Raw genomic sequence first — 273,819 nt, 5'->3', positions numbered from 1 at the left:
AAATATCAGAGTACCAGTTTGTTGTAACTCACTATGTGCACTCGTTCTCAAATACTGGATGGATTCTGTCTGGGTAATTTTCTCGCCGTAGGTAAGGCTGCCTCAAGATACACACACACAGTTTCTTAGCCGGCCGTTGTGACCGAGCGGTTCTAGGCGATGCAATGTGGAACCGCGCGACCACTATGGTCGCAGGTGCGAATCCTGCCTCGGGTACGGATGTGTGTGATGTCCTTAGCTTAGTTATGTTCTAAGTTCTAGGGGACTGATAGCCTCAGCAGTTAAGTCTCATAGTGCTCAGAGCCATTTGAACCATTTGAACAGTTTCTTAACTGTAATATTTGTCTTATTGTGTAAAAGCTTTAAGGTAAGATTATAGCTCTTACGGTTAGACAATTACGGCATTTTAAATCTGATTAGTAATTACATGAAATATTGTTATCCTTGAAACCCGTTAGATATGGAAACCGGAACTAGGACAGGTGACTGGATGACGGATTAGCCTTTTAAGAATACAGATAATAACTGTTCGTACATGTTGCTATTCAACACCTAGTGGTTGCGGTCATTTGGTAATTGTTACGTGAATGTCTTCTACAAACAGGCACCAATGAATTGTAGACACTGACTGAAACAATGTAGCGCATCATTCTCAAGAAACGTGCTCTAAAAGTCTCATATTCCGTGAATGGGTACATAGAAGTTGTAAGCCCGATTGCTACTATTCTATATATATCTAATCTATTTATTCAGAAAGAAGACTCCTTTTAAACAGTAGCTTAAATTTTTCGAAATAAAAGTTGGTTCTAATGTAACATAACTTATACTTTCGGCCACTGCGTTAAAGTATTTGAAATTATCCATCTCGATGCACATCGATCTTATTACTTATACTCGTATTTACATTATCAGCTTTATTCATGTGATTCGTGTTTGGTGCCTCTTTTAGAAATTATGTTGCATATTATTAACTTTTATTTCAGGTCAGAACCAACTCTTATTCGCAGTAACATAATATGTTTGTGTGGCAGATGGGGAGAGCTTCGATGAGGTAGTCCCAAACAGCCTGACAAGATAGTACTGATCAAATGGCTTTTCGATATTTTCTTCCAAAAGAATTCTGAAGAAACCGAAGCATCACAGTCTATGTATAAGACTGAATTACCTCGTTATAAATAGTCCGTTTAATTTTGATTTGACGATTTTCGTAGTGATCTTAGTTTTTGTATGTTTTTAGCCTGTCAACTCGGGTTCAATCAATTTTAAATGGTACAAATGATCATTTGAGTCATAAGTAACTTCGTAGCTCTAACTTAGGGCTTTTATGACTTCATAAGAATGACATCAATGGTCACCATAATGCAAGAAGCTGCTTCAGCTAAAACGTGGCAGCTGCAGACAGTTTTTAGTGAGTTATTTGTTTACTTATTTATTTGTATACCTTTAATCATCAAGGCTCATGCAATTCAACAGGACAAAACATAGAACTCACGGCATACATAACATTCTTTATAAGGACAGGTAGCCTATGCGAACAGGACAGGGTGACGATAGCGACATTTTTTGTTCACTAAATGCTAACAAATAATGTGGTGGCAACACTGAGTACGCATTGCTGCAGTGCTGCAATATGTCTCTTTTGTGGTGAATGATGATAAACAAAAATTATGGAACTTTTTGTTTGTTTTGCAACCATTTAAAATCATGTCAAACATCATCTTAGACTGCAGACATTATGTGAAGCCGGCAACCTTGAACGAATTAACGACCACAAAAGAAGTATGAATAAAGCAATTGGAGTTGTGGAGATGAGAATCTGGCGGGAACTCTCCTTATATGCGAAAATCAAGAAAGCAAGGTAATACGTGTAGAGTTGAAGCTCATGCTGGAAGCGAAAGTGCCGTCCTGAAAGACATCAATAAAGGCAGAGCACAAGCCTCTATTAGACAAGGGTTCAGAAGGCTTTGTTTAAGTGATTCTCGTATCGGCGTGAAAGAAACATTGTGTGTCCTTAAGCCTCCACTCCAGAAAATAATAGGGCATAGGTCGCGATAAGTCTGCCATTCAGGTCATTGTATGATTCTAAAGAAGACGATTCAATATGGCAGAGAGACTGTCACAGAATTGGTGACAGGAGAAATCATTCTTTGAGAGCTTACAGAACCAGAGGTAATGCCAAAATTTGTTACATACAGGGTGTTACAAAAAGGTACGGTCAAACTTTCAGGAAACATTCCGCACACACAAAGAAAGAAAATATGTTATGTGGACATGTGTCCGGAAACGCTTACTTTCTATGTTAGAGCTCATTTTATTACTTCTCTTCAAATCACATTAATCATGGAATGGAAACACACAGCAACAGAACGTACCAGCGTGACTCCAAACACTTTGTTACAGGAAATGTTCAAAATGTCCTCCGTTAGCGAGGATGCATGCATCCACCCTCCGTCACATTGAATCCCTGATGCGCTGATGCAGCCCTGGAGAATGGCGTGTTGTATCACAGCCGTCCACAATACGAACACGAAGAGTGTCTACATTTGGTACCGGGGTTGCGTAGACAAGAGCTTTCAAATGCCCCCATAAATGAAAGTCAAGAGGGTTGAGGTCAGGAGAGCGTGGAGGCCACGGAATTGGTCCGCCTCTACCAATCCATCGGTCACCGAATCTGTTGTTGAGAAGCGTACGAACACTTCGACTGAAAAGTGCAGGAGCTCCATCGTGCATGAACCACATGTTGTGTCGTACTTGTAAAGGCACATGTTCTAGCAGCACAGGTAGAGTATCCCGTATGAAATCATGATAACGTGCTCCATTGAGCGTGGGTGGAAGAACATGGGGCCCAATCAAGACATCACCAACAATGCCTGCCCAAACGTTCACAGAAAGTCTATGTTGATGACGTGATTGCACAGTTGCGTGCGGATTCTCGTCAGCCCACACATGTTGATTGTAAAAATTTACAATTTGATCACGTTGGAATGAAGCCTCATCCGTAAAGAGAACATTTGCACTGAAATGAGGATTGACACATTGTTGTATGAACCATTCGCAGAAGTGTACCCGTGGAGGCCAATCAGCTGCTGATAGTGTCTGCACACGCTGTACATGGTACGGAAACAACTGGTTCTCCCGTAGCACTCTCCATACAGTTACGTGGTCAACGTTACCTTGTACAGCAGCAACTTCTCTGACGCTGACATTAGGGTTATCGTCAACTGCACGAAGAATTGCCTCGTCCATTGCAGGTGTCCTCGTCGTTCTAGGTCTTCCCCAGTCGCGAGTCATATGCTGGAATGTTCCGTGCTCCCTAAGACGCCGATCAATTGCTTCGAACGTCTTCCTGTCGGGACACCTTCGTTCTGGAAATCTGTCTCGATACAAACGTACCGCGCCACGGCTATTGCCCCGTGCTAATCCATACATCAAATGGGCATCTGCCAACTCCTCATTTGTAAACATTGCACTGACTGCAAAAGCACGTTCGTGATGAACACCTGTTGATGCTACGTACTGATGTGCTTGATGCTAGTACTGTAGAGCAATGAGTCGCATGTCAACACAAGCACCGAAGTCAACATTACCTTCCTTCAACTGGGCCAACTGGCGGTGAATCGAGGAAGTACAGTACATACTGACAAAACTAAAATGAACTCTAACATGGAAATTAAGCGTTTCCGGACACATGTCCACATAACATCTTTTCTTCATTTGTGTGTGAGGAATGTTTCCTGAAAGTTTGGCCGTACCTTTCTGTAACACCCTGTATGTAGTTCATAATGTTATAACGTAAGTAAATTCTGTACTGTACTATACGAGAGTTGTCCAGAATGTAAATTCCGATCGGTCGCTAAATGGAAACCACAGTGAAAATCCGAAACATTTTATTTGCAAGAGTTAGCTTCACTTTTCAGATACTTCTCTACATAGTCGCCGCTCCTGCCTGGGCTCTGCGATAATTCTCTACGCTGGTCTATAGCGCGTAGCCTGCACCCAAGTGTTGTCCTCGTATCCAGCGTTTCATGTGAACGGAAATGATACGCAGGACAAGCCGATAAGGGCTGTGTTGTGGGTGATCGAATACTTCTCATCGAAAAGGCTGCAGGAGAGTCTTCACTGACCTGCAGAGTGCGGCTGAGAATTGCCATGAAGAAAGAAGTGTGTGGCAGTTGCGTTAGGTGGGCTGCATTCATTAAGGCGAAGCCTCTCAGCAGGCCCTCCTACTTGGCGGGAGATATCGTTGTTCTAGGCACCTTTACTCGCTCACACTGCGCCCACAACTGAAAAGGGCGTCTTGATGCGATCGACTGTCATACTGGAGACACTACCCAACACATCTGTGCAAAGCTTCATCGGGTTTTCACTGTGGTGTCCATTTCGCGACTGATCGGAACTTATTTCTGGACAACCCTCGTATTACAGTCTTGTAATATTAAATTTTTATTTTCATAATAGGAATTCTTGAATATTGTTCTGTTATATTCATGAGGAGGGAACGAGTGCCACATACTGACCTGGACACTATTACGCTTGCCACACCAGCCACAATTCTTAAGAAGATAATTTCAGGAAGTTTCTACGCTTTGATTGTTAAAAATAGCTTTATTCTTTCTCGACATGAAATGTTGTACAAGTGATTAGGCAGATCTTCATTTCCTCCAAAGAGGAAAATATAATATTAATGAAAATTTAATATAATCTTATTGCAATAGGGGCTCCAGCTGTGAAATATTTTTTAATGATTTCGTGATGCCTTCGGCTGCCATTCTCTTTATTTGAAGTACGATTGCACAATTTCGGCCTTAGGCCATATTCAAGTATTTTATGGACGATTCTTTAATGGTATATTATGCTATGCACGACCTTGCTCTTATGACTGCATGTAATTGTCGGAAAATAAACTAGAAACAGTTTTTCGCTATTTTGGAACCATGTTCCTTTTGAAAAGTTCTTGCAGAGCTAAAAATGATCTTTCTAATTTATTTCGTGGCAGTTGCATGCAGCCATAGGAGGAAGGACGTTCATGGCATAATACGCCATTAAGGAATCGTCCATAAAATACTTGAAAATCGTGGCAGCTGAAGCCATCACGAAAAAACTCATCGCAGCTGCAGCCCCTATTGCAATAAGATTATATTACACTGTCATTAATATTACATTTTGTTCTTGGAGGAAATGAAGATCTGCTCAAACGCTTCTACAACATTTCAAGTCGAGAAAAAACAAATCAATATTAAGAATCAAACAGCGGAGACGTCCTGAACTAATTTTATTTAAGAAGTTTGGACCATGTGGCAAACCCAATAGTATGCCAATCCAGGACATGGCATTCGTTCAATATAGTACTTACTTTATTTTACATTGTACTAACAACAAAAAGTCAAATTAAATTTTCCCACGGTTATCTGCCCTTTTTCAAAAATGTTACGGACAGATACTGACAGTAAGGAAAGTCTTACACCATGAACACATCGAATGAACGCTTCCAATCTGATGCTCCAATATTCACAAACCTGCGGGATATGTCGATTAATATCATTATCCTTACGAGAGCTTGTTTTCAGCGTTTGCAGGACAGAATAAAGCCATTCCCACAGATGAAGACAGGCGTGAGTACTTAATCATTACTGATCGTGACACAGTATACCCAAAGAATATGCCCAGAGGATGTGCACGTGTAGCTTATCGCCAAGTTTCGGACTACGTGTCATTTCCATGAGGGTAAAGGAAACATAATCCGACACATCACTTACAAAGTATACTGTAATGCAGTATGTGGCATGAAAAACAAGTGTAGCAAGAGTAGCGACGAGTCGTTCCAGAAGGGCTGCACATTGAGAAGATCATAGGAATTTGTTTGATTGGATCAGACGAATAGACGGATGATAGCACCTGACATCCGAGCACAGGTTACAGGCAGCGTGTCACCATGAACTGTCGGTAACAGATTAGAAAAAGATGGTTTGAGACCTCGAGCTGCCAGGTGCCGTTTACAATAGACAGCACAGGCTTAAAATGTGGTGCAGAGTCAGAATCAACTGCGACATTACGTAGCATTCTGTGATGTTCATCAATGAGTCTCACTTCTGTCTGCAGTGATAAAATCGAGGCAACGTGTCCGTAAATGACCTTGATAGACGTCACAGGGAGCAGCGATTTTCGAGATCCATACTTCTCTTACTCCTTGGATCAGTGAAACGTGTTTCCACCTATACTCTTCATGTTGTATATCATTGACTTTGCTGACAGTATTAACAATAAGCCCACTCTTTTCTTGGATGATGCCTTCTTCTGTAATTATTGTCTGAAAAAAGCTGCACACATTTTCAGTCAGATCTTGATAAGATATAAAAATATGTGCAAAGATTGGCAACTTGCTTTAAACGTTCAGGAGTTTAAAATTGTGCACCACGCAAAACGAAAAGAACATAGTATCCTATAGCTACAATATCAACGTGTCGTAACTGGAATCATCAACTCTTACAGATAAACGCGACCACTACGGTCGCAGGTTCGCATCCTGCCTTGGGCATGGATGTGTGTGATGTCCTTAGGTTAGTTAGGTTTAAGTAGTTCTAAGTTCTAGGGGACTGATGACCTCAGATGTTAAGTCCCATAGTGCTCAGAGCCATTTGAACCTTACAGATGGATGGGTAAAACCATATATGGGTATATGAAATCCAGTGATCACATTGATTCAGTCGTAAGTTCTACTTCTGTTCATTGGTAGAAAACTAGAGAAATTTAATCAGTCTCCAAAGTTAACACGTGAAAGGCCTAGAGCGATGTACGGACCCTTGATTTGTCCAGGTAGTTCCATGATTTGTCACTCACAGAGCACGTCTGGGGTGCGGTGGGAAGAGCTACACGTATTTCATACCAGCCTCTAGGCAACAGTCACAGGAACTGTTTCCGGCACGAAACAAATTTCTCAAGATTCCATAACCAAACGGAGAGTGTATTCGCTCCAGGGGACACATCTCAAACCGATGATGCTGCTGATGAAGATGGACATCAGTTCCGAATGAAGCAAAAGTTTAATCATTTAATATCCCTTATGTGATGATTAGCGACATATTGAACATCAAATCTGGTGACTACGAAGTAGATGAAGTTAAATAATTCTGCTACATTGTAAATACACTGAAGAGGCAAAGTAACTGGTACATCTGCCTAATATCATGTAGGGTCCCCGCGAGCACACAAAAGTGCTGCAGCACGACGTGGCATGGAGTCGACTAATGTCTGAAATAGTGCTGGAGGGAATGGACACCATGAATCCTGCAGGGCTGTCCATACACCCATAGGGGTATGAGGAGTGGAGATCTCTTCTAAACAGCACTTTGCAAGGCATGCCAGATATGCTCAATAATATTCATGTCTGGGGAGTCTGGTGGCCAGCGGAAGTGTTTAAACTCAGACGAGTGCTACTAGAGCCACTCCGTAGCAACTCTGGACTGTGAGGCGTCGCATTGTCCTGCTGGAATTGCCAAGTCCGTCGGAATGCACCATGGACAAGAATGGATGGAGGTGATCAGACAGGATACTTACGCACGTGCCACCTGTCAGAGTCGTAGCTAGACGTATCAGTGGTCCCATATCACTCCATCTGTACACGCCCGACGCCCTGCAGAGCCTCCACCAGTTTGAACAGTCCCCTGCTGACAAGCAGTGTCCATGGGTTCATGAGGTTTTCTCCATCCCGTACACGTCCATGCGTTCGGTACGGTTTGAATCGAGACTCCTCCAACCAAGCAACATGTTTCCAGTCATCAACAGTATAATGTTGGTGTTGACGGGCCCAAGCGAGGCGTAAAGCTTTGTGTCGTGCAGTCATCAAGCATACAGGAGTGGGCCTTCGGCTCCGAAAGTCCATATCGATGATGTTCCGTTGAACGGTTCGTAAGCTGACACTAGTTGATGGTCCAGAATAGAAATCTGCAGCAGTTTGCGGAAGGGTTGCACTTCTATCAGATTGAATGATTCTCTTCAGTCCCGTTCTTCCAAGATCTTTCTCCGGGCGCAGTTATGTCGGAGATTTGATGTTTTACCGGATTCATGATACTCACGGTACATTCGTGAAATGGTCGTACGGGAAAATTCCCACTTTATTGCTACTTCGGAGATGCTGTGTCCCATTGCTCCTGCGCCGACTATAGCACCACGTTCAAACTCACTTAAATCTTGATAACGTGTGATTGTAGCAGCACTAACCCATCTAACGGCTGCGCCAGACACTTGTCTTAGATGGGCGTTGACGAACGCAGTGCCGTATTCTGCCTGTTTACACATCTCTGTATTTGAACACGCATGCCTATTCCAGCCTCTTTGGCCAATCAGTGTATAAACACACATGACGGACGAAGCAATGAGGTCATAAAAGCAGACTAGCACAGAGGCCAAGAGCACATCCCTGACCCAGAGAAGTCTACTAGTATCAAACATAGGCCTCAATTTGAGGGAGAAATTTCTTAGAATGTACATCTGAAGCATAGCACTGTACGGCAGTGAATCCTGGATTGCAGAAAAACCGGAACACAAGAGAATACAAACATTTTAGAAAAGGTGCTGTAGAAGAATGTTAAAAATTAGGTGGACCGATAAGGTAAGAAACGACGAGGTTCTCTGTACAGTTGGTGAAGAAAGGCACATGTCGAAAACACTTACAAGAAGGAGGGACAGAATGGTAGGACATGTATTACGACATCAGAGAGTAACATACGTGGTACTGGAAAGAACTTTAGAGGATTAAAACTGTAGGGGATGACAGAGACTGGAATACATTCAACAAATACAGACATGGTGTGCCTACGAAATACTTCTTCAGCTTCATACATGGCGAACCACACACGACTGTCTGTATTATTCAACCACTCTTTTATGGAAGAAGTTTTCATATAAACACAGACTCTAAATGAGAAAACCTACTAAGAAAATAGTTTAGTCTCACCGTACAGTGTAAAGTGAACACTAAATATCTTGGCCCACGCCTGTGCAGACATTGTAGTAGAGGAGAGTCAGTAGGGGCGGTGGGATCTCTGTTGTGAATGGCCAACACGCCGTAGGCGGGGTGTAACTTGCTGCTGAAGCCTATGCCCAAAGGGAGTAGCCAAATGAGAACGATGCAGATGAAAATAAGTAAGTAAACTGCTTATTATTTCGAAAGTAATCGCCAAAACTCTTAATACATTTATGCCACTGTCAGAAAAGAGGTCAATGCCTTCATAAAAAAACGTAGGCGGTTGCCTACAGAGCCATGATTCTACCCAGGTGTTCAACTCTTTGTCCGAAGCAAATCCACGGCTACGAATCTCTTTCTTCATGGGAGAGAGATTGGGACTTTGTGGGGGATGTGTAAGGGCTTCCCAGCGAAACATCTGCAGAGCAGTTCAGACAGCCTTGGCAACTCTTTCGCTGGGAAACCCTTACACATATTCCACACACATCCGATCTCCAACCAAACGTTTCCCATATTTTTGAAGCCCAGAAACAAATACGTTCGTGACCGTTGAATAGCTTCGAACGACGAGGTGAATGCCTGGGTACTATCGTGGTTCTGCAGGCATCCACAAACATTTTTCCATACGGGGATTGACCGTCTTGTCTCACAGTGCAGTAAATTTGTTAATAGTTATGGCGACTACTTTTGAAATTATGAGCAGTTAACTTGATTTTTTCCCATCCTTCTCGTTTTCATTTGACTATCTCTTATATTTTACTATGCCACTTTAGTGGTTAAGAAAGATTATACATAGGGCCTATGCTAGTGCTCAGATTTATGTCTGACGAATTAACCACGAGATGTCAGTTTCGTAACTCACTACTCTTACATTACTAAGTGACGCTGCGGTGTAAATAATATTTTCGTAACATCTGGCACCTTGCCTATAATTTTAAAAATCTGTAATGAAGTTAACAATTGTATTGTATGGTGTTCTTCCTTACAGTACGCTAACGTTTTTTAACTTTAATCATGTTTAACTGTATTGTATTTCCGTAAAATAATGATCAGTTTCAACAGTATTTTGAGATGTATTTGACTGTAGCCAAAGCTTCAGTCCGGAACCGCGTTGCTGCTACTGTCGCAGATTCGAATCCTGCCTCGGTCATGGATGTATGTGATGTCCTTTGGTTAGTTAGGTTGAAGTAGTTCTAAGTCTAGGGGTCTGATGACCTCAGATGTTAAGTCCCATAGTGCTTAGACCCATTTTTTTGTAGCCAAAGCAGATGCGTTCAGAGGGTTATACTTCGTAATTTCTCTCTTTATCGTGCAGACTAGGCGAAGAATAACTGCTTTATATTTGATATTTTGAGTATGTTACGTCTGATACGTATTTTCAAAGAGTTGGGAATGGACACACGCCCAAGCTACGTAGTAGTGAAAAATATAAAATAAAAGGTTGCTCTAATGTTAACAGTAAGAGTCAGGCCGATAAATTTATGTCATTCAAGAATGTAGTCACTGATATGTGGCTCAATGAACTAAAGTAATTATAGCAGGATTTTACAGTAATTTCGTATTTGTGAACACTGCTCTGTGGTTTCACAGCACTTTCAAAAACGGCTATACATTGTTAACCTAGGCGGATTAAAACAGTGGTAAAGCCTGGGCTCGAGCCAGTGCCTTAATGTCCACGAAGAGGACCGGATCGACTGTTTGGTGCATATGTGCAACCCTTCCAGGCTCACCATACAAGTGGTGCACAGGAGTTTAATATAAATGCACGTGCTAGGCAAGCCTGTAGATATTGGTGTTGTTTCTGACCACGAGCGACACTTGTGGAATGTCCTCAATACCTTTCAAGTGTCGGTCGTGACTAGAACACTGTTCTGCGAGGTTGTGAGTGTATTCCGTTGGACAATGAGACCCAGTCCATTCCATGTAGACACGGCCCACACCATTATGGAGCCGCCACCAGCTTCTACAATACCTTGTTGACAACTTGGGTTCATGGCTTCGTGGGGTCTGCGCCACACACGAACCCCACCATCAGCCCTTACCAACTGAAATCGAGACCCATCTGATCAGGCCATGATTTTCCCGTTGTGTAGGGTCTAGCCGATATGCTCACTAGTCCAGGAGAGGCGGTGCAGGCGATGTCGTGCTGTTAGCAAAGGCACTCGCATCGGTCGTCTGCCGACATAAAATTCCGTCGCACTCTTTTGACGGGTACGTTCGTCGTACGTCCCACATTGATTTCTGCCATTATTTCACGCAGTGTTGCTTGTCTGTTTGCACTGACTACGCAAAATGCCACTGCTCGCGGTCGTTACATGAATTCCATCAACAACTTCGTTGTCCGTGGTGGGAGGTAATGCCTGAAATTCGATACTCTCGGCACGCTTTTGACACTGGATCTCGGAATATTGAGTTGTCTGACCATTTCATAAATGATATGTCCCATGCATCTAGCTGCAACTAGTATTCTGCGTTCAAAGTCCTTTAATTCCCGTCCTGCGGACACAATGCACTGCCCTTTTGTACCTTGTGCACGTGATGCTATCGCCTTTTGTATATGTGTACTTCGACGTTCAAATGGCTCTGAGTACCATGGGACTTAACATCTGAGGCCATCACTCCCCTAGAACTTAGAACTACCGAAACCTAACTAACCTAAGAACATCACACACGTCCATGCCCGATGCAGGATTCGAACCTGCGACCGTAGCGGTCACGCGGTTCCAGACTGAAGCGCCTAGAACCGCACGGCCACACCGGCCGGGGTAAATCGATGTCCCATGACTTTTGTCACCTCGGTGTATCCTAGTCGATTGTAAAGATCCATTGCGGTAAGATGTATAGACGTACGCACGTAGCAGAACGGCAGAATGGGTGAATCGTGTTCGGATGTGCCCATTATCATACACCGAAAGGAACAGCCTGATTTATTAGTGTATCAAGGACTGTCCAACGTGTGTACGAGTAGTGGTATGCCACTCGCAGGCAGATAATATGTCGTATGAACAGTAAGCGTAAAAAGTGGCACGTTCACCTGCACGTCTTCAGTGGGCTAAACAACACAGGAAGTGGAAAGCAGACGACCTTAGGCGTGTAGTGTGGTCCGAGAAGCCGGCCGGGGTGGCCAAGCGGTTCGAGGCGCTTCAGTCTGGAACCGCGCGACCGCTACAGTCGCAGATTCGAATCCTGCCTCGGGCATGGATGTGTGTGATGTCCTTAGGTTAGTTAGGTTTAAGTAGTTCTAAGTTTTAGGGGACTGATGACCTCAGATGTTAAGTCCCATAGTGCTCAGAGCCATTTGAACAATTTTTTTCTTTCTTTTTGGTCCGTGAAGTCGTGATTGTGTCTCTTTTATCGAATGCTGGAAGGCATTGAGTGGATGGACGGCTGAAAGAGGCGTTTAATCTGCAGGTGATTCAGTGTACGATGCTCTTATGGTGTTACGGGTGTGCTTTCGTAGCATGACTTCGGTGCACTCTTTCAAGTTACTGCAAATATGCAGGATGTCCATTCAACGTTCTGGTAACCAAGTTTTGCCCTCCCCTATACATCTTCATTATGAGTATGCTGTGGACATTACCGTCTTCAAATAGCTGGATCCACACATTTCTGGTTCGACAAACCCTCAGGTACCCTATCACACCTCATCTCGTCCACTAAGCCACCTGACACTAATTCTGTGAAAAACTCGTGGAGGCCTTTCGGTACTGTGGGTGAAACACTTCTAACAACTCTCCCACAGTCTCTTATCTCTGCAGAATGCAATCCTAAAATTAGCTTCAGTCTGAAAATATTTATGGACTCTCTTCCTCCCTAGAATGAGGGAATTATCAAGACCATAGTCGGTGTTACAAGATATTAATGTGGTAAGTCGATATGGTTTCAAATGTTTGGCCTAGTGTGCTTGTTTGTATGAAAGACTGGAACGTATGCGGTAGATATCTTTTGATACTGCATTTCTGTTAGGAATAATCTCACTACTAGGTTACGTTATATAGACAACATACCATGAAGCATATAATCCATCGGAAGTTAGCCCGCCGACCGCAGTGGCCGAGCGGTTCTAGGCTCTTCAGTCCGGAACCGCTCTGCTGCTATGGTCGCATGTTCGAATCCTGCCTCGGGCATGGATGTGTGTGATGTCCTTAGGTTAGTTAGGTTTAAGTAGTTCTACGTCTAGGAGACTGATGACCTCAGATGTTAAGTCCCATAGTGCTTAGAGCCATCTGAACCATCTGGAAGTTAGCCAAAGGTTGCATCCGAGAGTAGAAACAGCCAGCCACCAATCACAAAGCGACAATATAGCCGTACGTCAACTCCGTTTGCAAAGGGTGGGAGGTGAGAAACAGTTCGGGCAATGGTCTGACAACACAGTATAGAATTTTGAAATTCAGTGTTTTATTAACTTGTTTAAGTTTTGAAGTTGACAATTTCTGCTGACAATATAGAGAACACTCAGAATTACGAGTTATTACGAGAGGGGGTTCCACAACTGCCATTGCGTTGTTCTGATATATGCGTTCCGAATCTCTGACATACGTATTATAATGCAACTATTCTCATAATTCGACGCAATTCCGAGTGCAGCATCTTGTTTGTTGTGGTTGTGTATTCGTGCGTGGTAGTCTATTCCTACATCGCGAAATTAAATTTGGCAAATTGTTTACTGCGAAACTGTGAATCAGTATATTTATGTTACTATTCATTTGAAACAGGATTTATTACTCGCCGCGGATAGCACTCAAGAGTGAATATATTCGCATGGGATTATCAAAGAGGAGTCTACAGCGTGTTGTATCATTACACGTTTGCCGAAAATAAATCTGTGCCGACTATCGATCACCTTCGTGGTTTGACTGAACGGACTCTTTGGTTGAACTTTTGAACTTGACTTTTGCTTTTGTGTGCTGGCTGATTCGTGTACTGTGTCAGATATGTTCAAATAAAATTGTGTTCAATACATTAATGTGTGATGGTGCCACTATTCCCTCAGCTACTGCAACGGGACCGTAATTTACCACAAATCCTTTACTTTCTTAGGTGCTGCGCAGCGGGAAGTACGTGCTTTAGATGACAGCTAGGTGTGAAAATAAACCAAGAGGTTGAGAATTTGGTGTACAGCTCTAAACAAAGAGACATTCTTTTAAGTTCAAGGTTTCAGTGAGATTTTTGATAAGCTTACCATTATGTGCGCTCAATTTTCACGAAAAAATTTTACAAATGAAATTTATTTTTCATCAGGGACTGGGTGTTGTGTTGTCCTAATCATCATCATTTCATCCCCATCGACGCGCAGGTCGCCGAAGTGGCGTCAAATCGAAAGACCTGCACCAGGCGAACGGTCTACCCGACGGGAGGCCCTAGCCACACGACATTTCCATTTTTACCAACGTGCAAATCATTTTTGTCAATTTCGAATTATGTAAGGTGTCTTTTTAATAAATGCGAGGTGAGCAGTTTGTTATAAATAAGAAGCAAACATATCAAGCATTTTTCTCATGTCACCTGATACAGTTGAGAACTGCCATTTTATCAATGTAACTACGTAACTGAAGAGAATTTTGAATTTAATAAAATTTAAACTCTACTTATCGAGGTAGAAAGAAGTTTCGAGGCAAGTACCTTATATTATATTTCCCTCATAGAAGATTGCTTTTGTAGGCTGCTAAATTCTATATTATGTTGTGTAGATGATACTATACTAATGCATGTGCGTAGCCAGCAATACAATATCTCCGTTTCTCGAGTATTGCTGTGTACGCAATCAAAGATCTTGGCATTCTCACTGCGTAGGCATAATTACTGTTCCCGCAAAGGGCGTTTGAATACAATTCAAGAGTTACATGGGGTGAATCTACATCCGCAGTTTCAAGTTGAGGCAAGATATTCTCTGGCGACATTAGTTGCGCAGCGTTATGTACACGTATTCTGTGACAATGCAGTTCTCTCGCAGTTGCGTAATTCTTAACGACGGCTGTCGCAAAGGTCGATATCATTATTACAAAGGGACGTCTGCCGTCACGAGTCGCTGCGTATTATCGTTCAATAGCTTCTCCAAGCAACGGAATCCACAACTTGTAATTTTAATATCCTAGCGCCTGTAAGGAAGACGCCGTTGTACTAATGGCTTTGTCGTGCTGGAGACGGCGGGTAAAACGCTGTTAAGCGCCACGTAGACTCGAGTCTCTGGCCGTAGAAAGCGGGCAATACAGAAAATGAGCGATGTGTGTGGAAGTACGACTAGTAACGTACAACATTCTCCCTACAATTATATGCAAAAAATTATTCTAAAACTACTCTTCACATAATTTTAAGCTGGCACGTCAGCTGTCCAAGACTTTTTCCTATATTTTAATAGTTTAGTTTTGTTTGATTGATTTCTAACTACGTAAGAAACTTTTCACTAAGTGCATGACAATGAACACTCTTTACAAGAGCTCTAAGAATTAACAGCAAACACTACAAATAAATCAGCTTCTCTCTGTGCAATATGTGGAAGAATTCTCAACCCTGATCGTATTTATTACAAAATGTAGAACTAATATTATATAGTCACACAGTTTTGCTTCAGGAGGAAATGTAAATATTTTAGGAGAAGGTCTGTCTCTCTCTTTTCGTCATCAGTCTTCTGACTGGTTTAATGTGATCCGCCACGAATTCCTCTCCTGTGCTAACCCATACATCTCAGAGAAGCAACTGCCACCCACGTCCTCAGTTATTTGCTGGATCTATTCCAATCTTTGTCTTCCTCTACTGTTTTTAACTTGTACACATGTCTCTAGCACCATAGAAGTTATTTCCTGATGCCTTAACACATGTCTCATCATCCTGTTCGTTACTCTTGTCAGTGTTTCCCATATACAGGGTGGTCCATTGATAGTGACCTGGCCAAATATCTCACGAAAAAAGCATCAAACGAAAAAACTGCAAAGAACGAAACTCGTCTAGCTTGAAAGGGGAAACCAGATGGCGGTATGGTTGGCCCGCTAGATGGCGCTGCCATAGGTCAAACGGATATCAACTGCGTTTTTTAAATAGGAAACCCCATATATATATATATATATATATATATATATATATATATATATATATATGGGGTTTCCTATTTAAAAATATATATATATATATATATATATATATATATATATATATATATATTCGTGTAGTACGTAATAAAATATGAATATTTTTGTTGGACCATTTTTTCGCTTTGTGATAGATGGCGCTGTAATAGTCACAAACATATGGCTCACAATTTAAGACAAACAGTTGGTAACAGGTAGGTTTTTTAAATTAAAATACAGAACGTAGGTACGTTTGAACATTTTATTTCGGTTGTTCCAATGTGATACATGTACCTTTGTGAACCTATAATTTCTGAGAACGCATGCTGTTACAGCGTAATTACCTGTAAATACCACATTAACGCAATAAATGCTCAAAATGATGTCCGTCATCCTCAATGCATTTGGCAATACGTGTAACGACATTCCTCTCAACAGCGAGTAGTTCGCCTTCCGTAATGTTCGCATATGCATTGACAATGCGCTGACGCATGTTGTCAGGCGTTGTCGGTGGATCACGACAGCAAATACCATTCAAGTTTCCCCACAGAAAGAAATCCGGGGCGTCAGATCCGGTGAACGTGTGGGACGTGGTATGGTGCTTCGACGACAAATCCACCTGTCATGAAATATGCTATTCAGTACCGCTTCAACCGCACGCGAGCTATGTGACGGACATTCACCATGTTGGAAGTACATCGCCATTCTGTCATGCAGTGAAACATCTTGTAGTAACATCGACAGAACATTACCACCATTTAGATTGCCATCGATAAAATGGGGGGCAATTATTCCTCTTCCCATAATGCCGCACCATACATTAACCCGCCAAGGTCGCTGATGTTCCACTTGTCGCAGCCATCGTAGATTTTCCGTTGCCAAATAGCGCATATTATTCCGGTTTACGTTACCGCTGTTGGTGAATGAAGCTTCGTCGCTAAATAGAACGCGTGCAAAAAATCTATCATCGTCCCGTAATTTCTCTTGTGCTCAGTGGCAGAACTGTACACGACGTTCAGAGTCGTCGCCATGCAATTCCTGGTGCATAGAAATATGGTACGGGTGCAATCGATGTTGATGTAGCATTCTCAACACCGACGTTTTTGAGATTCCAGATTCTCGCCCAATTTGTCTGCTACTGATGTGCGGATTAGCAGCGACAGCAGCTAAAACACCTGCTTGGGCATCATCATTTGTTGCAGGCCGTGGCTGACGTTTCACATGTGGCTGAACACTTCCTGTTTCCTTAAATAACGTAACTATCCGGCGAACGGTCCGGACACTTGGATGATGTCGTCCAGGATACCGAGCAGCATACATAGCACACGCCCGTTGGGCATTTTGATCACAATAGCCATACAACAACACGATGTTGACCTATTCCGCAATTGGTAAACGGCCATTTTAACACGGGTAATGTATCACGAAGCAAATACCGTCCGCACTGGCGGAATGTTACGTGATGCCACGTAATTATACGTTTGTGGCTATTACAGTGGTCCAACCAAAACATTCATGTTTCTTTATGTACTACACGAATATGTAATAAAAAATGGGGGTTCCTGTTTAAAAAAACGCAGTTGATATCCGTTTGACCCATGGCAGCGCCATCTAGCGGGCCAACCATAGCGCCATCTGGTTTCCCCCTTCAGGCTAGACGAGTTTCGTTCTTTGTAGTTTTTTTCGTTTGATGCTTATTTCGTGAGATATTTGGCCCGGTCACTATCAATGGACCAGACTGTAATCCTTTACTCGCAGATTCTGCGAAGAACCTCCTCATCCCTTACGTTAACAGTCCACCTAATTTTCAGAATGTTTCACAGCAGCTCATCTCCAATCCTTCAAAGCTCTTATTTTCCGGTTTTCCCACTGCTCATGTTTCACTACCACACAATGCTGTGCTGCAGACGTATATCCTCAGAAATTTTTTCCTGTAATAATGTCCTATGAAACTAATAGAATTCTCTTCGCCTTGAATACGCTTCTTCGCTGTGCTAGTCTGCTTTTCATATCCTCCTTGCTCCGTCCGTCAGGGGTTATTTTACTGCCTAGGTAGCAGAATTCTTTAGCTTGTTTACTTCTTGATCATCACTTTTAATGTTAAGTTTTTCGCTGTTCTCTTTTCTGCTACTTCTCATTACTATCGTCTTTCTTCGATTTACTCTCAATCGATGTTATGTACTCATTACACTGTTCATTCCATTGAACAGATTCTGTACTTCTTCTTCACTTGCACTCAGGATAGAAATAACATCTGTGAATCTTACCATTGATATCCTTTCACCTTGAATTTTAATACCACTCTGGAACCTCTTTTATTTCTGTTACTGCTTCTGCGAGATATAGTTTGGACAGTAGTTGGAAAGACAGCATCGCTGTCTTTACCTAAGTACTTGGGATGGAGTTTGTGGATGCGGTAACAAAGAATAATTCGAATGACACATTCCACATTACATGTTACTAACATTTCTTTTCCCACATCCGATGGCCTCGCTGTTTTTGTTTTCGTCACAGAGATAGAGTTGCTAGAACTGAAGCCACGCAAATAGTCAAGACAGATGATTATGCTCACAGTAGGCATAAATTGCACCTCCAGGCTTCAATGCACTTTTAGTTCTCTTGACCACAGGACGTGTAGCTCTCCTGAGAGTGTCTTGGCGTTCTTTTACGGAGAGGCAGAACTACTGACAATCCGTACTAACACTTCGTGTCCTATGTTTGTAGACTTACTACGCCTTTCAGTCACCTCCACAGCCAAAAATCTACAGGAGTAAAGTCCAGCAACCTTGTTGCTCAAGGGATGTACCATTTCCACTGATCTGTGTTCCGGAGAAAGTTTGTTTTAGATGATGGTCACCTGACGACTAGAATATGCAAGGACTCCATCGTACTGGAAGAACGTACCCGTCCTTGTAGACAAACGATCGCCTTATAGTAATCCTGAAAGGTCGTTCCCAAGAAAGTCTAGATTATAGTTGCCTGTAAGTCTATGCTGTAACACAATAGACTATATCAACTGATCTCTTCCACAGCACATCACACATCTAGAGAGAAACATTCTTAAAAATGATTTTATAATATAGACTGAAGCGGCGAGTAATAATTTGTATTAAGGCCGGGAATCGAAACTGGGCCTCGTGATTACTTGGCAGGTGCGTTAGCCGCTAAGCTACCTTGGCACAGTGGTTCACACAACTGCACAGCTGGACAATGTTTCAGTCTGTATACATAAAATCATATCCGTATGACGTCAGTAAGGTATCCGAAACTGTGTCATTTCATTTGTATAACTACCTGCCTCTGGGTTTCAGCATGGATTCCCCATTCATGTTCGTTGCTGAGATGCTGTTCCAGAACATGGACAGCCTCGGCAATTCTGTTCGTGGTGTAAGGGGGAATTTAAAGTAGACTGGGGGGTGGCAGTGAGATTATGAATTGAGGAGGGAGACGTGCCAGGGTAAGCCGGCAGCTGTCTGAACCGCTGTGCCACTTAGTGGTTAACACACCTGCAAAGTAAGCAAGAGACCCAGTTTCGATTCCCGACCTTGGTACAAATTTTCACGCGCCGCTTCAGTGTACATACACAAAATAATATCTGTATGAGACCAGTGAAGCATTTGATATTGTGTCATTTCTGGAAAATGTGTCTCCAGAAAGGCAAGAGGCGTTTGTCGGGCCATTGATTGGAGTTACTAGTGTTACTGATAGCGGCACAAGGGAAAGTGTCGTCACCAGTTAACAGTGTTAATGGCGATTTGAAATTAGCCAACGAAAATATTCCAATCGTCTGCCTCCAAGATGTTGAATCCCCTATAAATGATAAGGACAGAGGCTGTGCATATGTAATATACGCTATATTCTTATATGAGCACTCTGCTACTTACTGGAATTCTGTATATATTGTTCAGGGACAACGTTCTACCAGCTGAATATGGTCTATGGGAAAGACGACATTACGTTTAAGGAGACGGTGATGACTCACTATGAAGTTTTGTTTATTTTAGACGCGATAACTATTTCATATAACACAATCATAACCGGTTTCGGCCTGCAGTGGCTATCTGTATATGCTTTTGTAAACAAATGTCCATGCTCAGTCATGAGTCGGAAGTGCACAAACATTTTATCTCCAGATGCCCCCTAAAGATTGTGAATACGGTCATGGTGGACCGAAGCCGGCTACGATTTTGTCATAACAAAAAGTGATTATGTCAGAAATACACAAACCTTTACTTTGAATAAAATTTTCAGCTTCACCCATGCTCTGTTCATTTGCGCTTTCATGTGAAATGTGACTGTTGGCATTGCGCCAGCCCCAGTCGCCTAGCGCAGGGTTTTGTAAACTGTGCGTCACGATAGTTTCACAAAAATAATAACTTCGGCTTATTTCCTATCTGAGTACAGAGGTTACCACTGAAGAACAAGAGTAATCTCTTGATATTTCTTCAGACTCAACGTTGAAATCGAAGTTCGTTTCCTCATCACCGCTTGTGATTTGGTGCTTGATGTAGAACGAGTATCCGTAAGAAAATAACAGCCCCCCCCCCCCACCCCCTGCTTTAATACCTTTCTGCAATATCCCGTTATGTAAGGTAGGCTTTACAGCATTGGTAATCATCAACACAAAAGATATATCGCAAATGAATGTGCAGTAAGATACGCGAGTAGCAATTTCCAATCTTGAAATTGAAGATTGGTAATGAAGGAGTAATCTCATCCTTCCCATTGACATCGTTGCGAGAATAAGATATAACAACATTAAAAGAAAATTAAAATATGTTACGCCAACAGTTAATAAGAAATAACTACTCTTTTTTCTTCTTTTTTTTCTTTTTTTGAAAAAAAGTATTTTCATGCCACACTTCGAGTCGGCTGTCATGTGTAGGAGTTGCCGCGGGTGTTCATGTTCAGGCCAAGGAAATCGTAGAGTCAAAAAGTTTGAAAACCACTGGTACACCGTATTATCTTCAAGCAGTCGCAGCAATTCCGTTACAAAACCTGTGCGTAAGTACCATACCGGCATGCTGAGCATATGTAAATACATGCGGCTCATTTAAATGATGCAATAGAATTGGCCAACAAAGCACAGTCGCAGTCACAGTTAAAAAAATTCAGTTATTAAACTGAAATACAATTTCACAACTTGAATTTTAAAACAAAAACAATGGTCAATAAATAAACCCACATCACCTAGAGTCCCAAGACGCGAATTGAAAACTTATTTCAGTAACCAAATGCATCTGTGTCATCTGTAGAAACTAGACGCATGTTAGACGAAATGTTGTAATCGTATTAGCCCACCCCACCACCTCCTAAAATACTGATTATTCCTCCTGAAACACCCAGCTTTTATTCGTCGCATGTTGCACCGACCATATCTCAAAAGAGATTTGTGTTTCTACGCAAGCAGCTTGGATAATAAGTAATATTTCGAGATGTGTCAGTGTGAACGATTCTGAGAGAGAAAGTTCAAATATACATTTGTCGTCTCTCCTCGTATCTACAATGGTTTTGAAATCACATCATTCCGAAATAGATGTTACTTATTTGATGAAGAATGTACAGTGAAGACACTTTTCCATTTACGCATTCAAAATAATGAATTCTGTACGATTTCCTACAAATTTACAAACTGCCTCCGGAGTTTGAAATTTTATTTCCTACATAGTAATAATATCTGTAGTTCTTTCACTTCCTTGTTTTTTATGACAATAGCTCTGATCTTTTACTTCCTTGTTTTTGATGACAATAGCTGTGATCCAAATGAAAGTGACTTAACTTATTCAATATGTTTCGTTTTACTCTCCGTATATTTTCTCTCATTCACCCATAAATACAAAATTTAGCGAATTGGACATAATGAGGGTAACGCCACGAATGCTCTTAATCCCTAATCCGTAGAATGTGGCTGCTGAGTTTCTCACATTCTTGTAATGAAACGGTTCGCTTTTCCAATAAAATGCCACTTAACCTCATGACTGACTACTAAACGTCAAAATAAATTGTTGTCTCCCATCTCCACGGCCAGATTAAATTCACACATCCCTGCACGTGTTTAGCAACATGAAGGACTAGTAGCAATTAAATCATGTATGGTTCCAAATACAAATGACGCCGCAACACACACGGGATAGAAACAGCAGAAATGGCTAACTCTCGGCCGGCCTGATGAATACACTTCTGTGGACTGCATTTAACATTCTGCTGAATGCGCTCTGTGCCTTGAAAGAGGCCCGGGACTACTTGAGCCTTTCCCCTTGGGACAAGAAACCAGTGTCTTGAAACTGCTTGTGCCGTCACCGAATGCTTTAAGCCGTATCCTACGAAAACAACGCATCTGAAGTTCACATGCTGAAACGAAGAATGGAAAACACGTTTTGCTGCTGTGTTACTGCCAGATCTACTCGACGCACATCAGGTAAGGATAGTCCGAGGGAGCCATGTACTTGCGCCAGGTAGACAGAGCCTATCAGAAACCACATGAATAGGAAACTTACGGCTTTTGTAGAGGTAAGTTTTTAGTTTCAATGCGCAAGTTAATATTCACCTCAAATTTTTATCTCCATTCATGTGGAAGGTATTGTATTATGCTCTCGGATGAGCTCCATGTTTGAGCACAACATGTATGCTAAATAGTAAACAATATGTCAACAGTTTCCTTTGTTCTCCTCATATTTATGGGAAGCCCGGGGAATTGCCCGGACGTTGGACAGACCTGCGAGCACGGTGCATAAAATCCTACGAAACATGCTGCACTGTTATCCGTCCAAAATCACCCATGCTCAGGAATTGCTTCCTGCTGAACTGCCAGCAATAGAAACGTTCCCTCCGGAATATCTTGTTCACATGGAAGTGGACAATAAATGGCCATGGAATATTCTATGGACATTTTCAAGCTCATTTTCATTTCCAAGGACATATCAACACGTTGAATTACAGGATATGGGCAACGGAAAATTCGCACCCACACCAGCCGGTACCACTTCATTCTGCACACGTGACGTTGCTGGCTGACATCGTGGGGTCGTATTTTTTCGAGGAAGTGAGTCCTGTGGGACCTGTTACCTGTACCGTTGCTGACAAATGTTCTGTGAACCTTTTGTGCAGCAACATTATTCCAATAGTCCAACAGCATGGGTATGTGGGTAGTATCATTATTATGCAAGACGGCTTTCCTGTGCACATAGCACAGTCATCGAAGCAGCTGCTGCGGAGGCTTTCAGAAATGGTAGAGTTATCAGTCGTCATCGCCCTACAACCTGGCTGCCCAGATCACGTGATCTTAATTCGTGTGACTTCTGGCTATGGGTTTATCAGAAATATATGTTCAGTACTCCCACTACAAACGTAGCTAAATTGAAGGCAAGCACTGCGTAACGCGTTCTGAACGTGTCCCCCCAGACGATCCGAACTGTTGCGGAACATGTTTCTCGGTTTCAACTTGTGGCAGAAAACGATGGACAGTATATGGAACAAGTCCTACGTCAGTTTCACGGCATAAAAAACCAATGTCATTTTGATTTTTATGCGGTTTTTGGTCCCAAGGTAATTAATAATCGATGTCAATTTGCTTTTCATGCGTTTTTGGACAATAAAAATTCCATTTTTGCCATCCGCCGTGGTACAACCTTGCCATTGTAGATGCGCTTACCTAGCCAACATTGCCATAATTGTCGGCTGCCGAACACTGAACAGCACGGATGATATACAAATCAAACCATAGCGTCGTATTGGAATTCATCTGTCATTTTTAGCAGACACTGTTTACGTTAAGATGCTAACAGTGCTCTCACTGGTAAAATTTTCGTTACTTTTTCCTACGGCATTTCCTCTACTCAATAATACGCTCTTTAAATTTAATGTTACTCTGCGCAGTAGTACTTTTCTGCATCTTTTGAAACTGTAACGTTAATTATTGAATTTTTCATGCCGAGTTTGAGTGAAAACAGCTGTCATAATTGATGACAGCTTGTACTGCTCGATATTAAACGCATCTTAAAAATCCTTCAGAACAGGACTGTTTTTTTCGTGCGAGGTTAGCCTATTTTATTGCCCAAACACCTGTAATGGACAGAAACTGCGGATTTCAAAGTCCGGACGTTTACCTAGCAAAGGTCTGTTCTCATTTATTAACATCATCTCATTTTAAACTCGAGAAGACAAGCATTTCTGTATGGTTCGCTCATTTGTTAAGTCAGTTACTAGTGCTGTTCTGAAGGTTCAAATCTCCTGCCCTGCACTGCAGCCGATTTATCGTTTCACAGTGCGCAAGCTGTAATGCAGTATATGGAGTAGATTCTTTACAATGAGCTGGAGCCCAGTATCAGTATTTAGTAAGTCGTCTAAAGGCTTTCTTTCTGAAAGATAAAATATCGTGTTAAGCCAGCTGAAACGAAGAGTTTATTTATTATTCAAATGTAAATAGTGAGAGATTTTTGCATTATTAATATTATAAAGCCCGGAAACTGGATGCGTGGTTGTCTTCTTAGGTTAGAAGCATAAAAGATGAATCTGGTGACATACTTCACGTATCGATCCCCTAGGGATGGCGAGGACAAAATTAGTTTAATTACATTGCGCACAGTGGCGTTCAGCCTGTCATTCTTCCAGTGCTCCGTGGGTAAATGGAGCCGGAACGAGCCATTATAACTGATACAATGAACGGTACCTTCAGCATATACTTCACAGTGCTTTGTAGAGTATGAATGTAGATATTTCAAAAACATTTGAGCAATCAGAGTAAACTGAATGTGAAGCAATAGAGTATAGGCTTTTTCTGACTTTATTATCTTTCCCTACGTAGAATGAACTTCAAAGAATAGGAACTACAAACTTCCTGATGGTAAGGTGTACAATCAAGAAAGTAGTTTACTGACAACAAGTAACACAAAGTTCAGACATACACGCAAGAACTAATAGCACACCAAATAGCCAGAGCAGATGAAAACCCACAAACAATAAACAAACTAAATAGCACAATAAAGAGACACATAACGATAGAACAAATTACAGACAAAACTGAAGACAGGTAAAGCAATTCAGTATTAGCACAAGGCCCATGCTAAGACAGCAACACTTTAATGAGCAATAAATGGCACATCATAACGCGTGGTAAAAAATGAAATAAAATAAAATAAAAAATAAAAGAAACTATACAGGTATAAAGAGATTAGAAAAACCAGGGTAGAAAATAAATTGACGTACAAACGATGTACAGAAAAATCCAGAACCAACAGCACATTCTTAAACGAGTTTAACACAGCTCTGGTCTCTCTAGTTGTTCTTTACACCGGTTTGTACACTAGGGCCAAACGTTGCTCAGAGCATAAAAACATTTATTATGACTAGCTCAAAAGCTTTAAAATGTAGTAGTCATGTTCCACATTTCCGGTTGATCTCCGCAACAAATACTGAAACTCTCCTGAATGTCCTTAATCCAAAGAAAGAGCCTTCACTAAAATTACAAAGTGAACAGAATAGCTCAAAACGATCCCTTTCTGGACAAAAGTAACATAGATAACAAGTGCGCAGTAGCATGGCTTTAAAAAAGTCACTTTGTGTGACCTAAAGGATTACTTCATGCGTTTCTTAATGCATGCTAAGAAAACAAAGTAACAGTGAAGAAGTTATAGGTGCGAAAAAAGTGTCCGAGAAAACATTGTGTGTGTGTGTGAATTCCTAAGGGACCAAACTGCTGAGGTCATCGGTCCCTAGACTTACACACTACTTAAACTACCTTAAAATAACTTAGGCTGAACAACACACACACTCATCACCGAGGGAGGACTCGAACGTCCGGGGGGAGGGATCGTGCAGTACGTGGCATGGCGCCTCGAACCGCGCGGCCATTCCGCACGTAGAGAAAATATTATATGCAACATACATGAGAGCAAAGTTTTCGGCAAAAGCATTTTAGAGGTAAAAACTGTGACTATTGCATTACATCTTTTCGGGTGATATGCCACTAGACCACAAAATGTACCTGTCAGATTTCAAACACAACTTGTACACGTTAAGATAAGCACCGTTACTAAAATCAAACAGGCTCATAATATTTCGGTCTGAAATAATGGTGATTTAAAACCTATTGTTATGATACTCAAAAAACTGAAAATTACCCTTTCTTTTCTTGAAACTAAAATGGGAGCCACTGCTCTTGAAACATATCTCGATAATGCAAACAAGATAAAATCGTTATGCGTTTGGCAGAGGACAGAAACCAAAGTAATAAAGACCAGTAAAATAATATACACAGCATCATTCGCATCTACAAAACTAAAATCAGCTTCTCTTACGTCTGCAGAGATGAAAATATTTCGATGTTGACTGAAAACTATCTTCATCAACAAAGCGCTATTTCGACATCATGAAATATGTCACTTCGGGCCTACCTGACTTCAGTATGTTCAAAAAGATAACTTTTTCGGAACAACCACACCATTTTGTTTTATTTTGCTGTTACGTTTTCACAGGAACAGTGCATACAGCAGTAATGAAAGTTGCTGATAGCCAATTGGACTTCCGGTCTATCACAGGAACATTATATGGTTCGGACCACAAACTTCTAGACAATCAAGACCGTACCGGTGTTCACTACGATGAATTTGAATAGACAACCGAAAACGAGACTATGAAGATTGCTTTCGACATAAAATTAACACACACATCCTGATACTTCCTTCCTTGGCAGAAATTTACACTGTTTGATGGTATAGCCATTTTGTCATTAGTTCTTGCGTGTATGCTGGGCATAAAAATGGTGCTGTACCATGTAGGTAGCTGACATGCAAATTCCAGCCCTCGTCGCTGATGAACAGCAGTCAACATGGGTGCATGAACGACATCGACAAATCAATTTGTGTGTAAGCTCGTTTTCTCCCTGCTGTTCCCAGTTACCATGTGAGAAACCACTTCCATCTCTGCAAACTCCTTGATACTAGAGTGGGAATTAAACTGCCAGTTGCGGTATCTTGAGCGTAACTAACTTCCGGTACTTCGTAAAACATTACTGTAACTGAAGAACAGCACGCCGCCACGGAGTGAAACCTTATGCGTAAGCAGGCTGCGTGATTGCGCCTTGATTATTTTCAGAGTTCTGGTTTAGCTGAGTAGCGTGAAGCCGTTGGGAGACGTGTTAACTTGTTACTTAACCGAAACGCGATCGATCATTTCCTTGAAACGTTGCCTCGTTGTGACACAAATCCCCCGTTCCTGTGACCTGTACGTCCCTGGCACCATTAACGAGCAAAGGAGGCACAAATCAGAGCATTACTGTGCCTGTGAATAGAAACCTTGACTCTAGGCAGACAACTCATCATTAGTATAAGGCGAATTACGAACCTGAACTACCATATTATCTGTCTTACCATATTTACGGCTTATTCGCCCCCTGGACAAAGTAACTCTCCAGTTTGCCGAGTGTGAGTTTCATTTCTTCACAAATAATGCTGGAAACAGTATTATGTTCTTCGAGGGAAATATATTGCATGTAAAACATATTTGCGGATCAGACTTACCAGTTTTGCAACTATTCCGCCTTGTTGCATTTGAAACGTCAACATACAACTTTATGCTCAGTTAAAAAGATTATCACAAGAATGTAGTGGATAAACAATACTAAAGTGAACTTAATACCAAAACTGGTACATCAGTTACAACTGTAAACAACCAGAAGGAATCAAGACAACCTTAAAGTGTGTTCCGTATTTCACTGTATAGAAGAGAGCAGCTCCTTGTCAGTAAAGCAAGAGTAGCTGAAAATACCATACAGTGTACGAAAAGATTTATGAGTCAAGGAAGAACGAAATTTAAAAACCTTAAATACACCGTATTAATGTTCCACAATATTTGTTTAATAGTCCGTTATGAAGCAGATTCTTAGTCCATCGTAAGACAACTTAACACTAGACAGATAGTCCACACAACTTAAGCGAGAGTTCATAGCTGTACAAAGATTGTTGTATAAAGATATGTGACATTTTGCGACTGCGTCGATAGAAAACACAAGCATAATGTTATTCCGTAAAGAGACAATGAACAAATAAATCTTAGATACAGTATATTCAAATATTAAAACTATATTAATTTATAGGGTTTTCATACTGTAATAGTGTAATCTAAGATTTATTTTTTCATTATATGTTTAGGTAATTGCACTATGCTTGTGTTATGTATCGACACAGACACGAAGTGTCACGTACCTTTGTACAACAATCTTTATACAACTATGAACTGTCGCTGACGTTGTTTATCTGTTTAGAGTTATCTGAAAAAGGCCTAAGAATGCGAAGTCGGTTCATAACGGACTGTTAAATAAATATTATTGTGTAATATTAATACTCTATATTTAAGGTATTGAACATGACCATATTCCTCGAAGAACCAACGGAATACTCCATAAATATTAAAAAAAGAAATGTATTAATTCTTTCATTAGGTTGAATTTACAAATAAATCTTCTATAAATGAAGTGTGGAAGTGGATTACATTATAAATCTTATATATGTTAAGAAAATCAAAAAAATGTGTCTTTTTTTGTACGTAACTTATTTACATCCAAAAAAGAGAAGGTATTCTGATAATACAAAAGTAAACTTCCCACCTTGTCACTGAAGAACATAATGAGATAAATTAGAAAATAAGTAATTTATTAAAAAACTTTCTAAATTCCGTGTCAGGACACTGACTGGTTCTGTGTACCAATAACAAAGTTTTTTTTTCAATTGTCATTAATGCAGACGCATTATGTTTCATTTGTGACAGCTGAGATACAGAAATACAGGTGTAATATTTTAACTATAAGAACTGTAGTCATCAAAAGCTATGCCTCATTTATTTAAATTTCTTAGAAGAGAATAACAAAATTAAATTCATGAAAAATCTCTCAGTAGTAACTTCCGTTTTGTACACAACTAATTATTGGGAATGAGGTGTTGCAACCTTCGTTGTAAAACTCTCTGTGATGTTGAGGTAAAAGTGGCAACGTCGTGAACAGGTCTTTGGTCGTAACTGATAAACAAGCAGTGCTTCCCACAAAGACCATGCACGTGCTAGTAATAAATGTGTGAAATATTTTCTCCTTGTATTGACACTGCGAATGAATCTAGGGACACGCAACAGAGTACCCAGAGCATATTACTACTGAAGACGCGAGTTTGGAAAAAAAATGGGACTTAGAACGACTACCATTTCTATTCTTCAAATGCATTCCACAAACCACCGTAAGGTGAGTGGCGGAGGGTAGAAAGTGCATAGGAACCAGTTTTCCTCCTTCATACCAGAATTCTATATGCGTAAGGCGTGACAGGCGGGAAGAAAGGCAGCCGACACTTTTCTGCGTAAGCCGGAATTTCCCTAGTTTTTCCGTCGTCACCGTAACGCGCCATGTATTTTAGAAGAAGTAACACGTTTCGTAACTTATTTTGGAGCGTTGGCTCTCGAAATTTTCTGTGCGTTTTTGTACGCGAAAAATAAATCTCTTTTAAAGAGATCCCCTGGAGATTGCTGTGCGTTTTTCTAACACTCCTAGCTGACTAAAGAAACACATGATGAACTTCGGAGCTCTCTTTCGCATCTGCTCTATTCCTTCCTTTAATGCAATACCGTAAAACCTCAGGAGAATGAACAGTGTTCAAGAATCGTCCAATGAAGCATCCATAAGCGTGCTCGTCCATACGTTATCTGCACTTCGTAACACGAACACGTGACAGTCACAAAGCCAAGCAGTCCGGTATATTCTATACGATGTTCATAAATTATGAGTGAAAGATAGGCTCGTAGTTCATCCACATCAATTAATCTACACGTGACAGCTTGCCTTTGTGATGGTCTACAATGTACTTGAATGTCATTTACTACCGAAAGATGCTTTCGTAATGTATTTCTCACTTCAGAATGCTGGAATGGCCAACAGCGTTGCTTTTTCTCATTAATGTTCGTAGAGCAGTACTTTACGATATTTGAAGGACGCTTGTACTATTTTCGTGATCGTTGATGCAGTATTACGCTACCGTGGCATATGTATGGTATTTGTACAACCACAATCGACTTTTGTGCATTGAAGATGAAGCATTAACGTTCTGAAACCAGTCTACAAAATAAATCTTTTGAAGTACGTGGTAGAGCTTTTTTTCTCGTACAAATATCTCGTAATGACTGGATCTCACGTGCAAGTCTTTGCCCTCTTCACACTAAAAGCTTTCCTCATGCGTCAGTTATTTGTTTCGGAATACAATAACGACAACATAATCACCTGCACTCAGATGACTAAAACCTGAACAATATTGTTCTATTAGGTCTTCAGTCCCTTGGCGATATAAAAACTTGAAACTTGTAAGTCAATGCAGTCACAAGATACAGCATTCATGTTCTATCTACATGACTACTCTGCAATTCACATTTAAGTGCTTGGCAGAGCACATATTTTGATGCTCGTGAACTATCATCAAAACACATATGGTACTTTCCCTTGATGTAGAATCACGAAATTTGCCAAGAATAAAGGTTTCACAGTACAAATAAAGCGAAAGAATCAGAAAAATTGTGAATTTGTAATTATATCCCACGAAAAGAATATTTCTTTTCATATTTCTTATCCGACTTCAAACTTGAAATTAAAACATTCTTCGATTCCCGGAATGGATGACCTGTCTACATACAAAATTAAGTTTGTACGGAAATCTCAGTGAGCGAGTCCTGCTTGCGACTGGCCAATTTGTTTACATAACCACAATAGAAGATATTTGTTAGAGGAAATCCTGAAACATGAGTCTGAAAAGCTGCATTTTGTCAGTTAATTCACGAACCCTTCTGAAACCTCTTGGAATGTGCTGAAAATTTTTGTCAGCTGTACCGCTGTATAGGCTTACACTATAACGAAATCTGCTACGAATAGCAGTCACCTTACGGATATTGCTGTTGCTTCTACACGTACTTATATTGTCAGTCACAAACCTCTGAAGCGAGAATATGTACAGTGACTGCGTTGTAAGAATATCCGACGCGTAAAACACAGTTCCACTAAAAGATTTTATGAAGTAGCTCCTTGTGTGGGCCAAATGTTTTATTACTGTCCTAAAATAATACGCTGAGTCTCATTTGAGTTGTCCCTAAATATTATACCACATGGCATAACAAACTAAGGAATGGAAAGCGGATGTATTTCAGTGTGTCTTTAGTGTTAACAGCACATGACATTGTAATTCTAAGGAGAGCTGCATTCTGATTGTGCAGGAAGTCGTGAATATATACCGTCGACGAAAGGTCCTGCTCTGTTGTATTCTGATTCGCTATTTGTGTCACCATTAAAGTAAAGCTGAATCTAAAAAGTGGATCTGTTGTATTTTGTAGAAACTAAGGGCCATCCTGTGTGCCTTGAATCAAACGTTTTTACGCAGTATGAGTTATCTTACATTTAGTTAAACTTCCCGTTAAATCCAACTTACTTCTTGGATAATATACTCCTTTCATTGTGGAAAAATTCAAATTACGTAACTGATGGTTCTACTATCTGGATACGAACAGCCCAATACCTCACATAATTGAGTTTTAATATAAATTAGGCCTATTACCATTCTTTTATTTTAGAGAATAATGATTTCGGGTTTATAGCCATTCTCAAAAACAAGTTGAAAAGTCACAAAATGTACAGCCTGACTAAGTGATATATTGTTGTTGTTGTGGTCTTCAGTCCAGAGACTAGTTTGATACAGCTCTTTATGCTACTCTATCCTGTGCAAGCCCCTTCATCTCCGAATAACTACTGCAGCTTACATCCTTCTGAATCTGCTTAGTGTATTCATCTCTTGGTTTCTCTCTGCGATTTTTACCTTCCACACTTCCCTCCAATGCTAAATTGGTGACCTCTTGATGCCTCAGAACTTGTCCTATCAAGCGATCTCTTCCTCTAGCCAATCTGTGCCACAAATACCACTTATCCCCAATTCTATTCAGTACCTCCTCTCATTAGTTACGCGATCTATCCATTTAATCTTCAGCATTCTTCTGTAGCACCATTTTTCGAAAGCTTCTATTCTCGTCTTGTCTACAGTGTTTATCGTGCTAAGTGACATATCACAGTCGAAATAAGAAACGTCTGCTCTTACAAACCATACGACGTTTTACAATTTATGAGTACGTGTCAAAGATACAAAATATGACTGGCTATGTGCAGAGAGAATAAACATTAACAAACTGTAAGGTATATTGTTAACTAAATGTTAACGTCAGTGGATACATAGACGATATGAATAACAGATAAGAATAGCTAATGTGTGCAAATAAATAAAATATAGCCATCTTATAATTACGCTATATGCAAGGAGTCAGGAGGAAAGGTATGTGATTTGAGAGATGACACTACTAGTGATTCTAAACAAAAATTCATAAGAACATATGCCGCATGTCGAATGGTTTTCTGGACGTAACAAATTTAATATCACTTTGGTACGTTAGGCTTGAATAACTCTAAAACAACACCCTCCAGCAATAGCATGTCACAGCACAAAATTAAACTAAACTAAATTTCCTATTGAGTTTTTTTCTCTAGAAGTAATGGCTTGCGCGAAGAGAACGCGAGAGTATTGACAGTCTCGCTCGATGCGCATGTGATGTAGCTTAGGTAGTTTTTGTACGCCTATTTGGGGTAGTTCCCAGATTCGATGGACCACAATTACCCTATATAGAATTGTTAGTCTCAGTTTCCTCTACACTACTGTGGTACGTTGTAAGCAAAGACAATGTTTAAATTATACAGAAAATAAACAACAGTGTATATTAAGGGTGTTTATCTCGGAAACCATTCTGAATAGGATATACGTCGACCTGAAACACTAATACTATCACCTCTGAAAGCGTGTACCTTTCCTCCTTACTCATCCTGTGTAATTGAGCCTATTTTTTCTAATGACCGTTTCTGTCTTATTACAGACTATCGACCTCTTCTTCTAGGAGAGCCGATATAAGGCGTCCTGCGGATCGTATGAGGAACGCGAATGGAAATTTATGATCGCAGTGTGTCAACAATAATGCTAACGTCTCAACCGATTCAATAACGGCCGTGGGCGTAGAAACGATTCAGTTTCACAATAATATTGTATACTATCGTCAGTTTCGTTTATTGATATATCAACGAACTAATTTGAAATGTTTGTTCTCTTTTATTTGTTTCAATGCGAGGATGTCTATTAGAAACGGTTTTGTTATGTGTACTTCTAGTTACGCACAACGCTAATGGCTCTTTAGCTCGAAAGTGTTTCGTTCTGCTTCCCACGTGGCGGGTATCGTGAAGTATGCTGCAATGTTTCACCTAAATGTTATCCATTCCGGCTGGTAGTGAATTCGCCACTGGGGAAGGATTGTGACGCTTGGCATGTGACGCCCTGTCACGTGACTTGTAGCGCACGTGGCGCCGCTGTGAGGTGCAGTGTGCAGCACGTGCTGGTTCCCACGACAGGTAAGGAGAGGTGATGGCCAAGTTCACGATACAAAGCCTCCGGCATCAAAGTCCAGCCGCCCGGGCACTTGACTCGCTAACTTATCGAGCCGGGCCGGATAAACACACTTAAGCCTATATCGCCGGCAGCAACATTGACACAGTACACGTTCGTTCCTTCATTGTACATTACTGCTACCTCACGTGTATGCACACCTGTACAAATTCAGAATACGATTACTGGGTGTCTTAAGACTTAACGGACGAACTATGAGTCACATAAATATCTAGTCTTTAAGGACAAGTTTCCATAGTAATAAATCGACCGTCGTCAGTTCAGAGAGCAGTTTTAGGTGCATTAAGTGTGTCGCAGGAGATCGCCGTAGTGTCCGTAATTTTCTTGTCATTGAGATGAGCAGCAGAAGTTACGAACAAGGTGTAGTAACTGTAACACTGGTGTCTTTCCTGCCTGAGCGACTTCAGATAACTATTTATAATTTTTTTGTTAAATATTACAGCCGCATATCAACAAATGCAATAGTTACTGGGTTGGACTTGTTACTACGTCATCATCAGAAGATCTGTTTAAAAATAGAAAAAAGGAGGGTAGTAAAAGGTGATAAGACTAAATTTTACAACATACTAACTTCTATACACACCTACACGAGTTTGAATAACTCAAAATGGCTCTGAGCACTATGGGACTTAACATCTGTGGTCATCAGTCCCCTAGAACTTAGAACTACTTAAACCTAACTAACCTAAGGACAGCACAGAACACCCAGCCATCACGAGGCAGAGAAAATCTCTGACCCCGCCGGGAATCGAACCCGGGAACCCGGGCGTAGGAAGCGAGGACGCTACCGCACGACCACGAGATGCGGGCGTTTGAATAACTAAACAGTAACTCGTCAGGTGAACAGGCTCGGGAGGTGCTAACAATGTGATCGTATGTGCGCTCTGATTGTTGTAACTGTAGGTTACGGATAACTATGTGAAGGTATAAAATCTCAAAAACAAGAATAAAAACAGTCACAGTTTAAAACGGACTGTGAGAGGAAGCATTCTAAAAATGAAAACCAGTAAAAAATTAAAAGGAACAAAGACATCATAAGCCAATAGAAAATACTTCCAAAAAGGCGTAGTTACGGAAATGGCTTTGCTTGTTTAACAGTTGTTACGCTTTTTTTGTTAAATTTGTGAGAAATTCAGGCAGTATGCTATTCAGCGTAACTTTTATCATTGTATACTGCAACGTATTTACACTAACTTTGTTGTTTCATTACATTCATGTGAATTTGTTCATGTTTTTGCTTCATGTGGTGTTAACGAGATCGTTACAATGCTTTACGGTTTTACGCGTTTTTATGAGGTCGCTTTCATCTCCAACTGTTCGATACAGATTTTGCAGTTGATTTTAAACCAGCTACCGAACATGTACTTTAAACATATCTCACACTTGGATGACAGTGCACTAGTATTGGGGGTAAGAATCGCCTGATTGCAGTGGGGGAGTAGGTGGGGATGATGCATGGGCGACCTAACAGCGGAATGCACAGCTTCGCCTGTCCAGGTGGAGTTCCTGCACGATGGCTGTGCTTAGCAGACTGCGTCACAGCCCCTACGGCGCAATGAGGGAAAATGATCTGCAGAAAAAGTCAGCGACAACACATCCGATTTACAGGTGCACCTCTGAAACGCCTGAAGGAATTTCTAGCAAACCGGGCACACGAATCGCTTGTAAACCGGTTAAAATTACTGTGTCAGTAAGATCCCCCCCCTAGCACCTCAACTGCTGAGGAAGGAGGTGTAAAGGTGTGAGATAAAACCGTAACTCAAGGAAGCCTGCGGCAGTTTCAACCAAATTTCATAAATGTATGACTCGTTTTACTTCGTTTTTATTAACTCACTGTCTCGTCTGTCAGTTTGTATGTTCAGTACAAATCTTGCAGTTGATTTTAAACTAACTTTTTGCGGTGAGCCAGAGACTTGAAACTTTCAGCGTAACTCAGTACTGGTTGGCATTACAATATGATCTTTTTATCTTGTGCGATGTATGGCGGAGGGTACTTTATTTAGCACTGTGATTTCACGCTGAGCTTAAGACATGAAACGTTCAACATAGCTCAGAACTGGGGTGTACCGTTCATGGGAAGAACGGTTGCTGCTAAGTCCCCACGTGAGCTCCAGTCACTCTCAAGGCCTTCTCGCGAGATACATATTAGAGGAAGGAGTATATTGGTTGAAACGGTTCAAGGGAAACTGATTTAAACCTGAAATATACCACACGCCTCTGATGTGATCTTATCAATATGTCTGAAATCGATTGAAAAATTTCGCAAACACAAGACCAAAAAACAGAAAATAATTATTAAAGGAAAAATAAAATATTAAAGTAAGAAATTTTTAAATCGGACCAAGAGGCATAAAATAATTTCTCCTAGCCCCACACAGAATCGTAATTCCATACAGACAGAACTGAATATTTGTGATTGTTAATTTTTATCACCTATGGAAGTACTTGTAAGACTTAAAATACTTGGGGCGTTTTCAATACATAGTTGACTCGTTAACCTCCTATCTGGTATCTGTTGCATGTGCTCCACGTTTTTCGGTTCACATCTTACACGTGTTTTCACCCCTATTAAAAATTTACAAAATTTTCATAACTGTCTGTATGGGGTTAGGACTCTGTATTGGACTAGGAGAAATTATTTATAAGTATATAAATATATATATTTATAATTATATATATTTATGATTATATAAAAATGTCTTTTATAAACAATTTATTTTTATTTATACAATTATTCTCAACTGACGTGGAACAGCGCAGTGCCAGTTGCCTCGATGTATTATGGGATGCCAAATCACCGCGAGGTAATGGACTCCAGATTTTCAAGAGTATCGTTGTGCTTTATTATAAGGATTAGAATCAAAACAAGTGAAATGCGTTGTAATCGCACTCTGAAACTGAGTTAATGAAATGAATAGGTCGTTGTCCGACTGTCACTGAAGGTAGTAATCAAGTAACCGGTAATGTTGTCTATAATAGCAACAGTCGAAGGACAGTCAATGACGTGTCCTAAATTCAATCATTTGTGATATAACACGATCTATTGGAAAGAATATTCTGCCGCTTAGTACGAGGTGCATTCAAGTTCTAAGGCCTCCGATTTTTTTTCTCTGGACTGGAAAGAGATAGAAACATGCGCATTGTTTTAAATGAGGCCACGTTCATTGTCAATACGTCCCAGAGATGACAGCACCGTACGGCAGATGGAATTTTACCGCCAGCGGCGAGAATGAGAACTGATTTAAATACTTAAAATGGCGACGTTTTCCTTACTTGAACAGCGTGCAATCATTCGTTTTCTGAATTTGCGTGGTGTGAAACCAATTGAAATTCGTCGACAGTTGAAGGAGACATGTGGTGATGGAGTTATGGATGTGTCGAAAGTGCGTTCATGGATGCGACAGTTTAATGAAGGCAGAACATCGTGTGACAACAAACCGAAACAACCTCGGGCTCGCACAAGCCGGTCTGACGACATGATCGAGAAAGTGGAGAGAATTGTTTTGGGGGATCGCCGAATGACTGTTGAACAGATCGCCTCCAGTGTTGGCATTTCTGTGGGTTCTGTGCACACAATCCTGCATGGCGACCTGAAAATGCGAAAAGTGTCATCCAGGTGGGTGCCACGAATGCTGACGGACGACCACATGGCTGCCCGTGTGACATGTTGCCAAGCAATGTGGACGCGCAACGACAGCATGAATGGGACTTTCTTTTCGTCGGTTGTGAGAATAGATGAGACGTGGATACCATTTTTCAATCCAGAAACAAAGCGCCAGTCAGCTCAATGGAGGCACACAGATTCACCGCCACCAAAAAAATTTCGGGTAACCACCAGTGATGAAAAAATGATGGTGTCCATGTTCTGGGACAGCGACGGTGTAATCCTTACCCATTGCGTTCCAAAGGGCACTACGGTAACAGGAACATCCTACGAAAATGTTTTGAGGAACAAATTCCTTCCTGCACTGTAACAAAAACGTCCGGGAAGGGCTGCGCGTGTGCTGTCTCACCAAGACAACGCACCCGCACATCGAGCTAACGTTACGCAACAGTTTCTTCGTGATAACAACTTTGAAGTGATTCGTCACGCTCCCTACTCACCTGACCTGGCTCCTAGTGACTTTTGGCTTTTTCCAACAATGAAAGACACTCTCCGTGGCCTCACATTCACCAGCCGTGCTACTATTGCCTCAGCGATTTTCCAGTGGTCAAAACAGACTCGTAAAGAAGCCTTCGCCGCTGCCATGGAATCGTGGCGTCAGCGTTGTGAAAAATGTGTACGTCTGCAGGGCGATTACGTCGAGAAGTAACGCCAGTTTCATCGATTTCGGGTGAGTAGTTAATTAGAAAAAAAATCGGAGGCCTTAGAACTTGAATGCACCTCGTATTTTTATCTAAATTGTATTTATTTATTTGCAGACCTGAGTTGGAAGCAACTTGAAAATCACTCTGAACGGATAAAAATAACGAGTAATCGTGATTACTGAATTTGGAGACAGTACTACAGTCCTTTTGTATTAGTGAGTTACAGTCATCAATTTCATAACAACTTCAATTTTCGAAGGGTGCGACAAATCTGTTTTTTAATTGCATTGAGATATGAAAACGAACTCGTAGAAATTAAAAGAAAATAGTTTTACACAAAGAAGTAAATTATCTCGTTTTATTTTATATCTTTGCTATGAATTGGAAATACAATTGTTGGAACTTAAATAGTGGCAACTATTCATTCACAATCGATACAAAAGAGTTACATGTTTGTACCTGTTACTGTCCTTCAAAGTAGTCACCAGCGTCGTATAGAACCCGTTGCCAGCAATGTGGAAGGTGTAGTATGCCGTTAGCATCACGAAGTGATTCCTTCATCTTCGAAATCAAATCAAAGTCACAAGGACTTAAGTCCGGGGAGTATGGTGGATGGTACAGTACTTCCCAGTCCCATCGACCGAACAGAGCAGCCACAGCTTGCGCTAGATTCGCCCGCGCATTGTCGTGCAAAATGATGGGTGGGTTGCGCAGAAAGTGTCGCCGCTTCTTTCGCAAAGCTGGTCGCAGGTGACTTAGCTCCTTGTGACTCTTATTTGATTCCGAAGATGAAGGAACCACTTCGTGGAATTCACTTCAGAGATTCTACAGGCAGTAGACCGCTCCATTCACGTCATCAACAGAACAGGCTCTGCTAATGGTATACTACGCCTTCCACATCGCTGGCAACGGGCTCTACACAACGCTGGTGACTACTTTTAAGGACAGTAACAGGTGCAAACATATAACTCTTTTGTATCGGTTGTGAATAAACAGTTGCCACTATTTGAGTTCCAACCCTCGTATATTCTCATTTGTGAAGTTCCCTCGCATTCTTACGAAGTCAGATACGATATTCGCATTTGACACTTCAAATGGTCAGACAGCTCTCTAATGACATTTGAGTAGACACCCCTTATCGTGTCATTCGTTGATAAGATATTGTCACTGCGATTGATCTGCTAAGGATAACGGCCATGATGATGACCTTCGGAAACTTGAGTAGCTCTATCAGTTTCGAACGACAAGTGTTGTGAGAGAGTTTACTTCCTTGACAAAGAATAATAGACTATAGTTGGAGTCACGAACGAAGTCACGAGCGATGAAGGTCGAGTTTAGGCTTGTTCTGCGCACCTACATCACGCACCCTCCGACAGCCAATAAGCGTTCAATAGTGTTCTGAGCGCTTTGCTGTGAATGACGTAGCTAATGCGAGCATTAAACGTGACCGTGGCGAGCTGTTCAGTGAATTTTTCTTCTATTTGTAGCGAATTGCCACTGTTTATGGTGATTTTAAATGACACATTCCGCATAAGCAAGGGGGAAACGTAATTTGCAGGATACTGAACATTTCGTTGATACTGTGATTTAATACAATCATTTATGTATTGTTGTTGGTTATAACCTTGTACTTCTGTGTAAGCTTACAACATTGTTCTGTGTCAAGATATTATTTTTTACGTTATTTCTTTTTTAATTTATATGTTATCTTTGCAAGTGCTTGTTAGTCAACAAATGAAGTCAGCACACTTTTTTCACTGTAATTTGGGATTTCGAAGTATAAACGTTTATGCAATATAATGTTTTCCTTCTTCTGAAAAAAAATTACTTTTGTCAGTTACAACCTTATTCTGGGCGGCTATTCAATTGTGAATTTTTTCTATTTGTTAAATATGTGTAAATTTATTATCCTTAAAGAAAAATAATTCCTCTTGTGTGATGTGGTACTAGCCATACACTAAATACATAAATAAATAATTCCCAAACTCCTTCTGTGTTGCATCTTTCCGCCTCTGGAACAACTTGTCAGTGCTCTGTTTACAGTTCAAAGCCCTGTTGCTTCTAAGAACACGCTGAAGCACTTCCTTCTGTCAGCCTCATAATTTTTCCCCAACAATTAATGTACATGGCCCGTTGTCCTTTCTGTCAAACGGTAAAGCAAATGATTCCATTTTCTCCTTGTTTTGCTTCTTTCGCTTTTCATTTCTCAACCAGTCAAGCCCATTTCTATTAGCGCTAATAGTTTAAGTCTTCCTGCTTGTAATTGATCTTTAGTGCTGTATTTCTCATGAACGAATACAAACTGCCCCGTTTCTACACTGTTTATGCTGCATCAATTTATAAATGTAGGATTTATATTATCTGTGACTTATAAAGCATACGTCGTTGTGACAGTAATGTAAAATATGGAATGCCGGACAAAATATAAAAGCGGGGCTGGTGGCCCCAATGTTGGCGGTCAACAAAGAAAATTGATAAATAGCCCTAACCACCTCCTTATCCATCTCAGTTCCACGTTCCTACTGACAAGCCTTCTATTACTCTTGCAATACCCTCACCTGCCTATTGGGTCTCCGAAGGCCAGCTTTTAACAAATAATTCAACACAATGAGTATATCCGTCAATAGAAAAAAAAATGAAAAATAAAGTTCAGCCACCACCGAAATCGTAATCATCACGCAAAGATCATGTTTTTAATTTCGTCCTCTGATTTTACCATAATTCTCTACATTGTTATCTTCTATTTTTAATTATATTTTTCAGCTTTTGGTCACACAAGAGGTCCATTGAGCGGTTTCAGTTTATTACCAAGTCATCAGCAGATGATCCGTTTAAAAACAATGAAAAATGGAGGTAGTAAGAGATTAGGAATCTTAACTCAAATAAACTTTGAAACACAACCACATGTACTAGAATGTGTTGCATAGCAACCCTTAATTTGATCTCTAATTAAATTTCCCAGTAATTCACTATTTCCAGTTTTCTCTCTTTTCGAACAGGTGACACTATGACTTGGTAATAAGTCAAAACCCGTAAATATATATCACTTGTGTGACTTGTGGATGAAATACACTGCCTCACAAGAGAAGAGAAGCACCCAGAAGGGGAGCAAGAAAAGAGATGAAGCATCACAGGTAGAGAGGGTATGTTATGTTAGCTCAGTGATTACAAAAGAGCCCACTTATAATCATGACTTTGCACACTCTCCAGCCTGGATGCATGCGCTAAGTCGGTTGGGAATGGTGTTATAAAGCCATTGTAACCTCTCCTCAGGCAAGATGACACACAACTGGGCCATTTCATCTCAAATCATACGGTACATGTCAATTCATGATCATGAAGTTCTCTGGAAGAAATATGTGTTACACCTCTGCATCACATGTGTTAAGAAATAAAATATTTTCATTTTATCTCGGTTTTTGTAAATGGTACAGTAATTTGAGAAATGTATACTTTGCAAATAACTCTCAAAAGAGTAGACAACTAAAAAAACTAATAAATCAAAAGTACTGCAGACTTGGCAAGTGTTCTGTTTTAAATCTCCTTCTATATATGTTCCAGTTTAGTTGTCACATATGTGGGCTTTCTTTTAACTTGCAAATTTAAGAAGAAAATAGAAAAGTCTTATTTTTTTCTATTTAAAATTTTCTTTTTCATAATTTGAAAGGTCACAGACTGCTAACTTTCTTGTTATATTACCAGACACAACTGACATAATGTAAACAATATCCTCTTTGCCCCAACCATCTGTATTATTAAAAATTTAAAAAATCGTATTTTTACGAGTATTTAGTCGAAGACCTTCGTCACAAAAATTACGAAAATTACGCAATATATCGTTTTGTTAATTTGTCAGTAGTAACTGCAATAAAATTGGGCAGTATTTTTCTGTGAAAATCATTAGAAATTTCTGACATTCTGCGTATTTCGCATTATTGAATTTCTAGTGTAATGTATGCATGTAGGCAACACCGTTTCCAGCTCTCTACTGTTAATAGCAAACGAGTGAGAACTTGCACATGAATCATTCTGCGTAGAGTTTTGTGTTTGGTTTGAACTTTTTGTTACATACAATGTCAGTAGGAAGTATAGATAGTGACAGGATGTGATGCGTAGAGTACGAAAAAAGACACAAGAAGATAGTGCTCTACCACCTGAGCTACCGAAGGACGACTCACGGCCGGTCCTCACAGCTTTACTTCTGCCAGTATCTCGTCTCCTACCTTCCAAACTTTACAGAAGCTCTCACCGGCCGTGAGTCGTGCTTCGGTAGCTCAGATGGTAGAGCACTTGCCCGCGAAAGGCAAAGGTCCCGAGTTCGAGTCTCGGTCGGGTACACAGTTTTAATCTGCCAGGAAGTTTCATATCAGCGCACACTCCGCTGCAGAGTGAAAATCTCATTCTGGAAACATCCCCCAGGCTGTGGCTAAGCCGTGTCTCCGCAATATCCTTTGTTTCAGGAGTGCTAGTTCTGCAAGGTTCGCGGGAGAGCTTCTGTAAAGTTTGGAAGGTAGGAGACGAGATACTGGGAGAAGTAAAGCTGTGAGGACCGGCCGCGAGTCGTGCTTCGGTAGCTCAGATGGTAAAGCACTTGCCCGCGAAAGGCAAAGGTGCCGAGTTCGAGTCTCGGTCGGGCACACAGTTTTAATCTGCTAGGAAGTTTCATATCAGCGCACACTCCGCTGCAGAGTGAAAATCTCATTCTGGGCACAAGAAGATAGTTTTTAAGAAAAGTGAAAACACTTCACAATGTTGGAAATCTGTCAGACGTACAGCAGAAATATATTGGCCCTCAAATAACTGTGTCACCATCACGTTCATTGTGCAGGAATCGCTATACTCTCTTCAAAAGGAAATTTAGTGAGAACCCATTTGAACGATCTCCGTCACTGGAATGTGAAGCTGAAGAAAACAGTGCAGATGTTTACATTGCTGGATGTGAAATTGTTGATGCGTTGAATGTCGGCATTTCTGTTATAGCCCCTAATATATACCACCTTAAACGCCCAGGAAAGATAAGAAGCACAAGAAGAAAACGTTATATGCAAATAAAAATGGAAGAGCTTGAAACAATTTTTGCACAAGCAGCGTCTTCAAAACTTTGTGAAGTGAATAATGTAGATGCACTTGTCGCAGAACCCGATGACAGTGACATGTGCACCCACTCTGATGTGTAGTTTCAAAATCTACCTGCTATCTCAGCACCCACCAGTACTGAGAAGCTACAATTACTGACACTGATACCAGATAGCTACTACAAGAAGCACATACAGAAATACATAGCCACTTCCTCAAATCATTTAATTTCAAAAGTTAGTAAAATAGAGAATGAGAAAAATATTTGGGCTTGCCCATATTCCTACTGTGGGCATTCATTGCAAGATGATATGCTTAATTTTTATCTGGAATACTACGTAAGTGATGACAAACGTTGCAGTTGGCAAAGTCCTAGTTGGGCTGATGTTATTTCTGTTATTGAAAATGGTGAAAAAGTTGAAAAGATAAAAATATATATGACACTACCAATAAGAGAATCATATCTCCTAATGCAAAAGGAGAACCCAAATTTAAAAACTGGTCTCGCAAAATTCTACTCCTTACGACTAAAATGAGTGAAACGCCTGCCAGTGAAGGCGATATGCACATGTATTCACTGCACTAATTTGAAACTTATTTGTTTCGCCGTAAGTAGTGTCACAATGAAGAAGTGCATACAGATGGACCTGATGCTGTTGTGTGTTGGTCAAGAACTGCCAGATAAATGTTGGTTTCAGGAGTGTGCAGTGTGTCCTGGTGGTAAAGTGATATTACACCATCAGGATACTGACAATGACGTAACCTATGCGTTATGAGAGGGAGGAGGAGAGTTGATAAAGAAGTGGAGCTAGGGAAGTTTATTACAGAAGTAAGGCATTGGGTCATGAAAGGAGTAGCTCATCATCATATCCATAGGATTCAGAGACAGACTACAGCAGAAATAAATCAGCCACATCCCAGAATACTTAGTTCTTCATTTCCACTTTGCTGAGAACTGGTCTGTTGCTTTGCAAAACGATGTTCAAAGTTACCACTGGCACGCATCATAAGTGTCAATATTCACAAGTGTTGGGCACTTCCTTGGAAGATCACTCCGCCGGCCAGAGTGGCCGAGCGGTTCTAGGCGCTACAGTCTGGAACCGCGCGACCGCTACGGTCGCAGGTTCGAATCCTGCCTCGCGCATGGATGTGTGTGATGTCCTTAGGTTAGTTAGGTTTAAGTAGTTCTAAATTCTAGGGGACTGAAGACCTCAGAAGTTAAGTCCCATAGTGCTCAGAGCCATTTGAACCATTTGAAGATCACTCTGTTTTGTTAATGTCCGTGATGATTTCATTCATGACAATGCACATGCATGCTATGCTGGCAGTATGATAACTGATGAAATCATAAATGGCGTACATTTCCTTAACATCTGTACGTGACTGATGATGCAACATCTCATTTTAAAAACTGCTTTCAGCTTTATAAACTTGGAAAATACTGTACCGGAATTAAGACAAAAAAAATGGATATTTTCAGCAACATGACGTGGGTAAATGGCGTATAATGAGGAAGGAGGTATCTGTAAACACCTTGCAACAAGATTTAATCTCTTTCAGGAATCTGTTGATGCTGTAAGAGATGCTGTTGGATCTGTACAGACAATATAAAAATTACTGCAAAACACGAAACTCTTATTTCTAAATGAAAGTGCATAAGAGGAATTCCGTTCAAAAAAGAGACGAGAGAGTGCTGCTACAAAGCCAGTGGTAGGAATTCAATCAACTCACTGGTGGATTGCACGCCACGGTGGCATATATATTGCGAGAACAGTTCTCAACGAAATGGAGCCTTTTACGATTGTGAAATGCAGAGACCTCAGTCTACTTAATATTTTGTTGTGTGCAACCTCACTTCTTGTGTGTATGACGACCAGTGTCGGGTGGGACAAATAATATTAGTGTCTCTCATGCGCTGCAAGATGTATCCTTCTCCTTTATTACACCTCATGGTCCATCAAATTCTCTCAAATGACCATCATCAACAAATCAGTATGTAGTTCCCAATTCAGCGTAGGCGATTTTAATTTATGGAATGTCATAAAGAAGCAAAATTATGACAAAATGAATAATATCAAAAACAGAATAATGTATATGCAAAGCTAGTTTCTATATCTAATTTTTGATAAAATGTTTGAACGAAATGAAAAATTGTTTTCCCACTCACTTTCAAGGCTGTAAAATAATTTTTTTGACTAAGATATACCAGTTTTGTATTACATTTACGAAACATCGGCAATCAACTGAATTTTTTAAGTGTCCAAGATTTTTTACCTTGGAAGCAGCTAGGTCTGATATAAAAATTTCTCACATTTTACACCGCAAAATATTGCCCACTCTGATTGTACCTGCCTAAGTACAACGACCAAGTAACATACATGCAACTTTTACTATATTCAGAATGAGGATTTTAGAGAAAATAATTTATAAAGTATCAAAAAATTTCATATTCTCTCATCTTTATGCGGAAATGTTTTAATGGTTTAGGAATTTCAGGCATTAATATCGTAGCTGACAGTTAGCAGTCTTCCCACTTCCTCATTTCTCAAGACAGTTCTGTAATTATTCATATTTTCAAAACATAATTTTGAAGTTTGCTACAAGTTCCAAATTTCTGTAGTTTCATATGAGCGCACACTCCGCAGCAGAGTGAAAATCTCATTCTGCAAACTTTCTGTAGTTTATTTTTCCAAATTAAAGGTAAGAAAAGATAAGAAGTGTATATGCGTCAATAATGTCTGATAGTGCAGAGAACAGGGATTTTATTGAAAATACGAAATTTCATATCTCTATCACTTGCAGTTTTTATTACAATTTTTTGTTTTCCATTTCGCTACGACTTTTCCACAAATAGTCGCTTTTATAGAGGTCTATAACCTCTTAACAACTCACCAGAAAACCAAAATATTTTAGTAATTTTCAAGTGTCTTGCGGAACTTTAACGCACATTTCTTTAAGAAAACCTTGTAATAATGATGTGACACATTCACTCTTGCACTGTGTGATATGAGATGAAATCACCCAACTGTAGTAACTGGCCCTTGATGTCGTGGATATTGGCGATGGGATGCAGTTAACTTTCGTGCTGGTCAACGCATTTTCTAACGAAGACATATCGGAGGATGTTACTGGCCATGTCATTACCACATCACCACGCAGCAGTTCATAGAGACAAGTGCCATGTGTGGACGTGTATTGTTCTGTTGAAAAATGACGCCCACATACTGTCCCATAAGAGGTAACGCAAGAGGACGCAGGATGTTCATGTCATACTGTTGTGTCGTCAGAGTTGCCTCAGCCACTACCAGCTATGACCCAAAGTCATGATGGCAGCAGGAACGCCACTGTTCCCTCCAAAATATTGTAGCAATGGGACTTCTGTCTATTTCGCCGGGAAATACTCGACAATGATAGTTATCCGTAATGGTCCAAAACCGCGAACCTTCGCTGAGCACAAAGCGACTCCATTCAACCGCAGTTCGTGCTTCGCGATCGAGGCACAACCCCAAACGCAGCCGTTGTGTAGCGGTGTTAACGGCAGCATACTAACTGGATGGTGATTCCCTAAATCGGCTGCTGCTAGTCTCCAGCCTATAGTGCGGGATGACACAAAAGGTGCAGGGAGTCCACTACTTGATCTCGGATGGAAGGCGCAGATCTGAGGGAGTTAGCGTGGTTTGGTGCAAAATTTGGCGATCCTCCCATTTAGTGGTCAAATGTGGTCGACTAGAGCTTCAACGACTAGTATGTCCGCCCTCATTTCTCAAGCATTCAAGAAACGGGTCATAGTCACATCCGAATGTCCCACAAGTCTAGATACTGCACGATTCCACTAGTCGGCAAAATGAAGACCCGCAATGGTTACCATGTCGAACTCTGTCTGCTAGTGATAACACTTTCTCACTTGAATACGCAGCATCTCCGTGTCATTCACAGTGATCTGGTGCTGTTCACGTCCCCAGGCCTAGTAACAACGTTAAACCCGACCTACACTTATGCATCCTGATGACCGTTCTACCTGAGACGGAGGATTGCACCTCTGATCTTCTACGCACCCGTCGATGGTCTGTATATGTTTAAAGTTACATTGACATCTACATCATACTCCGCAAGCCATCTTACGGTGTATGGCGAAGGGCACTTCTGGTACCATTAACTGATCCCCCCTTCCCTCTTCCACTCGCGAATAGAGTATGGAAAGAACGATCGTCGGTAAGCTTCTGTACTGGTTCTGATTTCTACAATTGACTCGTCATGGCGATTTCACGAGATGCATGGGGGGGGGGGGGGGAAGGTAATATGTTGACTGACTCTTCCCGTAAAGTACTCTCTCGAAATTCCAACAGTAAACCTTCCCGATATGCGCAACGCCTCTCTTCTAATATCTGTGACTGGAGTCTGTTGAACATCTTTGTAATACTCTCGCGTCGACAAAATAAATCTGTGACGAAACGCACCAGTCTTCATTGAATCTTCTCTATCTCTTCTATGAGTCCTACGTGGTAAGGATCCCAGACTGATGAATAATACTCAAGAATCTTTCGAACAAGCGCCTTGTAAGCCACTTCCTTTGTGGATGAGTTACGCTTCCTTAAGATTTTTCTTATGAATCTCAGTTTGGCATCTGCTTTTCATACTATTTGATTGATGTGGTGATTCCACTTAAGTACAATTACTCCTGGGTATTACGGTAGATGCTGCTTCCAGCAATTTATCGTCAATAGTGTAGCTGTACAGTGGTGGATTTCTTTTCCTATGTATGCGAAATGTGTTACATTTGTTGGCTCTGAGGTTCGCCAGTTATGCAAAACACCGTTTTTCTCCTAACTGGCGGACCTCACAGCCAACAATTTAAACTGCAAACACGGCCAATACAAGGAGCTGCAAATGAAAATGATGAATATGTTACATTTATTTTTTACGTTCAGGGTCAACCATCAGAGCCCGCACTATTCACCAATCTTCTATTGGTCATTCTGCAAATCGACACTGTCTTTTGAATTTATAACACTCCGTCTTCAGGCCACAAGTGGCTCATCGGGAACATCCGACCGCCGTGTCATCCTCAGAGGAGGATGCGGATAGGAGGGGCATGCGGTCAACACACCGCTCTCCCGGTCGTTATGATAGCTTTCTTTGACTGGAGCCGCTACTATTTGGTCGAATAACTCCTCAATGGGCATCACGAGGCTGAGTGCACCCCGAAAAATGGCAACAGCGCATGGCAGCTGGATGGTCACGCATCCAAGTGCCGGCCACGCCCGAAAGCGCTTAATTTCGGAGATCTCACGGGAACCGGTGTATCCACTGCAGCAAGGCCGTTGCCGTCTTATTCATAACCGCATCATCTGTCAATATTCTTAAAGAGCTTCCAACGCTTTCTGCCGGCCGCGGTGGCCGAGCGATTCTAGGCGCTTCAGTCCGGAACCGCGCGACTGATACGGTCACAGGTTCGAATCCTGCCTCAGGCATCGATGAGTGTGATGTCCTTAGGTTAGTTAGATTTAATTAGTTCTAAGTTCTAGGGGACTGATGACCTCAGATATTAAGTCCCATAGTGCTCAGAGCCATTTGAACCATCCAACGCTTTCTACTAGATAATTTGTCTATATTGTAGGCAGCAACGGTCCTGTCACACTTCTTTGGGGCACTCCGGAAATTTCATTTACATATGTCGATTTTGTTCCGTTCTGTCTACAACGAAGTTGGGAATCAAGTCGCGAATTTGATCCTATACTCGGTTAGCTCCTATACTTTTTACTAAATGGCAGTACGAGGCGGTGTCAACTGCTCTCCTAAAGGATCACGGCATCAACCTAAAGTCTGTAGAATACAGCGTTATGGATGTCGTGGACGAACAGAGCGAGCTGAGTTTCAAAAGATCTCTCTTTGCGGAATCGATGTTGATTTTTATAGAGGAGATTTTCGATCGCCACAACTGTCATACTTCTGAGCATAAAACAATTCTATAGCACCTTGACGTCAACGATGTAGACTAACAGTTATGTGCATCTGACGATTTCTGAGGCTTGCTCCACTTATTTAATCATTTAGTATTATTATTTAAAGAACTACAAGACGTTAAATTTGTTTCACTAAGGCAGTATGGCTAGTGTGAGTAAATTTGATTCTCCACCGAATGATTTTAGAAAGTTTTCGAATAATTTTAAGTTGGGACGGGCGAAGAACTGTTACGCTACTTCTGCCACTCTCTTCCCAAAGTGGGAGAATGAAATATCAGTTAATGGGAAGAAGTTGGGAAACACATACGGCAGAGCTGTAGGCTGGCCGTTCAAAACTCAAATACGTACCTTGGTCTGCAGGTGGTCGGAGTTAGCGGGCGTACTTCCCAGGCCTCGTTGTGTCGCGTCTGACTGGGCGCTGGTGTGAGGATATCAGGCGGCGCCCGTTATCGGCAATCGACTCCCTCCAGCACTGCCGCAATCTGGACCTGCCATCAATGCTCCCGCCTCACCGTTATCGCACGGCCATTTCACTTAGCATGTAGCCGGGGCATAGCTCAAGGACGCGGTGTGGATAAAGCTGAGTACCTGTGGTCACCGGTAGCAGTTCAGCACTTTGCGTTTCTTTCCAGGTAGTTTTCCGTTTGTGCTTCTTTATTGCTCTACTCAGACCAGAGGACTCACCACAATCGTTAAAGCAATGGCCTCTTATTTGGAAACAGCGGAGTTCATATCAGTTACTGGGAAGAAGACGCGATCGTGATCTAGGTTTTCTGTCGTAGGCGTGAACATTACCGATCCATTTGTTTAAGAAGACGTGATTCTCAAACTCAGGCATGAATTATTCGTGAAATAGTTGAAAGATTTCCAGAAGCTGACATCCGAACGATAGCTTTGAGTTGAGGAGAAATTTAGTAACACGCAAGGCGATACTGTTACTAAGAAAGATAAAGCTCCGTTTTTGGCATTGATACATTCGTACAAAAGTTTCGACAACATTGTGTGAAATACACTGTTCGAAATTCTGAAGGTGGTTCTTGTTGTGGTCTTCAGTTCGAAGACTGGTTTCCATTCTTCTCTATCGTGTGAAAGCTTCGTTATCTCCGAATAATTACTGTCGCGTACTTCGTTCTAAATTTGCTTACTCTATTCATCTCTTGGTCTCTCTCTATGATTCTTATGGCTGAACCTCCCCTATAATACTAAATTAGTGATCCCTTGATGGCTTACAATGTTCCTATCAGCCGATCTCCTCTTGCAGTCAAGTAGTGCAACAAATTTCTTGTCTCACCAGTTTGATTCAGTGCTTTCTCATTAGTTACCCTTGTATCCTTCAGCATCCTTGTCTAGCCTCAAATTTCAAAAGCCTATATTCTACTCTTGTCTAAACTGCTTACCGTCGATTTTTCACTTCCATACATGGATTCACTCCGGAAAAATATGTTCAGAAAAGGTCTTCTAACACTTAGCTCTATATTCGGTGTTAACAAATTTCTCCTCTTCAGAAACGCTTTTCTTGCCATTGCAAGCCTACATTTTATATCTTCTCCACTTCGGTCATCATCAGTTACTTTGCTGCCCAAGTAGCAGGCCTCATTTACTAGTTTTAGCATCTCTAATTTCCTCAGCGTCACCTGATTTAATTTACTACATTTCATTAGCATACCATCCAGTTAAAGGGTATAATGATTGTACGAAATATTCTGGCCATTACACTTAGTTTTCAGTTAATAACGGGGATCATTGTGATGTCTTTTTATGGAAGTTGTACTTACGCTGTTATTCATGTTTTTATAAATGATGAACCTTGTTACTCAATATGTCTAACCTGCTACTCCATGTATTTCACTATTATATGCATCTAATCCTTAGGATGGTTTTGGAGATAGTGTATTCTGTCTCTGATTATGTCAAGTCAGTTACTATGTGCAATTTGCTATTGTATGCATCTCGTCTACGTGCTGGGCTTAGAATGCGAACTATTTTGGAAGTGTACAGGATGTTGTACTCTTTACACGGCCCTAATATGTATTTCCAAGGTTATATATAACGTACTGTCGTTTGTTAAGGTCATAATGTATTATACACTAATGACACTCATGGCCTGCAGTTTCTATAAATAATCTGACTGCGTCCATTTTACTTAACCTTCATTTTGAAATAGTTAGATTTTATCACGTTTGTACCGTAAAGACATTATTAATTTTTTATTGTCCATAACATTCCCGTGGTACGATATATGATCGTAACGCTGTTTCAGCATTGCCAACCTGTGAGTGGATACAGACGACATACTACAAGAACTACTATTCCTTCCCACTTAATTAGGATGATGTGTAACCTGATATCTAGGTGCTGTTTGATAGTGTAGTCTTACCGAATCAAGCAACAGGTCTCTCTGATTTATTAGCCTGTGTTAATAGGGCATTCCTGCACCATGAATATGGTTTACGTATTTACTGTTTTTAACGCATCTGGTTTCAGTCCATGTGACCATCACTTTTATTTTGTTATTGCGTTTACTGTAACTTTCACTATCACTGTTCTCCATATTTTCCGTTTATCAAAGATGTTTGGTAAAGATGTTGAGTCTTTTGCTTTGCTAATGATGGAAAAGGTCTTTGTTATGTTGGTTATGTATTTCAAATGTACCATCTTTCACATTACCCCGTTAATGTGGAATTTTGGCAGCATTACGTTGGTTTCGTTCTCCTATGGAACTTTGTCTATTTGACTTAAAGCACTGTGGGATATGTTCTTTAGTATGTCAAGAACGGGTTACGATAGTGTTTGGATGGTTTCAATGTGACAATCTTGATGTTATATCAGCTTAAAAAGAAAATGGGACATGTTTCTAACTGATCTGCTTCACCTTGTAAGTATTCTTATATGATTTTACACCGATATTTTTGTCGAGTAATGTAATTTTTATATACATTGAAATTTTTCTACTTTTTTTTCATTTTCGACTTTGTCAGACATCCGGTGATGATAGTCTGAGACTGAAACCGGTAGATGATAAATAAGTTAAATAAAACAGCTGATAGCCTAAATATACATCCTAAAGCCTTAACGGCTGTTGCTTCTCACCTGATAAAAACATTATACAGTAAGAAAACCGTTGTTGAAAAAGTGAATTTTGTTAACATCGAATATAAATTCACGTGACAGGAAACTTTTCTGAAGATGTGGCTCGGTAGGCTTCCCGACTTAACAAGTCTCGAAAGTCTCTTCGAGTTTGCTGCCCGATACTAAAATGAACTCGATTCAGTATTTCGGGGATCCAAATGTTTGCCATCAGGGTTCAAATGGTTCAAATGGCTCTAAGCACTATTGGACTTAACATCTGAGGTCATAAGTCCCCCAGACTTAGAACCACTTAAACCTAACTAACCTAAGGACATCACACACATCCATGCCCGAGGCAGGATTCGAACCTGCGACCGTAGTAGCAGCCCAGTTCAGCACTGAAGCGCCTAGGACCGCTCGGCCACAGCGACCGGCTGCCATCAGGGAAACACAGCTGCTGCTGAGTCCGACGTTGTGCGGTGCCATGCTAATGCTCTCAAGTTCCGACACTCTGACGGATATACAGGGACTGTCGTGGTTGATCACACTGATTTGGCCTCCGAACGTTGCGAGTTTCCGAACTCCCGTTTGAAGTTCCGTCGGGCGTTGTGGTGGCCACGTTTAAACCTTATGGCAACGTCGTCAGCCACCTTGCTGCAATCTGACCACATGTCGAACGATAGCCGTCCGCCACCCGACACGGAACAGCGTTTTAGGAAGCAACAGTCACCGAGGAAATGGAGGAGACAACGACCTACGCCCTCTGATGACTGCGCCCATCGGAAGTCTGCACAGAATGACGACCCTGCTGCTAATGATGCGCTGTCTTCTGATGCCCTGACGGTGCAACGTCCGTCCCTGCCTCTATCTCCAGTCAGCGTCCACCTCCGGACACTGACCTTCCTCCGCCTGCGTCTGATGCGGTTTCCCCCTTTCTATGTCTGACGCTACCTGTGGGCGCATCTCTGATAGTGTTCCACTGGACCGGCCTTGTGAGACGTCTATTTCCTGGGCGCCGATGTCGTTGCTGAGGATGGACATTCTTGAGCTATACAGAACGATGGACCCCCTCGCTGGGGTCGGCTCCCTCCCTATCAAAGAGATCTGCCCTTTCGTGGGGGCCTAACACGGAGTTCCCTATGCTTCCCCCTTGTTTGAATCGCCCATCCTCCTGTTGATGGCAGCTTTCCTGATTTATCGCATAGCCACGGTCAGTGTGAACACCATTCTCATACGCCACAAACTGACTTTACTCCATGAAATGCTGTTTGCTGCTGACGTTGGGCCGGCCGGTGTGGCCGTGCGGTTAAAGGCGCTTCAGTCTGGAACCGCGTGTCCGCTACGGTCGCAGGTTCGAATCCTGCTTCGGGCATGGATGTGTGTGATGTCTTTAGGTTAGTTAGGTTTAAATAGTTCTAAGTTCTAGGGGACTGATGACCACATAAGTTAAGTCCCATAGTGCTCAGAGCCATTTGAACCATTTTTTTGCTGACGGCGTTGGTCTCCTTCAGGGGTGCACGTTGCCACTTTCTGTGCTCCCCATGGTCTTACAGCACATATATCTCATGCTTCCCCTACTGGTAGTGGCGTGGCGATCCTCTTAGGTGACGGTATCCTCGTTGATGCAGTTACCTATCTACCTGATGCCGGAGGTATGCCTCTCACTATAGTGCAGTCGGCATCGTCAATGTCTATGCACCTTCTTCTTCAGGTCGTCACAGTGAAAGTTCCAGTTTTTTCTCAGAGACAGTAACGCCTCTTTTCCTGGATCGGCAGGATGCACCGATCATGGAAGGCGATTTCAACTGCACCCAGGAACCCAAAGACCAACTACCATGTCACTCTCCATGCACAGATCTAGCGACATTTCTCCAGCACCTCAGCCTTATGGATTCTTAGGAGAATGTTCATGGCGATCGTCTGGAGTTTACGCATTTCACTATCCATTCTTTCAGCCACCTCGAACGTCTTTACATCTTCCGCAATATTGTCAGTGGGGGACAGGCTGCTGAAGTTTATGCATTGTGTTCATGACCGATATATCTGCGCCATCAATCTCTGCCGTCAAAGGATGTGGCCTGGCCGTGGATCACGGAAACTGAACACTATCCACCTTACTCCATCCGACTGCTGGCAGCTCATCGAAACCACGTGGACAGCTTGTCGTAGACACCGTCATGCCTGTCAGTCTGCCTTGTTTTGGTGGGTACTCTGTGCAAATCCTGCCCTCCAGAAGGTCTTGATTGGTTATGGAAGGGAGGTTTCAGCGTGGCGGCGACGAACTCAGGAATTCTGTTTCACCATTCTCTGGGAATGAACTATGATGCCATATTCACCAGAGCGTCAGATGATGGAGAATTGTGCTAAGGCACAGCTCACATTCCCCTCTCGCCACCACCTTGAGGGAGCTATGGTCAGGGCGCAAACACACGACGGGTTAGTGCAAGACCGTCCATTTATGTGTCAAGTCATAGAGGAACGACGCCACCGTCGGAGGAATCTGATTAATGTTATTACGACTGATGATTGGCAGCGTTTTGATACCCAACGGGATATTGGGCCTGCCCTCCATGCACATTATGTCACGCTGTGCTCTGAACACGTTACCACCCTGCCAACATTACGGCGGTCCCCAGACTCTCCTTTGGCTCGGTTCCCGTGGATGCGATGATGGATCTCATTGCTAAAATCACGGAAGACAAGGTCCATGACGCTATCCAGGTGGATTTTACGAACAGGTCCTGACAGCCTCACACTGGAGTTTTGTCGTCCCCTTCTGGCGCCAATGTGGACGGAAATTTGTCAGAACCTTATGTCACCTTTCTTGCCGATTCCAGACGGTTTCCTAGACGGTTTCCTCGTCCCCATCCACAAGTCTCGGGGTACCTCACCGATAAGCGATTACTGCCCCTTGACGTTACGCAACAGCGATACAAAGACGTTTCCCGGCTGTTGACTGCGCGGCTTAAACGGACAGCTAGGTACGTTATTACCCCCGATCTAACTTCTTTGGGGGTACCAATAACATCCGCACTGCCCTCTACCGCTATCGGGACATAATCGCTCTTGCTCACGCTCGTCGTACGCCTGGACTTTCGGCAGCTCTTGACTTCAGCCAGGCGTTCGATAGCTTCGATCACGACTTCCTGGAAGGGGTGCTCCGCAATATGGTCTACCCTGGTACTACCGTCGATGTCGTAATGGGTCGCCTACGTGGAGCTACGTCTCGTGTACTCTACAATGGCCGTGTTACTCCTCTCATCTCGATCCGTCGATGAGTGCATCAAGCATGTCCGCTCTCTGCACTGTTGTATGCATTCGCTGTGGAACCGTTGCTGGGATGGCTCTCGGTGACCATGTATTCAGCGGCACTGCACATGCAGACGATCTCATCATCGTTCTTCGTAGCGGCGCTGAGGGCAGGGAGTCACTGACATGGATTACCACCTACGGCGAAGCTTCTGGTAGCTGCTTAACGTCCGCAAATCGAGCGCCGTAGCTATATCTAAGGGACTTCCTGCGGACAGTGCTGCTCCTTTATGTGTACATGATTTTCTCTGATGCTTAGTGCTCGATTTCACAAGTGATCTGCGGCGGAAATTGCCCTCAATTCGCGACGTCTACTTTCCCAACTACGAGCTGGGTTCTTAGATCACAGTTTACGAACCCGGTCTTCTACAACGCACACAATACGTAAATGTATATTTGGCGTCACATGTCCCCCACATGGCACAGACATTTCCTATTCCGCCATCCACGGCCCGCCGTACGCTAGCGGCATTGGGTTCGTTTGTCTGCCACAGCTAGTTGTTCAAAATAAGGTACGAAACCCTTACACTACCGAGGTGCAGGGACGGTTTAGGACTGTATCATGTGCCCGACAGAGCGGTAGCCCTTTCCATTGGCTCTCACATGACTTATATGTGGCGCTGTAGTCCTACGTGCCTCACCAGCCTATTGCTGGAGGCCATTGTACCACACTCCCTCTCAGCACCTATCCAACCTTCGGAAGTCCCGCCGCACTTCTCTTACTTCAGCCACTTTTTCCTTGAACTGAGCCACGTCCATATTATGATACTGTCGGCGCAGTTGGCATCCACGAAGGCGATCTACGGTTTCCTTCAGAAGCACCGAATGTGGTTGACGGCAAGCTTCACCACATCGATTGGCGTGCCGTTTGGCGATCGGTGTGCGCTCCTTGTCCTGCCACTGACGTCCAGTCTACATGATATCTTACTGTCAATGGGAAGCAAATACGCTGGTAACATCTTCACAGGATTCATCTCCCAGATATGCCGTTGTGTTTCGTTGTGATGTTATGGACACAGACGAGCAGCGCCTGGTGTGCAGATCGGCGACTGGTGTCTGCTTCTTGGTACGACAGATGTTGTACCTAATTACCCATACCACTCCTCATCAGATACCTACTCAACTGTTCCTCTTCCGACGCAGGATACTTTTTTGCTGATGACGAGAGAACTATCCTTCACTTTTGGCAGTTCCTCAGTCAACGTCATTGTACAGTTCTCAGCAATCAAAAATACAGACATTTTTTCTCCCGTTTCCTTTGTAGTGACTTCCTTAATCCACTACAGCGTTGGGATGTTCCTGTCATGAAGAATAGATGCCCGGCTCTTCCACACTTGGAACCGACATATTCTCTTGTCATCGGAATGTTCTCCTCGGAAAAACTATACGGCGATGGTCTCAATGAGTCTGACGTCTTGCTGCGCCCTCCTCCTTGCGACGCCGATTTCCTGCTATTCCCGGTGGTATTAATGTTGAAAGTCCCTGGCCGATTAAAACGGTGTGCCGGACCGAGACTCGACAGGAAGTTTCATATCAGCGCACACTCCACTGCAGAGTGAAAATCTCATTCTGGTATTAATGTTAATTAAAAAGAGCAAATAATTAAATACACCATAGATGTTCATTGTACCTCTACTCCATGTTCCCTACTCTTTCCTTGTTCCTAGTGCTGATGGAACGGGACTTGGTGGCGGGCCTCGGGTTGCGATCATTGCTCCCTTTGCCCCACCCCTCCCTTTGAACACCAGGAAGGTTAGTAAAAATAAGAATGTCGTAATGATTTATTTTTGACATGCTAGAGGTTTTACATTCGAATACTAGCAAGTGCACTCAGATTTTTAGTTTTGAATCTATATCAAAATGACCTCGTCCATTATTTTTATTCGGTTAATCTCTTTATCTTAATCGTTCGGCGCATCATTTTAATCATTGAATTAACTTTTTTATTTGTTCTTTTTTCCTTTCTATGGTTCTTTTTTCATTTGGAATATTTTTGTGTACGATATCAATTATTGTTTGGTATTAACTCAGATTTTTTCCTTTTATCGCTTTATATTTCTGTTTTTGTTATTGCATTCATCATCTCTGTTCTTAGTTTTGTTTGAATTTCGTTTTATGTACTATCCCATCTTTTTTTGAACCTTCCTTTACATTATTTTGTCCGTACTGCAACAAGAATTTGTGTTTTAAATGTCTGTATAAGGAGTATTAAAAAGAAATGTATACCTTGTAACGAAAAACGTGTTTTTGACAGAATTACACAGTAAATATCAGTGGACTTTCGTGTTTTGCTTTATGATCCATACATAACGTTTTTATATGTTTAAATATCATGTCAGATGAATGAAAGTAGTTAAGAAGACTTGCATAAAGATCCCAGCTGTGAAAAGAGAGAAGGAAGAAAAACTGTGAGCGAATAATGAAGTAAATACGACAATTGAAACATCTTACCACAGTATTTTAAATAAAAAAATACAGCTAAACGAATTAAGTTAATGAAAATAATGATCGATGTTATTTCAATAAATATGTAAAAGCGAAATTTGAAAGCACCATTTCGGAATCGAGCTCTCAGCTTCCAGCAGGTCAGGAAGGTGTCTTAACCACCACGCTACGTCGCTGTTGTCGATCCATTACTATTTTCGAGGCTTTGTGGTATCGTACGAAAGGCTCTTTCGTCGATTTCTCGCAAACGAGGGCCCATTCGTGTGAATGGCTCCTGGGTATGTCGTCTGAGGGTCTAACCAACACCACCGAATAGATGGTACAAAAAAGGTCGATCACACCCCTGGGGAATTCCCCTTGTAAGACTGATTAATTATGTCATTGTTCAGAAATTATGGCGGTGTTAATGACCGGATTGGAACATCATGGAGCAATTTCAGATAAAACTGAAAATGAGGAAAGCCAAAGTGCACTACTATGTGATTATAAGTATTTAGAAGATGCTGAAAAATGTTCCTTGCAGACTGACATGCTTACCTCCTCCCTGCCGTCCTCACCATGTTCACTCTAATATGACGTCCTTTCTGTCCGATTTTTAACCATTGCTAAAGGCAGGAAGAAAGGTGTTTCTCTTTCATTTTTTGTAGAGATTTGTCTGGCAGACACGTGCACGTGTTGCACAGATGATTTTTCTGTGTATTGCAGTCCTTTGGGAAGACAATACGTACGGTGCGATAATATTTATTTTGTGTAATTACCACAACAATTTCTCATCCACTCCATATCCCAGAGTAAACTCAGCAATTACGAATGTGTGGGTGTTTGTGTTCGACTCTATAGGTAAGGGAGACAGACTCTCTTGTTTTGCCTGGCAGTGTAGTGACAAACTTGCTAAGAATCTCCAGAAAGGCCTAGTTACGTGCTTATCTTCAAATCAAAGCTTTATCCTAAGTTTCTCGCCGAAAAGCTGGCAACGAGAACAGCGCCAACTCCATTTTGTGAAACGACTGGTTTTCGTGGCAACTGCCGTTGACTGGCCTTTTCGAGGGTTGACAAAGCAAATTCTCAGCATATCAGAGCGATTTCCGCCCTTTTATTTTCTTTCTTTCTTTTTTTCTTCTTTTTTAAAAAAAGAAAAAGAAAGTACCGCGGTCCTCCTGCACATGCTGCCGAAAATGCATCTCTTAGTCCGTGCGCTGGTGTGGTAAGCAAGATGTTCTTCAGAATATGTGTTGGTACAGCTTTGTGTTTCAGTTAGTGAATATAGATACTCATTTTGATAAGGAAACTGCTTCATAAACTTCATTAAGCGTTCTGGAGGCATGAATTATTCGTGAAATAGTTGAAAGATTTCCAGAAGCTCACATCCGAACGATAGCTTTGAGTTGAGGAGAAATTTAGTAACACGCAAGGCGATACTGTTACTAAGAAAGATGAACCTCCGTTTGTGGCATTCATGCATTCGTACAAAAGTTTCGACAACATTGTGTGAAATACACTGTTCGAAATTCTGAAGGTGGTTGTTGTTATGGTCTTCAGTTCGAAGACTGATTTCCATTCTTCTCTATCGTGTGAAAGCTTCGTTATCTCCGAATAATTACTGTCGCGTACTTCGTTCTAAATTTGCGTACTCTATTCATCTCTTGGTCTCTCTCTGTGATTCTTATGGCTGAACCTCCCCTATAATACTAAATTAGTGATCCCTTGATGGCTTACAATGTTCCTCTCAGCCGATCTCCTCTTGCAGTCAAGTAGTGCAACAAATTTCTTGTCTCACCAGTTTGATTCAGTGCTTTCTCATTAGTTACCCTTGTATCCTTCAGCATTCTTGTCTAGCCTCAAATTTCAAAAGCCTATATTCTACTCTTGTCTAAACTGCTTACCGTCGATTTTTCACTTCCATACATGGATTCACTCCGGACAAATACGTTCAGAAAAGGTCTTCTAACACTTAGCTCTATATTCGGTGTTAACAAATTTCTCCTCTTCAGAAACGCTTTTCTTGCCATTGCAAGCCTACATTTTATATCTTCTCCACTTCGGTCATCATCAGTTACTTTGCTCCCCAAGTAGCAGGCCTCATTTACTAGTTTTAGCATCTCTAATTTCCTCAGCGTCACCTGATTTAATTTACTACATTTCATTAGCATACCATCCAGTTAAAGGGTATAATGATTGTACGAAATATTCTGGACATTACACTTAGTTTTCAGTTAATAACGGGGATCATTGTGATGTCTTTTTATGGAAGTTGTACTTACGCTGTTATTCATGTTTTATAAATGATGAACCTTGTTACTCAATATGTCTAACCTGCTACTCCATGTATTTCACTATTATATGCATCTAATCCTTAGGATGGTTTTGGAGATAGTGTATTCTGTCTCTGATTATGTCAAGTCAGTTACTATGTGCAATTTGCTATTGAATGCCACTCGTCTACGTGCTGGGCTTAGAATGCGAATTATTTTGGAAGTGTACAGGATGTTGTACTCTTTACACGGCCTTTATATGTATTTCCAAGGTTATATATAACCTACTGTCGTGTGTTAAGGTCATAATGTTTTATACACTAATGACACTCATGGCCTGCAGTTTTTATAAATAATCTGACTGCGTCCATTTTACTTAACCTTCATTTTGAAATAGTTAGATTTTATCACGTTTGTACCGTAAAGACATTATTAATTTTTTATTGTCCATAACATTCCCGTGGTACGATATATGATCGTAACGCTGTTTCAGCATTGCCAACCTGTGAGTGGATACAGACGACATACTACAAGAACTACTATTCCTTCACACTTAATTAGGACGATGTGTTACCTGATGTCTAGGTCGTGTCTGATAGTGTAGTCTTACCGAATCAAGCAACAGGTCTCTCTGATTTATTAGCCTGTGTTAATAGGGCATTCCTGCACCATGAATATGGTTTACGTATTTACTGTTTTTAACGCATCTGGTTTCAGTCCTATGTGACCATCACTTTTATTTTGTTATTGCGTTTACTGTAACTTTCACTATCACTGTTCTCCATATTTTCCGTTTATCGAAGATGTTTGGTAAAGATGTTGAGTCTTTTGCTATGCTAATGATGTAAAAGGTCTTTGTTATGTTGGTTATGTATTTGAAATGTACCATCTTTCACATTACCCCGTTAATGTGGAATTTTGGCAGCATTACGTTGGTTTCGTTCTCCTATGGAACTTTGTCTATTTGACTTAAAGCACTGTGGGATATGTTCTTTAGTATGTCAAGAACGGGTTACGATAGTGTTTGGATGGTTTCAATGTGACAATCTTGATGTTATATCAGCTTAAAAAGAAAATGGGACATGTTTCTAACTGATCTGCTTCACCTTGTAAGTATTCTTATATGATTTTACACCGATATTTTTGTTGAGTAATGTAATTATTATATACATTGCACTTTTTCTACCTTTTTTTTCATTTTCGACTTTGTCAGACGTCCGGTGATGATAGTCCGAGACTGAAACCGGTAGATGATAAATAAGTTAAATAGAACAGCTGATAGCCTAAATGTATTTCCTAAAGTACTTAACGCCTGTTGCTTCTCACCTGATAAAAACATTATACAGTAAGAAAACCGTTGTTGACAAAGTGAATTTTGTTGCATCGAATATAAATTCACGTGACAGGAAACTTTACTGATGATGTGGCTCGGTAGGCTTCCCGACTTAACAAGTCTCGAAAATCTGTTCGAGTTTGCTGCCCGATACTAAAATGAACTCGATTCAGTATTTCGGGGATCCAAATGTTTGCCATCAGGGTTCAAATGGTTCAAATGGCTCTAAGCACTATGGGACTTAACATCTGAGGTCATAAGTCCCCCAGACTTAGAACCACTTAAACCTAACTAACCTAAGGACATCACACACATCCATGCCCGAGGCAGGATTCGAACCTGCGACCGTAGTAGCAGCCCAGTTCCGCACTGAAGCGTCTAGAACCGCTCGGCCACAGCGACCGGCTGCCATCAGGGAAACACAGCTGCTGCTGAGTCCGACGTTGTGCGGTGCCATGCTAGTGCTCTCAAGTTCCGACACTCTGACGGATATACAGGGACTGTCGTGGTTGATCACACTGATTTGGCCTCCGAACGTTGCGAGTTTCCGAACTCCCGTTTGAGGTTCCGTCGGGCGTTGTGGTGGCCACGTTTAAACCTTATGGCAACGTCGTCAGCCACCTTGCTGCAATCTGACCACATGTCGAACGATAGCCGTCCGCCATCCGACACGGAACAGCGTTTTAGGAAGCAACAGTCACCGAGGAAATGGAGGAGACAACGACCTACGCCTTCTGATGACTGCGCCCATCGGAAGTCTGCACAGAATGACGACCCTGCTGCTAATGATGCTCTGTCTTCTGATGCCCTGACGGTGCAACGTCCGTCCCTGCCTCTATCTCCAGTCAGCGTCCACCTCCGGACACTGACCTTCCTCCGCCTGCGTCTGATGCGGTTTCCCCCTTTCTGTGTCTGACGCTACCTGTGGGCGCATCTCTGATAGTGTTCCACTTGACCGGCCTTGTGAGACGTCTATTTCCTGGGCGCCGATGTCGATGCTGAGGATGGACATTCTTGAGCTGTACAGAACGATGGACCCCTCGCTGGGGTCGGCTCCCTCCCTATCAAAGAGATCTGCCCTTTCGTGGGGGCCTAACACGGAGTTCCCTATGCTTCCCCCGTGTTTGAATCGCCCATCCTCCTGTTGATGGCAGTTTTCCTGATTTATCGCATAGCCACCGTCAGTGTGAACACCATTCTCATACGCCACAAACTGACTTTACTCCATGAAACGCTGTTTGCTGCTGACGTTGGGCCGGTCGGTGTGGCCGTGCGGCTAAAGGCGCTTCAGTCTGGAACCGCGTGCCCGCTACGGTCGCAGGTTCGAATTCTGCTTCGGGCATGGATGTGTGTGATGTCTTTAGGTTAGTTAGGTTTAAGTCGTTCTAAGTTCTAGGGGACTGATGACCACATAAGTTAAGTCCCATAGTGCTCAGAGCCATTTGAACCATTTTTTTGCTGACGGCGTTGCTCTCCTTCAGGGGTGCACGTTGCCACTTTCTGTGCTCCCCATGGTCTTACAGCACATATATCTCATGCTTCCCCTACTGGTAGTGGCGTGGCGATCCTCTTAGGTGACGGTATCCTCGTTGATGCCGTTACCTATCTCCCTGATGCCGGAGGTATGCCTCTCACTATAGTGCAGTCGGCATCGTCATGTCTATGCACCTTCTTCTTCAGGTCGTCACAGTGAAAGTTCAAGTTTTTTCTCAGAGTCAGTCACGCCTCTTTTCCTGGATCGTCAGGATGCACCGATCATGGAAGGCGATTTCAACTGCACCCAGGAACCCAAAGACCAACTACCATGTCACTCTCCATGCGCAGATCTAGCGACATTTCTCCAGCACCTCAGCCTTATGGATTCTTAGGAGCATGTTCATGGCGATCGTCTGGAGTTTACGCATTTCACTATCCATTCTTTCAGCCACCTCGAACGTCTTTACATCTTCCGCAATATTGTCAGTGGGGGACAGGCTGCTGAAGTTTATGCATTGTGTTCATGACCGATATATCTGCGCCATCAATCTCTGCCGTCAAAGGATGTGGCCTGGCCGTGGATCACGGAAACTGAACACTATCCACCTTACTCCATCCGACTGCTGGCAGCTCATCGAAACCACGTGGACAGCTTGTCGTAGACGCCGTCATGCCTGTCAGTCTGCTTTGTCTTGGTGGGTGCTCTGTGCAAATCCTGCCCTCCACAAGGTCTTGATTGGTTATGGAAGGGAGGTTTCAGCGTGGCGCCGACGAACTCAGGAATTCTGTTTCACCATTCTCTGGGATTGAACTATGATGCCATATTCACCAGAGCGTCAGATGATGGAGAATTGTGCTAAGGCACAGCTCACATTCCCCTCTCGCCACCACCTTGAGGGAGCTATGGTCAGGGCGCAAACACACAACGGGTTAGTGCAAGACCGTCCATTTATGTGTCAAGACATAGAGGAACGACGCCACCGTCGGAGGAATCTGATTAATGTTATTACGACTGATGATTGGCAGCGTTTTGATACCCAACGGGATATTGGGCCTGCCCTCCATGCACATTATGTCACGCTGTGCTCTGAACACGTTACCACCCTGCCAACATTACGGCGGTCCCCAGACTCTCCTTTGGCTCGGTTCCCGTGGGTGCGATGATGGATCTCATTCCTAAAATCACGGAAGACAAGGTCCATGACGCTATCCAGGTGGATTTTACGAACAGGTCCTGACAGCCTCACACTGGAGTTTTGTCGTCCCCTTCTGGCGCCAATGTGGACGGAAATTTGTCAGAACTTTATGTCACCTTTCTTGCCGATTCCAGACGGTTTCCTAAACGGTTTCCTCGTCCCCATCCACAAGTCTCGGGGTACCTCACCGATAAGCGATTACTGCCCCTTGACGTTACGTAACAGCGATACAAAGACGTTTCCCGGCTGTTGACTGCGCGGCTTAAACGGACAGCTAGGTACGTGATTTCCCCCGATCTAACTTCTTTGGGGGTACCAATAACATCCGCACTGTCCTCTACCGCTATCGGGACATAATCGCTCTTGCTCACGCTCGTCGTACGCCTGGACTTTCGGCAGCTCTTGGCTTCAGCCAGGCGTTCGATAGCTTCGATCACGACTTCCTGGAAGGGGTGCTCCGCAATATGGTCTACCCTGGTACTACCGTCGATGTCGTAATGGGTCGCCTACGTGGAGCTACGTCTCGTGTACTCTACAATGGCCGTGTTACTCCTCTCATCTCGATCCGTCTATGAGTGCATCAAGCCTGTCCGCTCTCTGCACTGTTGTATGCATTCGCTGTGGAACCGTTGCTGGGATGTCTCTCGGTGACCATGTATTCAGCGGCACTGCACATGCAGACGATCTCATCATCGTTCTTCGTAGCGGCGCTGAGAGCAGGGAGTCACTGACATGGATTACCACCTACGGCGAAGCTTCTGGTAGCTGCTTAACGTCCGCAAATCGAGCGCCGTAGCTATATCTAAGGGACTTCCTGCGGACAGTGCTGCTCCTTTATGTGTACATGATTTTCTCTGATGCTTAGTGCTCGATTTCACAAGTGATCTGCGGCGGAAAATTGCCCTCAATTCGCGACGTCTACTTTCCCAACTACGAGCTGGGTTCTTAGATCACCGTTTACGAACCCGGTCTTCTACAACGCACACAATACGTAAATGTATATTTGGCGTCACATGTCCCCCACATGGCACAGACATTTCCTATTCCGCCATCCACGGCCCGCCGTACGCTAGCGGCATTGGGTTCGTTTGTCTGCCACAGCTAGTTGTTCAAAATAAGGTACGAAACCCTTACACTACCGAGGTGCAGGGACGGTTTAGGACTGTATCATGTGCCCGACAGAGCGGTAGCCCTTTCCATTGGCTCTCACATGACTTATATGTGGCGCTGTAGTCCTACGTGCCTCACCAGCCTATTGCTGGAGGCCATTGTACCACACTCCCTCTCAGCACCTATCCAACCTTCGGAAGTCCCGCCGCACTTCTCTTACTTCAGCCACTTTTTCCTTGAACTGAGCCACGTCCATATTATGATACTGTCGGCGCAGTTGGCATCCACGAAGGCGATCTACGGTTTCCTTCAGAAGCACCGAATGTGGTTGACGGCAAGCTTCACCACATCGATTGGCGTGCCGTTTGGCGATCGGTGTGCGCTCCTTGTCCTGCCACTGACGTCCAGTCTACATGATATCTTACTGTCAATGGGAAGCAAATACGCTGGTAACATCTTCACAGGATTCATCTCCCAGATATGCCATTGTGTTTCGTTGTGATGTTATGGACACAGACGAGCAGCGCCTGGTGTGCAGATCGGCGACAGGTGTCTGCTTCTTGGTACGACAGATGTTGTCCCTAATTACCCGTACCACTCCTCATCAGATACCTACTCAACTGTTCCTCTTTCCGACGCAGGATACTTCCCGCAAGCAAAGAATAACTCTGTGAGGTGGATTTGTGGACACGCAGTACACTACTTTTTTGCTGATGACGAGAGAACTATCCTTCGCTTTTGGCAGTTCCTCAGTCAACGTCATTGTACAGTTCTCAGCAATCAAAAATACAGACATTTTTTCTCCCGTTTCCTTTGTAGTGACTTCCTTAATCCACTACAGCGTTGGGATGTTCCTGTCATGAAGAATAGATGCCCGCCTCTTCCATACTTGGAACCGACATATTCTTTTGTCATCGGAATGTTCTCCTCGGGAAAACTATACGGCGATGGTCTCAATGAGTCTGACGTCTTGCTGCGCCCTCCTCCTTGCGACGCCGATTTCCTGCTATTCCCGGTGGTATTAATGTTGAAAGTCCCTGGCCGATTAAAACGGTGTGCCGGACCGAGACTCGACAGGAAGTTTCATATCAGCGCACACTCCACTGCAGAGTGAAAATCTCATTCTGGTATTAATGTTAATTAAAAAGAGCAAATAATTAAATACACCATAGATGTTCATTGTACCTCTACTCCATGTTCCCTACTCTTTCCTTGTTCCTAGTGCTGGTGGAACGGGACTTGGTGGCGGGCCTCGGGTTGCGATCATTGTTCCCTTTGCCCCACCCCTCCCTTTGAACACCAGGAAGGTTAGTAAAAATAAGAATGTCGTAATGATTTATTTTTGACATGGTAGAGGTTTTACATTCGAATACTAGCAAGTGCACTCAGAGTTTTAGTTTTGAATCTATATCAAAATGACCTCGTCCATTATTTTTATTCGGTTAATCTCTTTATCTTAATCGTTCGGCGCATCATTTTAATCATTGAATTAACTTTTTTATTTGCTCTTTTTTCCTTTCTATGGTTCTTTTTTCATTTGGAATATTTTTGTATACGATATCAAAAAAAATGGCTCTGAGCACTATGGGACTCAACTGCTGAGGTCATTAGTCCCCTAAAACTTAGAACTAGTTAAACCTAACTAACCTAAGGACATCACAAACATCCATGCCCGAGGCAGGATTCGAACCTGCGACCGTAGCGGTCTTGCGGTTCCAGACTGCAGCGCCTTTAACCGCACGGCCACTTCGGCCGGCCGTATACGATATCAATTATTATTTTGTATTAACTCAGATTTTTTCCTTTTATTGCTTTATATTTCTGTTTTTGTTATTGCATTCATCATCTCTGTTCTTAGTTTTGTTTGAATTTCGTTTTATCTGCTATCCCATCTTTTTTTGAACCTTCCTTTACATTATTTTGTCCGTACTGCAACAAGAATTTGTGTTTTAAATGTCTGTATAAGGAGTATTAAAAAGAAATGTATACCTTGTAACGAAAAACGTGTTTTTGACAGCATTACACGGTAAATATCAGTGGACTTCCGTGTTTTGCTTTATGATCCATACATAACGTTTTTATATGTTTAAATATCATGTCAGATGAATGAAAGTAGTTAAGAAGACTTGCATAAAGATCCCAGCTGTGAAAAGAGAGAAGGAAGAAAAACTGCGAGCGAATAATGAAGTAAATACGACAATTGAAACGACTTACCACAGTATTTTAAATAAAAAAATACAGCTAAACGAATTAACTTAATGAAAATAATGATCAATGTTATTTCAATAAATATGTAAAAGCGAAATTTGAAAACACCATTTCGGAATCGAGCTCTCAGCTTCCAGCAGGTCAGGAAGGTGTCTTAACCACCACGCTACGTCGCTGTTGTCGATCCATTACTATTTTCGCGGCTTTATGGTATCGTACGGAAGGCTCTTTCGTCGATTTCTCGCAAACGAGGGCCCATTCGTGTGAATGGCTCCTGGGTATGTCGTCTGAGGGTCTAACCAACACCACCGAATAGATGGTACAAAAAAGGTCGATCACACCCCTGGGGAATTCCCCTTGTAAGACTGATTAATTATATCATTCTTCAGAAATTATGGCGGTGTTAATGACCGGATTGGAACATCATGGAGCAATTTCAGATAAAACTGAAAATGAGCAAAGCCAAAGTGCACTACTATGTGATTATAAGTATTTAGAAGATGCTGAAAAATGTTCCTTGCAGACTGACATGCTTACCTCCTCCCTGCCGTCCTCACCATGTTCACTCTAATATGACGTCCTTTCTGTCCGATTTTTAACCATTGCTAAAGGCAGGATGAAAGGTGTTTCTCTTTCATTTTTTGTAGAGATTTGTCTGGCAGACACGTGCACGTGTTGCACAGATGATTTTTCTGTGTATTGCAGTCCTTTGGGAAGACAATATGTACGGTGCGATAATATTTATTTTGTGTAATCACCACAACATTTTCTCATCCACTCCATATCCCAGAGTAAATTCAGCAATTACGAATGTGTGGGTGTTTGTGTTCGACTCTATAGGTAAGGGAGACAGACTCTCTTGTTTTGTCTGGCAGTGTAGTGACAAACTTGCTAAGAATCTCCAGAAAGGCCTAGTTACGTGCTTATCTTCAAATCAAAGCTTTACCCTAAGTTTCTCGCCGAAAAGCTGGCAACGAGAACAGCGCCAACTCCATTTTGTGAAACGACTGGTTTTCGTGGCAACTGCCGTTGACTGGCCTTTTTGAGGGTTGACAAAGCAAATTCTCAGCATATCAGAGCGATTTCCGCCCTTTTATTTTCTTTCTTTCTTTTTTTCTTTTTTTTTTTTAAAAAAAGAAAAAGAAAGTACCGCGGTCCTCCTGCACATGCTGCCGAAAATGCATCTCTTAGTCCGTGCGCTGGTGTGGTAAGCAAGATGTTCTTCAGAATATGTGTTGGTACAGCTTTGTGTTTCTGTTAGTGAATATAGATACTCATTTTGATAAGGAAACTGCTTCATAAACTTCATTAAGCGTTCTGGAGGTTTTTAGTTCCGAATCGTGGAGGTCTTGTTTTAGCGATTCTCATGGGAGACGTTTGCTTAGATTTCTCTCTTTGTTCGTGGGAACGTGGACTTTGAGCCATCAGCAATGTTGTTGCTTGAATTGAGAAAAACTTGGAACCTGTTTAAAAACAGTGCTATTCTAAATTTGCGAGGGTAACAATTTTGATATAAATTTGGTGTCTTGGTGTAGACAGGTTGATTTCGAGTAATAAGCCTCGTGCATAGCCAAGTTTGTGTCTGCTTCTCATAGTTTTGAAGTGCCCTGCCTGTTTCGATCGCGAGATTTGAATTTTGTTCTTTTATTAAAAAGTTAGGGATTAATGTACAGGTCAACCGTCACGTGTGCAAAAAGCGAAGATACATTGTGCATAGTACTTTTTGATGTATCGGATAAATAATTCGACGCAGGATGAACCACAAATTACATACTGATTTTCAAATATCATGAAAATTACGGAATTAATTAGTTAAAGCCCTCGCTAGCACGACCTCTTGCTCCGATGTGAATTAATAGTGGTGGAGGAAGTTTTTTGTGTTTCTGTTGTTATGTTACGTGTGTCTTATTTGTTTCTGTTATTATATTGAGTGTGTCTTATTTGTTTCTGTTATTAAGTTGTGTATTTTTTTAATATTGACGCAGGATTATTCTCCCTTATTGCATACATTCCCAACTTTCATTGCGCTGGTACCTGCTTGTGATTTCATTTAATCTTGACGTCTACAAATGAGGGAGTATACAGATGCTATTGTTAATCTAACATTAAGTCACGTATTCGATGTGGGTTATCAATCATTTAGATAAAGTTAAGAGTTTTTGTCAGAGTTACCTTTCAAATATTACCCCTCACCAAGTACTGGGACTTCATCTACATGTTCTCCCGACAGCTACAGATGTGCAGTCAGTTTCCGATCCAATTTTATGCATATGTGTGTCTCTGGGAAGGCTTTTCGCCTTCGTGCAGTCGAATCCCACTACCGGGATCTAACTGCTGAACAGTTGAATTTAAGGCCTTGATAAAGTTTGTAAAACATTCCAAGCGGTCGATATTGTACACAACGTGGCTAAGAGTGAGACGAGAGCTACGTTAGTTACTTGATTCCTCATTTCTATGCCCCAGGGCAAGTACCAGAGGAACATGTGGCAGCTTGCGTTACTACTTTTGGACAGCCGAAGGGATTAAGTTTCTCTTGTAAATCGAGATTCTAATAAAAGTTTTCAGAATAGGAGTAGTAGCTTTGCATTTGCCGACTTCTATGCGTCACGGCATATCAGAGATTACAGAAGAATTCGAATTTCAGAGGTCAAGACAGGCTAGAGGGTCTCCACAGCAGCAGAGACAAAGGTTTGACTACTGTAAATCGCCGCGCAAGACAGATGCCAAATGAACGAATTTCCAATTTCCCCCGCATAGCCGTACTGGACATTCGACGGTCCGCTCTTTATCAGATCGCTGCCGATTATTATTTCACGGCATCAGGAACCAATTTCTGTTAGGATGGAATGGACACAAATGCTCTTAATAGGCTCCAGCAGCCTATGAACAACACATCCAGAATCCTTCTGTGACTTTTGGATACTGAGCGTATTAGAAACTTAGATTTCTCGCTATTATACTTATTAAAGCGCAACTATGAACTTCGTAAAATGTGCTACCGATTTAACACTGTTGTACAAAAGCACGGAAGAACTGCGAGAAATGCATGCTTATACATATATGCAGATGCTAGCCAAACCAGTAGCTTATTCTGTTCTATTTGACCATGAACAGAACCTGTACAATGCTCTCATTACGTCGCAAGCGTCAGCTATGGTGAGAATCTTATACCGTATTACCGTATAGTGCATTATGTAGGGGCTGACTGAGTTCGACCGTCCGCTAATTGTTGGTGGACGTATTGTGAACGCTTCTTTAACCAAGGAAACCGAACTGTTTGATATTTAAAAAGGCACTGTGTTGAAGATTTATACTGCTTGCAGGGTATGCAGAGAACATCATCTGTTGAGTCGAAACGTGGTCCAAAGTGTGTACTGACTGATCTTGACAGCTAGCAATATAAGGGGATGTTGTAGGAAAATACACTGAAGAGCCGAAGAACCTGTACACCTGCCTAACATCGTGTAGGGCCCCTGCGAGCACGCACCGCAACACGACGTGGCATGGACTTGTCTATTGTCTGAAGTAGTGCCGGAGGGAATTTACGTCATGAATCCTGCAGGGCTGTCCATAAATCCGTAAGAGTGCGAGGGGGCAGAGATTATTCTGAACAGCACGTTGCAAGACATCCAAGATACGCTCAATAATGTTCATGTCTGGCGAGTTTGTTAGTCAACGAAAGTGTTTAAACTCAGAAGTGTGTTCCTGGAGCCACTCTGTGGCACTTCTGGACCTGTGGGGTGTCGCATTGTCATGCTGGAATTGCCCAAGTCTGTCGGAATGCACAATGCACATAAATGGATGTAGGTGATCAGACAGGGTGGTTACGTACGTGACACTTCTCAGAGTCGTGTCTAGATGTATCAGGGGTCCCATATCACTCCAACGGCACACGCCCCACACCATTACAGACCTTCCACCAGCTAACGCTCCCCTGATGACATGCACTGTCCATAGATTGATGATGTTGTCTCCGTAGACGTACATCCGCTTGATAAAATTTGAAGCGAGACTCATCCGACCAGGCAACGTTTTTTCAGTCATCAACAGTCCAATGTTGGTGTTGACGATCCCAGGCGAGGCGCAAAGCTTTACGTCGTGTGGTCATCAAGGGTACATGAATGGGCCTTGGGCTCCGAAAGTCCATAGCGATGATATTTTGTTAAATGGTTTGCACGGTGACACTTGTTGATGGCCCAGCACTGAAATCTCCAGCAGTTTGCCGTAGGGTTGCACTTCTGTCACGTTGAACGTTTCTCTTCAGTCGTAGATGGTCCCGTTCTTGCATTACCTCTTTCCGGCCGCAGCGATATCGGAGATTTCATGTTTCACACGATTCCTAATATTCACGGTACACACGTGAAATAGTCGTACGGGAAAATCCCCACTTCATCGCTGCCTCGGAGATGTTGTGTCCCATCGCTCGTACACCGACTTTAACACCCTTTCATACTCAAATCTTGATAACCTGCCATTGTAGCAATAGTAACCGATCTATCAACTGCGCCAGACACTTATTGTCGTGCATATTCGTTGGCGATCGCAGCTCCGTATTCTGTCTGTTTACATATCTCTGTATTTGAATACGCTTGCCTATACCATTTCTTTGGCGCTTCAGTGTAAGCAGACGACAGCTACAAAAGGCGCTGCAGGACTGAATGTGGCACTCGTTAACCTTATCAGTAACAAAACAACACGAAGGGAGGTCCATAAATATGGACTTGCAGGGCGACCGGGAATTAATTACAGAACCATTCATCAGCGATGCAAATGCCCGCAACAGGAACTGGTGCCGAAGCCATAATATTTCTGGAAGGTCGTACTACTGCCAAGGATTTTGTGACCATTTTCTCTGTCCAGATCTATCCCGTGGTACAATGTTTTTCCCCTAATAGTGCTGTAGGACGAGAAGGCACCTGTTCACACAGTTCGCATCGTTCAGGATGGTTTTGTGAGTACGATAATGAATTATCCCATCTCCCCTGGCCACCACAGTCATTAGCTCTCGGTATTATTGAGACTTTGTGGCTTACTTTTGAGAAAAAGTGCGTGATCCCTACTTATCTCCATCGTAGTTACCTCCACTTGCTATTATTTTACAGAAAGTATGGTGTTACATTCACTTGAAAGCCACACGGTACGAGATGACTGTTAGCTGTTTTGAATTCCAACCAGTTTTCTACTTCGAATCAGGCGTCGTAGTTCACTGTGTTCGTGGTGTTTCCATAATTTTTTCCACTCCTATCTATGTCAGCTTCTTGATCCAATGGGAGTGGTGCGCTTAATAAGTGTCTCAATTTTGAACAGTACGCAATGTGGCGGGAGGATTGGCCAGCTCGACTTACCCACTTGAAACCTGTTAGGCTTGTTGCTCATATCAGTCCTCCTTTTAGATCCTTGCCACCCTGAGAGAAACTTTGCGAGACATATGGCATTTGATTCCTATCTACGTTACCATAAATGGCGTCATACATTGCTTTAAGCCCTACTTTGCTGTTTAAATAACCTTACTGAGTCTTATCTTTACTTGTGCTGTATCACACCTATGTATTATATACCTATCAGACATTAAATTTTGCCCACAAACATTTTTCATGTTTTATTTACGCCATGATATATATTCTACCGCTTTGCCCAGTTCCCGTGAATTCGTTTTACAATTCTTCCACGATTTTTCGTACAGTGTAGAATATGTGATCGAATTAACGTTACACCGACGTAGTTACTGATGAACACAATTTAGAGAAATCTCTCTCTATGGATCAGTAAGTAAAGAAATAGATCGAAACTCTAATAAAATATACGGACACCGCCTCCCCCCACCCCTCCGCCCCTACCATCCCTCCCCGTTAATACGATTCAGAATCACATGTGTTCATATCTGCTACGTCTTTTTCGAAAAGTATTTAGCAGTCTTGAATGACGGAAGTCCAGTTTCATATAAACAAATGATACCGCACAAATAATTGATAAGATTAACATCTGTTGGCCTTGCCACTGCTTTCAACCTTCGGATACTGTTCAAACAAGTTTCGTCTGATTGCGAAAGACGATTCTCATGCCCACTAGATAAGAAACTGTGAAGGTATTACTAGAGTCCAATGTATTATTCTCTTTCTCTGTCTATCTCGCCTTGATGGGCGATGAATCACCACCTTCAGTGCGAATGCGCAATCACGTTCGACCTCCCGTGGGAATCTCAAAGTAGGGATCATGGACGGGGACTGCGATTAGTTGGCGCTAGTTGGCAGTGTGTCCAAAGTATGCACGAGACCTTGGGTTCGAGTCCGAGTCCACCCCACATTTCCTCTCGGCGCCACTGACACGGCATAAAGTCCCGATACAGATGACATCATGAGTTCATTTCCTTTCCTTTCCAGTCTTCCCCCTCTGTCTTCAATTTACATACTATTTCCTCCAGTCACTCTCTCTGTCCATCTGCTCCTCTTTCCTTTCTCTGTCCATCTACTCCTCCCCATACTCTTTGTCTTTGTCCTCTCCTTCCATATTCTCCTCCTGCCCCCATCTTTGTCCATTGTCTGCACTTTCCCTTCTCTGTCCATTCGCCCCCTCCCGCTCACTGTGTCCATCTCCTCCTCCCTCACAACTGTATCCATGTCCTCCTTCCTCCATCCTGTCTGTCCATTTCTTCTTCGCTTTTTACATTATCACCTCCACCCCAGTAGGTGGTTGCTGGTTCTTACCCCCACAGTATTTTTTTCTACACTGTAAATAATAACTGTACCATGTTTGGTTTAAATCTATCGAGGAGTTTAGGAGAAGCTTTTTACCTGCAGTGCAAGTGTTACATACATGTAACTTATACTTAACCTATATCACATATATTTGTACACATGTTTCACCGGAATCTATAACGAATTCCGTTCTGTAGTGTCGTTTTAATGCAGTTATGATGTTATATCTACCGAACTATGAGTCGTACAATAATATAATTTCGCAAGTACATACAGTAATACAAGTGAATAGTGTACCGCAAAATTCGCCGTGAATACAGTCAGCAATAAGGAAGCAGTAGATTCATACGTCACGCATGATGTGGCAGTTTTTCACGCAGTGTGTATGATATCGTGTCTCCTGGACTATCTTTCTTCCAAGGACGTAATTTTGCAGGTGTATCCACTAGTATACGTGAATACTGTCTGCAAAACATCTCGTGAATGCAGCTAGTAGTAAATAAGTAATGCGGCAGTGTTATTGCACGAAAAGCGAAAATGCAGTAAGTGATAAACTTTATTCTTTTATCATTTTGTGGGGATTGTCAGCCAGAAAAACTTTCCTAAAGGTTTGAAATTATGTGTAAGGTTTGTTGTAAGTCACTAAGTGATCTCATTGTCAGATGCTGGGTTTGTAAAACCTGCGAATTCGAGCTTCGCGAGCTACACTACCTTATCACATCCATCCCCGTCCTTTTGATAGGTGGGTGGTACTTACTGCTACAGCGATTCTCCCCATACACCGAGTGATATGTCTACCAAGTTTGACAGAAATCGACCAAGCGGTTTAGGAGGAGATGAGCAACATACATACATACACACATACATACGTATAGACATACACCCATTTTTCAAATATGTATGCATATACCCATCATTAAAGGAATTAATATTTTGAATTTTCTGCCACTTTGTGTTTAACAATATTTATACGTACATAATGCTGAAGATTACATGGAAAGATTACGTAGGTATGAGGAGGTACTGAATAGAAATGGGGAGAAGAGGAGTTTGTGGCACAACTTGACTAGAAGAAGGGATCGGTCGGTAGGACACGTTCTGAGGCATCAAGAGATCACCAATTTAGTATTGGAGTGAAAAGTAAATGGTAAAAATCGCAAAGGGCGACCACGAGATGAATACACTAAGCAGATACAGAAGGATGTAGGTTGCAGTAATTACTCAGAGATGAAGGAACTTACACAGATTAGAGTAGCATGGAGAGCTGCATCAAACCAGTCTCTGGACTAAAGACCACAACAACAACATACGCCTGTAAAGTTGCATATTAATGTAAGTGTAACGGTAAGAAAGCAGCATGGAATGAAGTGGAGAACTTGTTTCTTGGCGTGGGTGAGCGATGAAACCCGGGTGTACAGCAGCAGCTTTAGACTCTATTTCAGGTGCATAAAACGGACTCATATCTGAAACTGTGAAGTTAAAATCTAAATATACTGAAGGGCCCCCTGTTATATACTATCTTCACACAAGTCTCACAAACTAACTTGGAAATTACGATCTATGGACAGTTTTTTTTTTTGTTTTTGTTTTTTGGGTCATCAGTTTCCTGACTGGTTTGATGCGGCCCGCTACGTATTCCTCTCCTGTGCAAACCTCTTCATCTCACAATAGCATTTGCAACGTACGTGCTCAATAATTTGCTGGATGTATTCCAATCTCTGTCTTTCACTACAGCTTTTAGCCGCGCGGAGTGGCCGAGCGGTTTGAGGCGCCATGTCATGGACTGCGCGGCCCCTCCCGCCGGAGGCTCGAGTCCTCCCTCGGGCATGGGTGTATGCGCTGTTCTTAGCATAAGTTAGTTTAAGTTAGTTTAAGTAGTATGTAAGACTAGGGACCGAGGACCTCAGCAGTTTGGTCCCATAGGACTTCAGACACATTTGAACATTTTTCTACAGCTTTTTCACTCTACAGCTGCCTCCAGTACCGCGGAAGTCATTCCCTAATGTCATAACAGGTGTCCTATCATCCTGTACCTTTTCCTTTCCCTTTAGGTCCTGCGCAGAACCTCCTCATTCCTTACCTTATCCACCCACCTAACTTTTAACGTAAGTCTGTAGCACCACATCTCAAATGCTTCGATTCTCTTCTGTTCCGGTTTTCCCACACGCCATGTTTCACTATCATAAAATGCTGTGCTGCAAACGTACATTCTCAGAAACTTCGTCCTCAAATTAAGGCCTATGTTTGATACTAGTAGACTTCTACTGGCCAGGAACGCTCTTTTTGCCATTGCTAGTCTGCTTTTCATGTCCTCCTTGATACGTCAGTCATTGGTTATTTTGCTGCCTAGCTGTTAGAATTCCTTACCTTCATCTACTTCGTGACCATCAATCCTGATGTTAAGTATCTAGCTGTTCTCATTTATGCTACTTCCCATTAATTTCGTCTCTCCTCGGTTTATTCTCAAACCATATTCTGTACTCATTAGACTGTTCATTCCATTCAGCAGATCCTGTAATTCTTATTCACTTTTACCCAGGATAGCAATGTCTTCAGTGAATCGTATCATTGTTAACCTTTCACCTTGAATTGTAATTCCACTCCTTAACTTTTCTTTAATTTCCAACATTGCTCCTTCGATTGAACAGCAGGGGCGAAATAATACATCCTTGCCTTACACCCTTTTCAATCCCAGAACTTCGTTCTTGGTCATCCACTCTTATTATTCCCTATTCGAACTTTCCGGAAGTCTGATTTTTAATCAAAATTTAAGTCGTGGTGGCTTTCGAACTGCGGGATTGAGCGCATATTGAACGCTAGTCAACGACGTAGCTCACCCCTCCCCCCTTTTTTTTGCATTTTGTTCGTTGTATTTGGTCGAAGCGGACGTCACATGACATCCGTTGAACTTCGCTGTTGATCCATTCATTTTCTTTATTTATTTTTTCTTTCCAGAGACCAGCCGGTTCTGTGACCGTACAAGCTGAGCTAACGTGCCGGCATCCCTAGGCCACGGTACGTAATGTTTTCCCATGTACATCAGTACTCCGTAAGTAACCTGACGATGTGTGGCGGAGGAGACTTCTGGTACACTAACTGTTCCCCCATTTCTCTGTTTCACTCACGAATGGCACGTGGGAAGAATGATCGTCGGTAGTAACCTGTATTAGCTCAAATTTATTGAATTTTCTCGTCGTGGTCCTTCCGCGAGATGTGTGCTGCAGGAAGTAATATGTTGTCCGACTCTTCCCAGAAAGTTCTCTGTCGGAATTTCTACAGTAAATCTGTCCCTGATGCGCAACGCCTCTCTTGTAGCGTCTGCCAATGGAGTTTGTTGAGCACATCTAACGCTCTCACGCCTATCAAACGATCCCGTGACAAATTGCGCCGCTCGGCATTGGGTCTTCTCTATCTATTCTATCAGTCCTACTTGTTAACGGTTCCAGATTGATGTACAATACTCAAGAATCGTTCGTACAAGCGCCCTGAGAGCCAATTTTCTCGTGGATGAGTCACATTTCCTTAAGATTCTTCCTGGGAATATCAGTCCGCCATCTCCTTTTCCTATTATTTGTTTTATATGGACATTCCACTTAAGGTTGTTCTGGATAGTTAATCCTAGATATTTTACGGTAGATATTGTTCCCAGCACTTGTCATCAGTAGTGTAGCTGTACAGTAGTGGATTTCCTTTCTTATGTCGGTTAGACTGTCAGTGACAGGGCACCTCGACTTCCTTCTGCTAATGAGGCGTGTACACCTTTCGTCTGTTATATATTTTTACGAGCTTCAAACAGGAGCGACTTATTTTCAGTTATTTGTGTAGTTACTGGTTTATTTTTGTAATTTATTGTGTGTTTGAGTGCTTACTAGGCACAGCCTTTTATTTTGATAACAGTGTAGCGTACAGTACCGCCGTTGTTGTCGACACTTGTAATTGACCCTCGTATCGTACAGGGTTTTGTTTGTTTTAGTTAGTGTAGCTCAGTGTGGGCTGGACCGTCAGCGAGAGGGCATTTCGAGTTCCTGATGCTAATAAGCCCAGTACATCGTTCGTCTGTTACATATTTTTACGAGCTTCAAACAGAAGCGACTTCAGTAATGGATAGAAACTATGATTGCTGTGTACAGATGCGAGTTAAGTTGGTGACCCTTTGCCCACAGCTCCACGCTGTGATGGCTTCCGTCAAACAGTTTGACGATGCCAAGGGGCATCACTGTGGGGTCGGACGCGGGATTGCAATGGACGTCGAGCATGTCCCATGTGTCCCCCAAACGGTCCACAGCTGCTGGCCGATGTGACCGAACGGTTCTAGGCGCTTCAGTCCGGAACCACGCTGCTACTACGGTCACAGGTTCGAATCCTGCCTCGGGCATGGTTGTGTGTGATGTTCTTAGGTTAGTTAGGTTTAAGTATTTCTAAGTCTAGGGGACTGATGACCTCAGATGTTAAGTCCCATAGTGCTTAGAGCCATTTGAACCATTTTGGTCCACTGCTATGGCCGCCCCGGGTACTGTCTGCACTGAGCTTGACCTCTCACCCGTGGTCGAGTGGGAGATCGTTCCAAAATCTGTTAGGCAGCGAAATACTTTCCGAAGGGACCGTTCGAAGGGCCTCCCAGTTCGTTTGACGAACAGGTTTCTGGCGTTATCTGTAGCTGACGAAGTCTGTAAGTCGAATGCAGTCGTCCACCCCGTTCCAGAGGAAGCTTCTCGGCCAGCAAGGTTGGGCATTCACAGAGGGTTGGTTTGCTGGTAGTTGGAAGCTCCAACGTTAGGCACATAATGGGGCAGGCACACAATGGGGCCCCTTAGGAACATGGCTGCCAAGGAGGGGAGGGAAGCCAGTGTGCTCTCCGTGTGCATACTGAGGAGAGTCATTCCAGATGAGGAAAGGGTGCTTCCGGATTCCTTTCACAGTTCAGGGTGCAGCCAAGCACAGGTGGTGGCTCATGTTGGCACCAATGACGTGTGTCGCCTTCGATCAGGGGAGATTCTGTCTGGTTTCGGGCAGTTAGTGGAAATGGTAAAGACTGCCAGCCTTGCTTACTAGATTAAGGCGGAGATCACCGTCTCCAGCATCGTCGACAGAACCGACTGTGGTCCTTTGGTGCAGAGCCGAGTGGAGGGTCTGAATCAGAGACTCAGGCGGTTCTGTGACCGTGTAGGCTGCAGATTCCTTGACTTGGCGCCATCGGGTGGTGGCTTTCCGGGTTCCGCTTAATAGATCGGGAGTCCACTACACACAAGAGGCGGCTACACGAGTAGCGGGAGCTGTGTGGAAGGGACTGGGCAGTTTTTTAGGTTAGAGGGTCTCAGGAAACCACAGGAAGGGCGTCCATCCAAATGGGGCAATTAAAACATAGTGAAGTAGTTGTAGAAACGATCCGACCGTAGTTGTAAATAGTCGTAGCTGTGTCGCGAAAGAACCAGAGCTCCAAACCCTAATAGAAAGAACTGAGGCTCAAATAGTTATAGGTACGGAAAGCTGGCTAAAGCCGGAAATAAGTTCAGCCGAAATATTGTCAAACGACCTAACAGTCTTTAGAAAGGGTAGATTAAATACAGTTGGTGGTTGAGCAGTTATTGCTGCCAGAAGTAGTTTAGTTTGTAATGAAATAAAAGTAGATAGCTCCTACGCAGTAGTATCGGAAGATATTAAACTTGACAATCGGACTAAACTATTAATGGGATCGTTTTACCGACCACCGATTCAGAAGATACAGTTGTTCAAAGAAGAGTCTCATTTCAAACAGGTACCCCATCCATACAATTATAGTCGGTGATGACTTCAATCTACCCTCGATATGATGGAAAAATTATTCGTTTAAAGTGGCGGCAGGCATAAAACGTCATCCGAAATTGTGCTGAATGCTTTCTCAGAAAATTATTTTGAAGAATTAGTTCATGAGTCCTCTCGAAGCCCAAATGGTCACTAAAGCATACTTGACCTCTTAGAAACAAATAACCCTGGACAAATAAGGGGCATCATAACGAATATTTGGATTAGCGTCAACAAGGCAGTTGCTGCTAAGCTAAATACCGTAACAACCACAACCATCAAAAAGAGACGCAAAGTACATATATTTAAAAAAGCTAATAAAAATGCTCTTAGCACCTTTTTAAGACACAGTCTTAACTCCTTCAGATCGGATCATATAAACGTAGAATAGATGTGGAATGTTTTTAAAGAGATATTATCGACGGCAATTGAGAGATACATACCCCACAAATTAATACGTGATGGTACCAAATGTCCCATGGTACACAAAACGGGCCAGATCGCTGTTACAGGAGGAACGAAAAAAGCATGCCAAATTTAAAAGAACTCAAAATCCCTTAGATTGGCAAAGTTTTACAGAAGTTCGAAATATAACGCGTACTTCAATGCGAGATGCTTTTCATAATGTCCACAACGAAACTCTGTCTCGAAATCTGGCAGAAAACCCAAGGAGATTCCGGTCATACATAAAGCACACCAGTGACAAGACGCAATCAATACCTTCACTGCGATACAACAACTGTCAAGTCACTGATGAGAGTGCCACTAAAGCAGAGTTATTAAACACGGTTTTCCGAAACTCCTTCACCAAAAAAGATGAGGTAAATATTCCTGAGTTCCAATTAAGAACAACTGCCAAGGTGAGAAGAATAGAAGTAGGTATCCTCGGGCCGGCCGGAGTGGCCGTGCGGTTGTAGGCGCTACAGTCTGCAACCGAGCGACCGCTACGGTCGCCGGTTCGAATCCTGCCTCGGGCATAGATGTGTGTGGTGTCCTTAGGTTAGTTAGGTTTAATTAGTTCTAAGTTCTAGGCGACTGATCACCTCAGAAGTTAAGTCGCATAGTGTTCAGAGCCATTTGAACCATTTAAACCAGATATCCTCGGTGTTGCAAAGCAGCTTAAATCACTTAATAAAGCTAAGGCCTCCGGTCCAGATTCTATACCAGTCACGTTCCTTTCAGAGTATGCTGATACAACAGCTTCATATTTAGCATTTATATACAACTGATGGCTCACAGAAATATCCGTATCTAAAGACTTGAAAACTGCTCAAGTCATACCAATACCCAGAAAGGGAAATAGGAGTAATTCGCTGAATTACAGGCTCATATCATTAACGTCGATTTGCAGTAGGATTTTGGAACAAGTACTGTGTTCGAACATTATGAGTTACTTCGAAGAAAACGATTTATTGACACATACTCAGCACGGATTCAGACAACATCGTTCTTGTGAAACACAACTAGCTCTTTATACTCGTGAAGTAATGAGTGCCATTGACGGCGGATGTCAAATCGATAGCATATTTTTAGATTTTCAGAAGGCTTTCGACATCGTTCCTCACAAGCGTCTTCTAGCCATACTGAATGCCTATGGAATGTCGCCTCAGATGGGCGACTGGATTCGTGATTTCCTGTCAGAAAGGTCACAGTTCGAAGTAATAGACTAAAAGTCATCGAGTAAAACATAAGTAATATCCGACGTTCCCCTAGGAAGTGTTATAGGCCCTCTACTGTTCCTGATCTATATTGACAACGTAGGAGAAAATCTGAGTAGCTCTCTTAGATCGTTTGCAGATGATGCTGTCATTTACCTTCTTGTAAAGTCACCAGATGACCAAAACGAATTGCAAAATGATTTAGACAAGATATCTGTATTTTGCGAAAAGGGGCATTTGACCCAGAATAAAGAAAAGTGTGAAGTTATTCACATGAGTACTAAAAGAAATCCGCTAAATTTTGATTATGCGTAAGTCACACAAATATGTAGGCTGTAAATTCAACAATAATTAGGGATTACAACTACAAATTGGAACGATCATATAGACAATGCTGTGGGTAGAGCAAACCAAAGACTGCGACTCATTGGCAGAACACTTAGAAAGTGCAACAGGTCTACTAAAGAGACTGCTTACGCCACGCTTGGGTTGCCCAGTTCTGGAGTATTGCTGTGCAACCTGGGATCCGCATCAGGTGCGACTGACGGATGACACCGAAAAAGTTCAAAGAAGGGCAGCTCGTTTTGTCTTACCGCGAAATAGGGGAGATAGTGCGACAGACATGATACGTGAAATGGTGTGGAAATCGTTAAAACAAAGGGATCTTCTCATGAAATTTCAACAACTAGTTTTCTGCTTGAATTGCGAAAACATTCTGTTGGCATCCACCCACATTGGGAGAAATGATCATCACGATCAAATAAGAGAAATCAGGGCTCGCACAGAAATTGCTACATTTATTTACGTTCAGGATCAACCGATAAAGCCTGCACCATTCATCAATCGGCTGTAGGTATTCTACAAATCGATACTGTCTTCTGGCATTGCTACTTTTTATAGACAACCGTATCATCCGAGAACAGCCTTAAAGAGCTCCCTACGCCTTTTACTAGGTCATTTATGCACATGGTAAACAGTAAAGACCCTTTCACACTTCATTGGGATACTACGGAAATATCCTTTGCATCTGTAGATTTTGTTCCGTTAAGAACCACGTGCTAAGTTCTGTCCTTAAGGAGGTGTTATAGCCAGTCTCAGATCTAGTTCGATACTCAGAAAGGTCGTATATTTTTGTATGAAACAGTAGTGCGGGACGGTGTCGCGCGCTTCCCGAACTCATGGAACGCGGCGTCAACCTGAACGCAATTGTCTAGAGCGCTATTTATCTCAATTCTTAGTTCCTCAACAGTAAGAATCGTCGCGGTTGGAATGGTCAAGTCGATCTCCCCACCTGAAACTTTGGGAAGGATATTTTGTCTGCACCTGTTACGCCTGTTGCTCATAGCAATCCTACTTCAGAGAACCTTGCTCCCCTAAGAGAAACTTTGCAAGACATATGTCATTCGCTTCCTGTAGGACACCACCATTAATGGCGTCACACAACACTTCATGCCCTGCTTAGCTGTTTGAATAACCTCACTGAGTATTATTTTACTTGAGCTATACCAAACTAGCATGCCGATTTTGCAATTTTCAGCATATAGTTTTACTCACAAATGCTTTCCATGTTTTATTTATGTCATGACATCCTTTCTACAGCTTAGATGAGTTCCCGTAAATTCATTTTATAATTCTACCGCTCTTCGTACACGGTGTGGCTCATGCGATTGAATTAGCATTACTCCAACATGTTTATGGAGGAACACATTTTCGGAAAAGACATTCTCTACGTATCACAAGAAAGCCAGTCAGAACTGATGAAGATATATGATTACCGTGAACAAGAACCCCAGTCCCCTGTTAATAGGTTTCTGAATCACGCGTCTACGTCGATGGTCTGCAGAGAGTAGTTTGCACTTTTGTATGGCAGATGATGAAGAAAACAAGTCTAATCTGATACTAACAACCGATGCCGCACAAGCCACTGATAAGGTTGACATCGGTTGGCCTTATCGGGGCTTTCAACCTTCGGATATTTTTCAGACTAGTTTCGCAAGAGCTCCTCTTGATAAAGAGAGTCGTTTCGTTCTAGTCTTCCTTTAGCTTCGAAACTTCTCACATAGCCATCCAGCCTATTTTATTTCCAGCCTCTGAATACATTAGAGGAAGAGCTATCGGACTCAAATTAATGCATTTGCATTTACACATGTACTCCGCAAACCACTGTGTAGTCTGTGATGAAGGGTACTTCGTACTGATCTTATGAATTTTCTTTAATATTCCATTCGCGTTCTCTGGAAGAAAAAAATACTGTATATATTCCTCTCCTTTTCCCCTAAACTATCTTACTACCCAACAGGATTTTGCAAGAAGTGCTAGGGTCACTCCAAAAGAAATGCACACTGTTTTTTTTTTTTTAAATCCATCTTTTACTCTTCATGTTTGAAAGTTTTACAGTGTGTAGATACATCCTTTAGGAACGATATTTTCATTTCTCCACATAATTTCCATCCCTCTCAACTGCCTTACGCCATCTTGGAACCAGCGCCTGAATACCCTCACGTTAAAATTCTGGACCAACCTGTTGGAGCCACTGTTTGGCAGCGTGCACAAGGGAGTCATCATCTACAAACCTTGTTCCACGAAGAGAGTCTTTCAGTTTGCCAAAGAGATGATAGTCACATGGAGCCAGGTCAGGACTGTAAAGCGGGTGTTTCAGTGTTGTCCATCTGAATTTTGTGATCGCTTCCATGGTTTTTTGCCTGACATGTGGCCGTGCACTGTCGTGCAACAGCAAAACATTCTGCTTTGCCCATGTGGTCGAACACGACTCAGTCGAGTTTGAAGCTTCTTCAGTGTCGTCACATTTGCATCAGAATTTCTGGTGGTTCCACTTGGCATGATGTCCACAAGCAAGAGTCCTTCGGAATCGAAAAACACCAGCAGAAGGTGTGGTTTTGAATTTTTTTTTCTTGGGTGAATTTGCATGATACCACTCCATTGATTGCCTCTTCGTCTCTGGTGAAAAATGATGGAGCCATGTTTCATCACCTGTCACAATTCTTCCAAGAAATTCATCTCCACCATTCTCGTACTGTTCCAAAAGTTGGCTGCATACTGTTTTTCTTGTTTCTTTGTGGGCCACTGTCAACATCCTGGGAACCCACCTGGCACAAACCTTTTTTAACGTCAACACTTTCAGTATTCTGCAAACACTTCCTTCCCCTATCCCAATGTAGCGTGACAACTCGTTCACTGTGATGCGTCTGTCAGCAGTCACCAATTCGTTAACTCTCTGCACATTGTCTGGAGTGTGTGCAGTACGAGGGCTCCCGCTGTGAGGACAATCCTCAAAATTGCCATGCCCGCTTTCATCACGTAACCTGCTTGCCCACCGACTAACTGTACTGCGATCGACAGCAGCATCTCCATACACTGTTTTCAACCTCTTCTGGATTTTTCCCACTGTCTCGTTTTCACAGCACAGGAATTCTATGACAGCACGTTGCTTCTGACGAACGTCAAGTGTAGCAGCCATCTTGAAGACATGCTGCGACGGTGCCACTCACGGGAACAGGTTGAACTAAGTTTGGAAACAAGCGGAAAGGATGTATCTACACACTGTAAAACTTTCACACATGCAGAATGAAAACTGTATTCATACAAAATAGTGTGCATTTATTTTGGTGTGACCCTCGTACGACTTCTTTCTTCCATGGCCTCCAGTTTAACTTCCCCGCCGGACCAATTCTGTTACACATTCGTATGGGCCATGCGGACTTGATCCTAGCAGTTTGTGTCTGAATAATTTCGGCGTCGATTGTCATGCCTACTTAACAAGAAATCGTGAAAGTATTACTATAGTCCAGTGTACACTGAGGCACCAAAAGTTATGGGATACCTACTAACATTATGGCGGACCTCCTCCTTCCTGGATTTTTGCAGCAACTCGACGTATGTAGGCCACAAGTCATTGGACGTCCCCTGCAGAAATATTGACCGTTACTGCGTCCGTAGCCGTCCATATTTACGAAAGCGTTAGCGGCACTGGGTGCTCTGCACGAACTGACCTCTAGATTATATCCCATAAATGTCTGATAGGATTCATGTCGGGCAGTCTGGGTGACCAGATCATTCGCACGAAGTTTCCACAATATTCTTCAAAACAGTTTTGAACTTTGTGACCCAGTAACATGACATCGTTGTTTGGAAACATAAAGTCCTTAAATGGCTGAAAATTGTCCCTAAGTAGCCTAAAATAACCATTTCCAGTCAATGATCGATTCACTTGGATCAGAGGATCCAGTACATTCCATGTAAACACAGCCCACATCATTATGGAACCACCACCAGCTTGCACAGTGGCTTGTCGACAACTTGGCTCCATGGCTTCGTGGGGTCCGCGCCACACTCGAGCCCTCTTGCTAACTGATATCGAGAGTCACCAGACCAGCCCACGGTTTTCTAGTCGTCTAGGGTCCAGCCGATATGCTCACGAGCCCAGGAGAGGTGCTGCAGGCAATGTGCTGTTGGCAAACGCACTCGCATTGGTCATCTGGCGCCGTAGACCGTTGACACCAAATTTCGCCGCACTGCCCCAACGCATACTTTCGTAGCTCGTCCCAGATTGTATCCTGCGGTTATTTCATGAAGTGGTGCTTGTCTGTTAGCACTGACAACTCTATGCAAACGCCGCTACTCTCGGTCGTTAAGTGAAGGTCATCGGCAACAGTGTTGTCTCCAGTGAGAGGTAATGACTGGAGTTTGGTATTCTCTGCACGCTCTTCGCACTGTGGATCTCGTAATATTGTATTCGCTATTTCTGAAATTGAAAGTCCCATGCGTGTAGTTCCACCTATCATTCCGCGTTCAAAGCCTGTTAGATCCCGTCAAGCGGCCATAATCATCATGGAAATCTTTACACATGAATCACCTGAGTAAAAATGACAGCTTCACCAATGTACTACCATTTTATACCTTGTGCACGCGATTCCACCGCCATTTATACATGTACCTATCGCTATGCCTTGATTTTTGTGACCTCAGTGTATTACTCTCTTTTTCGTTTCTTTTCACATCAAGGAGAAGTTTAACAGTCGAGGTTTTGTGTTTCTTTCCATGTGCCTTCTACACTGTCCAGTTAAATTAAGTCCAAAGTCTGGATAACCACCCACCGCAGTGCGGATCGATGCCTGACGTGCGGGAAAAGAGTCAGTGAGGTTCTGGAAGGTACCGACAGGTATTTGGACCCATGCCGAATCCAGTGCTGTGGCCAGCTGAACTACATTTCTCGACTGAGTATTCACGGCGCGAGCAACCCGTTAGAGGTAGTACCACATACCAAGATCGGTTTTAAATCCGAGGAATCTGGTGGTGCTGTTCGAACCACACATGTACAGCGCGAACTGTTTGGTACGCTGCACTCTCTTGCTGGTCGATGACATCGTTCTGAGAAAAAACAAGCTATACAGGGTGGTCCATTGATCGTAACCGGGCCAAATATCTCACGAAATAAGCGTCAAACGAAAAAACTACAAGGAACGAAACTTGTCTAGCTTGAAGGGGGAAACCAGATGGCGCTATGGTTGGCCCGCTACACGGCGCCGCCATACGTCAATCGGATACCAACTGCGTTTTTTTAAAAATAGGAACCCCCATTTTTTATTACATATTCGTGTAGTACGTAAAGAAATATTAAAGTTTTAGTTGGACCACTTTTTTCGCTTTGTGATAGATGGCGCTGTAATAGTCACAAAAATATGGCTCATAATTTTAGACGAACAGTTGGTAACAGGTAGGATATTTAATTATAATACAGGACGTAGGTACGTTTGAACATTTTATTTCGGCTGTTCCAATGTGATACATGTACCTTTGTGAACTTATCATTTCTGAGAACGCATGCTGTTACAGCGTGATTACCTGTAAATACCACATTAATGCAATAAATGCTCAAAATTATGCCCGTCAACCTCAATGCATTTGGCAATACGTGTAACGACGTTCCTCTCAACAGCGAGCAGTTCGCCTTCCGTAATGTTCGCACTTGCATTGACAATGCGCTTACGCGTGTTGTCAGGCGTTGTCGGTGGATCACGATAGCAAACATCCTTCAACTTTCCCCACAGAAAGAAATCCGGGGATGTCAGATCCGGTGCTTCGACGACCAATCCACCTGTCATGAAATATGCTATTCAATACCGCTTCTACCGTACGCGAGCTATGTGCCGGACATCCATCATGTTGGAAGTACATCGCCATTTTGTCATGCAGTGAAACATCCTGTAGTAACATCGGTAGAACATTACGTAGGAAATCAGCATACATTGCATCATTTAGGTTGCCATCGATAAAATGGGGGCCAATTATCCCTACTCCCATAATGCCGCACCATACATTAACCAGCCAAGATCGCTGATGTTCCACTTATCCCAGCCATCGTGGATTTTCCGTTGCCCAATAGTGCATATTATGCCGGTTTACGTTACCGCTGTTGGTGAATGACGCTTCGTCGCTAAATAGAACGCGTGCAAAACATCTTTCATCGTCCCGTAATTTCTCTTGTGCCCAGTGGCAGAACTGTACACGACGTTCAAAGTCGTCGCCATGCAATTCCTGGTGCATAGAAATATGGTATGGGTGCAATCGATGTTGATGTAGCATTCTCAACACCGACGTTTTTGAGATTCCCGATTCTCACGCAATTTGTCTAATACTGATGTGCAAATTAGCCACGACAGCACCTAAAACACCTACTTGGGCATTATCATTTGTTGCAGATCGTGGTTGACGTTTCGCATGTGGCTGAACACTTCCTGTTTCCTTAAATAACGTAAATATCCGGCGAACGGTCCGGACACTTGGATGATGTCGTCCAGGATACCGAGCAGCATACATAGCTGACACCGGTTGGGCATTTTGATCACAATAGCCATACATCAACACGATATCGACCTTTTCCGCAATTGGTAAAAGGTCCATTTTAACACGGGTAATGTATCACGAAACAAATACCGTCCGCACTGGCGGAATGTTACGTGATACCACGTACTTATACGTTTGTGACTATTACAGCGCCATCTACACAAAGAGAAAAAGTGGTCCAACTAAAACATTCATATTTCTTTACGTACTACACGAGTTGTAATAAAAAATGCGGGTTCCTACTTAAAAAAACGCAGTTATATCCGTTTGACCTATGGCAGCGCCATCTAGCGGGCCAACCATAGCGCCAGCTGGTTTCCCCCTTCAAGCTAGACAAGTTTCGTTCTTCGTAGGTTTCTCGTTTGACGCTTATTTCGTGAGCTATTTGGCCCGCTCACGATCAATGGACCACCATGTATATGGGGATGGACATGGTACGCAAGGATAGATGGATACTTATGTTGCCTGTATATTTAGCCTTCCACAATGCCTCGAGTCTGGACGCTTCCGATGACTGTTGCAGGGTGTTTGCTTTCAGACGTTTCACGTCGTTCACGTCGTACCTTCCAGCGGCTGTCTGTCCGATGGAACATCAAACGTGATTCATCTGAAAAGGCTACCTGTCGCCACTCGGTGTACGTCCAGTTGCAGTACTGGCGTGCAAATGACAGCCTTCGTAGCCGATGAACAGCCAGGATGGGCACACGAACCAGTCGCCTGCTGCGAAGCCCAATAGGCAGCAACGTTCGCTGAACGGTCGTTGAGGACAGACTGTTGGCAGGCCCTTGGTTCATCTGGGCTGTCTGTTGTTCAACAGTTGCCCGTACATCCACCCGTACACATCTCCGTAGTTGTCGTCCACCCTCGTCATCTATGACCGTAGTGCACCACAGTTGCCTCGGAGTGGTTTTGGCTAGCGTCATGTTATACTTTAGTCAAAGTGGTAAGCGAACGGTTTAAAAACTTGGCCGTTTTACAATTGGTTCCACTGTTGGCCTCAAAACCATAATGGTCTTGCTCTTTTGGACTTGAGATCAATCGCTTCGATTCCGCATTACGACAAAGAGGGTACAATTTTCCACGTCCCCTCGACACACTTTATTTATCCTCCACTGCTACTGCTGCCACCTGCCGTCTCTTATAGTTTATTGCAAGCTCACTTTGATGCGATTGGGCCATGTATAGCTGCCATCAAAGGAATCATTATTTTTATTTTTCTGTTAAAATATTCCTACATGTATGAAGTTACATCGTGTAAAGAGGACGAGTGTAGTTGAGTGTGGATTAAAATATAAATGTACTGAAGTGTTTTCAGTAGTGGACTGCCTCTTCACAAACTCAACTGAAAATTATGATCCGGAGAAAGTGGAGTAACGTGTTTGCTGAGTGGACTGTTTTCAACGCGTTGCCACGAATTATACATTTAATAGGAGTATATATCAAAGAGAATCCCGTTGTGAACTACTGTACCAGGAAATAATACGTGCAAGTGGCCAAATAGGAACAGTGAAGAGACTGGATTATCAAGTTGACTGATTTCTATGCTAGCGAGGACTGTGAAGTTAAAGTACAAATACAGCCACCAGATGTCGCCGGCTGACGTGTTGCGAGACACCAGTTCTGTTCTCGCTGTAAGTTGGTGTTCCTCACAAATAGGCTTTCAGTGACGAACTTGCTTTCGGATGTAGACTTCGATTATGACGTGACAGTGTTAAGAAGAGGCGCCGGGTACTTTAAGACATCTACATCAACGTGAGTGCAATTAGGCAGCATAAAAGTCGTAGTTTCGTGGCGTCACATCTGTACTTGCAGAACTTCTCCCCGTACCAGGAGCAATACCTACTGAATGACAGCTTAGTACGTTTGATTGGAAAAATATTTAATGTTATTTTGTGCAACATATATTTAAAGCAAGGATGCCAGAATCTGTAACCATTAACAACATAAAAAATAGACAACTATTTTACTGTTACATTGTCATATATACACATACAAACGTTGAACAAGACCATTACTTATCCTTCTTTGTTCTCAAACAAGTTTGCATTTGTCTCGTGGCCGAGAGTGTTACCGTGATACAAACTATCTAATTAACAATTTTATATGACTGAAATAACACTGCCTTTTAAAATGACGGGAAGTTCAACCGCTTAAGGTTGCTGGAAAAATAAAATTGTGGTCAAGGCATAAGAAAACGTATTAAAAGTGCAAAAAATAAATAATTTCATATTCTGTCCCTAGTTTTCCTTATAACATTGCCGCTAAAGATGAAATTTTTACTAAGTGATTTACGAAACTTAAAGCTGAAGAGTTATTAGATTTAAGATCTAAACTCAGTTTTACTTCAAATGTGAGGCGTAAATGATTTAACTAGTGTTGTCAGACGACGACTGCCAATAAAATAGGCATTGGAATGAAGTATACATTGTGTAAAGATTGTGAAGGCAAATGTTCTATAATTTTGTCATGTATTCTGTTTTTTATATATCAACGAATGAGAGAAAAGCAAACAAGAATAAATAAGAATAAGGAATGACAGAAGAAAAGAGAAAGGCAACGTAATTAATATCAAGGAAATTAAAAATGCTCAGGTAAGGAGGCCTCTGTTCAAGTTAAAATCTTTGTGTTCCGTGGTTAGGAAGAAAAGTGGATGAACGTGGCTCTTCTTTTACGGTAAATTTAGTCGAAGGGAGTCCAAATTTTATTTATTAGAAATTTTCTCTTAGTCTTGAGCGCCACAAGATGGCGGAGCTCTATACAATCTAGAGCCGTCATGTCAAATAGTGGTTAATTTTTTTCCGTTAACACAATACATATTATTTAAATTGAGTGACAGATCTTAATATAAATGAAATTGTGGTCAACGCATAAGGAAAGTTATTAAAAGTGCAAAAAATAAATAATTTCATCTTCTGGCCCTATTTTTCATTATATCATTATATAAATATAATATAAATTTCAAATAAATATAAATTTCAAATTCAACGATTTAATCCTAATAAATGTAAATGGGAAAAGTAGGAAAAATTCAGACATATCCAGAGGAAGTGGATACGAAGGAATGTGAGTTAAATGTTGGCAGCAGCAAATTCCAGATCAAGCTGTAGAAAGCACATGTTGTAATATGCGTAATGCAGAGTTACACCAGAACTCGTAGAGAATGTGGAATTACCGTACACGTTATCTAGTTAATTTGCTGAATCGTACAAAGTTCATCACTATTAAAGGAAAATTTTGTATACCTAGCAACGAACAAAACGTACAAACGAATGAAAATTTTGCCCACCTCGTGAAAGAACAAAGAGTGAAAATGAACAAAGGCACAAATAAGTACCGTTATTCAACGGCAAATGAGTAATGATTTCGAGCGTTTGTTAAAGGAACAGTCCGTTGACCTCACTAGACTGAACACGAACTGAGGATAGTAGTGACTGAGTTAGCAGATTTAAAAAACGCGTGTAAAGGTTTACTGGAAGCGGTAACCCAATTAAAGTCAGATGTTAAGTTATAAAAGACACGCAATCCGAATTAAAAACTACCTTGCAGTAGCTAACTAATCAGAGCAGTCAACTGAATAATGAATTCGTTCACTGGCTGCACGAGAAGGACGAGGAAACTACTAAGCGTCTGGCTGTTCAAAGTAACAAAATTAACGACGACTTCGTTAACTGGTTACATGAAAAAGATTCGTAGTTTCAAGGAATCATTAAAGAAGCTCTAGTACAGAACGTAAATGCAGTTGTAGTAACTGATCCCGGAAATGATAGCGGAGGGATAAAAACTGAATTGGGTCAACTTAAGTTTATGCTTATGCACGAATATCCGCAAGGGAAAAGTAATAATGGAATAACGGAGGCGAGACGGCATCAAGAATGATGATCTTACTTCTTCGCAACCCAAAACGTTTTATCGTGATGAAAGTGAAGTTAGCCTGTCTGCTAATAACTCTATATGCAAGAGGGGAGGGGGCAAATACTTTCTCCACGGTTCTAATTTAAGACATCCTTGTAAAGCACTGGCATTTCCAAGTTTTCGTACCAGAGATAAAAGGTCCACATCCTATTGTATTTGTAAAAAGTTTTCTTAGACAGATACACAGAAAATACAATTTGTCGAAGAACGTATAGAGCGTGACGGAGCTCTTTGGGCGTCTGATATCGTAGATCGTTGAAATTCTTATTAACAATTTGAGAGAGTATTTCTAGATAAAAATTCATGTCCTTGTATTCACGAACGCTGGAGAAAGGAGGTATACCACCCAGAATCTTACAACAGTAAACAGGGTACTTTACGTAGGTACTTTGAAAAATATATAAACAAAACTCGATTTTGGAATGACCCAACATCAAGCAAGGATGTAATACGCGTAGTTAAAGTGAAGAGAAACTATTATGTGCATCAGAGACAGATGTTGAGAAATTCATGTAAATAGTTGATTCGATTGTTTTGCTCCATGAAGATACAAATCCCATAGTCACTGAAATGTTAACAACACGGGCAAGGGAAATGAACAGATGTACAGTAATCATAATTATAACAGCAGTGTTGCACATTTGAAGCCACAAAACCAACCTGTTAGGTTAATAAAGTGATTGAGAACAACTAAGCAACAACCAATAACGTGACAAACTGAAGTCAGTCACACCGTGCCCTGGGAAAGTGGTCGGGAATCCTACAGGGACTAAAACAGATGAACAAATCAATCTGATCAGGTATATTGATAATAAGGATATTGACGAATTATTCTCTGATACTAACCCATGTTACGAACTGTATGATACAGTAGTGCAAGTTGCTTTTCCTACTAGGGGTAAGAAAACTGCCTACAATTGTAATTATAGATACAGGTGCGTCAGGGAATGTCCTTTCCCTGAACTTATACAACCAAATATCTCAGAAAGGTACACCTCCTATATTACAAGTCCAGAGCTGTAGAGCGACTGGCGCTGTTGATACCAAATCAAATAATGTTAAATGACAGACGAAGTTGGAAGCTGTTACAGGTAATGGAGTATTTAAATGTACATTCGAGGTCATAGATAATGTGTCCGCCAGATGCATGTTAGGCATTGGGTTTCTGCAACAGGGCGCACAAAAACGGACATCTCTGTCTGCAAATGTTTTGTAAGAATTGATGGTAGGGAATTAGGTCTGGACTTAATCCAAACGAAAACTAAACGTTGTAAATTTTGTCTGAAAGTAAAGGTTAAATTTCTAGGTATTGGAGTTCCATATGTAGGCACCCTCCCACTACATAAGCTGATGCCAGTAAGTGTAGAATAAGTTTAACGCTCTTCATGGTAAGATCCCAGAATTTGATTATATTGATTAAATGAGGATCAAAGAAGTGAGCTCAGCAGCTTACTACACAAAATGTTAGAAATATTCACCGAAAAACCGGGTGTAATCAAGGGTTATGTGTATCACATGCCACTTAAACCACGTAAGACGTATTGTCATTCTATCTAGTCAGTTTCCTGGACTCAAAGAGAGACAATGGTAAAAGACATCATATGTTATTTGTGAGCATATCCTGAAATCAAACAGAATACAGGGACTGTAGCCTCATCAAGATATAATAGATATATACAGCAAAAATGAGACGTTCCTTAGGTTTTATACTTACTCCTCCATCATTGAAACGTATATATTTTGTTGTTTATATTCTATAGATTTATTAGTATTGTAAGTTACTTTATTTCATTGCACCAATAAGAGTACAAGAATTCAGAAGTATTTTGCAGAAGTGAAGTATGTATAGAATTATGTTAGAAATGAACTGCAGTATCTACAGCAAAGGAAACTGATTATTGTGATTAAAGAACCTTAATTGAGTAAGCTGCTAGTGCAGCAGTAGCATATAGCATATGGACTATCAGACCAATTATGTGATTGTATTGAGGAGTTCCTAGATAACAGAACGCAGCATGTTATTCTCAATGGAGAGAAGTCTTCCGAAGTAAGAGTGATTTCAGGTGTACCGCAGGGGAGTGTCATAGGACCGTTGCTATTCACAATATACATAAAAGACCTGGGGGATGACATCGGAAGTTCACGGAGGCTTTTTGCAGATGATGCAGTGGTGTATCGAGAGGTTGTAACAATGGACAATTGTACTGAAATGCAGGAGGATCTGCAGCGAATTGACGCATGGTGCAGGGAATGGCAATTGAATCTCAATGTAGACAAGTCTAATGTGCTGCGAATACACAGAAAGATAGATCCTTTGTCATTTAGCTACAAAATAGCAGGTCAGCAACTGGAAGCAGATAATACCATAAATTATCTGGGAGTACGCATTAGGAGTGATTTAAAATGGAATGATCATATAATGTTGATCGTCGGTAAAGCAGATGCCAGACTGAGATTCATTGGAAGAATCCTAAGGAAATGCAATCCGAAAACAAAGGAAGTAGGTTACAGTACGCTTGTTTGCCCACTGCTTGAATACTGCTCAGCAGTGTGGGATCCGTACCAGGTAGGGTTGATAGAAGATATAGAGAAGATCCAACGGAGAGCAGCGCGCTTCATTACAGGATCATTTAGTAATCGCGAAAGCGTTACGGAGATGATAGATAAACTCCAGTGGAAGACTCTGCAGGAGAGACGCTCAGTAGCTCGGTACGGGCTTTTGTCAAAGTTTCGAGAACACAGCTTCACCGAAGAGTCAAGCAGTATATTGCTCCCTCCTACGTATATCTCGCGAAGAGACCATGAGGATAAGATCAGAGAGATTAGAGCCCACACAGAAGCGTACCGACAATCCTTCTTTCCACGAACAATACGAGACTGGAATAGAAGGGAGAACCGATAGAGGTACTCAGAGTACCCTCCGCCACACACCGTCAGGTGGCCTGCGGAGTATGGATGTAGATTTAGATGTAGATGTAGAAATCAAGCACATAAATAACTTAAACTGTGTTTTGGGACACAGAAGTTCGCAAGTCAGAAAAGGTGTACATGGTAGCTGTAAGTCCAAGAGAGACTTAGTATGTAAGTTTTATTGAGATTCCAAACAAAAAAAATAGTTTTCTGCTTATTTATTTGTGTATATTTTTTCTGGTATCTAAATATCTGTGGTAAATGGGAGATTAATAATGTAGACAGAAATGTGCAGAAAATAATACAAGGACGTCAAAAAAACATTTAGTGAAAGCACCTTGTGCTGAACTTAAAAAAATATGTACATATAGTAAATATCTAAAATGTTAAGCAGTGACCAGTAGAAGCTTTAAGTAAGTGATGACTGTACATGTACTTTACTAGGAAGACAAGGGCACGAGTCATAAACTTTTATGTATTTTTCATTGAACAGTCTGCCTTTAATTTGGACAGAATTGAACGTCCCCAAAGATTGATTTGGTCCTTGTAGTGATAGTTAACTTCTCTTTCGCAGTTTCTGCTGTTCGTACTTACGAAGTTTTTACAGATATCTTGAGCAGCGGTTTCCTTAAAATAATGAGGTTTAATCGTTGCTGTAAACTTTGCAAATGATGTATCTACGTAAATCACGGTCACACAGTACAACAAAACAAGGACAGCCACAGTTTTGCAGCGTGAACTGATAGAACTAGCTAGAAAGCCAATTGTACATAATGTAATTATGTTAATAATATTTCTGTGTTTTATGTAAAACTAGTTATTCAGTAAAATTCGTGTTTTAGAGAAAAACTACACACAAATCATGAGTGAAGCTATTCCATATTTTATCTAAAGCTAATACTTTTGATTCTGTAATGATATAAGTAAAAGATTTTATGCGCGGGTACACTATCGATAAGAGGATAAGGAACAAAAAAAGGTTCATTTCCGGAAATTCATGGTTTCAGTGCTGAAGACCATTTATTCAGTCATACATTGTTACAGAGACTGTGGTCTTATATGCGCTGTACCATGCAGCCACAGTCACAGGACACCTGGTTTCCTCCTAGAGGGTGGTACTGTTACTCATACGTCATGCCCTAGAGCCCTCTGCTGCCGAAGTAATTGCTAATGTTGTGTATGATTCACTTCTGTTGCTAATTCACCTTGCAGGGAACGTGGTACAGCGTTGTACACATTTTGACACACCACTACTTCTCACGTTCGTCAGACATCAGCAAAAACACCCTTTGAGTGCATTAGCATTACTAGATTAAATTTTCGGTGTTAGGAGTGGACCCTTATTCTATGACAGAGCACATCGGTGTTTAGCTGTACTAAATTTGTTTTATTCCTACATTGTTGTTAAAAAAGCACATGGGTTAACATAAATTGTGACACGACAATTTCAGGACAATTAACAAGATAAAGGATTACGTCCTGTTTAGCAGAAACAGCACTGAACACAACAATATCAAATTTAAATAGAAGGTGCTCTACAAGACTTTTCTCATTTCTAGGCAGTGAAGTTGGCCAGTATTACGACAAATCATCCGATTCCGGTTATAAGTTAGGTACTATTTAGGATGAAGATCAGGTCTACGGAGGATGGTTAGTTTTGTGACAAGATGAGCAAAAGATTACTCAAGGATGCTCAGGTTCACAGTGGACGCAAGCTGGTGATCCTACAATTTTAGGCAGAGGCGTAAAATTGTAGGACTTAATATTTTTGTCGGTACTGTCAGTCCGGTAAATTACCTACATATGTTTCAAGTACAGCTGTTAAAGCTAGAAAATGTAAGTGGTGATCAAAGACTTTCCGCCTGAAGGCCGCTCAGTCCAGAATCAGTACGCCAAATAGGCCAAATCGCCGTGAGCATCGAGCCAATCATCGCACCGATGCACCAGGGTGGAGATACCCGTTTGGTGGAACACCGTGTAATGCAGCGTGAAGAAGACCGTAACTGCCGGCTGCACATCCTTGTAGACTCTCCATGGCTTATTTTAAGGGACCGAAAGCGTGGTCACATGGTGAGAGATCAGCATTATAGGGACGACTGCTGAAGTGTCTCTCACATGGGTTGAAATAACTTATGCGCTGCGAAATTTGCAACAAGGGGATCTGCATTATTACGAAGGAGCAGCACACCTTGTCGCACTACATTCCACAACCGTGGTTTTCGACATATATACTGCTCCATACACATTCTTCGTTCTCCGATGGATTTCTACCGGCGTATGTCCTTCGGCAGCCAGCAAAAGAATAACCGGATGTTTGTCTTGCTTAGACGCATTTGATAATAACGGAGCCATAGTTCACGTTGCCACATTAACCGCATGCACGTCGGAAGGATACGAATGTCACTCTAATCCCTTGCTTACTTGTCCATGATTATACAGCGTAATTCATGAAGATATGCAAATATTTTAATATGTTATCCTACAAGTAAAACTAAAGAAAAAATTCGTATAAACATAGGTCCGCAAATGTTTAGTTACAGAGCTACGGCTAATAAAAGAATTTGCCTGAAATTTAGCAACTTCGCTTATATGAAGCCATCGCAAAACTGTACGAGATTAAATAAAGCACGATTTCCTTTTATTTTGTTGTTATTGGTCTGGTGACTCTCATAAAATATGTTCCAGACGTGTATCTGCAGTAGTTTTCCTGAACATCCCAAGGAGCAAAAATTATTATATAAGCAAATTTACTTTCGATTATGAATGTAGAAACATTTGTGTCATTGTTGGCAACCGTTAATGAGTTGTTTCAGTCGTTTCCTAACTTTGAAACGAGCTAGTTTTCTGTACTGTTCAGTGAAAGAACATAAACGACAGTGTATTTTAGTGAAACCACATATTAACTGTTCTAGTTTGCAGATTGTTTATGAAATAGGGATGCCTTTCAAATTTACGGCAGAGGAATAAGCCGATATGGTGTTTATTTCACGCAGATGTGATGGTAATGCTACGGCTACGGTTAACGAATATCGCAAACGTTATCCAACTCGGAGGATTCCGAATGCACGAACCATTAGCGGAGTATTTCGAAAGTTACGGGAGACAGTTTCTCTACCTAGCGTTCATAACCAGTACTAGCGCTCGATACGTGAAGTCGATGATCAGGCTATTACGGATGCTGTTCAATGTAGCCCGTGTACCAGTACACGACGTATACTATATGATCAAAAGTATCCGGACACCCCCAAAAACACACGTTTCTTATATTAGGCCCATTGTCCTGCCACCTACGGCCGGGTACTCCATATCAGCGACCTCAGTAGTCATTAGACATCGTGAGAGAGCAGAATGGGACGCTCCGCTGAACTCACGGACTTTCACGTGGTTAGGTGATTGGGTGTCATTCGGGTCATACGTCTGTACGTGAAATTTCCACACTCCTAAACATGCCTAGTTCCACTGTTTACGATGTGATAGGGAAGTGGAAACGTGGATACGTACAGCACAAAAGCGTACAGGCCGACCTCGTCTGTTGAGAGATCACCGACAATTGATGAGGGTCGTAATGTGTAATAGGCAGACATATATCGAGACCATCACACAGGAATTCAAAACTACATTAGGATCCACTGCAAATACTATGACAGTTAGGCGGGAGATGAGTAAACTCGGATTTAATGGTTGAGAGGCTGCCCATAAGCCACACATCACGCCGATAAATGCCAAACGACGCCTCGCTTGGTATAAGGAGAGTAAACATTGGACGATTGAACAGTGGAAAAACGTCGTGTGGAGTGACGAATCACGGTACTCAATGTGGCGATCCGATGGCAGAGTGATTGTACGGCGAATGCCCGGTGAACGACATCTGCCAGCGTGTGTAGTACCAAGAGTAAAATTCGGAGGCGGTGGTGTCACGGCGTAGTCGTGTTTTTCATGGAGGGGGCTTGCACACCTTGTCGTTTTGGTGGTACTTTCACAGTACAGGCCTATATTGATGTTTGAAGCACCTTCTTCCTTCGCACTGTAAGGTTTGGCGTACACTGAATTACAATAATCTGTATCATTACCACAAACAAAAGTGCATCATTTACATCTGGGTAATACCACCCTTCGCTTGGAGTTGTGCAACTGGTTAAACACTAATCGTCAGTTACACAAATACATTTTATTTACTGATAAGGCATAGTTTACTCGAGATGGTGTAAACAGTTTACATAACGAGCACGTATGATCTGAAGCAAACCGACATGCAACAGTGATAAGCAAGTTCCAGCAGCGATTTAGCACATAAATGGTAGTGTAGTATAACCAACACAAACTTCATTGGATCATTCATTTTCCCAGGACCTCTAACTGTCGAGACGCACTTACAGTTTCTTCAAGAAGGGAAGCCCCGCTTTCTCGAAGATATTCCACTTCCTACAGGATTGCAAATGTATTTTCAACATGTCGGCGCGCCTCCACATTTCATCAACGCCGTTACTACATATTTAAATAAACATTTTCCCCAGAAATGGATTGATAGTGGTGCCGCACGTCTGTGGCCACCCAGGTCGCCCGATTCAACACCAGTTGATTTTTGTGCTTGGGGATGGATGAAACATAGTTTATGAGGGCAAAGTTAAAACACATGAGGCATTACTTGCTCGCATTACGAAATTAAGAACAACCTTGTGAAACTGAAACAAGCAACAAAATCTGTTCATACCCGTGCAGCTAAATGCACTGAAAGCGGTGGATACATTTTTGAACATTTATTGTGAATGTGTTGTGAAATTATATGTACAGTGTACAACTTCGTTAACACTGAGCATTGTTTTTCCCGTTTAACATGAATTCACGCGTGCTATGGTATTAATAAAAGCAGATTATCTGACACATTCATTCAGTTTCAGTTAACGTTATTACTATCATTTTTCCAAAATTAAATTCTCTACAACTTGTGTTGAAAACTTTGTGTAATTGTCTGGAATTTAAAAAACAAATTGCGCAAAGTAGTTAATAAATTAAAAGTTTTAAGAAATTACTTCTTTTCTTCTGTGGATGTTCTGGAAAAACTACTGCAAATACACACCTGGGACATGTTTTATTAGATTCAACAGATCAATAACAACAAAATAAATGAAAATCGTGCTTTACCTTCACCTCGTACACTTTTGCGATGTCTTCATAGTAGCTAAGTTGCTAAATTGCAGGAAAAATCCTTTATTAGCCGTAACTCCGTAACTAAACATTGGCGGACCTATATTTATATTAACTTTTTTCTTTGGTTTTACTTGTAGAATAACATTTCAAAATAATTGCGTATCATCGTGTATCATCCTGACTATAAGCATTGGAGTCGCGCTATGTTGCATATACGCTGCAGCAACAACCTCAGATGGAAACTTTTTTATCGCCCCTTACACTCCACTTTCTGAATATCTGTAACCAGTGAAGGAAAAGTTGATATGGCAACAAGATGGAGTATCTCAGCATTGTGGAATTATTGCGAGAGACTTTCTAACAAAAACTTTGACGAATGGCTTGGTAGGCAGAGTACAACTAAATGGTTCAAATGGCTCTGAGCACTATGGGACTTAACATCGATGGTCATCAGTCCCCTAGAACTTAGAACTACTTAAACCTAACTAGCCTAAGGACAGCACACAACACCCAGTCATCACGAGGCAGAGAAAATCCCTGACCCCGCCGGGAATCGAACCCGGGAACCCGGGCGTGGGAAGCGAGAACGCTTCCGCACGACCACGAGATGCGGGCGGCTGAGTACTACTGAATGGCCTCCAGGATGCCCACATATCACACTCAGTGATTTTTCAGTCTGGGCGTACTACAAAATGCCGTTTCTTCCGTCAAGATTCACGGCGTTGAATATTTGAAGGAACGAATCTAATCAGAATTCGAAAACGTACAGTCGCGGAACATTTGGGACAAAATTTATAGCCCAACTTGGAAAAGATACAATGTTTACTTAGAACAACAAGGTAACCACTTTGAGCATCTTTCGTTGGTTCATTGAAGTCTACACGTTTTTCAAACTTGATAATAAATTTGTATTTTCACTTGTTTATTATTATTGCACCAATCCGTTTTTGACAACTGACTTATAGCTCACCCTGAGGTAAGGAAGCTTCAACGACACTTAGATAGCCCCTTAAAAGTGGATTCTAATAATAAATATTTGATCCACAAAAAGAGTTCCTTGCGCCCTAATACTGGGTGGATCCCGGCATCTATGGCTGCTAAGACAGAAACGCTCTGACGCCTCGATCGCTTCATCACCCCACCAGCATAGCTAGAGCGGCATATGACGTGATTGATCATCTTGATGGTATTGTTGCCAATCCAAGGCATTGCCACTTGTTACGCTGATTAGCGATCTGTATCATCGCTCACAACAGCAGCTTACACACGGCTTTCAAATATGTTGTGTAAAATGGCACACAAATTGTGCCCGAAAGAAGAGGAATCGCCAACCAACTTCGGGCGAACTGCAACGACGTGTACCATCTTTAGATATCTTCGCAAACGTATGGGAGACTTTTGACTTCCGTGTTACAAAACAAAATACTCTTTTTATCCCTGTGGCCAGCAGAATGTCCAAAATTCTACGAAGGCTTCCTGAAAGGCAATGCTTCTGAATATTTCATGTTAAAACTCTTAAGGCTTTTTAATGAAATAAACGCTTTTAACAGCTTATATATTTATTCTTCATGTCTACATGTTTTCAGCCCTAGGCCGCTAGACAGGTCCGATTTGTATCGTCTAAAATGTCGGTGCGTAACGTAATTATGGCGGTGCATGAGAATCAGCGTGCTGCTCTCGTGAGCGGTGATGCAGATCGCTAGTGGAATTCGACAAGAGGCAATTCGAATTCGAAAAGTTCATCCACACATGGAACACCCTCTCTTTCCGCATGACAAGGCCAGAACACACACGAGCGCTGCGACATCTGTAACAACATGATGCCTTGGGTTCAATGCCATCGAACATCTTCCTATGATCTTCCATATAGTCCCGAGTTGGCACCATCTCATTTTCATCTGCTTTCGAAAAGTTAACGACAGTGGCAATAAAGCGGGGCAAACATAGGTAAGGTTGTGACAGTGTGAAAAGATGCAAACATTCTGCAGTGACAGTATCAACAAACAGGTCTCTCGATGAGCGAAAAGCGTTCGTCCCCAGGGTTACTATTGATAAATAAATAACTAGTCATGAAGAATAACTATTTTGAATGTTAATAACGTTTTTCTCATTTCAAAGCCTTAGAGTTCACATAAAATACCTCGTAATTTCAGTAACAGAGTAATATTTGTTTCTCTCGCTCATACGTGTGGAATGTGATGTATGTCTAAATTTTTCCCTTGAGAAGAAACAATTGTTTTGTTTCTTGCGATTTCGGTCGACCAGCTACTTCGTGACAATTCCAGTTACTTTTCCTTTCGTGTATTCACCATGTATGTTTTACTTTCTTGAGACCACTTCACACTTGTCCTCTTAATGCTTCTGCTTTGGAATCCTTGTAGAGTTATCATTTTATTTGTGAAAATTCCTCTTTCTGTTCCTTCTCCACGTTTTACTTTGTGAATTTCTAAATCTATTTCCAAAATCCTGGATCCAGCTTGTACTTATTTTCTTACCCTATGATAACTGAAGATTTATTTTCTCATCTTTTTGTCCTCCATTCAGTGTAAACGTCCAAAAAACTATCATTCTTCTTTTCCTTATTGTTTCACTCATTTTTCTATATTTACATAAACAGGTTGTAGCGGGTGTAAGTCCAGATATTTTTATATGTATCCACATGTTTGTTATTTTTTTTGGTTGTTTTTTCTCTGTGTCGAACTTTTTTCGCGCAACCGCGTCACATAACTTGCTACTTGATGCTTTCTGCAAGGTCGTGACTGAACCACGAAGTGAACTACCTCTGTCAGTGTAGACTAACCATTTTGCGTCCACGCATTCACTGTTCAATACCTGATGTGCTACACAGGGGAAAAATCAGAATTAATGGCTTGCTTTTGCCACATTGTCTTGGAGGTATTATCCAATCTAAAAATATGCTGTATGACTTGTAATGGTTACAATTATTAATCTGTAAATGGCGAAAATACTGATGTAATGTTGTTCAGTACACCATCCTCAGCCACCCAGAGAAATATCTTCACATATATCTTTTACATCCTGTATTTGATACTTTACTCTGATTTGTAAGTCAGTGTTAGGCATTGAGTCTGATAGGGTCGTTCCACTTTCAGTATGATCTTGTAATAAATTATTCTTGGATATATTATTTTTAAACTAATATTTCTTTGATATTCCATTTTTTTCCACTTTGCGAATCATTACATATATGAAATGTTAGCGCATTTCTTCGATTACCTCTCTTAAGTAATGGAACTTTCTGACCATGCTTATTTAATCAGTACGAAACCTGCAAGATTTGTAGTACATTTTTTATGTTTGTGATAAATCGGGTTTACACTACAGAGACTCTAAAATTGACCTACGCATTCTGTTTCTAGGGACTAAATTCCATTTCTACATCCGCTGGATTTTCAGGAAGTGCAGTAATGTCGTCTGCAAATGCCAGGCAGTTTACTTGAATTAAGACACAAAGTATGTATAGGTACTGGGTGGGACTGCGCATTGATTTAAATCAGTGTGGAAAGTTGAAAATTTATTCTGGATCCGGGATTAAAATCTGCTTATTAGACACATAACCTGTCTACATTTTTTATTTTAATCTTTTTTTTCGCCTACCCATTCAGCCACCTTTTTTAACCATGCAAACTATTTCTCTAATCGCTTTCTTATTTTTCCTTTTCTTTTTCCCCTCCCGCTTATCGTGAGCGGTCGCCTTACCATTTTTCGTTTTGATTTTTGATTTTTGTTTTATTTTGTTGTATACATTTTGTTGTCATACAATTTAAAGCAAAGTTAAGAAGATTCGAACCTGAGACACTTTTATTACCAAACTACGTTGGTATACATGTGTTGTGTGTGACAGCACTACACTATATTAACAAACAATGTAAAGCAGAATACAATCAAACTGAGGCCAACCTTCCAGATATACAATACAAGAACGACGACAACTCGAAAACATCAATAAATTAAACGCAGCCTGGTGTCAACTCTACACAGTGGGTTTCGGGTATGTCTTTGTAGAATACATTCATGCTCAATTTTCCATTTCGAGATTCAAATCTCAATCCAGTATCAGCTTTTCTGGTGATACCCATTTGCATGCAAGACCCATGAATACAGTAAGTAATTAGTAAAGGTCTGACGATATCTGGAAAGATGGTTGAAATGGCTCTGAGCACTATGGGACTTAACTTCTGAGGTCATCAGTCCCCTAGAACTTAGAACTACTTAAACCTAACTAACCTAAGGACATCACACACATCCATGTTCGAGGCAGGATTCGAACCTGCGACCGTAGCGGTCTCGCGGTTCCAGACTGTAGCGCCGGCCGGCCGATATCTGCCAATGGATTGTAACTGATTGTGTCGTTCCTATAAGAAAGTCCAAAAGTCAAACATCTTTTGAGACCATCCTAAAAAAGGTAGTCAAAGAAAGTTCTCTGATCCATTTAATCGAATGTGTCTTAGACAGGAGAAAGCAGATCGCAACCAGGTGGAGGAGCTCTCCAGGAGGGATCATGTGGGGTGGAAGGCAAGCAAATCTCGATTTAGAAGCCACACATCTGCAGAAGGTGCACATTCCAGGCGGCGTTCATCCATGTCTGTCGCACTACACCACATGCACATTGGGGAGTCAGTTAGAGCAATGTTGTGCAGTCTTTGTCTCGTTGGAAACTTTTCGTTAACGATGAGGTACCAGGTGGTGCGGATCTCCGTCGTAAAATATCGTTGGTGGATCGCTAACCACACCATAGGCCACGCCACTCCTGGGTGGCATTTTTTCAACCACATCAGCTGATCGTATACATCACGCGCCCTAGGAACCATCGTACAAGGGAGATTCGTGTGCTCATGGCTGTAATCGACAACAAATGTTTTGATGTGGGAGAGCTCAAGTGCAATGTGAGCGAGAGCAATAGGGGGCAGGCAGGACGGAGGCGCCAGCTCGTCAGTCAGGAGACTTGTGAAACGATGTCGACGATAAGTCCACATCTTGAACATGGTGTTGATATAAAGGGCCGTTGCTTGTGCTCGAACTTTGATAACTCCCAGTCGTCCTCTGCGAAGGGGAGAGTGAGGGCTTCATATCGGATCTTGAAAGGAAATGCATTACTAACAAAGTACCCAAAGGTTGCCTGGATAAACAGTGCCATCGCCGCAGTCGTCAGCAGTATCTGCGGCAAGTGAGATATCCGGGACGCCATGTGTGTGTTAAGGCAACGACCTTGCCGCAGTGGATACACCGGTTCCCATGAGATCACCGAAGTTAAGCGCTGTCGGGCGTGGTCGGCTCTTGGATGGGTGACCATTCAGGCTGCCATGCGCTGTTTCCATTTTCCGGAGTGCACTCAGCCTCGTGATGCCAATTGAAGAGCTACTCGACCGAATAGTAGCGGCTTCGGTCAAGAATACCATCATAACGACCGGGAAAGCGGTGTGCTGACCCCACGCTCCTCCTATCCGCATCCTCTACTGAGGATGACATGGCGGTCGGATGGTCCCGGTAGGCCACTCGTGGCCTGAAGACGGAGTGCATGTGTTTGTTAATGAAGGCCACCCTTTGGACCCACGTCTAAAGCTCGGAGGAAGTGGCCTCAGACGCCCATGTGAAGAACTTGTAAGAGGCATTTATAGTTCAGTGCCATTGAACGGCGGACATCATTTGTAAATAGGTTGCCCAAACATCGAATTGTGTCCATCGTTCACAGTGGGGCCACAATCCTCTCGCGGAGCCCTCTGCCGATTTCCACAGTACAGTACTTGACCATGTTCATGCCGCTGCCTACCACATTCCTATATTGCCCAGTCCATCCTATTGTCATCTGTATTTCCTCCTCATAACGGGTGAAAAAGTCTAGATCATCTGCATAAGCGCTGCACTGGAACGTGTGTCGTGGCGCAGTGGTTAGCACACTGGACTCGCATTCGGGAGGACGACGGTTCAATCCCGTCTCCGGCCATCCTGATTTAGGTTTTCCGTGATTTCCCTAAATCGCTTCAGGCAAATGCCGGGATGGTTCCTTTGAAAGGGCACGGCCGATTTCCTTCCCCATCCTTCCCTCACCCGAGCTTGCGCTCCGTCTCTAATGACCTCGTTGTCGACGGGACGTTAAACACTAATATCCTCCTCCTCCTCCTCCTGGAACGTGTGTCGTATGAGCGTGATACCTGAAAGGTCTTGTTTCAAACCACATACTTAGAGAAGCGGCTGTCTCCGTTGTATAGAGGGTCATTGAGAGTGGACAGCCCTGTCGAACTGAACGTAAGATGTGTCCATCCACCTAGCATTAATCATCACCCTCGACGAAGCACCATCGAGGATGCTCTTGATCAGGTGGGTAAAGGCAGCTGGGAAGGCCATCCAGGAAAGAATTGCTCACTTTATCAAGGAGGTGATCAAAGTCCATGGAGACAAAGGTACCATGCAACACAAGGGCGATCACATCGTGACTGTCGCTAACTGCCTCCTAGATAGTACTGTTCTCCTCCAAAGATGTTTGTTCATACGAGATAAGTTCGTGCACTACTCGCTTAAGGCGCATCGACAAAAGTCTGGTAAAGATCTTGAAATCACAGTTGAGGAGCATGATTGGATGGTACTGTTCAATCCGTGTACCACCTGCTGGTTTGGGCACTGGAGTAACAAGACTTTCCATGAAAACTGGCGGAATAGGGACCACTAATGACAGAAATTCTTGGTACGTCTCTTTCTACCACAGGACCATCAGATTCTTAAAGATACAGTAGAATTCCAGCGGAAAGCCATCTTGTCCTGCTGATTTATTAAGTGCCCCTTGTCAGGGGGGGGTCCATGACATCACAGGCGATGTCTGCCTGGGTCGTCACCAGCCTACCATCTGGGATATTCAGAATGTGCACCAATTTTTGACGTCTTGGTCGTCGTTCGGAGACAATGTGGTGCTCGTACGGAAGTTCTTCACCGATCCTGTCCTGGCATCTCGTTTGCATCACAACACCTCCAAGCTTATGGCGGGTAAGGATGAGAATCTTCGCTTTGACCTGATGGATCTCCGTCTGGCAATCAGGAGATGGTGGAAGTGCCGTAAGTTCCTGGAGAAGTGCATAATACAAGTCCATCATTTGTTGGTGACAGAGCAATATTTCTCCACCATAACCAACCAGTGCATGTCGTAAAACTGGTTTGATACATTCTAATCACCACTGAAGCTGTGATGTATACCGCAGTGGTCGATGTTCACATGAGACCCACGTACTCGTTATGAGTTTCCTACATTCCTGATCGTGTAGGGGTGCCACATTCTGTTTCCATAAATCCTGACTTCTCCGAGCCGTCTGCCACCAGAGGTCGACCATGCAGGTCTATACACTATGGTCTGAGAAAGCCGTGGGCCATTGCTCTGCAGCTAGAAATGCCATTGCAAGGACAGAGGAGAAATAGGTGCGATCGACTCTACTGGGTGAGTGACTGGTCACGTAAGCATAGCCAGGGCTATCACCATGTAATAATTCCCAAGTATCAACAACACACAGGTGTTGTATCAAGAGGTGCGGTTCGGTGCATGAAGTGTAGTTTGGTTGTTGGTCTTTCTGGGACAGCAATTATGATGTAGTTACAATGGCCTAAGAAGGGAGGCGTAAGTTCTGCCACACAGAAGAGTCGTAGACATTAACAGCTCGAGTCACCTGCATATCGAAAGCCAGTCTCAGTGACGATGGCAAATATATCCCATAGGTTATCTCTATTCCTTCCCGCCCAAGGGCAGCCGTTTCACTGCCTTCCATAACAGCAGGAGTGACGTAAGTAACAAACCCGTAGAATCTGACTTGTATCTGTTTGCAGTGCCGCTACATATGTGAGAATTAAAGATGTTGAGGTGGTGGAAGGTATCAGATCCGTTGATCGGAGCTGGACAGTCTGTCACTGCAGACACTCTGAACGTTGCTCACTTTTCCACAGCCCCAGCAGGTCTTTGGCTGGCCATCATATATAACGATCGCTCGCCCCTGATGTAGAGACGGAAAGGAACATGCTTACTGTGTTCAGTTCATACAAGATGCACTTCATTCAGCACAAGGCAGGTGGTATATTGTGCCCACTACACAGCGACGTGGCTGTGAATCGTTTCATAGGGCTTAAGTGCAGCCCCAACATCGCCTTCCTACACTTCAAATAGAGGTTCGAACATGCGAGACTCCCTCAAGATCCACAGTAACTGGGCCAATGTTGCGTTTGAATATGGGAACTCGAGCTCGTCTCTCTTCTTTCCAAAAAATGCGTCGCATGAAGCATCAGTTACTAATTTGAAGTAAACCACGCTGCTCACAAATGAGAGGTGGACTCCAGCAGGATCGGTACAAGGAAGCTTCACGTCGTCTTGAAGAAATGGTTGTGTTTGAAACACATTGGGACATGCATATTCATTTGAGAAACTGAATTTCAGTGCCGATTTTCGGTAGGAATTGGCTATTTACTTCGACAGACATTCACTCGCGCGAAAGCCGCTGTAGCACACAAGCACGTAGAAAACGCGCGCCGCGGCGAGGACGTAAACAGCCCCGGCCGCACCGCACTGCCGACGACGACAGGCCACTAAGCCACCCGGAGACAGTGGCCATCGCAACAGCATGGACTACCCTAACACTCCTCCCATCAGATCCAAATTCTCAATTTATTCGCAAAGTACGAACGTAGCGCCCCTTGTCCAATATCTTCATCACTTGCGGCATTTCGCGGATTCCCGTAAGAGTTCGAGCCTGGTGTGTATCCGTACTCAAAAGATCACTGGCCGTTATCGCCTTCATTATGCCTGTCCGGAATAACACATGCCTCATATATATACTTGAATACACGTTTTTTCTTTCTTTCCAGTTTTGTTAGTGATACAATTTGTATAATACATATGTCTGTCGGAATATTGTTTTACAGTTAACGCTTCAACGAAATTACACTTGTAATTCCTGAATGTGATATGAAAAGGAAGGAAAGCCATAGGTTGCTAGAATTGTTGAGTGAATTATTGTATGTAGTATCTAACAGGTCTGAACATGGTTAAAAGAAACACTTTGGAGTATAGATAAGCAATTGCTAGCGCTACAATGCTTTATAATCGATCCTGCTTTAAAGTTCAAGTAAGATTCTATTTGCATTTGCACAATTACAAACTGAGAAAACAATATTGTTAACAATTCTAGGAGCGTAGGAAGAAAGCTTCGCCAGTGGGAAAGCGAAATACCACAACGACACTGAAGAGCCAAAGGAACTGATACACCTACCCAACATCGTGTAGGACACCCCGAGCACGCAAAAGCCTCACAACACGACGTAGTATGGAGTCGACTAAGGTCAGAAGTAGCGCTGGAGCGAACTGATACCATGAATCCTGAAGGGCTGTCCATCAATCCGTAAGAGTACGAGGTATTGGATATCTCTAATGAACAGCACGTTGCAGTGCGTACCAGATATGCTCAATAATGTTCATGTCTGGGGAGTTTGGTGGACAGCTGAAGTATCCCTGGAGCCACTCTGTAGCAATTGTGGACGTGTGGGGCGTCGCATTGTCCTTCTGGAACTGCCCAAGTCCGTCGGAATGCACAACGCACACGAATGGATGCCGGTGATCAGACAGGATCCTTACGTGCGTCTCACCCGTTAGAGTCGCATCAGGGGTTCCATATCACTCCAACTGCACACGCCTCACACCATTACCCCCGCCGACATGCAGGGTCCATTGAGTCATATTGTTGACTCCATACCCGTACACGGCCGGCCGCGGTGGCCGTGCGGTTCTAGGCGCTGCAGGCCGGAACCGCGGGACTGCTACGGTCGCAGGTTCGAATCCTGCCTCGGGCATGGATGTGTGTGATGTCCTTAGGTTTAAGTAGTTCTAAGTTCTAGGGGACTGATGACCAAAGATGTTGTCCCATAGTGCTCAGATCCATTTGAACCATTTTTTTACCCATACACATCCATCCGATCGATACAATTTGAAACGACACTCGTCAGACCAGGCAACATGTTTCCAGTCATCAACAATCCAATTTTGGTGTTGACATGCCCAGACGAGGCGTAAAGCTTTGTGTCGTCCAGTCATCAAGGGCACACGAATAGGTCTTCAGCTCCGAAAGCCCTTATCCACGATGTTTCATTGAATGGTTCGAATGCTGACACTTGTTCATGGTTCAAATGGCTTTGAGCGCTATGGGACTTAACTTCTGAGCTCATCAGTCCCCTAGAACTCAGAACTACTTAAACCTAACTAATCTAAGGTCATCACACACATCCATGCCCGAGGCAGGATTCGAACCAGCGACCGTAGCGGTCGCGCGGTTCCAGACTGTAGCGCCTAGAACCGCTCGGCAACCCTGGCCGGACTTGTTCATGCCCCAAGATTGAAATCTGCAGCAATTCAGTGAAGGGTTGCACTTCTGTCATGTTGAACGATTGTCTTCAGTCATCCTTGATCCCGTGCTTGCAGGACCTTTTCCCGGCCGCAGCGATGTCGGAGATTTGTTGTTTTACCGGATTCCTGGTATTCACGGTACACTCGTGAAATGGTGGTACGGGAAAATCCCCAATTCATCGCTACCTCAGGGATGTTGTGTCCCATCGCTCGTGCACAGACTGCAACACCACGTTAAAAATCACTTCAATCTTGATAACCTGCCATTTTAGCAGCAGTAGATCTAACATCTGTTTTATATAGGCGTTGTTGACCGCAGGGCCGTATTCCGCCTGTTCACATATCTCTGTATTTGAATATGTATTGTTGTAGCAGTTTCTTTGGCGCTTCTGTGTAGTATTTGTCCGTAGCGTAAAGAAGGATAAACGAACATACCTGCAAAATTACTGACGAATATTCTTAGCATCGGTCGGAAACGCCTATGTTAGACAACGGATGTCTGGCACAGTTATTAGATCGGTTTGCTGCTGCTGCAATACCATTTTTTTAAGATTTAAGTGAGTCTGAACGTGGCGTTATAGTCGGCGCACGAGCGATGGGACACAGCATCTCCGAAGTAGGGATGAAGTTGGGATTTTCCCGTACGACCATTTCACGAGCGTACTGTGAAAATCGGTAATCTGGCAAAATATCAAATCCCCGACATCGCTGCCGCCGGAAAAATGTCCTGCAAGAACGGGATCAACGGCGACTGAAGAGTATCGTTCAACATGACAGAAGAGCAAGCCGTCAGCCAGTTGGTGCAGATTTCAGTGCTGGGAGATCAACAAGTGTCAGCGTGCGATCCATTTAACGAAACATCATCGATATTTGCTTTCTGAACCGATGGCCTACTCGTGTACCATTGATGACTGCACGACAAAAAGTTTTACGCCACGCTTGGGACCATCAACTCTTTTGATGACTGGAAACAAGTTGCCTGGTCGGAAGAGTGTCGTTTCAAATTGTATCGATCGGATGGGTGTGTACGGGCAAGGAAATAACCTGATGAATCCATGGACCCTGCATGCCAGCAAGGGACTTTTCAAGCTGGTGGAGGATCTGTAATATTGTGGGGGGGGGGGGGGGGGGGTGTGCAGGTGGAGTGATATGGGACTCACGATACATCTAGATACGACTCCAACACATGACACGTACGTAAGCATCCTGTCTGATCACTTGCATCCATTCATGTACATTGTGCATTCCGACGGACTTGGCCTGTTCCAGACGGGCAATGTGACACTCCACACGACCAGAATTGCTAGACGGTGGCGCCAGGAATACTCTTCTGAGTTTAAACACTTCTGCTGACCACCAAACTCTCCAGACATGAACATTATTGAGCATATCTGGAATGGCTTGTAGTGTGCTGTTCAGAATAGATCCACTCCATCGTACTCTTACGGATTCATGGACAGCCCTCCAGGATTCATGGTGGCCATTCCCTCCAGAACTACTTCAGACATTAGTCGAGTCCGTGTCACGTCGTGTTGCAGCACTTCTGCGTGCTCGCGACGGCCTTACACGATACTAGTCAAGTTTACCAGTTTCTCTTGCTCTTCAGTGTACCCTCACAAAACATTTTCTGACATTTAAGTTTACATTTGATATTAACAATTTTCTTTTTTTCAGAAAAGCTTTCTTGCTGTCAAAAGTCAATATTTTATATCCTGTTAATTTCAATCGTAGTCAGTCATTTTGCTGCGCAAATAGCAAAACTAAACTACTACTTCTAGTGACACTTTTCCTGTTCTAGTGCCCTCAAAACCTCCTGATTTAAATCGACCAGTGTTCTAACTCTCTTGTTTCGCTGTTGTTGATGTTCATCTCGCAACCTCTTTTCATGACACTATTCTTTCCATTCAACTATTCTTCCAGTCCTTTGTCGTCTCTGATCGAATTATAATCTCTACAGCGAACAGCAAAGTTTTAATTTCTTCTCTTTGATGTTATATTCCCTTTCCAGTTTTCTTCTTGGTTTCTTCCACTGCTTGCTCAATGTACTAAAATTCATATAACTTCTGGGATAGGCTACAAACCTGTCTTCCTTCGTTTCCGGTAACGGTTTTCCTTTCATGTGCCTCGTCTCTTATAACTGCAAGTTTGTTTCTATACAAGTGACACATATCTTATTGCTATCTTACATCTAAATTTTTGGTTTTGCAATGAGCAGCACTTTACAATTTGTGTTGTGGAAGTAGAAATTCATAAAAGGGTCGTATTAATGGTCACATTATGCTGGTTTGCAATTGGTGACTTCGTGTTATTTATCAACTAAAAGTTTAAGCAGTGAGCATAATTTTAAGGATTGAGCTGTAGAGATAGAAACTTAGGTAGATCGTAGTAGTAGCCGCAGTATACTGATTTCCAGCTGGTTATTTTGAGATAATTATGAAAGAACTATATGTTTTTCACTTCTAAGCCGGTGATATTAAATTGACGTTTTAATATAACTGTTTAGGACATACTTGTTCAGCAGCTGTACTTAAGCCCCATGGCATTTAATATTAATATCTACATCTACATGATTACTCTGCAGTTCATAATTACGTGCCTGAAGAGGATTTATCGAACCACCTTTAAACTACTTCTCTACTGTTCCACTCTCTTTACGTGTTAGCTCTGTTTTCTCGAATTTTATTGTAATGATCATTTTCCCCTATGTAAGCGGGCACAAAAAAATATTTTCACATTTAGAAGGGAAAGTTGGTGACTGAAATTTCATGACCAGGTCTTGCCAAAGTGAAAAATATCTTTCTTTTAATGACTGCCACCCCAATTCAGTATCATATACCTGCCATTGTCTCCATTATTTCGCGATAATACAAAACGAGCTGCCCTTCTTTGAGCTTTTTCGATGTCCCCCATCAATCCTATCTGATGTGGATCCCACACCGCACAGCAATACTCCAGAAGATTTGCCTCCACTTCCACTGAGGTTTGACAGATATAATAAATTAATACATAATGCTTTATGTGGTGTGAGTGAACATTCAATGAAAAGAGCAGCAGAAGAAGCAGTAGTCTTGTCTGAGAATACAGACATTGTAGCAGCATTTGATGGATCTTGGAAGAAGAGAGGTCATACTTCTCTGAATGGGGTTGTAACTGCCACATTTATGAAACTGGTAAGATACTATATTATGAATGTCTAAAAAAAGCACTGCCAGGGTAGTTCAACTATATTTATTGGCACCCATGTTTGTGTAAAGAACTTTGATGGACCATGTGGAAACATGGAAACGAAAGGAGTTCTAAACATTTTTAGAAGATCAGAGTTTAGCCATGGTATGAGATATGTAGGCTACCTTGGGTATGGAGACTGTAAAGGCACACACAACTGTTGTTAATGACAGACCATATGGGGACACTCTGATAGGAAAACTTGAATGTGTTGGGCATGTACAAAAAAAGAATTGGAGCTTGGCTGGGAAAATTATGTAAAGACTTCAGTGGAAAAAAACTGTCAGGTGGAAAACAGGTCATCTTACTAAAAGTGAAACTGATTCTTTGACTCAATATTATGGACTAGCAATAGGGAGAAATGTAGTAGATTTGTAGAACATAAAACGAGCTGTTTGCGCAACATGGTTTCACAGGGTGTCAACAGATGAGATCCCACAGCATTGTATGTGTCCAAAAGTGGAAGATTCGTGGTGCAAGTACTGGTTGAGCAATGCTGCAGGAATATAATATACCCACAAGCATTCCTCATCATTTGCTGTAATGGGTCAATTTGGCCTATACATAGGGAACTGACAAATAAAAATCTACTTGGGAAATGTATGCATGGTCTCTCTCAGAATGCAAATGAAAGCTTCAGCAGCTGTATATAGTAGAGAATACACAAACCTGTATTTGTTGGGCTGACAGTGCTGAAGATTGGTGTAATGCATGCAATAATAACATTCAATGCTGCTGCAGTTTCAAGGATCAATGTTACGGAGAAATTGAACATCCAGATGGGAAAGAATATGGCATCATCTCTAACTGCTATTGATAAGTGGTGCTTAACCAAAGAGGAGACAGTGGCAAAAGCTGCTACCAAGGAGTCAAGGATAAAAAAAAGAATGAAGAGAACTAGTATATATAAAAAATATTATAAAATAAAAATATATAAAAAAACTTTTGGTAAATTCAATAAAAGGGAACCGTTTACAAAGGATCAGTATGGGAAAATATTGACCAACAAAAGTGACATACAAAACAGATGGAAGACATACTTTTCACAACTTCTCAACTGTAATGACCCACACTCTTACTTTAAATTCGAAGAACCTGCTACAATTGATACAGCTGATACAGTAAAGGAAATACAGCAAGCAATAAAGAAATTAAAGAATAACAAGGCTTGTGGCGAGGACAAGATATACACTGAGTTATTAAAGAATGGAGGTCCACAACTGGAATTAGAAATAAAGGCGTTAATAGAAACAATTTGGGAGACAGAAACCATTCCTGCAGATTGGAAAATTGCAATTGTCTGCTCCACATTTAAGAAGAATGATCCACCTGTTTATCATAACTACAGAGGAATTGCCTTACTGCATGTCACGTACAAAATCTTATTGAGCTGCCTATTAAACAGGCTGATACCAATAACAGAAGAAGTGATTGGGGACTACCAGTGCGGTTTCCGCAGAAACAGATCCACTTTAGATCACTTATTCACCCTAAGACAAGAAACTGAGAAGGCGTGGAAATTCAATGTACATGTCCACATATTATTCGTAGATTTTAAAAGGCCTATCATAGCATACACCGACAGACGCTCCTAAAAATAATGAAGGAGTTCAAAATAACTTCATTATTAATCAGATTAGTTAAAATGTGTATAGATGAAACTTTATGTCGCATAAAGACACCGGTAGGAGAAACTGAATATTTTATGGTGTACACTGGGCTGAGACAAGGAGATTCCGTTTCAACTATTTTATTTAACCTTGTCCTAGAGAAGATCGATAGAGAATTTTCTAAAACCAGTCCACAAGGAATCCAGCTACAGTATGTGAACATTACAAGACTAGCCTATGCAGATGATGTAGCACTAATAAGTAGATCCAAAAGGGAATTAATCAGAATGATGCAATATTACTACAAAATTGCTGAGAAAACAGGATTACATGTTAATGAAGAAAAGACAGAATACCTGCCTATAAGTAAGAAAACCAGAAAAAGATGCACCTCTGACTGTATATGGATTCAATTTCGAGACCGTTTACCGCTTCAAGTACCTAGGAAGTCTGTTTAGTAATAACAACAGAACAGATATAGAAATAGATGTCTGTTTATCAACAGCAACTAAGATACTTTTTAGTTTCATAAAAATTCTAAGAAAAAGATCACTTAACAGTAACTTCAAAATCCGCTTATATCAATCGACCATTATACCTCTGATGTTGCATGGGCGTGAAACATTAATATTTAGAAACAAAGATGAGGACGAACTGTTAATATTCGAAAGAAAAGTACTAAGGAAAATTTATGGACCTGCATACGACGAAAATAACATGAAATGGAGAATAAGAAGAAACGAAGAATTAAGAGGGCTGTACAAACACCATAACATCGTCGAAGTGCTCAAGAGGAGAAGGTTGAATTGGGCAGGCCATATAGCAAGAATGACAGAGAATAGACTACCTAGAATGGCATTCGGCAGAACAATAGATGGAACGAGAGGGAGACCCAGAATCAGATGGCGGGATAACATTCGGGAGGACACAGCTAGGATGAACAGCAACAGCAACTGGACAAACAGCGCATTGGACAGGCAGAAGTGGAAGAGACTCATAGAGCAGGCGTGTGGTCGATAAGGTCCTTGTCACATGTAAAGTAAAAGTAAGTAAAGTAAGAAAGAGTATTCAGGATATGGGAACAGGAGGACAACTGGAGTATGCTACTGGAATGTTCTAAACGAGTATAGTGGTAAGTTAATAAATCTGTAAATCTTCTTTTGCAATTTACCGAAAACTTGAATTTTTATCATTTAGGTACACTTTTCTCCTAAATGACTGAAGTTAAACTCACAATCATTGGTACAGATATTTAGAATTACCTCTTCTACCTCCCTTGTCTACTATTTCCTGAAAAATTTATAACATGATGATGATGTTGGTGATATTTGAGCTACATTTTTAATATTTTTGTTGTAGTAAAATAAATTACTTGTCTTTTTTCGCAGATCAGCATCAGGGAACGAAACTGGAGGCATGAAACACTTATGTGACTGTTGCCTGTACTTTCTTTTTCCAAGCTGTGCAGTCAGTGGTAGCAAAGAAAATTGTACCGCAGTGAAATAGTGTTCTGTTTTTTATACTATTATAAATATTATTGTCAGTATCAAAATATAATAAATATCTCAATGATTTTTGGGAAATGCTTTGACTAATGACCCTAATTGCGTGTAATAATTTTGAGCTATCTCTCATTTATAGATCAGTTGCACTATCAGGGTGAAGATAACGCTAGAAATGCAGCTCGTTCAGGGGCGTGCTCCCTTAATGCTCATGGGGATGACTTCACACTTTTAACGATTTAGAGTCGACTGCCACATTTTGCACCATACAGATAACTTGTATAGAAAGTTTTGCAATTCGTTTTGATCAATATGATGACTTTGCATGACGGCATTACCTACAGATAGTCTAAGAGGGCTGCTCAGACGGTCTCCTAAACCGTTTATGTAGATAAGGAACAAAAGACTACCCATGATTTTCTACCAGTTATTACGAACTGTGAACTTTCAGACAGGAAATGACGAATCCAACAACACATTTAAGACGATACTCCATAGGCACGCAGTTTAATTAGAAGTCGTTTATAATGAACTATGTCAAAAGCCATCTCGTAAACTAAACACATCTTGTCGATAACACTCTTTACTTCGTGAGAGTAGAGCTGATTGTGTTTCACAAGAATGATATTTTCTAAATCCATGTTTACTTTTGTCAGTAAATTGTGTTCTTCTAGGTGATTCATAACGTTCGAGGGCAGTATATGTTCCAAAATCCTACTGCAAAACGATGCTAGGGAAATGGGTCAGTAATTCAGCGGATTACTCCCACTTCCTTTCCTTGGTACTGGTGTGATTTGCGTAACTTTCCAGTCTCTGCGTGCAGATCTTTCTACGAGCGAATGATTGTATATGATTGCTACGTATGGAGCTATCGTATCAGCATATTCTGAAAGAAATCTGACTGATATAGAAACTGGACCGTAAGCCTTGCCTTTCTTAAGTGTTTTAAGCTGCTTCACTACACCGAGGATATCTACTTATAAGTTACTCACGTTGGCAGTTGTTCTTGATTCTAATTCTGGAATATTTACTTCGTCTTCTTCTGCGAAGGAATTTCGGAAAACTGTGTTTAGTAACTCTGCTTTAGTCGTTCTGTCTTCAACAACATCACCATTGTTATCGCGCAATGAAAATATTGATTGCACCTTCCACTGGTGTGCTTTACATGTGACCAAAATCTTTGGGTTTTCTGCCAGATTTAGAGACAGAGTTTCGTTGTGGAAACTATTAAAAGAATTTCGCATTAGAAGTTCGCCCTAAATTTCGATTTCTGTAACTTGGGAGTTTTGCGTTCTTTTAAATTTGGCTTGCTTTTTTCGTTGCTTCTGCAATTAGTGTTCTCAACTATTTTGTGTACCATGGGGGATCAGTACCATCTCTGTTTGTTATATATCTCTCAATTTCCATCGCTATCATTTCTTTTAATTTAAACTGCATCTAATCTACGCTTACACAGATTGAAAGGATTAGACACTAGGTTTTAGGAAGGTGTCAAGCGAATTTTTTTCTTATTTTTAAATATAATGTGCAGGGTGTTTCAAAAGTGATGGTCAATATTCAGGCATATGACAGGAATGAACATTCGAAACAAAAAAGTCAAGTAAACATGCGATCTAAAACGCATACCTTAAGAGCTATAACCAGTTCTTGATCTTCGACACCATAAAACAAATCTCTTCTGCTGCACGTTCTTTGCTTTCCATATTTTGGAAAGTGGTAGTATGGACCAAAACAAGAAAAAAATGTCCAGTGTACATCTGTAGCACATACCTTAAGAACTATGAGCATTCATTCATCTTCACTATTTTGAAATACAACTCTTCTAAGGAACAACTGCTCATAACTTTAAAGGTATGTATTTTAGACCAGATGTTTACTGGACATTTCCTTTCTTTTTTTGATCCATACTACCACTTCCGAAAATATGGAATGCAAAGAGCTTGCAGTAGAAGAGATTTGTTTCACAGTATCAAAGATCAAGAATTGCTCATAGCTCTTAAGGTATGAACTTTAGTGCCCATGTTTACTTGACATTTTTGTTTCGAATGATCATCCCTGTCATGGCCCTGTATACTGACCATCACTTTTGAAACACCTTGTAACAGTGTGATTCACGATGATATGCAAATATTTTAATATCTTATTCTACAAGTAAAACTAAAGAAAGAAGTTCATATAAACATAGGTCCGCAAATGATCAGTTACGGAGTTAAGGCTAATAAAAGATTTTGCGTGAAATTTAGCAGCTTCGCTAATATGAACCCATCACAAAACTATAAGAGATTAAATAAAGCACGATTTTCATTTATTTTGTTGTTATTGATCTGGCGAATCTAATGAAACATGCCCCAGACGTGTATCTGCAGTGGTTTTCCATAACATCCAGAGAAGCAAAGATTATTATACAAGTAAATTTGTTTACTCTCCATTAATAATGTAGAAACGTTTATGTCATTGTTGGCTACCTTTAGATAATTGTTTCAGTTGTTTCCTAACCTTGAAACGAGTTAGTTTTCTGTACCACTTCCTTAACACTGAGCTTTGTTTTTTCCGGTTTAACTTGAATTCACGTGTTCTATTTTATCAATAAAAGCACATTATCTGACACATTCATACAGTTTCAGTTAACGTTATCACCATCCTTTTCCCAAAATTAAATTCTCTACGACTTCCGTTGAAAACTTTGTGCAATTGTCTGGAATTTAAAAAACAAAATGTGCCAAGTAGGTTATAAGTTAGACAGTTTACGAAATTACGTCTTTGCTTCTCTAGATGTTCTGGAAAACTAATGCAGATACACGTCTGGGACATGTTTTATTAGATTCACCAGACCTCTTTGCTTCTCTGGATGTTCTGGAAAACTACAGCAGATAACGTCTGGGACATGTTTTATTAGATTCACCAGACCAATAACAACAAAATAAATGGAAATAGGTCTTTACTTTAAGCTCGTACAGTTTTGCGATGGCTTCATATTAGCGAAGTTGCTAAATTTCGCCGGCCATTGTGGCCGAGCGGTTCTAGGCGCTTCAGTCTGGAACCGCGCGACCGCTACGGTCGCAGGTTCGAATACTGCCTGGGGCATGGATGTGTGTGATGTCCTTAGTTTAGTTAGGTTTAAGTAGTTCTAAGTTCTAGGGGACTGATGACCTCAGATGTTAAGTCCCATAGTGCTCAGAGCCATTTTTTTTTGGTAATCTTGTAATAGCGTAACTCCGTAGCTAAGCATTTGTGGACTATGTTTATACGGACTTTCATCTTTAGTTTTACGTGTAGAATAACATATAAAAATATTTGCATGTCTTGGTAAATGACCCAGTATAATCTGTCTCTCCCTCATACAGTTTAGTACGAGGGCTATCCACAAAGTACATAACGTTTTGGAATTAAAAATAAATAAAGTATTGGAAATTTTTTTTATTATATACAGATGAAACCCACACTTAAATACTACTTTATAACATAGTTGCCATTTAAATTAAGGCACTTATCATAGCGATGGACGAGCTTGAAAATTCCTTCGTCGTAATATTCGGCCGCCTGCGCCTTCAACCACGTGGTTACCTCTTCTTGAAGCTATGCGTCGTCATGAAAACGCTGCATAGCCAACCACTTCTTCATTGCTGGGAATAAGTGGAAGTCGCTCGGTGCCAGGTCGGGAGTGTACGGCGGATGAGGAAACAACTCCCACTTAAAAGCTTCGAGAACTTCACGAGTGGCATTTGCCGTGTAGGCCCGGGCGTTGTCGTGAATCAGCAAGACCTTTGAGTCCAACTTTCCCCTGCGCTTGTTTTGTATTGCTCCTCTGAGGTTGTGCAGAGTTTGGCAATACCTTTGAGAGTTTATTGTAGTGCCTCTTTCCAGGAAATCCACAAAAATCACACTTTCTCTGTCCCAAAAGCCAATCGCCATCACCTTCCTAGCCGACATTGTCTGCATGCATTTCTTGGGTTTTGGGGGGAATTTGTGTGCCCCCACTGCATTGACTGCAATTTTGTCTCGCAGTTCACATGCTTAACCCATGTTTCGTCACCAGTAACGATGCGATCGAGTAATGAGTCGCCATCTTTCTCGTAAGCGTCCAAAAACGTTAACGCTGCAGCCATTCGCTGATTTTTGTGAATCTCTGTCAAGATTTTTGGTATCCATCTTGCACAAAACGTGTGGTAACCAAGCTTTTCGGTAATGATTTCGTGCAACAAACTTCGTGAAATTTGTGGAAAACTCATAGAGAGTTCCGTTATTGTGAAATTACGGTTTTCACGGACCGCGGCATCGACTTTTTCGACAAGTTCGGCAGTCACTATGCTGGGTCTTCCACTTCGCTCTTCGTCGTGAACGTTAGTTCGGCCATTTTTAAATTTTATGACCCACTGATGCACTCCACCTTCAGTGATTATGTTGTCCCCATACACTTCACAAAGCTGCCGATAGATTTTTATCGGTGTACAGTTTTTTGCAGTCAGAAACCTTATTACAGCACGCACTTCACACTTCGCGGCATTTTCAATTAACGCTGACATTTCAAACTGTCACAGTAACTCAATGGAGTACAGCACGAACCTTTCACTAGCACGGGAGGATGCCGACTGAGCGGCGGAATGACATGATACCAAGATGGCCGAGCTCGCCCCGCCCCTAACGGACACAAACGAAAACGTAATGTACTTTGTGGATAGCCCTCGTATAACAGTTCTGGAAATCAAAAGTACTACTGCTGATAACATTTCTCTACACTCATAGAGATTTCAAAATTGGTCTGTAACAACTTGCAGTTTAGCGACAAAGCTATGGAATCAAAAATGAAATAATGACCTTAAGACGTGTCTGTGAAATACAGACTGGAAAGACGCGCACCACACACTTGACGTCAATTTAAAGTGTAATGTGTTCTGGAACATACATTTCAGTTTCCTTATTATACAGTATTTGAGGTACGAAGATACGGAGACCTGCTGCTGAACATTTCAATAATTCTCCATGGCAAAGTATCACATACAGTTGTATTCCAAATACTGTTTGAAACTGCTTCATTAATTGCTCGTCTGTGAAGGAGTCGAAGTGAGAGGTGGATTGCAAGCGATATCGCCGCCAGAGATCCATTATTCATCTATTTATTTCGCCCTTAGTACTGCAACCACAGTCTAATACATACAGCCACGACACTCTCTGGTGCGAAAGTTGTTACCATTTAACACAGCTGGAACGACGATAGCGCTTCAAGCAGACAGAAAGCAGGCATACACATGCGTCGTAAGAATAATGTTTGTTTTTAATAATTTCCTACATAATTAAGAAAACAGATGCTGCATTTTTGCGTTCCAAGCATCAGTAAATTATCAAGACACACGAACAATCGTGAAATACACTATGTGATCAAAAGTATCCGGACACCAACAAAAACATACGTTTTTCGTATTAGGTGCATTGTGCTGCCACCTACTGCCAGACACCTGGGTAGTCATTAGACATCGTGAGAGAGCAGAATCGCGAACTCACGGACTCCGGACGCGGTCAGGTGATCGTGTGTCACTTGTGTGATGATACGTCTGTAGGTGAGATTTCCACACTCCTAAACATCCCTAGGTCCACTGTTTCCGATGTGATAGAGAAGTGAAAACGTGAAGGGACACGTACAGCACAAAAAGCGTACAGGCCGACCTCGTCTCTTGACTGACAGAGACCGCCGAAAGCTAAAGAGGGTGGTAATGTGTAATAGGCAGACATCTATCCAGACCATCAAACAGGATTTCCAAACTGCATCAGAATCCACTGCAAGTACTATGGCCGTTAGGCGGGAGGTGAGAAAACTTGGATTCATGGTCGAGCGGCTGCTCATAAGCCACACATCACGCCAGTAAAAGCCAAACGACGCCTCGTTTGGTGTAAGAAGCGTAAACTTTGGACGATTAAACAGTGAAAAAACCTTGTGGGAGTGACGAATGACGGTAAACAATGTGTAGGCAGGGGTGGGTATGGCGAATGCCCGGTGAACGTCATCTGTCAGCATATGTAGTGCCAACAGCATGCATAGGAGCCATTTTTTATTTATTGTCGATTTTTATGTCACTGCGCACACTCCCTATCGTAAAAACTATGTGGAAAATCAATATAAACGTTAGTATTCGCACTCATCGTATATCACATTCAAAGGTGTGGCTCGTTGGTTGCTTGGGACGCTGCTTTCGAGTCGTAGTGTTGCGACTATTATGTCAGACTATGAGTGCAACAGCGCAACCGTGAAACACTTTGTAAAACCTGTGATGAAGCGTAATATCAGTGTATGGTGATATCTCAGCAGAATAATTATCTTTGAAAGCTCCAACAATTCCAATATAAATAAAAGTCTTTGGGTGAGCGATGTTTTAGATTTTTTTATGACCTTCACTCTAGAAATGGAATATTCTCAACAGAGGTAAGCTTAAGTTATCTCATTTAATACAAGATTTAAAGAAGTATACAATTTTATAATGTGACTCAAAGTAAATGTTTTGGACAATACCAAGGAAATTCCATCCCATAACATTGATAGCACGTTAAACAATAACAAAAACTTTTCCCTTACGACAAATATAACCAGACAAATGAACAAAGAAGTTTTATATGGCTGGCAAACTTGATAATAATATTAAAGTATGACTGAAGGTGACAGGACATTCATAGACCTCATCGAGCTCCGTAGAGAGCTGATTAATATTTTATTGACTATATAATACCGTTATTTTCGGTGACAAAGACTCGTTTACTGTCTCACATCATTCCACTGAGGATTTAATTTCCGAGGACATTGTCTTATTACATTTCATATTTTAGTTTTAGCTGTAACATCTTATTATCTTCAAAACGGCTGCAATGAATTTTAAATGTGCATTTAAGTCGCATGCTGCTGTTGGTAATGGTTCGCGCAATGAATAATAGGAGTTAAACGCGATGAATTTTAAGTCGGAAGTAGGTAGCCAATGAAATTCCCGTTTGTAATTTCGTTTACTTTGTAAATGAAATTAGCGGATATTTTGTTTCACTCGTAGGAAATTAATTTGCCGATATTTTGTTTCACTTGCACGAATTTAAGCTGTGCTATTAAGTTACATATTTGTGACAACCAAGACTATAAATTTCAGCCTTACCACAATCCCGGAAATTGTGATATTCGGAGAAAAAACAGCCAACTATTTGTGAGAGCCAAAATTGTCAGATCGGGTGATTCTCACTGGTTACGACATACTAATTACCTTATTGACTACGACCATCGGTAACAATTTGGCACCAACAGCACGCAACGAAAATCCAGTGACACCGTAAAAGCACATTATCTCTATGAAATTGTGGGCTAAACGGAAAAGAGCCTACAGAACGAGGGACTCGAACATTAGAAACATGTTAAACTAATATCTGAAACTGATAACAATGTCAGAACCTGCAGGGCGGCTGTGTTTTATTTGAATGTGATAGTCCCTCACACACACCTCCTCTCCCTTCTTCCTCCCCCTCATCCCAAAAATTTGGGATGTTGTGACAGTCTGTTCTGTAGTGCATTTCAGACCTTGCTATCTCTAATCTGGGGATGGTGTAGGTTGCGCATTGATGCAATATTTATTTTAGTTCTATGGGTTTCTATCAACACAGAAGTAGAAGGGTCGTTTGCGTTCCATTTGTATGCCAAATACGTAAATTTTTCATTGTTTCTTGTGTGTTTTGTTTTAATTGTATGCGTGGAAGAGATGCTGAATCAACTGAGATTTCACGTTGTCAGATGTACCCGACCCTCTGTTGTTTACCTGGCACGTGTGTTTGAAATGCGTCTTGCATTTTTCTGTCCTAAAAGGTGCTGAAAACTATGCGTCAAGCTAAACAAACGCATCTGGAATATAAATATACATGTGTATGTTAAGACACCATAGCCAGGACCAAGGGAACTCACATCTGCAGAAGACCTGTTGTTCTGGTGTCCAGTGGAGTGAAGCTCCAATAATTTCCACGTTCATGCAAACAGTTATAGGATTAGTACCTGGCATTGAGGGATGTAGTCTAGTGAAGAAAAACTGAGCGCATTAAAATGTATCATAAGTTACTGGCGCATATTGCTGTATCAACAGCTGCTGCCCTTTCTTGTTACCTAGACGGACAGATTTCCTTTCACAAATCCAAACTACCCATATTTACCTGAGGTTCTTGTGCTGTTACGTGACTTCAGCCGTGGAGGAAAAGTATCGGATTACATCTTCAGTTAAATGTAAAAAATCATTTCCATCCATAATGTTTTGTTTCCGTTTTTCTTCCTTAGATACCATCCACTGCTCCGTGATTGTTGGGAAAGCTACTTTGAAGGTCCTATCCCTTCAGTTTTATTATGCTATTACAGAAATTCTTCTTTGGATATTGTCAGCGTCAGTGAGACAGTTCCCTAACACCCACCTGTGAGGAAGCACTTGACCCCGACGTGGCCGGTTCAAATCCTGGTGACGGAAAAAATTTCACCACCAGCAAGTGTAGGAGAGGTGGTGGTGCAACTTTCCTGATCAGCAGAGTTTGCGCCAGTATCCTGGACTAATTCCCAAATCTCTATGCGGTATCTCAGTAATCAGAACATGTGACACCTGTCAGATGGGAGCCGGCCAGAGTGGCCGAGCGGTTCTGGGCGCTACAGTCTGGAACCGCGCGACCGCTACGGTCGCAAATTCGAATCCTGCCTCGGGCATGAATGTGCGTGATGTCCTTAGGTTAGTTAGGTTTAAGTAGTTCTAAGTTCTAGGGGACTGATGACCTCAGCAGTTAAGTCCCATAGTGCTCAGAGCCATATTTTTGTCAGATGGGGATGTAGAGTTTGTTGTCTTCCTCCTTTATGCTATTCGAGAGGAGTAGGTTGTATAATGTGCGCCAGCAACTGGTTCGATCCTCACCTTTCCTCGTAATTGTATAAGAAGCGATCAAAAAGTTTCAGTTTGATGGCATTGCTGCAACATGTATACAGTATAGCGCACTCCGATGCGGGCGTATAAGCACCAGCATGTAGGCATTCGTTTCTTTCCGACGTGCCTGCGGTGAATGCGGAAACGCGAACTATGGTGACATTATTAGCAAAGGCGTCTAAACAGAACCAGCGTTCTCTTATTCCTTTCTTGGCTGCTGAAGGACTAACATCTGTAGACATCCATCGAAGAGTGATGAATGTGTATGGTGCTGCATGTTTGTCGAAAACCACAATTGTAGAATGGTGCACCAAGTTTCGTGCTGATCGCGATTTAACACAAAACGCGTATCGATCTGGGAGTTCAGTCATAACTGGGAAGCACAAGTGGGAGATATTCCAGCAGCCGGCCTATTGTCCTGATCTCTCCCCATGCGAATATCACGCCTCCGTTCCCTTAAAGAAGGCCTTGAAGGGTCAATGATTCCTGTCAGACAGAGATGTGCAACAGGCAGTTACGGAATTATTCACAAAGCTGCACACGGTTTTTCACGAAACGGTTGTCTTCAACTTGGTGCGTCATTGGGACGTTTGCCTCGATGCTCATGGCAATTTTGCCTGATTGGCATACCGATTCCGCGCTGAACGGCCTTCTAACTGAAACTTTTTGTTCGCACCTTACACAACACAAACACGTTGTGCACACCCTCGTTACAATCACTTAACCTCAACAGATACAGTTTAAACTCAACTCTCAAAAATCTTGATGAAAGTTGGCCTTTTCCATTAGTCAGCTGAACCTACTCCCCTTCGTATCCCAGACTACAGTGCCACAAGATTCTATCCTTTCTTTTTCTAAATATTAACACTACAACTTAAAAAGTAAACAATTTAATGTATTGCTTATCCTTATTTCCTACAGTTACATGTGATACATGGCGTGCCTGTATCGAAGGTGGGTAAATTCGTCTTTTCATCAGTCACGTGTGAACGAGTCAGCAAGGTGGTCTTTGAAGAGAAAAGGGAGGAATCCACAACTTAACATGGATTATGAACCATGTTGCACCAGAAAATTACTAGGGATAAGATTCTTTTAAGTGGTAGAAAATGTCCTTTTATCAATCTGGGATAAAATAGCAAATTGTTGGGTTGTTCAATGATGCTTCAGACCACAGTATCTGCTGTGTGGTCTGTATCAAAATAAGAAGCCTTGGGTTACCTCCTTCTACACACAGATTGTCGCACATGTCATAGATTTTCTCTGATTCATAAATAATAAAACCATAAACTAGGATGGGTACTTCTCATTGTATTTTATACTGGTGAACTGGAAACTAAATCAACTTTTTTACACCGAGCGAGGTGGCGCAGTGGTTAGCACACTGGACTCGCATTCAGGAGGACGACGGTTCAATCCCGTCTCCGGCCATCCTGATTTAGGTTTTCCGTGATTTCCCTAAAATCGTTTCAGGCAAATGCCGGGATGGTTCCTTTGAAAGGGCACGGCCGATTTCTTTCCCAATCCTTCTCTAACCCGAGCTTGCGCTCCGTCTCTAATGACCTCGTTGTCGACGGGACGTTAAACACTAACCACCACCACCACCACCAACTTTTTTACCTTCACCAACATATCTGTGGCAGCCGTTTTAAATGTTTTGGAGTCTTTTCGATTTAAGATTTGTAATGTAATTTGTTTTGGCTGCTATATGTGTTGTCAAGTGATCATGAAGAATATCTAGTAGATGGGGGGAAACACCTTCCATAGAATTCATAACGGTCTAAAATGTCCACTCGCTGATAAAGGCCCAGCCAACATATATTACGCAGCTGAATAGTCTATAAGGCCAACAGGTTTTTGTTACTGTAATAGCTATACTAATGACACAATTGTGTGCATATTTACTTATAATTAAAATACCCATTTATGAAGAAAACAGGTACTGGATGTGAGCAAGTGAAAACGCTTGAGTCAAAAAGGAACAAATTTTGGTTGCTAAACATTGGTAATTATTTAACAGGAAAATCAGAAAGGAAAGGTAAGCACACACCCTGCAAATGAGTAGAGATACAACTATACTACGAAATTTTTTGTCATTCCGGTCGTGTAGTTCTGTTAGTAATGACTGAAAGTAAGTCTTTCTCCCAGTAACCAAACACGCTAACTTTTCTGGCAGTTATTATTTATTTTATATAATTCAGTTACATGTAACACGTATAAAAATGATAACATAAATGCAGAACATACAATGATACAGTTTCATGAGCAAATGGAATAATTAAAGTAGCAGAGGATAATACAGAACAACCGACTGACATAGAAAGGCCAGAAAGCCTCTGTAAAGAGCTCTCTCGTGATGCCTCTACTCAGAAAGCTGTTCTTTGCTGCTTATGAAGATGTGTGCAACGTGGAAAGACGTGTTGTGCGTGCGATAGACAGGAAAATCTCAGTGCAAGGCGTCATCACAGACTCGGCTAGCTAATAATCACAACCTGTCTTTTAAAGTGAATTCTGTGAATGTAACGCCTCACAAGGCAGATGCTTTAGACATACACCAGCTGGTAAGGGTAGCAATCTGCAGAGATCAGTTATATGAGGCACTTCAATGCTTATCAAATCAAAACCGGCAGTTCGCTCTCCACAGATCTCAAAGCATTACTAGCGCGCAAATACTATATTTTGATTAAACTATTGTTCTACTAATTATAGAAAACGCAATATTCTTCTGAACAACTGACGTTGAGGTGAGCTTAGGTAGGCAACACTGTTACTTAACATTCATCGGTGTGTTCGATCATTATAGCTTATGCTTTGGCAATATCAGACATGCGCCACTTTTTACCCTCAATTATTTTTGTATTTACACCTGTATGGGTCATTAAAACAAGGACAGTAATTCACAAGTGCAAATTAGCATCAGTAATGACTACTTCTTGGTGGTTAAACGGCGCATTAATTAGATAAAACACTTCCCACTGACGTTTAGATCCCAATGTTGAATCTCCTCATTGACCAAGTAACGGCGATGGAGCTGTTATACTCACTGCTTCAGTGGATAATCACACGCTATTGTGTTTATGGACTTGTTTTTTAAGGGTCCGTTTCATTTTCAATCACAGTTTATTTTTCGTTATTTCAATTCTAAACCTGGTATTAGCGCGCCTTCACTTTCTTTAGTCCTTAAACATTCCTGTGTCTTAGGACTGTGTGGTAGCTATATGAAGCAACCTGTACGTTTTTGCGACCTGTAAACGATTCATCAGGTCTGTGCCAGGACTCTTGTTTGTACAGTATCTATTCCTAATTTACGGTGAAAGACATCTGAATCGGAGGTGACAACTTAAGCATTGGCAGTGATATTTTAATAGTACATTAGCGGTCTTCCCTGTGGATGCCATAGACAGTCGCCAGTTAAGGTTCTTTTATTTTACGCGATTTGGATTCCACAACATATGTGTTACTTAACGGAGAAATACCAGTTCTTGATATGGTAACGAAGAAACGAGTAACGCGCCGAAAGCTGTGTAAGTATTTGCGCTATCTTTCGGTAGATGTACTACTGTGACTTAAATGGTACTGGCTTCTGTAACTGGTCTCCATGCAGATGTTTCCCGAAAACTTATTGAGGAAAACATATCAGAAGTAAATGTGCGATAAAGCCGAGAAAATTCTAACTTCGGATCCAATATGTCACGGGAAAGTGTTGCATCGTTTTATGACGCTGCATACGGTACGTAATTAGGAATTGCTAGTGATTACGGAACACTGCAATGACTCGTTGTTACACAGAGTCAACTGATGCTCTCGAACCAATTGCGCGAAAGGCATATTCCGTTTTGGGTATTTCCCTTATCGGTTGCTTTCGGTAGTGAAAGTGGAATGTCACGGACAGAATCCGGTTTTGTCACCGCAGACAACTTTCCACTACCGGAGTGGATATAGAGCGAGCAACACGTGAAAGTTGTCAAGCACAGTCTGAAGAGAGTTTTCCGGCAGGGGGCTGTCGTTATGCGTAGGAACTCCCAAGATGGGCTGGGCATCCAATAGGAAGTGGCTGTCTTATAGTGCGACCGGAAAGGGACTTTCAGTGATAATTACAACTTGTATAGCAAATTCCAATGATGAGTGGCACAGCTACTGAACATTGCCTTTGCATTAGACCGCATTTTCGTTAGAATGACGCAGGAAGAATTAAGTTACCTCTTTACAGTTGTCTACAGGTGCAGTTCGTCAGATTCGTGTTCTAAGTATATCCTGAACATAGTACTCATGGTTGCCTATTACAGATTACGTATTATAAATTTTTGAAAATATTTTTTTTCTAGGTGGTGAGAAAGTCCTTTGCGCGCTCGTCCACGCGTAGAGAGCTCGGTGGCGGCCGTGTTGTGGCGGCGGCTGCTCAGTCGATGGTGAGCTTCCGGAAGGAGCCGTCGACGCCGAAGAGGTCGTCGTGCGTCTTGGGCCGGCCGGGGCGCTTCGACTCGTCGGCGATCATCTTCTCCTGCTCCTTGAACCACGGAGTGTACGACTCCATCTTCTTCACCCAGGCCTCTGCGGGCAGAAGAAAGACACACAGTGGCATAGATCAGTGTCCTCTCTACGTTACGAACCTGAAGACAACTAAGATCGATTCACATTGACAGAACGGAGAAATGGATCAAATGGCTCTGAGCACTATGGGAAATCTAAGGTCATCAGTCCCCTAGAAATAAGAACTACTTAAACCTGACCTAAGAACATCACACACATCCATGCCCGAGGCAGGATTCGAACCTGAACGGTAGCGGTCACGCGGTTCCACACTGTGGCGCCTAGAACCGCTCGGCCACAACGACCGGCTGACAGAACGGAGAGGAAAGCGAAAAAATTTCACAACCCATTTGAAGTGGCAGCTTTTATCGACGGAATGGGACGGGACGTCATCGGCACTGTTTCTCGAGATGGAAGTTCTTACGTTGATGTTCGTGGGAAACAGTGATGTCGCCTCTAACATCCTAAGTAATCCAATTTACGGTGGATTTTTGTCGAATGTTCATAGCCAAACGAAGTGTCGAAATGGACAAATGGGATATCAAAGCGACCATCTTGATATCTAGGTTAAAAAAAACTGAAAGGAAATAATCTAGGTTCTTGGAATTACTCAGGGTAATTGAGAAATAATTAATGATATCAGAGAAAACTGGAATATTTCATTAACGGCTACTAATAACTATTAAAAGACGTGTACGACTTAGATATTACGCGCGTGTAATTACATTCATGAAGAAATTGCGGAATTCTCTTATTTCTGTTGCAAAAATAAGATAAATATGAAATTGCAGCGTAAATGGCTACTTTTCTGCTTTCTCTTGGACTATACACTTTTAATACAGGGTGTACATAAACTCCGGGAACACTTTCAATGTTTTATTGCAGAAGAAACAAACATTGTACACATAACATACATATGTCATTTTGAAGAGAAACCCTGAAACCTTTTTTTTTTCATATATTCCCCCTCAGCGTAGTTTGGTAATTTGCCGCTAGTCAGAGCTAGTTGCAAAACATGGCGAGTTCAGGTGCGGAGTGAGCTTTCTGTGTGTTGGAGTTTGACAAACACAAGTGTGCTACAGCTGTTCAATGGATGTTTAGAACCAAGTACGGTAAAAAGCCACCAACAAGAAAGGCCATTTACCACTGGCACAAAAAATTTGTTACGACGAATTGCTTGTTCCCGGAAAAGAGAAGCAGACGTTACAGTGTGAGTGAAGTGAATGTGGAGCGCGTACGAGAGACCTTCATAAGAAGTCCAGAGAAATCGGTGCGTCGTGCATCCTGTGAACTCAAAATGTTTGTAAAAAAAACTTTCAGAGTTTCTCTTCAAAATGCAATACGTATTACATCTGTACAATGTTTAGTTCTTGTGCAATAAATAATTGAAAGTGTTCCAGGACTTTATGTACAACCTATAACAACATAAGGCGCGTAAGAAAGAACTATACAACTTTGGAATGATATAGAAATTTATTGAGTTCAGTGTGACTGCCATTTGTGATGCGACGAACATCTCACCGGTATTCAATTTTATCCCATACTCGTTGCAGCAAATCGGGCGTCACTTGTGAAACGGCAGCGTAGATTCTATTTCTCAGGACGGCTGGTAGGGGAGAGACTTACACACAGGCTTTAATGAAACTCCAAAGAAAAAAATCCCATGGAGACAAGTCTAGGGAGCGAGGTGGCCAAGCGACTGGCCCTTCACGGCCAGTCCACTGATCTGGGAAGCGATTATCGAGCAAACCTTGAACTTCCGTCAGAAAATGAAGTGGTGCACTGTCTTGCCGGTAGTAAAGCACGCCATATAAGTCATCGTCATCGATCTGTAGAATCAAGAAATGTTTTCAAGTATATCCACATACACATCGAAATAAGTGTCCAAGGAATAGAAAAGCAACTGGAATCACTCAACAGAGGAAAGTCCACTGGACCTGACGGGATACCAGTTCGATTCTACACAGAGTACGCGAAAGAACTTGCCCCCCTTCTAACAGCCGTGTACCGCAAGTCTCTAGAGGAACGGAAGGTTCCAAATGATTGTAAAAGAGCACAGGTAGTCCCAGTCTTCAAGAAGGGTCGTCGAGCAGATGCGCAAAACTATAGACCTATATCTCTGACGTCGATCTGTTGTAGAGTTTTAGAACATGTTTTTTGCTCGAGTATCATGTCGTTTTTGGAAATCCAGAATCTACTAGGTAGGAATCAACATGGATTCCGGAAACAGCGATCTTGTAAGACCCAACTCGCTTTATTTGTTCATGAGACCCAGAAAATATTAGATACAGGCTCCCAGGTAGATGCTATTTTCCTTGACTTCCGGAAGGCGTTCGATACAGTTCCGCACTGTCGCCTGATAAACAAAGTAAGAGCCTACGGAATATCAGACCAGCTGTGTGGCTGGATTGAAGAGTTTTTAGCAAACAGAACACAGCATGTTGTTATCAATGGAGAGACGTCTACAGATGTTAAAGTAACCTCTGGCGTGCCACAGGGGAGTGTTATGGGACCATTGCTTTTCGCAATATATATAAATGACCTAGTAGATAGTGTCGGAAGTCTCATGCGGCTTTTCGCGGATGATGCTGTAGTATACAGAGAAGTTGCAGCATTAGAAAATTGTAGCGAAATGCAGGAAGATCTGCAGCGGATAGGCACTTGGTGCAGGGAGTGGCAACTGACCCTTAACATAGACAAATGTAATGTATTGCGAATACATAGAAAGAAGGATCCTTTATTGTATGATTATGTGATAGCGGAACAAACACGTAGCAGTTACTTCTGTAAAATATCTGGGAGTATGCGTACGGAACGATTTGAAGTGGAATGATCATATAAAATTAATTGTTGGTAAGGCGGGTACCAGGTTGAGATTCATTGGGAGAGTCCTTAGAAAATGTAGTCCATCAACAAAGGAGGTGGCTTACAAAACACTCGTTCGACCTATACTTGAGTATTGCTCATCAGTGTGGGATCCGTACCAGACCGGGTAGACGGAGGAGATAGAGAACATCCAAAGAAGAGCGGCGCGTTTCGTCACAGGGTTATTTGGTAACCGTGATAGCGTTACGGAGATGTTTAACAAACTCAAGTGGCAGACTCTGCAAGGGAGGCGCTCTGCATCGCGGTGTAGCTTGCTCGCCAGGTTTCGAGAGGGTGCGTTTCTGGATGAGGTATCGAATATATTGCTTCCCCCTACTTATACCTCCCGAGGAGATCACGAATGTAAAATTAGAGAGATTAGAGCGCACGGAGGCTTTCAGACAGTCGTTCTTCCCGCGAACCATACGCGACTGGAACAGGAAAGGGAGGTAATGACAGTGGCACGTAAAGTGCCCTCCGCCACACACCGTTGGGTGGCTTGCGGAGTATAAATATAGATGTAGATGTACACAAGACCAGAGACAGTTTTCTCCACGAAGAAGAAAGGGTCGTATACATTCAATTTGCTAAGGGCTGTCACGAACATGTTCCAGGGTTGCATGTGGATTTTCGCTTACCCACATTCTGCAGTTGTGGGTTTTCACCATGGCACTGATATGAAATGTTGGCTCATCGCTGAAGATTATTCTGTTCAAGAATGTCTCGTCACCCTCTGTCCGATCCAACATTCCCCCACAGAATTCCCTTAGACCAACCCTATCTGCATTACTAATGTGATATGCCATCGCGACAGAGTCTTTTGTCGAATGCCAGTCTCACGAGACCCACAACGCGTTGATTTCTGTGGACTAGGGGCAAAGTTCTCCCTAACCTGTTCGACATAATTATCAACACGCGAGCAACCTGGTGATTTATCTTGTCGCAGTGAGCTTATCGTCTCAACAAAGTTATTGTGTTAAGGGTAAATTGTAGGCTTGCGTGGAGATATGTAGCACATTCGGTGCGAAATTTACCTCGAACAGTTGCTGCAGAGTTAGTTTCATGAAATCAAAACACACAGCGAGCGCACTTCGCACCAGTCAAAGTAGTCATTTTAACTGTGGACTATGCTGGCGCTCCTGGTATCAAATGGAGTACTGATGCATGTTTGAATAAAGCTTGAGGATTTTTGCTACAAAATGACATCGACCGACACTGTAAAAAATGAAACAGATCACAGAAACATTTGACGCACCTCTTTTCCTGTTCATGATTTGGAACATCAAAGGCACATGGAATTTTTCTCTAATCTACGAGCGCTGTCCAGAAAGTAAGTTCCGATCGGTCGCGAAGTGGAAATCACTGGAAAAATCCGGTAAAGCTTTGCACAGATGTTTTGGGCAGTGTCTCTAGTATGCCCGTCGATCATGTCGCGTCACTCTTTTCAGTTTTGAGTGAACAGTGAGCACTTAAAGATGCGTAGGGAATAGCGTCTCCTGCCATGTATGAGGGCCTGGTTAGAGATTTCGCCCGTGGCATGCAGCCCACATGACGCAACTGTGGAGCAGTTCCTTCTGCACGCCAATTCTCGGCCGCACACTGCAGGGGCAATGAAGACGCTCCTGCAACGTTTGTAATGAAAAGTGTTTGATCACCCACAATACAGCCCGTAATTGGCTCCCCCTGAGTCTCATATCTGATCACAAAAACCGCTGGCTATGAAGACAAAATTTTTCAACAGACAACGAGCTGCAGACCAGTGCAGATAACTGGCCGTAAGCACAGGCGGCTGCTTTTTATGACAAGGATATTCGAAAGTTGATACAACACTGTGACAAAACTCGAAGTTGGAGGGGCGACTATGTAGAGAAGTAGGTGGAAGGTGTATCTAACAGTTGCAAATAAAACGTGTTTGGTTTTCACAGTGGTTTCCACCTCGCGACCGATCGGAACTTACTTTCTGGACAACCCTCGTATATTATTTTTTACTTTTAGACAAATTATATGACAAAACATATGAAAGTCTCTTCCTTAAAAAATAGTGTTTTCTTTGTCTTCATTTTATCGTCACCTTTCTTTTCGTAATAGATGCTGAAAGTCCCATGATGAATTTGACTTTTTTTTTAGGGGTTTTTCGACAAAAGAGGACAGATACCTCAAAGCGAAAAATGATTCACATTTTCAATAAATACACAAAGAAGAATCCTACACTGCGACTTAAAATCATATACTGGCGAATCAGTTTTTAATTAATAACATGGACTTTGCTGAGGTGCGGCGGATTTATTATTGTATCAATACAGACAGCCGCACTGTCGAAGCAAACACAGCGGAGGAATGTCTGTGGAGAGGCCAGACAAACGCGCGGCTACTGAAAAGCAGCCTTTTCAATATTTGTAAGGCAACAGTCCGTATGATTGACTGATTTAGCATTGTGACATTTAGCCAATGTGATTGGATATGTTGGTAATGTGAACTCCCGAAAGAAAGCCGTAGCTTTTCCCGACGTCATGCAATTGTGCTGTACGGCTTCATGATGATGACGTCCTCTTGCGTAAAATATTCCGCAGGTAAAACGGTCAACCCACAAGTATCCCTGGTCGAGGCCACACAGAAGGATGCCATCATTGAGGTAAAGAGGCTTTTTAAATGTGATTTTGGAGAAGAATCTTAAGAATTAGATGGGTAGATCGAATAACTAATGAAGAAGTAGTGAATCAAATTGAGCAAAAATAAATCGATGGCATAATGTGACTAAAACAAGGAATCGGTTGACAGGACACATCGTGAGGCGTCAAGCAATCGTCCGTTTTGGTAGTGGAGGGAGTATAGAGAGTAAAAATTGGAAAGGGAAACAAAGGCTCGAATACAATAATGAGGTTCGAATGAATGTAGCTTTCAGTAGTAATTGCGAGATGAGGAAACACGCACATGATAGCCTGACGTGGATCAACCGATGTTCAGACTGAAGACCGCAACAACAAAAACAACAATAACAATGACGACAGCAAACTTTTCTTGACAATGAAGAAGTCAGCTCTATTGAAGGAGAAACTTACTGTTGTTTTTGACGTTATTTAGTACATAGGAGGAAAATAAAAACAAAAGAGAAGGTTAAAAATTTCGTATTGCCTTATGTGTTTGTATATGTCTAAGTATGTATTCTCTAGCAAGTGAATATCGATTTTCTAAACTGTTTGTACGACACTTTTCCTATCGTTTCACTTCTCAGCAGCTTATCATACAAACTTTGTAGTCTATGGAGCTTTCTGTAGCCAGTAATAAATTTCAGCATTGCTAATTACTTATTTCTCCAATATTATTCGGACATTTTGTGTCGCGAATGGCATCTCAGAACCTCAGTTTCACCGTTCGGCTGGAGTGACGTTGGGTTGGCGTTCGGTCTGGTGTGAACACACCACGATTAGACGCTGAATTAAACGTGCGTTCTGTTCTGTCCCATTCACGTTCTGTGTGAATCGGCTTTTCATCGGTCATAGAAGGATGCCAGAGAAATTCAGAAAATGCGAAATACACAAACGACAGTGTTTTTGATAACGAGTGCAAAAACAGTGGAAACAAAAACAAAAATGGTTCAAATGGCGCTGAGCACTATGGGACTTAACATCTGTGGTCATCAGTCCCCTAGAACTTAGAACTACTTAAACCTAACTGACCTAAGGACAGCACAAACATCCATGCCCGAGGCAGGATTCGAACCTGCGACCGTAGCTGTCGCGCGGTTCCAGACTGTAGCGCCTAGAACTGCTCGGCCACTCCGGCCGGCTTGGAGACAAAAGGAGAACAACTTACGTCAAAAGATCCAAGCCATCACTTAAATATATTACCATGCACCAGTGATTCTCAGTCTGTGGGGCATGCCCCGCTAGGTGGCGTGATAACACTAAATGGAGGGCACGAGTTCACAGGAAAGAAAAAAAATATGAACTAAAAAATTGATTAATTTACTGAAAGGAAAGCAAAGCAAAACACATTCTGACATAATAAAAATTAAAATTCAAATTTACACTGATATAATGCACTTATAAATAAGACTGCGTCAGTGTTGCACAATGCTATTAATAAGTAATCTTTCAATATTAAACTGAAAACAAGTATAATAATTACTAGAGAATCCCTTGGACCTGGATTGCAGGGCAAAATTTTTCGACTGATGTTAACAGTAGACACTCTGAGTTCTTTTCCTATGTTTAGCTGAGATCTATATTTTGTCTTCAAAGCAGTCAATGCCAAAAATCCGGTTTCGCAAACGTGGATGTTGACAATGCTAATAGTACACGAAATGCTCGTATTCGGTGCAGAAATCTCATCATCAAGCCTTGACCAAATTCGAATACCGGTTCCTTATTGCATTGTCTTTTGATTTCATCAAATGCCATGAAGTCTATAAAGATTTCTCCTTTGGCAGTTGAGAGACCTTGGGGGATAATTTGGGGCGGAAAAAAAGAGGATGGTGGTGGGAGGATGGCGATGAAAATTATTCAATAAAATTGGGTCGCAAATACTGAGAGATTGAGGAACGCTAGCTTACATGTCTCAGAGAATACAGAAACAAACGGATCATTACAACAACGAATACATAATGAAGCAAAATTGGACCAAAGAAGTAAGGTTGACGGACATTTTTATATGTATTTTACAAATCTCATAGAATATTTGTTTCCAATGTGTTTCTATTGGCTCCTTCTGCGACCGATTAGAGATCGACTCACATAGAACGAAAAAGGAACGGAACACAACGGAAGGTGGCTACTGAGCGGGTGGTACACGAACAGACATCCAGATCTTTCCATGTGGAACTTGGATCACACAGGCGATAATTTTGATGATACCGATACTGTACGCGATGGTTTCTTTCTACAGGATCGCTGAGGATTCAGGACTCACCTCGTAGACGAATGCAGCTTGGAAAAAAACTGATAAAAACTAACGAGCAGGGGAGTGGGCATCTAACCGAGCAAAATTTTTTAAACATCCGTGTCATAAAACAACAGCTAACCCTCGACGAGCATACGGAAGTTCGTTCGATAAGCGAACGTGATTGGGTGGATCTGGCAGTGCGGTTTTCTCCGACTAAGCTGATATACTTGTCAGATCATTCATGCTCGCTATACATTACCAAAAATTCTAGTATGTGGTCTTTAGAATCCATTATTAATAACATTGCCCCTTACAGTACCACATATAAACTATTTTACTATAATTCTGCTCCTCTTATTGTTGCTCGTTTTATAATCTACCTTTACACTGTAAACATCATGGAAAATTCGCGAATGATCACCTGTGGATGGGAACTGAACGTTTTCCCACCTTTCACTTATCACCCGAAACCGTTATCTTTAGCTAATTTAATTACTAACTGCTTTCTTTAGCATAACAAGTATTAGCCGGCGTAGGCTGGATTAAATGAACACATTTCGCGCGCTCGTTATTGGTTGGCTGTCGTTTTGTGGCTCTAGCTACTCCGACGGTTAATTTGCGATTTATGAATATTTTGAAACTTCTGTTCGTTTCGACGTTCGACGTCCCCTGTCGTGCTCTTGCCTTCTTGTTTGGTTCTTTTTCTGCACCCACTATTTTAAATAGCAAAACAATTCCGAACACTGTGTGAAAAGATATATCTCCCGACCTACTTTCTACATATAATTGCCTCGGTAGTCCTCCTCGTGATCTAAATCTGTAGCCACTGAGAAGAGATTAACAGAAATGTCATTCACTTATTGTGCGCTTGATAGTCACATCATTAATAGAGCAACCCATAACTGTGAATGCCATGTTGTTGTTTGTGATAATTAGCTATGCATTACACATGGTTAACCAAAGCGACACATCCACCTCAACGTTTCAAATATTTTTCATTCTCTGAAACTGCATTTCCATGTTTAGTACCTTGTAATGTATCCTGTAAGTCACAACTATTTTGTGGTTTTTCTTTACTTTTAGTGAAAACCACTACTCACGGTGGATGACATCAATGGGTCCTGCGTCTCCACCGTACTCTGCAGGCAGCATCTCCTTGGGCACGTAGTTGTACAGCGTATCCAGCGAAGTGTGCACGAAGATCTGCCAACACACCACACAACATTAGCCAACAGGAACCTCCCAACAGCCTTATTTCCAAACACGACGCCAATAAATACACTGTCATTCAAATCGTACATTCACTGATGAGCCAAAGCATTATGACCATCTGCTTAATAGCTTGTTTCTCCGTCTTTCGAACGAAACTCTCCTTGTCCCATGTTAGACAATAAGTAGGCATAGCAGAACATTATACGCACTATCTCCTCTGCTGATATCTTCTTGCTCATTTAGACATTTTGGCTTACAAATTTCACCAGAACAAAAACAAAACAAATGAAAAACTATCCTTAGACCCCTATAGGACTCTAAAATATAGACGCGTTAGGCCCTTTTGATTCCGACACACAGTGAAATTTATTTAATAATCACACATTTCGACTTAGAGAAATTATAGAGGAACTTTAAAAGGAACAACTGCTTCGACGTTACCAAAAGGGGATCCACAACTAATAGTGGAGTGCTAATCCAATTTACGTCTTTCTGTGCATTGTGCTGTCAACCACCTGGGAACAAAATTGTTTGTGTGACTCTGACTACTAATGGGACAACGCATATAGCTAGATTTGTGGTCGTTATCTACGCATTTCGACAGTGGTTTTGTTAGAGTTCATCGAAAAATCAATCAAAACCCTCTTGTTCAAGTACACAGTGACTACGAGTTAGAAGTCCTATGATAGTTACTCAAAACGAATTCCGTTTAGTCTTGCAAGAAAGATAAGCTGACACTGATAGAAAAGATGAAGAAACATTACATTAGATTCAATAAAAAATACATTTGAGCATATGGTTAATAAATAATAAATAATCCCAGTGAGCAGCCTTTCGTAAATTGTTGCTGCTGATAAATTTCATCAGACAAACAGCAAGTCAGTCGAAGTTATATACGTTTATCTAGAATACTAAATATAGACAAAGTACATGGAATGAATGCTTAAAATTTAACTAAAATTTATGTTTTTTGCAAATTATAACAATATTTAATGACGTACCGTAGTGAACGAAACTATTGAGTAAGAAAATTTAAATCTTCAGTAAAATCTGTTTATTATGCCACAAGTACAAAGTGCGTGGATACTGAAATATCATCCGTTCGATGAAAAATGTGGGATCATTTAATGATGAATTGCTAATGTTATTTAGTATTAGTTTTCTAAAATGATGGAACCATGAATCACATGAATAGCCGTACTCTACATAAGTAACCATGAAACAAAAGAGTTACATTATCTTGAGTATTTCTTCAACAATATGATGCCTGTTGCAAGATTGGGAAAGATACGCAAGTTACTCTTTCGTTTTCGCCATATTCACCACCTCTCTTACTAAACAACTCTCCTGTTCTTGAACACATTACTTTAAATTATGACTGTAGCTTCTGCGAAGACTGGTTTGGTGATTTGGGTGATTCGGTTGATGTCTGCTTTGACTGAAGTATCTTACTTTTCGTCACGTTACTGTTATCGTAAGTTTCACCAACTGTTAAGTACAACCTCCTGAATCCAGGAATACAAAATGAGCAAAACACATAATTCAGAATGAGTTCGCAGAATAGACGACGACGCTGGTGAAAACAGTTTTCCATTGTTCTGCGTGAACTCACGATCTCCTCGGTTTTAGCGAGACGGAAGGGATGGGACTGGTTGTTCAGACGTATTGTGACAAGGTGTAGCCTGTCACTGCGTCCCGTATTAATAGCAGACCCTCTCCGTGTCCTCTGCTATTCGCAGCACTCCGTAATTACAGCAGAGTACCACTACAGTAGCACGCTGCGTTGCTTAATGTGGGGGTCTGTGACAGCAGCGACCTGAGAAACAAGAAAGCGGCTCGTGTGTGCTGTGTCTGAAACAGTGTATACACGGCAGTATAGTCGCTGTCCTCTGTTGATTGTATTTCGCAAAAAGATAAGATAAGTACAAAAATACAAAAAAAACCTTTTCCTGCGCTCTTTCAATGGTTATTTATTATATTTTCCATACGCGACCTAGGTCTCGAGTTATTATTCCTTTGTCTAACATTACTGGCAAAGATGCTGTAATAATTGTTAGAAACGTAAATAAACAAGAATCATTTTGAATAGCTGCTAAATGAACAATCAAATGTCAGTTACTCTCTTGTTGCCAATATTGCCAAAATGGACAGCAAGAAAAAGGGTGATTGAGCGCCTCATCTTTGTTCACCTATGTCCCATTAATGTTTACAAGTTGTTGTACATGTCGAATATTATATTTGTTCGTCACATCTGTTGCAAAATATTGCACAGAGGTTGTGAATGTTGCTTGGTAATGACTATGATGTCGAAATTGGCCTACAGCAAATAAACTGGGAATTTTACGCCCCATGACCCACGACGTTTCTTTTGAAATTGTCCTGCCGGGTTTGAAGCCGATTGCTATTGACAAGACGTGACCCTCGTCTGCATTCGCTATCAGTTAGCAAAATGGCTGCCAGTGGCACATCGTTCTTCGCAAATACGTTTGACGGTCCGTGATGATACACTAACGAAAACAGCAACTCCATTCACGTTGAGGTCATCGGTATGTCCAAACATGATAACTCCTTCCTACCTCTCTGTTGCGTCTGCACGTGGATCCATCTAACCTCTCCGTTTGCAAACAACCTATTGGCACGTACATCCTCTGCCATGACTTAGCAGTAGTTGCCAAAATGTGCCTACGGGTTGGACACTGGGTGGAGTCGTGACAGAAAACGAGAACGAACCACAGGTAAACTGCCAGGTGAGCTAACTGCGGTGATCTCTACACTATGTGGATGGAGAACTCGATGCTTGGAGTATAAAACTCTCGCCTGCCAAAAGATTTCTGTCGTCTGGATAGATAAACATATCAGTGTTGTGTAACACTAAAGGCCTCCGGTTGTTGATGTACAGGATAGAGGTACTGATCCGCAAGGGAGTACAGGGTGGCGCAGACCCGACTGACAAAGTCCTACCTTGAACATTGGCCATGTGCATTAGCTTGTATTGGGTGACAGAGAGGCGAAGGGTGAAGGAAGGAACGCCATTTCATACGCCAGTAGTAACTGAGGCGTTGGAGCGTACTACATCGTGTTACCTCAGTTCGTCGCCATTTCCGCTTAGCGGAACTGTTTTGAAGACAGTGTTCAATGTGAAGTATGGAGCTCCGAGAGCAGAGAGTGATGGAAGGAAATGCAGTCCTCAACGCTTGGTGCCCCTGCAGTCTCGCAGTTTAGGAGTGAGTTGACGAAGTTTGTAATGAATGCTTAGGAAATCAACGTTCATCGTTACGAACTGCAAATTGTACACAAACGTGATTCCAGACGCAAGGAAGCAAGAGTCACTTTTTGCACTGCCATAATCAATCTAGTAACCGAAAAACCCTGCTTCCTCGTATTATTCGTTCATATCCACAGAAGCCAGTGTCCATATTTGGGGTCTTGTCAAGAAATCGAACACGCGGTACTGGTCTTCCGTGAATCGTAAAGAGTTGCTCGAAAAGCCGTTGCACTCTCTCAAAATGACAGTTGGTATAGATTCGGTGCACTGGGACTGTAGGCCCATATTTTTTTCAAGAATAAGATGGAAACATGGCGTCTGTTACTTCGGAACGTAATGTCTCTATGTTGGAAAACTTTGTTCACTCTAGCTTACTTTGGCTTGACACTGATCAGAAGACACTTTACTTTCAGCAAGATGGTGTAACAGCCCACACTGCGCGCAACAACATGGCCGTTATTCGAGAAATGTTTGCAAGCGTTATCACTCTCGTTTCGGAGACACCGTTTACCTCTTCGGGCACCCGATGTTACTGTCCAAAAATTTGCAATGGGGTTTCTTGAAAGAGCGTTTCAAACAAGCCATTGCTGATGAGGTTGAGGCGATTCTCGGCACCCATGGAGGCACATGTACGATAACTTCCAGAAGAGCTTACAACAGTTCAATGATTTAGATGGAGGCCATTTTTCTGATGCAATTTTCAAGAAATAATTTCAGAGCTATGGATAATAAACGGCATATTTCAGAGTATTTATAAACCATTTCGTCTTGTTTTCTATACCATTTCATAATCTACGATCATTTTAAATGTTCGGCTCGGCGCCACCCTGTATTTAATGCACTAGCATGACAATATATTACTCTGATTTTTAATTTCTGTTCCAGGTTTTATTTTAAAACGGAACCGAAGTGTTATTCACCAGGTTTTGTTATCTTGTCTAGTGTAACCGTGTGATAGTTGCTGTTCCATAGAACACTATTAATTTTGATCGGGAAGAAATGAAAATGTAACACTGGAAGAACTAGCTACTCACCCTGTTCCTAATCTTCTCCTTTAGGAAGGGCTTGGCGAAATTGATGATGGTGTCCACCAGCGGGTGTACGTTAATCACGTGTACTTCCTTCAGCTTCACTGGGTATGCTTCCTGAAAGCAAGAAAAAGAAATCAGTAACATTAAGGGAAGTGTAAGGGAAGGTACGTTGAAACGGACATTCTACTTGCTTTCAGTCACGAATCCACCTCATTGCAAACTTAGAGAACTCTCAATGAAGCTACAGTCATTAATTTTGTTCCAAGCGCAGTACGAAATTGGAAAAGCAAATCCATAAATTTTTGTTTGATTGCAGACTTCAGTATTATTGAGGTGTTGCACAAGTGTTGGATGAAGCACCTTCTAATATACTGTATTACCACATCTGTCATTAGAGTCTCGAGATCGAACTGGGAAACATATGAGATGTCGAGCGAAAAAAAGTACGAGATGAAACTTTAATGTGATCCAGGATAAGTTAGTAATGCATGGTTTCGAGTCCCCGTACAACAACTTCTTTTAACTTGTTGCCAAGTTTTCATCACGGAATATATGTCCCCAAGGAGTAGAAAATTGTCTTGTTGACATACCCTTCTCTCCCTTCTCAGTGAAATAAAGTTACCTCGTACATTTGGTCTACGGTAACTTACAATGCGTAAAATAGGACTTTCACTCACAAGTAAACAGTATGCACATCTTTTTCTTATTAGCCAGCCATTCGCTCTGCGTTGAGGAAATAGCAGAAGACTGAATTATCTCGAATTCACGTATTGGGCGTAGTGACCTATGGTCATGAAAATGGCAACTGAAGTTTTCGCTGACTGATGTGATGAGAGATGACTCGGTTTGAACAAGTGGAACATATCAGATCCAACGTTATTTATCGAAGACGAATTAGAATGTACATCGAAGGAATTACGAATGTGTTGATCCTGTTTAATGATGTTATCCATGCTCTCTTTCAATGCGTAAATGATGGTAATTGTTATACCTGAGCCAAGGTAGCCCCTGAGCGCTGGCAACCCATATTACACGACAGAGGATGAGGTTGTCTATGCCCAAGGCGTACTAAACGCGCCATGGTAAACACCGGCTATTTACATACAGTACATGATAATGGAAACAGACATTCCGAGCACTACTTCCTGCAGGGGGAGCTCGAGCCACGGCCTGCAGGAAGTATCACTATGCCAAAACCTGATTGGCTGAAGACAGCTATATAGGGGCTAGAACCAGCCCCGAAGTTCAGTTCCCACCGGATGCCGACCGCGTGTACTGCGACCGTTGAAGATTACGTCTTCGTCTCGGAATTGGACTGTTACTAGAGTGTGAGTGTGTTACCACGAACCTTTGTGGAAAATTAGAAGTGAACTTTTGTTTGCCTCAATTTGGAGACTTTTACTGGCATCGTTATTGTTACCTTTCGTTTGTATGTTCAGTCATCAACCTTGTGAACCTACATCAATAAAAGTTGTGTTTGTGAAAAATTGCGAATTGTCAGTCACAACAGTAATACGTCGCACATATCTGAAGATGTTATAAATACACCCATAACTGTTAATCACTACTTATGGCCACCTGACAGTCACCCACACTCAACAGCGACATTTAACCCAAGGCCATCACACTTCGCAAAGGAGCGGTCCCACTGTGCGCGAAGGAAGAAAAACCTCTCCAGTTAGGAGGCTGAACATACCCCTCGGTGACTCACAGCCATCATTGCCATGCGGGTAAAGCAGACAGCAGATTTAGGCCATTTGAAATCTGCGGATAAATAACTTCAGTTGGAGCTAAGTAACGAATAAAGCATTGCTAATAGAAACTTGCCTCGAAATGCAGTGCTTGGGCGTCTACATTCATGCCTACCATTCATGTCGATAGCGATCTGTCTCGAAATGGACCCTGTGGACGCAAGTTGACGATTGTCCGTAATATACACTTTGAAAAATAGAAAAAAAAGACGCACCACGAAGGAATTATCTGAATGGCACGAAAATCGGTAGATGTGATCTAAACGTACACACAAAAAATGATTTCAGTGTCAGAAAAATTGGATGATTTACTCAAGAGGATGAGCGTCACAAATTGAGCAAGTCATTAAAGCTTCTGACTCTTATTCGGCTTGGTCTTGATTGAAACAGGTGTTGGATGTCCTCCTGAGGGACGTCCAGGCAAATTCTGTCCAACTGGAGAGTTAGATTGTCAAATTCTCGAAATAGTTGGAATGCCCTGCTCATTATGCTCCAAAATTTTTCAAATCGATACAGATCTGGTGACTTGCCAAGTCGAGGCAGGGTTTGACAAGCGCGAAGACAACAGAAGAAATTCTCATCGTGTACGAGTGAGCATCATCTTGCTGAAAAGTAAGCCCAGGATAGCTTGCCATGGAGGGCAACAAAACTGGGCTTAGAAAATCGTCAACAAGCCGCTATGCTGAAAGGATTCTGCGGATGACAACCAAAGAGGACCTGCTATGAAAAGAAAAGTTTGTCACCACAGACCATCACCACTGTATGTCAGGCCGTATGACGGTCGATAGTCAGGTTGGTATCGTACCACTGTCCGGGGCGTCTCTAGACACGTCTTCGGGCTGGAAACTCAGTGACTAGAGTAGATGATAAGTCCAGCTTCGAACTGGCCAGAGAAGAAATATCTTCGGACGACTCAGACAGCGGTGGGATACCAAGCTGACTGTCGTTCGTCACGTGGCTAGCAGCCAGGAGCGATGGTCTGGGGTGTCATTTCTTTTCATTACAGGATCCCTCAGAGCATCCTTGCAACACAGCGGTATGTCGACGATATTCTACGCCTCGTCTTTCTGCCATTTATGGAAAGCCATGAGAGACTCTATTGCTTGTCTTCGTTTCTTGCCAAACCGCACTGTAGCGACCAAGGTCGCCATATCTCTCCCCATTTGAGACTGTTTGGAGCATAATGGGCAGGGCCCCCAACGATCCTGGGATTCTGACGACCTAACGGGCCAACTGTATAGAATTTCGCACGACATTCGTGAGGAGAACATCTAACGACACTTTCAATCAATACCAAGCCGAATAACTGCTTGCATAACGGCCAGATGTGAACCAATACGTTATTGACTTGCTGAGTTTGTGAAACTCTTCCTCTTGCATAAATTATACAAATTTTCTGGAATGGTAATCATTAGCTTGTCTGCCCATGTAGACCAAACCTATCGATTTTCCTCCCGTTCGGATAATACCATCGAGGTACATTTCTGGTGGAGCGTGAATCATACTCGTACCTGGACGCAGACGAGGAACTTCTTGACCATTGAGGGGGTGAACTTGGCGAAGTAGGCGGGTGTGGCGACCGACGCGTCGAGCACGTAGACGTCGCCCGCGACGCCTGTCTGCTCCTCGAGCAAGCGGATGTCGCCCACCATGAAGATGAGCTTCATGCCGTCCGCCACCAGCGGGCCCTGGTAGTCCTTGGTTTTGCCGTTCATCACGATGACGCGGCGGCCGTTCGGCGTCAGGCCAGGCAGCGGCGGGAAAGCTCTGCAACCAAAACAACATCCGTGCTAAACGCTCGAAGACACGGAGGATTCAATGTCTGTGTCACATTATTATCACGAGTGCCTGGTAAACACCTGCAAAACATCACAAACTGTTTGCAGATGACGATGCCGTTTACTGTCTAGCAAAGTCATCAGAAACTCAAAACATATTGCAAAATATTTTACACTAGATATCTGGCTCATGCGAAATGTGGGCATGGACTCTGAACGATAAAGCATTTGAGCTCCTCCAAGTGAGTGTCAAAAATATTTCATCAAATTTAGTTTTGACTATAAACATTGACTATAAACAAAACATTAAGGAAAGGCAAACCTACATTTCTAGCATTTGTAGACTTAGAGAAAGCTTTTGACAATGTTGACTGGAATACTCTCTTTCAAATTCTAAAGGTGGCAGGGATAAAATACAGGGAGCGAAAGGCTATTTACAATTTGTACAGAAACTAGATGGCAGTTATAAGAGTCGAGGGACATGAAAGGGAAGCAGTGATTGGGAAGGGAGTGAGACAGGGTTGCAGCGTGTCCCCGATGTTATTCAATCTGTATATTGAGCAAGCAGTAAAGGAAACAAAAGAAAAATTCGGAGTAGGTATTAAAGTCCATGGAGAAGAAATAAAAACGTTGAGGTTCGTCGATGACATTGTAATTCTGTCAGAGACAGCAAAGGACTTGGAAGAGCTGTTGACCGGAATGGACAGTGTTTTGAAAGGAAGATATTAGATGAACATCAACAAAAGCAAAACGAAGATAATGGAATGTAGTCGAATTAAGTCGGGTGATGCTGAGGAAATTAGATTAGGAAATGAGACACTTAAAGTAGTAAAGGAGTTTTGCTATTTGAGGAGCAAAGTAACTGATGATGGTCGAAGTGGAGAGGATATAAAATGTAGACTGGCAATGGCAAGGAAAGCGTTTCTGAAGAAGAGAAATTTGTTAACATCGAGTATAGATTTAAATGTCAGGAAGTCGATTCTGAAATTATTTGTATGGAGTGTAGCCATGTATGGAAGTGAAACATGGACGATAAATAGTTTGGACAAGAAGAGAATAGAAGATTTCGAAATATGGTGCTACAGAAGAATGCTGAAGATTAGATGGGTAGATCACGTAACTAATGAGGAGGTATTGAATAGAATTGGGAGAAGAGGAGTATGTGGCACAACTTGACAAGAAGAAGGGACCGGTTGGTAGGACATGTTCTGAGGCATCAAGGAATCACAAATTAGCATTTGAGGGTAGCGTGGAGGGTAAAAATCGTAGAGGGAGACCAAGAGATGAATACACCAAGCAGGTTCAGAAGGTTGTTGGTTGCAGTAAGTACTGGGAGATGAAGAAGCTTGCACAGGATAGAGTAGCTTGGAGAGCTGCATCAAACCAGTCTCAGGACTGAAGACAACAACAACAACATAAACAACACAAATTTAAATGTTTTCGGTTCAGCTTAGGGATTACAATAACGAACAACTTAAATTGGAATCATCACATAGAAAATGTTGTTGGGAAGGTGAACAAAAAATTTCTTTTCATTAGCAAAACACTTAGAAAGTGCAATACATCTGCTGAAGATATTGCCTTCACTACGCCTGTCGGTCGTCTTGTGGAGTAGTGCTATGCGGTATGGGACACTTACCAGATAAGACTGACGGACAACATCGAAACAATTCAGAGAATGGCAGCTCATTTTGCATTTGGACGAAATATGGGACAGAGTGTCACATATATGCTAATTATGTTACGTGTCAATCATTAAAACAAGGAAACTTTCCGTTTCGGCGAGGTCTTTTAGCATTACTCGAAATGTCTAAATAATTTGCTGTCTCCCACTAACATAGAGAAAAATAATAACCAAGATAAAACATGAGAAAACGGGGAAAGATTTCGGCGTTCATTCTTTTCCCGCGTGCTATGCGAGAGTGGAACGGTAGAGACGTAGTCTGAAAGTGATTCTATGAAACCGTTGCCGAATAGTGAAGCATGAATTGCGAAGTTACCGGGTACACGTAGAAAAAGGATGGTGAGATAAATGTTCAAATCGTGTGTGTCGCATCTTACATATAAACTACGAGTGATTACATCCTCGGCTCTCTCAAGTAAACGAGTGGTCCAGAAATAATCTTTCGTAATCTTTCACTCTGTACAGGAGTGAGTTACGGTTCGAAACTTTTTCGCAGATTAAAGGTCGAATGACAGTGGAGGCCAACGGAATGGATCAGAAGTAAACGTGACCGTCAAATGGTGGTGTATTCACAAAAAACGCAACGTCACTTTGCGTAGCTCAGCAAAAAAATCTGGTAGTCCGTTTATTGTACGTCTACCATCTGTGATACAAAAAGTCAGAATATAGTATCAGAATTAAGGAACTACCAATGATAGGGTTTTTTAATGCCCGAGGCAAAATTTACAACCGTTGTTGTTGACAGATGACATAGGTTGTATGGTAAATTTTCACGCTACAGAGAAATCAGCAAACAAGAAATGTGACGTCCAAATATTTCAAAGCATCAGCATTTATTCACTCGATAAAATATATACGAAGGCCATTAAAAAAAGCTTGTAAACAGAAACTAGTATCTTTATTTCAGAAATGTTGCCCAGCACTGTAGGGCTATTTGTCCCACTGTGGCACAAGGCGGTGAATGGCCAAGAAAAAAGTGTAGATATAAATGAGACTTTATAAAAACTGGGAATATTTGTCAAATAGGAACATCCGCGATCCTTATACAGATCCCATACAAAATTATCTTAATTTTCTCCAGTCTGCAGACCGCTGCAGCAAATTAGACAGTTTTTAGGACAAGAGTCACGTAAACAGCAAAAAAAAAAAAAAAAAAAAAATTACTCTGTCGAAACAAACACGTGTAACAGAAGTTCGTAGTTAGTAACGTGCCGATTAAAACTGCAAGTCAACGGCAGTAACAGAGTAACTCCAAGGGATGAAAAGAGACATTGCTAGGGAAAGTAATTATTGAAACAAAAATCTGCAACATAAATCTTTCCACATTCAGTCTACAACCTGTTCCTACACTAGTGTCTATTTCCAGACTGAATCAGAGCATAGTTATATCTTTCAAATGAGGGGCCGTACGCGGTAGAATTCGTAGAGGGCCGGCCGGAGTGGCCGTGCGGTTCTGGGCGCTACAGTCTGGAGCCGAGCGACCGCTACGGTCGCAGGTTCGAATCCTGCCTCGGGCATGGATGTGTGTGATGTCCTTAGGTTAGTTAGGTTTAATTAGTTCTAAGTTCTAGGCGACTGATGACCTCAGCAGTTGAGTCGCATAGTGCTCAGAGCCAATTCGTAGAGGAACAATTCGGCTTGGTGTTCGTTATCACGAAGAGAAACTTGTACAGACTACCATTCCGTTTTTCAGCAAAGTGTCAGTGCGACGTGAGAGGATGTGTAAACAATGACAGTAGCTTATGTTAAGCAGCTGTTACGAAAGAGATAGTAAAGACTTGGAGTCAGCTGTGCTGGAGATCGGAAAGTGTATGGCGTACGCTAGACCAAGGAAACCTGTGTACTACACGAAAAGTGAAAACGTACGGTAGTAGTCTTCGATTACAGCTTTAATAACCAAAATTAGCCTGAAAAACAAGTGCCACCGGCCACTTGCGGAGATACGTTAGTATTTGTCGTCAGTCTACTAAAGAGACTGTCTAAGAAATACTTGCGAGCCTTATACTGGATTACTGCTCAAACGTGTGGGCTGCATAGGTCGGACTAATGAAGAAATCTGCCTTATACGACGAATGACTATGCAAACAGTCACCGGGATATTTTCGACGCGTAACGAATGTGCCGAAATATTTCGGATGCTTGGTACTTGATGAAAGATGTCTCCCCAAATATCATTCACGAAGTGCTCGTTCCACCGCCCCCCCTCCCAACCCCCCCCCACCCCCACCCCCCGGCCGTTCAAGAGTGGAACGGTAGAGAGACAGCTTGAAGGTGGTTCATTGAACCCTCTGCCAGGCACTTTATTGCGAATAGCAGAGTAATCACGTAGACGTAAAAGTAACACTAGAGGTATATAAGTAGTCATTTTTCCAACTCTTCAGCCGTGACTAGAAATAGATGTAACTCAACAATACACCATCCGTCCCAAAAGACTGATTTTATTCCTGGCCTAACTACAGTGGCAAATTGAACTAACACCTGTGAACAACAGATCTGCATTCAACCAGTCAATTGTGAACAGGCAAGTATTACATAGTGCACATGCGACCGTAGTGTGTCAGTGTCGTTGTGTCACAAACTTCGATGGAGCAACAACTCTAAATGAAGTGTTCAAGACATTCTACAGAATGTTCTCAAGAAGATAATAATGAAATTACAATGAAATGAATACCCTTAGCTGCATACAGGCGTTGATATAAGTCAACGGGGACAGCTGAAAATGTGTGCCCCCCCGATCGGGACTCGAACCCGAGATCTCCTTCTTAGATGGCAGATGCTGTAGCCATTTTTTTTTCAAATCTCATTTTGTTCGTTTTCGTTCGTTGCATCTGCTCGTGGCGGACGTCGCAAGACACCCGTTCAGTATATATATATATATATATATATATATATATATATATATATATATATTTATAATCGACTTTTCGTCACCAAACGAAAGAATCAGCACCATCACAGTGAAATCAGCCAATAAATCCTACACAATAATCAACGCACATGCACCGACTAATGACTACAACAGGAAAAACCCGGACGAAATTGATGACTTCTGGACGACAATGGAAGAAACTATCAGAAAAATTCCTGCACATAGAGTCAAAATAATACTGGTAGACTTCAACGCCAAACTCGGAAAAAAAAGATATACAGACATATCACAGGAAAACATACTCCACACAAGGACACCAACAAAAACGGAAAACATCTGATAGACTTTTGCAAAAGCCACGACCTCGCCATTATGTCAACAAAATTCAAGAAACCAACACGAAAACTTACCACATGGAAATTCCCCAGCGGAAAGCAAGAACTACAAATCGACCACGTAATAGTGCAGAAAGACTCACAAAAAGAAATTTTGAACATAGACACCCGTAAAGGCTACTTCGACTCAGACCACCACCTACTACAGATCAGGATTCGTCTTTTGCCCAAGAAAAAGCTCCAGAAGAATAAAATTGTTAGACCAGATCCAGAATACGTTACTTTAAACCAGACACAAATATTACACAAAAGTAAAATGGAGAAAACGACAGATTGGACACAGCTTTCACGAAGAATCCGAGAGGCCATGAAACTAGCACAAGCACCACGAACACGGAAACACCGTTGGTGGAACCACACATGTGACCAAGCTATTGACCAACGAATCCCAAGCCATAAATCCCAAGAGAATTGGATGAACTTCTTGAAAACACAGAAGCAATCAAGCAAAATCATTCGCAGTGAAAAACGACAGTATGACAAACGGCGACTGACAGAGATCGAATCGGACTTCATGAAGAACAATACAAGAAACTTCTATAGAACGTTCAGAGAAAATATGACTGGATATCAACCACCCAACTTGTGCTTCAGAAGACCGGATGGAACCCTATAAACCAATACCAAAAATAATTGTGATATTCTGGCAAAGTACTTTGAAAAACTGCTCAACACGGACCCCCCCATGGAAGAAATGATGACAGAAACGAGCACATACAATCCAGATAGTGAACCTCCAACTCTAGAAGAAGTTAAAGAAATAATAAAGTCACTCAAGAATCGTAGAGCACCAGGAGAAGATGGCATCATCGCGGAAATCTGGAAGTTGCAAGACCCAGAACTCACCAAAGACATCCACAGGATCTTGGAAGACATCTGGAAGACCATGAAAATTCCTGGCGACTGGAAAACTGCCCTGATACACCCACTACACAAAAAAGGTGACAAGACTGACCCGAACAACTACAGAGGAATATCCCTACTACCGGTCACATACAAGATCCTCTCTAAAGTTTTACTGAACAGACTAGAAAGCCAAACCGAGCACTTGATTGGGGAATACCAAGCAGGCTTCCGTAAAGGGCGGTCTTGTGCGGAACAAATTTGGAACCTGAAAATGATTTTACAACACAAACAGAACCTGATCATTACCTTTGTTGACTTCAAAAAGGCGTACGACTCTATCGACCGGAAAACTCTCTTCATAATTCTAGCAGAATACAAAGTAGACAACAAAACACGGGCTATCATAGAGCAAACTTTAACCAACACGACCTCCAAAGTAACGTTCTGTGGGGAACTATCAGAGCCCTTTGAAATTCGCACAGGTGTCCGACAAGGCGATGGCCTCTCACCTCTCCTTTTCAATCTGGTGTTAGATAAGGTCATAAAAGAATGGGAAACATCACAACAAAGGATAACCTTAGGAAACCTACAGATTAAGTGCCTGGCTTTTGCAGACGATTTGGCGATTGTCACGAAAGGTATAAAGGAAACAAAAGATGCTATTGAAAAACTGCACGAAATCGCTTCCAAAACTGGACTATAGATCTCTTACGAAAAGACACAGTTTATGAGCACAAAGAAACTCTCATCTCTGAACACAAAGTATGGCACGATTTACAAAACGGCAAACTTCAAATACCTCGGTGAAACACTACAAATGAGTGGACATAACAGAGACTCAAACGAAGAAAGAAAGACTAAACTGGACAAGGCATACAAAGTAGTGTGGAATCATTACAACAAGAAGTCTATCTCACAAAAAGCCAAATTACGCCATTACGACACGGTGGTGCTCCCCGAGGCACTATATGCAGCAGAGACCACACTAATCCTAGGGCATACAGGTACCAGACCATTAGAAAAAGTAGAACGGAAAATACTTAGGAAAATATTTGGCGCAACTAACAACAATGGAATATGGATCAAGAAACCTACAGAGGAACTGTACAAACATACGGAGACAATCACAGAAAAGATTAGAAAACGCAGACTACAATTCTATGGACACCTATACAGAATGCCATCACACAGGCTGACCAAACAGATCTTTGAGTGGGTAACCACTAGAAACAACAAATGCGTGGCAGAGGTAGAAAACGACCTGAACCAGCTCAACATAACAGCAGACACAATAAACGACAGAATAAAGTTCAGAAACATCATTAGGAAAAGTAAACTACATGAGATACAATGCGACAAACGAACAGGCATAAAATGTACCGAAGAACGCAAGCAAGATCACAGCCAGAAGATGAAAGAAATATGGGCAACCACAAAGGCAATCAAGATGAAGCCGAAGACACAAAGCCGACAAGAAGCATGGACAGAGGACCGGAAACAGAAACACAGCGAGCGAATGAGGGAAGTTTGGGCAGCAAGGAAGGCAGCAAAAGGAACTGGCCATGTAGTTTAGTCCAAATGCGCTCTTTAAGGGCAAAACACCAATAATAATAATAATAATAATATATATATATAGTCCCGCACTATATTCATAGTGCCCCTGCCCATCATACTCATTACTCGCGGCTTTACCGCCGATTCCCGTAAGAGTTCGGGCACTGTTTGTGCATCCGCACAGAAGAAGATGGTCATATATGACGATAATAATGTTTGCAGAGTTTGTCCCGCACATCTTACTCTGCAAACAAACTAACGTAGCCTGGAAGTCAGCCATGACTTGATTGAAACGCAAAACGCGGACAATCCTCTTCTAGAAATAAGCACCACGTGTGACTAGACTTGGTGTTATCAGTACGAACCTGCCACTAAACGACATAATGCAGAAACTCGCATGATGGGTCAACACTGTGACGACATAACAGGCCTTCTAGCTAGTGTGGCGGGCGAATGTGTCTAAAGGAATGACTTTTATAGTAGTTTCACATGGATGTATGAAAGTTACGTGTGTTGTACGCTCGTGCGACATCTTGTCAAAAGTATCCGTAAACCACCATGTCGTGCGGAATCAGCTAAATCCACGAAAGGCGGACCCGCAAGTATAAATGGTAGCAGCGAGTGTCGTGTTGTCGGTAGACAAGCAGTGACATTCCTACGTAGAATGGAACTGGCCTCTGCCTGTCGCAAGACGCGACGCACCGCCATAAAAGAAAACGTTGAATATTGTGTTGACAATAGAGTAGCAGTGACAGCGGAGTAGGTCGGTTAAGAGAGCTCAGTGACTTCGAACGTGGAGTAGTCATTGGATGTCACCTGAAGTCAAGCAGGGGCATTTCAGCCCTTCTAAAGCTGCTCAAGTGAACTGTTGATGATGTGATTGTGAAGTGGAAACGCGAAGGAACAAGCACAACTACACGAAGATCAAGCAGACCTCACGTACTGATGGACAGAGAGCATCGAGCATTGCGGAAGGTTGTTGTGAAAAGTCGCACCAAGTCAGTGGAAAATATCACTCTTATGTTCCAAAGTGCTGCCAGCAATCTAGCTAGCAAGGTCGAGCGTAGTGAGTTAAGCAGAATGGGGTGGAGTGGTGGAACAGCTCCACACATTTCTGTAGTCATTGCTAAGTGACGGTTGAGTTGTTGCAAAGAGCACCGCCACCGTACAGTCGAATGATTTGGAGTGATGAATGGCGCTTTAGTCTGTGGCATTTTGGTAGAGGGCTTTGGGTTTGGCGAATGCGAGGAGCATGTTACCTGCCATAATATCTAATGCCAACTGTGAACCTCCTCCATACTTGGAGGAGGTGGTGTTACTGTATGGGAGTGTCTTTTATGGTTAGGCTGTGTATCTTATTGCACTTATGAAAACACTAAACTCGGGAGGATATGGACAAATTTTACAGCCTTGTGTAATGCATACAGTAAAGGAAAAGTTCAGAGACGATGGTTGTTTGTATCATCACGACAAAGTACCGTTTCATAAGGCAGCTTCTGTTAGGCGATGGTTTGTGGACAATAACATTCCTGGAGTGGACTAGTCTGCTCAAAGACCCAAACTGAACACTATGGAACATCTTTGGAATGAGTGATAACGTCGTCTTCCCTCCAGAGCCCGGCGTCCAGCATGACTATCTTCTTGGGTTTCGCCTCTTCAGGAAGAATGGACTGTCATTCCGCCACACGCATTCAGACACGTTACTGTAAGTGTCCAGGTACTTTTCAGCAGATTCTAGACTACCTAAAGGGGTGTTGCGATGGAACAGATGAACGTGCAGACACTTACACGTTGTCGAGGATCTCCTTCAGCTCGGGCCGTGTGACGTCGCGGTCGGTGAAGAACTCGGGCAGCGCGGCTCGCATCGTGAAGTACATGTCCAGTTTGCGCTTCGTCTTCTCCAGCGAGAACTTGCACCCGCGCAGGAACGTCATGATGCGCTGGTCATCTGCAGGACAAGGAACAACGAATAAAAGTAACCGAGCATCGTTTATATAGTCTGTCATGATGTTGGTATCAGTGATATAAATTCCAGTTAACACTAACGGTAATCATACACACATTGTACAAAAATTTGTTAGGCCAGGGAGATATTACAGTCTCTAGCTTTGATAACGGCCGCAATAAATCACCAATTTTCAAACAGTGTGCCAAATCCACCTGAAGCCCTTGATAGATAATTCATCTTGTAGACATACCTCAGTGCGGAGATATTAACTGCTAAGTTTCACCCGCTGTTCAAATTAGTCGCAGAGACTCGTCTTGGGGTTAAGAGTGGCTGATTTACCAGGCTAGTCGAGGTGAGGAGCAAGCCTGACTTTGCGTTAAACTATTAAGCTGGTGCATAAGTTAGCAGCGTTTTTGTTTTACATGTTCGTATTCCGGTTGCTATGGTTTTACTTACCAATTGCCTTTTTTTGTAGTTTACTGTTGCCATTTGAGTTTACATATTGACATTTGGTCATTTGCAGATACGAAGTGGCGTTGTGGACGCTAGAAAATGGAGTGTCAGATGGAGAAATCGGAACATTTCCGACATATTCATCTGTTTTTGTTGAATTGGCGGCCGCTGTGGCCGAGCGGTTCTAGGCGCTTCAGTCCGGAACCGCGCTGCTGCTACGGTCGCAGGTACGAATCCTGCCTCGGGCATGCGTGTGTGTGATGTCCTTAGGTTAGTCGGTTTAAGTAGTTCTAAGTCTAGGGGATTGATGACCTCAGATGTTAAGTACCTTAGTGCTTAGAGCCATTTTTATGTTCAATGGAGGGATGATAGCAACGGAGGCAACTAGAAACATTTGCGTCATGTTTGAGGATAATGCCACTGGACAGAGAATGGCAAGAAAATGGTTTTCTCGTTTTAAGGAGGATCTTTCTGACATTAGTAACTCTCCACATTCAAGAAGACCTACATGGTTTGATGAAGATCGTTTAGACACATTTATACACAATGATCCCCCGTGAGTGTACACGTGATGTGGTAGGTGAGATAAATCATGATCTCTCCATCATCGTACGACACTTCCATCTAATGGCGGAGTTTAAAAAATCGGGTTATGGTCAGCCTATCGCATTCCCTACACAAAATCACAAAAATCACTGGGTTGCCACATATGTATCTCTGCTTGCTCATTATCAAATGGTTCAAATGGCTCTGAGCACTATGTGACTTAACATCTGTGGTCATCAGTCCCCTAGAGCTCAGAACTACTTAAACCTAACTAACCTAAGGACATCACACACATCCATGCCCGAGGCAGGATTCGAACCTGCGACCGTAGCAGTAGCGCGGTTCCGGACTGAAGCGCCTAGAACCGCTCGGCCGCTCCGGCCGGCCTGCTCATTATCACTGGCTCATGAACAATACCCACCATTTCTATCCTGTACCGTTACTGGTGACGAGAAATGGTGTCTTCATACTATCATAAAGAGAAGAAGCAAATGGTACCTCCCTGTACAAAGACCTGCACGCATCCACTAAAGATAATGGTATGCATCTGGAGAACAGTGGCGGTGTGGTGCACTAAGAATTACTTCACCGCCCCTGGTAACTGAGTGGTCAGCACGATTAAATGTCATACCTAACGGCCCGGTTGCGATTCTCGGCTGGGTCAGAGATTTTCTCAGGGACTGGGTGTTGTGTTGTCCTTATCATCATCATTTCATCCCTATCGACACGCAAGTCGCCGAAGTGGCGTCAACTCGAAAGACTTGCACCAGGCGAACGGTCTACCCGACGGACGGCCCTAGCTACACGGCATTTCCAATTTCTTTACCGGTGTGTAACCATCAACGCTGACATTTATTATCAACATCTGTGACGTCTTGCAGACGCAGTCCAAGAAAAACGACCAGGAAGGCTGCGTGAAGTGATGCTAATCCACGACAACGCCCGCCCGCATTCTGCTAGAATGGGAGGAAACCACTATAAAGGCGTTGGGTTAGGAAGTCATTGTGCACACCTGATCTTGCGCCATCAGATTTTCACTTTTTCCGCTCTCTATCGAACAAGCGTCCTTCCTTTCCAGATGTAAATGCGCTCCGAACACGCCTCGACGAGTTCTTCGCCTCAAAAACTCGTGATTTCTACAGTCTCGGTATCGAAAGGTTACCCCGGCGTTGGCAGATTACATAAACAGTGAAGGAGAATATATTACTGAAGATTGAAGTCTCTGTTACGTATATCTGATTTGTTTATCAGACTTACGGAGAAATGCTACGCACTTAAGTAGCAACCGAACAGACTGTCAATAATTTAGTTACAGAAGTAATATACTACAGCAGTTACTAGTGAATGTATAACCTGACTCACTCCACAACCTCGAGAGCTCTTCTTCATGATGGTGAATGAAGAAATGTTAGGGGTTATTATATCGACTGATATATGCAATTAAGATGCCCCTGGGTACCAACCGACAGAAACAGGCAGCAAGAGGTATCTCGTTGGTAAGGTGCTCACAATTTGCTCTCCGATCAGAACAGAGCTGGGAAGTTTTTCACAGACAAACTATCTAATGTGGAACGTGTGGGAGGGCTTATCAGCATCCGTCTATTCTGTTCATTTCAATGGCACATTGTTTTGGTTCAACAGACAAAATCAGCAAAAGGTCATTAATAAGAAAGAAATGTTTGCTGACGTGGAAAAGTTAACTGTGTTGTAACATTAGTCCATGGAGAAGTGCTGACCGCCAAAGGACGCATTTCTAGCAATGGGATGTATTACCACAAACCACGCTGGAAGGCCAGAGTCACAGTATTGAGATATGTTGTGTTTACTATCGTATGCAAACATCCACACCCTATCCACGATTGTCGTGTGAACGATTGAGTGACATCATTCATTACATGCACTACCAGCGACAATCCTTCTGGTGTGTCTTACATTCTTACTATATCCTGTAAGTAGGCTGTTTAGGTTTTTATGTTGGTAACGCCATGTAGCGCTCTGTATGAAAATCACTGGCGGTGCTGTGTGCAGTCTGTGGCTGGTTTGCATTGTTGGAATTTGCTATTGTAGTGTTGGGCAGTTGGCTGTTAACAGCGCGTAGTGTTGCGCAGTTGGAGGTGAGCCGCCAGCAGTGGTGGATGTGGGGAGAGAAATGGAGGAGTATTGAGAGCGGATGATCTGGACGTGTGTCCATCCATTGTAAGACTGGATGTCATGAACTGCTATATATATATATATATAATGACTTTCGAACACTATTAAGGTAAATACATTGTTTGTTCTTTATCAAAATCTTTCATTTGCTAACTATGCCTATCAGTAGTTAGTGCCTTCAGTAGTTTGAATCTTTTATTTAGCTGGCAGTAGTGGCGCTCGCTGTATTGCAGTAGTTCGAGTAACGAAGATTTTTGTGAGGTAAGTGATTCATGAAAGGTATAGGTTATTGTTAGTCAGGGCCATTCTTTTGTAGGGATTTGTGAAAGTCAGATTGCGTTGCGCTAAAAATATTGTGTGTCAGTTTAAGCACAGTCATTTATAATTTTTCTAAGGGGACGTTTCAATCCTTACGTGTAATAGTTCCAGGGCACAATTTACACGAATACCCTGATCCTGACTAATACGTAGCTTTGTGTAATCAGCTACGTACCGTATATGCATAGTATTATCAACTGTTAAGTATTTATTCCATTGACTCGCATTGTCTCGGTACTCTCGAAGTTCTTTTACCTTTTGGACGTAAGTGTTCATTACTATGTAAGTACAGAATGGTATTGCGTATAATAGTTGGGCACGAAACTATATTGACATATACGCATAAGAACAGGGTCCATGAAGCACACGATCTGCTTTCTGGGAGGCGCGGTTGCAGCGAATTAGAGTCGAATTGTCGCGTCCTCCTGTGCGGAAGGAATTCCTAACGTGATCGTCGTCTGCACTGGACTTGATGTGAAACGATGTACAATCGGTTTTGAACTCAGTGTTTGTGTTTTCCGTTCGGTCTATTGAGTAGTAAACGGTGCCAAGGAGATGAGAAGTCATCAGCTGGTGTCATAGCAGTCTGAAACAATTAAACTGGAGCGGTTGGTTCCAGCTGACAGGCGCAAAAGAAAGCTAACTCCACCATTTGTATTCGGTTTTGTTGGACGGGTAACTCGTGTAATCGGCTCACGACTTGTGTCCATTCGCGTCACATTTAACGAGTTCTATCTTCTGATACACTGTTACGTATAAATCTGAGCCATAGTCGCCAAGGTCTCGCCTTTTCACGCAATGCAAATCCATCTTTAACAACAGAAACGAAACTCTTCACTCACGCGAACTTTCGACAGTCATAGACACTGAAATGTCGCACTTATTGCACAGCCCTCGTCCTTCCCAGAAAGGACACCAAGTTGCACAAATACAGTTTCTTTTTCCAACAGTACTGCTGAACGGCTTCGCCTTCGTTTTCTCAGCTAAGAACGGCACATTAGAAGTAGGATACATTCCAGCATATGTTCTTCATTTCTTTTACTACACACTTACTCAAAACAACGCAGAAAACTAAATTGTTCAAACACTCATTACGGCTGTAAGCAAGATTCGGTTAAACATTGAGCACATTCCTACACGGCCTGCAAAGCTCACACTCAATGTTGACTCAACGAACATCCAACAAATAATATTTTGTAGCTTTGTTTCGGCTACATATTTTGTAGATAGATAAGGTAGTTAGTGTGAAGGTCATGTTGAGGACCATTCTTTATTATTGTCATTGATGAAACAAGTTATGTTTCGTTTAATGGGAGGAAAAGAAAAGCTCGGCAACACGAAATTACTTCCAAGGAAGGTATCTGTTTACTTAACAAATAGTAGAATTTTTTGAGTTTATTGGGTTCTGGTCTCTTACCGCTTTGTTGATGATCCTTTACCGATAACAAGGAATTAACTGCAGTACAATACTGATGAGTGGCAGTTAGCCCTAAATCAGTCAAAATGTGATTTAATACAGATGTGTAGGAAAAACAATCCTCTAGCGTTGTAATACAGCGTTAGTGGTGTGATGCTTGACGCTGTCATATCGATTACAAATCTAACCGTACCGCTACAAAGCGACATGAAGTGGAACGAAAACGCAAGTTTGACTGTAGGGAAGGCGAGTGGTGCACTTTGGTTTATTGGGAGAATTCTGTGGAAGTGTAGCTCATCTCTAAAGGAGGTCGTGCACAGCACAATCGTGCAGCCCGTTCTGAAGCACTGCTCCAGTGCTTGGCACCCGCAAGAGGTCAGATTAAAGGGAGAGAAGAAAGAAATTCAAAGGCATCCTGTTAAATTTTTTACCGATAGACTCACTAAACATGCTAGTATTTCAGAAATGCTCTCTTAACTTAAATAGGAATCCCTGGAGGGAAGAAGACATTCTTTTAGCGAAACACTGTTGAGAAAGTTTAGAGAACCAGCAGAGCTGCAACAGACTAAAGAACCATTTTACTGTCACCAACATACATCTCGCGTGCGGGTGGCGAAGCAAGATAAATCAGGACTTGTATGGATGGAACCATGTAGACAGTGGCCCGTCCCTCGTTCCTTTTGTGAGTGGAGCAGGAAACGGAATAACTAGCAGCAGGTACAAGGTATCCGCAAATACAGGAGGTCCAGCGGTAGTAAAACGCCCCACTCGCCTTGGAACAACTTCTCTACGGGACGCCAGCCGTGGCTCAAACATCATCGTTTCTTCTGTAGTATGAACTGGACTCTGTTTTTTGCTGCATTATTTGTATTGAATCTTCGTTCTCTTGGTGAAATATAAGGTGAGCTAATCTTCTATTTACTGTGTTCACTTGTTCTCTAATCATTTCTGCTCCTGTCCAGCTTTCCTATGACGACATTTGCCACGCCACTCTGTGGCCCGCCTATCCCTACCAGTGTGTACTAAGTGGTACAAAGTACCCTCCGCCATGCACCGTACGTTGACTTGCGTAGTATGTATGTAGATAAAGAGAGAGAGGGTTGTACACTTTTATCTGTCTTCACTTTAGTTGCACTGATTTTGCAATGAGCCTTTTATTTTTGCTGACTGTCTGAGGAAGTGTTTGCCACGAAGCACGATAAATCTCTTTAAATACTATGTTTTCAACAGGTTATCGAATATTTCCTTTTGTCACTCTCTACATTTCTCTATATTGTGTTTAAATCTCAGAGGAATACTGCACACAAAACTCCCTGTTTTATCCACTGGTGAATCTGATAGGTTCCAGAGAAAAGGAGTTCGTTCTGAGTAAGAAATGACGTGGAAATATCCAATATTACTGGTTACTGGTCCATTCGTTCAGCCCACAACTTTGGACAACATTTCTCGTGACAAGTTGAATGTGACCGGGCCTTGTAGCAAGACTGAGTACAATTAACAATATTTTAGTACGCTTTTTTGTACTATATTGGAACATTTACTTCGAGAATTGTTACGAAAATAGAGCCTGCACTTATGGCCATTATGAAGATTTCTTCCACAACATCAAAACAATCGTCCCTCAGCTTTGACTAAACAGTTACACGTGACTCGATAAATACACGAACCAATATGCTCAGCATTTCGACATTCACTTTTAGGTTCCCATGTAAACACAGGCAATTGGTGAATAATATACTTGCATTAGCGAAATGTGGTAACTATTAATTATTGGCTCTAAGCAATATGGGACTTAACATCTGCGGTCGTCAGTCCCCTAGACTTAGAACTACTTAAACGTAACTAACCTAAGAACATCACACACATCGATGCCCGAGGCAGGATTCGAACCTGCGACCGTAGCAGCAGCGCGGTTCCGGACTGAAGCGCCTAGAACCGCTCGGCCACATCGGCCGGCTATTAGTTATTTATTGTACACAGCATCTGGTGCACAGGTCGTGACTTAAAAAAATAGCAAATGCTGGTGGTGAATAAACGTAGTCGAACTGAGTTTTACGCAAAGAGAGAGAACGCCTAGAGGGCGTGAGACATCATACTCTTGGCCTCACGCAGAGCCACTGCGTACCTAAACCTCTGTCCACGTTTAATTTCATTACGCTAATGGACAAGGCGTCTAGCTTCAGTAGACGGGAAGTTTTCAGCTAAATCCCAACGAACAGGAGATGGACCAGGGGATTCTCAGTTACATACATTCGGGAGAGGCTATGATAGAGGATGTGTGATACAACATGAAGAACCTAGTAAATTATTCAGTATGTTTTATTTACATTAACTCAGTCAGCTATTCCGAATGACTTAACAAAAAATTAGTATGAAATTATTAAAACATTAATTCTTGTGACAGCTGTCGGTCCAGTTGTCAATGGCTATCCTTTACTGGTCACTGCCTGCCGCTCTAGCGGCGCCCTGGCTTCAACAAAGTACACTGTTGTGCGTGACATAAGACGAATGTTTTAATTTTGACAGCTAATTCACTACTCTTCTAGTCTGTTACGTACATGCCATTTCATGAGAAAAAGTCCACTGACATTTTAATACGTATGTAATAACTATCTGTAGAATTATATAGGTTTACCTGTTTTTTCTATTATATTATACCTGACACTGTGTATTACATTTGTTTTGTCTATACTCCGCTGTATAAATGCTTTCCAGATATGAAGATGGGAACATTGATTACGACACCGGTTGCCGAGAATAAAAGTTATTGAGAACGAAGCCTTTCGCGACGGCACTGTTGTATAAAACATCCTCGGACTTCTTTCCGCCTCAGCTCAGAGTAAAACATCGAGCTTTCCACGATTACCGCCACCGTCTGCGTCAGGAGCAGCTAATTCTCAAAACTGCTGCTGCGCTGGCCTTATATAGCCCAAAGAGGGCTTCTGATTGGTCGGCAATTATGTAATGCTGTCGCAGATGGTGTCAACGTCTGCGCTAGTGGCGCCACAGCTCCCGTCGTAGCGTAAACATTGCGACGAATATCTCTGGATCTTCTCTACATCGAAAGCTCGCATCCATGCAACGTTAAGATTATATCTGCTGCCACTATTGAAGAGCTTCTCACATGTTCTTATTTCTACAGCGTCTTTAATTACAGAGTACCAGTATATGGGAGCCTGGGACAAAACTTTTGCTTCGTCAAACAGTATTTTGTGTTTGCTTGTGAGTTGTGCTCAGCAACTGCAGATTTATCCAATTCTCGATTTTTAATATGTCTTTGATGTTCTGCACAGCGGATGGACTGACATATATTATTGCTTCCGCACTGACAAAGGATGTTGTAAATCCCAAGAATCCTGAGGCCGAGACTGGCCTTAACAGGGTGTAGCATCACTTTTCTCTTCTTAGGTGCCCTGAAAATACATCTGATATCTCGGCTTCCAAGAACTCTGCCTACTTTGCTGGATATTGCTCCGCAGAAAGGGAGGAATACAATCGGTGGCTCGTCACGTGAATGTTCAACATTTTAAAGTTTCCCTTTCTTAGAGAAAGCTTACTTCGTATCACGTGACCCCCAGCCGTTCTTTGGGAGAAGATATTTAAGATGATCAATTTCGGAATCCACGTGGTCCTCGTAATAAACGGTTTTTTCTCTGTGTACCAATCTATTTAAATGTGCTCTTTTGTGGACTGAATGGTGAAAACTCTGGGTGCTAAGATGCAAATCAGCGTGCGTCGGCTTGCGGTGCAATGAATGGCCGCGACGTCCATCTGACTATCGATGCTCCACAATAACTAAAAACGGCAGCCTTTCCTCTTTCTCCGTCTCCACAGTGAGCTGCGTATTTCGGTGTATGCTATTCACATGTTCCTGGAAGTGCTCAAGTGCTTCTACGGCGTGTGACCAAACCCCAAAATGTTCCATAAAAGAATTTGCTGGAGACAGCGGAGAGTTCATATCCACTCCCTCCGTTATTTCTCCTCAAATTTACCGCCGTACAAGAAGTAGGTGGTAGTCAGAACATATAGGAACAACTTTATCGTTTCAGGAGGAAAATGCTCTGTCAGCAGTTTCAATGTGTCCTCCACAGGAACTTTCGTAAATCGTGAGACCACATGCAGGCTGGCTAAAATATGGTTTGGGCCAATTGTAATCTGTTTGATCTGTTTCCACAGTCAGCTTATCCTAATGAAGATGATGGAGATAATAGTCGAAAGCTCGAGATTTCACCCTTAACTGACGCGCCAAGAAGTCCGAGAATGTTTTATACAATAGAAGTTATTATTACAAGCTTGGCAAAGAAGTTTATCTCCACTTAGATATTATCACAGATCGATCCTTGCTTCTCAGAGTGAGTAAAATAAAGGGTATCGCTATTTATCGAAAAGTGGCTCCTTCGATACTTTCGGAAACGTCTCCAATTCTGCAATGAGAAGGTGCACGCTGCGCTGAGGCGGCATGACGGACGTACCCTGGAAGTCGGGGAGATGCGGCTGCTTGGCCAGCCAGTCCTTGATGTGCTGGAGCGCGTCCTCGCGCGTGTTCACGTCCTCGTTCAGCTCCTTGCGGATGTGGATCTGCAACTCCGGGCTCGGCTGTACCAGCGTCATCTGCAAAACAAACCAGTGGTCACGTACAGGTAGGAAAGACGTGACAAATAAATGCTAAAATGTCACATAATTAATCATCATAGAAGATTTCTACATCACAGAAAAAGTGCAATCAGAAGGAGGCAAGGAAGATTAGGGTTTTAACTCCCCGTCGAGGAAAATGTCATTAGGTACGGAGCACTATGTCGAGTTAGGGAAGGAAATCGGCAGCGTCATCCACGGTTTTCCTTACGCAGTTTAGAGAAATCACAGAAAGCCCAAATCTGCATGACGTCCGTCTAGGATCTGAGCTGTCCCCATTCTGATGAGTCCAGTGTCTTACGATCGCGCCGCCTCCCTCCTTGATGCCGTTCGTCAGGACCCTTGCGTAATCATACCGAAAAAAAAAAAAAACAACACGTGCGAGTGGGAATAGCGTTCTGAGGGTTCCTTACCAACCTAATTGTTGTTGTTGTGGTTTTCAGTCGAGAGGCTGGTTTGATGCAGCTCTCCATGTCACTCAATCCTGTCCAAGCTTCTTCATTTCCCAGTACCTACTGCAACCTGCATCCTTCTGAATCTGTTTAGTGTATTCATCTCTTGGTCTGCCTCTACGATTTTTAACCTCCACGCTGCCCTCCAATACTAAATTGGTGATCCATTGATGCCAGTTATATAGAGAGCTCATCTTTAGGTTTCGATGAGTGAGTTTGCAAATATCGAAATATGAGACATAAATGCTGGTATTCTTTGACTAGTTTTTTTTATACTTCAAGAGCACCGTAGACTTTAGTACGTGGCCTAAATTTCAACATGATATCTCTGTCCCTTCCTGAGAAAAAGAGAGTTTGAGTGAGCGGACAGACAGACGTGTAAAAGAGCGAGCCTATGATGATGTTTGGTTTGTGGGGCGCTCAACTGCGCGATCATCAGCGCCCATACAAAGCCCCAGTTTTTACACAAGCCAATCTAGCCACTATCACAAATGATGATGATGAAATGATGAAGACAACACAAATACTCGGTTCCCGGGCAGAGAAAGTCCCCAACCCGGTCGGAAATCGAACCCAGGACCCCGTTTGCCACATCTTTTTCATCTTTTTTGTCGTATTTGGTTGTAGTGGGCGCCACATGACATCCGTTGAAAGTTCGTTATTGACCCCTTCACAGAGGCCAGACCAGACCTAATGCGCTGACCCACCGTGCCGGCCACTAGGCCACAAGCTGCTTGTGAGACTATGAGGGTTCCGTTTATACCGATTGAGGTATGGAACTGCAAAAACTAATATTTTTGGTATCTATAACAATAAACTTGTTGGAAAATGTAATCAATAATGAAAGCTGTGAAAACAACAGTAATAAAATATTATACAGGATGGTCAGAAACAGTCTGAAAAACTTGTAAGGATTTTAAAAACTAGGTTGTGCTAGGATAGAATTCTTAAGAAAAAATTTGATACGCTGCGCCATTTTGTGCGTTAATTATCACTGAAATTAGCCAATCAGGCTGTTGCGCAGGCAGATTACAGCGGCCAGCCAAATGAAATTAGTGTCAATTGTTCTCAGAGCGTGGATGACTGCACGCGAGACCGCTCTGCCTTTGGCTACGCTTCGACCCTTACTACCGTCCCACGTTAAGTTTTTGCGTGGTTGTCTCGTTAGGTTTTAGGATTGTGATTGCAAGAAAAGCATTATTCACGATGGTGGCGTTGCTGCCAGGGTTCCTCCGAGCCATAATCTGTAGGTAGCGGTCATTCACTGCAGTAGTAGCCCTTGGGCGGCTTGGGCGAGGCATGTCGCCGACAGTCCCTTCTCTCTGTATCTCCCCCATGTCCTAACAATATCGCTTCGGTTCAGTCTTAGTTGCCTGGACACTTCCCTTGGTGAGTGCCCTTCCTGGCACAAACTAACAATGCGGACGCGATCGAAATGCGGTATCGACCGTCTAGGCATGGTTGAACTACGGTCAACAAGGGCCGTGTACCTCCTTCCTGGTGGAATGACTGGAACTGATCGGCTGTCGGACCCCCTCCGCCTAATAGGCGCTGCTCACGCATGGTTGTTTACATCTTTCGGTGTGTTAGTGGCATCTCTGAAGAATCAAAGGGACTGCGTCTGTGATACAAAATCCACAGCCCACGTCTGTCTTCAGGAGTACGGGGAACTGGGGTGATCCTAAACTTTTTTTTGACGTGTGTAGTTACATAGCTATCGCTGCTGCGCCCGATATTGTTACAAAGATTATCTGTGAAAACAATCCCACCAGCTTTTTGGACGAAACGATGCTTCAGTTTCATGCTTGTGAGCTTATGAATCTGGCGACATCCCTAATGTATTAGTATCTTTCTTTTAAACAGAGACACAGTTCCTATTACAGATTACTAGGGAATGTAGAGGGGGCTTAATAGACAATGTTTTGATAATGGGTCGATGCCCAGAAATGCGCCGTTTGGAAATAAAATAGTTTTGGACTAAGACAATGGTTCTGAGAAAATGGCACTTTCGCAGCTAGGAGTGTTGATTGTGGTGCTCCATGGACGCACAACAGGGTTTGCGGGCCGTGTGTGAGAGCAGGCGTTGCAGATACGCTTTGTGCAGCGAACAACAGGGTCACCACGTGGAGCGTCTCCTGTAGTCCATATACGTCAGAGCTGCCTGCTTACCGCGCAGAGAGAGATTTGGAAGTGATGCGAAATTCAAACTTACTTTACTTTCAGACGATACATTTCCGGACATGGGTTCCCCATGAGTTCTGTATCTACTGAGTGCCTTCTACAACCCCTAGAATCTTGTAATAAGAGTTGTGAAACACCGTGTATAACTAAAATCACCTTTAGGCTCTAACACGTTTAAGTGGATGAAAGTAGCCGATATCGATTGACAGTGCAACCAGTGAGTTCTGAAATCAGTCACCGGTTTAAAGTACAGTGTATGCTCGGAGCGATTTAAGGTGAAATACACTCCTGGAAATGGAAAAAAGAACACATTGACACCAGTGTGTCAGACCCACCATACTTGCTCCGGACACTGCGAGAGGGCTGTACAAGCAATGATCACACGCACGGCACAGCGGACACACCAGGAACCGCGGTGTTGGCCGTCGAATGGCGCTAGCTGCGCAGCATTTGTGCACCGCCGCCGTCAGTGTCAGCCAGTTTGCCGTGGCATACGGAGCTCCATCGCAGTCTTTAACACTGGTAGCATGCCGCGACAGCGTGGACGTGAACCGTATGTGCAATTGACGGACTTTGAGCAAGGGCGTATAGTGGGCATGCGGGAGGCCGGGTGGACGTACCGCCGAATTGCTCAACACGTGGGGCGTGAGGTCTCCACAGTACATAGATGTTGTCGCCAGTGGTCGGCGGAAGTTGCACGTGCCCGTCGACCTGGGACCGGACCGCAGCGACGCACGGATGCACGCCAAGACCGTAGGATCCTACGCAGTGCCGTAGGGGACCGCACCGCCACTTCCCAGCAAATGAGGGACACTGTTGCTCCTGGGGTATCGGCGAGGACCATTCGCAACCGTCTCCATGAAGCTGGGCTACGGTCCCGCACACCGTTAGGCCGTCTTCCGCTCACGCCCCAACATCGTGCAGCCCGCCTCCAGTGGTGTCGCGACAGGCGTGAATGGAGGGACGAATGGAGACGTGTCGTCTTCAGCGATGAGAGTCGCTTCTGCCTTGGTGCCAATGATGGTCGTATGCGTGTTTGGCGCCGTGCAGGTGAGCGCCACAATCAGGACTGCATACGACCGAGGCACACAGGGCCAACACCCGGCATCGTGGTGTGGGGAGCGATCTCCTACACTGGCCGTACACCACTGGTGATCGTCGAGGGGACACTGAATAGTGCACGGTACATCCAAACCGTCATCGAACCCATCGTTCTACCATTCCTAGACCGGCAAGGGAACTTGCTGTTCCAACACGACAATGCACGTCCGCATGTATCCCGTGCCACCCAACGTGCTCTAGAAGGTGTAAGTCAACTACCCTGGCCAGCAAGATCTCCGGATCTGTCCCCCATTGAGCATGTTTGGGACTGGATGAAGCGTCGTCTCACGCGGTCTGCACGTCCAGCACGAACGCTGGTCCAACTGAGGCGCCAGGTGGAAATGGCATGGCAAGCCGTTCCACAGGACTACATCCAGCATCTCTACGATCGTCTCCATGGGAGAATAGCAGCCTGCATTGCTGCGAAAGGTGGATATACACTGTACTAGTGCCGACATTGTGCATGCTCTGTTGCCTGTGTCTATGTGCCTGTGGTTCTGTCAGTGTGATCATGTGATGTATCTGACCCCAGGAATGTGTCAATAAAGTTTCCCCTTCCTGGGACAATGAATTCACGGTGTTCTTATTTCAATTTCCAGGAGTGTAATTGCATAAATGTAACCGAAGGTAAGAGAGATATCAGACTTATCTCTATTGGGAGAATCTTAAGAAAGTGGAATTCTGGCGCGAATGAAGTCGCTTACAGAAACACCCTTCGACCAAAACTTGAGATAAGCATCGTTCGATGCCCTGGTACTAATACTGACAAACAGAAATAGAAAGGATTCAACGGAAGGCTACGCGCTTCTTTATGCTTTCGTTTAATGACCACGAGAGAGCTGAACTACTCAACAAGCTGCAGGGGAAGACGCTAAAAGAAAGAAGAACTATTGTCACAAAAATCAGAGTAGCTACATCCAAAAATACATCAAAAATTGTATTACATGCTCCGACAAACATGATATGTAATGACAATGATCCTAAAATTCGTAACATTCGCCCTCATGCATGGAAAATTCGACAGTCTCTCTTTCCACGTACCATCCGTGAAAGAAACTGGAATGTAAGAATATGAATCATGTACACAACACACACTTGGCTACACGTCTTAAGGTGATTTAAGCTGTATATACAGTATGCAGCTGTTGGGTCAGTAAAAACTCATTGAGACAATAGACGTCAAACGGTGCAGCAAAGATTCATCTTCCGCTGTAGCTGGTCTTCTGCTGTGGTCAATCTCGGAAGTACTTCGAGAGGATATGATATCGCTGCTGTTAAGACAGATGTGAACTCGTTGTACTTACGTTATACCAGGTAGCTTCTACAAGCAGACGTAATGTCCAGGGTAATGACCAAATCTGCAGCTTTCTGGTTCTTTAAGTGAGCGTTTGTCAATGCTACTTGCCGTCGTTTGCTTGAGCAGCACGTTCAGGCAATAAGTTTACCGTTGAAAGTATGTGAGACGTGCTCGCTTAGTGTTTCGTCTGACAGGCTGCTCCACCAGTCACTCGCAATCAAGTTCTGAGTCGCTCCGACCAGCTGCTGCCCCCACATTAGCCTTACGAATGACTTATTGTGCACATTGTATCTCAGTTGTTAACGTAGTGAAGTAACAGTCTTTCAAGACCCTGGGAAATAAATTAACACTAAGTCCGTGACTGACAAGGGGCCTTACGAACTTTCCCTCAGCGATATGATTGGTATTGACAGGGTGTGTAGGGTACGCGAAGGACTTTGACATGTGTAAACAGGAAGAAGCAACTCTCAACCGCTTTCGAGAAGATCGAGTACGAAAATTTTAGACGTCCTTATACGCTTTGTATGAACACAAATATTCAAACAGTCCGCAGTTGGGGGAATAAACGTGCAGTGGCAGATGCGCGAGATCTCTAGATCTAAATTCGCTGCCCGTACTTTTTCTTCATTCCCAAGTATTTATAGCACCAGCTTCATTATGACACCGCAAACTATCAATATTCGACAACACATTTATTATTTACGTAGTATTTATCCTGGAAAAGGAAAAAAAATATTTTTTCGTAAAGAGATAGGCATCTCTATTACGTATGTACCAAGTTTCGTATCGTCCACCATTGCCTGTGATTCTTGCTGTTCCTTAGCAATTGTCAAGCAGTGTAGATGTACCATAGAATCGGGCGGGTAAAACTAGAGAAACTCTGTATTACACAGAGGGCTATCAAAAATCTTTCTTCCCACATACAATTCGCATATGGAATAGCCAAAGGCGAGGCGAAGGAGGATGGAGGTTTACGGCTCTGCTCCCTGCGTACTTTCAAAGCCCACCACACATTGGCTTATACTGTAGCTCTTGATTGAACGGCCCCAGAGATTTGCGCGGACGTAATGGAGTTCCGGGTGTAACACGTGCGGTATACTTTCATAACAGAGAGCGCTCTCCTCTCACTTATAACTGGAAGCAAGCCTGAACCCGTCCGGTGAGTTCCTTGTTCTCTGCCGTGGTGGATCAGCTTGCGGCGAACAGCCTGATCGCCCGGGCAGAGCACGAGCTTCATATCTGGCGGTGAAAGCTGAAAACCCGGAACCAGGACTCCAGTCGGAAAGATTCTGCGTACAGCGAACAGAAGCATGCAACCAGCAGGGCATTATGCTCGGCTACATTTCAGGCAGTTTCTTAGAAAATAAAGGCTGTCGGAAATTTCCATCTTTGTCTCGGGTATTCCTGTGGCGAGACTGCTTCTATAGACTGAGTTGCCACAATAACTACATCTACGTTTAACTCCGCAAAGTACATCGCACTGTTTGACGGAGGAAACATAGGTTACGATAACTGTTCGTTCAAACAAAGCATCACCAAGGAGAAAAACGTACACTTCCAAGATATCCGCGCTGAAATCGATCCCGCGTGACTATTGGGTCGTTATTCTGATAGTACCTAGTTATGATGTTCTGAATGTACAATTTATAAACTTCGCTCGCCCTGGTCGTTTGTCATTCACTCCACTTCACTGCAGCTGCCTAATGCGCCAAGAGCTAACAGGGGATATCTCTCGGCTCTAGCGAGAAGTTGTATTTAAACATTCGTACACAGACTCATTTCACATTTCTAACGACGCCTGCGAGGGTGTGTCATTGTGTTGCTCTTGCAAAGAAATGGCTCTGAGCACTAGGGGACTTAACATCTGAGGTCATCACTCCCCTAGAACTTAGAACTACTTAAACCTAACTAACCTAAGGACATCACACACATCCATGCCCGAGGCAGGATTTAAACCTGCGACCGTAGCAGTCACGTGGTTCCACACTGAAGCTCCTAGAACCGCTCGGCCACATGTTGCTCTTGCACCGCATGCAGTCTTTATATATTGCAAAAAATTAACCAAACTATTGATTGTAGGAGCCTATTAAATACCATGTCTGTCCAAAAAATTCTGGACCATCCGTAATTTCGCACCAATGGTGTTATTGATTTGGTGGAAGAGACCAAACGCATCGGATTAAGGAAGGATGGGAAAGGAAGTCGACCGTGACGTTTGAAGGGAACCATCCCGGCATTTGTCTGAAATGATTTAGGAAAATAACGGAAAACCTACATCAGGATGGCCGCACGCAGGATTGAACCGACGTCCTCCCGAATGCGAGTCCAGTATGCTAACCACTGCGCCACCACGTTCGGTGATAATGGCGTGCTGGAGCAAACCTTGTGAGGCATCCCTGAACACGTCTGTGTTTAATGTGTGACTGTGGGAAGTTTCATTGTTGTATGTCTGTTAGTTATTGTGCAGTGTGTATTGAGTAGGCCGGAGAGTCATTGTCCAAAGTGAGGGCACAAAACAGAGCACAAGTCATACCAAGCCAATCGACATTAGGCCGAAAGCCACAATAGTACGCTTGACAGTTCCAACGGCTGTGCACACTTCGAAGTATGTTGATCTTTGGAAAAGACATTCGTTAGAATAGACTCTCACTTGGGATGCCTTTAAAGAGAGAACTATCTTACGAATAATTGTTTATTCATAGTATAAATTCATCGATTAGCGTGATAACTATTTTCAACAAACAATTGGATTGCCGATTGTAAAACCACAAGCTATCAAATACAAGACTTACTTTGAATGAAATTCGCCGAAGGGTTAAGAATGACGAAGGATAGAGATACTTCTGCACTGGACTTCCTGTTGAAGACCTCTGCCTTAGACGTCTATACACCATTCTCGCTTGAGATTTCTTAGTGACTACTTCTGCGCAACACTTAGTTAAAGATAGTACTGAGAAGACAACTAATCCTCAGTAATATCAATTTTGCGAATGCATTTTGCCTCCGGCGCTACGGACCACCGCTGGTATATCTGTGCAATAATTCATATTTTGCAAGACAGTCCCAACAGTCCCATTATCGTTTGTTTTCTGTAGAAGCGATCGATAATATCAGCAGCTACAGCTGTAAGACGTCATTGTTATCCGTTATTGACGGTGTGCGACTGTATTTGTTAGAATGTGCAGTGCGCTGGAGAAGATAAATGTGTTGATACGTCCAAAGACTAAAGGTGGCAGCGTGTTTATCTTCCTGGTTTTCCCCTTAATTACACGTACAACCCGCTTCCACTACACCTGCAGCTGTCTTACACTTCAGTCATTCCTGTTTCGTTTACATAAACAGTGATCACTCACGTAATCACGGAAAGCTGCGAAACGTTGTTCTAGCACACTGCATTCATCGGAATGTTCTCTCTGTGTTCTGAAATCTATTTGTGGCTCAAATGGTTCAAATGCCTCTGAGCACTATGGGACTTAACTTCTGAGGTCATCAGTCCCCTAAAACTTAGAACTACTTAAATCTGACTAAGCTAAGGACATTACACATACCCATTCCCGAGGCAGGATTCGAACCTGTGACCGTAGCAGCAGCGCGGTTCCGGTCTGAAGCGCCTAGAACCGCTCTGCCACACCAGCCGGCTATCTATTTGTGCGTTAAATACTACATAAATAATATTCGGTATAGAATCTGTTAATGTTTCTCTTAAATATATCTAGAAGTGTTCCATATTTATTTATACTTTATTTTCTCCCATAAGTGACGGTGTGCCATATGACTCACATTAAATTTCCAGGTACGTAATACTTTGGTCTAACCGTAGATGAGAGGAAAATCGCTAGAAGTGTAAACCGTACACAGTACAGCGCTATTTCCCAACAATTGTCATTAGGGGAGCGTGACACATAGAACGTGATCATAAATGTGGTATCGATAGTTCCGATGCCACAGCGTAGGTTGGCACTACGAGAGCGGAAGATCTTCGCCGACCACAGCGCCCTCTAGCCGGCGCTGTGCAGCTCTCGAGCGTCGCTCCACTTTCGCCGAGTTCATGAAGAGCAGATGGCCGAGAACCATCGCTTTAGCTTAGCTTGCTATTGAGACTTTCTTATCTGGACTTTTGCTGCACACCTATGTGCTCATCTCCTAAAGTTATGTATCCAAGTGTATAATTCGGGTTGGACTATAGTAAAACCATTTATACCTTACTGAAGTACCGAAAGCTTTACCTCACCTGCTCCTACTCACTTCCTACATTCGGCCTCTCTGTCAGCTTTCATGAGCAGACCCATGCGCCTCCTTCCAAGCGCGTTACAAAAATAAAGGACAACGCTGGAAGCCGTGGTATCTGTGGAGATATGGTGTTAACACTGCGGATATTCATGAGCCATTGGTGGCAGTGCGTTGAGAGTGTGGACCGTCACGAAATGTGCTCTTGCAACATGATAGTGCTCGACTCCGGGGCGCCATTCCTGAAATGCGGTAACACGCACTGTCACACCCAGTGTGTTCTCCTGGCTTTGCCCTGTAATGATTACCACTTATTCGAGGCTGTGAAGAAACCTATGTGCGGACATCATTTCGCGCACGTCCAGGAATCGCGAGCAGCTGGCCTGTGTTGGGTGCGACTGAATCAAAGAAATGTGTCAAGGGGGGCCTACAGAAGTTTAAGGGGCCAAATCAGGAGAATACGGTGGGTGTGGCAGTACGTGGAACTTCATTTCAGCGAGGGCAGTTGTGGTTTTCTGATACGCATGATAACGAGCGTTGTGCTGCAATAGCGCTTTTCGTAATGGTGTACGCTCTCCACACACTGCCACCACTCTCGAGTGAATGTCTGCAGCGTTTACAGCCTCCTTCGACAGAAACCTCGTCTACCACCGCCATTCTTGAAGATCACCCTCCATGTTGTCCACACACGTAATGACAGCTGTTGGGAAATTGGACTTTACTGCCTAGTTATTCTCCTGCCACCTACGATCAGACCAAAGTACAATAACTTGTATGAGGAGTGAAAAGGTCCACCAGATGGTTCAAATGGGTCTGAACACTATGGGACGTAACATCTGAGGTCATCAGTCCCCTAGAACTTAGAACTACTTAAACCTAACTAACCTAAGGACATCACACACATCCATTCCCGAGGCAGGCTTCGAACCTGCGACCGTAACAGTAGCGCGGTTCCCAACTGAAGCGCCTAGAACCGCTCGGCTACAGCGGCTGGCGGTGCACCAGAAGCGGGGGAAAAAATGAAATGTAAATAAACATGGGACGCGACTGACAGTTGTATGTAGATAACACAACGCTTATTACAATGAGAAGCGTAGCAAGTAAACATGTTATAACGCTATAGCAATTTAGTGCACATTTGATTAACAGACTACGTGAATAAAATTTAAGAATATGCAAGACGTAACGACATTCAGCACTTCATTTGTTTTCCCAATGTTGCGAAAATATTCTGCTGAAAATTTCAGTCAATTCACTTCTATGATTACTAGAGGAAATTGTAAATTACGGAGCGTACCAAGAAAACTGCAGAATATGGTGTAGCGAAATGCGATAATGAGCGGCCTCTAGTTTTTAGATTGTGAACTCTACATTACGAATTCCGACTTCAGCAGACGAAAATTCAAGGTATGCGCAAACCTTCTCCCATAGCTCCTGTGAGCTGAACGGCTAAAGTAGTTTATAATACCCGTGGACGCGGATAATGGATTTTCATATGAGGTACGAGGTCGCAGATCTTTGCACATGAGCTAACTTGCACCAGCAACGGCCAATGTTGGCTTGAAGTATTTGCTTTGCGGAAGATATGTGTCCAACGCAGCAATAGTAACTGCCCACGGACTACTCATTAAAAACATCAGTGCACCCATCTAGAAACGACTGTAAAATGAATAGTCTGTGGAACACCGATTTAGTTCTTTTTCTTTTTCTACACTTCAACGTACAGGCACTTGTGCCCCTTTCCGCCTTCATTTCTCAATGCAATTTAGTTCTGGATCTTCCTACGTCCCCTCTTCCACTTGTCAGGTAAAGCATGGCCTTATCTGGCATTCTCCCTACACTCTTTCTCTGTAGGTGATGTTCTGCCAGTACTTCGCCTCCTACCTTCCAAACTTCACAGAAGCTTTTCTGCGAACCGTGCAGAACTAGCACTCCTGGAAGAAAGGATTTTGCGGAGACATGGCTTAGCCACTATCCTTTCTTCCAGGTGTGCTAGTTCTGCAGGGTTCGCAGAAGAGCTTATGTGAAGTTTGGAAGGTAGGAGACGAGGTACTGGCAGAATTGAAGCCGTGAGTACGGGTCATGAGTCGTGCTTGGGTAGCTCAGTTGGTAGAGCACTTGCCCGCGAAAGGCAAAGGTCCCGAGTTCGAGTCTCGGTGGGGCACACAGTTTTAATCTGCCAGGAAGTTTCATATCAGCGCACACTCCGCTGCAGAGTGAAAATCTCATTCTGGAAACATTCCCGTCTCACTTCCATACAGCAGTACCGGTGTAGTCACGCTTTTATAAAATTTTTACTTCGTTTCCTCCCGTATTTTGTTTTCGAATGATTTGTTTATCATTCTGCACATAGACTGATATTTTTTAATGTGGTTTTGTATATCCTTGTATTTAACATATCTTATATCACGTTACAGTACATTACATCTATAGAACCTATAAATACTATTGTTTTTGTTGGTAACTAAACGTGGTGATAAGGCTGATGTATTGTTGAACCTGTCTGCCCTCCGATTCCCAATCAGCTGGAACCTTTAACTCGCCTTTGGCTTGACCATGGCCAGCATCGAACTCCATTTCGTCTTGCAGAGGTTTCCGATAGCTAAAAAGAACATTTGTAGGAGGCAACAGGGGAATTCTACAGATAAAAAGAATTAAAATAAATATAAATAAAAAAATTCCGGTAAAAATTGAAATATAATGTTTCAAAATCGCATAGAAATGCGACGTAGCCTGTTGCAATTTAAAAACGGGTTACTCCACTCACAGTTATACCAAATCTGGGATAAAAAAAGTCTTGCTAAAACAAGTAACTGAAACATAAACGAACGTCTGAATAATTCATCTAGCTCCTGCTCAGAGCGTCCACTGAGAGTTGCGTAAAAATGATCAGTAGCCAAGGGCACCGAGATGACTGAAACCCAGGTAGGATCGCCAAAAATTGCCTAAAAGGAAAACCATGCCTATGTTTACCACGAGTATCGGTCGTGATGCTAACGGTTGTATATCACAAGCGAAATACTCGCGGCGGTGTTGCGGATCTGAGCTGCTCTAACACGGGCTGTGCAGTTCCTGATGCTACCGAGAGCCGGAACTGCGCACACCGAAATGAAGAAGGCGGCAACACCGGCGCTAGGGAGGATAAACGACCTGTTCCAAACAAGAGCTGCAACCGAGTGAGACGGCAAGCTCCTCTCTCTACACTTTCGTTAGCGCGGACGCCGCACCACAGTATGCATCCTCCAGCGGAAAGAAGGAACCGTAGCCGATTTAACCAGAGTGGCAGTGACGATTTCTTGCGGCCAGCGAAGCGGAACCTCATAGCTCAGATACTGAGAGGACATTGGAGAGGCGGGAGTTCCGAGAAGCGCGGGATGGTCTAGTACTCCTCCGATGCAAAGTAGCCGTGGTAGGAATTTACAAGTAAGGATTCGCTCATCCTTTGCGGATTTTCGCCATATCGTAAAAAAAAAATCTGGAATAATTAATCCGGGGTTCCGTTAAGTTACTCTGACCGCACGAGATGACAATCCTCTGATTACGAAAACCCGTGGCGGCCTTTAATTTGCAGGTAAAATTGGTTTGATACCGTTTATTTCCTAATTAATCGCACAGACTTTTGTAATAATAATCAGACCAATCCGTGATCTTGCTCTGAGCACTATAGGACTTAACACCTGAGGTTCAAAAATGGTTCAAATGGCTCTGAGCACTATGGGACTTAACATCTGAGGTCATCAGTCCCCTAGAACTTTGAACTACTTAAACCTAACTAACCCAAGGACATCACACACATCCATACCCGAGGCAGGATTCGAACCTGCGCCTAGAACCGCTCGGCCACAACGGCCGGCAATCCGTGATCTGTTGCGATCGATTCGTCATTTTGTGGGCAATTCGAATCTGCGATCGGAAATGGAAATTATTTTTCATTTTATCACTCTCTCTTTGTCAGAAAGCTGGACTGGAGAGCAGTCATTTCTTCTGCGCTCCTTGTGGTAGGTTAGAGTAAACTGTCTGCTCTACAACCTGCTGAACTAGGGTATCGTCTGTTGTTACTATTCTTGAGTGGGTATGGTGTTTCCTTTGATAACCAACGATTTTAGTTATCTTTCCCTTTTAGCTAATTAATGTACTTTATACATCTCTTTTGGTAGATCATCTTCACATTCTTCCGAAACTGGTAAACCATATGCATAAATAAGGGTACTAATACATTTATTTCACTTAATCTGCATACCTCGACTTCTTTCTTGTTTCCAGTTCCTAATCAAATCATTCGTCTATACATTAAACAAAGTGGGCTACAGCCCTGTTTAAGTCCCGTTTAGTTCCAGGTTTTAAATACCGAGATGAGATCTCAATTAAAGATGTCACCAGAAAAATCGCTCGAAATGGTTCAAGTGGCGAGTGACTGTAGGGGGGATTCACTTTACTTAGTTAACGGCCTATGTGGCTGCTGCCTCGTGTGCGAAACTGTCCAGGCCTAGGTCCATAGAAAAACAAAGCTTGGCAATAAACGGGCTGTTCTGCTGTTTGCTGACGCTGTGATATCACTAACGAACAGCACCTGCCTCGGGAATAACGCTATAACATGCGGGCCGCTCATTTATGGAATTTATTTCTGGTATATTTTAGTTTCTACTGAAAAATGGAATGTAAATTGATATTCTGCTATTGCTACAATGTTTCTTCTACGTTCTGTAACTGGTCCAACTTTTAAACAGATAACGATGATATTTAAAAAAAATTCAAGCTTACATCGAATCGAAACATGCACAAAGAAAGGGAGAGTATAGTCCGGTTTTTGCAGTTTCTGTCAAAGTAAATGGTCGAAATGAGCTTGGAGTTTTCAGAGCGGGCTCTGAGAAAGTTTAATCGAGTATACAAGATCTATATAACGTTCACTAACATTTTGTATTCCTCATAAGTTTAAAACTACTTTAGTTAATAGAGGCACACTGTACTCAAGAAATAACACGATCGCCTTATTTGTAGGAAGCATTTGAATTAGTTAATCTAACTAAAACATATTTCAAAATACCGGGGTGGTAACTGAAACAGCAGTTATTCAAGAGCGCAAGGTTGACACTGCAGGTAGAGGATGTCAGAGTTTTTCTCTGTGAAAAAAATGATGCGCAAAGTAGCCTATACAAGTCCATTTTTGGTACAGACGCAGTTTCGTTGATGACAATTGCTTGCAAGATCTTTGTTACGTGATCACAATTTAATCACATATTTTTTAGTTAATCATTCCTCCTCTCTAATGCCGCTATGAAACTTTCAGTCATTACAAACAAATTCATCTCTAAATCAGCGTTCTTCTTTCTTAGTGAAAGCTCCTCTAAACTCTATGTTCTTTTATGGATCTCACGTTCATTGAAACGTTCCTTGTTTTCTTCTGTTGCACTTGATGTTCTATCATAGCCGCTGCTATTGCAAGGCGATGTACACTATGGAAATGCATCACTCTTAAGCATTCCTTTCCGTGGCAAATTTAGCAAGTCGGTGGTATAATCAGTTTCTTTGAAATGTCAGTAGCATATTCTAGAATCTGCAACATTGACAACGTTATTTCTATAGCATTTCGAAAGCCTAACTTTTGCAGACTTGCATGGGAGTGAAAGCATAAGGCACCACTTCGGATCCTTTAGTGTTACGATTGTTAGACTTACACCCAATACCATCATAAACCGCCACTGCTTGCACACACTCTAAAACACTTTCACTTGCAAATCACTTGCAACAATAGAGTGTCAAGGTGAGAACAACTCTCACGTGATCACACAGCCTCCAACATACAAATATTGGCACGCAGTTTTCAGTTCCGACGTCATGCGCACAACGGCAGAAACGCGTTTGCTTCTGCGCAGCGTTTCAGACCCCCCCCCCCCCCCCCACCATCCACCGCCCCTAGCCGTCCTGGCACAGGTTCTTGTTTCTTAACATGCCCGCGGCGCCGGGCCTTGAACTTTCCTGTGCGAGATGAAGGGCGGGCAGCCCGCTTTTTGCCCACTGTGACGTCACACAGAAGTTCCCTATCGTCACGCGGGGTGCGTCGACATCGTGTTCTCGCTAGCTGAGGACAAGTTTCTCCAAAGTAGTTCCCACAGCCTGTTTTACTCACGAATACGTTCCATCTTAATGCGGCAGTGCCAGGAGGAATGGGCAGCATTCAGGAATATGACAGGAACGATAATTTGAAGCAAAAAACTTCGTTTGGACATAATGTCCTATTCCGAATGTTTCCGAGATAGAGTACATTTAATGTACCTTGTTTTTGTATTATTGAGACATTGACAGGTTTGCACACGTACAACTGCTACCAAACGTCACAGCATATGCTGTTCAAAATATCAATTGAAAAATACGTACTTTTAATGCATTCACCTCTAAACATTACCATACACATCACACGACAGCTGTCGCACAGCTCGCAATAAGTGTTCGAATATCCCACCGTTAACTGCAATGCAAGTTTGCTCTCTTGGAAGAACATCTTGTTTTGGTTGTCTGAGCACCTCTGCACGTTCCCTAATAAGAGCAGCATCGTCCATGATGCGACCAAGCTCTCCATCTTTCACCTTTCGTTTGAAAACTTCAAACTTCATTCAACGCCATAAACAAAGTTCTTATGATGCAAGGTCTGGCGATCTTGGTGGCCAGCTAACTGTACTACATAACCGGTCCAGCGATTATGATAAGAGCGGTTGCAATGTACCCTCACACATCTGGGTAGATGTGTTGGGGCTGCGTCAAGCTGGAAGTACATTCTGACCAAGAGCTAGTCCTCAAGGCTTACAAGAAACGAATTTTCCAAAAAAATGCAAGCAATTCTTCCCTCTCATTTACTGTTTTAAAATGGCTGGACCTAGCAACAAGTTACCGATCAAGCCGCGCCAAACATCGATCGAATAACGAACTTGGGAACTGTCTCCACGGTAGCATGTTGATTTTTCTGTGACTATCAGCGAATGTTTCGTGTGTAGCTGATTCCATTCTGTGTAAACGTGGTTTCAGCGGTGAATAGTATTAATGGAGGAAATGACGATTGCTATTTAACCGGTGACAAAATACAAGTCGTGTGGCATTGACGTCAATGTGACACGCTATATGTGAAATGAGTACTAGTTTTTCGCATGTAATGCACTGCAAGAGTATCCTACCAACAGTACACTAACATGACAGCCGCGAGTGAGATGGGCAAGACACTAGATGTTAGTCTTTCCGGGGCAACCAGATCGTGGTTGCACAATGTACAAGACCCTTCAACTCCGAGGTGGTGCAGACACTTGTGTTTTGACGTTCCATCCTGCCAAAAATGTGCTGTAATTACACTCATGTTCATAAATTAAGGATAATGCTGATAGATGGCGAAACAACGCTCTGGTGGGCGGTTTGCGGGTTTAAATCACCTCGGGGTATGACCATGCGGTGCATTTGACCTGCGGTCGTCGCGCAGTGGCGCTGGCAGCAGTCCACATACGCAGAGGTGTGTCAGTGTATGTCAGAGTACGGTGCAGCGAGTAAGTGTGCAGAAGTTAAAAGACGTGCTAGTGGTGACTGTGTGTTGAAAAAGGCTCAAAGAACACATATTGATGATGTTATGAGGGGTAGAATACTAGGGCGACTGGAGGCTGGTCAAACACAGTAGGTCGTAGCGTGGGCCCTCTGTGTGCCACAAAGTGTGATCTCAATATTATGGCTATTATTCCAGCAAACAGGAAACGTGTCCAGGCACTACAGTACGGGAAGTCCACAGTGTTCAGCATCACAAGAAGACCGATATCTCACCATCAGTGCCCGAAGACGGCCACGGAGTAGTGCAGGAAGCCTTGCTCGGGACTTTACCGCAGCCACTGGAACAGTTGTTTCCTGACACACAGTCTGCAGATGACTGGACAGACATAGTTTATTGGCCCGGAGACCTGCAAGGTGCATTCCACTGACTCCTGGTCGCAGGAGAGCCCGTAAAACCTGGTGTCAAGAACACAGCAGTACTTGGTCTTTGGAACAGTGGTCCCTGGTTATGTTCACGGACGTGTCCAGGTATAGTCTGAACAGTGATTCTCGCTGGGTTTTCATCTGGCATGAACCAGGAACCAGATACCAACCCCTTCATGTCCTTGAACGAGACCTATATGGAGGTCGTGGTTTGATGGTGTGGGGTGGGATTATGATTGGTGCATGTACACCCCTGCATGTCTTTGACAGAGGAACTGTAACAGGTCAGGTGTATCTGGACGTCATTTTGCGCCAGTATGTCGGCCTTTTCAGGGATGCAGTGGGTCCCACCTTCCTCCTGATGGATGATAACGCACAGCCCCACCGAGGTGCCATCGTGGAGTATTACCTTCAAACAGAAGATATCAGGCGAATGGAGTGGGCTGCCTGTTCTCCAGACCTAAACCCCATCGAGCACGTCTGGGATGCTCTCGGTCGACGTATCGCTGCACACCTTCAAACACTTACGACACTTCAGGAGCTCCGACAGGCACTGGTGCTAGAATGGGAGACTATACCCCATCAGCTGCTTGACCACCTGATCCGGAGTATGCCAACCCGTTGTGCGGCCTGTGTACGTGTACATGGTGATCATATCCCATATTGATGTCGAGGTACATGCGCAGGAAACAGTGGCGTTTTGTAACACATCTATTTCGGGACGGTTTTTCGAACTTATCACCAATACCGTGGACTTGCAGATCTGCGTCGTGTGTGTTATCGTGTGTGTTCCCTACGTGCCTCTGCTATTAGCTCCAGTTTTGTGTAGTGCCATGTTGTGTGGCACCACATTCTGCAGTTATCCTTAATTTATGAGCATGAGTGTAGTTACGCTCGCGGAAAACCGCCCATGTGAAAACCATCTCCTTTGGGCAACATGGACTGACATGGAGTGTAACAGCAAAGACAAAGAGCGCGGTGCACCAAATATATTTACCGGTTGTGTGCTGCACAACAACCTGGACAGGGCCCTTCTATCTAGCCTTAGTCTGGAGTACAGAACAACCACCTCAAATGTGTCCTTGGCTCACTACTGTGTCAAGAGATCAGTATAGAAGCAGGGACATCGCTAATTCCCCCCCCCCCCCCCCCCCAAAGCATGGCCTGGTGAGATGAAGCAGAAGTTTTCCGCTGTTAATTACCAATAGCAGGTTAAGAGTACATCGTGAACCACAGAAGATAAAGCTGCTCGCTTACCAACAGGGCATGAAAAAGTTAAGAAACTTCGGCTTTAAAATCCAGAAGGCGGCGATATCTAGAGAACGATTATGCGCTCGGACTGGGGAAGGAATCATCGTGTAATTTGCATTCATCGAATGTAGGAAACCATGGAGAACCTAAATCCGGCAGACCGGATGCAGATTTAGATTTTCTTCCCAACTGGAGATCCAGTGTCTTCACCAAAAAGCGGCCTCACCCGGGCGTTGTTCGGACAGATGGTGGAGGTGTATTCGTGTGACAGATGTTTACACTACATAAAAGTGAGGCCCTGGATATATCTGTGTACTGTTCAGCGGTGAATGACACAGGAATCTACTAGCTTATCATGTGCATTCCTTCTTTTGTCTACACTGGTGTCAAACACGTGATACGTACCAACAGCGAGGCAACGCGTCACGTCAACACTCTATCACTTGTCATACAGGTTTCACGAGCACTTCACAGAGATGAGCGTATGTGCTTGCATGGTCCCCACGTCATCTGAGCTCAATCGTATTGAACCCTTCTGGCATGTCATGACACGAGGTAAGTTCTCATTAGGTCCAGCTACGCCCTAAATCAGAACGTTATGGGCAACGGTTTACATATCTTGAATCAAAATTATTTTTTAACTCTCGTTGGTTCGTAGATTTTCAGCCCTTCGCGTCAGGGCGAATGAGAGTGCTACTTGCTAGTAATTAAGTGTCTCTGATACGATTGCTACCTTTGCAGTAAATAGACTTTCGCAGAAAATGCACTCTGCATACCTTACGCTTGAAATATCTCTCACAGAAATAGCATACGCTAGTAGGTCTTAGAATATCGGTATAAACTTGTGGTGTCACCGCCAGACACCACACTTGCTAGGTGGTAGCCTTTAAATCGGCCGCGGTCCATTAGTATACGTCGGACCCGCGTGTCGCCACTGTCAGTGATTGCAGACCGAGCGCCGCCACACGGCAGATCTAGAGAGACTTCCTAGCACTCGCCCCAGTTGTACAGCCGACGTTAATAGCAATGGTTCACTGACAAATACGCTCTCATTTGCCGAGACGATAGTTAGCATAGCCTTCAGCTACGTCATTTGCTACGACCTAGCAAGGCGCCATTATCAATAGATATTTAACTTGTGATGCCTGTACCGTCAGACCGATGTACACCACTTATGGATTAAAGTTAAGTATTACATCAACTACGTACTTTATTTGCTACTATTAATTCCCTTAACTGTTCCAGACCTCGCGCCAGCCTGCGTGAGCTTAAGCGGGTGCCTTTCGGCTTCCTCTCATAGTGACTTGGCTGTCTTGCCAAGTCACAACAAAACTGTTCATAAAATTTTTGCGCCAACTTTATAACTGCGAAGTTTGTGTGCTTGGATTCAACGGTAGCTGGGAATGAAATAATAAGCCTCACTAAAGCAAGACAGTAAGCAGCGTACGGGCAGTCTGCTCAGAAGTGCACTTCTGTAGCTTCGTAACATTCAGTGCCGCGTTCTTCCATTTTAAAACGACTGGATCCTCTTTAGCACGCTTTTCTCAAAATATTCTAGTCTTTGTTCCTCAGTGTTGTTCCAATTCTCACCGGCGAGCCTCGTTAAGTCGTTTAGTCGTAGAGATGGCTCTAGCAACGACTCATTGCAAGCTGAAATAGCTCCCAATCATGGTCAATGTCCTTCATGTGAGCAGATACCGGGGGTCATTCCATCCGGTTGATTTCTACCTCCTGGAGATCGTTATGCACGTGGTGAGGGCTGTGGCCTGCGCATTGTCTACATGAAACATGAACTTATCGCCAAAATATTGACAGTAGGGCATTACATATTTCGTCTGAACAACTACCTACGTTAGGAATCATCACGCGGATAAAACAGACAGGTCGTTCAATCAGAAGTATGATTAACAGTGGCCGTTAAGGGAATTCAACTGACGGAACGTATTTTTACAAATAAGAGTAGAGATATGATTGAGACGTTAAATGAAAAAAAACTAGAAATTTTTGCTACAACTACTGCGAAATTCAAGACATTTTCTAGTGGAAAAAATTTTGTCTGTAATGGCGAAATACAGAAGGTTAAGCTAGGAAAGTGTCTTTAACGCAAGTAAAGCTATACCACGACTGTTGGTGATGTCTAACAAACACTATGTTATAGGTCTTCGTACTGGATAAAGACTATCGAATAACGTATTCTCGTTTAGCTTTCTATGCGTTTATTTTACTCATAGACATCAAGCATGAAACATTTACACGAATTTGCACATTTATGTTCACATTTGGGTCATGTTTTATATCCATGTTGCATAATTGGACCACATTACAAAAATATACCGGGTGTTTGTTTTCACTGGAGGCAGTTAAGTGCCTCGAAAATTTTGCATCGTACGAAATAAATGATCAACGCGAAAAGTCAACATTGGTAAAGGAGACATCTGTCCGTGCCACAACTGGCCGTATCCTAACCACCCATCCTTTCATTTTCAAATAGGAACTACCAATTTTTATTGCATATTCGGATTCTTCGCCAAAAAATACGTCCTGTTTACTCCAACCACTGTTTCACATTCGCGGTAGATAGCTCTGTAATCGACAAATTTCAGGTGTGCTTGTTTTTGCAAACAGCAGACGCATTTGATTCTATATTTCATTTTCGATGTAAATGTAAACCTTTTTATTCAAACAATTGACATTTACGTTAGAAATTTACTAGAGTGTGGCAAATTTAGTTGTACAGTTCAATATAGTCGTTTCACTGTATGGTAGAAACTACGTTTAGCGTGATCCAGGGACAACGACTTGGATGTAATAGTTTGCTGTTCACATCGGGATGCCTCATTTCGGTGAGTCCCTTTGCCCTCACCAAGTGGGAGCTTGAATGTCATGGAAAATGCGCCTGTCGCTATCACTTCACGCATATATTGCCTTATTACAACGGTTGTGCTTTGTATTGTGCCTGTAGTCGCAAGTCGCATAGCGGCCAGCGTGAGATTCACGGTGGTTGAATGGAAGCTCACAGTCTGACGGCGAGGTTTGAGGGCGGCCACCGAAATCAACAATGTTTGGGGACTCGCCACAGTCAAATCCGTGGGAAACAGAAAACGACATTTCCATACAAGTAGCTTATTTGTTAGAAATGTCAACATCTAACCCTATTATATGTACTGTACAATCACATTGGGAAACTAAAGTAAATTTAGAACACAAGTATCAACTGTCAGAACACAAAGGTTTACACTAACATCTTAAACGAACTGTAGAATTAAATGGGTCGGTTCTTTGAATTGCAGAAACATGCACACTAGATATTTGCCAATTACAGCGCCATCTACCACGAGTAGAAAACTACGGCTTGAGTGAACCGTACGTATTCTCTGGCGCAGAATCCGAATATGCAACGAAAATTGAGAGTTCCGATTTCAAAATACAAAATTAGCCCCGATCACAGAGGAGGGACACTTAGGAGGTGGGCAGTTGTAGCACAGAATGCTGTCTCCTTCACAAATATTGACTTTTCACCTAACACATTTTTCTCATACGATGTGTCGTTTTCGAGGTATTTAGTTGTCTCAAGTTAAAGCAAACACCGTGTATAATCTCCTTCAGATCCAAAGCGACACATATCCAGAACCAATGCAAAAAGACAGATTGGTTAACGTTGTGAAGCAGCGAAACATTAGTTACTCACGAAGAAGAAGGACCTTCACGACGCCACGGCCGAAATGCGTCACGCTGATTCTATTACTCAACTGTCACTGAAACAACAAACTCTGTTTAACTTATTATTAGTACCATTTCTAATGTCAAGTTGTTATTACGATCAAGTTGATTCAGATTATTTCATATTCTAGTTATTTAGTGATTGGACTACATTCCGAACAATCTCTTTCAGGAGGATCTTAAGACATGTGATTCGAGAAACGTTGGTGTCATTTACCTCCAATGCAAATCAGCACGCCATTAGAGCTGAAGATGAGAGTTGATTTTGAAACAAGGTGGACAAAAAGCTAGTGCAATAATTTTAGGTTTCTGTGTAAAGTTTATATTGCGCTTCTTCAGCACATCAAATGTTCTTATGACATCATAGCGCCTGGTTATGAAAAAACTTTGTCTCCTATAAGGAGAATGTTCCATAACAGACGAACTTTTTCGGCGGGCTAAAGCGCGGATCGGAGCGAACAGAGACGGTGGCCTCTATTCTCTGTGTTTCCTTTCTACCGCTGCTTTTTATTTACTATCCCTACTGACCCTGTGAAAGCCGTTAACCACTTAGCGACAGAACGATAAACGGCAGTAACGGTCTTCTAGGCACACTATACGTGCCTCGCTTCTTACGCTGTGACAGTGAGTCTTACCTTCACTTAGGGAGTACAATGGATTTTGATTGTAGAAACATGCGTCATTGTAAAACAGTATAAGAAATACTTTTCAAATATGGTATAAAAGTGCTAAAAACAAAGCTCATAGGTGAGATATTATTTTACAGATACTAAAATGAACTGATGATGAATGATGTTCTGAAAAACTTAGCCACATCACGTGACATTTTAGTGGAATGACAGCAATGACATTCCCGAAGGAAAGTGCGTTATTTACATTCAACAGTATTGGATTCTAGCTCGTAGCCGAACAGCATTTAGTTGCAAATTACCGTCTACACTTAAAAACATTTCATTATATATATTATAGTCACACATACACAATCATGAACAGATTCCAGTCAACTACCAAGAGAGCTTCCAGAACTATTTGCGGTACGTTTTTTATTTTATCTAACCCACTAGTAGGATAGTTTCCAGGTTATTTTCTTCGCATTACTTCGTTTCTACTTCTCTGAGTGCAAAATCAGCTTTTCCCTTTTTTACAGCTGAAGAACAAACATAGAGAGAATTTTTTCAATCAGGCTAAGACGTTAGGAGGAAGACGCAGCGGAAGTTATTGCTATAGCGCAAGAGCTGGAAGTAGCTACATTATGTGATCAAAAGTATCCGGGCAACTCCAAAAACATACTTTTTTCGTATTGGGTGCATTGTGCTGCCATCTACTGCCAGGTACTCCACTTCAGCGACCTCAGTAGTCATTAAGACATCGTGAGAGAGCAGAACGATGCGCTCCGCGGAACTCACGGACTTCGAACGTGGTCAGGTGAGTTCGTGTCACTTGTGTTATACGTCTATACGCGAGATTTCCACACTTCTAAACACCCCTAGGTCCACTGTTTCCGATGTAATAGTGAAGTGGAAACGTAAAGGGACACGCACAGCACAAAAGCGTACAGGCTGACCTCGTCTGTTGACTGACAGAGACCGCCGACAGTTGAAAAGGGTCGTAATGTGTAATAGGCAGACATCTATCCAGACCATCACACAGGAATTCCAAATTGCATCAGGATCCACTGCAAGTACTACGGCAGTTAGGAGGGAGGTGAGAAAACTTAGATTTCATGGTCGAGCGGCTGCTCAAAAACCATACATCACGCCGGTAAATGCCAAACGACGCCTTGCTTAGTGTAAGAAGCGTAAACATTGGACGATTGAACAGTGGAAAAACGTTGTGTCGAGTGACGAATCACAGCAATGGGTATGGCGAATTCCCGGTGAACATCAACTGCCAGCGTGTGTAGTGCCAACAGTATATTTCGGAGGCGGTGGTGTTACGGTGTGGTCGTGTTTTCCATGGAGAGGGCTAGCACCCTTGTTGTTTTGCGTGGCACTATTACAGCACAGGCCTACACTGATGTTTTAAGCACCTTCTTGCTTCCGAGTGTTGAAGAGCAATTCGGGGATGGCGATTGCATCTTTCAACACGATCGAGCACCTGTTCATAATGCACGGCCTGCGGCGGAGTGGTTACACGTCAATAACATCCCTGTAATCGACTGTCCTGCACCGAGTCCTGACCTGCATCCTATAGAACACCTTTGGGATGTTTTGGAACGTCGAACTCCTGCCAGTCCTCACCGACCGGCATCTATACCTCTCCCCAATGAAGCACTCAGTGATGAATGGGCTGCCATTCCCCAAGAAACATTCCAGCACCTGATTGAATATATGCCTGCGAGATGGAAGCCGTCATCAAGACCAAGGGTGGGTCAACACCATATTTAATTCCAGCATTACCATTGGACGGCGCCACGAACTTTTAAATCTTTTCAGTCAGATGTCCGAGTACTTTTGATTACTTAGTGTATGTACATCCCGGAGCGAGAAGAGATTTTCGTGATGATTTGGCCGCAAAGTGCAGTGCCGTTCATGATGACCAATCATATGTGATATAAATCTAGAACCTTTCAGCAGTTCTCGAGAAGTAAGGGCATTGTCGAGTCGCAACGTGAAGTCTGGCAGTCTCCTTTATGCTGTTCAAGAGGATTATGGCTGTCTGCCGATATATGCACAAAAATGAAACTACATTCTAGATGTACTCATCGCGGAGGAAAGAACACTCAAGTCGCGTAGGGAAGGTAACCCAAGTGAATGAAGGAAGAGTTTTCAATGCTTCAGATTTTTTTTTATTCGCCAGCACAAAGCCGGATGTGTGCAGTTTTATGTATTTATAGATGTAGTTTTAATGTGTCAGGATTTTTCATCCGTTCAAAAATTTGTTTTAAGACAGTCAGTGACATGAGTGAGAGATAAGTGTTTGGAGCACATATCGTGACACATGGCTCTTGGCTGCACTTCAGGTGATATTGCAAAAAGGCCTCTTCTCGAGACAAGAAGTGAAGGCGGGGGTCGTTAAATTCAAGCGTGGCGGAGAAGACAGATAATGTCAGTCACAGATCTCGCTCTTTTAGCACTAATGGCATCGGCTGTTTTGAGCCCTAAAAAAGAGGGTGTGGTGCAAACCTGGAGATATGAGGGCACTTAAGAGTCAAATTTTTGTGTCGTTTTTGAGGAAGGAGCGAACCTACAATACCAGCTGTGTTGTCAATATACGAGAGGCCGTGGTAGGGGGTTATTTGAAGACGACCTCCTAGAATAGGTCAACGATTTTCGTAGTAGGACCGGAGATCACTGCATGACGGGCAGCGTTTGGGGGGAGACTTGTCGTACGACCATCTCCGTGAAGTATGAGCCATCGTTTCCGATGCTGGAGTCCGCGCATACCAGTGTGGTTACTTTAGCCACAGCAGACAACGCTGCAGTATGCCGGCAAACTCTCCGTGCGAAGCGAAACCCTGACCCAGAGGTTCCTCTGATTTCTCCCACTCTCAACGGAGTTCTATGCGTTTTAATCGTCATAGCTTGTGCAATGAAATTCATTAAGAACGTGTGCAGTTTTTACCAGGATTCATTCGTGTGTTCATGAATTATTTTACACAACGAGTCCAAACCACAAACTATGAATTGCTGTCTGCACATTACTTGCAAGTCTGAAATCGATTTACTGTCCCATTAACGTTGTCCAACCCTGCAAATGCGAGGAATTGCTGGAAGTTAATGCCTCCGAATTTTTTACTGTGCTCTCCCTATCGGTTGAAGTATTCCATGTCACTCACATTATTCGGTCCAATTTCTCTCTCTCTATAAAGGGTTCTGTCTTTAGTGTATAAGATGACAGTGTGTAAAGTAACTGTGTCGCGGCGTGAGCAGCAGCTTACTGTAAGCGCATTTCTAACGGCAGAAAACATGCTTCCAATTGAAATACATGGAAGAATGAGAGCTATGTACATTGATGATAGCATCGCCTTCAGAAATGTGTGAAGTTGGATAGTCGTGCTCGTAATGACGGAAACGGTGGTGCTATGTTCAATGTGTGTGACAGAGCTTGCCGGCCGCGGTGGCCGTGCGGTTCTAGGCGCTGCAATCCGGAACCGCCGGACTGCTACGGTCGCAGGTTCGAATCCTGCCTCGGGCATTGATGTGTGAGATGTCCTTAGGTTAGTTAGGTTTAAGTAGTTCTAAGTTCTAGGGGACTGATGACCTCAGATGTTAAGGCCCATAGTGCTCAGAGCCATTTGAACCAAGCCATTTTGACAGAGCTTCATCTGTTTCTAAAATTTAAAGAATACCTTCGAGGACTTCACTTTGGTAGTGATGAAGCTGTGCAGGTGGAGGTGAGGTTGTAGCTCCGTCAACCATTCTACAACGAAGATGTCAACAAACTGGTCTCTCGTTAGGAGAAACGTGTTCGTCGCCATGGTGACTGTGTTGAGGAATAAATATGTAGACATGAAGAATAAAGATGTGGAATTTTAATAAAGTTTATTTTATGTAAGATTATTTATGAGTTTCCACATAAAAAAATCGGATCCATTACTTTTCAGCACTCCCTCGTGGGATCTAACCAGTGCCCTTTGATTACTACTTCGATTAATGTGAGCCGATACTCTTTCGGAGAAATCGTCGAGTAACATTAATCTGACGACCGTCTGTTATTTATAAGCATCAGCTAGCTGTACACGAGTAGTGAGCTGAAGTAATCAATCAGCCATGAGCGTTCGATTAACGTCAGCCAACGATTCATCACAACTATTTCTCTTTCGTTGCAGTCTCATGTTAGTCCGCCTCCTTGGTTGTCAGTAGATTGTTCCTGCTGCAGTTAACGCGTTTGAGCATGGTAGTGCAGTGGTTTAGACATTTGAATCACGATTGTAAGAAGCGGGGTGGAAACCTCTGTCCGCCCCTCTTCACACTAATTTCCTTTTTTTTCTGTGTCACTTCAAATGAATAGCCAGAAATCAATATGGTTGCTCCAAAAATGCCACTGCTTATTACCTCTCTTATCTATGTCCAAACGAACGAGCTCTTTCCAAAGATACTGACGCCATTAATCAGATAACCTCTTTGCTTAGTTTCTTAGGCAACAGATGCTTTCATACAATCATTGATTGTGGTTAGGGTCCGAGTAACCACTATCACACAATCTTTCACCAAATCCATCCTTTTTTAAGTACCTCAAGTAATAGTATAGAAATGTGCAGCGACAGTAAAGACATTAAAGTTAGCTGTTCTGAGTATGAACATCTGCCAGTACCAATGTGTATGTACCCCATCTTCACAACGTATTGTGCATTCTTCTGTCGACGACTATTTTTGCAGTCGACGTTACCATAAAAACAGTTCGGCGTATCAGTGTCAAATGTTTCCAGCGCCAAGACAATCACTTAGCTCTGGGATGTGCAAGACGGAAACGACTATAGAGAAATCATCGCGTCGTGAGAACGATACAGCAATCACTGTAAGTTGATGCCGCTTTGGTTAATAAACGGACAATAACTTTACAGCATTCAACAGTGAAATTCTAATAGTGACGTTGGTTAAAAACTTGGGCTACCGTTCAAGAGGAGTTGGATTCAAACCAACATTCGAACGACTTGATTTACAATTTCCCCAATTCTTCTGCTGAAAAGTTCTTTCAGGTAGACCATAGTCGAATTAAATATTCGTCTACCTCTGTGTTGATGTCTGAATTCTAACTTACCTTCCATACTTATTTGAGAATGCGACAATAAATTTACGGGTGAATATGAACTTTTTGAATCTGATATTGAAAACAGACTTGGGAATAATTTCCTTGCTAGTGAATTAGATGAAGGCATCACTTGCTTTGAATTGGATTTGTAGAATCAGTGAACACAAAATCTTTAGAAAAGTCTAAAGATAAATAAAACGAGGTGGAATAAATAGCGAGGGTTTCAGAAATAGGAACAAATAAATCCAAATAAACTACTGTTACTTTCAAAGAAATTATCGGAAAACCATCGCGTAAAACGACTATTTTGGCCGCGCGGAGTGGCTGCGCGGTTTAGGGTGCCTTGTCACGGATTGCGCGGTCCCTCCTGCCGGAGGATCGAGTCCTCCCTCGGGCATGGGTGTGTGTGTGTTGTTCTTAGCATAAGTTAGTTTAACTTAGTTTAAGTCGTATGTAAGTCTACGGACCGATGACCTCAGCAGTTTGGTCCCTTAGGAATTCAGACACATTTGAACATTTGGACTGTTTAGCAAACGCATCTGTGCCTATTATAAGTTACCATGAGGTATAAGACACCTTGCACTGATGGGTGCAGTATACTAAAAGGCTTATCAGTACGAAATAAGGAAAAATCCTCCGTGTAAAACTAAGAAGTTCTCTATAAAATTTTCAACTTAGTATTTTGTTAGCTCTTATTAAATGGTTCAAATGGCTCTGAGCACTATGGGACTTAACTTCAGAGGTCATCAGTCCCCTAGAACTTAGAACTACTTAAACCTAACTAACCTAAGGACATCACACACATCCATGCCCGAGGCAGGATTCGAACCTGCGACCGTTGCAGTCGTGCGGCTCCAGACTGTAGCGCCCAGAACCGCTCGGCCACTCCGGCCGGCTAGCTCTTATTACACTTGTATTGCCAGTTTATAGGTAAACGCTAATATAAGGAAGGAGGTGTGCAAATATTTCTGGCTTTTAAGGATGCAAAATAATTACAGTCACAGCATTTATCAGTTCCACTTCATTTATACTGCGGCAGCACCATCGCCTCAGAGTACTACACGTCAGTACTTTTCACTGCCGTATGAAACTGGGGCTCATATAACTTTGTTAAAAGGTGGTCAGTTTCTGAAATAATAACTTGAGAGGAAAAATTCTGCCACAGAGAGCGCGAGGGTAATCGATGGGTGGCAATCGATACTGGCCGAAAATAGATGACTGTGGCTCTAAGATTCGATGTTGCGACATATGACTTTGTCAAACAAAATTACCAGCTGTTTTTATGTTAAGAACCGTAACGTACCAACAAGAATAATAGATTTCGTTATGATACATACCAGAGTTCAACTTACACCTACAATTATCATTATGTAGATTTTGAACTACTTAAAATATTCGCCGTTTCAACATGGTTTTCAAGGGCGCAAAGGTTTTGCATCAGTATTATTTAATACGTACATGTTACTGGGGCATGAGAAGATGAAAAGGTACCTTACAGAATAAACCGGTATTTGAATGGTTATCAAGAGCTAAATGTAATGAAACTCGTACCTTAAGAATGTACTTGCATTTCATCATTTGTACCATACACGAGTTACTCTTAAGAAGGAATAAAATATGAGTAGTCTTTGATATACCATCGAAAATGACCGCCCGTTAACGGACGTAAAGGCTATTCCAGTGCTATTTCCTTTGCTAACTCTTGTATATTAAGAAGGCTCGACGTCGTATTCATGGGACTAATTCTACACTAACAGCGAAACTATTAGAAATAATGAGCTACTCTATGAAACACATAGATACTTATGTGGGATAAGTTCACTATGATTGATGTACAACAGAGAAAATTATTTCATATATATATATATATATATATATATATATTGTTTGTATTTCCTAGTTCTGCACCAAAACACATGTGTTTTCAATGACAGCTACATGTACTTTCTTAAATAGTGAATAGAGCGTGGAAAACAGCTCAGGTATGGTAATGTACTTCTAAAGTGCTCGCACTTCACTGCTTGAGCAATGAAGGCGCGATTGCAGACCAACTTTTAAATGAATAAGTACAGTGTAATTTTTGCGATGAAGCATTTCAATCGCGCAACACTAGGTTGTGGTTAATTTTCTGGAGGATACTAGCGTCTTTAATTATTTCGCTCACCGTAGATGTCGTAAGATCGCCCAGTCTTGCGCTGAATATTTCATGCCGAATGCTTCGTAAGAATATTTCGAGGATAGGCTTCATTCAGACTACTGCCATGGTGTTATGGTATTACACTGTCCTCCTCTGGAACAAGCTATCGTGCACTTTGCACACACTTCGATATCCTACTGCATTTAAGAAGCAGCTGAACCATTTCCTTCTGTCACTCTCACTACTTATACCTAAAATAGTAAACATATGGCGAGTTTATCTCTGTCAAGTAAATTCTTCCATCTTACTTCTTTCTCTCTTCGTTTCTCAATCATTCGAGCCGCATTCTTCATCTCCCTTCATTACTTGTATACTCTCATATTCTTTCCCCGCTCGTCATTACTTCTATGCTCTCATATATTTTTTCTTTCCGCCTTTCGCTTTTGTTCTCATGTCCACTGCTGCCGGTGCTTTCAGTGGAAACTAACCTGCTTTTGGATACATACTTCTCCATGTCCTACGAGTACTAATGTAAAATGGTCACAGGTTTTCTGTTTCAAACAATGACTACATATCACTTCCACTTTAGAGTAACTAGACTTTTATTTTGAAATGGAATCAGAGTCTGATTCATGGAGATAGCAAGCTCCATAGATACATAAAACAGAGCTGAAACTTCAGCAGCTGGATACATAATCCAGCCAACGCTTTCGGCCATTTACCTGCAGCGCTAAGTATTGAGTTTGACTTGGTTTTATGCACGAGACTTTATGTGACAATCCTTTACTCTTTCCCAGTTCGCGTAATTTTTTCTACAGCGTTATTCTTTTAACATAACTGGGTAAGCTAACTGTTAAGCTCCTCTCTCGCCTAATACGACAGACATCACTTGTTATCTCCGTATTATATCACATCAATATGTCTCCCGTGCATCAGTTTTATTGATCCAGTTGATCACACAACAGACTGTACGAATAGTTTAACTACCTCACAGTATGGAAACAAGAAAGAAACCAAAAAAGCTATTACAGACGTCATTGCATGAAATCGCATATTTTATATTCGTAGAACACTTAAAAACACCACAAACGTCTGTCTACATTTTTTATTTATTTATTTTTCAGTCATCGGTTTCTGACTAGTTTGGTGTGGCTTGCCACGAATTCCTATCCTCTGCCAACTTCTTCATTTCAGAGCAGCACTTGGAACATACGTCGTCAGTTATTTGATGGCTGCATTCCAGTCTGTCTTTCCCTACACTTTTTACAGTCTACAGCTCGCTCTAGTATCGTGGAGGTTAATACCTGATGCCTGAACACATGCCTGTCAACCTTTCCCATCTTCCTGTCTGTATTTTCCACGCGTTTCTTTCGTCGCCGACTCTGAAGAGAACGTCCTCATTCCTTATCTTGCCAGCCCACCTGAGTTTCAAGACTCTGCTGTAGCACCATATATCAAACGATACGATTCTCACCTGTTACTGTTTTACCGCTGTCCACGATTAACTACCGTACAATGCTGTGCTTCAAACGTACATTCTCAGAAATTTTTCCTCAAATTAATGCCTACGTTTGACACAAGTAGACTTCTCTTGGCCAGGAATGTCCTCTTTGTCTGTAGTAGTCTGCTTTTTATGTTCTCCTAGCATCGTCGATCATGGGTTACTTTGCTTCGAAGGTGGCAGAATCCCTTAACTTCTTCTACTTTGTGGTCACCAGTTTTGAAGTTTTTCGATATTCTCATTCCTGCTACTTCTCATTACTTTTGTCTTTTTCCGGTTTACTTCAATAAAATATTATATGGTATGGTTCAATTACCACATCCCGAAAGTAACAGCAGAGGAAAAGAAAGTGACAAGTGACCACATATATACAGAGAGCAACTCTACTAACTCTAGCAACGTCAAATAATTAACACTCACAACAAGCTGGCTAAAACCAAAACAGCAAAAATTTAGAGTAAATATAATTAAATTTTAAAAGTGAAGAAAAGAAGCCAGGCGGAAAGTAAGGAAGCGGTTAAAGAACGTGCTTCAAGCACATTCATTACAATATATATATATATATATATATATATATATATATAAACAATGAAACCAGTGACCATATATAGCGCAGTACCATTCAACAGAACGTAGTAATACAGCAGAAAAACTTACAATTTGCAAGCTGTGATAACAAATACATGAAGTGCTGCAAAGAGAAAAGCTTCCTTATCATAAACACAACATCACATGCAGTGCAGTAGCAACAAATTTTGTAAGCAATACACACACAAATATACATGCATAATGGCTGAGAGTATCAGAAGTGTTTGTAAACTACGATTTGCACCTTAAAAATCCAAGAACTGCATATATGCAGATCACAAAAGAAGAGCTATGATAAAATGAGGCGAAGTGTTTATCGCAGAATATAAATTGAATTTACTCAGTTGTACATAAAATATCCTCAAAATAGCCAGTAATGCAGGTATCACCATTTGATTTCATTTTCCTTTAGGACGCCTAGTTTTTTTCTTATCTGTGAGGCTTCAATAAAGCTCTATTTGTAGTTGTTTTATAAATAAACTGCTCTTTATTTGCTGAGATATAGTTCAGCAAGTTTATTCCACATTTTAGGATCCAGTAACCATAACTAGTTTTTAATAAGGTACTGATTTTTAAAATACTATGCTCCTGAACACTGTACGTTTGAGGAGAGGCTGTATGAGTGTATATGGGAAATAACAGATAACGTCAACATCACTGCAGAACAGACAGAATGCTCACGAACAAATAAATATCTTTTTTAGCATCAAGATAGTAAAAAACAAGGTTATCTTAATAGATGGCGAATTATTAGCGGACTTCCATCGGTAGCGTATGTGGTATTTGACTCATATGTTTGCACCACTGTCGAAAAGCAGTACTGAGAGCTGGGCTCTGTGACTGTGATGGATGTCCATCAATCTCCAGATCAAATATTGGCAGCTCCAGATGACAGTTTGCAAACAATGAAATCTCCTCTAAATTCCATCCACATTATTTTATGTTTGGCAGTTAATTCACAAATCGGGAACAGGTCTTCTGTAAATCTTTGTTGGATGCTGGAGTCGGCACTGTCGTTGATCATCTCTTTCATTACATTGATATCAATCTCAGGGACAGTTATCGAAAGCGTGTCGGCATCTGTCACATTTGATGGAAGTCCTCTTTCGTTATGCTTGTTGACAGTCGACTCCAACGTGGCATACCATTAACTGTTTCCTTGCGGTCCCGAAAGCGATTGATTCAATTGCGTTCTGCTCATGGTTTCTGTTCTGTATACATCAAATAAATCTTTATCGCCTTACCTCAGTTAACAAACCTTTACTAGTTTCCTTTTGCTGTATTTATATATATGTTGATAAAGTCACTATGTCCGTCTGCCTGAAGCAAACTTATTTGCTTCAGCCTGTAATGTTTCCGTCTGAGGAGACAGAGACACTGATTCTCCTGGAAATGACGATCTAAATCGGTTGCCAAAACCACTGTACGGGCAGTAGGCCCAGGTGGACATCCAACATGTTGTTAGCCTGTAGCGTCAGCAACGACGGTAATAAAAAAGAAAGATTGAGGTGTGCGATGAAAATTCAGTGTGAATTTTCAGTGATATGATTTTATGATGACGCTGCTACCCTCGGTGAAACTGAGAAAGAATTGCAGGACGGGTTGAATGGAATGAACTACCTAATGAATACATGATGTGGGCTGAGACCAAACCGTAGGGAGACGAAAGTAATTAGTTGCAGAAATTAGAGTAAATATAAACTCAGTATTAAAATTGGGGACCACGAAAGAGACAAAGGACTTCTGCAACCTTGGAAGCCATATAACACACGACAACGAAGCAGAGAGGACATGAAAATTATACTAGCTCGTGCAAAGAGGGTATTCCTCGCCAAACGAAGTCTGCTAGTATCAGATATTGGTTCTAATTTGAGGAAAAAAGTTCTGAGGGTACGTTTGGAGCACAGCATTGTATGGAAGGGAATCATAGTCTGTGGAAAAACCGGAAAAGAAGAAAATCGAAGCGATTGGGATATGGGGCTATAGAAGTATGCTGATAACTGGGTGATCTGATAAGAAGGTAAGAAATGAGAGGTTTTCAGCAGAATCGGTGATGAGATGAACTTGTGGAAATCTTTAACAAGAAGAAGGGACATAACGACAGGACATTTACAGAGACATCAAGTAAAAACTTCCGTGGTAGTTAGGGGCAGCTATAGAGGGTAAAAGATGTTCAGGATGACTGAGCTTGGAATAGATCCAACAAATGATTGAGGTGGAGAGCTTGACACAAGAAAGAAGTACGTGGCGGTCCGCATCAAACTAATCAGAAGACTGATGACCCAGCAAACAGCAGAGGTCAGCCTCAGTAGTACCAGTAAGGTGTCAATCGAAGTCATCTGACAGAATTTAAGAGCGTGGGATTTTTCAGATACTGGCTAAATAAAACTTTATTGAAGAATAGACCTTTTCTTAGAAAGAATCATGCTTGGCAAGTATTAGTTTTTGGCGTGTGAGAGGTGGGCGTTGTCATATAATCCTGCCCTTTACCTGTATGAATCACGTGTGATACGCAGAAAAAAAAAGCTGCTCCGTAGGTATGCTACTGTGAAAGAAGTTCTCTAATTTTTGCCATCTTGATCGTCACGCGATGTGTAAGATAGGAAGAACAATAAATTTTTCTACTCTGGATCGCGACTCTGATGTTTGAGAGTAAGGCTCATTACGATGCAGTGTGCTCTCAAGTTGATTAAACAAGGTCGTCGCGAAACGCGTGATTACTCTTCTAATCTTTTATTTTTCCTCCGTCAGTCCAATTTTGCAGTGGTCTTAGAAGGGCGATTAAAGCAGAGGAGACATCTTCATGCATTGGGGCTGTAACTAGAAAATAATAACCCAGCAGCTTTATAATAAAAATCAAATCATGAAAAATCTTCAACAGGAAGATGATGTCGCGTGTTTTACATATTCGCAGGACTGCACACTCGTAAAAGTGGAGGTGTCTCAACAGAAACGCCCATTGCTGTAGCTTTCACAGTACACAGCATTCTGTCTCTGTACCAAGTAATGTACGCGCAAAATCTAAAAAGAAACCGTATCACCCTGAACACAATTTGTAATTTAACAACTGTTGTTTCTTTTTTCGGGCTTGAAACAACAACTGATTTTTTATAACACACATAATTTTTGCTTTTCAGGTGTATTTTCTACAGGAAAGCGCTTTTTTTAACTACAGATAACGATTAATGACATTAATTTATTTAGTTTCCTTCTCAGCTAGATAGTCCTCTATTAAAGATCTCCGTTTACGTTTGTTGATGACTTGCCTAGAACTGCTACTCGAGTATTTGAAAGCAGCAGTTAATTTGCTGTCAAAGTTAGATAAGGCAACATCCAAACAAGGAAATAAGTTTTGCCGTCTGAACAGAAAAGTCATAAGCGAAGGACCTTTCGCAAGGGACGCAAATTACCTACGTAACTATTCTCTTTGTTGCTCGTGATGCGGATCAGGTAATGGCCGTCTGTATGCCTAAATCACACAAAGGCGCTTGATAGAAAAGCGGTAACTGAACAAGAAAATGAAATTATGGTCAATAAAGCGCCAGTGCCTTTCCGCATTATCGTAATCTCGTACGTAGAAGCGTCCTCGTGGAAGTCCGTCAAAGTTTCGGATCACTATGAGTTCATCAATAAAGTAACCGCCTGTCAACTTTAAGCAAAGTCGATGTTTCCAGGAAGTAGACCTCGTAGCTCTTTACTTAGTATTACGAATACGTCATTAGCGCTCATTTGACGGCCTGATCGTTCAGTGTAAGGCTCAGCGCGCTTACTTGCAGGACCGGGAGTTGGTCTGGATCGTATCCACTTCCCTCATTACCGTCCGCTAGTCTGGTGCACCGACCCGCCCAAGTCTGGCTTCCGGGCGGTTTCCCCACGTCCGTCAGCAGAATGCTCGACTGGTTCCCCATCTCCGCCTCAGAAACAAAGCACACAAATAGTCAAAACACGGGAATGCTCACTACAAGATTTACATGCTTTGAGGTTAGGTGGTGTGACCAACTTTCCTCCAGCCTTACGTGGCGAGAGGGAGAGTACCATGGCCACAGAAGAACAACAGTGTTAAATACTGATAGAACATCATCAGAGACCTAAGTTAGGAGACAAGAATTAGACTACATTCAATACTGTCCGTGTTTGTTAATTTGTTATAATAACTTATAAAAGTGGCAGAAAGATGAAAACCGAACTCCCACCAGAACGGGATGATGGAATGGTTCCATTCAAAAGTAATCACCATACGCTTCAAGATATTTATCCCAATGGGAGACGAGCCGATCAATTACTGTTTCATAGAAAGCTATCGGCTGCTGACGAATCCACGTCCGCACCTATTCTTTCACTTCCTTGTCCAACTGTCTTTCTTCAGGTCGTCTAAGATTTCAATATCACAACGTGAAAGATCCGGGCTGAGCGGTGGATGTTGCAATGTTTCCCAACCAAATCGCCAAAACGTACCTTCGTCCAATTGGTACTGTGGATGCGGGTGGTATCGTGGTCCTCGACCGTGGAACAACAATCACTACGCAGCGCTATGAACACGCTTTGCAGAAACTGCGACGCGCCATAAGTCAAAACGCCCGGGAATGCTGTCGGACTGAATCATCCTGTTGCGCGATAATGCCCGCCCTACAGTGCCAAGCGGACGAAGATTATGCTTCATCGATTTGGTTGCGAAATAGTGTAACATCCTCTTTAGAGCCCGGGTCTTCCACCGTGTGATTTTCACATCTTTGGTGACCCGGTGAAATACCTGCGAGGACGCTGGTTTCAGTCGAATGAGGATGTGCAAGAGTGGGTGCGGTTGTGCATCCGTCAGCGGCCGACTGCGTTCAAGAAACAGGAATTGATCGTGTCGTCTCCCAGTGGAATAAAAGACTTATGATGTGTTGTGACTACTTTTGAGTGGAACCATTCCATGATGTTGATGATATTGGTTTGTGGGGCACTCAACATCGTGGTCATCATCGCCCATACAAATTCCAATCTTTCCATTTCCAGTTTCGCCACTACCCGAATGATGATAAGATGATGAGGACAACACAAACACCCAGTCCCCAGGCGAAGAAAAATCCCAGACTCGGCCGGGAAACGAAACCGGAACCCCGTGATCCAGAAGTAGCAATGCTAGCCACTAGACCACGAGATGCGGAACCATTCCATGGTACTATTGTGGCGAGTATTCGGTTTTCATTAAAGTGCCCATTATACTTCCGCACTGTAGACTCCTAAATAATGTATAAGTAAATAAAAGTGAAATCGAATAAGAAAACACACGAACATAAAATGAAAAATCAGCTACCCGAAATAACGTTCCCATGTGAATCAATTTGACGGAGGAAAATAAATATTTTTATTTAGCTTTTTTTTTTCTATTCAGCCGTACTTTTTTTTATACTTACAGGTTATCGATTTTTAAAGTCAAAAGGCTCCATCTTCAAGACTTTACAAAAATGTGGGAATGGGTCTACCTCCAAAACGTACATCTGCTCCTATGGACCCAGAGTAAACTGTTTACTATTTATCAACAAGTCTTAATTCGCATTAGTTGAGGCTGATACATGAAAAAATGTTCCATCACCGTCGCTATAATGAGATGGCATTAGTATATTGGGAATATAGATCGGGAAAAGATGTGAATAAAGATATTGATTTTCCTCCGTGAAGCAGTGTTCCTCTCTGCTGCGCAGTTGTTTAAGGAATGTTCCATTTGCAACGTCCTTCAAAGGGCAAGGGGTGTTGCTGGTTATGAGCTTCTGGTTATACGTCGATCCGTGGTTAATGTGGCACAGTTCTCGTGATGTTGCTATCCAGTGAAGATGATGAAAATTTCAGGCACCTAATGAGATACGTATGTATTAGCATTAGGCTGCTAAAAGAGAATACCTTCCTGACATAGTAGAAACAGCAACGCAAGAGACTGGATCAGGTAATTCATGTATTCTATACTGTTGAGTGATCACTCAACTAACACGACAGGCGTGCCGAGCAGATGACCTTGTCTCATCACTCCATCCATAGTGCCCAAACATTGGTCCTGTACGTTGCTGCCTGATATACTCAAGTAGCTGCCACTCCATTCGTTGCTCTGGCAGACGATGCCATGGCAGAATATGCTCTCACCACCAATTACAAAGCTGCGTTCACTCACACTTCCAGTTGCTTCCTTCGTTACGCCATAGGACGCGGGCTGGGTGGCAGCGAGAAGAGCTAGTAACCCAGCTAGAAGGAAAAGATTTTTAACTGTGCTAGTTGATACTCTTGAGCGCAATGTTGGTTATAATTTTTGCCACAATTACCATGCGATTAGCAACATCTATTCCTTTGAAGCTGCGACCCAAGTCTGAGGCCATTATGTCCACATTCAGGATGGCGAGGATGTACACCTTTCTCGGCCAACCAGCACTGGTCCACAGCTGATCCATCCTAGCCAGAATATGGTGCAATTCCTCAGAAGTGTCGTCAAATCATCCGGAAGTCTACGAAATGACCTCGCTGATGTGTAGCTAAAACGGCACTGCTTGAATGAGTGAAATACCGTTGTCATTAGCTCAACGTTTTTAAGTTTGATACATGTTTTCTACTACGTCCACAGCACAACGTTTTCAGTCATTTTTATTTGCCAGATTCTCATATACAGTGCCTCATCCAGTGCCGTGTTTCCACTCCACGTCTTCAAAGCGGTACGTTTTTCATTTTTCTGTAGTGCAGAAAGCCGAATGGTGTACCACAAGCACTGGAGGTTAATCCCAAGGTTCCCATTCAAAATATTCCTGGTTCTTGACTTTTTTTCAGTATACAGTGTCTTTCATCCGGTAAATATAACGTAAGTAAAATTACGTTAAGTCTGACCTTGATTCGGACGTCATGTTTCACTGTACGCTCATATTAAAAATCTGGCAGAGGTGTTACTCAAGTAGCGTGAAATAGTTCTACCAAAGAAACAGTGGATTCAAGTGCTAATTTACTTGAATATGAAAAAAATTAATGTAAAAAAGTAGTCATATGTGCCAAGAAAAGAAATTTGCTCAGTAGTTGAAACGTACTGTGCATCAATTATATAAATATACTGAGACAAACAAATATAGCACTGCAATAATAGGGAATTAATGCACTAGTAGTAGTTATAAGTTTTAGTGGTTAACAAAAACATCAATCTGTGCGGTTGATCCCTGCGGAGGTTCGAGTCCTCCCTCGGGCATGGGTGTGTGTGTTTGTCTTTAGGATAATTTAGGTTAAGTAGTGTGTAAGCTTAGGGACTGATGACCTTAGCAGTTAAGTCCCATAAGATTTCACACACATTTAAACATTTTTTGAAAAGCATCAGTAAAGCTACCAAGCAAACTTCTTGTGGTAGTTTGTATTGGATCTGTGACTGCGCTTTTTTTGTAAGAGACTCTGTGGCTGGTTGGACTCGTTGTTGGAAGTTAATCGCCAGTAGCGTTGGGCAGTTGGAAGTTAGTCGCCAGCAGTGATGTATGTACTGTTGGGCAGTCGGAAGTGAACAGCCAGCAGTGGTGGATGTTAGATGAGAGAAGTTAGCATTGATGGAGGGTAGAGGTCTGAAGTGTTAGTGTAGGCTAACGATCTGTACATGTTCGAATTGGAGATTGAATATTATTCATGATTATATACCTTTGTACTAGATGTCAAAGACGATTTATGTTCGTGTTTGAACTGAATGTCAGATTATTAAGGTACAAAATACATTATTTGGTTTGCAACAAAATCTTTTCTTTGCTAACCACATGCCTATTAGTCATTAGTGGCTTTAGTAATTAGAATCTTTTATTTAGCTGGCAGTGTTGACGCTCCCTATATTACAGTAGTTCGCGTAATGAACATTTTTATGAGGTAAGTGTTTAATGAAATGTATAGCTTATTGTTAAGATTTCTTTTTAGCCAGGGCCATTCTTTCGAATTAATTGCACTGCTGGCCATTAAAATTGCTACACCACGAAGATGACGTGCTACAGGCGCGAAATTTAACCGGCAGGAACAAGATGCTGTGATATGCAAATGATTAGCTTTTCAGAGCATTCACACAAGGTTGGCGCCGGTGGCGCCACCTACAACGTGCGGACATGAGGAAAGTTTCCAGCCGATTTCTCATACACAAACTGCAGTTGACCGGCGTTCCCTGGTGAAACGTTGTTGTGATGCCTCGTGTAAGAAGGAGAAATGCGTACCATCACGTTTCCGACTTTGATAAATGTCGGATTGTAGCCTATCGCGATTGCGTTTTATCGTATCACGACATTGCTGCCCGAACTGGTCGAGATACAATGACTGTTAGCAGAATATGGAATCGGTGGGTTCAGGAGGGTAATACGGAACGCCGTGCTGGATCCCAACGGCCTCGTATCACTAGCAGCCGAGATGACAGGCATCTTATCCACATGGCTGTAACGGATCGTGCAGCCACGTCTCGATCCCTGAGTCAACAGATGGGGACGCTTGCAAGACAACAACCATCTGCACGAACAGTTCGACAACGTTTACAGCAGCATGGACTATCAGCTCAGAGATTCATGGCTGCGGTTATTCTTGACGCTGCATCACAGAAAGGAGCGCCTGCGATGGTGTACTCAACGACGAACCTGGGTGCACGAATGCAAAACGACATTTTTTCGAATGAATCCAGGTTCTGTTTACAGCATCATGATGGTCGCATCCGTGTTTGGCGACATCGCAGTGAACGCACATTGGAAGCGCGTATTCGTCATCGCCATACTGGCGTATCACCCAGCGTGATGGTATGGGGTGCCATAGGTTACATGTCTCGGTCACCTCTTGTTCGCATTTACGGCACTTTGAACAGTGGACGTTACATTTCATATGGGTTACGACCCGTGGCTCTACCCTTCATTCGGTCCCTGCGAAAACCTACATTTCAGTAGGATAATGCACGACCGCATGTTGCAGGTCCTGTACGGGCCCTTCTGGATACAGAAAATGTTTGATTGCTGCCCTGGCCAGCACATTCTCCAGATCTCTCACCAATTGAAAACGTCTGGTCAACGGTGGCCGAGCAACTGGCTCGTCACAATACGCCAGTCACTACTCTTGATGAACTGTGGTATCGTGTTGAAGCTGCATGGGCAGCTGTACCTTACACGCCATCCACGCTCTGTTTGACTCAATGTCCAGGCGTATCAAGGCCGTTATTACGGCCTGAGGTGATTGTTCTGGGTACTGATTCCTCAGGATCTATGCACCCAAATTGCGTGAAAATGTAATCACATGTCATTTCTAGTATAATATATTAGTCCAATGAATACCCGTTTATCATCTGAATTTTTTGAGCAGTCAGATTGCGTTGCGCTAGAATATTGTGGGTCAGTGTTGATATGATAAGATAAGTAAAGAGAAAGTATGCTCAGTACATTCAGCTTTACTCAGCTATTTCAGAGTCAAATAACGTAGAAGTATCATCTTTTCAGTCATTCTGCAATTTGAGTACAGACACACTCATTTAAATAAAGACGTTTCAGTTCGCTGAACGTTTCGATAAGAAAGATCATAGCTAAGGAATGGTGGTGGTAGTGGTAGTGGTGGTTGCGTGTACCGTGACAGAGACGCAGCAGCAGCAGAACCGGTAGTCCGGTCTGCAGTTACTGGAGAAAGTGGCGAGCTGCGCCGCGGGCCGGCCGCAGGCATGCGGCTAAGCTCGCATCCGGTTTCGCCGCGGCCACGCACGTGCGGAGAGAGTGACTGGGCATACTCACGCACAACGCTCGCGCATACACGCGAGCCGGTCCGCGGCCAGTCGCGTGAGAAAGTTACGTGCCACCAACTGCCTGTGTAAGAAGCTGCGAACTTCCCGTCTGCACCTATACCGATGAACCAAAACAATATGACCGCCTACTTAATAGCTTATTTGTATGTCTTTGAAAGGAAATACACTACTGGCCATTAAAATTGCTACACCAAGAAGAAATGGAGGTGATAAACGGGTATTCACTGGACAAATACTAGAACTGACATGTGATTACATTTCCATGCAATTTTGATGCATAGATCCTGAGAAATCAGTACGCAGAACAACCACCTCTGGCCGTTATAACGGCCTTGATACGCCTGGACATTGAGTCAAACAGAGCTTGGATGGCGTGTACAGGTACAGCTGCCCATGCAGCTTCAACACGATACCACAGTTCATCAAGAGTAGTGACTGGCGTATTGTGACGAGCCAGTTGCTCGGCCACCATTGACCTTTTTCAGTTGGTGAGAGATCTGGAGAATGTGCTGGCCAGGGCAGCAGTCGAACATTTTCTGTATCCAGAAAGGCCCGTACAGGACCTGCAACATGCGGTCGCGCATTACCCTACTGAAATGTAGGGTTTCGCAGGGCTCGAATCAATGGTAGAGCCACGGCTCGTAACACATCTCAAATGTAACGTCCACTGTTCAAAGTGCCGTCAAGGCGAACAAGAGGTGACCGAGACGTGTAACCAATGGCACCCCATACCATCACGTCGGGTGATACGCCAGTATGGGGATGACGAATACACGCTCCCAATGTGCGTTCACTGCGATGCCGCCAAACACGGATGCGACCATCATGATGCTGTAAACAGAGCCTGGACCCATCCAAAAAAATGACGTTTTGCCATTCGTGCACCCAGGTTCGTCGTTGAGTACAGCAAACCAGGCGCTCCTGTCTGTGATGCAGCGTCAAGGGTAACCGCAGCCATGGTCTCCGAGCTGATAGTCCTTGCTACTGCAAACGTCGTCGAACTGTTCGTACGGATGGTTGTTGTCTTGCAAACGTCCCCATCTGTTGACTCAGGGATCGAGAGGTGGCTGCACGATCCAGCCATGCGGATAAGATGCCTGTCATCTCGACTGCTAGTGATACGACGCCGTTGGGATCCAACACGGTGTTCCGTATTACCCTCCTGAACCCACCGATTCCATATTCTGCTAACAGTCATTGGATCTCGACCACCAACGCGAGCAATAATGTCTCGATACGATAAACCGCATTTATCAAAGTCGGAAACGTGATGGTACGCATTTCTCCTCCTTACACAAGGCGTCACAGCAACGTTTCACCAGGGAACGCCGGTCAACTGCGGTTTGTGTATAAGAAATCGGCTGGAAATTTTCCTCATGCCAGCAGGTTGTAGGTGTCACCACCTACGGTAGCAGCCACCGGTGTCAACCTTGTGTGAATGCTCTGAAAAGCTAATCATTTGCATATCACGGCATCATCTTCCTGTCGGTTAAATTTCGCGTCTGTGGCACGTCATCTTCGTGGTGTAGCAATTTTAATGGCCAGTAGCGTACATAGTTGATTCTGCGTATCAGGGACTCGACAGTTCGTTGGTAGGTGTCTGGAGGTGTGTGGCATTAGATGTCTACGCACAGGTCGTGTAATTCACGTAAATAACGGGCCGCTGATTTCCGTACGCGTCGACGGCGCCCGCGAGCGACCCAAATGGGTTCCGCAGGATTTACATCAGGCGAATGTGGTCGCCGAGACATCAATGTGAGCTCACTAAAACGCTCCTCAGACCACTGTAGCACGGTTTTGTCTCCGCGACACGGACAATTATACTGCTGAAATATGAGGTCGCTGTCGGGGAAGACATCAAGTATGATGGGATGCAGGCTGTGCACAACTGTCAGAGTGTCTTCGATTGCTACCAGGCTCCCATGCAAACGCAGGAAAATGTTCCCCACAGTTTAATACTGCTCCCACCAGCCAGCGTCCGTGACGCGCTGCATGTTTCTTGCCGCCGTTCATCTCGATGAAGGCGTTTGTGGAGCAAAAATGTGATTCACCCGAAGAACCGACACGTTTCCACTGATCGGTGGTCGAATCCCAATGATCCCGTGCCCACTGCAATCGTAACTGACGATTCCGTTGTGTCAACATGTAAACACGTAGGGGCGGTCTGCCATGGAGCTCCATGTTCAACAATGTACGATGAACCATGCGAACCGAAAGATTTGTATTTGCACAAGCATTGGGCTCTCTCGGCAGACACGCCACATATGACCATCTATCGTACTTTACAGAGTAGACAAGCCTGCGACCCCCACGTTCTGTGAAGAGTGGCGGGCGTCCAACCATTTAGGGCCTGTTGGTAGTTTCACTGTCCTTCCACCTCTTCTCGTAGATGCCCACAGCAGTAGCACATGAACTTTCGACCAGAGTCGCCGTTTTCAAGATACTCGTGCACAGGCTCTAAGAAGTAATAATTTGCCCTTTGTCAAAGTCGCTTACCTCGATCGATTTCCCCATTTGCAGCCCATATCTTCGCTACGGTGATCCTCCGTTCCTGTCCGCTCCGATTACATACTTCTGTCACCGTGTCACGGACCCGCAACGGCACCTTGTGGCATTCAGTGTCACGGTGGACAGTAGTCATATTGTTTCGGCTCGTCAGTGTATAAATGACTTACAGAGTAACTTGACGCAATAGACAAAAAACTGGGTGATTTGTCTGTCAGACTGGAAAATTTTTCTCCTCTCAGTGGGTCTTAGAAAGTGGATCACGCTGTAGCATCTAACAGTAGTACAGTAATAGTAGCAGAAGTACAGAAGATGCATCCTGCACTTATAATTTACGAACAGTACGGCTCGGGAAGGACAACCAAAGTGGAGCAGATTTTATAAAATATATTTAGGACCGCAGAGTTGATACAGGATCTGGGAACACATGGTTTGTAAAATAATAATATAATATTCACTGTACCGATTGGCTTTTATCTCTCTTGAAGGCTCGCACAAAAGTATTTGAGTATGCTGCGTGTTATCTTTCCTGTCATTAACATTATCATACTTGATCAATATCAGTTAGATCCACCTAGTGGAGTAGACTAATACAATGGGGTCTACCGACCATTAACATCGGCTTTTCTCTAATGGCGGAACAGAACTCTCATTATAGGCTCTCTCTACAGACAGCAAATTAATACTGCTCGTCTTGCACTGCGGAAAGAAAAAACATTCGAAGAACGAAATTCCGTGAAAACTAAACGTCCAGGAAATGGCAACAAGTCTAGAAAAGTACAAGTTGTGCTTCGCTTCATAGCTACTCGCTTGGGGTTAACGCACATGGATGGACTTTACAGTTTGACCACTTGCAGAAAACATTTCAACCAGGAAACATTTGAACAGGATGACCACACCTGTTCCCAAAAATTTCATCTGACAAATTTCGTTGGTACACAGGTACAGTCGACAAACCATATGACGCCGAGTAAAACAAAACAGAATCAGGAAAACTTTCCATTAACAACAACAACAAAGACTAACCTTCGCGAATGTAGGCAGAAATGACGCGCCCTTATCTAGCTTGCACACCTCTGTTCACAATAGTAATGCGAAACAAAATGCTGGTAATGGTTGCGCTCAATCATTTTATGTCGTATGGATTTTGGACGTGTGAAAGTTGTGATAAGGCATTTAACAGATCCACAAAGTGTATCACTGAATCAAGACACTTGCGAAGTTTAATAATTTGATAAGTATATCGAGACATTATTTTCATTAAGCGCTTCTGGAGAGGTGTTTCCAATGGGGAACGCTTGTTCACCTGATATCCACACCTCCAACTCGGAATGACAGACACGATTTCTTCTATAGGGTGCCAGTAACCTGATACGTCATACAATGAAAAAATTGGTATTTGCGACGACATCCTCATTTTGTTCGGAAGGCAATATCTCTAAACACCAAACTCGTTGAGAAGCTATGTGAACTGCTAGTCGTCAAGGTCGCATGCAACGATCTTTCGTACTCATGGCAAAAATGGCTGTGAGCAAACCCTACCTCTAAAACACTCTACTCTAGCAGGACAAACAGCATGCAAACACATGTGAGTCAATATGTCTACGAAAATAGAGATGATACACGGCAGCAACGGTTAATGATTTCAGATTGTCGAAAGTAAAGTCTTATCGCCACAAATTACGAAATAGTGGCGTATAGTATTATGGAGAGCAGTAATATTTGCTAACTAAGATTGACAACGACAGGAAACAAGTCATTACCTCTGTCGAAACCCCAGATACCAGCATTATCCGTGAAAAATGTCACGTTGCTGTGCCTACGTCCTCAGTTATTTGTTTGATGTATTCTAATTTCTGTCTTCCTCTACAGTATTTACCCTGTGCGGCTTCCCCTAGCACCGTGGAAGTTATTCCCTGATGTTCTAACAGATGTCCTAACATCCTGTCCCTTCTTCTTGTCGGGGTTTTCCAAGTATTCCTTTCCTCGCCGATTCAGTGGAGAACCATCTCATTCTTTCCCACATCAGTCTGCCTAATTTTCAAAATTCATCTTAGCGCCACATCTGAAATGCTTCGGTTCCCGTCTGTTCCGGTTTTACGACAGTCCACGTTTCACTACCATACAATGCTGTCATCCAAACTGTATCCTCAGAAACTTCTTCCTCGAGTTAAGGCCTGTGTTTGATATTGATAGACTTCGCTTAGCTACGCATTACCTTCTTAACAGTGCTAGTCTGCTTTTTATGTCCTTGGTCCATCCATCATCGGTTATTTTTTCGCCTAGGTAGCAGGATTGCTTACCTTTGTCTACTTCGTGATCTCCAATTCTGATGTTAAGTTTACCGGTGTTGTCATTTCTGATACTTCTCATTACTTTTGTCTTTCTTCGATTTACTCGCAATCCACATTTTGTACTCATCAGACTGTTCGTCCTATTCAACAGGGGCTGTAATTCTTCTTCACTTTCTCTGGGAGCAGCAATGTCATGAGTGAATCTTAACATTGATATCCTTTTACCTGAATTTTAATCCCATTCTTGAAACTTTAGGGGCGAAAGACTACATCCGTACCTTACATCCACTTTAAAGCAAGTACTTCGTTCTTCGTCTTCCAGTTTTATTGTTCCATCTTGTTTCCTGTACGTATTGTACATCATCCGTCTTTCTACATACCATCCCCTATTTTTTGAGACCCGTATTAGTAGACATTAACGTAGGAGTGTATCCACTCTTGGCTTTCATGAAGGCCGGGATACTGCTGCGCACACTTCCACCAAAGTACCTGAATGTCTGAGTAAGAATCGTAATCCTTTATTCCTCAACAGCCGAAACTACAGACGGCAGTGATGTTTGGCGTTGCCGCAGTGGATACACCGGTTCCCATCAGATCACCGAAGTTAAGCGCTGTCGGGTGTGGCCGGCACTTGGATGGGTGACCATGCAGGCCGCCATGCGCTGTTGCCGTTTTTCGGGTTGCACTCAGCCTCGTGATGCCAATTGAGGAGCTGCTCGACCGAATAATAGCGGCTCCGGTCACAGGCAACCATCGTAACGACCTGGAGAGCGGTGTGCTGACCACACGCCCCTCCTATCCCCATCCATCACTGAGGATGACACGGCGGTCGGATAGCCCCGATGGGCCACTTTTAGCCCGAAGACTGAGTGTTAGTGATGTTGGACCCTTAGGCTTGGAGCGAAGTCGACTTTCTAACTCATTCAAAAGACGTTCCATTGGTTTCAGGTAGAGATTCTGTGCTGATCAGTCCAGGAATATTATTATCTCCAAACCACCGTCTCACAGATGCCGCTTTATGACACGGTGAACTGCATGCATGGTGACACTAACCATCAACGTCTGCGACCTATTCCTCTAATATTCACGTCTGGGATCTCGCCTCCAGCGTGACTCACGTCGAGAACATTCCGCCACACTGTGCACAATGCTACAAAATGTGTTCATATCTTTTCGACTTTCATGTGCTCGTTTGCGCAAAAGTGGGACAACATTCTAAAGATGACAAACACACTGCCGTAACACCACTTCCCCCGTACTTCACTGTGTCACAATACATGACTGGTAACGTGCCAATGCATTCACCACACCCAAACGCTTCCACAGGACGCCACAACTTACAGAATGATTCCTCGCTCCAAATCACTCGCTTCCAGTCACCTGCTGTCCAGTGACGTCACTCTTTGCACCACCTCAGGTGTCTAGTAGCATTGACAGCAAAGATGTGTGGCTCATGAATAGCTTCTCGGCTACTGTAATCCATTCATTTTAACTCCCCACGCTTGGCCACTGTGCTAGCTGGACTGCTAGTGGAACTTTTGGACTCACGAGTCATTTCTTCCGCTGATTTCATGCGACTTCGTACACCCACCCTTCAAAATGCTCGAGGATTTCACTCTGTCAGTGCCTGATGTCTGCCTAGTCATGATTTAACTGTGGTCGTTCCTTCGCGTTACCGCTTCACAGCCACATCACCAACACTCGGATTGTGGAGCTTTGTAAGAATTGGAGTGTCCGTCTTGGATTTGTTACTTATGTGATATCCAATGATCAGTCCTCGTCAAAGAGCTCTCGTAACCTAACCATCCTGGTGTTACTACTTATCTGCCGAGAACATAGTACCTCCTGGCCTTCTTTAGTGGCCACGGTAGTGGAATAGAGAATTTCAAAATAAATCTTGCGGCAATATGTCTCTTCGAGGTACATTTACGAGAAAGGCAGAGCCGCGGGAGACAGGACACTGGGGACTTTCAACGCGGTAAAATGTCCTGATGCTTTTTTAACACGAGTTGCGTGACGGGAGGTCGGGGAAAGGCCGTCCCCGGCTCCCACTTTCTCTCTGGAGCCGTCAGACACCGTCGCTGCGCCTCACGTTTGGGATCTCGTCTCCAGCGTGACTCACGTCGAGAACATTCCGCAACACTGTCTACTGTGTACCAGCACAATCTTCCGTGTCGTTCAGGGCGTGGGAGCGTCGAGTAAAGCTCCAACACTGATAAATACTAGTCCTTACTCAGCTCCATCTAATGGCACCCACGTCAACCATGCAGTCAGTTTAAAAAGAAAGGAACACGGTTGAGTTTTCTACACGATAGCTTCATAAAAGAAAATACGTGTTTTTTAATAAATCACTTTTCAGTGATTTTCAGGTTTCACATGTGATGTGACATAATCTCCATCTGTTTTACTGCAAAGGCCGCAGTGAATTGTGTCGCAGAGGCTGTGCAAATATGCTTCTCAATGTAATGGAGACGTCTACACCAGGAAGAACATCATCCTTATATTACATTTAGGAGATAAAAGTAATGGGGTAGCGACATGCACATATACAGATGGAGCCAATATCGCGTACATGTGGTATAGAAGGGCAGTACATTCGCGAAGCTGTCATTTGTACTCATGTGAAAAGGTTTCCGACGTGATTATGGCGGCACGAAAGGAATTAACAGACCTTGAATGCGGAATAGTTGTTGGAGCTAGGCGCATGGTACATAACATTTCGAAAGTCGTTAGGGAATTCAGTACTGCGAGATCCACAGTGTGAAGAGTGTGCCGAGAATACCAAATTTCAGGTGTTACCTTTCACCATAGACAACGCAGTAGCGGACGGCCTTCACTTAACGACCGAGAGCAGAAACGTTTGCATAGAGTCGTCACTGCTAACATACAAGGAACACTGCGTGCAATAAACGCCGAAATCAACGTGGGACGTACGACTAACGTATCCGTTAAGACAGGGCGGTGAAATCTGGCTTTAAAGGGCTGTGACACATGACGACCGACGCGAGTGCCTTTGCTAACAGCACGACATCGCCTGCAGTGCCTCTCCTGAGCTCGTGATCATATCGGTTAGCCCCTAGACAACTATAAAATCGTGGCCTGGTCAGATGAGTCCTGATTTCAGTTGGCAAGAGCTGATGGTAGGTTTATAGTGCGGAGCAAACCACACGAAACCATGCACCCAAGTTGTCAACAAGGCACTGTGCAAACTGGTGGTGACTCCATTATGGTGTGGACTATGTTTACATGGAATTGACTGGATCCTCTGGTTCAACTGAAACGATCATTGACTGGAAACGATTATGTTCGGCTACTTGGAGACTATCTGCAGCCATTCATGTTCTCAAACAACGATGGAATATTTATGGATGACAACGCACCACGTTACCGGACTACAGTTGTTCACGCTTGGCTTGAAGGACATTTTGGACAATTTGAGCGAATGATTTGGCCACCCATATCGCTAGACATAATGTCATCTAACCTTTATGGAGCGTAATGGAGAGGTCAGTTCATGCACAAAACCCTGCACCAGCAACACTTTCGCTGTTATGGACGGCTATACAGATAGCAATATTTCTGCGGGGGACTTCCAACTTGTTGAGTCCATGCCACGCCGAGCTACTGCACTACGCTGGGAAAAACAGCTATCCCATAGCTTTTGACACCTCAGAGTAATCATCCACATTCTGTGAATGTCGTCAATTCAGTGACAGGAATACCGGCAGTGCTGTAGGAACCATGTGGCATCTGCCTATGCACACGTGGATAACAGATAACAGCTCACATGTGCGGCACTGAAGGAGGAGGATGTACCAGTATTGTCGAGCACCGTGTAGTCTTATCGTAAGCAGTCATATCCAGGGAAGAGTAATGCTGAACGAACAAAATTTGGGAAGAATCTATGGACTTGTGCTAAAGAAATGCACACACTCGCCAAAGATCGCAGAATTGGCTCTGAGCACCATGGGACTTAACTTCTGAGGTCATCAGTCCCCTAGAACTTAGAACTACTTAAACCTAACTAACCTAAGGACATCACACAGACCCATGCCCGAGACAGGATTCGAACCTGCGACCGTAGCGGTCGGGCGGTTCCAGACTGTAGCGCCTAGAACCGCTCGGCCACCCCGGCCGGCGATCACAGAATTGTAGGTGTAAAATTTTTGCAATTGTTATCAGAAGCAGTAATTCTACAAACTAGTGTCATGGGGTTAAATCCAATATCTTTTTGCATCACTGCTCTAATCTTATCTTTCTACAGCTGCTAATGATTCACTTCTTTAACACCTGAATTTTTGTAAAATTTTGGATACATTCGATTCTCGTAATCTAATTTCAAGTATCTTCTGATTTCAGCAACGGCTAACTGTACTCTTTTCTATGGAGCTAAAAATGGCGATTTGGCAAACAGAGGTGAGATTATCGCTGTGAATATGTTTCACTTTAACCTTAGCATCGGGGTCGAGTGTGACGTTATACGCCTTTCTTTCATTTTTTCTGTGTCACAACTTTCATTCGCATACTTTTCGCTCAAAAATTGCATCTGTTTCATCAAAACTGTAATACAAGGGAAGTAAGTATGTATATTTTATGATTCACTTTCGATTTGGCCAGTCTGAGCGCTACAGTCTGGAACCGGTATCCGCTACGGTCGCAGGTTCGAATCCTGCCTCGGGCATGGATGTGTGTGATGTCCGTAGGTTAGTTAGGTTTAATTAGTTCTAAGTTCTAGGCGACTAATGACCTCAGAATTTAAGTCGCATCGTGCTCAGAGCCATTTGGCTAGTCTGCTTCTATGCGGTTTACAATTAGCAACAAATTTCTACGTCTCTCGTCTGTTTATTCCCAAATAACTATTAAAAACACAAGAACTACATTTTGTAAACGTAAACGCCAGTCATTGGTTAGGTCTTATGCCTGTTTCGATTGGCCGACTGCTGCGTACAAGGCAGCTCGAGGAGCGATCTGTGATCGTTGAACATGTGATCAGCGTGTCGCCAGCCCCTTCAGTCGTTATTGACAGTAGGTAAACCCTGACGATGTCGCTGCCTTGTTATTGAAGCAGATCCTCATTCGTTTGTGATACGTTGAACACCGTATAAAAACTAAGAAAACTTTTTGTATTATATGCATTTTTCATTTCTCTTGGGAATGATCTATGATAGATTTTGTAGATGGAATAAATTGAAGAATGAAAATATTTTAGTCGTTTGGACGAACTACATTATAAGCATTTATTGTGCTGAATTTCAAATATTTATCACAAACTCCCTCTCAAATTCTGAAGGTGACAAGGGTAAAATACAAGGAGCGAAAGGCTATTTACAATTTGTACAGAAACAAGATGGCAGTTGTAAGAGTCGAGGGGCATGAAAGGGGTGCACTGGTTGAGAAGGGAGTGAGGCAGGTTTGTAACCTATCCTTGATGTTATTCTTCTGTATATTGAGCAAACAGTAAAGGGTAAAAAAAGAAAAATTGGGAGTATAAATTAAAATCCATGGAGAAGGGACAAAAACTTTGTTTGCCGACGACATTGTAATTCTGTCAGAAACAACAAAGGACCTAGAAGAGCAGTTGAACGGAATGGACAGTGTCTTGAAAGGAGGATATAAGATGGGCATCAAAAAAAGCAAAACGAGGATGATGGAATGTAGTCGAATTAAATCAGGCAATACTGAGGGTATTAGATTAGGAAATGAGAAGCTTAAAGTAGTAAATGAGTTTTGCTATTTGGGGAGCAAAGTAACTGATGATGGTCGAAGTACAGAGAATATAAAATGTAGACCGGCGATGGCAAGGAAAGCGTTTCTGAAGCCGTGAAATTTGTTAAGATCGAACGTAAAGCTAAGTGTTAGGAAGTCTTTCCTGAACGTATTTGTCTGGAGTGTAGTCATGTATGGAAGTGAAACACGGATGACAAATAGTTTACACATGAAGACAATAGAAGCTTTCGAAATGTTGCGCAATAGAAGAATGCTGAAGATTGGATTGGTAGATCATGTAACTGATGAGGAGATACTGAATAGAATGGGGAGAAAAGGAATTTGTGGCACAATCTGACTAGAAGAAGGGATCAGTTTGTAGGACACATTCTGAGGCATCAAGGGATCACCAATTTAGTAATGGAGGGCAGCGTGGAGGGTAAAAATCGTAAGAGACCAGGAGATGAATACACTAAGCAGATTCAGAGAGGTAGGTTGCAGTAGTTACTCGTAGATGAAGAAGCCTGCACAGATAGAGTTGTATGGAGAGCTGCATCAAACCGGTCTCTGGAGTGAAGACAACAACAACAACAACAACATCACAAACAAAAGCTATGACAGAAACACGACATCAGCCACATATCATACGAACAGCGAGCCTGAGTATCACACGTTGGTGTCCAGGCTCAGAGCTTTCAATATTTCAAAGGAAATTTTCAAAGCCGCTATCTAAGACACGTCGAAAGCATAGCAGTTTAACGTCAGAGGTGTAGCATTGCACAGCTGGATGAACTTTGTTTATCGTCCAGTGAATCTCGCGACACCCCGAGATGGAAAACGACAGTGCAGGATTTGTGATTAATACGCGGAACTGCGCAGCTGTAAAAAGCAGGAAATGCTGGTCACCTCTGGTAATGAGTTATCACGCATTCGTTCCCAGAGACGCTGCCGCGTCGTGTGTAAGAAAAGCGGCTAGCCGGAGTACGGTACAGGCGGGAGCGAGGTCTGGCCTTGGTGTCGTCCGCTTGGAAGCCTCCCAGGAAGTGTGCCGCGCCGCTCATCAATGGGCGAGCCGCAAGGACAGCCCAGCACACGTGCCCTGTCACCGACTACAGACCCCACAAGCTCTCATCCGCACTCTGCGGTAGCTTAGGTCCTTCTTCCTGCCCCTTAGCTGAGCGATAGATAAATAATAGCCATCCGACTGTTCAAAGAAAAGAACGTAGAATTAAAGTAGGCATCACCGTCTCTATTTCATTATACATTAGTGGGAAGTGAGACGAGACTCCACTGCCACTGAAAGGCAAACATGTTGCTTCTTTTCGATTCTCGGACGCTTCAAACGATGACAACTGGTTCATTGGGCATGATGCCTACTCAGAACATACGCGTAGAATTTAAGCAATGGAGCGATACAGGTGTGATCATGGTGCAGCAACAGGCAACTTTGATCACACCCTACTGAAATGTGCAGTTTGTGGATCCCTGATGGCAGAAGGGAGGTACTACTGCAGGAAACTCCCGACTACGAGGTGCTGCTTGATGAGGCGTAATTCGTGAATGCATCAGTCGCAGTTTTCTCAGAAAGTGTCGAAAACCAATGTGTTCACCAGACAATGCGTACCTACGCCCGAAATACACCACGTGCTATGGAGAAATTTAACGAAACTAGATGTAGAGTACGTCATTAATTACACAGATGGCGAAACTGGAAATGATTCAGCACAGTACACCGCCTACGTACCTTTGGATACACTATGTGCATGAAGCTTGTACGAAATTAAAATTACATGCGAAGTACCATTGTCAACGAAGACAACAGTTACTTAGTAAGAACGTAGTTAATGATGTTAGCTGTCTCTGCTACATATTTTGATAATAGTGTAATAATTCTCTTTTATTCCTTAACTATTTTTCCATTTCTTCCTGTTTCCTCCCTCATCCTTCATTTATCATCATTATCGTCACCATCATAATCATTGTCACCGTAATTATTATTTTCTAACGTAATATTAAGTAGTGGGCTACTTAAAGGGTAAACGGTCAATATATGCCGTACTTTGAAGTTTATCTTAAGAAAACTGCCGGAATGATTATCTATCGACAGGGATCGAGAACTTAACACTAATCTAATATCGGAACCAACTACAAATAAAATGTTCTTATATATGTACTGCACGTCTTAGCTCGGAAAAAAAGATCATATGTAAGAACTTACAATCCCTATTAGCACTCTTAGTGATGGACTTGTTTAACTATAAGTAGAAGAATGATGAAAAAAATGTGCTATGTATGCAAAGCTGTGGATTATCCTTACAACACTCCGTATGCCACAGTTTTCTTTTGTAATTAACGAAACGTATTTGCATCATTTTCTGTGGAACATTTTCGCAATACCGCTTGCTACCGTAGGAGCTCAGATTTCTCTAATTTTATGTTCGTGATCCTTATACCTCAAGTACGTTGGTGATAGTAGGATCGTTCTGCGGTCTGTCGCAAACGGCAGTTCTATTAATTTTCTCAAAAGAGTTCTGCGGAAAGAACATCGTGTTCCCTCCAGGGATTCGCATTTGAGTTCACGGAACGTTTCCTTACTAATAGCCTGTTATACGACAGTAACGGTGACAAATCTAGCAGCACATCCTTCGGTTATTTGGATGTCTCCATTCATCCTATTTGGTGGTGGTACTAATCACTCGAACAGTGCTCAGTAATGGATCCCACAAGTGTTTTGCATCCAGACTTCTTTCTAGACTGAGCTATACTTTCGCAAAATTCTCCCTATAGACCAAAGTCGACGATACCCAAATACATCCACTGTTATTAACGTCCGCGCACGCCTGTAGCTACTGGGAACTGCCGACGCGCCACACGTGCTGCCCGGCACGTTCAGGGCAGGCTCCTGCTGGTTCTGAGATACGATTCCGTCCACGTTACGGCTGCTCAAGGCTGTGAGGCACCCTGACGCCAGACAACTGGATTCGCTGTCCGTACAACGTGAGCGGCGTCGCGCGTGAATGGCGACGCTTCACGCGTGCGGATGGTATGTCTCGGTTAACAGAGCCGCTCGCTTTAGTGGTATGTCTTGCAAATGATCTCCAAAAACAGTTCATGTTATGCAGAGTGAGTTTTTCACTCTGCAGCATAATGCACGCTATACGTGATTGCTTTACAGTTCAAACAGTGAATAGTTTTTTTTAATTTAAATGTAAATGTTAAAACTATTAAAATAAAACTGAATGAAATGTCCTGTAGTGGCAAAATCCGACACGCTCGTGTACATTTTCACACAAACACAGTAGCTGACAACATAAAATACGAGCGTCCCGTGTGTTTTCGTAGCGTGTGCTGTGGCTGGCGTCCAGGTCACAACAGAGCCCAGTACTTTCGTGAATAACATCTACGATGGGTATTTTGTTGCTTGGCATAGGCTGACAAGAGCATATTTTTAATCGGAAAGTGTACAATTTGCGACTTAACACACACCTGATATTCAACATTAATGATGGTCTTTTTACCAATTAAGGATGCTTTGTTTTTATCATATGCGAAGGGGAGAAAACTTTACGTAACAACGCCAGCTGTTACTCTGTGGCATTCTGTAACCTATAACATGACATTTGTATTTTTACAGAAGACGTAACGTAAAAGTTGCGAAACCGGTTGTGTGGGTTTATATGTGACCTGAACAAATCAGCTACAGCGGACATTTCTTTCAGTTTTCCTTTAATAGCTATAACACCTGTACTTAAAAAAAATGGTAAAGCAATCAGGTGTAAACATTTTAGCTGTGGTAGCCCCAGTTTAAAAATTATCTGTATAGTATGTATTGTTCTGAAACTTACGGACAGATTAAAACCTCGTAACATACTGGGAATCGAACTCAGAACCCAACCGCTCGCGGGCAACGTTCTAGACTTCTTAAGTATCCAGGTACGACTGAGGACTTCGCTACCCATTGCCCCTCCTCCTCCCCGCCCCCTCCCCTCGTTTTCACACATTTACTTCCGACAGGAAATTTCAAAATAGCAGGCACTAAGCTGTATACATTCTGAAGATAATACTCTATATCATGGCTCAGCCATTTCTCCGCATTCATTCTGGAGTGCAAGTTCATGAAGCTGTTCAGGAGACCTTCCGTAAAGTTGGAAAGTAAGTGAGAGATAGTGGTACAGGCAAAGCTGTACGGACTGATCGTAAGTCGGTTAGAATATTACCCGAAAGGACAGTTTCCAAGTTCAAGCCCCTCTCTAGCACAGAGGTTTCGAATCAGAATTTCTTGTATATCAAACCTAAACGTGCTCTCCGCCATGGCTTTCTAGTATTTATATATGCTGCCTATCAAAAATAAGAAGCACACACAAGACACGACCAGATATCAATGTAACTTCGTACACGTTCTCACCATCGGCAAATATGTAAATGATTAGAGTTGCAACTCTGTGTGACAGGTAGAACGGTAACCAGAGTCCATTAGCGTTGTTCGTGTTTAGTGCTGTTACCAGACCTGCCAAGGTATATAAGGAGCGTGAAGAGCACCAGGTATTGATTGATGACTCTCAAGGAGACGGAAAAGTAACCTACACGTGTGAGACAGCGTTGTAACCTCCGGAAACTTCGAAGAAAACTACTGAGAAAGTTTAGAGAACCGGCATTTGAAGCTGACTGCAACATTCATTTCGCGTAGGGATCACGAAGATGAGATACGAGAAATTAGGGTTTCTACAGAGGCACATGGTCTGTCGTTTTTCCATCGCTCTATCTGCGAGTGTAACAGGAAAGGAAGCGACTAGTTGTGGTACATGATACCCCCCTCCACGCACCGTACGGTGGCTTGCGGCGTATCTGTGTAATTATAGATGTAGATGTAATAAAAGCCGGATTCACAAACTGATGGTGAGGTGACTGGAATTCTTTCACTCTTTAATTTATTAATCTACTGTAAGACATTGCAGTACCTCAAAATAGAGGATGAGGAGCTTGGACTCAGAGTTCGAGCGTGCAGTACATGGTCTACACAAGATTCCAAGTTTCCGCAATGAGCTACTTGTTCCTATACCAGCCCTGCATTGCTGCTGACTGAATTACCACCTTCTGTCTTCAACAGAATATTAATAAATTTATCAGATACTGTCTTAATACGTTGTTGTAATTTTTCTGAAGATATTTGCCAGAAAAATCCAGGAGACAATATAGCATCATGGTCCAGCACTTCTTCTACCACTGCATCAGGGACGCATTACGCTGTTAGAAAGAAAATAAGGGAACGTAAATAAGAACACGTAGGATATATTACTTAATAATAATATTAATACTACTGATAATGGATGGACAAATGCTTTCTCTTTTTGTTATTCTGACTGCAGGTTGATCTCTCTTGCTGATGGCGAATCATACTGATCCCTTCACTATGGTGAACAGACCCTGAATGACGATGCTCATGGCCGGCCAGGGTGGCGGAGGGCTTCTAGGCGCTACAGTCTGGAACCGCGTGACCACTACGGTCGCAGGTTCGAATCCTGCCTCGGGAATGGATGTGAGTGATGTCCTTAGGTTAGTTAGGTTTAAGTAGTTCGAGGGGACTGATGACCTCAGAGGTTAAGTCCCATAGTGCTCAGAGCCATTTGAACCATTTGAACGATGCTCATGCAGTTAGGTTTATGATGAGGAAAGGGGTGAGGGAAGAAGTGGGGCGGTTGATTCTTTGATTCTTATTGACCCATGGGCAAGGTTTCCCGCCCACCTATGACCTTGGTACCCGTCGGCCTCATTTTCGTGCTATGTTTGATAGGGGTCTCACTGTGGGTCTCCATTTGGGCTACTCATCGATAGTGAAACATACAGGTATTTGAGAAATTCGAATCTGACAGTGGCCCGATGAACTGCATGAAACATGAGGGCGGGTATTCGTCCCGTTCGTATTGACTACGTCTGACCATCACGAGGGTGGATTGCTATATTGTGCAACATGCACACCATAACCTCTTTTCACATGCGCTTGAGATCCGAGGATAAGTAAAGGACTCCTGTAACATCCTGTATCATCCCGCACTACTGGTCAGAGGCCAGCAACAGCCGGCAAGAGGATTACAGTCCGAGGCACAGCCTGTCGTTAGCACATCAACACAAACTGATGCGTTTGGAGCGATGCCGCGACCAGGAAGCATGGACTGCTGATCAGTGGCATCGCATTGTGTCGGCGATGAACTATGCTTCTACACTACCCCAGGCCACCATCGTCTGCAATAATGGTGGCGACTCGTGGAGACATCCCATTCTGCTAATGTTTTGGAGCGACTAAGCGGTGTTGCTCCTGCGTCACAGTATGTTAAGCAATCGGGTATGACTTGAATTTAAGGCTGACAGTGATGGAGAGAACTCTCACGGCAGAACGGCTCGTGACGGATATCCTGCTTTCTCACGAGTTACTTCTCATGCGACAATATCGCGGAGCCGGCCGGTTCTAGGAGCTTCAGTCGTAAACCGCGCGACCGCTACGGTCGCAGGTTCGAACCCTGCCTCGGGCATATATGTGTGTGATGTCCTTAGGGTAGTTAGGTTTAAGTGGTTCTAAGTTCTAGAGGACTGATGACCTCAGATGTAAAGTCCCATAGTGCTCAGAGCTATTTGAACCAATATCGCGGAGCCATTTTTCAACAGAGCAATCCATGCGCGTGTCTTTACCAACTGTCTTTTAATGTTTAGGTACATCCCGCGGCCAGCATGATTCCGCGATCTGTACCATCCCACAGTATCTAGGTTATCATGAAACAGTTATAACAACTGCCTGCCACCTTGCCTCAGGAGAGAATACAGTGGCTTTATGACACCCTTTCCTGGCGAATCAGTACATGCGTAAAGGGCAGAGCGGATCCAGTGTCATACTGATAAGTGGGCTAATTCTGCCAAGCTTTTGTAAATCCGACTTGGTAACGTGATCACTGAAATAACATCACTTACCCTGTGACGTTTCATTTCGTTTCCTGCTCCCCTTCCTCTTACTCCACATTTTGTCATACTGTGTAGATGTAGCGGCCAACGGCCTTGCCGCAGCAGTAACACCGGTTCCCGTCAGAACACTGAAGTTCAGCGCTGGGCTAGCACTTGGATGGGTGACCATTCGATCTGCCGAGGGCTGCTGGGAAGCGGGGAGCACTCAGCCCTTGTGAGGCAAACTGAGGAGCTACTTGACTGAGAAGTAGTGGCTACGGTCACGAAAACTGACATACAGCCGGGAGAGCCGTGTGCTGACCACATGCCCCTCCATATCCGCATCCAGTGATGCATGTGGGCTGAGGATGATATGGTGGCTGGTTGGTGCCGTTGCGCTTTTATGGCCTGTTCGGGTGGAGTTGAGTATAGTTTGGTAGATGTAGCACTCGCTACACTAGCTTGTTCTGACCTCATTGAAACGCATAAATTTCTGGGAAGAAAAACAATATGTAACACAAGAAAGAAAGAATTGGTGACTGTTACTGCAGGCATCGCCCTTTGGTTGTGGTGCTGTTTCTTTGGTTCCAGTAACCTGCGCTATCCTTTTATTACCTCGAAGTCTGTGTTACGATATCATTTACACTGTCTGCTATTCATTCTGTGCCTCGGTGTTGTTATTGCCTTTCCTCTTTTTACAGTATCCTCGTCTGTCTAAAGGTTTGCTTGCTTTTACGAATTTGTATGTCGTTTATCGTTGTCGACGAAGCGATGTCAGAAGCGATTGCAACGTTTAGTTTAACTTCGATGAAGTTTGATAGTACTGGAACTACTGACTGGATCTCGAAATTCCATTAGCTTCTACGATTCTCTGCAGACGAACTTTTCGTTTACTGGAAGGCGGTGTCACAGGACAATTGCTACAAACTACTGCAAGGCTTACAGGGAAACCAACTCTTGGAGCTAAGACTCGTACCTGACGTTTAGCATATTAAATGTGTCATGGAACACCTGCGATATTTATTTTAGCAGGCCGTCGGCGGTAATTCATAGACTTCCCCAGAATGTACAAGCACGTAGGAGCGTTCGCACAAAACAATGAAAGGTGCAACAGTTACGTGAATTTGCTAGTACGGATAATAAATTTCCGATGGCGTTCACTAGAAAAAGTCTAACGCTCGACGGTTCATCTGCAAGGGAGATAACTCAACGCTCACTGCATTTTAGGTTGCAAATTATGCACGAAGGCACTGTTTTTTTAAAAGTTCTTTTCCGTTGGCGTTTTGGCTAGTTTCGAACACCTAGTCTCATCTTCAGAAGGCGACATTCACTTTTTACACGCTGCGCGACATTGGCGACATCTCCTCTGTTTCTATGCTGTCTGAGAAATGCTTTCATACAGTAAATATTTCTAATGAGTAAGAACTGATGAATTAATCAGAAAACGACTGCATGCAGTACATATGACGATTCCTACTAGCAGAAAAGGCAGTTTCATAGGAGAAGCCGATTTATCTTCTCTCGAGTTGTCGCTAACGTTAGAAGTATTTGTCACACACCCCAGACGTAGACTGTTTAGCTCTTAAATGTAATGGTACGAATATAGGCGCAGGTGACCTCCCATCGCTTCAGTAAAATAAGAAATTTTGTAAAACAATCAGTGTCATGTTAAACAATAAATACGGCCACGAAAACTTAAAAAGCTTACAGGGTGTTTCTTGTTCGTCTTTCCTGGACATTTTGCAAGTAACATTGCCAATAGAAAAGGACAGAGCACATACGAGAAATTACTGGTTACTGTATATATGGTTTTCGTATAGGGTGTACACTAGAGCTGGCGTACTTCATGCTTATACTTGCGCTACTGACTTTCTATGTCACATTTTCAATCACTTTAAGAACTTCATTCTTTCGGTTTAGTTTGACTGCTACAAGCACGACTAAAGACGAAATTTTGTAGTTTCGAAAACGAGAATATGAATTAAACACCGTCATAGAAATAACTGAATGGATTATTCAGTAACAATATATTAATGAAATATAGCTAAACGCCCCTAAAGTTTCATCAATTAACGTGAATCACACTGAAATTTCGCAGCTGACTCGCACAGCACACAGACTGTTGTCCATCTGATGCTCAAGTATCAGGTTCAAAATGTAGAATGCCGACTACTTCAAAGATACTTCTGAAGAAACTAATCTGAACCTGCCTTCCGTATTGAGCGACTTAAAAAGTAAGAAGTAAATAATAAATTCTTTATTTAATATTTCTTAAAAACAGGCCACCAGCTTAGCTCTACCTTTAGGAAGTGGCCTTTGTGCTATTAACATACTCTGCTCTGTAGTGGTAACAATGTAAGGTCTTTGCCTTGTTGGACAGAATTCCTGTTATAGAAAGTCTCCAGAAAGCTAACAAGCTGTGTGATGGAAAAGCGGCGAGCAAGCTAATGTTAACTAAGTGTCTCATGCCGGAAGCATTAGGTGTAAAAGTATCGCGGGAGATTAGTATCCTTAAAGGAAGAATTTTTCCGCGCGCAGGAAGTGACGAAGCACAATACTTCCCAGATTTCTTTATCTCGTTCTTACCTAGCGCTGCGGAATGGCTGAATATCGCAAGGTAGCGTGGAAGAGAAATTTCGGCGCCTGACGCAACAGCTCTGGTTAAGGAAGAAAAAACAGTGCTTGTGTAAAAGAAAGCGACAGCTGATGGTTGGACAAGTCGGGCCGGATACCGCTAGAGGACTTTCCAGAAACGGACCATGGCTGCTGAGCTTTCACTCCACACATCACACACGCACTTCCATTTCTGCAATATCTGCCGACGCAGCTGCCATTCATGTCTGGCTACTATGACGTCTGTGACTAAACATTTTCAGTTGGATAATACGAGTAATTTTGCGACTCGAAAATAATTTGTGAGGTCCAGGCTGTAGGCCTATCTCTTCAACCTACTGCATCCCAATAAGAGGTAGTCTTCCTGGCATTTACATTTTAGCGTGCGACTACCACTATCAAAGCCTTTGCTACCATATTATTTATTTCTTTTGGAACACTCAACTCAAACAATGCAAACAGGGGTAGTGGTGACGCACGCACCTGAAGCGAGGAGGTAATTTCGCAGAAGATCAGTAAAGCGTTAGAAACGATTAGTAAATAATGATCATTGTACCCGCTCGTTAGTTGCTAAAATGTGTGGTAACTGCTTATGCATTCGACAGACAGGTGACACAAGGACTGGCCAAGACGTTACGTGAAGGCATCCTGACACGAATCGGTCGTCAGCAGCTGAAGCCTATGTGGAGATTTTGTCCCGCTTCAATTCTGCTGGAAATTAGAATCGAAGGCGATCTGACTCTCAGACTGTTGATCCCCGCCAATGACTGCAGAGGTGATGTGACGTCATTAATGTTACACAGTTGTGGCCTTGCAGTGCGGTGGGTTGTGCGTTTGGGACCATTACCTCTGCGATACTGAAGAATCACTCTAGATGCTGTTGACCTCCAAAATCCGACTTCTTTTGCGAGGGGTGTTCATAAAGAGACCGAACTTTAAAAATTGTGCTACGGCCACTTGAGTATACCTTGTTGTAAGCTTAGGCAACAAACTGCCGTTAGTCTGGTTTCGCTATGACCGTTAGTTGCCGAGCTACGGTTGCCGAAGTGAGCTAGTGCTGTCCGTCAGATTGCTGACAAAGTAACAGTGAAAGAACATGAAGAACTATGTGTGTATGTGTTACTAAAAAGATGCCAAAACTCTTACAGAGGTCTCTCTGTTCAGAAAAAGCGCACGTCGGTCAACGACCAATCTCATGTTGGATGGTTGGTTGTGTTCGTGCGTTTTTTATTTTATTTTATTTTATTTTTTCTCCCGCTAGGGAATTTTCCATCAGAAGTTTCTATCACCTGGTCAGATGGTAAACAAGGATGTCGGGCAACTAATTGTAGCGCGTTTGAGGAATGTTTTGCACAGGAGGCGACCTGAATTCTGAAAAAACCAGACTTAGATGTTGCCTTATGGCAATGCGAAGGCTTACAAGTCTCTCCTTGTCCGCAATATATGGCAAAACATCAGATTACCATCCACCTTATCTTCCGGAAATAGACTTTTTCCTATTCCCAGACTTCAATCCACGTTTAAAAAGCGTCATTTCCAAACCACGGAGGATATTCAGAGCAGCGCTACAAGAGGCCTGCGTGTCATCCCAGAATGTGAGTTCCAGGAGGCTTTCCAAAAATGGAAGAAACATTAGGAACGATATACTGCCAGTGGGTGTAGTGGGGACTACTATGGTGAGAGCAGTTCTTAAAATATAGTGCAATGAGTAATAAGGAAGTTACAAACAAAGTTTGGCCTTGCTTTGAACAGCCCTCGTGTAAACTCCGATACGCTTTGACTCATGCGTCTCGTATCGATTATCGTGGCACGTGCAATGTCAGTTAACTAGCAACATGCTGTCATGTTCACTACACACCTATCTGTAACAAACTGCTCTGCTATCTCGTCTTCACGTGCTCCAGACGCCGCATCAAACCGAAACATCAGGGTGCCACACAGGACACATCTTCAAATGGGACAACCATCACGCGACTTTTAGGAAATGATTCAAATGGCTCTGAGCACTATGGGACTTAACATCTGAGGTCATCAGTCCCCTAGAACTTAGAACTACTTAAACCTAACTAACCTAAGAACATCACACATATCCATGCAAGAGGCAGGATTTTAAGTTGCGACCGTAGCGGTCCTGCGATTCCAGACTGAAGCGCCTAGAACCTCACGGTCACAACGGCCGGCCGACTTTTATCCTTTCAGGATGTCTCTTGTTTTGAGGGGTATTTATTTTTCCCAATTTTACGCTTATTGAAACTTGGCAGGCGGCCGAAGTCAATTCGCAACGTTGAGCGGTGCTGCCGAGTAAGACGGCAGTGAGCAGTATGCCGATTCCCATGGAGGTAGAACTAGCAACCGGTGCACATTGCGTGATGGTGAACCATAAGCCGTGCGAGCGGATTCTACTCGACAGAAAAGATGCAGGGAAACCAATAATGTTCTGGTGCGAAACGTCGACTTTATTTTATTAAATAATAATTATTTAAGTCCTCTTTTGACGTAATTGGTACTAGGAGGAGGCTACAGGTCTCCAGGCTTCACTAAAATGATAACGCTATTCAGTAAACCCATAAATTCAATAAAAATGAATATTGTTAACTTACCGAAGATGTACGAAGGACTACGAAGAGTTTTGATGTGAGCAAAATGTTTCGGCTGCATGCCATGCTCGTCAGTCCGCGGTAGGACGTACTCTGAGCCCTTTCGTATGTGAGAGTAGGTGACAGAATGTATTCAGATAATGTTCATATGTAATATTCGGCATTACCACGCTCTCGGAACTTCTAAACTTTGTGGAAGGAATCGTTTCACGATACTAAACTCTTATTGTTTTATGGTGTTCGCAAATGAACGCATTGTAATGGCATCCCGGAACTTATTTCATAGAAACTACTCGTAGATACCCAAACCACTAATTACAATCACAGGTCACCCGTTCACCTCTTCTGAAGAATTCGTTGCGCTACCAGATCTGCTTTTGGGGACATCATCTGTAAGATCTTGACAGAGTGCAGGTACGACTAAACCTTACGTGCCGATTCACTAAGGTAATCCAAGGAAATACCTTATTAACTGGCGGAGTTTCCGGTGGGAAGGATTGACCATCATACTGTACGTCACCTATACCACTTTCTACGAAATCGCGACAGACTGAGAAACTTGTATGGGGGTTCAAATACGCGAGAGGAGTTTGCAGTGGTCACCACTATCCAGCCAATACTAAAACTTGAATAGTTATTTTACTAATTAAATGTTATTTATTATTGCGACATTACCATTCACGATTTCGTGTGGTTTGACTTTTCTCTGGATGCCTGCTGAGGGATAAAGGAGAAGGAACGTAAACCACAGATCTTACAATGCGCATTTCAAAACCATTAGATAACGATATGCTGCTAAATACTTGGGCATAGTTTCTTGTTTGAATCGTGGAGGAAATATTACAAATAAAAGGAAAAAGATGTCACAGTGAAGCTGCGCGAGTGACAGTGACAGAAAGTAAACAACACAGAAGAATCTCAAAACCGAATTTCACAGCATCTGCCATCAGAACGAAATAAATAACAATACATTTCAAGCAGTGAAGCTGTAGGTACTATAATCAAGACATTAGCATTTTGAATCTGGTAAGTTGGAATAGAGGAAATTAAATGGTTTTGTTCGTTGAGAGGCAAAATTTCTCAAGTGATTTGAGAATAGGAAAAACAAGAAGCAGAGTAAAACAGAAGAATAAATTATTACTTTTTCACGGAAAAATTAATTTCTAGGCGTCAAAACTCGTGATAGGAATCAAAAATATTCTGATGTTACACATTTGGAATTCAGTGAGCCGTGTACGTAAAGCACCGTATCTGGATAAATTGGAATGAGGAGATTCGAATCGTTTGAGATGTCGCGCTATGAAAAGATGTTAAACGTGAAAGAGACGAATAGATGTAGAAGGGACGAGGAGCAAATAAAGTGTTAAATCTTCTCCAGGAGAAGCGAAAGGGAAATTGAGCAAGTCATAAAGTACTCCCAGGCAAGTTAATATGGTAACAGTAAACGAAGTAAACAGGATAAAAGGTGTTGATAGATGACATAAAACGCAACATAAACCATCATTAAGGAAGAACTGCATTGTGGAGTTGTTGGATGACAAGTTCTCTTCCGGATTTCTCTTCTCAGTCGGAAATATTTTATTTATTTGTTTGTTCACAGTACAGCCGCAAAAATGAATTTATAAAGAGTGTTGTTATTTATTGTTTGTTGATAGCGGCGGTAGACGGGGATGGACGAAATTTGATGGTGGCACATGGGCTATAGATCTTGAATACCATCAAGCGATGTCTGGCAACTATGCAATCATTGAACGAAGAATGTTACACACCCTCTCTCCGTGGTAAATTATAGAGACATTTGGAATTTAACCCTAGGGTATACAGGCCGGTGATCAGAAAAAGTACGCCATCATCGCTGTTCCTTTAAGGACCAAATTTTAGAGACGAAAATTTCTTCCACAAGCAGTATTCGAACCAGCTACGGCCAGGACAAGCGCAGCACATCTAACGTGTGTTAGTGATTTCGGTTCAGGAGGCAAAGAAATACTGTAGATGATGTTTGTAGTTTAAAAGCATTCAGAGAAGAAGAACAATATTCGGGGTATCGTGAGATGTGGAGTTACGTGAAAGAAGTTGAAAGACTCAGAGTACGACGACGGGAAAAGAAAGATTACGATTTAACATCTGTCGGCTACGGCGTCAGTAGGTTCGAGGTACAAGCTAGAATTGCACAAGTATAGGACGGGAATCGATTTTAGCCTTTTCACAGGAACCAGATCTTTGTTGATTTTGGGGAATCAAGTTAAATTTAAAACTGGACGCTCTGACTCTCTTTCCAAATGGGTCTTAGTTGTCTTGACGACTTCATCAGGAACTGGATATCACTGCCACTAGAGATGAAAATTTCTCCTACAGCTAAATTTCGAAACGGCTGCAACTAGATCATGTGTCACGACTTCAACGTGTGTTAGCGATCTAGTCTGCCGACAAGTGTACACACATCAAAAAAAGATTTGCATCACCCCGGATCCCAGACCTCCAGAAGACAGACGTTGACTGTGGATATCGTATCACAGACGCAGTCCCTTTGACTGTTCAGAGATATCACTAAACCCTACCTGGGTGTTGTGTGATGTCCTTAGGTTCGTTAGGTTTAAGTAGTTCTAAGTTCTAGGGGACTGATGACCATAGCTGTTAAGTCCCACAGTGCTCAGAGCCATTTGAAACCCTACCAAAGATATAAACAACTATGCAAGAGCAGTGCCTATTAGGCGGAGGGGCTCCGACAGCCGATCAGTTCCAGTCATTCCACCAGGAAGGAGGTACACAACTGGTGCTGTCTGTAGTTCAACCATATCTAGACGGTCAATACGGCGGTTCGATCGCGTCCGATTGTTACTTTGTGCCAGGAAGGGCTCTGAACAAGGAAAATGCCCAGGCGTCTCGGTCTGAACCAAAGCGATGTTGTTCGGACATGGAGGAGATACAGAGAGGATCTGTTGATGACATGCCTCGCTGAGGCCTCCCAAGGGCTACTACAGTGGATGACCTCTACCTACGGATTATGGCTCGGAGGAAATCTGACAGCAACCCCACTATGTTGAATAATGCTTTTCGTGCAGCCAGCCACAGGACATCGTGTTACGACTCAGTCTGTGCGCAATAGGCTACATGATGCGCAGCTTCACTCCCGACGTGCATGGCGAAGTCCATCTTTGCAACCACGACACCATACAGTGCGATATCGATGTACACAACAACACGCCGAATGGACCTCTGAGGATTGGCATCACGCTCTCTTCACCGATGAGTGTCGCTTATGCCTTCAACCAGAGAATCATCGGAGACGCGTTTGGAGCTAATCTGGTCAGGCTGAACGCCTTCGACACACCGTCCATCGAGTGCAGCAAGGTGGAGGTTCCCTCCTGTTTTGGGGTGGCATTATGTGGGGCCGACGTGCGCCACTGGTGGTCATGGAAGTCGACGTAACGGCTGTACGATACGTGAATGCCATCCTCCGACAGATTGTGCAGCCATATCGGCGGTATATTGGCGAGGCATTCGTCTTCTTGGACAACAATTCGCGGCACCACCGTTCACATCTTGTGACTGACTACCTTCAGGATAATGGAAATGGAAATGAGCGTATGGCATCGCTGGCCAGGAGGCCCCTATTCGGGGAATGGCATCTCTCGACCAGAGTGGCCAGCATATCCTCCAGACATGAACCCTATCGAACATGCCTGGGATTGATTGGAAAGGCCTGTTTATGGACGACGTGACCCAACAACCACTCTGAGGGATCTACGCCTAATCGCCGTTGATGAGTGGGACAATCTGGACCAACAGTGCCTTGGTGAACTTGTGGATAGTATACCACGACGAATACAGGCATGCATCAGTGCAAGATGACGTGCTACTGGGTATTAGAGTTACTGTCGTGTACAGCCATCTGGACGACCACATCTGAAGGTCTCGCTGTGTGGTGGTACAACATGTAATGTGTGGTTTTCGTGAACAATAAAAAGGGCGGAACTGATGTTTATGTTGATCGCATTTACAATATTCTGTACAGGTTCCGGAACTCTAGCAACGGAGGTGATGAAAACTTTTTTTGGTGTAAGCAGTTGGATTAAAACAAAAAAAAAAAGTCTTTGGGGAAGATTTGTCAGGACGGAAAGAGACAGAAGGATGACAGTGAAGAGTGATGCAGATGGTTGAGATCGAAGTGAGGGAGAAGTTTCTCACAAAACTACTAGGGAACAGTCGTGATTACGTCGAGTGCGTTGCGGTCCGACTGTGATTGTCGCCGCGTACAAAGCGTCTGCCCGACGCAACGCTCCTAGGCGACGCCATGTTGCGCAAGCCAGGAAGAGAAGCAGCCGCTTTCTCCAGTGGATGACGCAACGCAGTGCAGCCCCTGGCCGAGTTCCAGGGCTCCAGGTGACCGGTGGCCGGTGCTCCGGGGATGGGGCCTCTCGGCCCTCCAGCGCTGACCCGCCAGCTCCACAGGCCGGTTCCAGGAAAATCCCAGCCGCAAACAAAAACTGCTAGTAGCAGCTGACGAGTAGCATTGTTTAGTTGTTCAACTGCTATTACGAAATAATGTTAATCACACTGGTAACTGTAATGACAGACTTTTTTTTAATTTATGAGGCGTTATAAGAGTATTATACTTCTTTTATTTTACTGGGAATTTAATCAGTTGTGATGAGGTCCATTCAGTATGAGGAGATTCTTGTACAAACAAGCATCGACAGTGACATACAATCAGCCATTGCAGCGTCAAACCGAAAGCCTCGAACCCTGGCTGAGAGTCACATTAACATTCATTTGTTTTTATTACTTTAAAGTGCACCTGTTTGTCTGCCGTGACACGAACGATCCCGGAAGAAGAGTCGTGTTCAGCTTTGGTAAACAGCGCTGCTAATCAGATATTACTAGTAATTGTGTTTGCGGCTGGGATTTCCCTAGTGCCGGCCTGTTGCCATCACCCCGTGGATCTAGCGAGCGTTGTTGATAGTCAATAAACAGCACAGTGTAAGTGGGTGATGAAACGGGGTGAAACGCTCCATAATTGTGACAGAATCCCTTTCGTCAGCAGGCCAGTGTGGCCGTGCGGTTCTAGGCGCTTCAGTCTGGAACCGCGTGACCGCTAGGGTCGCAGGTTCGAATCCTGCCTCGGGCATGGATGTGTGTGATGTCCTTAGGTTTAAGTAGTTCTAAGTTCTAGGGGACTGATGACCACAGATGTTAAGTCCCATAGTGCTCAGAGCCATTTGAACCATTTTGAACCCTTTCGTCATGGACCAATTCAATTGGCCTCAGATTGTTCGGGGAGTCGACCTCAGGACCACTGGGTCAGCAGCCAATAGACCTAAACATTAGGAAAGCAACTAACAATACCACAGCATATAATGGCAACAGTCAACCAACCGCTACCATGTGAAAAAGTATCGGCTTTATTAGTACTAAAACTTAGTACTCCTCCTACGAAAACACATGTTCCATCCACAGCAGTGAAAGAGCCAGTGCCTTTCAGCTTCACTTTATTCTTGGTAACTACAGATGCTGTAGTAAAAACAACGTTATCAATGGCTCCTTCTCTCAGTCAAACGATAATAAGCTGTAGTATGCTAACTTATTTTGTGCCAGGAAAATGTGCAGCAGTGTGTCATGAAGAAGTAAAAAAGATACGAGCATAGAGTTTTGCTATATATAGGATGTGTTGCCAAACGAGTGACAACTGCAGTTTTCGTAAGATAATGTGAGATTATGCTTGCGATGTTCGACTAGTTTAAAAATAAAAAAAAAGGTCAAGCTCTGTCGTCAGGAGCCGAGACAAGTTGTGAGCGGTCAGTGGCGTCCAAGTCCTGTTGACCCGGTTGGTGGCACCTTGAGAAGGCCGAGAGTGATCAAAGTGTATTCAATCGTTCTATAAGAGTACCGACTAGGTATTTTAGAAAAAGGTACCAACTAGTAAATCGATGACACATTTAAATCAGTTTACTGATCATTGCCACAAGCAATTTGAAACCGAAACAGATCGTCGTCTCTGTGTGATAGCAGTGGACATACTATCGGTGGCAGTGCTGCTAGAGCAGAGTTATTAAACGCAGCCTTCCGAAATTCCTTCACCAAAGAAGACGAAGTAAGTATTCCAGAATTCGAATCAAGAACCGCTGCCAATTTGAGTAACTTATAAGTAGACATCCTCCGAGTAGGGAAGCAACTTGAATCACTTACTAAAGGCCAGTCTGCCGGTCAAGACTGCATACTAGTTAGGTTGCTGTCCGGGTATGCTGTTGCAATAGATCCATATTTAACAATTATATACAGCCTCTCACTCGATGAAAGATGCGTACCCAAAGACTGGAAAGATGCAAAAGTCACACCAATATTCAAGAAAGCCAACAGGAGTAATCCACTAAATTACAGTCCCATATCATTAAGGTCGATTTGCAGCAGGATTTTGGAACGTATATAGTGTTCGAACATTATGGATTACCTCAATGAGAACGGCCTATTGACACTCAGTCAACGCGGATTTAGAAAACATCGTTCATGTGAAACACAACTTGCTCTTTACTCACCGAAATGTTGAGTGCTATCGATAAAGGATTTCAAATTGATTCCTTATTTCTAGATTTCCGAAATGCTATCGACACCGTACCTCACAAGCGGGTTCCAGTCAAATTGCGTGCTTATCGACTATCGTCTCAGTTATGCCATTGGATTCGTGATTTCCTGCCAGAGAGGTCACAGTTCGTAGTAATTGATGTGAAGCCATCAGCTGAAACATAAATGAGTTCTGGCGTTCCCCAATGTAGTGTTACAGGCCCTCTGCTGTTCCTTATCCATATAAACGATTTAGAAGACAATCTCAACAGCCGTAAAGGCATCAAAAGATCAGAACAAATTGTAAAACGATTTAGAAAAGATATTTGTGTGGTGTGAAAATTGGCGACCGACCCTAAATAATGAAAAGTAAGAGGTTATCCACATGTGTGCTAAAAGGAATCAGTTAGACTTCGGTTACGCGATTAATCAATCAAATTTAAAGGCTGTAAATTCAACTAAAAACCTAGGAATTACAATTACGACCAACTTATATAGGAAAGAACACATAGAAAATATTGTGGGTAATGCGAACCGAAGACTGTGTTTTATTGTCAGAACATTTAGAAGATGCAAGAGTTCTACTAAAGAGACTGCCCACACTACACTTGTCCGTCCTCTGCTGTGCGTTGTGGGATATTTACTAGATAGGATTAACGCAGTACATCGAGAAAGTTAGAAAAACGGCAGCACGTTTTATATTATTGAGGAATAGGGGAGAGAGTATACAGGATTTGGCGTGGGCATCATTAAAAAAAAGACGTTTCTCGTTGCGGCGGGATCTCCTAACGAAATTTCAATTACCAACTTTCTTCTCCGAATGTGAAAATATTTTTCTGACGCCGACCTACATAAGGAGCAACGACCATAATAATGAAATAAGGGAAATCAGATCTCGCACGGAAAGATACAGGTGTCTGCTCTTGCCGAGCGCGGTTCGAGAGTGGAAGGTGGTTCGACGAGCCCTCTGCCAGACACTTAGGCGTGAATAGCAGCGTAGCCATGTATAAGTAGATGAAGATGTCTTAAGATGGCTGCAGTACACTAAGTCAGTGCTGACCATATTCCATGGATTCTTTAGTGTCACTTCTTTTGCTGGTGGGTAGATCGGAGTGGGGAGGGGGGAGGGGGAGGAAGGTACCAACAGCCTGCCGCAATAGTAACACCGGTTTTCATCAGATCACCGAAGTTAAGCGCTGTCGGGCTGGGCTAGCACTTGGATGCGTGGCTATCCGGTCTGCTAAGCGCTTTTGGCAAGCAGGGTGCACTCAGCCCTTGTGAGGCAAACTGAGGAGCTACTTGATAGAGAAGTAGTGGCTCCGGTCTCGTAAACTGAAATACGTCAGGGAGAGCGGTGTGCTGACCATATGTCCCTCCATATCCGCATCCAGTGACACCTGTGGGCTGAGGATGACACGGCGGCCAGCCGGTATCCGTTGGACCTTCATGGCCTGTTAGCGAGGAGCTTAGTTTTAGGGGGAAGGGCGACAGGAAGGACTAACCTTGCCAGATTCGTAGATAACCATGCCGACGCTGCGCCGTTGTGGGACAAAGGTCCAAGCAACAGAAGTTTCTTAGATGCATGAGCTGTTAAACTGATTGTGCAATGGCACAGCGTCCTTTAATTTCTACCATTTCGGCATTCTATGCAAACACGCCAAACTAACGTTTTTAACGGATCAGGGTGTGTTTGAGGGTGTATATTACAGGTTAGGAGTATTTTTGTTACTATTCCGCCATCTTCAGTCATAATATTTTGTTTTACTATTTTAGTCCAACGCATTTAGGAGCTACAACTTCCTTTTTAAGAGCAACATTGACATTTTTCCGTCACGGCTGGTTCTGTTTATCATCATCCACCCATGAAACTTCTACATTCTAATTGGGTGAGCTGATATATGAAACAGATGTAACGCCCAGAAACGTATATTCAGTCTTCGAAAATGCTGTTTCAGCTTCGAAACGCTTTGGACAAAGACATGAAAGTATACTATTTTCACTTGAAAGCTGTCTGTCAAATACACACTTTCGGTAATCAATTACACTATTATTTTATTTCCCAAGTGAGTCATTGACTGCAAACGGTTTGGTTAAATTGTATAGTCTTTCAAACTTGCGGCAAGTCACGTGTTCAGATCCGGTTCCATGTGAGTTAAACGCACCGTTCCCCGCCGAGCGAGGAAGATAGGATATAATTTGGGATGGTCGCTCGTATGGTGTTAGCAATGGTGTTGTTTTAAATGTTTTAAATGGAGCCTGCAGCTGTGTTTGATTTTTGGTGAGGAAGTTCATGTTAAAATTAGCCATAGGCACTGTCCATGTCCAAATTTATCTCCTTGTGCATTCGTGAAGCACGTATACTTCACGATGAAATTTTCACTGATTTACCTGGAAGAGTTGCTATGAACGCCACGAATGGGGATAGATCCCACGTGCAGTTTCAAACGAAGACTGATACAGAATCCAAATGCAGTCATTTGATCCGAAGCTTAGTTCGATCAACTCAGTCACGTTTGTAGTCAGTTTAGCTTATTAAATATTTTGTGTTGTGTATAGAAATAGATTCACGAGATGTTTGCATACTTGATTAACGTACCACATGACTTTGTGCTGTTCTGATGCCATGTGTTTTCTGTTCATTTCCTTTCTTCTTTTTCATTAATTGTACAGTGTGGAAGCTAAATACTTTCTCTGATTTCCACTCCCCTAATTTATGTACGTAGAAGTTGGCGTAATCTTAACTCTGCCACTATTACATGATCACGTGTAGTGAGAGGTAACCTTTTTCTCTTACAGTCTGATGCATTTCGTCTAATTTTTCGCATCTCAGATGGCATCCTCTACTTTAGACACTATTTATCGTAGTTCTTTACATTAATTTCTTAGGTAATATTGTAGGTGTTGACGCCGATGCTTCTCGAAGAGACGCTAACGTGATTTTATAGAAGTGTATTTGTTCAGTTTTACACGTTTGACTGTCATATTTATAGTATTGTATCTATATTCCCATGGCAGTGTGAGCAGCTCTAAGTTGGATTGCTATAACATAACTACCGTTATCGTATTATGAACTGTTTTTGGGTTCAGTTTAGTTCAACTTAACTGACACAATGCCTCCTATTTTTACGTGTAGCCGTTAATGTGCAATCCGCTAGATTAACTTTCCTTTCTCTTGTCATCGTCAGAAGTTGTTAAGTAATTTACAACATAGGTTATAACTTCATAATATGGCGTAGTTACTTCAAATCAGAGCATGATGGGCTTACTTGACACTAATAAGCCAAATTGTAAACAGAAGAGACATTTCACAGACTAAAGACGTCGTATTATTAATAAAGATATTCATAAGTATCACTTAAATGTGATTCAAGATAACTTTTCAAGATACTTCCTACTTTCAGCCAAACAGTCAAGCAAATTTAAGTTAAAAAATATGATACCAACTATACACAAAGAGAAAACGAAATCCACGAACTCTCGACATCGATACAAGTAAAATTCCTTACTCAGCAGTGAAGTGAAAGAGGGTCATACTTTATAACAAACATGGGGTGCACCAGCTTCCTCGAGCAGGTTGTCGGTTTTTTTAAAATGACGTAACATACAGACGCGTGCACTACTGACGTGGAGTTCTTTTCTTTTAAGACATTATTGATTGTTTCGTGCTTTGAAGTTTGTTTTTTATTCATTGTCATTGATTTTACGCTGGACGGCGTAGCACACGCTATAGAATCTACACCAAATCGTAAATACGCCAAGCTGTGTCTGTGCATTGGTTCGTAATGTATTCGTAGTTACATTGCTATCTATACCTAACATTTCGTATTCTGATTTGATCTTGAGGCGTAATTGTATTAGTATCGAATGAGACTATGTTCCCCTCGCTTCTGTGTATACCTTTACCTGTAGGACCAATTGTAGTTAACCTATGTGATGCTCAAGTCAACCAATTCATTGATTAATGTTTTACAGTTACAAATAATTCATCAGCATACTATTAGAAACGGTTTGTTACTTAATTTTTACATTTACGCAGTTTATTAAAGTACTTTACAGCTACATTTTTCTATTCCTGACTTTTTTAAACAAAATACCCATCACGATCCTCAGAAGCGATGTGCCTTGTGGGTTACTGCCTGTACGAGAATTTTAGAGCATTTGAAGCAATATTCGATAATCGCTGCTCGTATCAAGCCTAAAATCGAGTATGCGACGACACTGGAAAACCCTTCAGGGTTTTAAAATTATGAGATATAATTTCATTCATGGTAAAGTTTAAAATCCCTCAAGATGTGTCTGTCTATATATCTCAAAATCCTCGTCTCCAATGGAACAGCGTAAGACAAATGATGTAATCGGTAGTCAGGGGACACAGATATTTCTGTCGCCACTGAGCGTTACCTGAGAGGTTTGCAAGAATTAATTGCTCCTTAGCTGCAATTTACAGCAGTGGTAGCTATTTATTCATGGTTCAAGTAACAAACACACGGTCGACTCGATGATTACTGTATCCATGAAACAATTTGAGACGTACTAATTTTTCATTTTCTTGACTGTTCCTTGTTCATCTGTTCTCTTCAAAAGCCCACTATCCGAAATGGACTACTTTCCCTTTTTACCTGCTTTCCATTTCCTGTCATCAAGGCAAAAATACTATTAAAAGGGTGAGACGTCGCTACACACGAACGTGGCCGACGCTATTGGAGACGACATGCTACGGTGTTTAACAGCCACTCTTCAGCAACGCACAAAAAACTGCCCGGTATGGGGACCGTTATTCGACAGACAACGTATTGAAGCACTGAGCGGTAACCGGGATTTTTAAGACCGCTATTTGAGCTGCTGAGATACAACAGACATTCTAGTTGGTACCCCTAGCTTTGAATTCAAGATTAACTAGCAACTTCACAGACGTGTATCATCTTCTTTCTTCCTTGACGCAGAGGACAGCTTGCAGACAAAGGCATGTACCGCGCTCCGCTACAATCATTGATGAAATGTATTCGCAGTTGCGAATATAAAAAACCGTCAGCCTTATAAGGGAATGACAACAACGAAAATCAGTGCCGAATCGGGCCTCTAGCCCGGATTTCCGCTTAACGCTAGCGGTCGCCTTTAAAGCTTTGGGTACACGGCCAGACCCAAACTTCCTGCGTCACAACCTGTACTCGCACCCACATTATATAATTCCCGTGCGGGGGACGATATTTTAATTGAAAGTTGATGTCTGATATCGGCGGATAAATACGATCTACATCTACATCTACATTTATACTCCGCAGGCCACCCAGCAGTGTGTGGCGGAGGGCACTTCATGTGCCACTGTCTTTACCTCCCATTCCTGTTCCAGTCGCGTATGGTTCGCGGGAAGAACGACTGTCTCTAAGCCTCCGTGCGCGCTCGATTCTCTCTAATTTTACATTCGTGATCTCCTCGGGAGGTACAAGTAGGGGGAAGCAATATATTCGATACCTCATCCAGAAACGCACCCTCTCGAAACCTGGTTCAAATGGCTCTGAGCACTATGGGACTCAACTGCTGTGGTCATCAGTCCCCTAGAACTTAGAACTACTTAAACCTGACTAACCTAAGGACATCAAACACATCCATGCCCGAGGCAGGATTCGAACCTGCGACCGTAGCAGTCGCACGGTTCCGGACTGCGCGCCTAGAACCGCGAGACCACCGCGGCCGGCTCGAAACCTGGACAGCAAGCTACACCGCGATGCAGAGCGCCTCTCTTGCAGAGTCTGCCACTTGAGTTTGCTAAACATCTCCGTAACGCTATCACGCTTACCAAATAACCCTGTGACGAAACGCGCCTCTTTTCTTTGGATCTTCTCTATCTCCTCTGTCAACCCGACCTGGTACGGATCATACACTGATGAGCAATACTCAAGTATAGATCGAACGAGTGTTTTGTAAGCCACCTCCTTTGTTGATGGACTACATTTTCTAAGGACTCTCCCAATGAATCTCAACCTGGCACCCGCCTTACCAACAATTAATTTTATATGATCATTCCACTTCAAATCGTTCCGCACGCATACTCCCAGATATTTTACAGAAGTAACTGCTTCCAGTGTTTGTGCCGCTATCATATAATCATACAATAAAGGATCCTTCTTTCTATGTATTCGCAATACATTACATTTGTCTATGTTAAGGGTCAGTTGCCACTCCCTGCACCAAGTGCCTATCCGCTGCAGATCGTCCTGCATTTCGCTGCAATTTTCTAATGCTGCAACTTCTCTGTATACTACAGCATCATCCGCGAAAGCCGCATGTAACTTCTGACACTATCTACTAGGTCATTTATACATATTTTGAATAGCAATGGTCCCATAACACTCCCCTGTGGCATGCCAGAGGTTACTTTAACGTCTGTAGACGTCTCTCCATTGATAACAACATGCTGTGTTCTGTTTGCTAAAAACTCTTCAATCCAGCCACACAGCTGGTCTGATATTCCGTAGACTCTTACTTTGTTTATCAGACGACAGTGCGGAACTGTATCGAACGCCTTCCGGAAGTCAAGGAAAATGGCATCTACCTGGGAGCCTGTATCTAATATTTTCTTTGACTCATGAACGATACTGCAGTGTCTCTGTTGTTAAGAAGAAAGACGCACGCATGTCCGAAGGAACAATGCATCGTTCTTCTTAACAACAGAGACACTGCAGTACCGTAAATGATCGTTCAGTTAGTGTGAGACAAGCTAAGCCGCCGAACTGGTATATATTTATAAAGTAAAGCCTTCTTCCCACGCTAAGACAATTGCACAACAAGACTGGCTCGTTGTCAGAAGAGAGGGCATGTTTTGCGCTTTCTGCAGAGAGAGTTCCGCTGTGGCACGGATAATAAGTAAATCACAGTGTGCGATTGAAATGGTTCAGCTACTGGAAATTTACTCGAAAGTTGAAGTACCCGGTACAGTTCTACTCACGTGGGCAAAAGCGCAATTTACACAAGGATTCACCGTGAAATTCTGACGGTACATAAACCAAATGCAATGTCGCGCCCAGCTTTAGTGAGACAGTGCCAACAATTTGACCAACGCTGCACAGACGTGAGTATAGACCACCGACATCGTCCATAGACGACAATATCTAGGCAGTCGAGGAAGAAAATCCGGCGGAAAGAGACTTTCCGACGCTCCCTGACCAAGGAGCGGATTTCTGTAGTCGAGGAAGTGACCGACTAGTAAAACGTTCAAATAGTTGTTTACAGAAGCTTGTCGACTCTGTTGAAAAGAATTACTATACACTAATGGCCATTTAAATTGCTACAGCAAGAAGATGACGTGCAATAGACGCGAAATTTAACCAACAGGAATAAGATGCTGTGATATGCAAATGATTAGCTTTTCAGAGCATTCACATATCAAAAAAAAAAAAAAAAAAAATGGCTCTGAGCACTATGGAACTTAACTTCTGAGGTCATCAGTCCCCTAGAACTTAGAACTACTTAAACCTAACTAACCTAAGGACATCACACAGATCCATGCCCGAGGCAGGAATCGAACCTGCGACCTTAGCGGTCGCGCGGCATTCACACAAGGTTGGCGCTGGTGGCGACACCTACAATGTGCTGACATGAGGAAAGTTTCCAACCGATTTCTCATACACAAACACCAGTTGACCGGCGTTGCCTTGTGAAACGTTGTTGTGATGCCTCGTGTAAGAAGGACAAATGCGTACCATCACGTTTCGGACTTTGATAAAGGTCGGATTGTAGCCTATCGCGATTGTGGTTTATCGTATCGCGACATTGCTGCTCGCGTTGGTCGAGATCCAATGACTGTTAGCAGAATATGTAATCGGTGGGTTCAGGAGGGTAATACGGAACGCCGTGCTCGATCCCAACGGCCTCGTATCACTAGCAACCGAGATGACAAGCATCTTATCCGCATGGCTGTAACGGATCGTGCAGCCACGTCTCGATCCCTGAGCCAACAGATCGGGACGTTTGCAAGACAACAGCCATCTGCACGAACAGTTTGACGACGTTTGCAGCAGCATGGACTATCAGCTGGGAGACCATGGCTGCGGTTACCCTTGACACTGCATCACGGACAGGTGCGCCTGCGATGGTGTACTCAAAGACGAACCTAGGTGCATGAATAGGAAAACGTCATTTTTTCGGATGAATCCAGGTTCTGTTTACAGCATCATGATGGTCGCATCCGTGTTTGGCGACATCGCAGTGAACGCACATTGGAGGCGCGTATTCGTCATCGCCGTACTGGCGTGTCACCCGGCGTGATGGTATGGGGTGCCATTGGTTACACGTCTCGGTCACCTCTCGTTGGCATTAACGGTACTTTGAACAGTGGACGTTATTTTTCAGGATAATGCACGTCCGCATGTTGCAGGTCGTGTACGGGCCTTTCTGGATACAGAAAATGTTCGACTGCTACCCTGGCCAGCACATTTTTCAGATCTCTCACAAATTGAAAACTTCTGGTCAATGGTGGCCGAGCAACTGGCACGTCACAATACGCCAGTCACTACTCTTGATGAACTGTGGTATCGTGTTGAAGCTGCATGGGCAGCTGTACCTGTACACGACATCCAAGCTCTATTTGACTCAATGCCCTGGCGTATCAAGGCCGTTATTACGGCCAGAGGTGGCTGTTCTGGATACTGATTTCTCAGGATCTATGCACCCAAATTGTGTGAAAATGTAATCACATGTCAGTTCTAGTGTAATATATTTGTCCAATGAATACCCGTTTATTATCTGGGATTCTTCTTGGAGTAGCAATTTTAATGGCCAGTAGTGTATATGTGTGTCATTTTGAAATGCAGTGCAGCATTCAATAAAAGTTACTTGGCCCGCCGCAAGAATGTGTAGCTTACTTCTAGATTTTCCGTCTTATAACAGAATTGTGCAAATCCAAGTACCATTCTGAACTGGACTTCATGACAAGAGGATATCGAGAATTTGTTTGGCCGTTCTGATTTAGCTTTACTCAAATAATCGTACGGAAGCCAGGATGGGTATTCGACAGTTAGGCAGCAACCTCATCCTCAGTCTCCGTAAATCTCCTACCCCACCCTCAGTTTATCCTCGACACTAAATGCATCGTATACAGAACTGCCTCCTTGATGTCAATAGAACGCTAAGGTCTATTTCTCATCGTCCCATACTTCAGCTAAAATATCGATTACACAGTAGTAAGTGCCTAGCTTCCGTGCGGGAGACGACCTTCGGATCAAGCGAGTATCGAACAGCAAAGGCGTCGTGTGACCTTTAGGTTTGCATCTGAGCGTATCTGCTAGTATCTGCAAGTACAGTGTACCTTGGTTGCGTCCTGCATTCACCAGTAGCTGCTGTCAATAGTCAAGGAAGGGAGCTTGTAAACCCTACGTTTAAACTACTTCCTCAGTGAAGGAAAAAATTTAACTCCAGAATTGACATGCTTGATCATTAAGTACAAAAGATTGCTCTTATTTGCCATACAACGTCCAACCTATTACGTAAACACCTTATATCTCCCCGTCGACAAATTGGAGATCAAGGAATCGACATTAACATTGTTTTTACAGATTTCGCCTGGAACAGAAAGTGGAAAATGCATTAAAAAAATAAGCTGGGCTAACCACAATAGATTTCTAGTCACTGTAACAAGCAACTTGCAGTCTCACGTTTAATCTCCAGCGGAGGCAATGTGGTGGAGCTCTTTCGGTTGGAAAGAATCAACAATGTGCGCAGTAGCCGACATAGTGTACTCGTGTTCAGAAAAAGTGAAGTCCTGGACTGCTTCCACATCTATATTTCTCCTCCGCAAGACATCTGACGTTGTGTGGGGGCGGGTACTTCTGGTACCGTTACCTTATCGCCCCTTCCCTGTTCCGTTCGCAGATAGCGCTTGGGAAGAACGATTGTTGGTAAATCTCCTTATACGCTCTACTTTCTCGAATTTTCTCACTGTGGTCATTTCGCGAGACGTATGTGGGAGAAGTAATGTGTTGTCTGATTCTTTCTGAAACCTAATGTCTAGGAATTTTAATAATAAAACTCTCTGTGGTACATAACGCCTCTTACAGCGCTTACCACTGGAGTTTCCTAAACATCGTAACGTTCCCTCGCCGACTCTACTATCAAGTGATGAAACGTGCCGCACTTCGTGGGTTCTTGTCTATGCCTTCTATTAATCCAACTTGGTAAGTGTCCCAGGCTGATGGGCAACACTCAACAATCGGCAAAACAAGTTCAAATGGTTCAAATGGTTCTGAGCACTATGGGACTTAACTTCTGTGGTCATCAGTCCCCTAGAACTTAGAATTACTTAAACCTAACTAACCTAATGACATCACACACTTCCATGCCCGAGGCAGGATTCGAACCTGCAACCGTAGCGGTCGCGCGGTTCCAGACTGTAGCGCCTAGAAGCGCTCGGCCACCCCGGCCAGCGCAAAACAAGTTTTTCGAAAGCCAACCTCATCATCTGCAAACAGTCTCATACAACTTCCGACGTTATCCATTGGATCATTTACACACATTGTAAACAGGAAAGGTCCACTTATACGTCCTTGCGGTACTCTTGAAACTACCTAAACATGTACCGATTTTGTTGTATTGAGAGTGACGTATTGAGTTCTATCTTCAAGAATACCTTGAACACAGTCATAAATCTGGTGCGATGCTCGGTAGCCCCGTTTTATTTTTTATTTTTTTTTTTCACTGAAAGGCAGTGCACAACTGCAACAAATCCCTTCCTGAAGTCAGGGAACACGACATCAATCTGGGCCCCGATGTTTGCGGCACTCTACATCTTATAGATGAACAGAGCGAAACGACTGTCTCAAGATCTCTGTGGAAACCAAATCGTGGTTACTCTAGATCACTTCGGAAAATCGGAATGGGTCCTTAAAAATAACACAGGCCCCTCTTTCCTCTATTTTTGTCCAGCTAAACAGACGAACGAATGACACGCCAATGATAAGATCGTTAAAGATGGAACACAAGCTTCGGTGACGTTAGGCAGACACATCGACCATATCGTTTTAGAAAGAAAATCCTAGCTTTTCTTTGAAACAATTGAGTAAAACGACCCAAGACTTAACTCATAATGGTCAGAGTCCAGTGTTTTCACCTATGCGCCGTCTCACTGACACGAACCATTATTCGAATATTGAGGTAGCATTTTAATCATGCAGCTGTCCTTTCAACACTGAATGAGTTTTACGATCTTACTGTTTCTTCGCACAAAGCACAATGTTCTGTTTCCTGATACCACACGGCCCCACAGTTTCGACTATCTGTTACTGACCGTCATCGCAATGGCTAGCGTAGCGTTATAATGCTCATTAGCATTATTGAAGCCAAAAGCTGAGATGTTTTTCAGACACAAACATATTATCAGTTTCCTCCCCGAGATGTGGTATAATGAGAAGGATTCAGCTGACAACTACCCTAAATCAAAATTCTATGCCTATTCTGTCTCTCCTATATCGAAAAAAGCGTACATCTTCAAGACCAAGTTCAGAAATTGTATGTAGCCTACAAAAATGGATTTCTCAACACGTCTTGAAAGATGTAGAGAACTAATTCATCACACAAAAAGGAAATAAGATAAGAAATAAAAAGTTAGCACTGTAACTGAAAAATGATCGAATAAAAGGGACAAAAGAATTTTCGATGAAGCACTAGGAACAGGAAGGTCTTGGGGAGTGAAGTGTGAAGTACAAACTGAGAGGTAAAACAAAACCTACCCCTATTATACGTTAGTTGACAAACTGCACGTTTTGGTGCCAGACACGAAGATGAAACCAGTAGTCAGTAGTAAAAGAAGAGACCCAGACGACGACTGCTTGTTTATTGTAAGAATTAAAATCTATAGAAACAGGTAAGATGACGAACGCCTCATCTTTCCTTATAGCGGGAAGTACAAGTTGCATTTTTCAGGAATACTGCACGACTTCAAGGCCCAGTGCACTTGCGTCTTGTAAAAATTTTCGCTGTGATTGCAGCTTCATATACAATTCGTTTAAGTTTCGCTGTTACATAGTCAGTTACTCTTTATTATTTTCTGTACTTAAGTGCAAAATTAGTGCTGAGTATACATCACCGGGGCCTTCCAGATTCCTGCATTGCATATGCAGTAGGAAAAGATGTTTCAGCAATATTGTGACTATTTTCGTCTACCACTTACTGATTATAACGGCTTTCAAATTAAAACTCTTGAATACTTAGTGCTCCGCACCTTGTAAATACTTCTTAAGTCACGTCTTTTAAACACATCATTTGACAATTGTCTCCAACTTGACCAAGGAACGTCACCGTTTAAGTTTTGACAGCAGTAACGTACACAACAACTAGTGTACTCTTAGATGACCATCAATTTCTACATTATAAGGAATTGAGTAACAAGCATGTCATTGACTCAGAGATACATAACATACGCACTGACCATGAGTTCTACACTCGAATACCGATTTCATTATCAGCATTTTAAATACAATTAACTGTAGTTACGAAATACCCTTTATCAAAATGATTTCAAATTAGCATCCACGTTTTGCAAATACGTAAACCATATTAGATGTATTGCTTGAATTTATTTAGGTACTATAGTGAAGACATTAACAACTGTTTACGAAAAATAAAACAGGAGAGCTTCTGCAAAGTTTGGAAGGTAGGAGACGAGATACTGGCAGAAGTAAAGCTGTGAGTAGCGACCGTGAGTCGTGCTTCGGTAGCTCAGATGGTAGAGCACTTGCCCGCGAAAGGCAAAGGTCCCGAGTTCGAGTCTCGGTCGGGCGCACAGTTTTAATCTACCAGGAAGTTTCATATCAGCGCACACTCCGCTGCAGAGTGTAAATCTCATTCTGAAAACATAATACTTGGCAATTTCGGTATGGAAATGTTATTAGTGAAATGGGAGTGTAATCACGAAACGTAAATATATATTTTACAATGGTTTGTATTCACGGTGTCCTAGAGACTTGCTGAAGTTGATGAATGACACACATATGTATGCAAGGCTGCCCGTTATAGCGTTTATTTTTATTTTGGTATGACCGGTATTTTGTTTGCTTTATACTACCAGCGATGTATTTTGTCGTCAAAGACACTGGTAATGCCTGTTACACGAACAGGTGCTGAAAGCTCGGTGAAAATTAAACTTCAAAAAAGGAAAGCCTGCTAAATTTCTTTGAGATCACAATAAGAAATCAGTAAATACTGTAGTACTTAACGCAAAACTGTGAACACGTTCCACAGCATACAGTATTTTGTATATGTTTGAGTGTATCTTCCATACGATCTCTGGAGACGGGCATGTGGCCATATACCGGTCCAGCCAAAATAACAATAAACAATGACACAAGGGGTCTTGTATAGATATAGTCATTTATCAATATTTTAGAGTATTTCTGAGGTCACTTTTCAAATTGTTTCATGTTTCCTCCATTACATCCCCTCTCTACGGTCGTATATTGTTTGGACATTGTTAAAATGGGAATAGTACTTAATAAAGATATATTCCTGCAAGCAGAATATGATGTTCTCTAAACAGTATATATAAACTGTGAATCCTTTAGTCAAGAAGTTAAGAATATATCAACTTTTTTCACGTCTTCGATTAACTTGAGAGGAATATTGTGCCACAAAATAATATAGGATTTCAAATGCTGACTGCACATCAGTGTCCCAATTACAAGTACCTAGAAGTATTGCAGGAACTAAAATTAATAGGTCTGATAATAGTGATGGTAATTATATTATCAGTGGTAACTTCCTTTAATCACAGTCGTCATTTCCCGGATCTTGCACATTAACAACAACAGCAAAACACGGCTTATTTTGAACGAGCCCAGTGCACAGAACATCTACGAAGAGGGTAGGCCTACATAGAAAGACTTTCAGTCACACTGTTCGTGAATGAGCATATTCCCCCCCCCCCCCCCTAACCCTCAAATGCAGTAGCAAATATTTGGTTTTTCTTGATCGGAAAGGAGGATGATTAAGGTTCTAGTCCAGTCGACGACGGGATGATTAGATACGGATCTTTGGTAGGCATGGGGCACCGCAGTTTCCCTAACTCACAAGAAGCTCAGTAAAATTAGCTAATTGTGGCTACGTTAGTGTTTTGCAGGAAGAACGTGGCGGCGTCACGATATCTGTGTTAGCAAATAAACGCCGGGTGCCGGTGTGTTCGGTTAGCAAAGCAGTGCGCGGTGAAAGTGCTCCTTTCGCACTCTCGCATTCAAGTCTCCCACTGGCGGGCCGTTTCACAAGTTGTCATCACGCGACCGCGTAACTAGAAAGCTGTGAATGATATCGCGAAATGTGCGCTCTAAATGCGAGGCTTTACGTGGTGACTGACACATTTAATAGTTATTGTACGTGGAAACTGAAACATATATATACAGAAGGGTGTCCCGATAAAACAGTGATCTGGTTTTATAAAAAGATCACAATATTTTTAATGCTATGACTGTTTCCAGCTGAATTCGATGTAAAGATCCCAGATAACTATTTCCTATTATTAATAACGTTCAATGAACTGGCATAAGTGGAGCTCCCTGTAGTTGTAAAAGTAACATTTTTCAGATATTTGCAACAATATCACTTAGCATGTTTAAACAAATGAAGAGATTTTGAATTACTTCCATGTCATGGTAGAGGTGAATCGTAATTAATTGTTTTCAAGGTAGGAAGGGCATTAACTTCACGTATAGGCCATGGCTATAGCCTAACTCTTAATAAACCAGTTGATACATCAAACGGAAAGGAGGATGTAAGATGAACATCAACAAAGTTTGTTATATTTGATAATGGCCGTAGTAGAGAGGATATATATAATGCAGACTGGCAAGAAAAGCGATTGTGAAGAAAAGAAATTTGTTAACGTCGAATATAGATTTAATTGTTAAGAAGTCTTTCCTGAAAGTGTTTGCATGGAGTGTAGTTATGTATAGAAGTGAAACGTGGATGATAAAGAGTTTAGACAAGAATAGAAAACAAGTTTTTGAAATGTGGTGCTAAGAAGAATGCTGAAGAGTAAGTGAGTAGAAGATGTAACTAATGAGGAGGTACTGAACAGAATCAGGGAGAAGAGGAATTTGTGGCACAACCTGACTGGAAGTCGACAGGACACATTCTAAGACATCAAGAGATCGACAACTTAGTATTGGAGAGAAGTGTAGAAGGTAAATACTGATAAGTAACTCTGTCCGGAAATGTACAATTTGGGTATAAAATCAGTTTGATGGTCGTATCACTTACAAATATCCCGCCTTACGGTACGCACGCATCACACGCTATTTTCTGCCGACTACAACAACGGCGGTTAGGAAGTGGTACATTCACAGCTAGGAGGGTTGAGCGTGGTGCTCCATGGACGCCCCGCACTCTTCATTTGAAGGGGACATCCTTTGTCACGTGGAAGATATGTGCTCGGAACTTTGCCCATGCTGCGGCCTCCTGAAGAGCACTCAGGTCAGATTTTACTGTCTCCACTGTGAGCGTACCTTGAAGTGGAAGATTTGAAATTGATTCGTTGTTGAAACTTACCTTGCATCCAAACGGTACCTTTCCAGATGTGGGTACCTTATCATAACTTTATCTACTAAGTCCCCACCTAGAAGCCTGTAATGGGAACAGCGAAACACCCTGTATTTGCAGAAGCAATCAGTGCTCAGAGGTTAAAAAAAGGTCTGCTGTGAATTACTCGTTACTACAATGGTCTAGTAATCACAGGGAACTAGGTTCAGACATGAGCCAGTCCACCGCGCCTAGATTCTCCTTGATTTACTTAACCACGTCTATTAAAGAAGGCCACGACCTATACTTAGTGTTCTCGACAATTCTAGTAGTGGTTCGTATCTTCTGACGCTACAGACAACTGAATGTCGCATAATGAGCTGAAGATCAAATGTCTTGGATGTTACCGAGTGAGATGCAGCAGTACTTATAGCGTTCGCACTGGTAAAGGCCTCTCGATCACTAACTGACAAAGAAAATATAAAAGAGGCAGAATTGAAGTCATGCACTGAAATTTGACCTGTAACATTTTGTGCTTTCATTAAAACACGAGTTCTTCACTCCTCCATACAAATGCACTGACTATCACTACCAATCAGACTTGCTGGAATCCGAGGAGACTAATGTGTATTCCTCTCGTAAATCACAATGTTGCCTGATCCGAACGAGTGTTAAAGTATCCACCAATAGTGACGCAAGCAGTTGATGTGTATACCTACACACAGAGGAGAATCAAGACGGTAGCCGAATGAGCGAAAGGAGATTGTACAAGTGGATGAGACTCCACTATTTTTATAAGAACATTTTAGAAGATAAGTAGAAATGTAAAGGAGAAACGACAGATACTACAGTGGCATAAGAGTAAGGTTGTTACACTTAAGATACTCGATTCATGTGCAGAACGAGCAGACTTTTGGTATCCCATGATTTCCATAAACCATCTCAGGCTATATCCCGGATCATTGTCTTAACAAGACATCGGCCAATTTCCTCAACCCTGTTCGTCCCTCTGAGTTTGCGCTCCGTCCGTGATTATATTGAATTAGACCATACAACCTCTGCTGTCAATTATCTAGATCGTTCGATGAATCAAGGATGGATTATAATAGCAGAAGTGATGTTAGAAAAACAATGAACTTCTATGAAGAACCATCTAGGAAAAATCTGAATGATAGGTTGACCTAGTCTCCTGATTGCTAGACCAAATTGTCAGCTGCTGAATTAGCAGTCCTCAAATACGAACTGCCACAACAGAACGCTAACACTTTTTTCCGTGTCTCATAAAGTCACTCCGGAAACCTGTCAATTAGCAGGACAGTTTTTCTAACGAAGCAATGTCATCCTCAAATCTATATACCTCTTGTAAATAACGTATTAACATTTTCGGAATATTCCGTCGGTACTTGAACGAACGTAGACATATTAAAATATGAAATAAACATATCTGATGATCCACAACAATATTTATACCATAGGTCGTTGTGAACCGGCTTTCGGCTTTTTAAGTTGTCTAAGGGTGGCCTAGAAAGCTGAAAGCCGGTTCACCACGAACTGCAGATTAAATTTTTTGTGGAACGTGAATACTGTATATTTGAGTTTTTAAAGAAAGGATTCTTTAAAGAAAATAACTTTTTCACGTGATATCGAAAGGCTTTATACAGGTAACCCAGGAATGTAACTGTAATGTTTTGCAATGTCCATTTTTACAATAATGAGCACACTGTGTATTGTGTGGCAGAATACAATCGCACACATTTCGCATCAATAGTTTGATACATTAAGTGATTTGGAAAGGAGGAAATTAGTTGTTCAAATGTGCTCTAATGCTCCAGTTGGCCTGTCAATTGATAGGTGAAAAGTTTTCTTTTATTTGTATTATTTCAACATGTCTACACACGCCTTCACACTCGTGTTGATTAATGATTTAGATGGCTAATAAAGTTGCCACAATTATTTTGGTTTCTATGATAAATACTTAACAATTGTGAAAAAGCCTGTAATGTGGAATCACGAAGACGCACAACAGAAAATACTCGGTAACGCAAAAACCATCAGGTGCCAAACCACCACGATGTTGTTGCTATTGGTGCGGCAGCAGCTCAGCGTAGGGTCATTGTGCCAGATGTCCACTGTAGTTAGTTAATCCACAGAGGTGCACATCGGCCAAATCTTCATCAGAAAACATCACCATGCTGCAGTGTTTCACAGTCAGCGTACAACTAATGCTGGCAGGAAGACAACTCCGAGACAGAACCGAGCAATACCGACTGAAAGCTTGAAGGAGAAGAGTAAAGTGGGCATTACTGTTGTCGACACCAAGTTTCAGTGCAGTACAGATACAAAAACAATAGGAATAAGAAAGCAAACAAGATGTAACTACACTGTAACGAGCACCGGAGGCCACGAGACACGTATAACAAAATACTCAGGAAATATCGCTGAATATCCTGAGAAATTTTTGTGGGTGCCATCCTATCAATTGGGAATTCGAACTCCCTTATCACAACAAGCGAACCACCTTGATCGGTGGCATCTGCCAACATGAGGAATTAAGACCCACAGTGCAAGTATTTGGTGTAAGGCAATATCTCTAACAAAGAGAAAGAGCCCGATGGAATCCAACTACGAGATAAATGAAGAACATCTTGAGCACATCACATCATGTAAGTTTTCAGGCGGTATGAAATGGGACGATCGCAGAAAATTTGTGTTAGGGAAGAGACAGAGAAGATTTGCATTTGTTGGAAGGCTCTGGGAAGACGAGACGCTTCTGCAAAGGAAGTACCGTACAAGATACTACTGCAACTTCCTGTAAAGTATTGTACAAGTATTCGAGTCCTCATCAAGTTGGCATGACAACAGAGATCGGACGAATTGATAGACGCGCCGTTTGCATCGTAGCAAGCCTATATGACTCATACAGCAGTGCAACAGAAATGCTTGGGGAACTTAAATAACAATCCTTAGAAGAAAGAAGACGTATAGTTCTCACTAAAGCTTGAACACTAAGTAAAGACATTAATGAAATATTTTAAACATACAACTGTTCGTAAGTTAACGGTAAGATAAAGGTATATATCTCTACAGGGTTAAATTACGAAACATAAACTCACTGGCACAGTCAGCTAACAAACCCCATCACATCTGAGATTAATGTATTATATTATGTAACTGTAATGCACCTGATGATGGAATCATGCTGCTGAAACGCTGCTTGATAATAAATATTAGTAAAAAGTGACTGAAGCAGTAAAAAAATATTTCAAAAAATTTATAATACATTTGCTGACCGAAACCATTTACATTCAATATGGATAAATTAAAGTATAAATCTAGACATCTACTTTTCGAAGAAAATTGAGCGACCGTCGCACACATCCTCTAGAGATCGTGGGAATAAGATACCAGAGCTTACGGCATCTACAGAGACATGTAGGTAGTCATGTATCGAAAGAATTATCGATAACATTGGTACGAAGTACCCTGCACCAGGTATTCCCCAGTGGCTTGTGGAGAATTTATGTAGATTTAGATTGCTTAGCCCATTCACAAATCCAGCAAGAGTCTCAATTACTGTTACGTCTTAGCGCCCTTTTCTGTCCATAGATCACGAAACACAATGGACCCCTTTGATCTGTGGCTTCCGCAAATGAATCTGTGCTACCTGATCGTCCTCCAAGCACACTTCTTACCTTACCTTCTGTTGAAGTACTTTGTGGTATAGTGCCTGATGGTGAGTTTGCGTTTGAAACGTGGAGCGTTGTAAGACAGTGTGGCGGATCTCTGGTATTCGTATCGGATTTTCCTGTACTGAGTGGCTGGGCAGGTACGGGCCTTGCCACTGGTGGAAACACGTACCTTTGAGGTGTTGGTGTGCTCGCCGTGCCTTGGACTGGTGCTGAGGGCGTGAGTGCAGCAACGCGCTGGACTGCCGGGCTGGGACTGCTCGGAAGACGCTCTGTGCGGGCCTTGATGGCTGGGACGTTCTCCCCCTACCTCTTCCCCTCGGCGCTCGTTCCTACCTGGCAGCTTTCTCCGCCGGCACGACGTGGGAGGAGTGGGGAGTGGAGAGTACGGAACCCTGGCCTTGCTGGTCTGCCGCTTCTCGGTCTGCTGGAGGCGCTGCCCTCCCGGGTTTACCCAGCCGCGGCAGGAGTCTGCTGACGGGCTCGGCTGCGTACAGGGCCTCAGGGACCTCACTCTACTTCCGGTGCCTGGTACCTACCCACTGAATGACGTATGCGGTGCACTAGTTCAGGTGGGCATGCAAGCTGAAGAGGGGATACTGCATCTGACGATGCCTTTGACCCCCAATGTCCAGTAACAGTAGAATATCTACATCAGCATCATCTAAATCTACATCTCTCCTCCGCAAGGCCCCGAAAAGTGTTCTAGGATCATTACCGTTCATTTAGTGTACCAATGGGTCTCCACACAATATTAATTCACTACTGGCTATTAAAATTGCTACACCAAGAAGAAACGCAGATGATAGATGGGTATTCATTGGACAAATATATTATACTAGAACTGACATGTGATTACAAATGGTTCAAATGGCTCTGAGCACTATGGGACTTAACTTCTGAGGTCATCAGTCCCCTAGAACTTAGCACTACTTAAACCTAACTACCCTAAGGACATCACACACACCCATGCCCGAGGCAGGATTCGAACCTGCGACCGTAGCTGTCGCGCGGTTCCAGACTGTAGCGCCTAGAACCGCTCGGCCACTCCAGCCGGCGACATGTGATTACATTTCCACGCAATTTGGATACATAGATCCTGAGAAATCAGTACCCAGAAAAACCACCTCTGCCCATAATAACGGCCTTGATACGCCTAGGCATTGAGTCAAACAGAGCTTGGATGGCGTGTACAGGTACAGCTGCCCATGCAGCTTCAACACGATACCACAGTTCATCAAGAGTAGTGACTGGCGTGTTGTGAGGACCCAGTTGCTCGGCCACCATTGACCAGACGTTTTAAATTGGTGAGAGGAGAATGTGCTGGCCATGGCAGCAGTCGAACATTGTCTGTACCCAGAAAGGCCCGTACCGGACCTGAAACATGCGGTCGTGCATTAGCCTGCTGAAATGCAGGGTTTCGCAGGGATCGAATGAAGGGTAGAGCCTCGGGTCGTAACACATCTGAAATGTAACGTCAACTGTTCAAAGTGCCGTCAATGCGAACAAGAGGTGACCGAGACGTGTAACCTATGGCACCCCATACCATCACGTATGGTGATGACGAATACAAGCTTACAATGTGCGTTCACGGTGATGTCGCCAAACACTGGATTCATCCGAAAAAATGACGTTTTCCCATTCGTGCACCCAGGTTCGTCGTTGAGTACACCATCTCAGGCCCTCCTGTCTTTCATGCAGCGTGAAGGCTAACTGCAGCCATGGTCTCGGAGCTGATAGTCCATGCTGCTGTAAACGTCGTCGAACTGCTCGTACAGATGGTTGTTGTCTTGCAAACCTCCCCATCTGTTGACTCAGGGATCGAGACGTGGCTGCACTATCCGTTACAGCCATGCGGATAAGATGCCTGTCATCTCGACTGCTAGTGGTACGAGGCCGTTGGGATCCAGCACGGCGTTATGTATTACCCTCCTGAACCCACCGATTCCATATTCTGCTAACAGTCATTGGATCTCGACCAATTCGAGCAGCAATGTCGCGATACGATAAACCGCAATCGCGATAGGCACAATCCGACCTTTATCAAAGTCCGAAACGTGATGGTACGCATTTCTCCTCCTTACATGAGGCATCACAACAACGTTTCACAAGGAAACGCCGGTCACCTGGTGTTTGTGTATGAGAAATCGGTTGGAAACTTTCCTCATGTCAGCACGTTGTAGGTGTCGCTACCGGCGCCAACCTTGTGTGAATGCTCTGAAAAGCTAATCATTTGCATATCACAGCATCCTGTTCCTGTCGGTTAAATTTCGGGTCTGTAGCACGTCATCTTCGTGGTGTAGCAATTTTAATGGCCAGTAGTGTAGTAACCCCAGACTTTCCGTAAATTACATTATTTTCTCTAATTAAATACTATCTCCAAAAAGCTGCATAATCATTCAGTCGGATCCTGCTATGGTTACAAAGTGATACAAAGATTGGCAACTAGCCATAAATGTTCAGAAATGTAAATCTGTGCACATCACAAAAAGAAACCAATTTTAGCATCCTGCTATAAAATCAGTCAGTGAAATCACGCAGGTACGTGGGAGTAACAATTTGTATGTGCATGAAATGAAAGGATAGTGTAGATTTAGTCGCCGGTAAAGCCACAGCAGAATCCTGTGCATTGGTATAATACTAGGAAAATGCAATCATTGTACGAAAGAGATTGTCTACAAAATATTCGTGTTACACCCATCCTTTAATATTTCTGAAGTGTACTGGGAGCGTACCAAATAGAACTAACAGACAATATCGTACTTATGCAAAACAGGGAATAACGAACTACTGCATGTGCGTTTGACTGGCAGGAGAGAGTCAAGGTGTTGCTGGCAGAACTGATCTTGCAGACGTTTGAAGATGGACACATACTATTACGAGGAACCCTATTTAGAACGTTATATGAAACAGTTTTGGATGAGGAATTTGAATATATAGACTGTAAGGAAAAAAATGACGCTCCACGAACGAATTGTCCAAATAGGACGGAAATCGGTAGACGTGATGTACGTGTACAGATAAACAAATGAAAACAATTTCAGAAAAAGTGAGTGGTTTATTGAGAAGAAATAGACTCAGAAATTGAGCAAGCCAGTAATACGTTGGTCCACTCTTGCCCTTACGCAAGCAGTTAGTTGGCTTGGGACTGATTGGTAGCGATGTTGGACGTCCTCCTGATCGATATCATGCCATATCCTGGTCCAAGTAGCTCTTTAGGTCTTCGGAATTCCTAGATGTTTGGGAGGGGGAGAGGAGGGGGGGCTGCCCGTAACGCCCCTAAAGTTCTCAGTTGGGGAGAGATCCATCGACCTTGCTAGCCAAGGCAGGACTTGGTCATCACGAAGACAAGCAGTAGAAATTCTAGCCGTATGCGGACGGGCACCATCTTTCTGAAATATAAGGCTAGAATGACTTGCCATGAAGGGCAACAAAACAAAAATAATGTTCAAGTGTGTGTGAAATCTTATGGGACTTAACTGCTAAGGTCATCAGGTCATCAACCTAAATTATCCAAAGGACAAACACACACACACCCATGCCCGAGGGAGGACTCGAACCTCCGCCGGGACCAGTCGCACAGTCCATGACTGCAGCGCCCCAGACCGCGCGGCTAATCCCGCGCGGCAGGCAACAAAACAGGGCGTATAATACCGTCACCGTAGCACTGTATTGTAAGGGTAGCGCAGACGACAACGAAGAGGGTCCTGCTATGAAAACAAATGGCACCCAAGACCATCACTCATGGTTTTGGGCACTCAGTCCAATCGAGCCACTGTCACGAATGATGAGGATGATGATGAAATGAGGAGGACATCACAAACACCCAGTCCCCTGGCATAGAAAATCCCCAACCCGGCCGGGAATCGAATCCGGGACCCTGTGATCCAGAAGCAGTAACGCTAGCCACTAGACCACGAGCTGCGGACGAGTAGGTCTATTGATGTTCGCAAAGCGAGAAATGACTGCCTGCAAACATTTCGTTCAGGACTCACATGAAATGGTGCGCAGTACCGGCTGTTGTCCAACCTTGGTGGAACGGTTGGTGACGATGGGGATTGACTTCATGGCGCAGAAATCTTTGCAACGAGGCTATACAACCCTCAAAATATACCGTTACATGATGGCTCCCATTTTCAAAAAATTACGGACTAAGAATGCACCTGGAGATAACGGCGCCCAGTACTGTCACATTTGCACTACGCATAGGACGCTCCAGCAATTCACGAGGGGTGTGTGCAGCCCAGAACCTGTAGTTCTCTTCGTTTACATACCCAAACGAATGGCCTCATCTGACATTATTAACCAGTTCAGAATCTCCTATTCAACGTGTAGAAGCTCCAAGAACTCCTTGTAAAAGTGGAGACTCGTCGTCTTGTGTTTTCACTGGTGTTGTATAGGATTTGGATCTTGTACTCACGGTAGGGCAGATCTTTCTGCGGGACATCCGTCGACTTAAGTGCGATACCTTGCCGGCGAGCTGACCGTGGAAGATTATGCAAGATCGCATCCTGTACACGATTTGCATTTTTCGCTGTGTGTACCGAACGAGGATATCCTGTAGGTCTACTGTCCCTCACAGTTCTATCTTGACGCCATTTCGATAGCCATAGCAACAGAGTATTGTGAGTAGCGGTATCACGTCGACCAAACGTGAGTCGAAAGTTGCGTCGCGCAGCGGTGATAGAGTCTCCCTTAAAGTGCTCTACCGCCGCAATGCGGCATTCCACGGGCCAGCGCTCCATCTCAACTGAACTCCTGACAACACGTTCAAATTGGTTCAAATGGCTCTGAGCACTGTGGGACTTAACTTCTGAGGTCATCAGTCCCCTAGAACTTAGAACTACTTAAACCTAACTAACCTAAGGACATCACACACACCCATGCCCGAGGCAGGATTCGAACCTGCGACCGTAGCGGTCGCGCGGTTCCAGACTGTAGCGCCTAGAACCGCTCGGCCACCCCGGCCGGCTGACAACATGTGCTCTGGCTATAATACTGTGTAGTGCCGCGAGGTGGATATACTACGAATGAGAGAGTTTCGAAATAGTCATTTGCTTGTGGCGCATCCTACGTATTTTTTTGACAGTAACGGCTTTGTCTCACTTCCTTGGGATACTCCTGACATTATCTTTACCCATGTAGAATTTGATCCATTAAGTTCCGCCTTCAAATAAGTCCTAAGTCTAGCAGCAGTTCTGGTCTGGTACTCGGTAAGCTCGTATTTGGTTCGCGACACTGCGGCACTGCGTCGATGGCGTTCCTGCAGTCAAGGATCATGGAATCAGCTTGAGTTCCCACTCCTTCGGTGTTCTGTATCTCCTGGACAAACAGAGCAAGCTCAGTTTCGCAAGATTTTAGTTTGCAGAATCCGTGTGCAAAAAAAAAAAAAAAAAAAAAACACCACCACTTACATAGCTCGTCATTATGTATTCTTCATCAAACTGTGCAGTCCATTAGAAATGAAGTACACCAGCTTGAAGTAGAATTAGTCTTAGAACAGTACGATGGTACGAATTACAGAGCACTGGTGTAATGACAATGAATTGCAACGTAAGGTGCTGTCGTAATATGAATCAGCAACTTGCTAATGTAGAACTGTTTTAAAGTGCGGAGGTTTTATATTAGGGACGTCAACATTTTGAAGCTATAAGAGATCTGACTACAATTGGCGTAAATAAGCATTTTGAATAGGCAGCCTCTGAACTAACAAAGTTAGACATTTACACCACGTTCCTAAATTATCCGTCCAAATTAAAGCAGGAAGTAGAGAACATCATAGCAAATATACGCTGATGGGAAAAAAACCGCGACACCAAAAAATAAGTAACGTAGAGTAATAAAATTTCGGGATACGTTTTTCTGGGTAATATATTTAATTGACCAATATTGCAAGATCACAGGCGTGAGATAAGCCATTGTAAGCGTGAAATGCCAGTACATTAATTACCGGCGTAATTGCAGGAATGTTGAATGAAAGCATACAAACGCTATGCACTGTATTCCACAAGTGCCGAATATCGGTGTGTGGGACGGTGTTCCATGCCTGTTGCAGATGGTCGGTCAACACAGGAACGTTTAATGGTGTTTGAGTATGGCGCTGGAGTTGTCGTCCGATGATGTCCATTATGTGCTCGACTAGAGACAGATCTGCTGACTGAGCAAGCCAAGGCAACATGTCGACACTCTGTAGAGCATGTTGGGTTACAACAGCCGTATGTCGGCGAGTTTTATCCTGTTGGAAAACAACCCCTGGAACGCTGTGCATGAATGGCAACACAACAGGTCGAACCACCAGTCTCACGTACATATTTGCAGTCAGAGTGCGTGGGGTAACTACGAAAGTGCTCCTGCTGCCGTACGAAGCCGCACCTCGGACCATAACTCCCGGTGTAGGTCCAGGGTGTCTCAGAAGCAGACCGGTTGGTGGCAGACTACTGACCTATCCCTAACAATCACACGCCGATGACTGGCACCGATGCAGAACCAGCTTTCATCAGAAAACACGACAGACTTCTACCCTGCCCTCCAATGAGCTCTCGCTTGACACCACCGAAGTCGTAAATGGCAGTCGCCTGGGGTCAGTCGAAAACACCGCACAGGGCGTCTAGCTCGGAGCTATCCTTGAAGTAACCGATTTGTAACAGTTCGTTGTCTTCACTGAGGTGTCAGCTGCTACTCAAACTGCTGCTGCAAATGCAATACGATGCGGCAGAACATTATGCCGAACACGATGCTCTTCTCTCTCAGTAATGCCATATGGCCGTCCGGTGCCCCGTCTCCTTGTGATCACACATTCTCGTGAGCACCGCTGCCAGCAATAATGTACAGTGGCAACATTCATGCCAAGTCTTTCTGTAATGCCGTAGGAAGGAACATCCAGCTTCTCGTAGCCAAATTACGCAACCTCGTACAAACTCAGTGTGGTGTTGAGAGTGGCATCTTTGTCACCTTAGAGGCTTTCTTGATTAACAGCAACTCGCCACGTCCATTCGCAAAGCTAAATAACGCTCACGACCATTGATGCGAGTGTTTTAAGCACACCAGATCTGATTTATCATAGTAGCGCTACTAGCAACGCTTTTATGCGACTCGTATGAAATCTGAATAGACATCATTTTCCAAATGTAAAAACGCCGGCCGAAGTGGCCGTGCGGTTCTAGGCGCTGCAGTCTGGAACCGCGAGACCGCTACGGTCGCAGGTTCGAATCCTGCCTCGGGCATGGATGTGTGTGATGTCCTTAGGTTAGTTAGGTTTAACTAGTTCTAAGTTCTATGGGACTAATGACCTCAGCAGTTGAGTCCCGTAGTGCTCAGAGCCATTTGAACCATTTTTTCAAATGTAAAAACACGCCTACCAAAGTTGGTTTATGTCGCACAACTCCTTCTTGCTGTTCCGATTCTTTTTTTTTTCAGTTATGGTACATAAGGTCACTGACGCCAGTTTCTGATACTAGGGACGATTTACACAGAAGGTAGTTTAATGCACGACCATTGACCTGCACGCGCGCAGTAAACCGTCGGACAGTTCACTATAATGTCTATTCGAAGATTCCTGGTATGTCATGCAGTAGTACCAGCGGCAACGGCAATTTTTGCGATGAGGTCTTCTGTTTCCACAGCTGTTTCGTACACCAGCTGCTTCATATGCCCACAAAGGAAGAAATATAGACACTTGAGGTGGGGCACTATCGATTCCTGAAGGTTGCTCTTGGATTATTCCTCACAGCAACGCTGAAGTGGGTGGGCGCCTCATCGTGCTGGAAGTACGTCCTCCAGCAGTTCTGGAAACTCGTGTTCCAAGCAGATGCGATATCTCCGTCCGTTGAGGCGGAATGGAAGAGTGTATGATCCAATGAGCCTATACTGAGAATGGCAGCCCTCACATTAATACCAAATCACTGTTGATTGGTGCGAGGTCGAGTACATTGTGGAGTTACATGTGCCCAAACATGCTAGTTGTGAATATATGCATGTAGGTACACATTCGCAATCAGCCACATCGACACTACAGCTTGCGTCAGCTGAAATGTTCTCTAGCATCAGAAGTTAACCTGGGACACCTTATTATGTTCCTTATCGAAAAATATTTTTGTTTTAAGGTTCTCTGTCTCCCGTATGGACTTGAAGGAATAGTTTCGGAACACTCTGTATAAGAAGTTAATCATTTTGTGTGTGTACCACTCACCTAGTAGTGATGTGAGCAATTTACTTAATAAACTAAATGAAACCTTGGAAAGATCTGAACCCACAAAACTAACCTAACAATGAGTGGAGACACGAATGTTAACACAGATCTTGAGGGTGAAGTTAGTAATAACTTCCTAAGCATTCTAATCACTCTTTGCGTAACAGAAATGGTAAATACTAGTTCTTGCGTATTAAACAGTTTAGCGTCAGTCTTATAGCAGGTACTTACAGATATCAATACGGAAAATTGTAACGTATTTACGTATATCAGCCTTTCTCATCATTGCTGTCAGATAATGAAGCGAAAGACAGGCTTGGTAAAACCCGCAAAACTGCAGTGCTACAAAAGGATCTTCTCGGAACGTGAAATACATACTTTTTCTTGACTACTGGTAAATCAAACCTGGGATGAACTGAATATGGAAAACAATGTAGATAGTAAGGAATAATTTTCAAAAGTAGCCATATTCACAACAGAAGGTAAGGAAGACAGATGGATAACTGGGCATCGTCGAAAGTTCTCCCAGACACTTAGATTTTTCACTTCTTTGCGAAAGCAGTACTGTAGCAGTACTCTAGCCCACAGTTCTTAGATTACTGTCACAGGTATAAAAAAGGAGAGTGCTGTTTGCTGCAGATAACTTATTCAATGTCAAAAGAGTACATAATACAGAAAATAAAAGCAAAGTAATGTGGGATGTCATAGAAGAAGAATCTGGAAAAGACAGGCTCAAGTATAACGACATAAAAATTAAAGATGGGAGTAGAATGATAGAACATCCTCAGGAATTTGCAGATTTTGTAAATGACTACTTCTCTGGTATTGCGGAAAATTTTTAACCAGATCTTCCTAAAACACACGCAGCAACCACAATTACTCAGACGACAAGCACAGTGGCAGTGTTTCCCACAAAAACTCAGGGAGATTATACAGAAATAAAAAAAAATGTCAGCAGTTACGCATGAAGTTCTAGTCTGCGTTTTGAATGCGTGCTGGCTGTGTGTTTGGCTGCAGTTTAGGCCTTCCTGGAACGATTGAAAGGAGGGACCGTATTATGATTTCCCACGGTGAAACAGTTTCGCGAGATCTAATTTAGTATTTCGGTATTTTTTCTGTCGTTTTCTGGTTTGGCCACTAAGCGTCTGAAGAAATCATTTCGATCTGCTTACTGTTTTTACGTAAGATCAAAACTTGTAATGATTCTTAGTCTGATCATTTGGAAAAAAATCTAATTTAAAGTTCACTGAAAGCTTCTCACGTTGCCCTCGTTACGCTCATTTTCCCTTCGTTCGGCTGTTACTTGTTAACTAGTATTGGACTTCGCTAAACGCTCTCTTTGCTTTCGTAGCAACCTCTTCACACAGCTGACGAACAACTGTGGATCTTTCCCGTCCCTCAAAGCCTTGCTCAGTACAGTTTGATTAAAGAGTACTGAAGCACTCATTTGAATTTTATTCATTTGTGTTCCACGCCATCCTTGTCAACGGCTGAACATTTTATGTTAACTATTCAGATTCTCTGTAGTTTGTATCCTGTCCGTCTTGCTAACCAAAATATTTTCCTGTCTACACTACTGTAAAAATATTCAAAATTTCAAGGTCTGTGTTCAGTAGCACCAGAGAATAATATGCGCGTACTGAGAGGTTGTAGTGTTAGTAGTTCATTTGTCACGTCATCGGCGATCAGATAACGGTCGGAAGTTTCTCTGTTTTTCCTCAGGCATTAAATGCGTTGACATTAAAGATGAAGCGTGTTTATAACATTCATTCTGGACTACAACCATGCCCCACTGGCAGAAGGTGAACAGCGTTTACAAAATTCTTTCTAGAGTACAGCCAAACCCTACTGATAAGAGGTAAACAGTGTTTACAGCATCCATTCTAGACTACAACCATGCCCCACTGAAAGAAGATGAACAGTGTTTACAACATTGATTCTAGAGTACAACCATGCCCCACCGATAAGTACGCACTCCTGAAAAACTGTAGACATTTGAATGGAATCGTACTGTGGGCTTGTGGGAACATGGATAGACTTATCGACGGATTGTTGCATATCTTGGGCACAATGTATCGGGGGTGTGTCGCTGCTTTAAGGAGTACTCTATGGAACGTTAACACGACTGTAGACCAAGTTCTGCACGCCAGCGTAGTACAGACTCACCTCAAGATCGTCGCATTGTTCGAGCAACAGTGCCTGAGCGATCTTTATCCAGGTAGGAGATTCGGGCAGTTGTTGCACCTGCTGTGTCGCTGAGGAACATCGGAAATCGTGTGCTTGCAGCAGTTCTAAGATCACGTGTTCCCCTGGCCTGGCAGCCACCGACACCTCGACACCACCAAGCATGGTTACTCTCGTAGGGAAAGGAGCCGACCGTTGTGGCCGAGCGGTTCTAGGCGCTTCAGTCTGGAACCGCGCGACCGCTATGGTCGCAGGTTCGAATCATGCCTCGGGCATGGATGTGTGTGATGTTCTTAGGTTAGTTAGAATTAAGTAGTTACAAGTCTAGGGGACAGATATCCTCAGATGTTAGGTCCCATAGTGCTCAGAGCCATTTGAACCATTTTGAACTAGCCAGGAGAATGAAATGGCACTCTGCTGTCGTCTTCGGTGATGAGAGTAGGTTACGTGTGTATAAGAGTGATATACGTATACGGATACGGCGCATACCTGGTGAGAGGCATGTTTCGGATTTAACATCCGTACGACACACAGGTCACACCCCAGGCATCGTGGAGTTGGAAGCCATCAGTTACAACTAGCGGTATCATTTGGTGTTTCTGAAGAGAAAAGTAAGGAGTGCCCGCGACAGTGATACCCCCGTGCTACTGCCATTTCCTCGGCAGCGAGGCGGCGTTCGTTTTCAGCAGGTCAGTGCACGTCCACAACTGAACAGAAGTGCAGATTACTCGTCCTTCAGAGACTACAAGAACCACTCCCGAATTGTTACGAAGGATGCAGGGTGGTTTGGGCAATCTATTTCAGAAAACCTTTGCTCCTTTCTGCTCGTTTCCGTGCGAGAAAACACGCCTGCGTTGTTGTCAGAAAGGGCTGGAATGTGTGCTCATACGACCATTTCGACACTCCTTTCCGTGACATGCGTGTTTCATCTGTTCTGAATTTATTTTCATGTACTCCTACAACGATGAACTATCTGCCACATTATTTGTTAATAAAATGACTTTGTCCTTACGGATGTTGCATATTTTTCCGGCATTATTCAAACAGTCTTTGGAAACCCCGTAAAGATAGATGCTAGCCCAATGTTATTATCAATTATGTCATCCTCTTCGTTAATTGATGCTAAATATTCGGATTTCTTTGTTACTAGAAGGTCACAAGCTGGTTCTCTAGTTATCATACAAAATTATTTTTCAGACAAGACATTCAGACCAAATTGACACGGATGCCCGTCTCTAGCATCAGTTTTGATTGTATATCTCTGCCATTACAGCTGGAAAATCGAAGTCTCTCACCATCACAATAGTACGATCAGAAACCTTACTCGCGACATTCTGCGAGCTCTCTCTGAAGTGCTCTACCACTAGAACTCCTGACACAGGTGGTCTGTACAAGCACGCGATTGTCATTTTTGACCGATATTACATTGACGGAAAAAAATCGCAACTCCAAAAAATAATGTATATGTAGTAAAAGGGTTTCGGTATACTTCTGTCTAGACAGCCAACGGCCTTGCCGCAGTGGTAACATAGGTTCCCGTCAGATCACCGAAGTTAAGCGTTGTCGGGCTAGGCTAGCACTTGGATGGGTGACCATCCGGTCTGCCGACCGCTGTTGGCAAGCGGGGTGCACTCAACCCTTGTGAGGAAAACTGAGGAGCTTCTTGATTGAGAAGTAGCAGCTCCGGTCTCGGAAACCGATATACGGCCGGGAGAGCGGTGTGCTTACCACATTGCCGGCCAGTGTGGCCGAGCGGTTGTAGGCGCTTCAGTCTGGAACCGCGCGACCGCTACGGTCGCAGGTTCGAATCCTGCCTCGGGCATGGATGTTTGTGATGTCCTTAGGTTAGTTAGGTTTAAGTAGTTCTAAGTTCTAGGGGACTGATGACCTCAGATGTTAAGTCCCATAGCGCTCAGAGCCATTTGAACCATTTTTGCTAACCACATTCCCCTCCACATCCGCATCCAGTGACTCCTATGAGCTGGGGATGACACGGCGGCCGGCTGGTACCGTTGGGCGTTCATTGCCTGTTCGGGAGGAGCTCAGTTTATCCGTCTAGATTACATATTTAAGTGATTAACATCGAAGGATCATATGTTAATTTAAGCCCGAGATAAGCCATTCAAAATGTGAAAAGGTGGTGCAGCCGCCAGATTGTTGAATGTAAGCATGGATATGTGCATGCATTGTGTTGTACAAGTGCAGGATGTCAGTTTGTGGGATGGAGTTTCATTCCTGTCCCACTTGGTCGGGCAGTATAGGCTGCTGTTTGTGGATGACGCCGGAGCTGTCGTCCGATGACGTTCCATGTATGCTCGATTGGAGAAAGATCTGGCTATCGAGCAGGGCAAGGCAACATGTCGACACTCTGTCGGGAACACTGGGTTACAACACGGCAGGACAACGTCTCGAATCACCAGATTGATGAACAGATTTGCAGTCAGGGTGCGTGGGATAACCACGAAAGCACTCCGGCTGCCATACGAAATGTCACCCCAGAGCATAACTCCAGGTATGGGTTCAATGCATGCAGACAGTTGCAGCCCTCAATAGGCCTCCACATACCCAACGCATTGTCATCACTGGCACCGGGGCAGAATTAGATTTCACGAGAAAACACAACAGATCTCCACACTGCCCTCCAATGATCTCCTGCTTTACACCATCGAAGTCGCAAATTGCGGTGGTTTGGGGTCAATGAGATGGACGGCACTGGGCGTCTGGTTTGGAGTTATCCTCGAAGTAACCAATTTATAACAGTTCGTTGCGTCACTGTGGTGCCAACTGCTGCTCGAACTGCTGCTCCAGATGCAGTACGATACGCCAGAGCCATACGCCGAACATGTCTCACACTCTCGGTAGTGTAACTTGTCTGAAGCCCCGTCTTCTTGCGAACGTACATTCTTGTGATCGCTCCTGGCAGCAGTCTTGTACATTGAATACATTCCTGCCAAGTATTTCTGCCATACCGCAGAAGGAACAACCAGTTTCTCGTAGCCCTATTATCTCAGTGATGTGTTCATAATGGCGCCTCTATTGCCTTACAGTCGACTAACGTCAACTCACAACGTCCAGTCTCAGAGGTAACTAACGCTCACGACCGTTGCAGTGTATATTTAAAGCAAACATGATTGGCATCCTCATAGTGCTGCTACTAGCGACACTCATATACGACTGGTGTGAAGTTGGAATAGACTTCATCTTTCATACTTAGACGCACATCTACCTACTTTCGTTTATGTCGCACAACTCATTATTATTGTTATGATTTCTTTCCGTGAGTATATTTCACTTCCTTGCCAGTGACTCTTCCATCGCCTGGATGGGTTTACATCGATAGCCCATCGATGGTCACAATATTCTGCTTGATCAATATATGCTCCATGCAGTTGCACCTCGTATGGATACTATTATTCTATTCAACCTTGTCCACACGATCCTAGCGCGATTCATTCCCGGAAGTTCTCACATGGGGAGTGATTGACACTTGTTGCCCATCTTCTCTCCATTTTTCGGAATTACCGAAGTTTGCTTCTGTGATGTTTTCTCAAGCCTGTTTCCGGGACTTCAGTCGACGTTTTAGTAGATCGTTTGCTATAGCAAGGTTTTGCGGTCATTTGGGGGTCACAATATTTATTTGACTCTAACCAAGATGACTGTTCTCTTCTTAGATCAGATGGTGCAGGGTTTCTGAGCAATGGTAACCGTGGTGTGGGGGGTAGATTTGAGGTATCAGTTATTATCCTCATGGTTTCATTCGGATGTACGACCAATTATTATTATTATTGTATTATTATTATTATTTATTTTTCGTGGACACTTTTGAACCTCACAGTGTTCTGTGGTCGAAGAGACCAGAGCAACTGTTGCTGTTCGAAGACACTTTTCAATGGATCCCTTTGCTGTCCCAGTAAGTTTTCCAACGATGTAAATTGTATGTGGGTATTATCATTTTTAGTGAACTGTGCTAATTCTGAGAAGTAACCATGGATGTTCCTGCAGTTTACATGTATCACATTAAAATATTATTACGTAATCAGTTTCTGTTCCGGCTGGAAATTCATCAGTAACCCTAACGAGTGTTTCTTCTTGCTTAAAAAGAACCACGTCTACGCCATTTGTACTCTCATGCCCGAATAGCTGCTGCCTCTGTATTTCTTTTTCAGATGAAACCTATTCGTAAGCACATCATCTTCGTCATCCGATATCAACATTCAGCATGTAATATCAACAAAGTGGCACATCTGCTCGAAGTATCCAGTCACAAACATGAAATTTTGTACAGTTCGTTCTCATTTTCTTAGATGCTCATCAAACATTTTTCACTTTCACCTTTCACTGGTGAGATAATGAGATAGAGTGAGAGAAGCTCTACGCAACCGTTCCCTGGTCAGCAAAGGGAGATGTCTCAAATCTCCTGTGACTTCTACAGATCGAATCTGCGAACTTGGTTTCGCGCTCTCCTTGATGCCAAGAGGCGTTCATCGTTGGTATCTCATACGCTAAAATACAGAAAGGGGATTCAGAGCGTAAACCTATCTCCGAAAATGTCAGAGTAGCAGGCTTTAATACGTCTCAAGTACTATTTGGTCGATGACTTTCGCGCTATACACTTCGTTCCTTGGTCTATGGAATAATGCGTATTTAGTTCGATTTCAACATCAAAATTCTCACTGAGAGTTGCTATAGTATAATGCTCTCTATTAACCCATTTAGACCTAGCGTAATATAAACGTCACATAACATTCAATCGTTGTTTTCTCTTGTTGACAGGAATGTATATATGTGGAACACCAATTGTTATAAGTCACTCTGTTAAGAAAGCTCTCATGTTGATATTTAAGCGTGTTTCCGCAAGAAGAAAGCAGGAAGACAGTGTCTGGTGCCTCAATTACTGAAGGCTTTTTATGAAAAAGATTATGTCTTGAAATAATAAATAAGTATTATTTTCTGTCGGAATCTATCACACAATATTGTTCAAACTTTTGCTTGATTATAATGTTAAAGGTGCTGAAATTTATGACATAGATTACTCACAAAGTGCAAGTCATTATTATCGTTAATAATCCAAATTTTAATTCAGTGTTGCACATATATTACGCTATATAGAACATTAAATATAATGATTCTTTTCTCAGAGGCTTGACTGTGCATGAAATTCTTGCTGTTCTCAAAGAGGAGGATGAAGATGCAACGTATATATTTATTGAGCGCCCTGAAGCCATTGTGGAGTCAGATGAATATCAGTTTGGATGTACCAGAAACTCTATACATCTTAAAAACTGTAATCAGAGTTTGAGGAAGGGAGAATCTGAAAAGTGATAATGCTTTACTTCCTGAGAGTTATCATAGTAATTACAGAACCTTCACTATATTTCAGTGCTTTGGGCTGTTTTGAAACGGTGAAATAATGACTCAACAAATGCGCTTTGTTCAAGAACTGCCCATCTCCAAAAATGAGACATGAATACATAAATAACATAAAATGATTACTGTTGGCTAAACACAATGTAAACGACAGGGACTGATTTATTTAATTTATTGTCATGTACTTCACTTAATACGTACCTACTTCTGCCTAGCGTGACATGTATGTTACACTCCCTTTTGCTTAAATTATTAATTACTTTTTTGTTTATCTTGTTGTAGCTTCTTTGATGAAAATAAACAAATAAATATCTCCCATGTAAAATTCAGAAGTGAAAGTTAATTCAGGCAGAAATGGATTAATGTTCTTCGAAAGCGTGCTCTGGTTGATCATATTTAGTATTGACCAAAATTGTTTAGGTGTGCATCAGTTCTTCTCCAAGATATACATATATTTAATATAACTTTTGGTGGGCTAGTCTTTTCAGTGACTACAACCTCTAAAATATAGTACTTGATGCCGATGTACCCCTCATATCACCAGACTATATGTTTAAATTGTTGGTTAACACCTAGCATCTGCTGATAGGCTCTAAGTATTTCCACAACATATTACGTTATTCTCTCTTTGTTCTCCCCTCATACCTAGCGAAATTTTAGGTTGTCTCGTGATCCGTACTTTGGAACCTACGTAACTAAAAGCAAGTATATGAATTCAGAGCGTTCCGGTTTTGTGTCCAACTTAGCAACGCCACGAATGTATGTCCCAACATCCTTCATAAAAACATCAAAAACGTATTTCTTGGGTTAAGGGCTGAACTGATTCTGTAAGCATTCCGCCTATAGCCTCGCTTACTATTCATCGTTAAGCTCCGACCAGTGACAGGACAATAGTCACAAAGAGATACAGTTCCTTCTGAGATAAGTAGCTTTTGAACTTACGTCCGGCTCTTTTGTGTCACTTCTTCATTCAAGCACCTACTGCTTCGTGAGGCAGTTGTTACTTTGACCATACCTTTTAAAGACAAAGGTAACGCTATTCTCGCCGGCAAGGACTAGAGGCACATGATGATTCTGTCTGACGCTTATTTTTATTCTCCTTCTTCAAAAAAATACCATCACATTGGCAGAGTTAATGTTACCGTGAGGAACTTGTAGATTTAAAACCCCTTTCTTAGAAATGTACAGCATTATATAAATTGAAAGTTCTTGGGAGAATGCGATCAGTTGATGAAGAAAAAGAAATAGCATTAAAGTCGGAGCTAAAATGTCTGACAGCGTACGCTGTTTACTCCAGATGTATTGCTTTCGTTTCAGTGCTGTTGTCAGGTTTCCAGCTTTTCGCTCAAGAAGTCTTTTGCGAAAAGTCGACTAGTACGACATTGTTAGAACTTTAGCACAGGAAAATACTTGCAAACGTGATAGTGAATCCCTTTCTCAACTCAAACTACATGAAGTGAGGAGCTGAAAGTCTATCGCTATATTCACTCAGTCACAAAGGAGGAAATTTTCTCTAGGTTTCACAGTATTTGTTATTGGGACGTATGGGCTTCTTGTCATATTAAAGATTTGGAATGCTAGTAAATAACTGTCAATCCGAAGCAACGCAATATGAAGACAAAGGAAAAGCACTTGTGTTTCTGGTGTGTTGGTTGAACTTACATTCGACAGAAAATCATCTTGTTTAACCGAAAGGCTTTGTTGAATGATAGGTTACACACTGAACGTAATTTAAGGAACTAAGGCAAATATCTCTAAAACGTTGTTGATGAGGTACCGGTACCCCCCCCCCCCCCCCCCACAACCTCCATTGATTCTTTAAGAGTTAATCCCCTATGTATAAAACGGCTTCAGACTTCTGATTA

The 273,819-nt window shown here is 42.7% G+C and overlaps 1 protein-coding gene across 2 annotated transcripts; it reads right to left on the bottom strand.

Moving 5' to 3' along the window:
* Positions 1–128,041: 128,041 nt before the first annotated feature.
* On the bottom strand, positions 128,042–256,516 carry LOC124711205 (alpha-tocopherol transfer protein-like). 2 transcript variants are annotated; one of them, XM_047241148.1, is made up of 8 exons: positions 256,388–256,481; positions 201,866–202,009; positions 165,843–165,981; positions 156,326–156,485; positions 146,923–147,178; positions 143,664–143,774; positions 139,253–139,355; positions 128,042–130,427 (listed from the first exon to the last, which is right to left on the bottom strand). In XM_047241148.1, the coding sequence occupies exons 2-8, from the start codon at positions 202,001–202,003 to the stop codon at positions 130,276–130,278; spliced, it is 1,059 nt and encodes a 352-aa protein (XP_047097104.1). In that variant the 5' UTR covers positions 202,004–202,009; positions 256,388–256,481; the 3' UTR covers positions 128,042–130,275. The 2 variants fall into 2 exon arrangements, with proteins under 2 accessions (XP_047097104.1, XP_047097105.1); XM_047241149.1 differs by lacking the exon at positions 201,866–202,009 and having other exon boundaries at positions 256,388–256,516.
* Positions 256,517–273,819: the final 17,303 nt, after the last annotated feature.

The sequence above is a fragment of the Schistocerca piceifrons genome, chromosome 8 (genome assembly GCF_021461385.2).
Source record: "Schistocerca piceifrons isolate TAMUIC-IGC-003096 chromosome 8, iqSchPice1.1, whole genome shotgun sequence".
NCBI classification, from domain to species: domain Eukaryota; kingdom Metazoa; phylum Arthropoda; class Insecta; order Orthoptera; family Acrididae; genus Schistocerca; species Schistocerca piceifrons.
The sequence above is the reverse complement of the archived record's forward strand: the minus strand, read 5'-3'. Positions and strand labels throughout refer to the sequence as shown.

What these genes read in the sequence shown, in the direction of transcription:
- LOC124711205 (XM_047241148.1), bottom strand. Translation starts at nt 202,003, where the DNA reads ATGGGGAACCAGTCGAGCATTCTGCTGACGGACGTGGGGAAACCGCCC. An exon ending in AAGGAGATCCTCGACAACGT is followed by an intron (nt 147,179 to 156,325) that starts GTAAGTGTCTGC and finishes TTTTGGTTGCAG; the next exon opens with AGCTTTCCCGCCGCTGCCTG. An exon ending in AGGAGAAGATTAGGAACAGG is followed by an intron (nt 139,356 to 143,663) that starts GTGAGTAGCTAG and finishes GTGTGTTGGCAG; the next exon opens with ATCTTCGTGCACACTTCGCT.